This window comes from Pristis pectinata, chromosome 16, assembly GCF_009764475.1.
Source record: "Pristis pectinata isolate sPriPec2 chromosome 16, sPriPec2.1.pri, whole genome shotgun sequence".
Classification (NCBI taxonomy): Eukaryota; Metazoa; Chordata; class Chondrichthyes; order Rhinopristiformes; family Pristidae; genus Pristis; species Pristis pectinata.
Genome location: NC_067420.1, coordinates 20,986,594 through 21,205,410, shown reverse-complemented (window position 1 = coordinate 21,205,410; position 218,817 = coordinate 20,986,594). Strand labels below are relative to the sequence as shown.

The 218,817-nt window shown below is 41.2% G+C and overlaps 4 protein-coding genes across 10 annotated transcripts; 1 reads left to right on the top strand and 3 right to left on the bottom strand.

Annotated features, from left to right (window-relative positions):
• Positions 1-3,389: 3,389 nt before the first annotated feature.
• On the bottom strand, positions 3,390-20,300 carry zgpat (zinc finger, CCCH-type with G patch domain). Its single transcript, XM_052031627.1, has 6 exons — positions 19,503-20,300; positions 13,515-13,648; positions 9,851-10,003; positions 7,836-7,967; positions 6,715-7,135; positions 3,390-4,574 (listed from the first exon to the last, which is right to left on the bottom strand). The coding sequence occupies exons 1-6, from the start codon at positions 20,081-20,083 to the stop codon at positions 4,436-4,438; spliced, it is 1,560 nt and encodes a 519-aa protein (XP_051887587.1). The 5' UTR covers positions 20,084-20,300; the 3' UTR covers positions 3,390-4,435.
• An 11,026-nt stretch (positions 20,301-31,326) lies between these two features.
• Positions 31,327-52,383, top strand: arfrp1 (ADP-ribosylation factor related protein 1). Of its 2 annotated transcripts, none has more exons than XM_052031225.1 (8): positions 31,327-31,456; positions 34,938-35,031; positions 38,133-38,220; positions 38,532-38,614; positions 43,202-43,283; positions 44,945-45,015; positions 46,001-46,101; positions 50,675-52,383. In XM_052031225.1, exons 2-8 carry the CDS (start codon positions 34,939-34,941, stop codon positions 50,760-50,762), a joined length of 606 nt encoding a protein of 201 aa, XP_051887185.1. In that variant the 5' UTR covers positions 31,327-31,456; position 34,938; the 3' UTR covers positions 50,763-52,383. The 2 variants fall into 2 exon arrangements, with proteins under 2 accessions (XP_051887185.1, XP_051887186.1); XM_052031226.1 differs by having other exon boundaries at positions 31,402-31,581.
• Positions 52,384-80,564: 28,181 nt separating this feature from the next.
• LOC127578819 (tumor necrosis factor receptor superfamily member 6B-like) lies at positions 80,565-85,240 on the bottom strand. Of its 2 annotated transcripts, none has more exons than XM_052031294.1 (4): positions 85,208-85,240; positions 83,966-84,353; positions 83,202-83,399; positions 80,565-82,149 (listed from the first exon to the last, which is right to left on the bottom strand). In XM_052031294.1, the coding sequence occupies exons 1-4, from the start codon at positions 85,217-85,219 to the stop codon at positions 81,872-81,874; spliced, it is 876 nt and encodes a 291-aa protein (XP_051887254.1). In that variant the 5' UTR covers positions 85,220-85,240; the 3' UTR covers positions 80,565-81,871. The 2 variants fall into 2 exon arrangements, with proteins under 2 accessions (XP_051887254.1, XP_051887252.1); XM_052031292.1 differs by having other exon boundaries at positions 80,671-82,149; positions 83,202-83,417; positions 85,208-85,230.
• A 19,106-nt stretch (positions 85,241-104,346) lies between these two features.
• rtel1 (regulator of telomere elongation helicase 1) lies at positions 104,347-216,214 on the bottom strand. Of its 5 annotated transcripts, none has more exons than XM_052031146.1 (36): positions 216,130-216,214; positions 208,014-208,123; positions 206,787-206,980; positions 201,704-201,794; positions 198,079-198,160; positions 195,941-196,001; positions 194,757-194,832; positions 191,086-191,170; positions 188,495-188,560; positions 184,163-184,316; positions 181,385-181,423; positions 180,660-180,738; positions 170,553-170,650; positions 169,212-169,267; positions 165,484-165,558; positions 165,051-165,132; positions 161,798-161,930; positions 161,124-161,237; positions 159,895-159,935; positions 158,729-158,814; positions 158,164-158,241; positions 157,945-158,022; positions 155,814-155,960; positions 152,933-153,048; positions 152,062-152,185; positions 151,359-151,509; positions 146,761-146,912; positions 127,654-127,740; positions 126,045-126,255; positions 124,010-124,153; positions 119,917-120,060; positions 119,239-119,493; positions 117,950-118,150; positions 113,868-114,095; positions 111,786-111,886; positions 104,347-104,613 (listed from the first exon to the last, which is right to left on the bottom strand). In XM_052031146.1, the coding sequence occupies exons 5-36, from the start codon at positions 198,103-198,105 to the stop codon at positions 104,584-104,586; spliced, it is 3,519 nt and encodes a 1,172-aa protein (XP_051887106.1). In that variant the 5' UTR covers positions 198,106-198,160; positions 201,704-201,794; positions 206,787-206,980; positions 208,014-208,123; positions 216,130-216,214; the 3' UTR covers positions 104,347-104,583. The 5 variants fall into 5 exon arrangements, with proteins under 5 accessions (XP_051887106.1, XP_051887104.1, XP_051887103.1 ...); XM_052031144.1 differs by lacking the exon at positions 216,130-216,214 and adding an exon at positions 215,776-215,820; XM_052031143.1 differs by lacking the exon at positions 216,130-216,214 and adding an exon at positions 215,649-215,786.
• Positions 216,215-218,817: the final 2,603 nt, after the last annotated feature.

Genomic DNA, 218,817 nt, shown 5'->3' with positions numbered 1-218,817 from the left:
GCCTCAAGGCTGATAGATGACTCCTTTGCAAAACTTGAAGATAGAACAGGTTTAGGGGCCTGCTGTGATCATGAAAACAGTTTGCCACCAAGCAATTAAACCTTTTTTGCCTTCCTACATTTTCTTTGAATCATGGGGCTAATCTGAGAATGCTTATCATATTGACCAAGCACAAGATCACACTGGTCTTCAATCACCTGTGGTTGAGGGAACCCTCAGCAAACTAGAGAATTGTTTCATTGCAAGAATTTGGTTCTAAAAAGTTTCTTTGAAGCTTCAATTAAATGTATTAGTTTAAGAACTTTTGAGGTACTTGCACTGATTGAAGTGTCCGCACTTTTGATTTCCATTACAATTTAAATGGTTGCTTAAATTAGTCAGCTTTCACAGTAACACCCACCTGCTCAGCTATTTAAATGAAAACATCTAGAATTAAAGCTATCATCCATTGGAATACTGAGCTGATAGATTTCATGATGAGCAAAAGCTTTTACATTTCTATTATGGTATTAACATTAACAGCACCATTTCTCAGTTCAAGAGCTACAATGGACAGCCCTGTTCATGCATGACAGTCATCGTCTTCCAGGTGTTAATTAGGAGGCCTCTGATATAATCAGAGAATAAAGCCTCTAAATGTCCTCTGCACATCTCTCTCTAAACACAGAACTTGCTCCATCAGCTCCTATAACACAAGTGCCAATGAAATTAAAACTGCACTGCTGGAAATCTGCAGTGCCATTTCCATTAGTGTGTCCCCTTCCTAAAGTGGAAAGGATACCATTCTGGCTCTGCACAAAATTCTGCGAGGTTGTAGGTGGACTCCTCCAAGGTTCTTGCCATCTCTTGCAGGGTGTTGGATAGGACATACATCATGTACATATATTGATTTGCAACAATGCTAGCTTTTCCACTTTGGTTCCCCTGCTATAGTCCTCATCCAGGGCCTCTCAATGAGTACTAATATGCAAAGTCTCCCTTCATCACACTAGTTTCCCTTCACCTCTGGCCTGACTGTTGCCCATTACTACCAGATATATCTGCTCATGAAATGTTCCCCTCTAACTCAATATATCCTGCCTTTGCGGTGGCATTTTCTGAGTTGTTACTTAGTATATCAGATACAACGGCTCAATGACTTCCCTCATCAAAATTGTTCTTGTTCAGTGCCAATAATTCAGTAATTATTAGTCACAACTCTTTCTGCATGGAAGTATCAATGAACCAGAACACAAGTGATCATAATAGAAAACTACCCTACCATTCTGCTGCAAAAGAATTTCTAAGCATTCCACTTTTGTTATTTGAATATCACTTGGGGGGGGGGGGGGGGTGGTTGTCAACACCAACTCAATCTCAAAGCTGTCATGGCCCACAGTCCACTTTATTCTTCACTGCATTTAGTTCCACAAGATACAACTTTTCTCCTTTCTTTCAGACATCAAAGATTCCACCCAGGATCATTTTTTGGGGTGTAGGATGTAGGGCAGGGCAGATAATACATTGGTTTCAGGGCATTCCTAACTTTTGTGATAGTTGTGCATAAAGGTATATGTATTTGGATACTGCAGCTTTTTCGATCACTGACCGACCTCTTTTACCTGAATGCTTCTAAATGAAAGGTAAATAAGCATTGCAGGAACGCAAAGTACAAACGGTCAAAACCTGAAAAAAGATAGTCAATAGTTAAAAAAAAGCAAACTATCATAATGCAAAAATTCTGATAGACCTCCTGTGTATTTTAGTTATGTATTAGCAATGGAGACTGGGAAAAGCATGCAGAGGGGCTTTAGGAAATATACGGATATTAATTGCATGAGTAAGGATGTGGTGGATGGAACGTAATGTGAAACAATGCAAGATCATCCACTTTGGTAGAAAAAATATAAACATGAGTGTTTTATAAATGGTGATAGCTTGCAAGGTACTGGTGTTGAGAGACCTGGCTATCCATGCACATCACCTCTAGACAATCCTCAGGGATCAAGGATGACTTACTGCCACTCCAGTTTTGTTGTTCTGAGGTAGCTGATGAGACCAATGTAGGAACCCCAGATAAATCAGGTTGACAGGGGTGAAGGGGGAAAAATGTGAGGCAGTGTACTCCTCGTACATGATTTTTGTGGGCTTCCAGTGCATAGACACAAATGTTCTCAATACCATTCCAAATGCTCCATCTCCACTTTGAAAGTTATCAGCCTATGAGTCCCAGGAGTCAGTGGGAATGTTGCATTTTTTCAGTGAGGTTTTGAGCACATCCTTGAATCTTTTCAACTGTCTGCCTGGTATCTTTTCCCATGACAGAGCAATTTACTGAGTCTAGTGTAGGACATGCAAATGATGTGGCCTGCCTGATGCAGAGTAATTAGGGCATTGCTGGGGATCTGGGAGGGAACACTGTTGGTTCACAAACTTAAGAGGATTTTGCAGAGCCAATATTGGTGGCATCTTCCACAGTGTAATAAGATGCCTGCTGTAGGTAGTCCAAGACTCTACTATATACACGAGTTCAAGATCATTGCTGGGCAACAGATTATGAGATGTGATCAAACAGTGGTTCATCACATCCCCTATTCCTTAATCATTACTATATCTGAAAACCTTCTGATTTCTTTCTTGGAATATACCTGGTGCTTGAGACTTCAGAGCCTTCTTAGGTTGACTTAAGAAAATTCTTCTCACCTCTGCCTTGAATAGCTCAGCCCTTATTTCGCAAGAATGACCCGGGTTCGACCAAGGAATAATATATACAAAATTCTTAATAGGCCCTGTTAAGATTGATGTGGGTATGTTTCCCTTGGTTAAACCAGGGTCATTTTCACAAAATAAGAGCTGGGCTTCAGTAATGCATACAGTTCAGCTGGATTGCAGAACTGTCTACAGTACTCAAGCTGTGGTCTAATTAATGATATATGCAGTTCTAGCACAAACTTTCCACTCTCATATTCTATGCTCAGCTAATAAAATTATTCTACCTTCTTGATCATCTTATTGACCTGTCCTGCTATCCTTAATGATCTGTGGGCACATATTCCAAGATCTCTTTGTTCCCCATCACCATTCAATATTCTCTCATTTATTGTGTTCTCTCTTTCTTGTTGCTCCTCCCACTTACCTCAATACTGCACACTTTTTAAGAATAAATTCCAGTTGCCCCTTTTCTGCTCAGCTGACCAGGCCACAGATATCTCCCTGCTGTTGTGTTCAGGGATCAGGATTTCAACATCTGTAGATAACACAAGATTTGAAACACGGGAATCAAATGGTGACAGGAAAAGACTTCAGGTAATAGGGGCACTGGAAAGATTCTCTCTCTACTATTCTCCTTGCTTTGTTTTTTTTCCCCATTTGTTTGGCTACTTCATTGGCATCCATCATTTCTGCATAAATCACATTTTCTCCATTTTGTTTTCATTTATTCCTTGACACAAGATCAGACTCTAAAATGCAAAACCATCTGTTCAGCAGAAAACAATTTGAGTTCCTGTGCATTTCATTCAGCTATATCAATAAATTACCTTGTGTTTATTCTAACCATTGCCACATTAAACTTTTCTTGTCAGCCTCCTCCTTCCATAAACATTACTGCCCTTGCTTGTCTCACACATTTATTGCCCTGAACTTGGCCACACTAATTTGTACTTATTCACTGGTCCGTACATGCTCACTGCTGTTCATCACAAATGCTGCTTCAAAAATCATCAAATTTCTCAATAATCTCATTTCACCTGTGTAATATCTTCCAGTTCACACCCATAGTACTTTTAATGCGGAGTTCTTCTGCTGTATTACCTGCAGATGGTGCTTCAAGTTTTTAATGAGTACGTTATCAAATAACCTAGAAATAAACAAGGTCCATATTATCCAAACAGCTGCAGAGTTTCAGGATCTACTCTAATGCTTAAGTGGTTGGTGTCGAAGCTCCTCATATGGCAAGGTTGAATCCAAGGATCACAATCGTTTCAGTTGATATTTGAAATGACAGTGCAAATGAATTTTCAGTCTGTCAACACATGAAAACTGAAAATCTCTTTCAAACAAAAGTATGTTACCCTGTTATTCCTGGAGTTTGATCACAACAATTCAATGCTTCTTGAGTTTAGCTCCATGTTCTTAAATTATGCAAAATCACAGGTGAAAACAGTTTTACATAACTGCGAGCTTACAATTTACAAGACCAAAACAATATTACTGTTGAGTTTTTAAAAAGTTAGTAGAGCAATTGTGACGTTTGGGTACTCATATCAAGTTTCTTCTAATGAAAAAAGTTTCATTATTAGTTCTCTGCAAAACCTTCAAAAAGACATACCTAATAACACAAACACTAAGAACTATTTTTACACATTAATTTCATTGTACACAGTATATTTTACAGAAGAAAATGCACAAATTGGTACACTGCAAAACTGAACAAAGAGCACTGTAGGATTAAAAGTCAGAATTTGGTCATCATCTTGTGCGTGTCTGCTTTCTTTTGTTCACGCTGAGCCCCAGATTCCTGAGACTTTAGATAGGATAACTGCTTCCTTGCATTAGACAACTTCTCTTCCAGATGAGAAGTTACTGCCTTGTCTCTGTAATAAAGCAGTAAAGAATACTGAAACATACTACTAAATGATGTTGATGTTACATAATTCTTGGTATTCCTCCATCATGAAGTTAAACCTTCACCTTTACAAAGGATTGAAAAATATTTTGCTGTTCGAGACCACATTTGCGATTCTACACCAGATAAACAACTTTATCACAGCTTTCTTCTTACCTTTAAAAATATTCATATCTACAATAATTTGACAAAAGAATCACTTGCAGTATCGACAATAAATTAAATAACACTGCTTAATAATATGGATTTTGAAATTAGCGTAGAAAAATAATTGTAGTTGGCATATTGCAGGGAGTGGAGTGTTGGAAAGGAGTGAAGAAAATAGCTAGGCCATGTAATTAATTCTAAGGTCTTGGGGATAGAGAGCTAACAAGATAGATGAGTTTAGAAAGGGTGACATGGGTACTATGAATCTACAATCATTTGTCAGGGTGTGGGGTTGGGCAAAAATTTATAAAAGTTGAGGAACGTTGGCTACAGGCTTTAATGCAAAGATAACAAAGATTACCTTTGCATTATCAGGGATAGAAATGACAAGAAGACTTGAGAACCAGTGCACTGGAGAACAGAAATCCTACACAAGCTCACATGTATGAAATGTTAGGTGAGCAGAGTGAACAATAAATTGGCAAGGCAGCATTGGAAAAGTTGAATGTGGAAGCATTGAAGATATGTAGAAGAGTTTGCAGATGATACCAACACTGGTGGAGTGTGAAGGTAGTTGTCTTCAAGGTTAGCTAGATCAACTGGGAAAATGGAGCAAGGGAATAGCTGACGGAATTTAACTTAGACAAATGCAAAATGATGCATTTTGGGAAATTAAACCAAGCCCGGATACACACAGTGAATGGCAGGGGCCTAGAGAGTGTTATTGAACAGTGAGACCTTGGGGTACAAGTACATCCTGAAAGTGATGACGCATGTATAACGCGGTGAAGGCGGGGTATGGTGTGCTTGCCTTCATAGGCAAAGGCATTGAATACAGGAGTCAGGATGTCACGTTACAGTTGTACAAATTTTTCATCAGGCTGCACTTGGAGTATTATATGCAGTTCTGGTCACCATTGCTATAGGATGTGATTAAGCTAAAGAGGCTGCAGAAAAGATTCATAGGAATGTTGCCCAGACTGGAGGCCTAGAGTTATAAGGAGTGACTGGACAGGCTAGGACTAATTTTCTCTGGAGCGAAGGAGGCTGAGGGGTGACCTTATAGAGGTTTATGAAATTAGGAGAGCCATGGATATAGATAGTCACAGTCTTTTTCCCAGGGTAAAACTATAAGGCATAGGTTGAAGGTGAGAGGAGAAAGATTTAAAGGGGATCTGCAGGACAGCTTTTTCCACAAAGAGGGTGGTGGGTATATGGAATGAGCTGCCAGAGGATGTGGTGGAGGCAGGTACTATTGCAACTTTTAAAAGACACTTGGACATATATATACATAAACTGGAAGGGTTTAGGGAGATATGAGCCAAACACGGGCAATAGGAGTAGATAGGCACCTTGGTCAGTATGGATGAGTTGGGTTGAAGGGTCTTTTTCCATGCTGAATAACTCTATGAATCAATGAATGAAGGTCACAATGGTATTCTGAGCAAAGCAGAGTAAAACCAGCCCTACTAATAGCAACATCACACAGAAAAAGTGCAATGTACTTCTAACTGCCACCTTAGCCCATTTGGTTTCACCCCGTCAGAGATTTTCCCTTTGTTCCACTCATCCCTCTGTACATTCTCTGCAACTGAAAACTAAGTGGTTTTCTCTTTCCCAGTTGTAACAAAAGGACTTGGACCTGAAACATTAACCATGTTTCTCTTTCCATAGATGCTGCCTAAACTGCTCAGAGTTTCCAGTACTTCCGGTTTTTATTTCAGATTTCCAACATCTGCAATATTTTTAAATTTCCTTTCCAAATTAATGTCCAATTGGTGAAGGTGAAAAATGCTTCCAGTTCCTCCCTACTTACATATTGAGTAGCTAAGAAAGGGAGTGAGTGCCTGGTTAGTCACATTCATAAGTAGTTACACACTATCATAAGCAATAACGATTTAATAATCTGAAGAATCTGCCAATTTAAATTAAGATAAAATTATAAAGAGAGCAATAGATACCTTCCAACATTTCTTGCAAGTGCTTCCATAATTTTTGCAATGTCCTTTTCTGTATGGTCTATCTTTTGCATTATCTGAAAAAGCTGGATATTTAAAGTTTTCTTCATACTTTTGCTGGCCCTGTAACATTCTTTGCTGTTTTTCTCTCTTTTAGGAATTTCAGTTTGAACTGATGAGCTGCTGGTTTGCCCAGTACTTTGAAGTTTATCATTCAAAAAATCAAACACAGTCTGGCGAGGTTTTCTCTCTTTAACACACGAGCCCCCTTGACCTTTCCTCTTGTGTTTCTTTTGATGAAGGTGGTTCAGTTTTCTTTCTCTCTTCTTTTGCAGGATTTCAGTGCATTGATCCAGGGACTTCCCTGGTGGTAAAACCACTGCATGTACAGGCTCCAGTCGACCTTCCGCATTCTTTCCTAAACCTAAAAGAAAAACAGGCTCAAACTAGAAATCAAAAAGCAAATGAGTGCAGATACTGGAAATCTGAAATAAAAAACAGAACATTGTAAATACTCGGTAGATCAGGCTGAAACTGTGGAGAAAGGAACAAGGTTAATCTTTCTGGTCAATGATGAAAGGTCAGTGACCTGAAATGTTAACACTGTTTCTCTCTCTAAAGATGCTGCCTGACCTGCTGTGTATTCCAGCATTTTCAATTTTTATTTCAGCCTCTAACTGGTTGTGCATAATTAATTTCATTTGAAAGGGAATAAAGTATATAAAAAAAGTCAAATCACTTTTACTATCAAAAAAAGCACAATTTCCTCTTTAGTAGTACTGCATCACTTGTTCACGGATAAAAGTATTACAAACATTAAGTAGTTCAATTTGGGAAACAGCATTCTGCTTGTGACACGACTTTACCTTTCCCGAATTTACAGAGCATCATCTATTGCGTGACAATGGATTGATTTAAGTGGTCCAATATCACAACTGAAATTACATTTTATACATAAAATTCAATAAGATAATGTAGTTATAGTCCTTACTAGTAGAAACAATTGCTTGTGCTGGTCAATATTTTGTTTGGATCTCAGCAGGAGGATTGAACATACATTAGTTATTTCTCTACCAGGTGACATTTGGCCAGTAACAACCAGGGTAATTTTTTTTTACTCTTACCTTTGCCAAATTCATAACCCATCTTAATCATTAGTTTGGATCCCATGCCTCGAGTATGGGCTTCCCAACCAGCAAATGAAGAGCTGGAAGCTGCAGTCCAACTTTCTATCCCCCCAGATTTTGAATCCAAAACTGTAAAACAAAATAATGCAAGTAAATGGAAAGGAAATAGTAATAAAAATGCAAAATATTATTTTGATTTTCAATAGTCAAATTTATTGTTTCAAGATCTTGATTAAACAAACATATGCAAAATATCCCACAAAGCTCCACAAGGAAAAAATGAAGTCATCAAGTACAAAGCAGCGGGTAATTGACTGAAAGTATAGTCAAAAATGCTATGTTTATGAAGAGTCTGTAAATGCTGGGACATTCTTGAAAGCCTGTTAATAATGGAAGCATGATATACCAGAACAGTCAAAAGAGAAAATGAGCATCAATATTTTCATCTGTAGAGTCAATTGGGGAGGTTGTGATTTTTAGTATGGAGGGAGAGGGACTCAGGATGGACTTAATGACAACAATTTTAACGCACCAAAGAAAATTGACTTCGTGAAAATTAATTTACCAAAAATCAACATTTGGATTTATCAAATCACAAATTAGAGAACATCTTTGTTAAAAACTTGACTGTAGAGGCAACTTTTGTGCTCACTGCTGGGATGGTGATCTGACAAAACAACTTCTCTGCAAATGGAAGCTGCTTACGTATGTTACATGGAGCCTAGAGTAGAGAAACCAGCCATTCAGCCTAAATGTTCAATGCTTTACATGTGATTAATTTCAATAAAAACTTTTGGATGTAATGGGAGGCAATCCCCTTTTCCATTTAACTGCCCAATCAGCCAAAATAAAGCTATCCATTTATCTCATTCTAGTCAGCTATCACAGACGTAGCTCATTCAGTGAATATAAATTAATTTCCTAGCTAAATTCCTCAAACATTTTAATACTAATTGCTAATATCATAAGGGCTGGCACAATGTGCTTATATTATTGAACAACTGGCATGCCAACAAGTTTCTTTGATCCATAAAAAATATTTATAGGCAAGGGTTCAATTCACAAACAGTTTCTGACATTTTTTTGAACACAAATAAATTAAGAGCCTATTGGAATGTTGTAAATATGTACAGTAAAATTTTATAATCTGGTTCCCTCAGGAAATTATTGGAAATTACTCCCATTAATACCTCCACACATTTAAATCACTTTTCTATAGATGTTAAACTGTAGTGAAATAAATTTTCCAATAAACGAGGAGAGTTTCAAAGGGGTACGGGAACCAGGCGCTGGTAGGTTTCAAAGGGGTGCGGGAGCCAGGCGCTGGTAGGTTTCAAAGGGGCGCGGGAGCCAGGCGCTGGTAGGTTTCAAAGGGGCGCGGGAGCCAGGCGCTGGTAGGTTTCAAAGGGGCACGGGAGCCAGGCGCTGGTAGGTTTCAAAGGGGTGCGGGAGCCAGGCGCCAATAAGTTTCAAGGAGCATGGGAAACACATCCCTGGTAGGTTTAAAGGGAGAACAGGAACGGGGACACAGTGAGTTTAAAGGGAGCACAGGAATAAGAATATACAGTAGCAGAACTAAATTTATGTCCATAGTTTTGCACACCATGTGCTCCTAATCTTAGAATAACAGGAGGGGAGAAAACAAATCGAGCTCATATCTGTTCATAAAATAGTGTCCAAAAAGAATAAATGGAGCTCAGGCTCGAGCAATCAAAATTAGGCTGTTCTGAAGCATGAATGTCTATGCCCAGCTCTGGACCGGGATAGAATTTAAACAAGTATTTCAAAAGATTATTGTATACTAGGATTGGCCCATAGACTTATGATCTGATAACATTCTAGGCAAACAATTTACAATTTCATACCAGACATTACATTATAGCTATTATTTAAATAAAATTATTTTTTAGTGATAAAGAAACCTTTTCTCAAAATTTTTTTTCACATTGTACTGTACAATGGACCTAATTTACTGAATAACCAGCTTATAAACCTTTTGATGTAGGCCTTACCTTTAGCATAACCAAGCTGACCCTCATCCTCAGAGCTAGATGATGAAGACGACTCGTCAGTCTGATGAACTGGCATAATCCCATCCCCTTCCACTACCATTTCTTTCTGAAGCAAGGAATCAAATTTTACTGTAAAGTAACCATTATCTATATCTGAAAAAACACAAATCATTTCCATGTATTAGCCAAAATTCAGAAATATAAACTTTTCTAAATAGTAGTAGTACTTTGCCCATGGAGTTATGATGAATTTGCTCCATGTTTATTCTTTGCAACCTGGTTCTCCTTTTCTTTTTAAACCCATTCTTTCCTATTTTTAAACACAAACTCTGTCATGCTATATTTTTAAAATTTATTTTCCACAAAGCCGAAATGCCCAAAAGTCAGATCACAGAATGGAGCATGGGAGAACAAGGGAAGCAGTTACCAATATACAGCATTTCAACAAAATCCAAAGCGCAAAACAGGCCTTGAGAAAGAAACACAAGAATGATTGAGATAGCTGAGACTTTAATCAGAATCGTGCTTTCATATTTTAAATATGTACTTTAAATGTTAGCACGTTCATACTTATCTTCATCCAATATCTGAAAATGTAAAAATTTAGAAGCAAGTCAATGAGAGAAACCCACTCTAGAGTGACACTTTTGACTAAAGTCTACATACGAAGTTCACACAATATAGTTCAAACAGAACACGCCAGCAGGTCTTTCAAACATTGTACTAGAATTTCAGCTCATTTAAAGGAAATATCAGATCATACAGCACTTTAAGATTTTATGATTTAAAAGACATAGTTTACAACAACAATTTAATCCTTTTTTAAAACAAAAGATAAAACAGATGAGGTAGCATAGCCATCCTGTTGCGCACTCACCATCAAAATCATAGAACTACAGGGCAGAAAGGGTAATTTTATTTGCTAAACAATGTAAAAGTCGAAGTCATAACTACAGAGCTGAAGGACTTGCATCTTAAGCAGTTTTTCTAAACCTGAAAAGATACAGCTTCTGAACAAATGCAGTAGCCTGGGAGATTTCACCTTATTACCTCCAATTGAGTCATTTGGAACTAGAGTTATAGAAGTGCAGAAACAAGTCATTATGCCCATGAAGATGAGCTCCTCTTCTTTTGTCACACAAACCTACACACTAATCTCACTCACCATCTCTGAGGGGTTAACCAAGGTACTGCAGACTTGAGCACAAACTTAAAGTGATGCAATGTGTGAGTGCAATTCTGAGATTGTGTCAGAGGGGCATCTTTGAGATGAGATCCTATATATCCCACAGGTAAAAATAGAAAGACCCATGGTTCTATTTCCAACAGAAGGGTAATTTGTCTCTGTGAATGGACAATTCAATGGCCAGTATTTATTCCTTAACTGACAACGACATAATGTATTATTTGGTCATACAGGTAGTTCTGCTACAATGGCATTTCCATCATGGAAATTAGTTACAATGCAATTGATGGATTAGGGACCACTATTTGCATTATACGGGCTGCATTGGTTATAGCGTGATCATGATCAGGAAAACCTGCTTAAATCTGTGCTTAGAAGGAAACAATAGCCTGTTCTGCTATAATACAACTTTCTATTACCCGAGGTTTCTTAGAATGTAACTATCATGTTATAGCAGAACAACCTGTGCACAAATTGTTCTTTGTAAGATCTTGTGCAAATTAGCTGCTCATTTTCCATATGACAACAATGACTACACTTCAAAAATATTTTGTAAGGTTGTAAAGTGCTCGCGATGCCTTGAGGTAACCATTTATCTAATCATAAGCTTGGAAATCTCTACGTTCATCCCTTACAATCTCTATTCTTTCTTCAGCCCTGATGATATCGTGCTGCATTTTTCCCACAATTTTTATATCCTTTTGCAGATCTCATAGTCAGAAAATGCATTTCTGAAGATTCTGCTTGCCAGGATTGCTCTTGCATTCTATCCTTCCAGACATAACACTATTCCTCCCTTTCACCTCCCCAACTCTATTTTCAAGGCTTTTATTCCCTTGCATTACCAACTATTTTAATGATTTGAGTATCTGCACATCAAGGTCACATTGCCCCTTCACATAAAAAACATATTTTTACTTTCAAAGTGCACTGCTTTCAATGTTCATAGAGTTATACAGCATGGAAATAGCCCTTCAGCCCAACTCATCTACGTCGACCAAGATGCTAATTACATTTGCCTGTGTTTGGCTCATGTCCTTCTAAACCTTCCCTACCCACGTACCTGTCCAAATGTCTTTTACTTACTTAGTAATTTTACTACTATCTCCTCTGGCAGCTCGTTCCATGCACCACCCTCTGTCTGAATAATTTGCCACTCAGATCCCCTTTAATTCTTTCCCCTCTCACCTTGAACCTGTGCCCTCTAGTTTTAGACTCCCTTTCCCAGGGAAAAAGACCGTGACCATCTCCCCTATCTATGCCCCTCATAATTTTATAAACCTCAATAAGGTCATCCCTCAGCCTCCTTTGCTCCTGTGAATCTTTTCTGCACCCACCTTGCATTAAAAGTTTGTTAATCTGCTCAATCTGCAAGCTTTCAGTCTGCATCACTATATGAAACAATATCCAATCCAACTCAGATCCCACGTTCAGACTATTGAAATGTCCAATCAAAGAAAACCTCAACCTGTTTTATATGCATGCAGTCAAAAACAAATCTGAATGGAACACCTTTCTAGTCTATGAAATCCAACCCCTATTCTTTGCTCTGTGCCATTTAATCATTTTATTTAAATCATCACAGTCCTCAATTCCTTTCGCCTTTTATATTGTACATCAATTTACAATCAATTATTTAAAATGTCATTTTAAAAAAACTAACAGAATACACGTTTTCTAGGAAACAATACAGAATATAAGAGTTATGATGGAATAATCAATAATAAGACAGTATGTTAAGTTTTATATTCCAACATAGCACAGATTCACTAGAATGTTGCAGAAATTCAAATGAAGGAATACTTGAGAAAATGGTACCTGATTTAATTACAATAGAAAATTAAGGAATAATTTGATTGTATGTTTAAATTATAAGGGGATGAAAAAAAATCAAACAGATTCTAGATAAATAAGTTTTAGGCCTAGAATAAGGGGATATGGATTCAAGTTTAAATGATGGGGGCTTCGAGTGAAGATGAAAATTTTCTCTTTTAAAGTACTAGATATACTTGCAGAAGAGATATACTTACAAGTAAGATACAGTACAATGTAAAGTTCCCTTTCTTTTAAACTTGGAAGAGCTTACTTTATAAAACTGTGCTATTTACAATAAAAGGCAATAAAGTTTTAATGAAGGATAACAATGCTAATTCAAAACAGACAGGATTTAAAAATAACTGAATACATTTATGTCTTTTTTTAAAAACAGGTATTATGTTAAATAATACGACTAGTGAAAATTCATGCATTTCTCACACAAAGTTTTAGTAACAATCCAGGCACCCTGTAACTAAGTCTTTTAGCAGATAATCATTTTCTGGTGTAAAAGTTGAATTTATTAGACAGATATAAGCTTTATCCAATACATTAATATTCATGTTCTAATCTACACAACGTACTAAAAGAATCTACACAGACATAACCATAGTCAACATTTTTCCTGTTTCTTAGAATTAGATGTATAAATAATGTACTCACCTTGGATTTTAGCTGGATACCAAATCTCATCTTCAAATTTAGCTAAACAGGATGACCCCACCTCAAGTGAACTGAGGTCCAGTTCTTCAAATCCCCGCAGTTCAGACATAGCCACGACCTCTCCATGCGAGTATCTAGTCAGACAATTATTTTCAGCACTGTAAATTTATTTACAAAATACATACTCTTCCACATCTAAATCTCCTTTTTTTTGCATTTGCAGACACTAGCTGTGCTAATAGCTTTACCCCAGTAAATAATGGAAAGTTAGTCAATAATATTGGGCACCAAAACAGGCATCCACATGCATGCACTTTTCATCAGGACCCACTGAACAGCAAGGGGAAACCCTAGATGATACAGCACCACATACTGCTATCCTCCAAGACTAAATGGCTAGCACAGACTGTGAATCAAGCTGGATATCTTCCTTGGTCTGCATAACTCAGTTTCACCTACAACACATCTATACCATCTATAGGAAGCAAAATTGACTGGAATATTGACTGTAACTGAGCTACGGAAATATTTCAGAAACCAGGATGTTCTTTATCTACTCAAAACACCACAGAAATTCCAGTCAGCATGTGAGAAAGAAAGAAAATGCATTCTGCAGTATCCAAGTCCTCCTCGGCTTGAACATTGTGGACATCTAGTGGGTAAAAGAAGCTACTATAGCAATGCAGAACTGAGTAAACCTGCAATAGGTCTCTCTCCAACATGCTCGCATGCATAGAAAGTGGTGTGAGAGAACTGGGTGGATCAGGAGGAGAGAGAAAGGAACACAGAGAGTATGTGTTACCTGAAATTGGAGAATTCAATGTTTACACTGTTGGGTTGTAGAATACGTAGGCGGAATATGAGGTACTATTCTCCTAGTTTGTGTTTGGCCTCACACTGGCAGTGGAGGAGACCAAGGACAGAAAGATTGGTATGGGAAGGGGAGTTGAAATGGCATGCACACATACAGTCTCTCAAATGGGTCAACGATATTCTCCAACACCTTTCCCTCTTCCCCTGCCACCCAAAAATCTTATTTATAAAGTTCCACATCATTTAACATAAGAGAAAAGGCAGAAGAAATAATAGGAGAGATAATCAAAAGCAATATTCAAAAGATGGGCTTTTAAAAAGATTTAAAGACAGGATAATAGGGATGATATAATGAAGGAGAGTGGATATGACTAAAGAAAGAGGAACGAAGAAACATTGCATTTATATTGTGCCTTTAATGTAATTGTAATGGAATCATACAAATACTGTCACCAAGCCAAGTACGATAGAAATTTACAACACTGGGGGCAATTTGGCCTATTGTATCCACACTAGCCAAAAAGAGAATTTGATCTAATAATTCTTTACAATTTACTGCCATAGATTGCATGCTATTGTTTAACGTCCATCTTAGGGAAAATATTGGAAGTTATTTTTTTAAATGTCATACAAGTACATTTAGAAAAATTCAAGGTAATCAGGCATAGTTTTGTAAAGGGTTATGTTTGACCAATTTATTGGAGGTTTTTGAAGTAGTAACAAAGTGCTGCAGATAAAGAGGAACTGTTGGATGTATTAAGATTTCCAGAAGGCATTTGAGAAGGTTATTGCAGAAAAACTCATGGTGTGGATGATAACACATTGAAGTGGAGAAAAATTACTCTTTTGCAATGACTGATGTGCCACAGAAATTGGTGCTGGGGCCTCAACTCTTTGCAAATCACATAAATGACTTGGATGAAGGCACCAAAATTATAGTTGCTAAAGTTGTTGATGGTACAAAGATAGAGAGGAATGTAAATTCTGAAGAGCATTTGAAGATATAAAGGAATAAAGATAGGTTAGGCACATGGGCAAAAATCTGGCAAATGTATAAATGTCCATTTTGGCAGGAAAAAAATAATCTTCTAAATAGTGAGATATTGCAGAGCTCAGATTCAGAGGGATCTGGGTGTCCTAGTGCATGATTTGTAAAAGTTTGCAATGGAGTTGCAGAAAGTAATTCAGAAAGCCAATAGAATGTAATTGTAGGGAGATATACTTCACTTAAGGGATTGGTGAGGCTCCATCTGGTGTACTATGTACAGTACTTCTCTCCTTACTTCAGAAAGGATGTTAATGCACTGGAAGCAGTTCAGAGAAGTTTACTATAGTAATATCTAGAATGGGTGAGTTAATTTATGAGGAAAGGTTGGAGAAAGTAGGCATGTATCTGCTGGAGTTTAGAAGAATTAAAGATAATTTGACTGAAACAAATAAAGATCCTGACAGGGGAACATCAAGAGAATCTTCCTCTTGTGAGAATCTAGAACCAGGGCTCACTATTTAAGAAGGGATGGACCATTCAAACAATGAGGTTATTTTTTCTCTCAGAGAGCCATTAAGCTTTGAACTCTTCCTCAAAGGACAGTGAAAACAGAGTCTTTGAATAAGCCTGTGCTAGATAGATACTTAATAAGCAAGTTACCACAGGAATGCAGGCTTGAGTTTAAAATTAGATTAGCAATGATCTTATTAAATGGTAGAGCAGGTTTGAGAGGTCAAGTGGCCTTCTCCTGCTCTTATTTCATGTTCAAATATAATGGCATTTCATTACATTGAATCACTGTTTTTCACTGCACAATTGATGTCTGGTGAGTATTCTTAAAATTTCCTGTTTTAGTTTAATGCCAAATAGCCTTGCCATAAGGAGAAGGGCATATCAAGGTTCACCTCGGAGAGACAGAATATGCTGTTGCTGCGTGTCTATAAAAATTGTCACTTAGCAGAAATATTAAGGGATCAAGATATGAACTGTGTGGTACTCCAGAGGTGGAAGAAGTAATTTACTAAAGCTTGACCCGAAATGTCTTTCTTTCTCTCTCTCTCTCTCTCCCCCCCCCCCCCCCCCCCCAAACACACAGATGCTGCTTGACCCACTGAGTTCCTCCAGCAGTTTGTTAGTTTGTTTTTTTTGACTAAAGCTCTGTTGAGGCTTAAGGAACTACACATGATCATTCAACAAAGATAGATCTCATAGAAGTAATAATGGCAGAGGACATCAAATGCCAGGGAGGAGGAGCAAAAACATATCACAGCTTAAATTTCAAAGCATATCCATGGCATTTTTGGTGCTGTGAAATAATGGGAAGCCTTGCCAAGTGATACAGAGATTTATGGAAGAAGTGAACAAGGAGCTTAGTGGCAATAACATTTAAAAATTGCTTCGAAGAAAGGGAAATGGGGAGATTATGAATAGACAATGAAATCACAGAATGTGCACAGTGTAGGAGGCCATTCTGTCCAGCAAGTCTGTACCAAAAGCAATCTAGTTGGTTATACTCTCCCCACACTCTCTCCAGAGCCCTTACAGATACTTATCCAGCTCCCCCTTGTTCAGTAAAATTGAATCTGCCTCCACTACTAACCTCAGCTACACACTACATAAAATAGTTTTTTTTCATGTCAGTCTTGGGTCTTTTGCCAGTCACCATCATTCTATGCCTCTTGCTCCTTAACCCTTCTGCCCAATGAGAACAGTTGCTGTCCATCCACTCTGTATATACCCTTCATGATTTTACATACCTCAACTAGGTCCAATTGCAACTACTTCTTCCAAGGAGTACATTGCAGCTTTTCACAATCCATCCAGTCTATCCCATTTCTCTGGGATTAATCTCTTCTCTAATGTCTTTACACCCTTCACCTTTCCTAAAGTGTAGAACCCAGATCCGAATACAATAGTCAAATTGTGGCTGAACTAGTGTTTTAAAGTTTCATCTTGGTTTCCTTGTCGTTATCCTTTTCACCTGATTACGTAACATCCTTTGAGGAGGAAAACTATGTTCTTGTATTGGTACCATTTAAAGGTCAGTTAACATTGAGTCAAGGTAGTTGAATGGAGGAAGGAAGAATGGGCATTCAGAAAAAGCTAGTCAATGAATGGTGCTCAGCAACATGGGGGAAGAGACAGAGTATTAAAAGATTAGGACAAAGAAAGGAGAATAGCAAAGGGACAATTGTACAGGGATGTGCCATGGGAAGAGACACAGGTACTGGTGGAAACAGAAGAGTGAACCAAAGTACCCCAGCAGGAATATTCACTTCAGAATCCTGAAAAGGAGGGATAGGGAAGATGTATTTGGCTATGGTATCATGCTGAAGGTGTCAAAAATTTTGTAGGATGGTCCATTGAATGTGGAAATTGAAGGATGGATGGTGAGGTAGTTATTATCTTTCTTCTTTGAGGGAATGAAAAGGGGCAAGAGCAGAAATACATGAAGTGGAACAAATATGGTCCAATATGGTGAAAAGGGCAGTTAAGACAACACATCTCACACCGACCATTACCAATGTTGTCATTAGTTTATCTAGCAGCTCATAAGTCAAGATGGCCATTTACGTTCCCTGCCTCAAAATGTATGGTTCACATCTATACATTTTAACACCATTCATGATGTAGGAGTGCAATCACATCAAACCACAGACTGGATGACTGGAGTTATAACATGACATTGGATAAACTGGGACTGTTTTCCCTGGAGTGGAGGTTGAGGGGTGACCTTAGAGGTTGATTAAATGATGAGGGGTATAGATAGATAGAGTGTTTTTCACAGGATAGGGAAGTGGAAAATTAGAGGGCATAGGCTTAAGGAGAGAGGGGAAAGATTTAAAGGAGATTTAAGGGGCAAGTTTTTTTTCCAGAGGGCGGTGGGTATACGGAACAAACTGCCAGAGGAAGTGGTAGAGGCAGGTATAATTATAATGTTTAAAAACATTTGCACATATACACAGATTGGAAGAGTTTAGCGGGACATGGGCCAAATGCAGGAAAATGGGACTTGCTTAGAGAGGCATCTTGGTCAGCATGGATGAGTTGGGCTGAAGGGCCTGTTTCCATGCTGTTCCATGCTCTATGACTCAAATCCAAATCTGCCACATCTAAGTTTTACAATCATAACTCCTTTATAAAGAAAATTTTACAAAAACTTTGAAACCCAAAGTTTAGGGTTATTAAAGATCACTTTGTATTTATGGCTGCTGGTTTTGGACTTGCACAAGTGAAATCATTTTGTCAACATTTATCCTAACAGGTCCTTTCAGGGTTTAAAGTGAGGGGGGAAAGATTTAAATGGGACCCGAGGAGGAGGTTTTTCCATACAGACGGTACTGGGTATAGGGAACGAGCTGCCAGAGGAAGGGTAGAAGAGGGAACAATTACATCACTTAAAAGGTAGATGTATAAGGCAAGGTTTAGAGGGATATGGGTCAAATGCAGGCAAATGGGACTAGATCAGCAAAACACCTTGATTGGCATGAACAAGTTGGGAAGACATGTTGGTGGGACAAGAGGAACCCTTTCTCTGTTATGTGGGGGGTGGGAGGAGAAATGGGGTGAGGGCAGACAAGGGAAATAGAAGAGATGCAGGTGAGGGCTACATTGAAAGCAGTCGGGATGGGGAACCCTGTTTTCTGAAAAAAAGACATCTCTGATATCCTGGAATGGAAAGCCTCATTGTGAGAACAAATGTGGCGGACATAGAGAAACTGAGAGACGGGAATAGCATCCTTGCAAGTGACAGGGTGGGAAGAGGTGTAGTCGAGATTGTACTTGCCCAAGACAAGTCGGTCTATGTAAATTTTCAGGGACACTCAGCAGGTCAAGTGTTATCCCAGGCAGTTATCCCTGCAACCATGCGAAGTGTTACACCGGCCCTTACACCTCCCTCACCACCATTCAGGGCCCCAGTCCTTCCAGGTGAGGCAGTCCTTCACATGTGAATCCTTCAGTGTCATCCGTCAAGATAGAAATAGAATGAACTTTTCAGTCGATAATCTGATAAAAAAACTGTTTCTCTCTCCACAACCTAACCTGCTGAGTATCTCCAGTATTTTATTTTATTTTTTACTTTAGATTTCCAGCACCTGCAGTCTTTTCGACATTTGGTCTACCCATCAAGTCCTTTCATAACCCGAAGGACGTTTATCAGGACAGCCTCAGGCTTCCTCAGCTACCTGCAGGAGTTCTGGAAGCGGCAGGTCCCGGAGAGATAGAAGGGGCACGGCTTCATGGCGCGCTGGGTCGGGTGGATCCACAGGACACGGACGGTGGGCTCCGGTGGCTCGTCGCTCTCGATGCCCACGATCATGGCGTTGTGATATTGCAGCGGCCCCCACGGCGTGCGGTAGGGAGCCCGCACCTTGGTGCCGCCGATCTCTTCCTCGGCCTCCTCCGGCTCCTCGTCACCAGCCTCGGGCTCCTGGTTCCTCTCCGCCGCCTCGCCATCAGTCTGCCCGGCCAGAGCCGCCCGAAAAGCGGCGTATTCCGCGTCCAGCTGAGCTCCTTCTCCGGGCTCGGGCATTGGGGAGGCCGCTCGGTGCAGCTGCTCCAGCAGCTGGCTCTTGCGGACCGAGAGGAGGCTGGACTCGGTGAGCGCGATCAGCTGCTGCAGGTCCGCTTGGAGCTGAAGCAGGTCGGACTGGGCCTCGGCGTCGGCCTCGGGCTGGTTCTCAGCCCCCAGCGCCGCCTCCACCTGCTGCAGCTGCGCCTTGTACAGTTCGATCGCCGCCTCCAGGCTCGCCTCGTTCATGGCCATCGCGCCGCGCAGAGCAGCCGGTCCAACGCAGCACACGGCCGAGCGGCCTACGGCCTCTGGGAGCCGCTGCCCGGCGCCATCCCAGCCCTAACAACCGCCCTAGCCGGGAAGGAGAAGCCCTGTTGAATCCGCGCCTGCTCCCGGTACAGCGGCACCCGACGGCCTGGATGAGGCATGTCGGCCAATCCCTGCTGTGTCAGTTGTTGAGTAGGAGGTCTGGCAGCTTGCAGTAGAGCCCCTAAATTTTCTGGGGGGGGGGGAGGGAGGGAGGGAGGGAGGGGGGGGGGGGGAGGGAGGGAGGGAGGGGGGGGGGGAGGGAGGGAGGGGGGGGGGGGGAGGGAGGGAGGGGGGGGGGGGGAGGGAGGGAGGGGGGAGGGAGGGGAGGGAGGGAGGGGGGGGGGGGAGGGAGGGAGGGAGGGAGGGGGGGAGGGGGGGGGGGAGGGAGGGAGGGGGGGGGAGGGAGGGAGGGAGGGAGGGGAGGGAGGGAGGGAGGGAGGGGGGGGAGGGAGGGAGGGAGGGGGGGAGGGAGGGAGGGAGGGAGGGGGGGAGGGAGGGAGGGAGGGGGGGGGGAGGGAGGGGGGGAGGGAGGGAGGGAGGGAGGGGGGGGGAGGGAGGGAGGGGGGGGGAGGGAGGGAGGGAGGGGGGGGGAGGGAGGGAGGGGGGGGGGGAGGGAGGGTGGGGGAGGGAGGGGGGGAGGGAGGGAGGGGGGGGGGGAGGGAGGGAGGGGAGGGAGGGGGGAGGGAGGGAGGGGGAGGGAGGGGGGGGAGGGAGGGAGGGGGAGGAGGGGGGGGGAGGGGGAGGGGGGGAGGGGGAGGGGGGAGGAGGGGGGGGGAGGGGGAGGGAGGGAGGGGGGGAGGGAGGGAGGGAGGGGGGGAGGGGGAGGGAGGGAGGGGGGAGGGAGGGGGAGGGGGAGGGAGGGGGGGAGGAGGGGGGGAGGGGGAGGGAGGGAGGGAAGGAGGGGGGGGGAGGGGGAGGGAGGGAGGGGGGGGGAGGGGGAGGGAGGGAGGGGGGGGAGGGGGAGGGAGGGAGGGGGGGGAGGGGGAGGGAGGGAGGGGGGGGAGGGGGAGGGAGGGAGGGGGGGGAGGGAGGGAGGGGGGGGAGGGAGGGGGGGAGGGAGGGAGGGGGAGGGGGGGAGGAGGGGGAGGGAGGGGGGAGGGGGGGAGGGGGAGGAGGGGGGGAGGGGGAGGAGGGGGGGGGAGGGGGAGGGGGGGGGGAGGGGGAGGGGGAGGGAGGGGGGGGAGGGGGAGGGAGGGGGGAGGGAGGGGGGGGAGGGAGGGGGAGGGAGGGAGGGAGGGGGGGGAGGGAGGTGGAGGGAGGGAGGGGGAGGGGGGGAGGGGGGGAGGAGGGGGAGGGAGGGGGGAGGGGGAGGGGGGGGAGGGGGAGGGGGGAGGGAGGGGGGAGGGGGAGGGGGGGAGGGGGGGGGAGGGAGAGGGGGGGAGGGGGAGGGGGGGAGGAGGGGGAGGGAGGGGGGAGGGGGGGGAGGGGGGGAGGGAGGGGGGAGGGGGGGGAGGGGGGGAGGAGGGGGAGGGAGGGGGGAGGGGGGGGAGGGGGGGAGGGGGGGGAGGGGGGGAGGAGGGGGAGGGGGGGAGGGGAGGGGGAGGGAGGGGGGGAGGGAGGAGGGGGAGGGGGGGAGGAGGGGGAGGGGGGAGGGGGAGGAGGGGGGGGAGGGGGGAGGGGGAGGAGGGGGAGGGAGGGGGGGGAGGAGGGGGAGGGAGGGGGAGGGGGGGAGGAGGGGGAGGGAGGGAGGGGGGAGGGAGGGGGAGGGGGGGAGGGAGGGGGGGGGAGGAGGGGGAGGGAGGGAGGGGGGAGGGAGGGGGAGGGGGGGGAGGGAGGGGGGAGGGAGGAGGGGGAGGGAGAGAGGAGGGGGAGGGAGGAGGGGGAGGGAGGGGGAGGGGAGGCAAGAGGGGGAGGAGGGGAGAGAGGAGGGGGAGGGAGGGGGGAGGGGAGGGAGGAGGGGAGGGGAGGTGGGGGGGAGGGGAGGGGGGGAGGGGGGAGGTAGGGGTGGGGAGGGGGGAGGGGAGGGGGGAGGTGGGGAGGGGGGAGGGGGGAGGGGAGGGGGAGGGTGGAGGGAGGTGGGGAGGGGAGGGGGAGAGGGTGGAGGGAGGTGGGGAGGGGAGGGGGGAGAGGGTGGGGGAGAGGGTGGAGGGAGGTGGGGAGGGGAGGGGGGAGAGGGTGGAGGGAGGTGGGGAGGGAGGTGGGGAGGGGAGGGGGGAGAGGGTGGAGGGAGGTGGGGAGGGGAGGGGGGAGAGGGTGGAGGGAGGTGGGGAGGGGAGGGGGGAGAGGGTGGAGGGAGGTGGGGAGGGGAGGGGGGAGAGGGTGGAGGGAGGTGGGGAGGGGAGGGGGAGAGGGTGGAGGGAGGTGGAGGGAGGTGGGGAGGGGAGGGGGAGAGGGTGGAGGGAGGTGGAGGGAGGTGGGGAGGGGAGGGGGAGAGGGTGGAGGGAGGTAGGGGGGAGAGGGTGGAGGGAGGTGGGGAGGGGAGGGGGGAGAGGGTGGAGGGAGGTGGGGAGGGGAGGGGGGAGAGGGTGGAGGGAGGTGGGGAGGGGAGGGGGAGAGGGTGGAGGGAGGAGGGGAGGGGGGAGAGGGTGGAGGGAGGTGGGGAGGGGAGGGGGAGAGGGTGGAGGGAGGTGGGGAGGGGAGGGGGAGAGGGTGGAGGGAGGTGGGGAGGGGAGGGGGAGAGGGTGGAGGGAGGTGGGGAGGGGAGGGGAGGGAGGTGTGGAGGGAGGTGGGAAGGGGAGGGGAGGGAGGTGGGAAGGGGAGGGGGGGGAGGGGGGGAGAGGGTGGAGGGAGGTGGGGAGGGGAGGGGGGAGAGGGTGGAGGGAGGTGGGTTAGGGGAGGGGGAGAGGGTGGAGGGAGGTGGGGAGGGGAGGGGGAGAGGGTGGAGGGAGGGGAGGGAGGGGGGAGAGGGTGGAGAGGGGGGAGGGAGGTGGGGAGGGGAGGGGGAGAGGGTGGAGGGAGGTGGAGGGAGGTGGGGAGGGGAGGGGGCAGAGGGGGGAGAGGGTGGAGGGAGGTAGGGGGGAGAGGGTGGAGGGAGGTGGGGAGGGGAGGGGGGAGAGGGTGGAGGGAGGTGGGGAGGGGAGGAGGGAGAGGGTGGAGGGAGGTGGGGAGGGGAGGGGGAGAGGGTGGAGGGAGGTGGGGAGGGGAGGGGGAGAGGGTGGAGGGAGGTGGGGAGGGGAGGGGGAGAGGGTGGAGGGAGGTGGGGAGGGGAGGGGGAGAGGGTGGAGGGAGGTGGGGAGGGGAGGGGAGGGAGGTGTGGAGGGAGGTGGGAAGGGGAGGGGAGGGAGGTGGGGAGGGGGGGAGAGGGTGGAGGGAGGTGGGGAGAGGGTGGAGGGAGGAGGGGAGGGGGGAGAGGGTGGAGGGAGGTGGGGAGGGGAGGGGGAGAGGGTGGAGGGAGGTGGGGAGGGGAGGGGGAGAGGGTGGAGGGAGGGGAGGGAGGGGGGAGAGGGTGGAGAGGGGGGAGGGAGGTGGGGAGGGGGAGGGAGGGAGGGGTGGAGGGAGGTGGGGGGAGGGAGTGAGGGGTGGAGGGAGTTGGGGAGGGGGGAGGGAGGGGAGGGGGGAGTAGGGGATGGATGAGTGGGAGGGGAGTGGTGAGGGGGGGAGGAGGGGAGGGGGAGAGGGGGGAGGAGGGGTAGAGGGAGGGAGGGGGGAGGATGGTGAGGGGGAGGGAGCGGTGAGGGGAAGGGGGAGGGGGATGGGGAGGAGGTAGGTGGGAGGGGAGGGGCGGGGAAGGAGGGGGTGGATGGGGGAGGGAGGAGGGAATGAGGGGAAGGGGAGGGGTGGAAGCAAGAAGTGGGAAGGGAGGGGGAGAGAGGTGGAAGGAGGGAGGGGAGGGAAGCAGGAAAGGAAAGATGGGAGGGGAGGAGGGACAGTTAAATAAAAAGCTTGTGTATAAAATCAATCGTATAGCAGCGTGGTCATCAAGCTTACTTGACAAGGGAAATAATCAGATATGTATCAGAAGGTAAGAAATTGAAACAGGGATAGGATATTCCGCTCAAGTTCACTCCAATGTTCAACAAGGCCATGAAAAACACGATGATGGTGGAGGGAGGTGGGGAGGGGAGGGGAGGGGAGGGGGGAGAGGGTGGAGGGAGGTGGGGAGGGGAGGGGGGAGAGGGTGGAGGGGGGAGGGGAGGGAGGTGGGACGGGGAGGGGGGAGAGGGTGGAGGGAGGTGGGGAGGGGAGGGGGGAGAGGGTGGAGGGGGGAGGGGAGGGGAGGGAGGTGGGAAGGGGAGGGGGAGAGGGGGGAGGGAGGTGGGGAGGGGAGGGGGAGAGGGTGGAGGGAGGTGGGAAGGGGAGGGGAGGGAGGTGGGGAGGGAGGTGGGAAGGGGAGGGGAGGGAGGGGGGAAGGGGAGGGGAGGGAGGTGGTGAGGGGAGGGGAGGGGGGAGAGGGTGGAGGGAGGTGGGGAGAGGGTGGAGGGAGGTGGGGAGGGGAGGGGGGAGAGGGTGGAGGGAGGTGGGGAGGGGAGGGGGAGAGGGTGGAGGGAGGTGGGGAGGGGAGGGGGAGAGGGTGGAGGGAGGGGAGGGAGGTGGGGAGGGAGGGGAGGGAGGTGGGGAGGGGGGAGGGAGGTGGGGAGGGGAGGGAGGGGTGGAGGGAGGTGGGGGGGAGGGAGGGAGGGGTGGAGGGAGGTGGGGGGAGGGAGGGAGGGGTGGAGGGAGTTGGGGAGGGGGGAGGGAGGGGAGGGGGGAGTAGGGGATGGAGGAGTGGGAGGGGAGTGGGGAGGGGGGGAGGAGGGGAGGGGGAGAGGGGGGAGGAGGGTGAGGGGGAGGGAGCGGTGAGGGGAAGGGGGAGGGGGATGGGGAGGAGGTAGGTGGGAGGGGAGGGGCGGGGAAGGAGGGGGTGGATGAGGGAGGGAGGAGGGAATGAGGGGAAGGGGAGGGGGGAAGCAAGAAGTGGGAAGGGAGGGGGAGAGAGGTGGAAGGAGGGAGGGGAGGGAAGCAGGGAAGGAAAGATGGGAGGGGAGGAGGGACAGTTAAATAAAAAGCTTGTGTATAAAATCAATCGTATAGCAACGTGGTCATCAAGCTTACTTGACAAGGGAAATAATCAGATATGTATCAGAAGGTAAGAAATTGAAACAGGGATAGGATATTCCGCTCAAGTTCACTCCAATGTTCAACAAGGCCATGAAAAACACGATGATGCTTGAGGAACCCCAACAGGCCTGGCAGCAGCCGTAGAGAAAAGCAGGCGGTCAACGTTTCGGGTCAAGACTGAAGAAGGGTCCTACTCAATCTCTCAACTGATCGATCCATCATCCCAGTGAATCTTGACTATACTCATTTTCAACAAATGTACCTTTGAGTTAAGGAAATCAAAATTGTGCACGATATTAGGTGTGATTTCACCATGGCCCTATATCATTATTTGTGTACTTAAATAAAACCCAAGATACCATTTGCCCTTCTATTTGCCTGCTGCACATACATGTTAGCTTTGGAATCTGGAGCAAAAGGCAAACAGCTACAGAATTCATTAGGTCAGGTAGCATCTGTGCAGGGCTACATGCTACTGTGCCAGGTACCTTGGTACCTGAAACATTAACCATTCCTTTCCTTTCTCAGATGCTGCCTGACCAGCTGAGTTCCTCCAGCAGTTTTTTTTTGCTATGTTAACTTTCACTGACTTGAGAATGTTGGCACCTAGTCCTAATCTCTCATCATTTAAAATATACTCAGCATTTTTTTCTACCGAATTAGAGGAACTCACATTTTTCCACATTGTATTCCATTTGCCACGTGTAGCCTTTCACTTAGCTTGTCTAAATTGCGTTGAACCCTACATCCTCTTCATTACTCATATTCACATTCTCAGTTAGTTTCATGACATGAGCAAATTTAGAAATACATTAGATTTCCTCAGCCAAATTATCAACATAGATTGTGAATAGTCAAAGTGTAAGTATCAATCCTTGAGGTATCCATTTGTCACAGTTTGACAACCTGAGAAGGTCCCACCTAGCCCAACCCTTTGTTTTCTATCAGTTTACCAATTATTAATCCATGCTAGCATATTATCCCCAATTCCTTGTGCTCTAACCTTGTTCACCAACCTACTGTGTGGGACCATATCGAAAACCTTCTGAAAATCCAAACAGACCATATCCACTAGAACTCCTCTCCTACCCTGCTAGATACATCCTCCAAAAACTCCAATTGATAAGACAAACTTGATTTCCTTTCCATAAGGCTGTGGTGCGTTGGCTCAGTTATATTATTTTCCCTGTTGTTGATGTCAGATTTACAGGTTGATTGTTCCTGTTTCCTTTCTTCCTAGTGGGACCCTATTTACTATCTCACAATCTGAAGGAACCATTCCAGAGTCTTTGGAATTTTAGAAGATGAAATTTAGCGCATCTATTATCTTTATAGCCACCTTTTTCAAAACTCTAAAGTATCCTTCAGATTTATGATTTTACAAGCGCATTAACTTCTCTAGTAATATTTCTTTACTAATACTTCTTTTATGTCCTTATTTCCACAGTACCCTTGGTTCTCCTATTATTTTTGGGAAGATGTTGTCTTCTTCTCTGAAGACAGTGACAAAGTATTTGTTAAATTGCTCTGCCATTGTCTTATTCCCATTATAAATTTTCCCATGTAAGGCAATCACTTTTGCCCTCAGTTGTCTTTTCATTTTTATATATCAGTAGAAGCTGTGTTTTTATGTTTCTCGTTAGTTTACTCTCATATACTATTTTCACTTTCTTTATCAATTTCTTGTTCGTCCTTTGCTGAAGTCTAAAGCCTCTTCCCTACATTCAATACGATTTAAAATTTATCCTTTAATCCATCAATCAGCCACATTTTCTCCTGGTTCTTTGTGCCTTAAAAGGATTTTACAAATCATGCATTACTTCTTCAAATGCAAATCTATTTCTCCAATCTACCACAGCCAACGTGCCTCTCATGCCTTCACAATTTCCTTATTTTAGATTGAAACCCTGGTTTCAGATTGAACTATATCACCAATATAAAATCAAATCATGTTATGATCACTCTTTCTCGGGGCCTCCTTTACAGCAAGATTATTAATTAATCAACCCTTTTCTTTTTGCACAATACTAAATAGCTTGCTCCTTCATTCAATTTCTTAATGTTTTGATCTAGAAATCGATTTCAATCACATTCCAGGAATTCGTCTTAGCCTACATTATTAGTTCTGTTTGCTTTTCACTCCCAGCTGCGTATCCCGGAGTACTTTTAAAAAATCCACTCAGGCTACATGCTGCCGTGCTGGGAATCTGGTACAAACCCTCTCTGCTGCTGCGTGCTGCTTTGCAGGGAAACCGTCATTCAGCTCAGCCCCCACAACGAGTCAGCCACAGTTCAGTGTGAAGAGTCTGCATGTGAGAGCTGGTGTTGTTCGTGCCTGGTGCGGCATTGCAGCTGTTACGTGCTAAGATACAGGGGCTGAGCATTCCATCCTGGTTGGTAAAATGAATGTGGGCCTCCTGTGGGATGTGATGAAAGCTATTGTTTCCTCTCGTTATTTGACTGCACGGTTCTCCCCGGCTCAAAGATTTCTCTATGGTAACAAGCTCAGAGGTGGTGGCTGGCCAACAGGCACATCCAACAGTGATGAGAGTGATGTTAGGATCCAGACAAGCTGTCCGTCCCTCGGAATAGTCAGACCCACTTGCTGGCAAGCATCAGTGCTGAGCTGCCACACTGCACACTCTGACCTGCCTAACACCAGACCTCGCTGTACAGTGGTTGCTGCAGGAGCCCCAGTAGAGGGCAGAGATTGGCACCAGGTTTCCTACACAACATTCAGGAGGGCAGAGGTTTACACCAGGTACCTAACGTAGCAGTGTTATCAGTAACAAATTTCTCTCTATAAATAAGGTTATAATAATCCCTTTTAAAACCAATTCCATTAGCACTCTCATTCCAGGGAATGCATCCTGAGTACTAGGTGAGCGAGCAGTGTAATTTTCTCTTTTGTAGTGAGCCCTACATCACAACCACTACTGGGAGGCCTACAAACAATTCCCACCAACATTTCTGTCCCTGCTGCTACTCAGCTTTAATCAAATTCATTCTAACCATTATCTGTCAAGCTGAATCCTTTCTAACTGATGTGCAGGTGTCATTCCTTACATTTCCCTACCTCTTTTCCCTTTTTGCCTCGTCCTTCCCAATTGTTGAAACCCTGAAATACTTAGTTCCCTCATGTGGTCACCATGCATCCATATTTCTAAAGTGGCAATGAGATCATACCCACTTATGATTGTTTGTGCTGTTAATTCATCCACTTTGTTGCAGATGCAATGTACATTTAAATATAATGCCTTTAAATTCTTTCACATTTTTCCGTAACATGACCATATTTGCTGCTTGCCTTTGTTTCTGTTGCCTATTCTATGCCTACTAGATTTCTAACTTGCACTTTCAGCTCACCCTGACTCTCCTCGAAGGACCACAATTCTTTCACACTCTCCCTTCAGGATGTTCTGCAGCTGTTCAGTGACATCTTGATTTTAGCACCAGGGGATTGGTATTGGTTTATTATTGTCACTTGTACCGAGGTACAGTGAAAAGCTTGTCTTACAAACTGATTGTGCAGGTCAATTCATTATACAGTGCAGTTACATTGAGTTAGTACAAAGTGCATTGACGTAGTACAGGTAAAAACAGTAACAGTACAGAGTAAAGTGTCACAGCCATGTGACACAACATGCCATGGACACACAATTCTGATGCAGGGTTTCAACCCGAAATGTCAACAATTCCTTTCCCCCCACAGATGCTGCTCGACCCCCTTAATTCCTCCAGCAAATAGTTTGTTGAAACAACATACCATCCTGGTGTCATGTCTAAAGACACAGACATGTCTGTCTGTTCCTCTAGATATTTAACACCAATGCTTTTTCACTCGCCTGTGCAGCTGAGCCACTTGTGGTACCATGCTCCCAGCTCTGGACACACTCCCCTAAGGAACTATTGTCCTCACCACCCTCCAAAAGGGAAAATATGTTGATGAACAAAATGGATTGAGGGGACTCCTGCACAACCTCCCTGCTCCTCCTACTTTACCTGGTGTCCATCTACACCATCTATGTCTGCCCTCTCTTAAACTGCAGAGTGACTATCTCCCTAAACATACTATCCACGAAGTCCTCAGCCTTGTGGATGAACCACATGCACTGCTGCAGCTCTGGAACCCAGAATCAAAGCTGCTGCAGTTGAAAATATTTCCCTTACATGTGGTTGTCTAGGACCCCAGAAGTGTCCACGGCTTTTCACATGGGAACAGGATGTAGATTATATTCCACTCAGCTGAGTTACCCTGCTATACCTCACCTTCAAAGACACAGTATAAGGTAGAAGTTTGTCAGAAAATACTCATCAGCCATTTACCAGTGTCACTTTTGAACTTGGCATCACGCTTTTTCAACTGAAGCCATCATTTTGGAGTTGGCAATATCAGTCTATGGCTTTGAGTCTTGTCTCTCCTGGGTTTATTCTTACTAATTCTGCTCTTCTTTCTTTTGTCCCATTGTTCTGATTTCTTATGTAGATTTTCCTGTCTGTCCACCTTGTGTTGAGATTTCATTATCTTTCCTAGTTCTGTCGCACAGGGCTTTTTTATATATTTGTTCACAGCATGTAGGCATCATGACAATGTTGGAATTTAATCTCAATCTCTAATCATCTCTGAATTGAGAAACCAATTAAGACTCAACACATTGGTGGCTTGATTATGGAGTTACGTAGAGGTAATGATAGCTGATTTCCTCTTCTGGAGAATATTAATGAACCAGGGAGGCTTTTCCAGTTTAAAAGAAAATCCAGATTTATTTAATCATTGGAATTTTAGTTTCCCTGCTGTAGTGAAGTGATTCAAACTAAAGCCTTTGGAGAAATGCAGCAAACTTGTTCTGCTAGACTACCAAATCTTCAAGAGCCGATCCCTTATCCAAGAATCAACTTGCATTTATCTAGCATATTTCATGTGTTGACACCCTGAAACAATGTGGTCAATTATTTTCTCAAATTATAATCCCTTGCTTTGAAGACAAAAACTTGCACAAAAAGCATTAGTCAGCAGTCAGTAATCTGAAAAGAGAAAATGAATTAAAAAATCTGCAGATACTGGAAATCTGAAACAGAAAATGCTGGAAACACTCTGGTCAGACAGTATTGGTGGAATGAGAAAGAGTTGATGTTTCAGGTTGAATAATATTTTTCAGTGTCTCAGCTGTCTGACTGCTGAGTGTTTTCTGTTTTTATATCTGAAAAGAGAACACTTAGCATATCAACCTGCACCAATGTAGAGAAGTAGCAAAATGACATTTAGGATATTGTTCCTTTTTCACACCAATTAATCTTTTGATATTGTTCAATGATTGTAGAGTGATTTGGAACATCCCAGGCCTGTAAAAGATGTAACATAAATAGACCTAGTCTCTTCCTTTGGTGGAGGGATAAATGCTCTGTTACCACATCAGAAGAACTTTGCTGCTTTTGACATAATATTGTTGGATGTTCCTCCTGAATTGTTAGACAGACATGGTTTAACATTTTGATTCAAAGACAGCACTTTTGACTGCATAGACAAACATTCGCTCGAGTGTTAGTCTAGTTTATATGATGCTTATGAGAATACTGCTATTAACTGTTGCAACGCACAAAAAACTGGAACTCAGCAGGTCAGGCAGCATCTATGGAGGGAAATGGACAGTCGACGTTTCAGGTCCGTACTGGTATTAACGATCTCTGCTATTAACTATTGTTGATAACATACAAACATTTTACTGCAAACTAGCGCCATTTATGACCTGGAGGATTACAGATTCATTACAATTAGAGACTGGGATTCCAGTTTAAGATCAGAAAAAAAGGTTAGCGAAAGATTGCACAAAAACAAAATCCCACGGATGCTGGGAATTTAAAATGAATACAAATATGTTGTAAATACTCAGGTCAGGTGACAAGGAAGGAGGGAGACAGAGATCACGGAATAATGTTGCATATGAACAGTAAACACAGCATTTGTCCTGTTCGGAGTAGCTCACTGTGTTGTTAGACAATTCCGGCTAAAAAGCAAACAGACCTAATGCTATTTTCTGCACGGTTTTACCATCCCGTTTTTCATTTTTGTGGAATTATCTGAAAATGTGAGGCCGTTCGCTCCGCACATTTGCCTCGTCACCACAAGGGTGGTGGTGCGGGGGAGCATGGGCATTGTAGTTCCAAGTGGCGAATCCTTCCCGGAGGGCACGGCATAAAAACTACGGAGTCCACAAGTCAGTGGGGGGGTAGTTGTGTTTCCGGTGGTTTCTGGATGTACCTGGACTCAATACAGTATGGAGTCGCTTTCATAAAGTGAGGGGGATTGACGTGCTTTAAATGGATAGAAGGGTGTAACAGGTAGGAGCTGCTCTCTGCCAGTGTTGCTTTTGAGGAAGTGCTGGCGCTTCCTTCAGAATCAAGGAGGAGAGGGCGTTTGTTAACTGGAGCTGGAGCCGCTTCCATTCAGCTGGGAGTACCAGAAGGTTGGCAGCTGGACATGTTTTAATGCGCTTAGGGTCGAAGAATGAAACTCTTAAATTGTATTCTTTTGTGTGCATTGAATGGCAGACATACGGATGTCTACAGCATTCTTTAGAATTAGAATGAATTTTGCTTATCTTCCGGGCTGCTTTTTATTGGCCTAACATGTCTAATCGAGACTCAATGGTGTTCCTGGATCAAATGTCCACACAGCCTGGGATGTAATGGTCCACGGGTGATGTTAGATAAATGAAGCACCTAACCTTGAACAGAATTTGAGTTAAGTATATTTTGTCAGACAGGATGGCATTCTGTCACTATGTACTGCTGGGAGAAACTTGCCAAAAATAGAACACAGCAGCATTTTTAGCTTGGAAACTCGCAGCTGAGAATCTTCTGTTGAAACTAATTTACAGTACTTCAACACCAGAATCTGTTTCTGTACCTTTTTCATTACTGCTAATGATGTAACTGTCATTTGCCTAATTAACTATCTTCTATTCTTACCAGATTTTAATGATTTATTTTTACATTTTTCTGAGTGATTTGGTACTCTTCAATCCTCTCAACTTTTTTAGCCTTGTTCACTGCATGCTGAGTAATCAAGCAATTCACAATACCTGTATTAACCCATTCCATCCACTTAAATTTATTATTCTGGCAATGAGAGAGTACAATGCAAAGATCCAAGTTACTAGAAAATCTAGATCAGTGTGGGTAGAATGGGGGTGCAGAGTGGAGTGAGACTTCAGGCCTGGTAGAACTGGGATGTGGCAGGGGTTATTGTGATGGAATGGATGACCTTTGTTACGGACTCAGTGAATGTCCCTTTTAGATAGAGTGTGTGTGTGTGGGGCATGCTTACGTCAATAGAAGATAAAGGATGTAATGATGTTGTTGAAGAGGTCAGAAAAAGAGAGAGAGAAGGGAGAGAGACACCAGCCTGCTAGTTTTCTTTATCAATGGATGAGAAACAATAACTGTGTCTGCCACAGAAATCCATGTATGGAAGTTGGAAGTAATCCGGTGGAGTTCACTTTGTTGCTGACCTGTAGAAGGAAACAGGTATTTGTGTGTGGACGACCACGATTCGGATGCTTTTCGGGGTGAGGAAGTCACTACCGAGTAAACACTGGAGTGTCGTTTGGGTTCCATCGTGGAACATTTGGATTTCGTATTTACTCTCTCTATGTTTCTCTACGTCTACATCTTATCTTAAGAGAACGGTGGTTGTTGAAGAAGCCCTTGCTCATGTTTCACCTTATGGCTTGCGGAACTGAACTTTAAGAACCATTCCTGAAATGGGAGTTTTGGACTTTGCCACACACACACACACGAAGAGTTTAGTTTTGGGGTTAACGTTCAAGATTTAACATTTTTGAATTCTAACATACTAACATTTTTACTTTTATTTTACGTATTATCATAAGTATTGATTAATAAAATAGTTTTTAACACTGAATTATGCTCAGTGTGTTTCTTTTGTTGCTGGTTCGTGACACCTTAATGTTGGAAGTGGCATAGAAATTGGGGGTATAAAATGGTTACATTGGGAACAGGCTCCAAATAACTTGAGTAAGCAACAGTTTCATGGGCAAAACGTTGATGATGGGCAATTGTGAACTACAACTGATACCAGGATGGGTGTTTTGAAGGAGGGTGGGCAGCTTATGTCGCTGAGTGGAGGAAGAAACCTGACTAAAGCTAATCCAACAGAAACTGGAAAGGAGGTGGAGGGGAGAGTACACAAAACTTCTGAGCTAGGTTAGCTGTAGGTGATGGAGTTTGAGTGCCCCAGATGACTGCAGTGGGAGATTTATTTTAATATTGAGTTGTAAGGTATAGGAGTGGAGCAATAAGAGAATCTTATTTAACATAAACAGCATAAAGAAACAAGCAACATTAGTTTTAAAAGTGTTTCTTAAGTGGATTAATGATGAAAAGAATTATGTTTTGATCTTGGTAATAGGTTAGAAATAAAGTGTCCAGCATAAAAGCAATATATCTCTTAAGTGACAATATAACAAGTGTTTTGCATCCCAGGTTGAAACCCAACTACATTATAGTCAGTGATGCAATAGTCCATCCACAGCTTTGTTTCCCAGTTTTATATTTATTTTGTTATGGTTTACTTAAAAAGTGTATGGAATCTCATGAAAGAAAACTTTAAAACTGTATTAAAATTCAAATTGGATACCTGAGAAACAGAACCTTTGTACTTGCATTTGGGTGTATATGGGCAGAACCCCATAATGTAATAATAGGCTGTCAAATATTCATTGCTCTCCATGTGGAACAGTTTTTAGACTAACACTAGTACATAATTTGAGCAGTGGTTGTGATATTTCTGCACATAAAAAAATTGTTAAAACATATAAAACAGTACATTACAGGAACAGGCCCTTGGGTCCACAATGTCTGTGGTAAACATGATGCCAAATTAAACTAAAACTCTGCTGCCTGCACATGATCCCTAACCCTCCATCCCCTATGTATTCACAAGTGTCCAAAAGCCTCTTAATACCACTATGGTATTTGTTTCCACCATTACCCCAGCAGCCTGTTTCAGTCACCGTGTGTGTGTGTGTATGCACACATTTTCAGTATAACTCCTTTAAACTTTCCCCCTCTTGCCTCAAATGCATGTCCTCTGGTATTTGACATTTCTACCCTGGGGAAAAGGATTCTGTCTAATTGTTGTATTTTTAAACCTGTAGGTGTATTTTTAACAAAGAGTGCTCTTATCACAAGTACTTCCATAATAACTAGAAGGATAAGCAAACCAGCATCCTTTTCCTGGCCCAATATCCCCAGCACTGAGATCCTAATAACTCTCAGTTGGCTATGTTGGGTTGGCACATTGTTTATATGCCTGACACTAGATTCCTAAAACAGGTGCTTTGTTCCATTATGGGAGGAGATTCCCAGAAAAGTGGAGGGAAAAAATAAGGATGTGCTTAAAATGCAATATCCCCATTGACCACTGGCCCATGACTGCTCAAAGTGGAAAAGAAGTATATGAGTTCATATGGGGAAAACCAGAGAACCTCTGCATAAGCAGCCGAAGAAACACACCACTTCACAAACCACCCAACTGGCCTGACTTGTCAGTCATTTTCCATCCCATTAGTGGCATAGTCTGCAGTTCCCACGTAGGGCTCATTACACACTTCCATAAGTGTGTAATCAGAATCCATAAAACCAGAGTGGAAGTACATCATCCACAACCCCAAAGAAGTGCATAAGAAGAATACTTCGGTAGCCAGAGTCTGAGGTCTTGTGGCCATTCTGTAAGAGGTGGCGCCTCAACATATTTACTTACAATGAAAATATTTGTAAGACCTGTTTTGTTTTGCAGGATGTATACATTACTGTCAGGCCTGTGGAAGTACATGTTTCAGAAGGATGAATACTGTATACTAATCCTGGGATTGGACAATGCAGGCAAAACAGTAAGATGATATTTATGGCTTGTCTACTCTGTGACTAGTTAATACAGCAGTAATGAATATATTTTTAAATTTTTCTCATATTTGCATGCAGATATTTTCATCTTTTTGCACCCTCTACCTTCCCTCAACTGTTCCCCCACCCCCGAAACAGCTCGTGTGAATAGAATCATTACATTGGTTCAAAAATGGCACATTACTGTCTAGCTAATTTGTGCATTGAGCACTTCCCTTTATATAATGGAATTTTTGATTTCTTTTGTAATGCTAAAATTTAAACAGTATCTAAAGCTGGAAAATTCAAGTTTGTACCATCACGTGCATGGAGAGTACTTTTTATCTTTTGTTTGGAGTATTGTGAAAATTGATGGTACAGTAAAACTCCAATAATCCACTATCCAACTATTCAGTAATCCACAATCTGACCACTTGAATTTCCCAAAGGCATCTGGCTCACCAGGTGATGTTTGCCGTACTCCCTTCCAACTTGCTGGGGCCTCGATTCCTGCTCTTCCTTTAACTTTACTGGTCTCACTGGGAAATTTATTATATGGATCTTATTCATATTTGAGATTTACTCGACATTTGGAAAACCATGTACTTGCTAGGCATAGTTGGCATGTCGTTGTGTGGAGGAGGTCCTGTCTCTCAAATTTGATTGTTTTTTGAGGAAGCAATGAAGATGATTGATGAGAATAGGTCAGTGGATGTTGTCTACATGGACTTTAGTCAAGCATTTGACAATCTCCCACATGGTAGGCTGTTCTAGAAGATTAAGCCATGTGGGATTCACAGTGAATTGGTAAATTGGATCCAAAATTGGCTTGGTCAGGGAAGACCAAGAGTAGTGGTAGAGGAGTGTTTCTCTGACTGGAGGTCTGTGACCAGTGGTGTTCTGCAAGGACCTGTGCTGGGACCTCTGCTATTCTAATATATATTAATGATTTGGATGAAAATGTAGGTTCAAGGTTCAAGTTACTTTATTGTCATTCATCCATGCTATAAAAACACATGGCGGAACGAAATGTCGTTTTCCCCCAGACTCTCACAACAGAGGACATACATAGAACAGAAGACATACAATAAACACAACTAAAAACAAAAAATCAAAAGAAGAATAGTGCAAGTACAAATAGTGCGAAAAACGGTATATACAAAATACAAATTTAGTGCAGAGTTAGTGCAAAACCGAGTTGGACAAGAGAAATATAAGCTCAGTGTGTTGTACTCATTGTATAAACATGTTCAGCAGCAATGGTCTGATTAATAAATGTTGCCGGTGACATGAAATTTGATGGAGTTGTGGACAGTGAGGAAGGTAGTTCCTTGGAAATTTATGCGGAGAAATGGCAGATGGAATTGAATCCATATAAGTGTGAGGTGACGTGTTTTGAGAGGTCAAATGCAAGATGAAGGTATACAGTAAATGGCAGAACCCCTAGGGGCATTGATGTATAAAGGGATCTTGGGGTGCAAGTCCATAGCTTCCTGAAAGTGGCAACACAATTGGATAGGGTGGTAAAGAGAGCATATGGCATACTTGCCTTCATTGGTTGGGGCATCGAGCATAAAAGTCGGGAAGTCATATTGCAACTGTATAAAGCTTTGGTTTGACCACATTTAGAATATTGTGTGCAGTTATGGTCACCACACTACAGGATGCAGAACAGGTTCGCCAAGATGTTGCCTGGGTTGCCTTATAAGGAGAGGTTGGACAAATTTAGACGTTTTCTCTGGAGTGTTGTAGGCTGAGGGGCAACCTGATAGAAATATATAAAATTATGAGAGGCATAGATCGGGTAGATAGACAGTCTTTTTCCCCTAGGTAGAAATGTGAAATATTAGAGGTCTTGGCTTTAAGGTGAGAGGGGGGAAGTTTAAAGGACGTTTGTGATGCAAGTTTTGTTTTAACACAGAGTGGGGTAGGTGCCTGAAACACACTGCCAGGGGAGATGGCAGAAGCAGATGCAACAGCAACATTTAAGAGGCATTTAGACAGACACAAACAGGCAGGGGATAGAGGGTTAAGGACCATGTGCAGGCAGATGGGATTAGTATAGACTGACATCATGGTCATTGCCATTTGGTGGACTGAAGGTTCCTGTACTCTGCTATGCTCAATGTTCTATATTAATGCTCCAGCAATTTTTATCTCACTTGAAAAGTGAATTAATAATCTTTTGGAGTTTGAGTAACATCCAAAACTCCAGAAAATGTGCTGATCTGGCACCACTGAAATCCTAAATGCTGGATTATTGGAGTTTTACTCTATAACTGAAATTGAATGGTTGCATTTTGTATTTGTAGATAGTGCTGAACAAAACTGATCCTTTAGAATAGCATTGGAGGATGTCTGGATAAATGTAGCCTGGATAACCTCTTGCAGGAAGGAGAAATTATTGAAAATATATCCAGAAGTGGGAAGTAATGAAATGTTATTGGGATAATGTAGAAGTGTGTGGTTTGTTTCCTCTGGTTATGTAAAAATAATACATAGAGTTCAGCACAGTAACTAAAATCCAAAATCTAACAAATTAATACATCATGTTCTCTAAAAGAGTGAAAAGATCTGACTTCTTAGCTGTAACCGATTAGAAACTTAACAGATGTCCTTTTCTCTTATATTGTTTAGTGTTGGATTATTACCATTGATTAAACTAATGTAGTGTAACTATAGCAGTTAGAATTCATTACTTTAAAAAAAGGGATTAGAGATGATTCAGTAGAGTTAACTGCATAAAGGGAAAATGCTTATGTTGTCTGTGACTTCAACAATATAACAAAAATGGTAGTACAGACCTTGTGGATTTAACATATGTTTGAAAAGGGTACAATTTGAGAATGGCATTCTTATGTTTTCTTGATTTGGTTAACTCTTTAAATGCATGATATCTGCACTGACATTATAACCAAAAGAATAAAATCTTGTCAGGTGTGTAAATAACATATTCTGTCAATTCCCTGCTGCATGTGGAGTTGCCATTTATCAGCTGTTTCTCTGGCTTGGATATAAGAAAGAAAATGTGGAACTTTTTTTTGTGCTGTGGAGTTTGAGTTTTACTGTTATGTAAATACTTTTTTTTACTTTTGAACAATGTGTACAGACCTTCCTGGAGCAGACAAAAACTAAATTTAGCAGAAACTACAAAGGAATGAATTTATCAAAGATAACTACGACAGTTGGCTTAAACAGTAAGTTTTTGAGCTATGTCTCTGTGTGATGTTTTTCCAAAAATATCAGTATTGTTCATATTGATGGATGTGGCTATGTTTAGAGTTTGAGACATATGGCATAGAATTTTGGCTGAAACACAGAGGTGATGAAGTTCAAAATCTATGCATCAAAGAAAATTACCTGGAAATTCAGCGGTGATTGCACTAACGTGTGATATATTAGCAAAAGCAAGTTCTAATTTTTAGTTCCATTGAAGTCATCTATATGATATTTATTTACATACTTACAAGTTCATACTCCTTAAACAGTATAATTTTATTTCTTAAAGTTGGCACCATTGATGTTGGTTCAGCGCGTCTTATGTTCTGGGATCTAGGAGGACAAGAAGAACTCCAGTCATTATGGGATAAGGTATTAATTTTACTTTTTCTTTTAAAATGAAAATAAAGGTTTTGTTCAAATAAGTTTAATTTTCTGATTAGAAAGCAATCAGTGTTCAAATTGCTATACCATGATTTATTAATATATGGAAAATAGCTATCCAGTATTCCACTTAAGTGATCATTCTTTGTAGACAACCAGATGTTTAATGTTGATAGATTCCAGTTGTGGAAGTTGTCACATCAAACTTCATCATGTTCTCATCCATCATCCATATGCAGACAAATTCCAGCAGTGGTTACTTGAATCCTTAGTAGCTGGAATCCTGACTGAATTCTTTGCATTTTCTAACTTGGAGCCAATTATAGTGATTTTAAAGCAATCCTTGCTGAGATTTGTTAATGTAGGACCTAATGTTCTGCAACATTAAATGTACAAATTTGGGGGTAACTTTCCCCACAAAGCCATTAATAGGAGAAGCATTGAGAAGAATACTATTAATGATATCAGTCCATGCCGGTTCCCAGTTCCCCCTCTTATTTCCCTGTAACCCAACAACTTATTCTCTCTTCCATATCCATTAACTCCCTGTTGATTCTTTTGCCACTTACCTACATTTGGGATAATATACAGTAGCCAATTAACTTATGGGTCCAGCTATGTGATGTGGGAGAAAACAAGAGAAATTGTGAGGTCAGAGAGAATGTGCAAATCCCACACTGACAACACCCAAGGTCAGGATCCAACCCAGGTCACTGGTGCTGCATGGCAGAAGGACTAACTGCTGCATCACCGTGCTGCCCTATAACACTGTCGCTAACTGATCCTTTACTGTTACATTTACTGTGCCACCTACCAATACAGTATCTTGAGGACAGAGTTTGCTTGTCATTTTTAATGCAATTGAACAAATTAGGCAAATTAGATAAGCTGTTCTTCATATTTCATATTCCTGAGTAATGATTCGTGCGTTGCTGCCTTTGTCCTGACATGCCTTCACTACATTGTGAACACACTGCCTCCTATCGAGCACCATTTGATCCCCTTGCTTCTGAAATAAAAATGTTTATATAGGTAGCAGGTGGAGAATTGATGATCTGCTGGCTGTCAGGGACAAGCCCCGTGTTTCCTTCCCTCTTTTCCTTCCTGAATACTCCCTCACCTGAACACCTACCTTCTGTTTCAGCTTAGTTTTTCTTCCTTCTGATTCTGTCCTCAGCATCTGCTGAGCCATTTAAACCCTCCCCAACAGCACGAGCAAACTCTCCCACAAGGATATTGGTCCTGTTCCTGTTGAGGTGCAACCCATATTCCCCATTAACAATTCTATTTTTTCAGCAATCTAACAACCTCCTTCCTACACCACCTTTCCAGCATTACCTTCCTACTTCTGTACTCACTACCATGTGGCACTGGCAGCAAACCAAATATTACTAGCTTTGAGGTCCTGCTTTTTAGCCTCTTTCTTAACTCCCTAAACTTTGGCTGAATTACCTCATCACTCTTTTTCACCGTCATCATTAGTATCAAAATGAACCACGATGTCTGGCTGTTCACTCTTCCCCTTCAAGGTGCTCTGTGGCTATTCAAGGACGTCCTTGACCCTACCTCTAAGGAGGCAACATACCACCCTAGAGTCACATCTGGGACTAAAAACAACTGCCCATCTGTCCCCCTAATTATTAAATCCCTTATCATTGCTTTCATGTTTCTTCCTCCCTCCCATGTCATAGAACTTAGTAAATAGCTGGAAGTGATGAGGGACAAAAGAATATGGAAACTGGCTTCTGAGCATTGTTTCTCTCACATTTAACTGTGGAGTTTGATTGAAGGAAATGTAGAAAAAAAAACTCTGACACCTTTATGGATTAGAATATCAAGAAGAATCTACTGGTGTCATACTATTTTATCATCACAAAAGGAACAGACCAAAAATATGACCAAACACCAGCAAATCAGAATACTGCTTGATGTTTGGAACAATTTTTTCAACTCTATGAAACAAGAATAATTTTGGCCAGGGATTATCCCAGTCCTCCCCTGACCTAATACCAAGGTAGTTGTTAACAAGTCTGTGAGTCATTCAGATTTTCTTCCACTCTATTTTGTTTTGTAGCAATGGCTCTACAATCAATGAGCTTGTTAGGTTATTTCAAAGTGCCTACTAGAGTCATGAGCCAGCAAATGAGGCAAATTACCATTAAGAGTAAGAGTGAGTCACTTGGTTTTCTTAGTAACTTTTTGAATTTAGAAATTTTATAATTGATGTTTATGCCATCTGGATTAGTCCAGTACCATAAATGACCTCATCCAGTAAACAGCATCTGCAGTAAGCGGTCTACATCTGACTCAAGTCACAGTTTGCTACCGTTCTTGTATATCAGCCGAGACAGTTTTTGATGATATTGGTTACCGTAACAACACTGGAGTATTTGTATAGTTTTGGTTACTCTGTTACAGGAAAGACATCATTAAGCTGGAAAGACTGCAAAGAAGATTTATTAGAATGTTGTCAAGATTTGAGGGTCTGAGTTGTAGGGAGAGGTTGGGCAGGCTAAGATTTTATTCCTTGGAGACCAAGGGGTGACCTTACAGAGGTGTATAAAATCATGAGGGGCATGCATAGGGTGAATGCAGTCTTTTTCCCAGGGAAAGCAAATTATAAACTAGATGGCGTGGTTTTAAGCTGAGAGGAGAAAGGGACCCAAGGGGCAACTTCTTTACATAGAGGGTGGTGCTCATATGGAATGAGCTGCCAGAGGAAGTGTTTGAGACAGATGCAATGCAATATTTAAAAGACATTTGGACAGGTACATGGACAGGAAAAGTGTAGAGGGACATGGAACAAACACAGGAAATAGGGACACAAGAGACTGCAGATGCTGGAGCAACACAGGAGATGCTGGAGGAACTCAGCGGGTCAGGCAGCACCTGTCGAGGAAAATGGACAGTCGATGTTTCGGATCTCAAAGGGCATAAGATCAATGTGCCACCAACTGCATCCAGCTTGCGGGATGTTTTGTCCAATGAGCCTTGAGCTATGTGGGCTCGTCACAATGTTATCTGAGTGTACTTGATGTGACATATTGGTCCCCATAGTCAGCTCCTTTTTAGTGAGACCCTACGTGAAGCTGTGTCTTCTTGTCTTAAACAGCAAGCCATGCCACCGGATAGGCTTTCATAGCCAGCTAAGCAAGACTCCCAGGTTTACCAGATTGCCAAAACAGTTTATGTGTATTATTGAGAGATATTCTAAAGCTATGAAAAGTTAATTGTATCATTTGAAAACATTACATTTTAATCATTTTAAAAGAAATTTTAAAATAAAAGCAATGAAAATGTGTTTCAATTTTTAACTCGATTAACTAAATAAATGTGAATTATCTGAAATTTGCCTGTCTCTCTTTGAACTCATTCCTCTCCACTGAAATGAATGGAGTTGCTGAAACTGTGCAGGTCCTGTGCCAAGTCTAATCCAGCACAGTTTTAGCAGGCAATGGGACCGCAGGGAGTTGACATTCCATCTTGAAGCAATTTGGCAATACCTGCAGTTTGGATGTCTTTTAAAAGTATTGGGACTTTGGTGTTTGTGTCAGTGGTTCGGTTTGTCAATCTGCAGCACAGATTTATTGATATAATGCAGTGACAGTTTGTATGCAGTTGCATGGTTTGAACAAAAGAAGTCACTGTGACCTTGTAAGCATTACCACAGAAGATTAAAATGTTGCATTATGTGGACATTTCCATACATTTGATAGTGCTCCGGGCGTTTTCAATGTTAAAGATGTTGTACATGGTTAATAAATAACTGAGTTTAATGTGGGATTGTGCAAAGAAATAAAGATAAATCCTGTATAGTTCTATAGAATTAAACTGACTTCTAATGATCACAAGGAAGCCTTTTTTTTTAAAAAAAGAAAAAAAAACACTTATGCTTGGGTCGTTCTGGGGTCAAAATATAAAACTCAGAGGCAGTTGGGAGGGAAGGAGCATTCTTAAAACTCGCAACTTTCTATCACTAGTATTTGTCTCTATTTTAACTAATACAGGAATCCTTGTAACTGTTTTAGGAAATTACATTTCTGGCCCAGCTATACTTTTCCACTCAGCACAATCTACTACAATACTGAAGGCCCTTATCCACTGTTGACCCACTCTCTGCAAGGTCATTATTGCAGTTTTATCAGTGCCGCATGCAAACTTTTTGCCTTCATTTCTCTCCCTGTTCTCTTGTACATACCTACCCTCCCAACTTTACCTGATGATATAATCTACCTACTGCTGCTACAAGTATATCTATCAATGTACCTCTGATTTGGAGCTTGGAAAAGATGGCATGAAAGATATCCTTCTACTTAATTAAATTTTATTTTACAAAATCTAGGTTTTTAAAAGTAACTTTAATAAGCAAATATTTTTTCTTTGTTTTTCCTCCACATCCCCTCTCACTGACATATTCTAGAATATTGTAAGGCAGTGGTTTTGGCAATGCATTTACTATATAATGCATATTGAGCAATGATAAGGAAGATTTAATACAGTACGAAACCAGCTATATCTGTATTCTGTTAGCATACTCTGCAATATTGTGATCAACTCTCTCTCTCTCTCTCTCAGTATTATGCAGAATCCCATGGTGTAATATATGTAATTGATTCAACTGATGAAGAGCGATTGTCTGAATCAAAAATAGCTTTTGGTATGTACAACATGATGAAAGATATTGCTGAATTGCAAGCAAACATCTTTTAAAACCCCTTCTATATGTCTATTTGTGTATAATGTGAATGTATGAAAGCATATCGGAGAAGTGGAGCATCACTGTGGTCTCAAATTCCCACAAGTACTGGCCCAACAGTTACCCCGTGCAAATGTCGGCAAGTTCTACATTCCTACAAATGTATGTGAAATTAATAATACTCTAATTCTTAGCCATTTTCTGACTGTGCTCTAATGTTGGAGTCAAGTTGTTGTATGAAATTTATGGCCATTTTCTAACGTTTACATTAGGGAATCTGCCAGGAAAAAAACCCATGCCAGAGTTGATCAAGTTCATTAAGAGCATTTTCATTTATTTGAATGGACAGGAGCAGCTGCGAAGCAACAAAGTCAGTCCAAAGGTGGTTTACGTTGACCTGGGTTTAGCTTAATTTTATAGTATTTTGATAATTTTTAAAAACTTTAAAGTTTGGAAAAATTATGATTGTCAAATATCCGGAACTGGTTAGTCTTTGACAGCTGGCTGTGCCAGTGGTTTGCCCTCGTCATCTGTCAGTTTTTTAGTTGTTTCTTTGACGGGACTTGTTTTGTTCCCTCATTCACAATGATATTTGCATTAGGGGCTTCTCTGTTGAGGGTCATGCGCTTTCCAGGGAGTTAACACTTAGATCTGCAAATTGTAAATTTGGACTCATTATGCAGATCAGTGAGCCCAGTGGTGGGAAATCCTGTCCACTATGCAAGTGCTATTTAAAGTTTCTTGTTCAGAATCTTGACCTCAATCTGCCTTGCTCTGCTTTTAGACCTGGATAATTTTAGGTATTGCAGGCAAGGAAAATAATTTTTGTTTGTATCAACATTACCATGAAGGCTACCTAAACAGAATGGAATAGATGTTGGTGCCTATCTTCTACTCATCCTTTATCTAGGTACCTTTTTAGAACATTTTGTGGGATTCTTATCAAATGAATCAATTATTCTAATGGAGAGATTGACACACTGTTTCTTCACAATACGCATTGGAGATAAATATAACTCATCAAATAGTCATATGCCAGTAAACTTCCATTATACTTAAAACAGCCCATTTTCAAAGAGCAGAGGAAACTGAACTTGTGACAAATTACAACATGTACTCCAGAGGGGAAAAAAACGGAAGTCTCTTAAATGTCATGAATAGACATTTGTTGCACACAATGCATAAAATTGATCTGTTACTTTCTGCAGTGAGGTTCCTCAACTTGATTTGATAGGGGGTCTTATTCAATCATGTTCAATCTGGCTGGGAATAGTTTTCAGTGGTATGCATCCGTGTAAATGGGCAGTTTTAAAATCATGCAGACTAGTTTCCTGTCAAGATGTGTTTTTCACCTAACATTGTAGAATTAATTCAAGCCCAGATCCCGATAGTGATAGGATTACATGTTAATCCATTACATCAACTGGTTCTTGGAAAGGGGGAGAAGGAGGTTTAATGGTGACTTAACTGATTACATCCATGTCATGACTTCTCCTTTTGCTTAGAAATGTTTTTATTAGCACTAATTGGGATCCTGGAAATGTGCTCAAGTTTCTGTTAAATTCCACTTCTCTAAATACCATTACTGTGTTTGAGCATTTTAACATTTTCATTTTTCATAGAGAAAATGATCACAAGTGAAGTACTTGAAGGAGTTCCACTGTTGGTCTTGGCTAACAAACAAGACATTGAGGTATTTTTCTTGTCATAATTAGTCCCATTTTCTCTTGTTAGTGATACCATGCAATTTTCTGAAGTGATAATATTTGACTTAAACTTGAAAAGGCCCAGAGTGTTTGGGGAATTGGTCTCTTCCAACATATGGGAACTAAGAATTCCGTTACCCTTTCATGCTTATGCCTTCTTTGTTAAAAGGATAGTTAGTATAACTTAATCCTGTTTGTATTCCCAGTTTCTTCTCCCCAACTTGCTTTTGTTGCCAAGGACATTGACAATTCTGATTGCTCACCCAGATAGCTATGTTTCATGTGTGAGCTAGGTAAGCTGCGACATCATCCAGATTTGTTTCTGGATTTTGGGTAAGAAGTAGGAATACAACTGTAGTTTTATTTCCACAACTTCCCCATCCTCTACCCTCAGGCTGACAGGTGCACAGAAGGCATGACAAGGATCAGTTGATTTAGCACAGTTGAAACCAAACCAATAGACTTGTGGTCTGCGTAGCTTTGTGTTGACCATCAGACAGTAAAGGTACTTGAGGTGAAGGGAAGTGCATTCATATACAAACTAAAATATGTCTTCACTCATCAATTTAAATATGTTGCACAGAATGTTCGCATTTGAATTAAGTGACTTGCTCCCTAACCCTGTTTCCAGCAAACCAACTGAATGTTCAAACAGATATGTATCAAAACTGGGCAGCAGTGTTCTTGTGAGTGAGCTGGTATTTCACACATCATGAGCTGAACCAGTTTAAACATGTTCAAGTTCAGTGTTTGCCATCTTTTTGAATGAACGTAGTTATTCCTTTTGGTAGTGGGGAGAGACCAAAAACTGGAATTCAATATAGTTAAATCTCCTTATTATTGTCAGTTTATAATTGACATTGGTGTGGTATAGATTTGTTTTCTCTCTGCATTGTGATCCTAAATGTTTCTCTATTTTGCAGCGTGAGCTCATTTAGTTTATCATTAATGCTTTGTTCTTTCCTGTGATAGACCTGCCTCTCAGTTGGAGACATAAAAACAGCTTTTAGTGATTGTGCTCCAAAAATAGGGAAGAGAGACTGCTTGGTGCAACCATGTTCAGCACTTACTGGGTAAGTCTTGGTTCATAGCAAATGAGATTGAGGACATCAGTCCTTGTGTTCACCATCTAAAATGTGAAGATTTATTTGAGCTGAATGGTGGTTATTTTGAGTTGGACACTGGAGTGGGGCAGTGTTGATGGAAGGAGAAAGAAGACCATTGAGAGACAAATATAATGAAAAGGGACGAATATGGTTTAAAATGGGTGACCTTTAGTCTCATGAAGCACAGAGGAATTGATACTGGAAATAAATCTGAGGATTATCTCTATAATATGGTAAACAGTCTGTGTGTATTTAAGGGTGATGGGGGATGGTGGGAGTACTGCCTATTTATACTTGATTTCCCAAGTAGACTTTGGAAAGTTTTGTCATATTAAATTTAACTCCCCAAAATATTTCAGTTGAACCAAAAGTTCTCTTGACTAAAGCAAAATGTTGGGGCAATTCAGGACATAATGGGTCAGAATAGGAAATTTATTTGTTTTTTTTTGAAAGATTAGGAAGCAAATAAGAATTGTGTTGGGATTTGAGGAATAAAGTGCTGTGGTTGAGTTTTAGATTGAGGCTGCTTCTAACTGATATCAGTAACTTGGATTCAGAAAACCATTGTAGATGCTGCCAAATTAGATTGGGTTTCAAAAGTCATATCTTAAAACTAATTTAGAAAACACATTGAATTAAATCTACAAATGCAGACAATTGCAAATAGGCTGGAGAAATTAATGACAGAGGCATTTTATGAATTGTATTGAATTGTCTAAAGATGAAGGGATTTGTAAACCTAATGCTCAATGGGAAGGAGTCTCCACTTGCTTGCACTGAGTTTCACACTGCAATTTGCATAAAATTGGCTAATCAATCAAGTTTTAAGCACAGACTTTGCTTGGCATGTATTGTAGATTATGCAACCTTTTGAGCTAATTTATGCATATTACTTGAATCTTGTCCACATTTGTACAACCAGTTTTAATTGACTGTACAGTTTCTGGCAATTGGACTTAGGGGCCTAAATTTTCTTTACTGTGCAAGGATGCTAATATTTTATTGTTTGCTGTAATCAGCTTTATTAATATAATGTAAATAGTTCTATGTGGTATTTTAAAGATGTTTAAAACTTAGTTATTTGTGGATAATGAATTGGGCACTTGATTAAAATTGCATTTTTTGTTATCAAATTAATTTTGAATTATCATAATTAAAGTGACTCCAGATTACAGTTTTCAAAATATACCAAGGCATATCTCTAATCCAATGGTTTTTAAAGAATTATTCTGCAATGTTCTGCCATTTATGCTGGGTCATTGTAAATTCCATTTTGTTTTTGGCAATGTGCATGTATGTCTGAATGGAAATTTGAGAAAGGATCATTCACAACACCAAGGCAATTGTTATCCAGATTGCTCTGCACTGCATCAATATAATTAATTGTTTATAAGAGCTTTGCCAAAAGGTGCCAGTGTTAATTAATATAGTTACTAAATGGTACAGGGAAATGTTGATCCAGTACATTACAATTACAATATATTGCAAGCCTAACATGAGAGAGTAGAGTTTCAAACAAACTTAAGACTGGCAGGGAATTTTTAGAGCAATCGATATGCAAAGATTTCTGGATTCAGCGGTGTAGGCAAAACTCAGGAATAATTTAAGAAGTGATTGGATGTTGCATATGGAGTTTTTTTTTTGAGCGATCCTGCATCATTTGAATTTATTTTGTTATGTTATGGAACGTGCAGTATATTTCCATTTGGTACATGGGGGTGTATGTGTGTGTGTGGGGGAGGATCCAGTGGTTGGGATTAAAGAACTCATTTTGTCCATGATTCGTTCGTTTGTGTTTGGTTTATGTATTGAAACCCAGGTGAAAAGTTGGACGTGCTAAAATTGTCATTGGACTTTTTTGATACATCCATGAATATTAAATCTTAATTGAAGCACAAAAACAATGTATTTGATCCCAATTACACACAGTTCTTACAAACTAGAAGGACTGGTACTTCATAGTTCTGGTGCTGTCTGTGTGGAGTTTATGTTCTTCCTGTGATCACATGGGTTTCTTCCACGAGCTCAAGTTTATTCTGACATCCCAAAATGTGTGGTTTGTTAGGTTAATTGGCAAGTGTAAACTGTCCTTCATGTGTAGATGGGAGGTGGGGAGGAATTGATGGGAATGTAGGGGGAACAAATGGTGGAACTAGGTGGGCCGAAGGGCCTGTTTCTGTGCTGTATTTCTCTGAGTTGTTGACTAATTGCTGTGGCATGCTAATTTTGCGGTGTTCTAGGAAAGATTGAAAATAAGTTGTATCAGGGTGACACAGTGACACTAAAACAAATGTCTACTGCATTTATCACATTTTCTCATTCCTCCTCCTTGGGCCCCTAAAAGGATCAGGTACCTGAAATATATTTGAAACAATGTAGGAATGATTAAATTAGATGTAATTAATTTTCTGGAAAGAAGTTCATTCAAAGTAAGTTAATTCTGTGGAAAGAAAAACGGTTAACATTTGAAGATTCTTTGTCAGAACCCTTCAGCCTTCAATTAGATTTTTTTAATTTGAATTGAATAGCACATACAAAATGCCTCCATCTTCTGTAATTGTTTTTCTTAATTGAATATATTGCCCTTTCACTACTTTACAGATTTTGTTAGACTTGGTTCAGGTTTGATGTTATATTTGGAAGTACAAGAGATTGCAGGTGCTGGAATCTTTTGTTAGGAGTATTGTGCAGTTCTGGTTGCCACAGTATAGGAAGGATGTGGAGGCTTCGGAGAGTGTGCAGAAGAGGTTCACCAGGATTTTGCCTGAATTGGTGTGTATTAGCTATAAGGAGAGGTTGGACAAACTTGAATTGTTTTCCCTGAAGTATGGGAAACTGAGGGGTGACCTGATTAGAAGCATACAAGATTATGAGAGGCATAGATAGGGTAAATAGTTAGTCCTTTTCCAAGGGTGGAGATGTCTAATACTAGAGGACCTATGTTTAAGATGAGAGGGGGAAAGTTGAAAGGAGATTTGTGAGGGAAGTTTTCTTTTACACAAAGAATGGTGGTTGCCTGGAACATGCTGCCGGGGAGGTGGTAGAAGCAGATACGATAGCAATGTTTAGACAGACACATGAAGTGGCAGGGAATAGAGGGATAGGGACTATGTCCAGGCAGATGGGATTAGTTTAGACCGACATCATGGTCAACATGGATATGATAAACATAGATGTGGTGGGTTAAGGGCCTGTTCTTGTGGTGCTGTGCTGTTTTATGTTTAATTTGTACACAGCTGGCTGCCTGCAATGGCAATGTCATAATGGATTTGTAATAAGATAAGATATCTTTATTAGTCACGCGTACATCAGAACACACAGCGAAATGCATCTTTGCGTAGAGTGTTCTGGGGAGAGCCTGCAAGTGTCGCCACGCTTCCAGTGCCAACATAGCATGCCCACAACTTCCTAACCCATATATCTTTGGAATGTGGGAGGAAAGGAGAGCACTCGGAGGAAACCCACGCAGACACGGGGAGAACGCACAAACTCCTTACAGATAGCAGCCGGAATTGAACCCAGCTGGTGCTGTAATAGCGTTACAGTAAACGCTGCCCTACCGTAGTGATAGACTAAGGAACTGAGGATAACTCCTCTGCAAAATGGTGCCATTTTTCATCAACAGATAGGGTTTACATTTAACATTTCATGTGTAAAATAACAACTTTGATCGTGCAGCATTCCACTACTAGATTATTGTGCTGAAGTCATTGGAGCAGGAGGTGCAGGTGCTGCCCATTGAGCCACAGCATGGGCGTTTGATTTTGGTGATCCCATTGTTGAAGTGTAGATGCTTCTTTAAATATTCAGTTCAGAGAAACAGTGAGAGTATTCTCAGGTCCCTGCCACACATCTTTAGAGATGGCTTTATACCTGGAGGGACTTCTGCACTGTCTCTCCTTTGGAAGAATTTGGAGTATTCCTTAAGAGAGAGAGAGAGAGAGAAAATGGAAATGAAGAGGAGAAATGCCCTCAAAAAAACAAAATACCAGGACTTCCCAGGATACCAATGACCTGACTTATGGAAATCTGACTTTACGCAAATTTTCCCATAACTTTTTAAAACATTTTTCGGAATAATAATGATCATAATAAAATACTTTGCAGTATTCATTAATGACTGTATACCTCATATATCCCAGTGTATAAAATCACAAAGGGCATACATAGGGTGAATGCACAGTTTTTTTTCCCCAGAGTTGGGGTGTCAAGAATTAGAGGGCATAGGTTTAAGATGAGAGGGGAAAGATTTAAGAGGAACTTGAGGGGCAACTTTTTTTTTACACAAAGGGTGGTACCTATGTGGAATCAGCTGTCAGAAGAAGTGGTTGAGGCAGGTACAATAACAACCTTTAAAAGACAGTTGGGCAGGTAAATGGATTGGAAAGGTTTTTAAGGTTATTGGCCAAATGCTGACAAATGGGACTAGCTTGGATGGGGTGTCTTGGTCAGCATGGACCAGTTGGGCCAAAGGGCCTGTTTCCATGCTGTATGACTCTGTGACTCATTAGTAAACCATTTTTTTTTCTCTTCCTGCTAGGCAAGGCGTAAATGACGGCATTGAATGGATGGTTAAATGTGTGATTAGGAATATTCACAGGCCACCAAGGCAAAAGGATATCACATAAAGCACTCCTCCAAAATGTCAGACGAGGCATGAAGTCTCCTGTTGGTTTAGAATGCCAAATAGAAATTGAGCCAGTTCTATGGATCTCCAACTTTTACAAGCAACACCACACATGAAAATAGACTGTGTCATCCCCATTGATCTTTTCTTTAAAGTTTATTTCTCACTTCACCCACACCTCTCTTTCATTTTGTGGAGATCTGTATCTTCTTTACATTGTATTGTTTTGTACCCATTAGAAGATCATTGGAACAACCCTCTAGTTTTTTTTCCTTAAGTGCAAAAGAAAGCTTCCTGAAGACTGAGTTTAATGAGTGATGGAAAAGTGCAGATAGAAAAGATTCAGGTTTCATGTCATATTTGGAAATGCAAGAGATTGCAGGTGCTGGAATCTGAAGCAAAAACCAAATTGCTGGAGGAACTCAGCAGGTCAGGCAGCATCTGTGGAGGGAAATGGACAGTTGATATTTTGGGTTTCGACCCTTCATCTGGAAGGTGAAGGGTCTTGACCCAAAAATGTCAGCTGTCCATTTCCCTTCATAGATGCTGCCTGACCTGCTGAGTTCCTCCAGCAGTTTTTTTTAAATGTTATTTATTTACTTAGCTAATCATAGTTGGAGTGCTGTTAGGAGCACAGAAACTAATTCCAGCACCCTTGGTCAAGATTCAGACACCCAACTGCTATTCAGTAATCCCTTCTCGAAGCACACGGATCAATGTGGGATGTGGATATAACTGGACTTCTACAATCAACCCATAAGTCTTACTAAGGGTTATTCATGAATAAAGGTTGTCTGGCTAGCTACAAAATACATTTATCACCTGTCCAACAATAGTTCATTAGGTAAGTGGGGGGAAGAGTAGAAGAGGGCAAATAATGGTTTACACAAGACTAGTCCTTGATATTTTGGGTTATTACATGAGGTAAAGTAATCTGATATGTAATTTTATACAATTTTGTTTTGGGTATTTAGTTCAACTTGGAAACAAAGAGGTATATTGCTTAACCTATGATGAAACTTTTTGAGGAAAGACATTAGATTGTCTACTGAATAACTTTAATAGGACTGCTGTTAACCGATGCAGGGTACATGACATGAGATTGCAACAGGATAGTCATGATATTTAAAATGAGAGTTGAGGAAAAGCCTGGAAACTTTATTTCTCTGAGCACCACATCTTGCCAGTTTGGGAACCACTGAACTAGGTGAAAACCAGAAATGCAATGTGCACTTTTATCTATATATTTTTTTGCTGTCATCATCATTTGAAACATTGGAGCTAACACTTATTCTCTTTTGTGTCTATTAAGTATTGTTGCAAATCTGCTGTTTGTAGCTAGTCCTCGCAAAGGGCACTTTTTTATTTTGGCTCGGGACAAAGATTGAGGCTAAATATCTGAACAACATTAATACTTTCCTGAGTTTTAATATTAACTATACAAATTTTTATTTTTGGAGTTGTTATCCAAAAATATCGGACAGTAATTGACTGCCAAAATGAGGTTCCAATTATTCTCCTCTATCTTTTGTAATGGCTTATTCAAATTTAAAAAGTATCGTGATCTATAATGTAATGCATTCCATTTTGTATTTAACAAATAAAAGTGTTCCCTGGTTTAAGTTTGAAGTGTCTGCCTCAATATAGTGAAAGCAATATTCTCTGTAATCTCTACTACCCATGCACTTAACTGACAGAATTATGCGAGTTGTGTGGTTTTTTTATGCATAACTAAAATGTGACCAAACATTTATTTTACTTCCCCTCCTGAAATGTGGAATCTAGTTGATCAGACCCTGTAGCTCTGATATTTAACTTTCATTTAGAAGATTGAAGAGAGGGATATGATTTAGAGAAGCATGTACTGAGCTATCAATATTTCTCTATCCTCGCCCACTCCTGGTGTTGATGTCAAAGTTGAGTTTATTGTCATATGCACAAGTACATGTATGCATGGGTGCAAAGAAAAACTGGCATGCAGGAGCATCACAGGCACATAGTATATAAGCAGCATTCACAAGAAAAACAAACATAAATTATACACAATTTTTATAAGAAAGAACATAATAAGAACAAAAAAAATCCAGTCCCTTTTAGTGCAAAGTGATCAAAATGCTGCTAAGCTGTGGTGCCAGTCAGTTCAAGAACCAAATGGTTGAAGAGAAGTAGCTGTTCTTGAACCTGGTGGTGTGAGACTTCAGGCTTCTGTACCACAAGATCATAAGACAAAGGAGCAGAAGTAGGCCATTTGGCCCATCAAGTCTGCTCCATGAGCTAAACTAATACTATTCCTATCTAGTCCCAATTTCCGGTCTTATCCCCATATCCCTTGATATCTTGACTAATTAGATACCTATCTATCTCCCATGATTGCCTCCAATGATTGGGCCTCCACAGCTGTATGTGGCAATGAATTCCATAATTTCACTAGCCTCTGGCTTAAGAAATTTCTCCTTATCTCTGTTTTAAACTGGTATCCTCTAATTCTAAGATTGTGCCCTCTGGTCCCGGACTCACCCACCAAGGGAAATGGCTTAGCCACATCTACTCTGTCCAGTCCTTCCAACATTCTAAATGTTTATATGAGGTCCCCTCTCATTCTTCTGTACTCCAGTGAGTACAGTCCAAGAGCCAACAAACGCTCATCATATGTAAGCCCTTTCGTTCTGGGAATCATCTTCATAAATCTCCTCTGAACCCTCTCCAACATCAGTACATCCTTCTTAAGGTATGGGGCCCAAAACTGCACACAGTATTTCCAAATAAGACCTCACCAGTGCCCCATAGAGCCTCATCAACACTTCCCTACTTTTATACACTATACCTCTCTAAATGAATGCCAACATAGCATTCGCTCTCCTTACTGCCGATCCGACCTGGTGGTTAACCTTTAGGGTATCCTGCACGAGTACCCCCCAAGTCCCTTTGTACTTCTGTACTTTGAATTTTCTCCCCTTCTAGATAATAATCTGCCCGTTTATTTCTTTTTCCAAAGTGTACAATTGCACATTTCTCAACATTGAATCTCATCTGCCATTTCTTTGCCCATTCTCCTAAACTATCTAAGTCTCTCTGCAACCTTCCTGTTTCTTCAATACTCCCTACTCCTCCATCTATCTTGGTGTCGTCTGCAAACTTAGCCACAAAACCATTTACTCCATCATCCAAATCTAACGTACAAAATAAAAAGAAGCGGCCCCAACACTGACCCCTGCAGAACACCACTAGTAACCACTAGCCAACCAGAACAGGATCCTTTTATTTCCACCCTTTGCTTTCTGCCTACCAGCCAATGCTCCACCCATTCTATTATCCTTCCTGTAATTCCATGAGCTCTCATCTTATTAATCAGCTTCTTGTGCGGGACCTTGTCGAAGGCCTTTTGAAAGTCTAAATACACAACATCCACAGCCTCTCCCTTATCCACGCTACCTGAGATTTCCTCAAAAAACTCCAATAGGTTGGTCAGGCAGGATCTTCCCTTCATGAAACCATGCTGGCTTGGACCTATCTTGCCTTGCACCTCCAGGTATTCCATAACCCCATCCTTGAGGATAGATTCCAAAATCTTTCCCACCACCGATGTCAGACTAATAGGTCTATAATTTCCTTTATGCTGCCTCCCACCTTTCTTATACAGCGGAACTACATTTGCGACCCTCCAATCCTCCGGAACCATGCCGGAGTCTATCGATTTTCATGGAAAATTATCACCAATGCCTCCGCAATCTCTAAAGCCACCTCCTTCGGAACACGGGGAGGCACCTCATCTGGTCCGGGAGACTTATCTGTCTTTAGTCCATTTAGCTTCCCTAGCACCTTCTCTTTAGTAATCTTAACTGAACTCAGTTCCATCCCTTGAGACCCCTGACTATCCGGTATATTGCTGATGTCCTCCACAGTGAAGACCAATGCAAAATACTCATTTAGTTCCTCTGCCATCTCTTTATCATCCATTATAATCTCTCCCGCACTGTTTTCAATTGGTCCTATATGAACCCGTGTCTCTCTTTTACTCTTCATATATTTAAAAAAAACTCTTAGTATCCTTTTGAATGTTATCTGCCAACTTCCTTTCATAATTCATCTTTTCTTTCCTAATGACCTTCTTAGTTTCTTTCTGCAGGTTTTTAAAAGTTTCCCAGTCTTCTGTTTTCCCACTAATTTTTGCTTCCTTGTTTGCCCTCCCTTTTGCTCTTAACCTTAACCTCTCATGTTATCCACATTTGTGCCTTTTTGCCATTCAAAACCTTTTTTCTTGGAATATATCTATCCTGCATTTTCCTTATTTCTTGTAGAAATTCTATCCATTTCTGCTCTGCCGTCCCTCCAACTAACTTACTCTTCCAATCAATTTGGGCCAGCTCCTCTCTCATGCCACTGTAATTTCCTTTGTTCCACTGAAATATCGATACATCTGCTACCAGCTTCTCTTTTCAGATTTGAAACTGAACTCGATCATATTGTGATCGCTAGTTCCTAATGGTTCCTTTACCTTTAGTTCCCTAATCACCTCCAGTTCGTTACACAGCACCCAATCTAAAACAGCCGATCCCCTGGTGGGTTCATCAACAAGTTGCTCCAAAAAGTCGTCCCATAGACATTCCACAAACTTGCTCTCCTGAGATCCACTGCCTTGCTGGCTTTCCCAATCCATCTTCATGTTAAAATCTCCCATAATTATCTTAATGTTGTCTCTCTGACATGCCTTTTCTATTTCTAACTGGAACTTATAGTCCACATCCCGGCTGTTGTTAGGGGGCCTGTATATAACTGCTATTATTGTCCTTTCACCCTTGCTATTTCTTAGCTCCACCCATAAGGATTCCACTTCTTCTGACCCAATGTACTTCCTTTCTATTGATTTTATATCATTATTAACTATCAGGGCCACACCACCCCCTCTGCCTACCTGCCTATCCTTCCTTTATACTGTGTACCCTTGGACATTCAGTTCCCAATCACATCTGTCATAAAGCCATGACTCGGTGATTGCCACAATGTCATATTTTTTAATCTGTAGTTGTTCCTAATGCTACATGAATTTAAATATAGTACATTTAGTCCAGTATCTGCTACTGATTTTGTTGTACTTCTATTGTTCAGCAAATTATCCTGACTTTTCACCTGCCTGTCCTTCTTACCATCTTCACTGCACATTATCTTGGACTTGTTCGTATATACCTCTTCCTCTATCCTAACATCCTGTATCCTAACATCCTGTATCCTACCTCCTGCCCCAAGGTAACTGCGAGAAGATGGCGTGACTCGAATGGTGGAGATATTTCATGTGAAAATCTATTGCTGTTTAATGGTGGAGCAAAAGTAAATTGATTTTTTATTGTCACATGTACTGAGGTACTGTGGAAAAACTTTGTTTTGCATGCCATCCATACAGATCATTTCATCACATCAGTGCACTGAGGTAGCATGAGAGAAAACAATAACAGAATGCAGAATAAAGTTTTACAGTCACAGAGAAAGTGCAGTGCAGGCAGACAATAAGGTGCAAGGCCATAACAAGGTAGATTGTGAGGTCAAGAATCCACCTTATTGTACTAGGGGATCGTTCAATAGTCTTAAAACAGCAGGATAGAAGCTGTCCTTGAAGTGGTACATGCTTTCAGGCTTTTGTATCTTCTGCCCCATGGGAGGGGGGAGAAGAGAGAATGTCCAGGGTGGGTGGGGTCTTTGATTATGCTGGCTGCTCTCCCAAGGTAGTGAGAAGTGTAGACATGGAGACCATGGAGGGGAGGCTGGTTTCCTTGATGTGCTGAGCTGTGCCCACAATTCTGTGCAGTTTCTTGCGGCCCCGGGCAGAGCAGTTGCCATATCAAACCGTGATACATCCAGATAGGTGGGAGAAACATGAGAATCATCTGCATGCTCTAATTGTTAATAATTTGAACAAACCAATTAGAATCTACACTTTTAAGAATCACCTTCATTTAGGACATTTACTTACCTTTCAATTCCTATCATCCAGTGGGTGGACGTCTATAAGAACCTTTGAAATAGAAGCAGGAATAAGCCAAATAGACTTTCAAGCCAACTTAGCCATTCACTGTGATTATGGCTGATTCTGTTAACTTCCTATCTTAACACCATATTCTCCTAGTGCGCAAAATATATTTATCTCAACCTTGAATATACTCAATGACTGAGCATGCACAGCCCTCTAAGGTCAAGAATTCCAAAGATTTTCAACTTGCTGCATGAAGAAATTTCACCTAGTTCTAGATTCTTTTAAAAAGAAATAGTGCCTTGGAATGTACAATGAGCCTTCCATGTCTCTGAATCATCTTAAAAACTCCATTGGATAGAGACTAATCTTACTCGATGTCTCCTCTGTATGACAGCCCTGTCACCCCAGCAATCAACCTCGCAAATCTAAGCTGCACTGACTCTTAAGGCTAATATAGAAAAAAACAAAAGATAGGAGATACCTTACAAGTCAGACAGGATCTGTGGAGAGGAATTAATGCTTCAGATTGATGACCTTTAGCACTGGAAATAAGAAAGTGTGGCGACTCACCGTCTAGTCGGGCGAACCGGCTCGGCAGTCGGGTCGCGCGGCGTCGGAGCGACGAGGCCCAAGACGGCGGCGGGCCTCGTCTTTCCGAGCGACGGGGAGAACCCGCGCGCGGGAAAGTCCTGATGACGTAGGACTTACGTCATTGCCGGTCGTTTTGGGCGGGAACCTTCTCCCTTAAAGGGCCCGCGCAAGGCGGGAAAATAAACCAGTTCTGTTTGGCAATCCTCCGAGTAGAGTCTTGTTTTATTCCGCGGTAGCAACCGCTACATTGGTGACCCTGACGGTCCAAACGGCTTTTGGACCCGCGAAATGGACGACGGCGCAGCAGCCAACGCAGTGGCCCTCAAGCTGCCCACCTTTTGGTGACTTCGGCCCAGCGTCTGGTTTGACCAGGCCGAAGCACAATTCCACCTTCGGCACATCACCTCCGACTCCACGAAGTACTACCATGTGGTTAGCTCTCTGGACCAGGAGACAGCCGCCCAGGTTGGAGACTTCATCCAGTCGCCTCCGGAGGAAGATAAGTACCCGGCTTTCAAAGATCTTTTGATCCGGACCTTCGGCCTCTCCCGTCGTGAGCGCGCCGCCCGCCTGCTTCATCTGGATGGCCTGGGGGACAGATCCCCGTCCGCCCTAATGAATGAGATGCTGGCATTGGCCGAGGGACACAAGCCATGCCTGATGTTCGAACAGGCCTTCCTCGAACAGCTCGCTGATGACATCCACTTGTTGTTAGCTGACGCTGACTTCAGCAACCCCCGTGAGGTGGCTGCCCGGGCAGATGTCCTGTGGAGGGCCAAGCGCGAGAGCGGTTCGTCCGTCAGTCAAATCACCAGGCCGCGAGCCCAACGCCCGCCTCGCCCGGCCCCAGCAACCGAGCAGCCACGCCCCAGGAACGCAGACGACGACACGGGTGACCAGCTGTGCTTCTACCATCAGAGGTGGGGTGCGGAGGCCCGTCGATGCCGCCCACCCTGCAAGTTTCAGGGAAACGCCAGGGCCAGCCACCGCTGATGGCTACGGCGGCTGGCCGCCGACAGAGCCTCCTCTTCGTTCAGGACAAGAAATCTGGACGGCGTTTCCTCGTTGATACTGGAGCGGAGGTCAGTATTTTGCCCCCGACAGGCCGCGACACTCGTGACAGGCCACCAGGTCCTCTACTCAATGCCGCCAACAGTACAACGATACGGTCTTTCGGCACCCGTACGCTTCAATTACACTTTGGCGGCAGCCGTTTTACCTGGACCTTTACCCTTGCCACCGTCGCCCGACCACTCCTAGGAGCCGATTTCCTTCGGGCCCACAACCTGTTAGTCGACCTGCGAAGGAAGCGGTTAGTCCACTCTAGCACTCTCCGGACCTATCCCCTGGGAGAAATCAGCCCACCAGCCCCGCGCCTGGACTCCATTTCCCTTTCTGGCGACGATTTCGCCAAGCTCCTAGACGAATTCCCATCGACTTTGGCACCTTCGTTTACAAATTCTAGGCCCACACACGGGGTACGACACCACATCATTACCACAGGGCCACCCCTTCATGCCCGTGCATGACGATTACCTCCAGACAAGCTCCGCCTGGCAAAGGAAGAGTTCCATCACATGGAGGAGCTGGGGATTGTTCGCAGGTCAGACAGCCCCTGGGCCTCCCCCCTGCACATGGTCCCCAAAGCCACCGGAGGGTGGAGGCCCTGCGGCGACTACCGCAGGCTGAATGACGCCACCACCCCGGACCGCTATCCCATCCCTCACATCCAGGACTTCGCAGCAAACTTACACGGGGCCCGCATCTTTTCCAAAGTGGACCTCGTTAGGGGATACCACCAAATCCCGGTCCATCCGGATGACGTCCCCAAAACTGCCATTATCACCCCATTCGGCCTGTTCGAATTCCTTCGGATGCCATTCGGCCTTAAGAACGCCGCGCAGACCTTCCAGCGGCTGATGGACGCGGTAGGCCGAGACCTGGACTTCGTGTTCATTTACTTGGACGACATACTGATCGCCAGCCGTAACCGCCAGGAACACCTTTCCCACCTCCCCCAGCTGTATTCCCGCCTCCGCGATTTCGGCCTCACGATCAACCCGTCCAAGTGCCAATTCGGACTTGACTCTATCGAGTTCCTCGGCCACAAAATCACCAGTGACGGGGCAACACCCCTACCCGCCAAGGTGGATGCTATCCGCCATTTTGCCCGCCCCGACACAGTCAAAGGCCTACAGGAATTCCTTGGGATGGTCAACTTTTACCATCGTTTCATCCCTGCAGCAGCCCGTATCATGCGCCCTCTGTTCTTGCTGCTGGCTGGTAAGGGCAAGGACATCACCTGGACTGACGAGGCTGCGGCTGCTTTCGTTAAGGCCAAAGACGCCCTGGCAGATGTCACGATGCTGGTACACCCCAGGACTGACGTCCCGATTGCCCTCACGGTAGACACGTCCAACACCGCGGTAGGTGGGGTACTGGAACAGCTACTCGAAGGCCGCTGGCAACCCTTGGCATTTTTCAGCAAGCACCTTAGACCACCCGAACTGAAGTACAGCGCTTTTGATTGGGAACTTCTAGCGCTGTATCTGGCAGTCCGGCATTTCCGATACTTTCTAGAAGGCAGGCCTTTCACCGCTTTCACCGATCATAAGCCTCTGTCCTTTGCCTTCTCCAAAGTCTCCGATCCCTGGTCAGCTCGTCAGCAGAGACATTTATCCTACATTTCTGAGTTCACAACTGACATTCAGCATGTCTCCGGAAAGGATAATGTCATTGCTGATGCACTTTCCAGACCAACCATCCACAACCTATCCTTGGGTGTCGACTACACGGCCCTAGCTGACGCACAGCAAGCCGACGACGAACTGCCCAGCTACAGAACCGCAGTCTCGGGTCTGCAGCTCCGAGATTTCTTGGTTGGTCCAGGTCAGCGGACCCTACTTTGCGACGTTGCGATTGGTCAGCCCCGCCCTATTGTCCCTGCAGCCTGGCGGAGATGCGTTTTTGACTCGGTACATGGGTTGGCGCACCCGTCCATCAGATCTACTGTCCGACTGGTTGCCAGCAAGTTTGTCTGGCATGGCCTGCGCAAACAGGTCAGTGAGTGGGCCAGGACTTGTCCGCACTGCCAGACGTCAAAAATCCAGCGACACACCAAGGTCCCACCACAGCAGTTCGAGCCTACCCATAGGAGGTTCGACCATATACACGTCGACCTCGTGGGCCCTCTGCCAGTTTCAAGAGGAGCCCGGTACCTCCTTACCATCGTGGACCGGTTCACGAGGTGGCCTGAGGCAACCCCCCTGACTGACATCACAACTGATTCCTGCGCCCGGGCGCTGCTCACAACTTGGGTCTCACGTTTTGGCGTTCCAGCCCACATCACTTCAGACAGAGGCACCCAATTCACTTCCAGTCTCTGGGCTGCATTAGCGAACCTGCTCAGGACGCAGCTGCACACCACCACGGCCTACCATCCTCAATCAAACGGGTTGGTGGAACGTTTTCACCGCCATCTGAAATTGGCCTTGATCGCCCGCCTGAAGGGTCCTAACTGGGTTGACGAGCTGCCTTGGGTCCTGCTCGGCATACGCACTGCCCCCAAAGAAGACCTCCGCACTTCGTCAGCTGAGCTTGTATACGGGTCGCCACTAGTTGTCCCCGGGGATTTCATACCTGCCCTTCGGGACCAAGGGGAACAACCCCCAGCAGTCCTACAAAGACTGCGCGAGAAGCTTGGCGCCTTGGCCCCGATTCCCACCTCACGGCACGGTCAAGCCCCATCCTGCCAGCCCAAGGAACTACGGGACTATAAGTTTGTTTTCGTTCGCAGGGACACACCTCGGGCGCCATTGCAACGACCATATGAGGGACCGTTCCGAGTCATACGGAATAACGGATCCACTTTTATTTTGGACATTGGAGGCAGGGAACAGGTTTTCACGGCGGACCGCCTCAAACCGGCCCATTTGGATCTGCAACAGCCTGTCGAGGTTGCCACGCCGCGACGCAGAGGCCGCCCCCCTAAGCGGCAGCTGGCACAGCCCACGGACCTTGGGGACTGTATCGCCGGTTCTGGGGGGGGTTGTGTGGCGACTCACCGTCTAGTCGGGTGAACCGGCTCGGCAGTCGGGTCGCGCGGCGTCGGAGCGACGAGGCCCAAGATTGCGGCGGGCCTCGTCTTTCCGAGCGACGGGGAGAACCTGCGCGCGGGAAAGTCCTGATGACGTAGGACTTACGTCATTGCCGGTTGTTTTGGGCGGGAACCTTCTCCCTTAAAGGGCCCGCGCAAGGCGGGAAAATAAACCAGTTCTGTTTGGCAATCCTCCGAGTAGAGTCTTGTTTTATTCCGCGGTAGCAACCGCTACAAAAGTGTGTTTCCTATTTTGTCATGTCTCTCTTTTCTAAATGGAAGTATATTTGCTACATTTCAATCTGCCGGGACTATTTCAAAATTAAAGGAGTTTATGGCAGAATTTAGCAAATGCATTCAGTACTTCATACCTTCTCTTAAAACCCTGGAGGGAATGACTATCAGGCCTGTGGGATTTGTCAGGGTTTTCTCTCTTAATTTCCCTATACTTTCTCTTTAGTATTTGTTAAAATCTTTATTTATACAGCATGGTAACAGGCCCTTCTGGCCCATCGAGCCCGCGCCGCCCAATTACATCCTTATTACCCTACTAACCCGTACGTCTTTGGAATGTGTGAGGAAACCCACACAGTCACGGGGAGAATGTACGAACTCCTTACAGACAGAGGCAGGAATTGAGTCTCAATCACTGGCGCTGTAATAGCATTGCGCTAACCGCTATGCTACCGTGCCACCCTTTCTCTTTAGTAAGATAAGGTAAGAAAGCTTTATTAGTCACATGTACATTGGAACGCACAGTGAAATGCATCTTTTGCGTAGGGTGTTCTGGGGGCAGCCTGCAAGTGCTTCCCCACGCTTCCGGCGCTAACATAGCATGCCCACAACTTCCTAACCCGTACGTCTTTGGAAACTCACTGATATTTGATTCTTAGTTCCCCTCTGTGGTTACTATATTTATTATGTCCTCAACAGTGAAATATGTCAACTATTTACTTATTCCCTTTCTTTATTCATGTGCCCGTCTAAATGCCTGTTAAACACCATTATCATGTCTTCTTCCACCACCACCAGCCTGACAGTGCATTTCAAGCACATACCACTCTGTGGAAAAAACACAACTTAGCTCACACACCTTCTTTAAGCTTTCCCCACCCACGTTCCCCCCCCCCCCATCTTAAAGCTATGTCCTCTAGTATTTAACATTTCTAACCTGTGGGAAAATACTCTATCTTCTCCTTATATCTAATACTCTCTAATCCAAGCAACCTTAATGTTCTTCAATAGATCCAACGCCACCTTCTTTTTGAACTCAACCTAGATTATTAGCATAACCCCACACAGATCTCACTATCCTCCATGTCCTTCTTGATGAATACTGATGTGAAGTACTCATTGAGTACTCTGCCCACATCATCTGGCTCCAGGCATAAATTCCCTCCTTTTTCCTTGAGTGGTCCTACTCTCTCCCTAGTTACCCTCTTGTTTCTAATTTTATTTAGCCACTGTTAGCCACTGATGGATTACTGTTAGCCACTGATGGATTACTGCTGGCCACTGATGGATTACTGTTAGCCACTGATGGATTACTGTCAGCCACTGATGGATTACTGTCGGCCACTGATGGATTACTGTTACCCACTGATGGATTACTGTCAGCCACTGATGGATTACTGTTAGCCACTGATAGATTACTGCTGGCCACTGATGGATTACTGTCAGCCACTGATGGATTACTGTCGGCCACTGATAGATTACTGTTAGCCACTGACGGATTACTGCTGGCCACTGATGGATTATTGTTAGCCACTGATGGATTACTGCTGGCCACTGATAGATTACTGTTCGCCACTGATGGATTACTGTCAGCCACTGATGGATTACTGTCGGCCACTGATAGATTACTGTTAGCCACTGATGGATTACTGTTGTACACTGATGGATTACTGTCAGCCACTGATGGATTACTGTTGGCCACTGATGGATTACTGTCGGCCACTGATGGATTACTGTTAGCCACTGATGGATTACTGTCAGCCACTGATGGATTACTTTTCTCAGAATTTTTATTTCTCAATGAAACGTCCATTTGAGAATTGTGAAATATTTCTTCAATTTCACTGTTATTGTTTAACCAATTATGTCAGAATGATGGGTGGACTGACAAAAGTAGAATTATTTACTTAATTTTATGGGGACCAGGACAATTACCACCTTGAACTATTGTAGGTCTTCTGGTGAAGGTACGCTCATGTTACTCCCTAGGCAATGCCACTGTGGTTTACTGGTGTACTATCACATCATTTATTAATACCCAAGTGTTTATTGTATTCTATAGCCTTAGTTCCCACTAAATCTCAAAACTTGCCCTCACATAAAGCTTCCTTGTCTTTATTACTTTGAAGCTCTTTTATGTAACAAGTTATCTGATTCATCAAAACACTGGTCCAGTCAAGCTCAATTCTGGATGACAGGTAATTAAATTCTCCATTTATTTGCCAACAGAAACAATTGTCGCGTAAACAACCAATTGTGGTACAATTTTGGAAGATTTTCCTCCATAATTTGGGCATTCATGAATAGGAAGTATGAAGTAATGAATTTCAGATTTCCAGCCGCTACTGTGTCTAGCATTTCATGGTTCCTTAACATTAACTCCACATCCCATAAGGTCTCGTGGCATCAAGTGAAATATGGGCAAGGAACCCTCCTGATTACCACCTACCATCCTTCCTTAGTTAATGAATCCATGCTATTCATGTTGAACAGCACTTGGAAGAAGCATTGAAGGTAGCAAAGGTACAGAATGTACTCTGAGGGGGCCTTCAGTGTCTACCACCAACTGTGGCCTAATGGCACCACTGCTGTCCAAGCTAGCCAAGTCCTGAAGTACACAAATTCCAGACTGTCAGTGACCGCTGCACCATCCTTATGGAGGCAAAGTCCCATCTTTACATTGAGGACCCTTCCATAAAGTTCTGTGCCACTACAAACAGACTAGACTAGATAGAATTGGAACGTATCTAGCAGCTCAGGACTGGGATCCATGAGATACTGTGAGCCTTCAATAGTACAGAAATGTACACAACCACAATCTATAGTATAAAATAAAAACAGAAATTGCTGGAAACACTTGGCAGATCAGGCAATGTGTGGAAAAAAAGAAACAGAATTAATGTTTCAGGTCAAAGACTCTTTGTCAGATCCTTCTGATGAAGGGACTTCAACCTAAAACATTGACCAATGGTTATCTTTTCACATATGCTACTTGACCAACTGATTGTTTCCGGCATCTGCATTCTAAAACTAGCTGCACTTCTAATGAGGCTGTTCCAGTACAGTTACAACACTGGCATCTACCAACGATGTTGGAAAATTGCCCAGGTATGTCCTGTTCACACAAAGCAGGACAAATTCAACCCACTCAATTAATGCCCGGCTGTCTAATCTCATTTATTGACAGCGCTATATAGTGAGGCTTACCAATAACCTGATCACCAATGGCCAGTCTAGGTTTTGCCAGGACCACTCAGCTCCAGATCTCATCACAACCTTGGTCCAACTGTGGATTAAAGAGCAGGATCTCACAGGTGAGGTGAGAGTGACTGCTTGCCTTTAAAGCAACATTGGACCAAAATTGAATGCAGCCAAACAAGTAGCCACCACCAAAAAAAATCAGTTTATACACAACATGTTTTGATGTAGAGCCAGGAGAAGTAGAATGCTCTTCTGGGCTTTATACTCCTGAGAGCCACCGATATGCACCATCTTCTCAACACTTACCTAAGGCGACTGTGAGGAAGGCTGACATCCCAAAGACTTGGAGGTATATGAGATTGCAGATGCTGGGGCATGAAGCAAAAGACGTATTGTCGGAGGAACTCAGCAGATCAGGCAGCACTTGTGGAGGCAAAGGGATGGCTGATGCTCCCCAAACATCAACCATCTCTTTGCCTCCACAGATGCTGCCTGATCTACCGAATTCCTCCAAGCAGTTTGTTTTTGGTCTTGCAGGGAGGGGTGCTGCCTCTGAAGTTTCAGCAACTGCCAGTAGGTTTTCCAGATTGTTTAGACATAATTCTAGAACTAAATCTAGGCCAGGTTTGGGCCTTGTGGTTCAAGTGTGGATTGTTGTCTTTGTATTTGAGAATAGGTACTGATTAGATTCAACCCTATAACATAGCTAGCAGCTAGGACTTAAATGCGGCCCTCTCACATTGAAATAAAATTTTTGAAATAAGTGTATAATTTTACTGGCACTACTGAGGAAGTGACATTCAAATGTTCATGCTGATTTTCACATGAAACATTGAATTGTCGTCTCATCTGTCCTTGCAGCCAGATGTAAGAAGTGGAATTATCTGGAGAAGAACAGAGAAATTTTCTTGGTGTCTTGGTCAATGAGTCTTCCTCGACAAACATCACAAAAACACACCATCTTATGATTATCTCCTTGTGGGATCTTTCATTTCTCTACAAGAATGCATTTCTTAATTTTGGCAGCCAGAGTATTCTTACTTCTTGGAAAGATTCTTGCTTCACAAAAGCACAAGAGAACAAAGGGAACAAAATAGAAAAAATGAGGGCATGGTAATAAGAACAGTAGATTTCTGTGATAATTATTGTAATGAATAATTCTATGTTAACTCTGGCTAATGAGACACATTCTCATGTTATTCCTTTGCCTATTTAACATGGATTTAGCTATTAAACTCTACACTCATCCTTGGAGCATCTGCACAGTAAAGACACCTATGTTAGACTATTGTTATTGACCCAGCTCCGCCTTCTATACTATAATTCCAAGCAAGCTCATCACCAAACTTCGAGACCTAGGATTCAACACCTTTTTCAGCTGGATCCTAGACTTCTTGACCAACAAACCACAATCAGTAAGGATAGGCAGCAACACCTCTGCCATGATTATTCTCAATACAGGTGCCACACAAAGCTGTGTCCTTAGCCCCCTATTTTACTCCCTATACAATCATGACTGTGTGGCCAGATTCTGCTCTAACTCCATCAACAAGTTTGCAGATGATACCACCGGAGTGGGCTGTATCTCAAATAACAATGAGCCGAAGTACAGGAAGGAGATAGAGAGCCGAGTGACATGGTGTCATGACAACAACCTTTACCTCAATGTCAGCAAAACAAAAGAACTGGTCATTGACTTCAGGAAGGTAGGCAGTGCACCTGTTCCTGTCTACATCAATGATGCTGAGGTCGAGAGGATCAAGAGCTTCAAGTTCCTAGGAGTGAACATCACCAATAGCCTGCCCTGGTCCAACCACTTAGACACCACGACCAAGAAAGCTCACCAGCACCTCTTCTTCCTCAGGAGGCTAAAGAAATTTGACATGTCCCCTTTGACACTCACCAATTTTTCTTGCTGCACCATAGAAAACATCCTATCTGGATGCATCATGGTTTGGTATGGCAACTGCTCCACCCAAGACTGCAAGAAACTATAGAGAGTTGTGGACACAGATAGCACATCCAGCCTCCCTCCATGGACTCTAGTCTATACTTCTCGTTGCCTTGGTAAAGCAGCCAGCATAATCAAAGACCCCACCCACCCCGGACATTCTCTCTTCTCCCCTCTCCCATCGGGCAGAAGATACAAAAGCCTAAAAGCACGCACCACCAGGCTCAAGGACAGCTTCTATCCTGTTATTGAACGGTTCCCTGGTACGATAGGATGGATCTTGACCTTGCAATCTACCTTGTTATGACCTTGCACCTTATTGTCTGCCTGCACTGCACTTTCTCTGTAGCTGTGACACTTTATTCTGCATTCTGTTCTTGTTTTACCTCGTACTACCTCAATGCACTGTGTTAAGAATTGATCTGTATGAATGGTATGCAAGATAAGATATCTTTATTAGTCACATGTACATCGAAACACACAGTGAAATGCATCTTTTGCTTAGAATGTTCTGGGGGCAGCCCGCAAGTGTCGCCATGCTTCTGGCGCCAACATAGCATGCCCACAACTTCCTAACCCGTATGGCTTTGGAATGTGGAAGGAAACCAGAACACCCGGAGGAAACCCACGCAGACACGGGGAGAACGTACAAATTCCTTACAGACAGTGGCGGGAATTGAACCTGGGTCACTGGCGCCGTAATAGCGTTTTCACTGTACTCGGTACAAGTGACAATAATGAACCAATTCCAATTCCAAACCATAATCTTAAAGACGAGGAATAAACATTTGGGACCAATTAAACAGGAGATATTCTTTAAGTTAAAGTTGAAGGAGAAACATTTATGTGTATGGATGCTGTATATCTGAATTTGCAAAGGCATTTAATAAGGTACCACATATAAAAGTTATCCAGCAGAGAAAGGTATTTTTCAGATCCATCTTATCATGAATTCTCTTTGGTGATGTTGTTGGAGTTTTTTTTCCCCAAGTGACAGCCATAAAAGTTCAACAATTTCCAAGTTCAAGTGTCACGCACATTAACAGAGAAAGCTCTGTTAATGCAAATAATATATTACAAGTTATTCATATCTAAAAGTGCCGTGGCAACACAGCATAGAACTGTGCTGCAATCAGTGTAAAACAATCTTGAACAGTAAAGACACCTATGTTAGACTATTGTTTATTGACCCAGCTCCACCTTCAATACTATAATTCCAAGCAAGGTCATCACCAAACTCTGAGACCTGGGATTCAACACCTTCTTTTGCAACTGGATCCACCTATGACTTTACAAAACCTGACGTTACAAAATCTTGGATCACCTGTGATTTCCTACTATTGTTTGAATAGCCCTTTTGTTGAGATTTTTTAATTTCTGTTTCCATTTGATACCTTTGTTGTTTAGAGCTTTCTTTGTTAATGTGTATGACATTTGAGCTTGTAAATTGTTGAACATTTCTGGCTGTCACTCAGGAAACAAAAACTCCAACAGCATCACCAAAGTAAGGGCTGCCCATTTAGTACAGAGATGAAAGAAAACTTTTCATGAGGCTTTTCTAACACTCTTGCTCATAGGGTGAGGACAGCAGAGTCAGAGGTAGATAGATACTTGATAAGTTAAAGGTGGGTGGGTGGTGTGTCAATCCTCAAAGGGCAGCACAACCCAGAGTTCACTAATGCGAAGCAAAATGCTACAAATAATGTAAAAATGCACTGCAAATAATATATTACAAGATGTTACATGTAACTACCAAAGATTAAATGATGTAAAATACTACAAAATATTGTGAACTAATACAATCTCTGTCTTCTAACATTCCTACACAGCTTTAACTTAACTGTAGCTGTGTTTTTGTGATATTTTGTTCTTGTAGTTTTGGGTTTCAAAGCTAAAGTTTCTAGATGAATATTCCCCATGGCTGATTAACAGACAGACAGTTAATTGTTTAAACTACGTTCATACTCTTGGCATAAATCCTACATAAAATTTGATGTTTTTGAGTCCATAACAGTCAATATTTTTCGGTGGAGAAGAATAAATAAAACTTGATTGATTGTATCTATTTAAATTAATTGATGGTATGAGAATGTGAATGTATTTGCTAAAACTACTGTAAGTTAATTTTAATTTAAATCAATAGGAAATTTAAGGAAACCCTTTTGATTTAATGGTTTTGTATTTTTCAGTTAAAGGTATCTGGTAATGGATTTATTTAAATTGCAATTTATATCATTACACTCATGAAATAGGTACTTTTTTTGGGGAAGAAATGAAAACAACTTTGAAGAGGTGCAAAATCATAATTTGAACATCTTGAAAATCTTTTTTTTCAATTGAATTAGCTGCTATACTGCTGGCTGACTCTTCCTTCACCCACAATGGTTAGTGAGTACTTTGTCCCTGCATGCCTTAGTGCATTGTACTAATTTAATATAGCACATGTGTAACTCAACACCTCCATGTATATTGCTGTAAACAAACTTGTAGAGCAAGTTATTTTGCAGTGGGAGAATTGAAGTTCCTAGTAATAAAGCATGAAGGACTTGTTCAAAAAAGGACGTTGAAGGAGTATTTTTTTGGTTGACATTAGTGAATATTAATTAATGTCTTGAAAAATCTAAAGTTGGGAAATATACAATTAAATGACGTTCAGAATGCAGCAGGTGTAAACTGATGAACAAGTCAAAAATAACACAAGATGAATTTGATAAGATGCTAATCAGCAAACCCCAGATGGCGAATTTATAGATTAAATCAATATTCAGCATTCTAGTTTTGATTAATCTTACTGTTGAAACTTACAATTGAAACTTCTCTTTTGAAATACAAACTTTTAATTCTTTATAAAGTCATGCAACCAAATCCTTTAGTCAGAAGGGATCCCATGTCTTTTATCTGAAATGTAATTCCTTTCTCCAGCACATTGTGTACATCAGCCATCATCAGAGGCATAAAAGTAAGAAAATATTTTTGTCTTTAGTACATTGATCATTTGCTTCATCTGCAGTTTCACTTGTAGCTTTTCTCCATGGAAAACCTGGCCTCACCCTATCAGAGGTATCCCCTTTGACCAATCTATCCCCTCCCTGACCGTCACTAAAATTTAAAACTAACTTGTTTTCTTTTTTTCCCTGTACTGACAAAGTCTTTGACGTGAGACATTAACTGAACTGCAGAGTGCTTCTTGCATTTTCTATTTTTATTTCAGATTTACAGCAGCTGAAGTTGGTTTCAATATTTATTAGTACTGGTATTGGTTTACGATTGTCACATGAGATACGGTGAAAAGCATGCTATCCAAATAGATCATTCCACTCATTAGTACATTGAGGTAGTAAAAAGGAAAACAGAATGCAGAATATAGTGTTACATTTACAGAGAAAGTGCAGTTCAGGTAGTCAAATAAGGTGCAAGGGCCGTGACAAGGTCAATTGGGAGACCAAGAGTTTATCTTTTAGCGTGCGAGAGGTCCATTCGAGAGCCTGATAACAGTGGGATAGAAGCTATCCTTGGTGCTCTCAAGCCTTTGTATCTTCTGCCTGATGGGAGGGGGGAGAAGAGAGAATAACTGGGGTGGGAAGGGTCCTTGATTATGTTAGCTGCTTTCCTGAGGCAGCAGGAACTGTAGACAGAGTCGATGGAGGGGAAGCTATTTTGCAGGATCAACTGGGCTGTGTTCACAATATTCTGCAATTTCTTGCGGTTATGAGCAGAGTAGTTGCCATACCAAGCGGTGATGCATCTGCACAGGATGCTTTCTATGGTGCATCTGTAATAATTGGTGAGAGTCATCAGGGACATAGAAGATAGGACAGTACAGCACAGGAACAGGTCCTTCAGCCCACAATGTCTGTACTGAACACGATGCCAAATTAAACTAAATCGCTTCTACCTGCACATGACCCACATCCATCCATTCCCTGCATATTCATGTGTCTATCTAAAAGCCTCTTAAATGCCACTGTTGTATCTGCTTCTATCCCCTACTTGTTGTATTAAAACAGAACTCGGGTTCTTTTGGGTCCCTTTTGAACGACAGAGTCAGTAATGAAAGACGTGACAATTTCCCAGAAAGTTCAAGTAACTATATTTAACACAACAAAAAACAAAGGGAACTGCAGCTCTAATTCAATGTCTAAAACACAGCTACAAATTTAATCTAATCTAAACTAAAAGAACATGACCAAAAACCCAAACTCTTTCACTTAACACTTCCTTGGTAAAATTGAGCTCAAATTGCATACTTCGCAATACACGGTAATACTTTGCAACGTTGCGTTGTCCACCACTCAGTCTATTGCTGAAGGGGAGCTCTCGGATAATTCAGCAAGATGTGAAGGGGCTTGAAAGTCGCCAGGCGTTGCCCGCGAACCAACCCGTGGAGTAGCTCCGAAGGGCTCTCCAGGGGCGGGGGGGGGGAGGTGGGGGGAGCGCATCTATATAGTCAAGGAGGGCTTCGTGCCTCACTTGGTCGTGCCATAACAAAGGATTTCACACCTTTTGCTAAAGCTGCCCGTTGTTTTTGAGAGTATCATCAGTCATCGGCACAGAAAATTCCATTGTTAATGCATATTGTTAATGCATACTGAAACAGATCAAAATTCCAATTTCCTGGAGAGTGAATGGCTCCATGGATGTACAACCGAGACAGTTTCGTGACAAATTCAAACAAGGCACTGGGATCTTGTATAATGGGCTAATTAACCCTCCCCATTGTCTCGCTTGGCTGAAGTATACCATGATTGTTTTGCAAAGCTGCCCATTTAACTGCTCCAGATTAATGCTTGGGAGCTGCATTCCACATTAAGGTCTGCTGTTTCACATGGTTCCAGTAACTCCGGGGAAAAACAAATATTCCTAACAAAAAAAGCTGTTTCTTCTGACGCTTTAGTTACACCTAGCTATTTCTTAGCTGTTGCAGCAGGGAAATCATTAATTGTGTTTCATCTTACCACACATGCCGAATGTCCTTAGCCTTCTGAAGAAGTAGAGGCGCTCGTGTGCTTTCTTGGCTGTACTGCACCAGATAGCTTCCATGTAGCTCCACCAGGATGAATTGTTGGTGATATTTACACCTAGGAACTTGAAGCTCTCAACCATCTCCACCTCAGCACCATTGATACAGACAGGGATGTTACTCTACCCCACTTCCTGAAGTTAATGACTAACTCCCTTTGCTTCTGTGACATTGAGGGAAATGTTGTCTTGACACTCCTTCTTGTACTTTGTCTCGTCATTGTTTGAGATCCGGCCCACATTGGTGGTGTTATCTGCAAACCTATAAATGGTGTTGCAGATGTTTGGTGAGTAACTTTTTGAAACACAAATTTTAACCTTTAGATCCAGAAAATCAATGAAAGAGCCATAGGAATCATGAGGTGCATCAGAACTAACCTTTTGACAGGAAAAAAAACATTTTTGTTAAGGAAGAAAATTTTTGCTCTCAGACTGCTTCCCAAAATACCATTTCCCAAATTGTCAATTTTGAGCATGTGGTAATCTTGTTTCTAGAGTTAGAGGTTCTAGTATCATGTTAATATATATTGCAAATGGATAGTAGGAAATTCAGCTTCTTATTTCTTCCAATATTATTATTATTAATAAAAGCACAAATACTTATAAACAATGGAAAAGTAAAAGAAAGGAAATTAAACAGCATATGTTTAAAAAGGGGAAGAAAAGCAAAATTCATGCTTACAATTTCTTTCTTCAGAATCCTCAGCAGATGACTGAAAAACATAATAAAAATAATTTCCACAGTGAAATAAAATTTTAATACTCATACCAAAGGTTAAAGAAAAATAACTTTAAAAGTAAGTGATGTCTCGCACAGCTCTCACATCCACACAGTTCTTAAAGAGACACGTGTGGATAACCTGTCATACCGATGAGACAGGAATTATGATGGATTGTGATGGAAGAGTCTGGCACATTTCGTCAGGTTGTTGCCTCACTAGTCTATGGGACAGCTCCCCGGGTGTTTATGAGGAGGACTTTACAGGCTCGATTGGGCAAGGATCAACTCTGACGTGTCAGAATTTGATGCCTAGGTCAATGCCAGGTGGTTTGTCCAGGTTTATTCTTTCTCTGTTTGAAAATAGTGGTAATGGTACATCTGGGTGGTTTGGTGGCCACTTAATTCCCAACCACATGGGATGAGCCTGGAGTCACATAAAGGCCAGGCTGGATGAGTATAACAGATTTCCTTCCCGAAGGATATTGGAGAAGCTGATGGTATTTTTATGACAATCCAGTAGTTTTGTAGTAGTTCTTTCCAAATTCCAGATTATTGACTGAATGAAATTTCCACAGTGTAAGTTTGAACTCAGATATCTGGATTGTTAGTCCAGTTCTCTGGATTATTAATGTGTGCCAGTTCTGAAATAGAATATGACCTACTCTCAAGGGCAGGCAGCATAAAACACAATCATAGATAGGGCTATAATACCTTTAAACTTTCATGTTGACAGCTAAAAAACTTTGGTTAGGCCACACTTGGAGTATTGTGTGCATTTCTGGTCATCCCATTACAGAAAAGAAGTGGAAGCTTTGGAAAGGGTGCAGAAGAGGTTCATCAGGATGCCACCTGGATTAGAGGGTATGAGCTATAAGGAGAGATTGGACAAACTTGGCTTGTTTTCTCTGGAGCCTTGGAGACTGAGGGGAGACCTGATGGAAGTTTATAAAATTATGAGAGGAACAGATAGGGTAGACAGTCAGAATCTTTGTCCCAGGATAGAAATGTCAAATATTAGAGAACATGCATTTAAGGTGAGAGGGAAAGTTTAAAGGAGATGTGCAAGGTAAGTTTTTTACACAGGGAGTGGTAGGTGCCTGGAAGGAGTTGCCAGGGGTAGTGGTGGAACCAGATACAATGGTTGCATTTAAAAAACTTAGATAGACACATGAATATGCAACGAATGGAGGGATATGGTTCATGTACAGGCAGAAGAGATATAGTTTAATTTGACGTCATGTTTGGTGCAGACATTATGAGTTGAAGGGCCTGTTCCTGTGCTGTATTGTTCTATATTCTATGTTCTATGAATGCTGTAAATTACAGATCACGCAACCACATACATTCAAGCACCTGCACATTAACCAAAGCTCCAGCAGCCTCTAAACTTTCACACTTTCTAATCTCTGATCTAAAGCAAAACTCAGATTACGAAACCTGCTTGCCCAACAATCTTGAGAAACGTGCCCAATCTTGTCATAGTTAAAATGCTCTCTCTCAGAAGCATGTTTCATTTCAGACTCTCCTTACTTCCAATTATGTGTGGGATATGCTTTAAGTTTATTCTTTACAGGAAACATGTCCTATTAATTGGATGGATTTGAACTCCACTGACAGCAGGACTGCATTTCTGATCTTGTAGGGGTCATTGTCAAGATCTTGTCAAGTTTGTACCTCTGAATCACAACCAACCTCCACAAATTAACTCACGTTTTGTCCTGCCTGTGTCTCCTGAATTAACGCCTGGCATGTTGTTTTAGCAAGAGGTTTCATGTGAGCTACGTGAGCTCTCATCCATCGGTGGATATTGTCTCCTGTTCATTGATTCTGATCTAACCCTCCTCCTGTGCTACACTGTAAACATACTGCAATCTGTTAGCTGATGTTTCTGGTTTTCTTCTTTACTCTGAATAATTTGTGTCATAAACTTAAACACATCACCTCTCCCATACACAGAAGCTTCCTAACATGTCCCTTAGTCCCATTCCAAGTTCCTCCTGGTCAGACGTTCCTGATTCATGACCTAGTCAGGCTAGAATTATCCCACCCAAAATAAAAAGTAGACACTATTTCTTCTCAGACTCATCAAAATCCCACATTGTAGAATTTGTTTTCAAATATAACAGTTGACCTGCCCTCTTGCAGCTTCCTAGATCTCCTGCAGGTTTCCTTAACTGTGAGGGAGTATAAGCTTCATCCTAAACTTCTCCCTATCACTCAGGTAGTATTTGTTTGCCTTACTCTGTACTATCATTTTCCCCTTCATCTTCCACAGTTTTCTTTTACATAGAATATAGAACATAGAACAGTACAGCACAGGAAGAGGCTCTCCAGCCTACCATTTTTGCACTGACCACGATGTCAACATTTTACATATTTCTAATTACCCCTCAGCCTCTGACACTCCAGAGCAAACAATCCCAGTTTGTCCAACCTCTCCTCATAGTTAATACACTCCAGTCTAGGCACCATCTTGGTGAACCTCTTCCGCACTCAGTAATTTACTAGTTTGTTCCTGTTGGCCTTCTCAAACAATGGAGCAACACTGGCTATTCTTCATTCTTCTTGGACTTCATTCATGGCTAAAGAGAATACAAACATCACTGTAAAGGCCCAGAAAACTCTTCCCTAGCTTCTTTCAGTATCCTGGGATAGATCCCATCAAGCCTTGGGGACTTATAGACCTCAATGTTTTGAAGATAGTCAGGGAAACAGATAGGAGGTTCTGTGGCAGTGAGCATGAATCCCGGATGGTATGTTGCCTCCCAGGTGCCAGGGTCCAGAAGATCTCTGATCGGGTCCACAGTATTCTTGAGTGGGAGGGAGAACAGCCAGAAGTCATGGTACATGTTGGTACCAACAACATAGGTAGGAAGAAGGATGAGGTCCTGAAAAGTGAGTTTAGGGAGCTAGGCAGAAGGCTGAAGAACAGGACCTCAAGGGTAGCAATCTCAGGACTGCTGCCAGTGTCACGTGATAGTGAAGGTAGGAATAGGTGGAGATGGCAGATGAATGCGTGGCTGAGGAGTTGGAGCAGAAGGGAAGGTTTTAGATTTTTGGATCGTCGGGATCTCTTCTGGGGAAGGTGGGACGTTCGCAGAGAGGACGGGTTACACCTGAACCCGAGGGGGGCCAATATCCTTGCAGGCAGGTTTGCTAGGGTGGTTCGGGAGGGTTTAAACTAGTTTGCGAGGGGGATGGGAACCAGAGGGGTAGGTCAGAGAAAGAAGTGGATGGGGAAAAGTCAGATCTAACATGTAGAGAGGGTTTGAGGAAGGAGAAGCAGAGTACAGGGTATAAAAGTAGAAAGGTGGATGGGCTAAAGTGCATTTGCTTAAATGCAAGAAGTATCAGGAATAAGAGTGATGAACTGAGAGCTTGGATAAGTACATGGGATTATGACATTGTGGCTCTTTCAGAGACTTGGCTGTCACCAGGGCGGGAATGGATATTGAATATTCCTGGATTTCAGTGTTTTAAGAGGGATGGTGGGGGGGAGAAGAGGGGGAGGGGTGGCGATACTGGTCAGGGATACTATTACAGCTGCAGAAAGGGTGGATAATGTAGAAGGATCCTCTCTAGAGTCAGTATGGGTGGAAGTTAAGAACAAGAAAGGAGCAGTCACTCTACTGGGAGTATTCTATAGGGCCCCCGGTAGCAGCAAGAATACTGAGGAGCAGATTTGGAGGCAGATTTTGGAAAGGTACAAGAATAACAGGGTGGTTATCATGGGAGACTTCAACTTCCCAAATATTGATTGGCACCTGCTTAGTGCCAAAGGTTTAGATGGGGCAGAGTTTGTTAAGTGTGTCCAGGATGGATTCCTGTCACAGTATGTTGATAGGCCAACTAGAGGGAATGACATATTAGATCTGGTATTAGGTAATGAACCGGGTCAGGTGACAGATCTCTTGGTGAGTGAGCATTTGCGGGACAGTGACCACCACTCCCTAACCTTTAGCATTGTCATGGACAAGGATAGGAGCAGAGAGGACGGGAAGATATTTAACTGGGGAAGGGCAAATTATGAGGCTATAAGACTAGAACTTGCTAGTGTAAATTGGGGTGACATTTTTGAAGGGAAATGTACTATGCAGATGTGGTCGTTGTTCAGGGATCTCTTGCAGGATGTTAGGGATAAATTTATCCCGGTGAGGCAGAGAAGGAATGGCAGGGTGAAGGAACCATGGGTGATGAGAGAGGTGGAACAACTAGTTAGGAGGAAGAAGGCAGCATACATAAGGTGTAGGCAGCAAGGATCAGATAGGTCTCATGAGGCATATAGGGTAGCGAGGAGGGAACTTAAGAAGGGGCTGAGGAGAGCAAGAAGGGAACATGAAAAGGTTTTGGCGAGTAGGGTTAAGGAGAATCCCAAGGCTTTTTTCAAGTACATGAAGAGCAGAAGGCTGACGGGAGTAAAGGTAGGATTGATTAGAGACAAAGGTGGGAAGATGTGCCTGGAAGCTGTGGAAGTGGGTGAGGTCCTCAATGAATACTTCTCTTCAGTATTCACCAAGGAGAGGGGCCTTGATGATGCTGAGGACAGTGTTGGTAAGGTTAATGTTCTGGAGCATGTAGATATCAAGAGGGAGGATGTATTGGAGTTGTTAGAAAATATTAGGACAGATAAGTCCCCGGGGCCTGACGGAATATTCCCCAGGCTGCTCCGCGAGGCGAGGGAGGAGATTGCTGAACCGTTGGCTGGGATCTTTGAGTCCTCGTTGTCAACAGGAATGGTACCTGAGGATTGGAGGGTGGCGAATGTTGTCCCTTTATTCATAAAAGGTAGTAGGGATAGTCCAGGGAATTACAGACCAGTGAGCCTTACGTCTGTGGTGGGCAAGCTGTTGGAAAGGATTCTAAGGGATAGGATCTATGAACATTTAGAGAATCATGGACTGATTAGGGACAGTGAGCATGGCTTTGTGAAGGGAAGATCATGTCTCACAAGCCTGATAGGATTCTTTGAGGAGGTGACCAGGAAGATTGATGAGGGTAGTGCAGTAGATGTGGTCTACATGGATTTTAGTAAGGTGTTTGACAAGGTTCCACATGGTAGGCTTTTTCAGAAGGTCAGAGGCCATGGGATCCAGGGAGGTTTGGCCGTGTGGATTCAGAATTGGCTTGCCTGTAGAAAGCAGAGGGTTGTGATGGAGGGAGTGCATTCAGATTGGAGGGCTGTGACTAGCGGTGTCCCACAAGGATTGGTTCTGGGACCTCTACTCTTCGTGATATTTATTAATGACTTGGATGAGGGGGTAGAAGAGTGGGTTAGCAAGTTTGCAGACGACACAAAGGTCGGTGGTGTTGTGGATAGTGTGGAGGACTGTCGAAGCTTGCAGAGGGATATTGATAGGATGCAGAGCTGGGCTGAGAAGTGGCAGATAGAGTTCAATCGGAGAAGTGTGAGGTGTTACACTTTGGAAGGACAAAGTAAAAGGTTAATGGCAGGATTCTGGGTAGTGTGGAGGAGCAGAGGGATCTGGGGGGTTCATATCCACAGATCACTGAAAGTTGCCTCACAGGTGGATAGGGTAGTTAAGAAAGCTTATGGGATGTTGGCTTTCATAAGTCGTGGGATCGAGTTTAAGAGCTGCGAGGTAATGATGCAGCTCTACAAAACTCTGGTTAGACCACACTTGGAGTACTGTGTCCAGTTCTGGTCAGCTTATTATAGGAAGGATGTGGAAGCGTTGGAAAGGGTGCAGAGGAGATTTACCAGGATGCTGCCTGGATTGGAGAGTATGGATTATAATGAGAGACTACGGGAGCTAGGGCTTTACTCTTTGGAGAGAAGGAGGATAAGGGGAGACATGATAGAGGTATACAAAATATTAAGAGGAATAGATAGAGTAGACAGACAGCGCCTCTTTCCCTGGGCACCAATTCTCAATACAGGAGGGCATGGCTTTAAAGTAATGTGTGGGAAGTTCAAGGGAGATATCAGAGGGAGGTTTTTCACCCAGAAAGTGGTTGGTGCATGGAATGCACTGCCTGGGGCGGTGATGGAGGTGGATACATTGGTCAAGTTCAAGAGACTGTTAGATAAGCTTATGGAGGAATTTAAAATAGGGGGATATGTGGGAGGAAGGGGTTAATCATCTTAGGTGTGGTTTAAAGGTCGGCACAACATGGTGGGCCGAAGGGCCTGTATTGTGCTGTATTGTTCTATGGTTCTAAGATGCTGAACACCTCCTCCTTCTTAATAACAACACATCCTAGAATTTCACATTACCCTAATCTCACCATCATCCATGTCCTCCTTGGTGAATACCAATGTGAAGTACACATTTAAGGCCTCATCCTCTTCTTCTGGCTCTATGCAAAAAATTCCCTCCTTTATCTTTGAGTGGACCTACCCTTGCCCTAGCTATCCTCTTGCACCTAATGTACATATAAAATGCCTTGAGATTCTCCTTAACCCCTCTTGACAACAACATTACATGGCTGCTTTTAGCCCTCCTAACATTTTGCTTGTGTTCTTTCCTGCTTCCTTTATTGTCCTCAAGGACCTTGTCTAATTTTAGCTTCCTAATACTTACATATGCTTCCTTTTTCTTTTGACTAAACTTACAATATCTCTCGATGTCCAAGTTTCTCAAACCTTGCCATCCTTATCTTTCATCCTCACGGGAACATGCTGGCCCTAAACCTTAGTCATCTGGCCTTTAAAAGACTTCCGCATGTCAGATGTGGATTTGCCCTCAAACAGCCACCCCCAATCTACTTCTCCAGTTCCTGCCTAATACTGTTGTAATTCGCCTTTCCCCAATTTAGAACTTTCACCCGAGGACCAGTCTTATCCTGATCCATAACTATCCTAAGACTAACTGAATTATGATCTCTGCTCCCAAAATGCTCCCTCACTGAAACTTTGATCACATGGCGAGGCTCATTCCCCAAAATAACAGCTAATAGAGCCCCATCCCTATTGGACGATCTATATATAGTTTCAAGACACCCTCCTGAATGCACAAGCAAATTTAGCCCTATCTAAGCCCCTGCCATTAAGGGAGTCCCAGTCAATACTGGGGAAGTTAAAATCACCCACTACAACAACCCTGTTATTTTTACATCTTTCCATGATCTGCCTTCAAATCTTCTCTCCTAGCTCCCATTGGTTTTTGGGAGGACTATAGTGTAACCGCATCATAATGATTGCAACTTACTTATTCCTGACTTCTACTCCTATGGCTTTGCTGGATGTTCCCTCCAAGATGTCTCTCTTAGGGAAGCTGCAACATTCTCCCTAATCAGTAACAACTCCCCCACTTTTTTTACATTTCTGTCATGTCTAAAACATCTATTCCCTGGAACGTTGAGCTGCCAGTACTGCCCATCTCTCAGCCAAGTTTCTATTCTTCTCCAACATTTCTGAATCATTCCCTCCCTCTGCCACCCCTCCCATTGCACAGATAATACTGCTCTATCCCAATAACTTCTGTTGCACCCTCGTCTATTGAATAGCCGGCACATGCTTCAGATTCCATGCGTTGTTCTTGAAGCTCCTGGACAACTGCTTCTAAACAACTACACTTCTGAAATGCCTCATTATTTTCTTCTTGTTCACTGTTTAATCCTTCCCACTATTTGCCACACTGAAGTTGTATCTCAACTGCTTATCATTCTTAGTGCTGCAATTCCTTTCCTTTCTTTTTCTCTCTGTATCCGTTGACAATGTTTTCATCAATTGCACTATCACTGCACCCTTGCAACTTTTCATCATTTTCAGGCAGCTTTTCCCTTTAATATTTCAATTGTCTCCTGCTATAATTTTTCCTTCATCTGATGTTCCTGCATTGACAGTGATGTTCCCTACCTATATACTAACAACCTCATAGGTTTTATCTATTTTTTATTCTTCCTAACTGTAAACCTTCCTCCCATTCCTCAGCCTTTTTTGCAAGAACTTCTCACAGTTGCAATGAATATGTACATTGCTGGCTTTCGCACCTAATCTTCAAGTTTAATCCGAACCCATGTTGCTTGATTAAAAGTAGTCAAGACTCACAGAGCAGCACAACTCAGAATTGCAAAAGTTTATTAAAACTAAATAAACACAGCACATAATGTGACACAATACACTACAAATAATACTATAGAAAACTTGGTATCAGGAAGATATATTTATTGTAACAAGTGAGACTCTTTAGTATTATACTAAAGATGTTTGAGAGTATGGTTACAGCAATCTGCAAGGTAATTGTGCACAAGATTGATCACCTATTCATCACCAGGAACAAGCTTTGAGTGACAGCTGGAATGAGTAACATTCCAAGATGAAGATATGTTCAAGTTCATATAATTTCATAAATCGATGAATTTAATTGACCTGTATTATCACTTTTCACAGAATAAAGGTTGTGATGAGCAAGATCTCTGAGCCTGTCAGCATCTTGAAAAGATCTTACTCTTGTCATCACTCGTAAATTGACTTGAAAATTCTGCAGACGATCATACTACAAAAGATCTGTACAGAAAGCAAATAAATAGTGCCCTTGGGTCTTTATGAAGATCTCTTTTCACAGATTCATAGTCAGTTTCTTTAAAAAGCTCTGATTCTTCTTGGCATCAATTTTTAGTTGATGTTAGTAACTGACTACACCTTAATCAAACTTCTTTCAAACAAACAAATAAAAGCAAAAGATTTAAGATAACAGTGGATAGAATAATAAATATCTACTTTTTATTTGGGAATTCTTGAAATGCACTGTTTATTATAACATGTCTATAAATATAAATGGATAACTTAGTGAAAAGCTTCACAGTTTTTCATTGGTCGTTTCAATGATGAGACTATGTTTCAGTCACAAGTTATTTACATTTCATCTTTTATACAACTAATATAAATTAAATTCCATTCTTCATTGTATCCTAAAGCAATATAGAATATACAGACACTTTTAAGCACCAAGTGTTTGAACAGATTTCTAATAATTTATTTACAGTTTTTCTGTAAGTCATTGGCTGTTAACCCTGTTGAATGAAATGCAATTGAGACCCTAATGGAATACAAAGCCATTACTCTTCCTGAATGACCTCAAATTTTATATTTATGGAATATCAAGTTTCTTCATCCACATTAATATTTCCATGCCCTTAAATACTTATTGTCTTAAAGTTCCTTTTAATGATATTATATTATTTCACCTTGATCTTTTGTGTTAATCTTTATTTCACTTTCAGTCAAATTAAGTATGATAAAACATACTGGCTAGCTCTTTGCTGTCAGTGAGAATTCTTCAGTGGCATTGACCAGGATATTAACCTGGATAATATTGTAGCTGTTTCTGGAGGCCCGGAAACTGATGGCCAAATAAAATAATAATACTTCACCAGAAACGATCTTGTACATTTTGTAAAACATTTCTCATCTTTGCTTTTTCGAGTATTGAGACTATTATTTCAGATACGTTCTCTTCCTTGACGGTTTCTTTCCATTTCACTAGTAGGGGATATAATGTTGCATGCATCACATTCTTGTTCTCTGTTAATATATGCTTACGTATTCTTCGAGCATTTTGAATCGAAAGTAAATTAAGAAACTTGGTAAGCTTCTTTGCTGGGATCTTCTGATGTGCCACAAACTGAATAAGTGCATCATCACACACTGTGGAAAGAAAGAAAAGTCAAAATTTAGCAATTTATTCAATAACCTCTAGTGGCATTGAGCCGTCGATATTTCCAGTCAAAGTAAACCTTTGTGCTTTCCTTTTTCCAAGAGTCACAAGAAGAAATGAAAACACCAATAGAAGTCCCAATTGAATCTTTATAAACTCAAGACTTGTGGGAGAGCTAATATTATGCAATAATGTGTCATACAGATTGGATAAAACAATTCTCATGTTAAGCGATACAGATAATGTTGGGGATATAGTTCTAGTTATTAGTTTCATTATAGTTCTATGCACCTTAGGGATGGTGAAGGGGGTGGGTGAAGATGAAAAGTGTATTTCTCTCCTTTGTTTCTTCTTGTGGTCCTCTTGAGCTAAGCTATGTGTTAACCTATGTTTTATGATCTGCATTATTTTAATATAATGGTGCTATGAAGGAGAGATGAGGAATTGTCCAGAATCCAGGTCAGTAATTACACCTTGACCAATATCACTGAAGTAATTATCTGGTCATTGTTTTAGGGTGTTGTGTGCAAATTTGTTGCTGCATTTTCTACATTCCAGAAGTCCATGATGTAACAGTGCAACACATCAGAAATATTTAATTGATTGCAAAGAGCTTTGGGTCATCTTGAAGTCAGAAAATATGTAATACAAGAACATGCATTGTTTTCTAAGTGCCATAAAATTTAATATTTAAAATTAACCAGCAGCATTAAGGTAATTTTGATCCGAAAATGCCAGTTACTGGATGGCTGAACTGTTCATGCCAGCAGTTGCTTTATTTGATGAGCAGGACAAGTGTAAGCTCCCATTCCTGACTCTTTTGTCTCAAAGGTTTGTAGATATTGCTTGGAGTTTTCCTGCATTTTAACTATTACAAAAATCTTCTGAACTACAGCAAAGAACACAGAGCACTCCAATGAGATTAGTAATTTGACAGAACTGACCTACCAGTGATAAATTCTGATTACACATAAAAAAAATTCATAACATATTGGATATTTAAGAATGGTACTGTAATACAAGAGAAAATTACTTTACATACCTGGTTTACTGACAGAAGTTCCAATATATTTCTTGCAGGGAGTACACAGGGTGTTGTGATATCGGTTACCTGGGACATTGACCACTAAACCGTCTACACTACAGTTTGTGTGTGCAATACAATGTTCTGAACTAGAGGATGTTGGAGAGAAAAAGCCAGCAGAACATGGTGCACAGCTTGTATCTTGGAAGGCCGTTCCTAGAAAACACAAAGTGCCTAGGTTCAGTTAAAATTCAGGGGAAAAAAATCACTTTTGGAAATGCATATATTATGGCATGCAATATACATTGTATTGTGGAGTTTAAGCATGTTCCCATTTCAGAATGGCAAGAGGTAACATATTTGTAGTCTGTGATGAATTTGGGAACCCCATTAGTTTTCACGTAGAGTAGAATAAAACAAAAAATTGTGGCACACCTGTTTGAATATAATCTCTTATATGCCAACCCATTAAATTCCCCTTTAAAAAATATACTACAGGTTGAAATGACAGCCAAATTCAGCTTTAGTTCTGAGAATACATAAACATGTACCTTCAACTGACTTATCAGTGGAATTAATTATTCTATTCTGTCCTCCAGGATAAGTTCACTAGCTGCAGTAATAACAAATATCTTTACAGTTTCCTCTTAGCAAGTTATACATATTATAGTTTAGACACAATATGCAGAAAAATAAAAGGATCATAATTCCTGAAAACAATCCACAAAATCAAGACAACAGATGAATAGTGCAAGATCTAATAATGGAAATATTAAATTTACCTGCTTTAATCACACCAGCACCAGCAGGGCACTCAGTGTGTTTCAGGCAGAATTCAAACTCTAAGTAATAGCCAGCCTTGCATTCACACACTCTGTTATGTGTGGAGTTGCACTGTTGCTTTTCGTACTGATGCTCCACACAGAAGACGTTACAGTAGCGACATTTCTGAAGGTAGTTCCAGTACTGAGTATAATGCAAGTCTGGGCAGGGCCCACAGATTGTTGGATGTGAACTGGTACAGTGCTTTTCCGCAAACGTCCCTGGTGGGCACTTCTCACATGTCACCATCTGACCAGTTATTGCATCTCTTCTTTGGTAAGTAGGTTTGGCTTTTACCGGCTCAGCTGAACTTGAAACACTTGCTACCAGTGCAACACAGACAATGTACTGTGGAGGAAATTATAACCAAGACATTAATAAGACTATCCATCATTGCCATTCACACTACATCCGAAATAATTTTAGACAAGATAGTCTTTTTGGTTGTCTTTACTTAGAAATAATAAAACTTAAAAATGTACCAACAGCAGACAGCTGTTCCCACCTACAACAGACGGATAAAATAGGCTTTTGTTCGTAAGGCAATACATAGGCACGATAAGCCGCATGAATTCCTTCTGCGCAGTCTGATTCTATGAAGTAAAATTTAAAACTCGGACTCTATTAACTTAAATACATCAAGTTATTTACATTTCGAAATTTGGTATTCCGATTTAAGATCCCTGACAATGAGATAACTCAAAGAACTCCCCCGCCAGAAGTGCAGAACCCACAATGTTCAACATATAAACCCAAAAAAGATGGGGTTACATGAATTTGACAAGCTGGGAATCTGAGCCCCGCTCACGGGGTGGCACCTCCGACACGCCACAAGCGCCCCAAACAGGGAGTACTCCGGACTTCGATCCAGTAGTCTCAAGGGCGGAATGTGGTACACGGACAAGCATCTGAACTGTCGCTTCAGTAATCTAAAGGCGGCAGCGTGGATTCCCGAATCAGCAAAGTGCTCAGTTAATCACGCTGCTACTTAACATGTTACAGTACATGACACAGTTGACTACATTAAAGACAATATATGAAGGAACGATCTTTATATATAAAAAGACAAAATTATTAAATGTGGTCAAGGTTTCTCAATTAAAAATAGCGTAACACTTTAAGCGTTATCGAACCACGATTTTAACACCTGTGAACATAGAGTCAATAATAGCGGAACTTCTCACGCCTGTTCATCCGCTTACCTTGAAGATCATGCTTGGTTGCTCAGGATTTGTTCGTCTACTGAGGATCCCAATCATCGGATCATTTTATTGGGTTGGCGTGACGTAACAGATGATTCATTACGGAATGTTGACATTAGTTAATGCACGTTCATATAAAGGAAGAAGGAAATGATTGATGGAATTTCCCGGTTTTCCTGATATATGGTTTGCCTAGAAATATTACCTTTTGGGAAATATCAAAGTTTCATCGGTATCAAAACTATTCGTGGTTTGGTGATTACAAGAAGGACGAGTGAGCACGGTTCTGGGAATACTGTTTGGGGCTAAAACACATGTTTGGCAATAATATTACGTTATGGCACTGGAGCGGTTGTTTAACGAACAGTGGACTGCTTGGCATTGACTTAGTTTATTCTCGAGTGTGTCCGTTGAAAAAATAATGTTACTTCCAAGTTACATATTTGGATTGTACATCCAGTCCTGGGTTTCACGTAATTTTCGTAGTACTGCAAGTACCGAGCGCTCCCTGGTAACAGCAGGATATTTGCAATTACCATCTTTCATCTCAGTTTGAGAAAGTTGGGGCCGTAATCGTTTCTGAGCACGGCGACATGTGGAGGTGAGCGAGAGAGGGGCAGCGGTTCATGCCGCACGGGGCACTGTCTCTGGCGGGCTTGCACGTCCTCCACCTGACCAAGAATCAAAGCAGAACTGACGGTCACCCGTGAGCAGGAATACGTTTCAGGAAAAGGGGAAGGGGTGGAGGGTGGGATTTATCCCCTGGGAACCATCATGGGCCGTATGGCCACTTTATGTCATTGTAAAATATCTGTGAGAGGGGGAGAAATTAATTGTAAAAAGATCTGGACCCGGCAGTGAAAGCTGATAATCAGATTTTAAAAAAACTTGGTGAAGCTGTAAATTACGTTAGCAAAACCATTACTAGTGGTAGGGAACCACAAGTGGCAGTGGCTATGATCAATGTCAGACCTAGAATGTTGTAAGTTGCAGAAATGAAAGCTGCAATGAATTTCCCTCAGCTTCTCTGGATCTATGAAACAGAGTCAGAACTTGAGTGGAAATCGGATGGAGAAATAAAATGACAGGTGTCCTGAAGTTTGGGTTCACTCTGCTGGACTGAACGGAGGGGTTCTGCAAACTCGTTCTCTGCGGGTGAAGAAGGGGGAAGAGTTCAGAATTCGATGAGCAGACGCACAGAGACTTCCGGTAAGGAAAATGGTCAAGGTAACATTGACAGTTGAAATCTATGACCTATGCATGATTTTCAATAAATGCATAAAAATGCATAAAAAAGATTCACCATTCAGTAGTCAAGCATGTGTAGGTCTCTGTAAGAAGCAATTTTATTTTCCGAGCCAATAATTGCCCAGACTGTGTTGAAACAACAGTTGTCTACATGGGTCCAAAAGTTCAGAGTTTATTACATCTCTTTCAACTTATCATATTTCCTTACAAGGAAACCATTTGGCCCATTAAGTCTGCGTTGACTCTCAGACCAAACCCAATAAATCTCATTTCCCCATCAACACACACAAAGTGCTGGAGGAACTCAGCAGGTCAGGTAGCGTCTATTGGAGAGAAATAAACTGTCAGCATTTCGGGTCAAGACCCTTCATCAGGACTGGAAAGGAAGAGGGCAGAAGCCAGAATAAAAAGGTCCGGGGAGGATCACATGCAAGGCAGAGGACAGGTGAGTTCAGGTGACAGGTGAGTCCAGGTGAGAGGGGTGGGTGGGTGAGGGAGGGGTGGGAGATGTAAGGTGATAGGTAGAAGAGGCAAAGGCCTGAAGAAGGAAGCCGGTAGGAGAGAGCAGTGGATCATGGAATAAAGGGAAAGAGGTGGGGGATAGATGGGCAGGTCATGAGGATGGGGGAAGGGGAAGGGGAAAGAAAAGGTGGAGGGGGGCCACAGGAACAAGGGAAGACAAAGGGGGGATAAAAAGGGGGGAGAAGAGGGGAGGGGTTACCGGAAGTTCGAGAAATCGATGTTGATGCCATCAGGTTGGAGACTATCAAGGCGGAATATGAGGTCTTGTTCCAACCCATGTCTAGCCTCAACATGGCAGTAGGGGAGGCCATGTCGGTATGGGAGTGGGATGTGGAACTGAAGTGGATGGCCACCAGGAGATCCTTTCTTTTGCGGCGGATGGAGCGAAGGTGCTCGACGAAGCGGCCCATGGATGCTGCCTGACCTGCTGAGTTCCTCCACCATTTTGTGTGTGTTGCTCCAGATTCCAGCATCTGCAGAATCTCTTGAATCTCATTTCCCCACTTACCTCCCCGTAACCTAGTCTCTTCCACATGCTCATTAATATCCCCACCCCCTACCCTTATTGTCTACTGCAGGACAGAGTGGATGCAGAGGATATCAATCCTCATCTCTGAACTCTCAATGAGGCCATCTCAGGTTCTCATTGGCTTCATTGAAAATACTGTGGCGAAGATTTATGGTCAGTAAAAATCACAAGGTTCTGGTCATGCAAATGCTTGTGAAACTTTATCATACTGAAGGTGTTCACTAAACCCCCCTTAAGTAGAGAAGTAGTCAGTAACTCCGCTCTGCTTAGGTTTGGCATCAAAGTCTCTTCCCAATAATTTGCTCATCACCCTTATTGTGATAAAAGTACACATACCACCATAAGCTCACATCATGGGGCCACAGCAATGTCTTTACTGAATCACAATGAACAAGAACTCGTGAACGCAACAGTAAATGCCCTGATTGTTGCTGCAGCTTCTTGTTTTCCTGGCCACTTCCTCTTTGTCTTGTGATTCAGCAACATATCTAGATGTCCCACAGATGGCAGTAAACACCACAGTGGTTCAGCATTCAGAAGCATGTCTCTAGCTCTATCAAGTTAGTCAGATTATGCGCACGCAAAATTGCTTTAACCTTGTCCTCAAATGGTGGAGTCTATCAGTATCTATCAAGACAGTTTACTACTGAGGCAGCAAAGGCACACTTTCCTCACCCAGACTTCTTGTAATCATTGAGGTATACCTCTAGCTTCTCTTCGTGCTCCTGCTTTTTCCAATCACCAAGGTGTCACTGAGGTGGTTTATGATACATGACAGGTCTTGGATTAAACTAACCATCGTCCTCTGGAAAAATGCTCAGAGCTGATCCTACACCAAATGGAAGTCTGTTGTTTTGAAACAGTTCAAACTAAATAGTCTTTTGAACCTCTGCTGGCAATCAGGGTTAATGGTTGTAAAAATCTGTCCACTTCCCAGCCGAACAAGCAAATCAGTCAGAGTTAAGGGGTACCTGTCTATCTTTGTTTTTCTCCTGATTGTTACCTTACACTCTCCACAGATCCCAATGATGCTGTTTCCACTAAAAGAATGATTAGAGCAGTCCAGTCAGCAAACTGAACTAGTTCAATAATCCTTCCTCCAGCAGACTCCAGCTCTTCCCCAACTGTTTCCCCCATACAGTAATGTGCAGGGTGTCTCTTGAAAAATGAAGCTCTAGGATTCACCTTCCAATGAATCCTTGGTTTCATATCTTGAATACCATCAATTCATCAGGAAACAGCTCAGGGGATTACTTAAGTGTGGCCGATACAGTTTCTTCACACTACCCAATCTAGCTTTATCTTCGATAGCCATTTCCAGATTTCCCACCTCGTAAATTAGACCTTTGCCCAGGAACAACTATCAAAAGAGGAAACTTACCTTTCAATGTCCCTGTCGTGGTATTCAGAGTTGGGACATCTGCCCTGGTGATGGTGGCATTTTGATTTTACCCAAGGTCTAGTAGAGGGTGAGTATCCAAGGCAGCATGTCAGCGATCTCGTCTGCAAAGCTGTCTCCGTGAGCCACAGTCGGATTTTCCCTTCCAGAAGGAGGTGTATCTTCTCCCTGCTGCCTCTGTCAACAAGCCATGCTTTGCTGAGAGCTACAATAATGAGATGGAGGCTCATGAGCTCTGAAGCTACTTTACTCTTCACACGTACCCTTTAACTCTGCCCAGTTTTATCACTCAGCTACACATAAACAATGATATCAACTATCCAATTAGCCTCCCAACCTGCACACCATTGGAATGCAGGGAAATTCAGAGCAGCTGGAGGAAACCCACATTGTCTTGGAGACAATGTGCAAATTCCACACACTAGGTCAGGATTGAACCCGGGTCACTGGAGATGTGATAATATTGAGGTTATGCCTCATGAGCTCCTGCATAATAATCACACATCTGCTGCCTGTGTGCAGATTTTGACTGGGGGACTTCGGGTATCCCAACCATGCCTCTGTTGCCAATCCTCCACCACCACAGGGTTTTTTGATCTGTTGGAAGTCTGCATGTATTTTAATAAAGTCCCACCTTTCCCAGGAATCAGTATTGTGAACATTTGTTGCACTCATCTATGCCAAATTTATCCTTCCTTGGATAAAGCGACCAAAGCTGTACACAATATGCCCCTGCAGAGAATGCCCACGGCAAAATGCAACGCCCTAATGCACTCATTCTTTTTCTAACGTATTGTTGATTCTAATAAATGAAAAGCATTGAGATTCAGACAATTCTTGTGCTATTTTGACTAACACTCTTGAAATTTTATTAAATAACTATCTGATACTTAGTCATCATTTATAAAGCCTGCCAGAAAATATTTTGCCATCTGAGTCATTGGTTTGCTTTATCATTTGAAGAATTGGCTTGATACTCAGAAATAAAATACTTTGTTTTCCATTTTGCAAAGTGAAAGCCTGTGATGACTAATATTCAGCTAGCTGGACTGGCTTAATAATCCTTGAAGTGAGACTAGTTACACATAAGTTATAAACGTGTTGAAAGATTTGGGACAGCATAGGAACGTAATGCTCTCAGCTCCAGTGATCTGGGTTCACTTCTGATGTCTGGTGCCGTGTGTAGTTGCACATTGTCCCTATGACCATGTACAATTCCTCTGATTTCCTCTGTATCCTGAAGATACGGAGGTTGGTAGGATAATTGGATATTTGATATTATGGTTAGTGCGTAGGTGAGTGATAGGATCTGGGTGGAGTTAAAGGGATTTGTGAATAAAATGGGCAGAGTGCAAATGGGTGCCTGGTTAGCACAGACTCTATGGGCTGAGGAGTCTGTTTCTATGCTATATGACTCTGTGTGAAGTCAAATGTTGGAAGCCCAAAAGTCAGAAATGGGAGGGAAGATTCACCACGTGGAAATGGCAGACTACTTCAACTTACTTGCATTATTTTCACAGAAGTTGTGAAGAGGACACAAGTAACTTCAACTGATCTGCCCCGGAAATTGTTTTGCGACAGGAACACATCAGGCAGATCATTTAAATGATGAAATCAATTAGACTGAAACAAAAAAATTGCAGACACTCCTCTTGCCTTAGTTCTTTTAATCCTACCAGCATGTCCATCTATTTTCTGCCTTTTGTCATTACCTTAATGACTCTGAGCAAAGAGTCATAGACACATAGTTTCATAGATTTATACAGCATGGAAACAGGCCCTTCAGCCCAACTGGTCCATGCCGACCAAGATGCCCCATCCATTCTAGTCCCATTTGCCAGTGTTTGGCCCATAACCTTCCAAACCTTTCCAATCCATGTACCTGTCCAACTGTCTTTTAAAAGTTGTTATTATAGTGACCTCAACCAATCCCTTTGGCAGCTCATTCCACATATATTACCACACTTTGTGTGAAAAAAGTTGCCCCTCAAATTCCTCTTAAATCTTTCTCCTCCCAATTTAAACCTATACCCTCCAGTTATTGATTCCCCAACTCTGGAGGAAAAAAACTGAGTACATTCACCCTATCTATGCCCCTCATGATTTTATACACCTCTACAAGATCACCTCTCAATCTCCTGCACTCTAAGGCATAAAGTCCTAGCCTGTCCAACCTCTCCCTATAACTCAGTCCCTCAAGTCCTGGCAATGTCCTTGTAAATGTTTTCTGCACTCTTTCCAATTTAATAACATCTTTCCTAAAGCAAGGCAAATAAAACTGAATACAATACTCCAAGTGCGGCCTCATCTACGTCCTGGACAACTGCATTATTACCTCCCAACTTTTATACTCAGTGTCGTAACTTATGAAGGCCAGTGTGCCAAAAGCCTTCTTCACCACCCTGTCTACACGTGACTCCACTTTCAGTGAACCATGTACTTGTACTCCAAGGTCCCTCTGTTCTACAACACTCCCCAGGGCCCTGTGATTTACTGTGAAAAACTTACCTGGATTTGACTTGACAAAATGTAACACCTTGCATTTATCCAAATTAAACTCCATTTGCCACTCTTTGGCCCGAGACCCTCCCTGTGTATAGTTTTACAGCACATCTATTAGGACAAATGGTGAGGGTTGAATTCTTTAACCAAAAAAAAGGGAGAGTGATACTCGAGCCTCAATTTTGGCCACAAAGTTTGAAAGACAACACCTGCCCAGGGAAGGTTCTTTTCTCCTCCCAGGGGTATTAGCAAGGATACCAGGAGAACTTATGGGCACAACATAAAGGATCACGTCGGAAAAGTCCACACCACCCCCGAACACAAAGTGACCCTTAAGAAAGGTGTCCCACTCCCGTGCATTAGACAATACCGCACAACGCCAGAGGCGGAAAAAGGTATCGCTCCTGTGATTGACTCCCTATTGCCACAGGGTGTGCTTAGTCTGACACAGAATCTGTGTAATACTCCCATTTTACCTATTCCCAAGGTGGGCTGAAGAAATGAGTGGTGGTTTGTGCAAGATCTGCGAGCTATCAATAAAGTCATTGTTCCAATAGCTTCATTGGTCCCTGATACCAATGTAATGCTTACTTTCATCCTGGCAGAGGTGAGCACGTTTACAGTAGTGGATCTATGTTCGGCTTTCTTTTCCATACCTTTGCATAAAGATAATCAGTATCTCTTTGCTTTTACATACAAAGACCAGCAATACACCTGGACCTGCCTGCCTCAAGGTTATACGGAAAGCCCTGCAGTTTATGCAGCTGCTGTAAAAAATGACCTAGACAAGTGCCAGCTCCATGAAGGATCCACTCCGATACAATACGCCGATGATATTCTAATCGCTTCAACAACTGGGCCCCAGTGTTTGACAAACTCTTTAACACTGTTTGAACATCTGGTGAAGTAAGGTCATCGTGTGCCATTGGAAAAGATGCAGCTTTCTAATTGCTTCAACAACTGGGCCCCAGTGTTTGACAAACTCTTTAACACTGTTTGAACATCTGGTGAAGTAAGGTCATCGTGTGCCATTGGAAAAGATACAGCTTTGTCAGGAAATAGTCCAATATCTGGGATTCCAGCTCAGTAAAGGCAGACGAAAACTGGGGGAAGACCGAATAAAGGCAGTCAACCAGGTCCCAATCCCCAGGACAAAAAAGGACGTTCTCTCCTTTCTGGGAATGATAGGATATTGCGGGCAGTGGATCCCTGAGTACCGGGAAAAAGATGCAGCGCTGCGGTCGGCAACATTGCAGACTGAACCGCCTATCGTTGAATGGACACCTGAAAGGGCGATGGCCTTTCATGATTTAAAACAGGCTCTGATCACAGCACCTACAATGGGGTTGCCTAACTATAACAAGCCTTTTCAATTATATGTAAATGAGTCGAGCGGTTTTGCAATGGGCATCTTGTGTCAGGAGCATGGAGGGGGTAAGAGACCTGTAGCCTATTATTCAGCAGCATTGCCAGCCATCATAAAAGGAATGCCAGCTTGTCTGCGTGCGGTAGCTGCCACCACTGTAATTGTGGAAAAATCTCTCCCTATTGTGCTGGATCACCCATGTACAGTATGTGTGCCACATGCCGTAATATTATTGCTGAACTCAGCCACAACTCAGAACTTTACCACAGCCAGACGAACAAGATGTGAAGTGATACTTCTCTCCTGATCTAATTATACCTACAAGCGTTCGCCGGCCATTAACCCAGCTACGTTTGTCCCGCTACCCTCCTCACAGCATGATATGGACGATCACGACTGCCTGCTGGCAGTGGAGGCCGCTACCACCCCCCAGCCTGATCTGAGGAGGGCTCCCATCGACAGCCCCTATCTAATCCTTTTCACTGATCACCTCTCATCGACCACGCGATAATTTACTGTTAGCTGGATATGCCGTAGTTACACCCTGTAAAATAATGGGAGCCTATGCACTGCCAATTGGGACTTCCACTCAGGTGGCAGAACTCTATGCTGTTACCCGTGCCTGCATTTTGGCAGCAGGCAAGACCGCCAACATCTATATTGACTCTCGCTATGCCTTTGAGGTGGTCCATGACTTTGTTCAGTTTTGGAAAAACAGAGGTTTTATTACCTCCTCTGGGAAAACCACTAAGCGTACCTCTCTGATTCTTAATTTATTAGATGCCATTCGACTTCCACAGGCTTTGGCTATCATCAACTGTGAGGCTCATACCTCAGCTGATGATGAAGTATCAAAAGGCAACAGATTTGCCGACATAGTTGCTAGGAGCGTTGCTGCTGAACAATATCCCACGTTGCAGGCAGCTCGCACCGAATCGGCGGGGGCAGGGTCTCCCTGAATGTATCAGTAATGAGCAGTTGCAAGCAGCCCAAAATCAGGCTATCCAGCAGGAAAAATGCTACTGGCAGAAAAATGGTTTCCACCCTGACCCAACTGTTTGGCGTCACCCTGATGGACGAGTAGTCTGCCCCCGCAGCTTGTTTTTGCCCCTGGCTCGCCTGGCCCATGGTCAGGCTCACATGGGCAAAGGAGGGATGCAACATGCCATTGCACAACAGTGGGATGCTCCAGGGATAACGGTAACAATAGGAAAAGTCGCTAGAACTTGTTTGTCAACAAAACAATAAAGGAAAAACAGCCGCTAAATTTGACCACTTGCCCCAACCTGAGATGCTATTTGAAAATCTGCAAATAGACTTTATGCATATGCCCCCAGAAAAAGGATTTAAGTATATACTTGTCATAGTAGATATGTACTCCAGATGGGTAGAAGCATACCCCACAAGGATGGACGATGCTAGAACTGTGGTAAATGCACTAATGAAGGAAATTATCCCTAGATTTGAAATTCCCTTGGGAATGGATAGTGATAGGGGAACCCATTTTGTAAACAAATTGGTAACAGGACTAACAGAGATCTTAGGGTTCCAGTGGAAATTACACATCCCCTACCAACCCCAATCGTCAGGAATGGTAGAGCGAGTAAATAGCGAGGTAAAAGTAGCCTTGGAAAAGGTTTGCCAACAAAATGGGTTGGGGTGGCCTGAGGCGCTACCTCTTGTAATGTATGCCTTGCGCAACTGAAAGTATAGAAATACTGGGTTGACCCCTCATGAGGTTTTAATGGGAAGGCCCATGACAACAGGTACAAAACCCCCTAAGACCCCAGAAAAAGTAGCCTTAATCTGGAATGACGAAAAAACGTTGAGATATGCTCAAGCCCTGTGCAGGGAAGTAGGTAAGCTACACGAGGCAGTACTACAGGCCCAGGCCCCGCTGACGGAAGGTAATATGCATCCATTTAAGCCGGGAGACAAAATATATGTGAAAAATATGAATAAAGATTCTTTTTCTCCTAGGTGGAAAGGCCCCTACCTAGTGCTGCTAATGACTCAAACAGCCGTCAAAGTGAAAGAGAAGCCTGGCTGGATACATGCTATGCGGTGCAAACCACACTATGAGTCAGACGAATGACTAAAATGGGGTCAACCCAGAAAGTTATTACCATATTGGTCCTTTCACTAGCTACAGTTGTTCCACAGTGCTTGGCTAGGAATACATTTTTGCGAATGGTTTATGAATATGCTAACAGAAGTAGAGTGTCTAGCTGTTGGGTATGTATGGCTATACCAATGCATGGAGGGGGAGAAGGGGGTATCCCGCTGATCTCTATACCTCTGAATGAGACAGAGACGGAGGCATTCAGTTCAATAATGACCCACTTCCGCAACTGGTTCTTTGGCCAAACCTTGAATTTGACAAGTGGTATAGTTAAAATGGGACCATACAGCCTGAGCAGCTTGAGGCCAGATAACAGCACGACCCATCACCGTTCCTCTGTGGACGGAGGACTCTCCATAAAAGGGTGTTTCAAGGGATGGTGGTTTCCGGAGTATAATTTAAGTAAGAGTAATCCTCCTGTACTACATGTGATCCCATGATCAGTGAACACGTGCTGGTGTAAAGAGCAGAGGGAAGGAAAAGCAGTAGGGAGAGCAAAGTGCAGGAATCAGAGTACAGAATGGGTATATGGAGAAAGTACAATGAAAGGAGTCCCCTGGACTTTAAATGGGACCTATTGGATATGTGGTAATAGGGCATATCCCTGGTTGCCATGGAATTGGAAAGGTTGCTGCTACTTGGGGTACGTAGCGCCTCTCATGTATCATGTGATTCAGTTGGGTGAAAAACCAAAATGTTCAAGAGATAGCAGAGCAATTACAGAACTAGAGCGATTTGGGATGATAGCTTTTCCTTGGTATGGAACTGGAAAAGCGGCCAGGGAATTGATTAATATGGTATCTGCACTAGAAAAACTAGCTAATGATACTGCTGAGGGGTTTGAAGAAACACAGCAGGCCTTATCTGCTGTAACAGCTGAATTGGTTGCTACTAGGACTGTGGCCCTGCAGAATAGGATGGCTTTAGATTTTATCTTGGCTGAGAGAGGAGGCACTTGCGCCATTGTGGGCCAGGAATGCTGCACCTATGTGCCTGATGAGTCAGAAAACATTACACACCTGACAGATTATACCAAGGATTCAGCAGAGAAAAGTAAGAAAATTGGAAAGCAGTTTCACAACTATAATCTCGCTGGTAGTAGCTGGTGGCCCTTTGGAAGTTGGTGGCAGACCCTGACGCATTATGGAATAATCCTGATTATTGTAGTTATCTGCATAAGTGGCTGTGAGATTTCTACGTGTTCTGTTGCCCTTGGCAGGAAGGGATAGGCCTGTGTGCATGTACCCACGGTTAGAAGCTCGTGAGAGAGATGATGATAGTTATGATGAAGAGGAATGGTTGAAGATGCGACCTTACCCTGTAGGGTATGAACCTCCTTTTCAGCAAGAGGAGGAAGAGTGTTGATCCAGTGGATCAACAAGGCAGGATTGTAGAAGAATAAATGGTGTCTTTTGACTATACTGAGGCTGATGGAATACTTGACATTGTATAAGAGAACTGTTTGCAGTCAACAGTAAATCTTGGCTTGGAGCCAGCAGGTCTGCAGAAAGACTGCTGAAACCAGACTTTGAAATAAAACAGGGTGCAAGGTCAGCCTTGAGAGGTCAGCCTTGAAAGGTCAGCCTTGAGTGGACTGATAAGAGGAACTGATTGGTGCTGTTCTTTATCTTATTTTGATCTATGTGATACATTGATTAAGTTCTTAAGTGTGTAACAACCATAACTGGAATAGTCACGTGATATAGCTGTTGTTTTAACATATAAAATAAGCTTGTAACCTTCTGTATGTTAGTGTGGGTGACAGTGAAGATCGCTGCCCACTCTCCATGGTACCATGTAAAATAAAGCCTTGGAACGAAACTCAGAGTTATCGTCTCTTATTGTAAATTAAATTAGAGTTTCTACGACAGTAGGACATGATCTCCTATGCACAAAGCCCTATTCAACCTGTCTTTCCAGATGTACATATATCTTATCCCTCAGAATCCTCTCCAGTAACTTACCTATCGCAGATGTTAGAATTACTGGCCTATAGTTCCCAGGTTTTTCTTTACCGCCCTTCTTAAATAAAGGCACAACATTTGCTACCCTCCAGTCCACTGGCATCTCACCTGTGGCTAACAATGAAGCAAATATCTCAGCCAGGGCTCCTGCAGTTTCTTCTCTAGCCTCCAACAGTGTTCTTGGATATACCCGGTCAGGCCCCAGAGATTTGTCCACCTTCATACCTTTTAAGACATCCAGCACCTCCTCTACTGTAATGCTGAATTTCCCCAAGACCTCCTCACTTACTTTTCCTAGTTCTGAAGTCTTCATGTCATTCTCCACAGTAAAAACAGAGGAGAAATATTCATTCAGGACCTTGCCCATCTCTTGCAGCTCCACACAAAGCCGATTTGGGGGTCGACAGTACAATCCCAACAATGTGATCATCCCCTTCTTATTTCTCAGCTCCACCCATAAAGCCTCACTGATGATCCTTCAGTGATTTCATCTCTGACTACTGCTGTGACATTCTCCTTAATCAAAAATGCAACTCCCCCTCCTCTCTTTCCTGCACCTCTATCTGACCTAAAGCACCTGTACCATGGAACATTAAGCTGCCAGTCCCGTCCCTCCTTTAGTCAGGTTTCTGTAATGGCTATGATGTGCCAGTCCCACGTAGCTCTCCAACCCCTAAGTTCATCCATCTTACCTGTCAGACCTCTTACATTGAAACAAATGCAATTTAATCCAATAGGCTTTCCTTGCTCCTGGCCATTCTCCTACCTGTCATGCTTATTCACCTTGCTGTCACTGACTCCTGCATCACTTTCCAGCCTCTCATTTGCCTCCTTGATGCTTGGGATTTCCCCCCCACTGCCAATCTAGTTTAAATCCACCTTAGTAGCACTAGCAAATCTGCCTGCCAGGATATTTGTCCTCCTCCAGTTCAGGTGTAACCTGTCAAGATATTTCATTTGACTTTTTTTATTGGATTTATTAAAGATTATCTTAAATTTTTATGCTCTCATTTTGGACTCCCCTTTGAAGGGATAAATTCTGCAGGCTGAAGTCAATGGTTCCAATAGAAGCTGCGGGCACTGAAACAGTTAAGTATCCGTGATAGCCTTGCATGTGCTGTTGAATGCTGAAATCTGAGAATTCTTGGCTGAACCCAACGTTGCTGAGATTTCCCAGCATTTCAGATCCTAAACCTGGGACTTGAGAGCCGATTGATTTCAATGGGGATTCTGCGCCTCTGGATTACAATGCAGAAAAGGAATTTAGGTTAATTAAGAATTACTTTGTTTTCGGTTGTTTCTAAGTGTTTTTAGTTCACATTTGAATTTTTTAAATGCCAATTTTAATTTTTTAAAAACGTCTCTAATTGTAAGATATTTATACTTCAAAACTTTATCAGTTTTAAAGCAGATATTTACATTAACTGAAATGAGATCACATGGGGATTACATCTGCAGTATTTCTGCACCTCAGAACTTCACCTTGGAGCTGGAGACTCAGATGCAGACACTTTGATGCATAAAGGGTGGGGAAGTTAGGTGGACACATTGTTCCAGGAGGCAGTCACATCCCCTTGGATTAATTACTACAGACAGGTCAGCAAAGAGAGACAGGAAGCTATGGTTACAAGTGAGGCTGGAATGGGAATCTAGAACATGGCACTGGAGGAGGCTCAGCCCTTGCAGATCCAACAATATGTAATTCTTGCAGCTTGTGAGGACAGGAGCAGAAACTGCAGGGAGGATGAGCAAACTACACAACATTGTGCTGCAGTGAGGCTATTCAAGGTGAGGGACTGAAAAGGAATGTAGTAACGATAACAGGTACAGCTGTCTGAGAATGAGTCATAATGGCTGTGCTGTTGACTGGTCATAGAGTTATACAGCATGGAAACAGGCCCTTCAGCCCAACTCGTCCATGTTGATCATAGTGCCCACTGAGCTATTCCCATTTGCCTGTGTTTGGCCCTTATCCCTCTGAACCTCTCTTATTTATGTACATCCAAATTTCTTTTGAATATTGCTATTTGTACCTGCCTCAAATACTGCCTCTGGCAACTCACTCCATTTACACACCACCCTCTGCTTGAAGGTGTCCCTCGGGTCCCTTTTAAATCTGTCACCTCTCACTTATGCCCTCTAACTTTTAGTTCCTCTTCCATGGGAAAAAGTCTGTGTGTTCACCCTATCAATGCCCCTCATGATTTTATACACCTCTATAAGGTCACCCCTCAATCTCATACGCTCCAAGGAATGAGGTCCTAGCCTACCAAACCTCTCATAACTTAGGCCCCTGACTCCTGCCAGCATCTGTGTTGAACTATCATGGTATGGATGTTTCCTCAAAGCTGAATAGGAACTTGCAATAGGGAGGAAAAGACCCAGTTTTTGTGATCCATGTGGAAACCAATGACATGGATAGGATTAAAGAGGTTCTGCTAGGATTCTAGTTATAACACAGAACTACAGAGGTAATACGCTCTGAATTACTCCCTGAGCCAGGTGCAGGTTGACAAAAGGTCAGTGATTTAGTAGAGTTGAATGCAGGGTTGAGGTGTTATTGTGGGAGAACTGGCACCTGTACTGCGGAAAAAGGGATTAGTTCTGTTGGAATGGGTTTCACTTGAATTGGACTGAGACTAGAGTCTTAGTTAATTGAATAACTATGCTTTAAAGTAAACAGTGGTAAACATTGGGAAGAGTTCTAGAGATTAGGAGTTTAGAAAGTTAAAAGAACAAGGAAACACTTCAAGACCACAAAATGAGTAATGAAAATGAGAGTCCATCAGAAAGGGAGAGAGCATACAAAATATACCTTCAATTATTCAGGGTAGGGAATAAAGGTAAAAAGGCAAACTTGTAGACTTTATTTTCTCCAATATATCTTTTTTATTCCGATATATCTCCTTACTGTGACAAATGCAATAATGGAGAGGCTTCTTTAATTCACATGTTCTGGATGTGTCAGTCTTAAAAAATATTGGACAGAGGTGTTTCAAACTTTTTCTGTAGTTTTTAAAATAAATTTTAAACTTAATCCTTTGACTGCATTATTTGGGATCATTGGAGAAAAAGATATAACTTTGAAGGCTTCTGATCTACACATTCTGGCTTTTATTTCTCTTATAGCCAGGAGGGCTGTGTTGCTTAAGGGCAGAAGTTACTCCGCCTACTCATGCTCAATGGTTACGGTACGTTATGTCATACCTGAATCTAGAGAAGATCCGTTGCTCAATTCTTGAATCTAACTTAGACTTTCAAACCATGTGGGGACCTTTTTTGAATTATTTTCAAAACTTTTGATTTGGTGACTAAAATACAGACATTGGCTGACATTGTTATGGTTCAAGGGTTTTTCCTTGTTTTTATTAAACAGCTTCGGTTTTTGGTAGTCGGAGATTTTTTTATATAGTAAAATATTCCAATTTTTTTCTTTATTAACTATCACGTGATTATTAGAGTATTGTGATCCTAAGTATGATTTAACACAATGTATTCAGTAGTATTTTTACCCTCTTTTTTGATGCATGTACTCCGTATTTCTTTTTCGTGGATTTAATAAAAATATTGTATAAGGACTTTATTTTGAATTACATGAAGCATTCGTAACAAGAAATTGAATTAATGGCACCAATAGAAATAAATGGGTAGGATCTAATGGCACATTGCAGAAATATGGTTGTAAATTTATCAAAGTTTATAATATTCTAGGATACTTTAAAAAGAGATGGCAGAGTGGAAAAGGAGGAGTTTAACACAGGTACTAAAGGAAGAGATAAAGGCAGTAGAGGTAAAAATCTTCCCTTAGAAAATCAAGTAAACAGTTTGGGTGGTGCTAAAAAACAAGGGGTTAAAAACGTTGGGGTTTTCCTCTACGCTTCCAAACAGTTGTTGTAATGTGGGGCATAGAATAAATTAGGGAACTATACCCTTATGAACAAAAGAAGTTCATGAAGGACTTTAATCAATGTATAGACTGACAAACTAAGTTAGCAGTAATAGTGCAGAGGATGAATTCATGCAGTAGATCAGAAATGGTTTTCTCGATCAATATGCTGTGGCACCAAGCTATTTAGGTGCAATGAGAAAGAAGTAATTAATAATCTGGTAGTTAAAGGGCTTTTAGGGATTAAAATATGATTGAATTTTTAAAAAAATTGAAAATGATTTAGTTCGATTGGAAACCAAGGTCTTAAATCTAAAGAAACCACAAAGATAAGAGGTGCAAGTTGGCTATGGTAAATTGTGCAACCACTTTAAAAGGTTCAACAGTGAACAAGCAATAGTTAACATTTGAAGAATGAGAACAGTTTATAGCAAATATACATCCATTAAGAAAACAAATACCAAACAGGAAATGTGGTCCAGTTGTTGCAGTCAAGAATTGTTAAAGGTCAAAGAAAAGGATTATAATGTAGCCAGAAAGAGCATGAAGCCTTTGGATTGGGAAAAATAAATTCAGTAAGGGCTGAATTTTCCCAGTTGATATGTAAAGTTCCCATGATTAGAAATTGATGAATTCAAGAGTAATCTAGTGAAAAACAGAAACACACTGTAAAAGCCACTACAGATACATAAAAAGAAAAATGGGACACCTTATAGTGTTAAACAGCACAGAAACAGGCCCTTTGACCCATGTCCACGCTGACCAAGTACAGATCTGGACCAATCCCACTTTCCAGCACTTGCCCTTTTGCGTCCTGTGCCTTGATGATGTGCTTATCCAGATACTTAAAATTTATAAAAGTCTCTGCCTCAACCACTACTCAGGTCTTTCAGATTCCAACTACCCTCTGGGTGGGAAAAAAATTCTTCCTCAGATCCTCTCTAAACTTCCTACCCCTGAAATCTATGCCTTCTGGCTTTATATGAAAGAGGTAGCTTGTAAGAAACCTCTCCCCATAATGTCTAACATGAGGGGTCCTAGCAGGTTCCCTTCTCAACTTCCTGTTCCAAGGAAAACCCAACTTATCCAACGTCTTTTCTCATAACTGAAATCTTCCTGGTGAATCTCCTCTACACTCTCCAAATACAATTACATCCTTCCTATAATGTGGTAACCAGAACTGCACACAATTCTCCAGCTGTGGCCTGACCAATGTTTTATAAAGTTGTACTATGACCTGCCTGCTCTTTTATTATGCTACAATAATGTATATGATGAACAGTAAAAGTCTAAACACTGAGTCCTGTGGTACACCTCTGGTCACAGGCTTCCATTTACAAAAATCTTCCTTCCACGATAACCCACTGCCTCCTAATGAAAAGCCAATTTTGGATCAAACTTTCCAACTTGCCCTGGTTCTGATGAGCTCTCACCTTTTGGACCAGTTTCCCATTTGGGAACTTGTCAGAGCCTTACTGAAGTCCATGTCGACGACATTGACCATCAATACATTTTGTTCCCTCTTCAAAAAATTCAGTAAAATCTCCCTCTAATAAAGTTATGCTATCTTTGATGAGTCCCTGCTTTGCCAAAAGTAGATTAATCATAGTCTCAAACTAAGGTATTCGTCATTCAGGACTGAGATGAGAAAGAGTTACTCCAGCTTGACAGTGTGCTGTCAAAGGCAGCTTCGTCTTGGGAGTATTTTCAAAACAATATGTGGTTAGTCCAAAAATGTGGGGCTAAGATATACAATCAATATGATCTTATCAAACGCCAGAGTTCTTGCCCTTTTTTGGAGATCTGACAAGAATCAAAGCTCGACTGAAGCTTTATCTTTTGTTGAAAATGTGTCAGGACATTTTAAAGAGTGGAAAGGCCAGTTTCTTACAAGAATCTCAGTGAACATTCTGCCCCTTTTCTATGGCTTCTGCAGTCTTTCTAAGTTGAGAACCAAGGACCAACTCTAACCGCTGCCCAGCCTTGGATTTTTACAAATGTGTCTTTTCTCCGCTTTGTACTTTGAAATTCTGTTTGTAAAACCCAGGAATCCAATTTTCTTTTCCCAAAGAAATTGCATTATCGACTAACTGGCCTAATTTAAAAAAGAATTCCATTTAACCTTTTTCCTATCCTTCCTTAGAAAGGAACACAAACTATTTCTATTCTTCTAAATTCACTTAGATGATTCTTTTTGTATTGTCTTCTATTACCAAATGAAGAACATTTATTAAGACCAAAGCATTTGTGGTCTTAACACAGAGCCGAGGAAGCATGAATGCTTAAATCTGTCCAGTGCCAAACAACTGCTGTTTAGTATTTTCTCTCTAATCACCTTTCTACTGATATTGCCTCAATTTTTTAAAATCATGCTTTGATTTTTAATTTTATATTATTTCCAAATGTAATATCCACCACTTTCATCATCCTAACCTCTGGTGCTCTGTGTGCAGTTTGCATGTTCTCCAATGCAGCTTCATGGGTGTCTTTCATGTGCTCCAGTTTCTTCCCACATATACAATAACATCATCAGTTAACCATTCAACTGCAGGGATCACACAGCCAAGACCCATCAGATTCTCACAGAACAGAATTACTTAGCCAAACAAATACTGAAAATATATTTTAATACCTCAGAGTTAAAGTTCTAAAGTTGTAAAGTTCCAAGCTGTAATGTGCTGCTTGGAAATCTGATATTCTAGTTTTGAAAACAAATTCAATGAATGATACTTTAATTATAGATTTAAGCTTCAGCTTTTCCTCTTCCTTGATAGTATTCGTAGTTCTTCCCTAAAGACTACAAACTTAACTAGGATTTGGATCAGTGCTACAATACCATACTTCTGGCCTGCTCTATCAGGTACTGGTAGACAGGTTCTTAATCACATCAATTAAAAGGCAATGATTCCAGTTTAAACAAATCATAGTTCAAACAGTCCCTGTTATTAAATTCTTTTGCATTCAAGTAGAAAAGGCATGCATTTAATGTCTGCAACTAATGATCCATATTCTTACAGGCAATTTTAAGGAATTGAAACTAATGAGAACTGTGCGTCAGTCATGCCTCACACAAGTCACAACATTTGAAGTTTCTGTGCAACTCCAGCAATGTGTACAAAAAGTCGAGGCTGACAATCCAGTGCAGTACTAAGGGACTGCTGCATTGTCAGAGGCATTGCCTTCTGAATAACTACTTAAAGTGATGCCATCTCTGTCATTTTATCTGAATGGATGCAAAAAGTCCCATGGGAATATTTCAAAGAACAGTAGATTAACCCTGATGTTTTAGTCAATATTTGTTTCTCATTCAACATTTCTGAAATAATACCTGATCATTATTACATTGATGTTCGTGGGGGCTTGCTGTGTGCAAAATGGCAATGCATTTTTCTCCAATCCAATTGTGAATATACTACATCGGTTGGTAAATATGTTGGAACATTCTGAATTAATATCTTGTATTTATAAAACACTTAGCATTCACATAAATGTTCTGTGAAATCATAAATCAGAATGAAAAATTCAAAATAACATTTGTCACACCAGAAAACTCATATCATGATCATTTAGTGCACTTGGTGAAAAAATGCTTTTTGTCAAAGTATTTATTATTCACATACTCTGTGACAGTTACAAAAATAAGAATGATTGATACAACAAATTACAGTTCAACATTTTGACATTCTCTAAAATAAACATACATATTCAAGTAAAATACTTCATTTTCTTGATGTTTTTTGTGCTAGCCAGGCTTTACAGTCATTCATGAATGTCCATCAAAACTCTGTGAGTCATCTGTCTCATAGAAAACTTGCCCTTAAGTATCTTCTGGTGGTGGTTACTTGCACTGTGGACATGTTTTACTTTCCTGCAAGGATGATAGGACAATGAAAAGTTTGTAAACCGTGATGCATTTCAAAATAAATATATAATTAGGACAGCTGAGAGAACAATGATGGTCTTTAAACCACTTAATTTAATTTGCCTCACAGTGTGGAATAATTCCAATAATCAGAGTAACGAAAGATGTCAGTCAGGAATAGCATCAAAGTGATTTCCATCTTTTAGAAGTAATACTTAAAACGGCCTCTTCAATACTTCCTGATCACTTTCCAACTTAATTTATCTTTGATTTTCTAAGGGCAAAATTCTGCAGATGCTGGAAATAAATCAGAAAATACTGGAAGTCATCAGCAGGTCTGGTTGACCCGAAATGTAATTGTTCTCCAGATGCTATCTGATTTGCTGAGTATTTTCAGCTTTTTTTGTAATTATTTTTTATATCTTTGTTTCCATATAAAAATAAATAGTCTCTTGGTATCTAACTATCTATTTGAGGTGCAAGCAAGTTCAAGAAACAAAGATTTTCCCAGTTAAGTTTGAATACTTGAGATTAATACGGCCGCCACCAGCTGAACCATAACAAGAGGTGAGTCTCTGTGCCTGTGAGTTTCACCCTGCAGAGTCGGGAGTTGGAGCGGGACCTTTGAAAAGAGGCAAGTCTTTGTGCCTGTGCTTGTGAGTTTCACCTTGCAAGAGTCTAAACAAGGCACATTTGCAAATTGTTACCAGTTGATTGGATTATTAACAGCAGAAAATAAGGGAAGGCAGGTACCAGTGGAGTGGCCATTGTGTAAGTGGGCTAGTGTTACAGTGAGGCTTTGGTGTGAAGAGGTGAAGGTAAGTTCCTTCCTTTTTTGCTTTTGGTGTTTCCTCTTAGTGTCAGGTGAGAGTAGTGTGAATGGCTCCAGGGTCAGTGGTGTGCTCAGCTTGTGAGATGTGGGAGTTTGGGAGACCTCCAGTCTTCCTGATAACTACACCTGCATGAGGTGCATCCAGCTGCAGCTCCTTACAGACTGTGCTAGGGAACTGGAGCTGCAGCTGGATGCACCTCATTATCCTGTAGGAGCCATAAATAAGAACTACAGGGAGGCAGTCACTCCTAAGCTGCAGGAGGTAGGTAGTTTGGTGACTGTCAGAAGGATGGAAAATAGGTGGGTAGTGCAGATTACCCCTGTGGCTGTTCCCCTCAATAACAGGTATACTGCTTTGGATACTTTTTGGGGAGGGGATGACCAACCAGGGGAAAGCTGCAGTGACCAGGTCTCTGGCACTGAGCCTGGTTGTGTGGTGCAAAAGGGAAGGTGGGAGATGAGGAGGACAGTAGTGATAGGGGATTCCATAGTAAGGGTGGTAGACTGGGGATTCTGTGGATGTGAAAGACTCCAAGATGGTATGCTGCCTCCTGGGTGCCAGGGTCAGGGATGTCTTGGATTGGGTCCACAGCATCCTGAAGGAGGAGGGTGAACAGCCAGAGGTTGTGGTACATATTGGTACCAATGATAGGTAGGAAAATAGATGAGATCCTGAAGAGGGAATATAGGGAGCTAGGTAGGAAGCTGAAAAGCAGGACCTCAAGGGTAGTAATCTCTGGATTGCTGCCTGTGTCAGTGAGGGTAAGAATAGGATGATTTGGCAGATCAATGTGTGGCTGAGGAATTGGGGCAGGGTTTCAGATTTGTTGATCATTGGGATCTCTTCTGGGGAAGGTATGACCTTTACAAAAGGGACGGATTACACCTGAACTGGAGGGGGGACCCACTATTCTTGCAGACAAGTTTGCTGGAACTGTTGGGAAGGGTTTAAACTAGTTTGGAAGGGGAATGGGAACCAGAGTGATAGGCCAGAGGTTGGTAAATTTAGTGTACAAGTAGATGCAGCGTGTAGAAAGACTGAGGAAGGATAGGCATTTGAAAGGGCAAAAGTGCAGTCAGTTGGATGGGCTGAAGTGTGTCTACTTTAATGTGAGAAGTATCAGGAACAAGGGTGATGAACTTTGAGCATAAGTACGTGGAACTATGACATGGTGGCCATTACAGAGATGCTGAGGAGCAGATTGGGGGAGAGATTTTGGAGAGGTGCAAAATTAGGGTTGTTGTCATGGGTCATTTCAACTACCTTAATATTGATTGGCACCTCCTTAGTGTAAAGGGGATAAGATGGGACAGTATGTGGAGGGGCCATTCTGGACCTGGTACTAGGCAATGAGCCTGAACAGGTTTCAGATCTCTCGATGGGAGAGCATTTTGGAGATAGTGAGCATAACTCCTTGACCCTTATCATAGCCTTAGAGGGATAGGAGCAGATGATATTTAACTGGGAGAGAGGGAATTATGATGCTGTTAGGCAGGAACTTGGAGTGTAAATTGGAACAGATGTTCTTGGGGAAGTGCACAGTGGAAATGTGGAGGTTGTTTAAGGAATACTGGCATTGGGCTCTGGATAGGTTTGTTCCATTGAGGCAGGGTAAGGATGGTAGAGTGAAGACAGTGGTTGACAAGAGATGTAGAATATTTTTTTCAAGAGGAAGAAAGAAGCTTGAGGTTTAGAAAGCATAGATCAGATGGGGCTCTGGAGAGTTACAAGGTATCCAGGAGGGAGCTTAAGAATGGACTTGGGAGTCAGAAGATGTAGGGGAGGTCCTTAACAAACACTTCAGTATTCACTGGAGGGAGACCTTGATGTTGGTGAGGATAACGTATGACAGGCTGATATGCTAGGGCATGTTGATGTGAGAAAAGTGGATGTGTTGGAACTTTTGGGGAAAAAAATTAGAATAGATGAGTCACTGGGGCCAGATGGGATATATCCAAGGTTATTACGGGAAGAGATTGCTGCACCTTTGGTGATGATCCATACTTTGGCACTGGCCACAGGAGTAGTGCCAGATGATTGGAGAGTGGAAAAGGCTCCTTTGTTCAAGAAAGGGAGTATGGATAACCCTGGGAATTGCAGACCAGTGAGTCTTTCTTCAGTGGTGGGCAAATTACTGGAGATTATTCTGAGACAGGATTTATGGGCATTTGGAGAAGCATAGGCCAATTAGGGACAGTCAGCATAGCTTTGAGGGGTGGGTTGTGCCTCAAGCCTGATTATGCTTTGTCACATCCTCAGAAATCATTGAAGGTAGGGCAGTGGATGTGGTGTACATGGATTAGTGGTGTAAGGTGTTTGATAAGGTTCCTCATGGAAAGCTGATTCAGAAAGTCAGGAGGCATGGGATCCAGAAACTTGGCTGTGTAGATTCAGAAGTGGCCTGCTCATAGAAGACACAGTGGAGGTAGCTGGAGTGTATTCTGCCTGGAGGTTGGTGACCAGTGTTCTGCAGGGATCTGTTCTGGGACCCCTGCTCTTTGATTTTTTTTTATATATAAATGACTTGGATGAGAATGTGGAAGGGTGGGTTAGTAAGCTTGCTGATGATAAAGGTTGGTGATGTTCTGGATAGTGTAGAAGGCTGCTGTAGATTACAACAGGATATTGATAGAATGCAGAGCTGGGCTGAAGGTTTTCAACCCAGAAAAAGTGTTAAGTGATATACTTCAGGAGATCAAATTTGAAGGCAGAATATAAGGTTAATGGCAGGACTCTTAGCAGTGTGGAGGAAGAGGGATCTTGGGGTCCATGTCCACTGATTTCCCCCAAGGTTGCTGTGCAGGTCGCTAGGGTTGTTAAGAAGGCATATGGTGTGTTGGACTTAATACCCCAACTAATGAAGTTCAAGATCTGTGGTAATGTTGCAGCTCTAAAACTCTGGTTAGACCACACTTGGAGTATTGTGTTCAGTTCTAGTTTGGAAAGGATGTGGCAGCTTTAGAGAGGATGCAAAGGAAATTTACCAGGCTGCTGCCTGGATTGGAGAGCATATCCTATGAGGATAGGTTGAGTGAGCTAGGGCTCTCCTCTTTGGCAAGGAGGAGGATGAGAGTTCTCTTGAGAGGTGTACAAGAGGCATAGATCGAGTGGACAGACTTTTCCCAGGGTGACAACGGGTAACATGGGGGGGGGGGGGGGGGCATAATTTTAAGGTGATTGGAGGAAGATAAGGGGGATGTCAGGGCTAAGTTTTTGTTTTAAGAGTGGTGGGTGTGTGGAACACACTGCTGGCAGAGGTTGTGGGGGTGGATACATTAGGGAGATTTAAGAGACTCTTGGATAGACACATGGATGATAGAGAAATGGAGAACTGTGGGAGAAAAGGATCAGCTAGATCTCAGAAGGAGGATAAAATGTCAGCACAACATTGTGGGCCAAAGGCCCTATACTATGCTGGAATGTTCTGTGTTCTAAATCCTCATGAAGGGTCTTTACCTGAAATGCTGACTGTTTATTTCCCTCCATAGGTGCTACCTAACCTGTTTCTCCAGCATTTTGTGTTGCAACTGAACCATAACATGTTTTTGTATTTCAAAACATGGAACAGGCTTGTGAATAAAGCTCCTTAGAAAAATTCAACTAAATGGTTAAGTAAACCTTGCTATGTTGTTTGATGTGCAATCTGACTCGGATCATAACACTAGTTGCTTCCCAAGAAAGTTTCATACAACTGACACCCCACTCCTAACAAAAAATTATGGGTGATGGCCATAAAACCTTAATCCTTAAGACGGTGTAAGAGAAGTCTAGTGTACTCAAATTTGCAGTTATTAGATATTTCATAATTGTGCTAATCAACTGGTATAATCTTTCAGTAATGTCAAACATAGACAAAATACTAGTCAGGCATTGTGCAATTCCAGAGAAAACATGTTTAACATTAGTCAACCAATTCCACTTAAATCAAATTAAAACATTTTGCGCCAGGAACAACAGAATACCTGGAAGTTAACTGGAAAGTGTAACTAGGGGCAATCTGAACACACATCTCCTTTATTTTTTTTAATTAAAAATTTAACTGTTTGAATTTCATCCAAACCTGGATTGGAGAGTTAGCTCTAAAGAGAAGTTGGACAAACTTTCATTGTTTTATCTGGAGGGTCTGAGGCTGAAGGGCAACCTGAAGTGTCTAAAGTTATGAAAGGCATAGATAGGGCAGAGTTTTTTCCTGGGGTGGAAATCTCAAATAAGAGGGCATAGGTTTAAGGTGAGTGGGGCAAGTTTAAAGGAGATTTGTGAGGAAAGCTTTTTTAAACAGTGGCAGGTGCCTGGAACACACTGCCAGAGGTGGCAATGGAAGCAGATGCAACAGCAATGCTGAGAGGCATTTAGAATGACACATGAACAGTCAGTCAGGAAATGGAGGGATACAGGCCATGTTCATGCAGATGGGATTAGTTAGATTGGCCAGTTCCTATGCAGTACTGTTCTGTATTCTGCTTTGTGTGGTGTTCAACAAATTGTTGGCTTCTGATCTGTGAATTACAAAAGTAACGTGCTATGTGACCTTATAATTGACTGCTTATCCCAAAGTGCTTAAGATAGAATAGATACTGGATACTGAAAGGCCTGGATAGAGTGGACGTAGAGAGGATGTTTCCATTATCAGGAGCATCTAGTATCTGAGGGCACAGCCTCAATAAAGACATTCCTTTAAAACTGAGATGAGGAGGAATTTCTTCAGCCAGACAGTGGCAAATCTGTGGAATTCATTGCCACAGAGGGCTGTGGAGGCCATGTCATTGGTGTATTTAAGGCAGAGATTGATAGGTTCTTGATTGGTAAAGGGGTTAAGGGGAGAAGGTGGGAGAACAGGATTGGGGGGGGGGGGGGGAAGAAATCAGCCATGATTGATGGTAAAGCAGACTCAATGGGCTGAATGGCCCAATTCTGCTCCTGTATCTTATGGTCTAATGGGGAGGTCAAACAGCTAAGATACAAATGGGAAGCAGAGTCAATGTAATGATAGCATGCATTCTTGACTACTTAAACTCTCTCCCAACATGCATGGGACTATATAAATTTACAGCACGGGTGTCCATTTTGTCTACTGGATCTAAATTGGCTACTAGTGAGAAGTCCAGTTCCACTGCCTGGTTCTCTCCAGAGTCCTGTATCTAATAATTTGAAATATTTATCCAACTTTCCCTGAAAATGTGCAATATCCTCTGCCTCAACCATTTATTGTATCAAAGCATTCAATTTCCAACAACTTTGAGTTTAAAGAATTCTCTACATCTTTCCTTTATTTTGTCAACAACTCACAAGCACAGGAAAAACTTTTAACCTACTTAGCATAATTTTAAGGTGATTGGAGGAAGGTAGGGGGGATGTCGGGTAAGTTTTTAGAGGTGGGTGCGTGGAATGCACTGCCAGCAGAAGTTGTGGGGTCAGATACATTAGGGACATTTAAGAGACTCTTGGGCCTCCATTTTTCAATCATTCATGTGGCTATGTGGTAGGGAAGGGTTAGATAGGTAATAGAGCTGGATAAAATGTCAGCACAACATCATGGGCCAAAGGGCCTGTGCTGTAATGTTCTATGACTACAACCACATCCTTGAAAATAGAGTTGGTTGAATTTTCTTGTCTATCTCATCTTATTGTTGACAGTAATAGTATTCCAAGTCTCCTCATGATCAGATTTTCTTCCTATGTATCATTATTGGCAATTCCACAATACACACTCAAGATGCCCTTCATCCTTGTATAATAGAATCCTTAAACCTACAGTACCTAGGCCACATCCTGATAATTGCCATGTGCTTGTATCCCATATACCCAAAATTCTAATTCATTTTAAAGTGGATGTTCATAATTTCAACATAATGCTGATTTATTTAATTTTATAGATTTGTTCCTTTTTACATTCTTTGTTTTTCTATATTCATCAGACACATTTATGGGAAAACCAGCAATGGGTAACTACTTCCAATGGAGCATATCAGAGGAAGAGAACTCAGTTTTTATGCACTTTCTAATTCCCAAGTAGCTGAGAAACAAGCATATATTAGGCATAGGTCCAACTCAATGAGCCACCAAAAGCAGAAATTAGCAAAGGAAAAATGGGGGGGGAAAAAAAACTTCAAGCCAATTTGAGAATAAATGTGCACATTTACACAAATTATACTTTTGTAATAAACTAATCTAACCCAAATTAAATAAGTAATGCTGAATAACCACCTATCTGCTTCTGAATGCACATGCACTAAGTAACTGTTTGCAGTCAATTTTTTTCAGATTGGATTTGGTCACTGATTTAATCATTTAGCCTTCCAAAACAAGATTTTTTTCCCCCATTATAAATTTAAAAATCAGTCTAACCTTCAATAACTGCTTCCAGCAGGACATGCAGCAGGTGAATTCACAGTATTGACAACTAAATGGCACAGTTGCATCAATTCTACAAAGTATGCAGTGGAAACCTAGCAGAATATGTTGCAAAGTTTATAATTTTTAAAAAAAACATGATTCATAAATTTGACAGTCTAATGTCATACCTTTCAGTACTTTCAAAGCTGAAAATGTGAATATTTGTTCTCTTACAGAGTTTTAAGCAGACTCTGTTGCTGGATTTACCTACTTGGAAAACCGTTTCCACCAAAATTTTCATACAATGGTACCTGCTACAGTACAAGCAACTCTAGAGTTGTATTCAGTTTTCTAAATTAACTACTGATGCAATAACAGTAAGTGAACAGGAGACTACATTTCCTTTGTGGTTAAGTCTTGAGTTCAAATTACAGAATACATTCCACAGTATTATGTTAGCCTTACACTGAGCCTCAATAGTGTAGGCATCGACATTCCAGCTCCATAAAGCAGATTATATCCAATGAAATAACGTCAAATGTTTAAAATATCTTGGTAGAAAATATAAAACAGAAGAGCACAATTAGTTTTTAAAAATTAATCTTAATCTGATTTTTAAAGGACTTCAAAAAAAAAAACAGGAAAGTGTGCAATTTTGCTTTATTCCATATATTCTGATAGTTTTGGACACTTCAAATCAGTACAGTCTAGGAAAGATGAATCTCAAGTTTTTGGACAGAAAATGCAGCAGACATCACTTTAAACAGCAAAAGCTGATCCATATTTAAATCACCAAATATGCATGTTTTAATGGGTTACTTCAAAGTAATACAAAACCAATCTCATTTTCCAACACTTATGTGCATCTTTCAAATTATTGTACTTCAATCCGTTTAAGGCAATTGCACATTAATAGTTTGTAATCCCCATGTCCTAAATTGCATTAAGTCTTACTCAGTCATCACCCTGTGTTTACTGACTTACATTAACTCCTCATTAAACAGACTTTCTATTAAAATCCTCATGCTTGATTTAATTATTCTTATCTTCCTGTTCAATTAAATTAAGATCACATCTGTAAGCTCAGGTAATAGTTCTCACAACACCTTTAAAGTGCTGACTTTTCCTTGTTAAGGGCAGAAGTGACCAGGAAGTGGTTTTGGGATGTCCTGAGGAAGTAAATGGCACCATGAATGCAAAGAAAGGCTTCAAGCTCTCAAACATCTTTTCTAAACTTCCCTGTCTCGTCTGTCTTCAATATGTATCAGGAAGTTTTTTTTCCACTCAGACTGATCTATGAATAACTTCCAGATTAGTTAGTGGAGGCAAACTCAAAGTGTTTAAGCATGCAGAGAAGCCTTCATTAATGGCAAGTATCCACAAAAGAAAGCCAAAATATTTTCTCAAATTTACTAAAGATCATAATTACTAAGCAGGGCAAGGATAATACACAATGGAATATACATCAAAAAGTCTGTTAGACTTAAGTTTTCAGTAATCCACTCAATCCTGCTGTTTGTTCTCTGGGTATTCACTTGCTTTTTCTTAAAATGAACCCTGGCATTGATTTTTATTGAAATGAATGAATAATTTGTAAACATTTTAGTTTACCTAAAAAGAGCTGCTTTATGGATGGAGTGCCTTGGACAAACTCAGGACAACTTGAAGTGCTTTTCAACCAATTAAACATCTGTAGAATACCATCTATGTTGTAATCTAGGATACACAGTAGCTAACACAATGAAACAAATGGTCAGATTGCCAGTTTTAGATTTCGATTGGGAGATAAATTTTGGCTTGGACACTGGGAAAATTGTGTTGGTTTTCAGATTGTGCCACAGTATTTTTAAGTCAATGTCACATCCAAAAGGCAGGAGTAAGTATACAATGTCTGACACTTTGTCCAGGGGGAAGCAGAGAGAAGGGCAAATGCCTGGAAGTGGTAGATTTGAAATTAAAATAGAACATGGAAAACATTTTTCATGGATTAAGAGGATGGGGTGTTGAGGGGGTTTGAAGAATTTCATGTTTGTATATTCTCTCAGAAATACTGTCAGCTAGAGCTGTTTTAGCAGTTTAATGCATTTAACTTACCAAATTTCAAATTCACATCAGAGGAGAAAGGCAACAGTGATTCACTTGATGTTGGAGGTCGTATACTTTTCGTTGTCATTTCCTGAGCTTTTGAGGGACAGCTTTTTACTGAACTGTCATAAACACAATGCCAAGTGTTTGATGTCCCCGAGACATTTGATGGTTTTAATTTTTCACTCTTTGGAAAGAATGTAGAAATCTTGTATTGTGTTGAAACAGATCTTTCACCTATTAAAAATACAATTGCAAAATTATATTAATTATCAAAAACGGGTATCATTGTACATGAAAATTTGTGACAATGATCTAATAATATTAAAAATATGCCTGTTGCATCTGTTTATCTACTACTTGGTAGCTCAACTTCTAGCTCCATTCCACAATGCTGCTGTGAATTTGTTATTTTGTCTCGGGTGAAATGAAACTTCAAAGGTTATCACAGTTAAAAATTCAATATAGTTTGAGGATTTAATTTCCTACTGTTCCCTTTAAAAGCACATTTCCTCTTTCCACAGCTGAGAAGTCATTCAGTTCCAAGCCATCCAAATTAGTCTGGTTTGTCTACAGATTCTTCTTGCCAAGTCTCCCTAGTTTAATAATTGAGTAGAACCTCCAAGTATCTTTCTATTCAACTAATATTAAAATGTGATCAGATTATGCTTTTTTTAGGGTGGAAAAATATTCATGATAAGAAAAGTGATGTTGCTATTTATTTTAATAAATCTACAATTGATGGGACTCTTTACGATATTGTTTTCATAGTCGGAGTAATACAGCATGGAAACAGGCCCTTCTGCCCAAATGGTTCATGCTGACCAAGATTCCCATCTAAGCTAGATTTGCCTATGTTTGGCCCATATCTCTCAACCTTTCCTATCCACATGCATGCCTTTTAAATGTTGTTAAATTTAACCACTTCCTCTGGCAGCTCATTCCATATATGGACCACCCTCTGGGTGAAAAGGTGGTCCCTCAGGTTCCTATTAAATCTCTCCCCCTCACCCTAAACCCATGTCCTCTAGTTCTTGCTGCTTCAGTCCTGGGAAAAAGGTTGCGCATTCACTCTATCTATGCCCCTCATGATTTTATACACTTCTAAAAGATCACCCCTCATTCTCCTACACTGCGATGAATAAAGTCCTAACCTGCTCAACCTCTCTACAACTCAGTCCAAGGCCCTGCCACATCCTCATAGATCACCTCTGCACTCTATCCAGCTTAATGTCATCTTTCCTATAGCAGGGTGACCAAAACAGAACACACTATTCCAAATGTGACTTCATCAACGTCTTGTATAACTGGAACATAATATCCCAACTTCTATACTCAGTGCCCTGACTGATGAAGGCCAGTGTGCCCAAAGCCACCTTCACCACCCTATCTACAGGTGACACCACTTTCAGGGAATCATGTACTTGTACTCCTAGGTCCCTCTGTTCTATAACACTCTCCAGGGCCCTACTATTCACTGTGAAAATTCTACCCTGATTTGTCTTCCCAAAATGAACTCCATTTGCCATTCCTCAGCCCACTTACCCAGCTGATCAAGATCCCTCTGTAAATCCTGATAACCATCTTCACTGTCTATGACACCACCTATTTTAGTGTCATCTGCAAACTTACTAACCATGCCTTGTACATTCTCATTCAAATCATTGATGTAGATGATAAATAGAAATGGGTCTGGCACCAACGCCTGGAGAACACCATTACTCATGGGCCTCCAGTCCAAAAATCAATTCCACCATCACCCTGTTTCCTGCCATTAAGCCAGTCATGTATCCAATGAGCTAGCTCTCCCTGGATCCCATGTGATCTAACTTTCCATAGCAGCCTACCATGTGGAACCTTATCAAAGGCCTTACTTCAGTCCATACAGACCACATCTATTGCCCTGCCCTAATCAACCTTCTTGGTACTTCAGATAAAACACCTCAGATTCTTGATGCATGATCTCCCACGCACAAAGCCATGCTCAATATCCTTAATCAACCTGTCTTTTTCCAATGCACGTACACCTTACCCCTCAGAATCCCCTCCAGCAACTTATCTACCACAGATGTTAGCCTTACTGGTCTATAGGTCCCAGGTTTTTCTTTGCAGCTCTTCTTACATGAAGCACCAGATTAACCACCCTCCAGTTTTCTGGCACTTCGCCTGTCGCTAATGATGATTCACATATCTCAGCCAGGGCTCCCACAATTTCTTCTCCAGTTTCCCCACAGTGTTCTTGGATATACCTGATCAGGCCCTGGTACTTTATCTACCTTCATAGGTTTTAAGACATCCAGGATCTCCTTTGCTGTAATGTGGACTATCTCCAAGCCAAGCCCATTAACTATCTCCAGTTTCAAAGTCTGCATGTCTTTCTCTGCAGTAAAAACTGAGGAGAAATATTCATTGAGGCCCTTGCCCATCTCCTGCAGCTCCACACTAAGATGTTCACTTGGTCTCTGAGGGGCCCTATTCTCTCTTTTTCCCTTAATATAAATCTTCTTGGTTTCTCCTTAATCTTTTCTGCCAAAGCTATCTCATGTCCCCTTTTTGCCCTTCTGATTTCAGATGATTGTACTCCTGCATTCTCCTATATTCCTCCAGGGATTTCACTTGATTCCAGCTGCTTGTACCTGACCCATGCCTCTTCCTCCTTGCTTTCAGGTGACGATTGTCATCCACGGCTCCCTACTCCTGCCAGCCTTGCCCTTTACTCCAACAGGAACATGCTGACCTTGAACTCTTATTTCACTTCTAAAAGCCTCCCAATTGCCAAATGTCCCTTTGCCTTCAAACAACCCACTCTCATCAACTTTTGCAAGTTCCTCTCTAATACTGTGGAAAATTTGCCTTGCCCCAATTTGGAACTTGTGGACCAGTTCTGTCCATTTCCATAACTAATTTAAAACTGATAGAACGATGGTCACTAGCCTTGAATTGCTCCTGCACTCTCACCTCAGTCACTTGCCCCACCCTATTACCCAAGAGAAAGTCTGTTTTGCCCTCTCCCTAAAAGGGCCTTCTATATATTGCCTGAGGAAACTTTCCTGAACACTTAACAAATTCCAATCATCTAAGCAGTTAGTACTATAGAAGTCTCAGATCATATTAGGAAAGTTTAAAATCCCCTACCATGACAACCCTATTTTTCTTGAAACTTTCTGCAATCTCTCTGCATATTTGTTCCTCTAATTCCTGTTGACTATTAGGGGCCTATAGTACAATCCCAACAAGGCAATCCTCTCCTTATTTCTCAACTCTGCCCATAAAGCCTGATTGGATGATCCCACAGTAATTTCATCTTGGGCTACTCCATGATGTTCTTTAATCAGAAATGCAATTCCCCCTCTTTTATCCCACTCATAGCACCTGTACCCTGGAACATTTAGTTGCCAGTCCTGTCCCTCCCTTAGCCATGTTTCTGTAATGGCTATAACATCCCAAGACCCTTGTAGCTATGCATGCTGAGTTCATTCCCCTTGCCTTTCAGCCCTCTTGCATTGAAATAAATGCAATTTAATCCAACAGTTTTTCCTCACTCCCTGCCATGTTGCCTTTCTTGTCCACTCAACTTACTGTCATTGAATTCTCTATCAACTTCCAGCCTCCCATCTGGCTCACTGGTGCTTTGGATCCCACGCTCCTGCAATCTAGTTTAAACCCTCCCCAGTAGCACTGGCAATGGCTTTGCCATGGAAATATTGTACTAAACAAAACAAATTTATTATGCAAAGTTTACCTGCAACTTATAGCTTATAAGACTAAAATAAAGCTCAATATGTATCTAAAATAAATATGTTTACCCACATTAGAGGTACTGCATATTATCACAGCAAAGTCCCTAACTGTTGTAATTACTGGAATATTTGTATATGGTTCAGTATCACTGATTTGAAAATGTAAGAATCAGCTAGGGGGGGGGGCCATAGAAATGCCAATTCTCTAATTCAATACTTAAATCATTAACAACAAACCTGAACTCAGAGGCACAAAAGTTATGATCAATACATAGAGAAAACACAATATTATTGCCAATGTTTACTTGTGAAAGACAATAAATAGCTCTTACATATATAGGATTTTCTTACCATTCTCACTATTACTGGCAATCTCATTTTCTGTCACAAGTGTACATTTAGGGGGCTTCTGTTGATCCTTGTTTGGAATCTCCCCTTGTTTATCAGGCTGGTGCTCCTTCTCTATGAACTGCTTACAGTCTGTTCCTGTTAGTTCTTTGCACATCTGGTTAAACTGTGTCTTGTGATGTGTTCTAACAAATATATAAAACCCTGTAAAGGTATAATTAGTAAGCATTGCCATTGTTCAATGAAGTCAGTATTTTATTTTTATTGAAAACTACTTTGAAATTGACATCAAAACATTTCCAACACTAGAAGATGATTCTCCTATAGCAGAGCTACAAATATTGGATCAACTGAATTTTCTCTAAATTGCTCATGTTTACTTGTGTGGATTTTGGTTGCAATTGTAAAATTTCCCAACAGCCTGTCCTTAATCTCCATCATGATCACATTTAATTGCAGGGTAGGCTTTCTTGTATTCTTTTCATCTAAATGCAACTTCTGGGCCACATGATCAACCAATATGTATAGATTTTGCTTCTAAACAATGTCCATCCTCTTTGCCGCCACTTTCAATGCCTCTTCCTGTGAGTGATGGATCTTTAGAGGCAAAATACAAAAGGGGAAAGAATCGAAGGCTAGAAATGGGGAACTAAAGAAATCTATGAATGCAAGATGTTTATTAGAAGCAGATGCAGCCTCAATTGCCAACTTTGTGGCCTGGACAGTTTATATGAATTTAACAATTCCTTTAATTATGGTTAGCTTTAATCCTATCTCTAAAGAGCATACATCATGAATGGTTCAAATATTTTGAGACAAATTACATTGATTTTGATGACTAACAATAATTGAAGAATGATTTCAAATGTTACTTGAGCATGACTGAAGAATTTTGTACTGTGAGCTTCTAGGGAAGAATCTATATTGACAGAGCGTACGCAGTATCAAACTGATATGGAGTCTGGATTAAGGGGGAAATGTGATCAACATTGAAGCAACAATCTGAAATAAAAACAGAAAATGCTTAGCAGGTCAGGCTGCATCTATGGAGAAAGAAACACAACAATCAACTTCTTTAAATCACAATTCAAGCAATAATGCAACATTAACTGTTGCCAGCGTTTTGTAAAATTGTTTTGCAATCATTGGAGGATGTAGTCATTTTCAGCAGAGCACTGCAAATGTCTTGTTAGTAGACAACCATATGACACAGATATGGCATTGGAGAACTACTTGCTAAACAAATCAACTTTACTATATAATTCAGCATGAACTAAATGCTAGATACTTACTTCTTAGCAAATGAAAATCCTCACATTTTTCTGTAAATAGTGCTGCTATTTCAGACACCATGTTTTCATAGTTATCAGTCCTTTTATATGTCTGAAGTATTGTTGAGAATCTGCTGTAGTTACAAGGTCCTAAAGCTTTCTTAACATCATTAATATAAGCAGCAAGTAATTGTTGTTTCTTCTGGTCTGCTGTTGACACTGATGTTTTTGAAGATGCACCCATACAATTGGTTAGTTCATAATTACAGATTTCACCTATATTTCAGGGAGACAAAAGCCTACATTAATACATTAGTAATTTGTTAGGTAAAATAATTTGCCGAAAATCTCTTTTTATTTGCAATAATGAGGACCTTCATTATGTCCTCACTATTGGAAATAAAAAAAAAGTGAATTTTTATATTTAAATATTCAGTCCTTCTACAGGATTTTTAAATTTTATTATGTAAAACACAGATCTGTAATAGTGGAGCTTATAAAAAAGATGGATTTGTGATCTATGTATATTTACATTTTCTAAATATTGTACACTTGGTTTTTCTAATTAGGAGTATTGACAATGATTTTAGAAGAACATCTAAACAAAAAAAATTATGGAGAGAACACAATAGGAAAACTTCTTAAAGAATTTTCAATATTACATAATACAAACTAAATATTCACAATAAATTCACATACCTTTGCTAAGAGGTCCACTGTTTAAATGCTGTCCCCCTTTGTTAAGGTGTGTGCAAGCATTTAACTGTTGAGATGAGCTTGCTATTGATGGAAACATATTCATGTCAGATACTGCAGTCTCAAATTTCCACTTATTTTCACTACCTGGATTTTTCATAAAATGACGAATTACAATTATCCTGTTTTAAGCAGAAGGGTAGTAATTTGCAGCTTTCGATTTACCCTACACAGTAACCAATTTTAAAAAAAAATTTCAATGTGTATAGTATAATTCCAGTAAAAATTCATGGACAGTAACCAAGATTTGGAATTCTGCATGTTTCTAGCATTTTCCTTTTCCCAGTGAAAGAGCTATGAACTGTCTCTTCAATCCTCTGTGAATTAAGATCAGGATTTAACCTGGATCCTAATTCAGACTGAAACCAAAACTTTAGAAGTGAGGATTTACGCTAAGCAGCTATTGTTTACAGCACCCTCCCACAATGATCTTTACTTCTGAAGACAGGGTATACACTGGGAAACAGTTTATGGCTTTGAGTAACCCTGCCATTGTTTATGCAAGTGCCCATTTTGACAATTCCAGACAGTGAGTTTTTCTTGGGGTGAGAGAATCAAGGTCAAGATTCATGGCTTGAACTTAATGGTTGAAGAATTAGCTCAGCTTCAGCATCTTTAACCCAACTCATTGGCAGCCCAAGCAAAGTAGGAACCAAATCTGAAACCATCTAGATGTATGATAAGAAATATTCAACATGTGTATGCCAGCTTATAAATGGGAATAATCAGAAAAGAAACCCTAAAGTGAAAGTAAGTATTGTCCTGTGAAAAAGTTATGCGAGTTGAGGAACTACATCATTTGCATTTCCTGGCAAATGAACCTTATGGATTTTCCCTTTTTCTGCATTTGGGAATAAATGCAAGTCACAGCCGTCAGTTAGAAAATCTCTTTAGTTTCTATTAAAACTTAAGGTTAGAAAGACACAGCTTTTGCAGTAGCCTGTGCTGCAACCTTCAGCAATAAAAATAAGGTTATATTGTGAGCAACACAAAAAGCTGGAGGAACTCAGCAGATCTGGCAGCATTTCAAAAACTGCAACACTTTGATTTATTAATGGAATTTATAAATATGCCATTTCAGGTGCACATGAAATCAGTAAACTGATTGGGAATGGAGCATGCAGTTGACAAAACCTCCAAGAATAAAATACTTAAACAGGATTCAGATCTCTCAATCAGTATGGGCAATTTTACCCTGCCTCTCATGTCCTAGGACACCATGAATACATAGTAAAATGGTGCCAGTTTTTATAGAATCATAGAAACCCCGAGCACATAAATGATATATTCAATCACTAAGTCCATGCTGGCCATGAATAAAACTCCTTAATCTAACTCAGCAGCTCTTGGTGAGGTTACAGCATATTAAATGTACTTCCAGCTAACTTTTATAGTTAATGAGATTTCTACCTCCTTTGTGGCCAGTGGTCCTGCCATTCTTTGGGTGACAAAATATTTCTTTAAATCCCCTCAAATTTGTTTACCATCATTAGTGACTCTCTGCTAAGAGAATAAGGCTCTTCCTAATCTCATTATTGTGACTTCTCTTAATTTTATACATACTCATTAAATCTGCATTTCAGTTCTAAAGGAAACAATCTCAACCTGGTAATCATAGCTAACCTTGTCCAGTCTCAACCGGCCTTATAATTTAACAAGAAACATACCCATACTCCAGCTGTGGTCTAACTAGTATTTAGTTCTCCCATTCCCTTCCTGTTCTTGTATTCAATGTCCTTGGGAATAGCCCTCAGAGCACTCGTTAGTGTATTTCAGAATTAGTGACATTTCCCATTAGGCTATCTTAACAGGGGAGGTACAAACTCAAAAAAAGCCACAGCAGCTCTTTACAAAGCTTCTTGCAAAACATGCATTCCATTAGTAAATGGACAACAGTCTCGCTCACTCCCAACACAGCCACCTCGAGGGCAGCATGTGATGGCACTGAAACTCCAGCTGTACAGGAAGGGTCTGACAAGTAGGGTCCTTCTCACCACCAGCCAAGGCCTGGCACCCGTTTGAAAGTTCGGACAATGAGATATTCTGCTAAGTGACTTTATCAGTCTGCCCTGGAAGCCATCCAACAGGATCCATCATCTCCTTCACCCCACCCCCACAAGCTTTGAGGATGTTCTATGCAGATACGTGACTTGTGGTTCTTCTAGGATGAAGTGTTCCACGAGGGACAGGTGCAATAGCACAGTTCTGCTGAAAGGAATGTTCTGCAGCAACATAGCCAGTGTCATTCTTCACAATACTGGTGACAGATAGAATCTCAGTACCTAGTACATTTGGTGACTGTGTAACCAGGCTCTATGGCCAACTTGATGCAGCCATACACAAAGGTAGCCATTAGGATGAAGGTCAGGTTAGATACATTTCCCCACTTTCTTTGGAGATATGTATAATGTATTTTTGACCTTGAGATGAAATGGAACATGGTTTGAGCAACTGCTCTAGAATAGGTGCTGGGTATGGATCACACCTACAGCACCCTGTACCTGATAACCAGGTTCTCTCTCCAAGTGAGAGGGAGAGGGAGAAAGATTGTTTAGAATCCTAGCTTTTGCTTCACCTTAACTATAGGCCCTGCCCAGCTTATGGTGAACATCCCAGCACCTCCAGATAGTTAGAACTGACGGGGCAGGGTGTTACTGACTCGGTGAAAGTCCCTTTAAGATAGAGTGTGTGTGTGTGTGGCGTGCTTACGTCAATAGAAGATAAAGGACGTAATGACGTTGTTGAAGAGGTCAGAAGAAGGGAGAGAGAGAGAGAGAAAAGGGAGAGAGACACTAGCCTGCTAGTTTCTCTATCGATGGATGAGAAACAATAACTGTGTCTGCCACAGAAATCCATGTATGGAAATTGGAAGTAATCCGGTGGAGTTCACTTTGTTGCTGACCTGTAGAAGGAAACAGGTATTTGTGTGGACGACCATGATTCGGATGCTTTTCGGGGTGAGGAAGTCACTACCGAGTAAACACTGAGGTGTTGTTTGGGTTCCATCGTGGAACATTTGGACTTCATAATTACTCTCTCTATGTTTCTCTACGTCTACGTCTTATCTTCAGACAACGGTGGTTGTTGAAGCAGCCTTTGCTCAGGTTTCACCTTATGGCTTGCGGAACAGAACTTCAAGAACCATTCCTGAACTTGGAGTTTGGGACTTTGCCCCACACACACACACACACGAAGAGTTTAGGTTTTGGGGTTAATGTTCAAGGTTTAACATTTTTGAATTCTAACATACTAACATATTTACTTTTATTTTACGTATTATAAGTAGAGATTAATAAAATAGTTTTTAACACCGAATCATGACTCGGTGTGTTTCTTTTGTTGCTGGTTCGTGACAAGGGACATAGGATAATTTGGAAAAGTTACCAAAGAATGTGGCCTCGATTTTGCTGCAATTAATCCTGAACCTAGTACAAATTGCTTGCAGATGCTAATCATTCTGCAGACCAATCCTGAGTCACATTTGAAGATGTACAAGGAGGTTTGGATCCAAGTGGCTCCGTTGCCTGGGATCAGCACACTTCTACCCACATCCTTTCAGATGGCCTCAACAAAGGGCTTTATGCAACACACGAGACAGGAGAAAGGGGAACCTTGTCTAATTCCTGCATTTTCTTTGATTTACTGAAGAGTAAACACTCATTAGTCTATTTCAGAATTAGTGACATTTCCCATTAGAATATCTTAACTGGAGGTACAAAATTTCTGGTTACAGTTTTTTTTAGGAAGTGTTTTTAAAACCAAATCAAGTATGTTGGAAAGTACCTTTTAGATACTTCCTATTTATTATCTGTAAGCGTTTGTATTTTCTCAACGGTAAATGACAGTGAGCATTTAACATCATCCACATTATAACTTACGGAAAATTTAAAAAATGCTTTTTTCCACAGGCACTGATTGCTGCACAAAACAACTCATGCAAAATGGATTTCTCCTTAAGAGAAACTGAGAACTTCTCCTTGAGAGAAACTAACATATTCGAGTTAATGAAGGAACTCTGCTCTTCTAAACTACATACCCGCATTAGCTTCCTGTTCTATCTTCTGCCTCTCTTCTCGTGGAATTGCATGCTCAGGTTTAAATCCACAGCCTTCACCAGTCAAATTATAGCAGGCTTCATCAAACATCTTTTTGTGATGTGGACGAACAAACTGATAAAAATCTGTTTATAAGGAGTATTTGAAATGCATCAGAACCAGAAAGTACCTTAGCATCATTATCATATAGTATTTGACAACATTCCATCTTGATATAGTTATGTAGAACCAGAATTATGAAGCAATATTAGAGTTCTCCATTGCCATGGCTGGATGCACCTATCCTACTGGAGAAATAACTCACTAAAAGTGGAGTACAGTCAGTTGAATGTACTCCTGGAAGTTTTCTACATTAACTTTGGAGTAGAATGGTATCAGTAAAGTATGGAGTGGAGAACCTCCTGCTAATAACCTTCTGGAAACTGCACCCCAACCTGACAAATTGGTACTCCTCCATGTTAATCAATAGTTGGATACAGCGCAGAGGAAATCATGGGCAAAGAATGGGCTCTGAAGTTGTGTTGTAACTCAGGCTCATTTCATTGGAGCAAAAAAAAGGTTCATAAAGATTAGTGAAATTATGAAAATCCTTTGTACTGGCTGGCTAACCAATAATTGGAGGTTATAAATCACTCATTAAAATAATGAAGGACACTTAATTTTTGTTTTGTACCAGGAAGTGAAATGCTTGAGCAGATAAATGCTAGAAGCAAAATCTACAACAGAAGACAAATAGGAATATGGTTAAAAATAAACATTTCCCAAAAGCTACTTAGAAAAGAATGAAAGTAAGATTGTGGACACCTCAAGCAGAAACAATATCATTACCTCCCTTCTATGCAAATTGAGGTAAAGCATGCAGTTAACCCATTCACTCCCAAGCCTCAATTTTAAAAGTGTTCATTGACTGTCTTTTAAATAACCTTTTATTTATAAAATCTTATTTCTCTTCCTTACCTGCCAATCATTTTTTAATTTCAGCTTTTCAAATGAATGTTTCCTCTTTACATTTTCCATAATGTTTAATTTTCTTTTGTCTTAACTTAAATCTGCTACATGCCTTCAAGAACAATTTTAATTTGATTTTTTTTTCCACTCATACACAACCCCCAGATGTTTGAGTTTTTCTTTCATTTCCCACTGCTCATCAATTGTTTTATGTACCAGTTTCTAATTCTATTTAATATCTGTTCCTTTAATCTTACTGAAATGTGTTATTTTTCAGTTAAGCCTTTAAACTTTTCTCCCCATTTCAATTTTAAAATTGAATCTAATTATACAATGGTTGCTATTTTCCAATTTTCTGAGCATTTTTCACAAATGGTTTAAAGTTCTAAATCTGGCTATGTATTAGAATTCCCTTTACCTTGATGCACAGGCATTCAAACAATTGATCAGACTTCAGGAGCCTCAGCAAACATTTTCTATTGCACAAAACTATTTAAAATAAAATCTTCTCATCAGCAAGTCCAAGGATATTCAAGAAAATAAATTAGTTTGATGATTGAATCCCACCAATATTCAGATTGGTCAAAGTTTTGTATTAGAAGTATGGCACTACTAAGAGGCTAATTTAATACTGAGAAGCATTTCTATCACTGACACAAAATAATCTACTACTTTATGAAATGTAAAACCTGTCATCACTGTTCAAGGGAGCTTGCAGATAGGCATGAGAGCAAATACTACCAAAAGCAAAAACATTTGCAGCACCAGCCAGGCAGATCAGCTTAAAGTTCAATACATAGTATATGTCAGCAGTATTTACAATTATTTTTATATGGGGGACCTTGTCACTAGAGCAGAGAAGCAATGATATATTCTTGAATACTTGTAGTACAAGAGTGGCGTGGATATCAGGAGTATGGTATATGGAGGGCATAGAATTCACCGGGTACAGTTGTTCTCCCTATTTTTAGATTGTGCAACTCAGTCACCACTTCATTGAAAACCTTATTTGGTAGTATTTACTTCTATATACTTAGTGAAATTACACAATATTTTACAATTAATTACCTCGCAGAAGATTATTTTTTCTTGAGTCTTCTGTAAAAAGAGCAGTCATTTCACTTAACATGGCGTCAAAATCATCAGTCATTTTGTACTTTTGCATTGCTTCTGTGAAGTGCTCGTAGTTAGCCTTGCTGAGGGCCTCTTTTACAGCTACAATGAAAAACTTAGCTTTTTCTGCTTTTGTCTTCTCTGATGGCGGCAACACATCAAAGCCCTAAATAAAACAAAATCAACCTCCCAAAATAAACTAATCTATTGCTGAAAAGATTATAAAGTTAACATTTGAGTAAACATTGAAAAAAAATTACTTGACAGTAACATCAATTAAAGCTGAATTTTCAGTATGATTAATTACAACAGTTTTTAAACACTCAGGTAGATAGGAATGCTTTTAATACAGTTCTATTTGCAACTACATAAACCTTCCAAAAACAAGTACCATCACATTTGGAAATTAACAAATTAGCATAGATATTCAACTAAAATGACGTATAAAACATCTCTACATAAACTGCAGGAAACCTCTACAGCTTTTAAGGCTATCAAAGGGAATTATCCACTTTTGACTGTCACTAAATAGTCTATATATAAGGTAAATTGTGAAGAATCTCAACAAATACTCAGAATTCATTTCAAAGAAGATTTCATGGAACGGCCAGCAAATGGAAAGTGTGCTGTTTCTCTTGAGGAATCTGGAGCACTAAATGGTCAAAAAGCTTGAGAAATAGAATCATGGATTTTACTTTCCAAGAAGAGGCTATTCACCCACTTCCAGTGGCTCTTTGAAAGTGCAGAATTGCTTCCAGCCACCACCTCATTTTTGGTCATAACCCGGGATGTTATGACCAAACATCCCTGTGCAATTCACTTTCTGAATTAGCTTCCTCCACCTTCTCAGGTTGGATATTCCAGATCCAAACAGTGTAAAAGAACAATTCTCCTCTCCCTTCAGGAGCTTTTGGTATTGAATCCATGACATCTGGTTATTATTGATGTAATTAACCAGAGGGGATAGCTTTCTCTTTCAGCTCTATTGAAACAGTTCATTACTTTGAAGTTCTCTATCTGGCCACCTTTCAACCTTCTCTGTCCTAAGGAGGACAGTACTAACTTTTTCTACTTCTCGTAATGATTTGTTCCTCATGTTTACTTTGTAACCTTTCTGTGATCCTTACAACTCTTTTGCAGTGTGGTTTCCTGAGTTAGTCTACAATACTGAGGGCTAACCAGTAATTTTAAGTTCTAGTGTGGTCTTTTATGTTCCTCTTCTTTATTTATAAAACTCAAGCAGCCTATATGCATTTCAGATCACCTTATTAACTTGCCTTGGCATTTGTAAAGATTGGCAACTAGAACTCTGTTCACCTACACTCATTTACAGCATTATGCCTTTGGATAATACTCTTCCAAAAGTGCATCACCTCACATTTCCCCAGACTGAACTCCATCTGGTATGTTTCTGGCCTTATACCACCTTGTCGCTGTCATCCTCACTAGCTAATACTCTGACAAGTTTTCTGTCACCTGCAAACTTTAAAATGCTGCTCAGTACCCCAAATCTAGGTTAATTAAGAAATTTGAAAATAATGCATGGAATTACAAACATACGTACATAACTATTCACAAGGGTGATTTTTTTCCTGCCTCCTTTCTGTTCTCCACTCTGATGCTTAAGTGATGTAGTTGTCATCTTAACTGCCTAAAGAAATATGAAAAAAATTAACAATGTCACATTCACCTATAAAGCAAAAGGTGATGAATCTTTAGAAGTAATTCACTCATGATGCAACAAGTGCCACTTTAATGCAATTTCCATCTCTTTTAATTATGTTACCATTTATTGTAGCTAAGAGAAATGGCTTTACATCTGACCCAATGCCCAACACGTGCCACTCACATTGCTGCAATTGTAGTGTGCGCCACCCAGTAATTTATGGTGACCTTGATGAGCTCCCACATTCAACAGGCTGTTCTCTCAGCGAGTTTTTGTGCCGCACTGGTCTTAAAGTGCTCCTGGGTTGTTGGGGGTTGTGGGAAGAGAAGTTACATGACTGCCCTTGCATGCACATGTCAACACTTAGGCCACCTCCCCCTCCCCCAACCTGCTTTCCAGCTTTTAATGGTCTTCAAAACACAACTTCAGATTCATTGTCAAATGTCACCAACTCACCCAGGATGACAAAAATTCAAAAGTAGAAGAGCTAAATTAAAAGCAACTGGAAGAAAACTGCAGTGAATGAATTCAACGTGTCAAATTGGCACAATGAGAATGACCACAAGAACATAATTATAAATGCAGATCCATCTGGTATCAAAAACAATTAAATAAATACATTAAATTCCATATTGTTTTCTACCAAAAGTTAATCCACTAGGATTATGATTAATTAAAATTAAGTGCAACTCTGCTGTTGGGAAAGCCCTGAACTCGATCACCTTTCTGTGCTGATCTTAATTTGGATGACAGCAAGGATGCTACAATTCACTTCAATGCTTATGAGCTACTAAATGTAAAAAGAGCTTAAGAACATTCAAAAAAGAGTAGTAGGCCATTTTATCCCTCGTGCCTGTTCTGTCAGTCAGATGACTGATCCTTTAACATCTGGTACTTTTCTGTACTACCCCCATATCTATCAATTCCTTTAAGGTCTAAAAGTCTACTGATCTTTATCTTCAATATACTCAGCAACTAAGCCATCACACCCTTCTTAGGTAGTCTGCTAAGGCGCCCATTTCCAACGATCTCCTTCTGTAAATGCATGTGTAGATATTGCTAAGGCTTCCACAGTCACATTACCTCACTTACACGTGAAGAATGGCCACTCAAGTAAAGTAGCAAAGAATGCTGGTGGCTTTATTTCACTTAATGTTTGTGTTATTGAAAGGCAAGGAGAAAAATGATAATTTAAAAAAAATGGTTTTATATGCAACGGAACCTGCTCATAACCAGGGAACAGCCTATACTGCGAACCAAATATGGTACATCCTCTGTTGTAGGGGTAGGAATAGAGGGTTAATAACTAGTAAAATAGGATAAATGCTGATGTGGTATCAGGGAACCTACGATAAGGCTCAACAATAGAGAGATGGGATACAGCTGTAACTGCACCAAGGTACAAAGGCTTGATGATTATGTTATAGCATGCTACTATTGTTGTGGCCAAAACTTAGGTTTGCTGTTAACTAAAGTTAGACTTATGGATAATTAAGTGTTTCATTCTGTAACGAGTCCACGTAATGATGTAATCGGAGAAACGTAACAATCAAAACTTAATTAAGTTTTCTGTGTAATCAGGTATGCGGAGAGGTATACAAGGGTGTCCCAAAATAGTGTTCAGGTAGATCAGTTTTGTCTGGTCTCCTGGTGCATACAAGTTTCAATAAATCGTTAGTTGTTTGGACATCAGCTCCACGTTGCCTTTCTCGTTCACTCCTACAATTTGGCATAGTTGGCAGGATACCTCCCTGGATCGCAAGTGACTATGAGGCTCCTGGTTGGGTGAGTACATTTAAAATACCACCCCGTTGGGTTAGGGGATCACCTCCTAGTAGATGCCACCATAAGCTGTGGTAAAAAGAGACTTTGGAGCGTGAGGAGTTCGGTGTCAGAGGAACGAGGGATTGGGGTGCCTGGGTAACTGGTGGACAAGGTTCGGGTGGGAAATTGATTGACTACCCAACTCTATTTTGAGACATAGGCTCGGGTAGCTGGAATTGCAGTCACAATAAGGTATGGCCATGGCGGAGAAAGAAGCTGGAGGAGACTGGCAAAGTAGTGTGGGAACCAGAAAGATCCCTCGTACAGATGGTAGCGCACCGCAACCATAAGATGATACAAAAAATGGTTAATAAGAGTTACGATCCAGATGGAACAATCCTCAAGCAAATTACTTGGTGGAAGGGACAAGCGTAAATACAAAATGGCCATATAGTATCAACAGCTTTAATGCGCAACCATCACAGAGTAGCGACCACTAAACAAGTTCAGAACCCCCCGACACTGGGGCGAATAATAAGTAGCGCAAGTTAAGTGCACCCACAGAAAACAATGTAGATTGGAACGATCTGGCTACTGCAGTTTAGGAGTATGGAACTCACAAGAAAAAAAGAATGATCACCTCCACCGTATAATGAAGCAGCAGTGGATGCCTCACAGCTAGTATCCCTCCAGATCGTCTGGAAGACCAAAGGGAATAAGACTACAGAATCCAGGGTGGAAGAACCTTTTACAGCAATGGAGAAACAGATGTTGCTAAATGAATTGGCCTCTGTTAAACATAACAATGATAATGTGATTTTTTGGCAAAAGGTTGAAGAATTAAAGGAGGGTCATCATTTGACTTTTGATCATTTACACCTCCTTTTGAAGGCTAAATTCTCACGCAGGTCTGGTACAAGCTGCCCGACAATGTCCAAAATAAGATTTGGCTCAAAGGGAGAAACAAATCCCCAGAGGACAAACTGGGGGACTTTACCGAGGCAGTTAAGGATGTGATAGGTAAGGGTCGGGCAAACTGGACCAAGGACATTTTAATTAAGCAAGGTCCAAAGGAGAAAGTTGAGAAAAAGTATCAAGTGTACGAGCAACATGGTTGCCTAAAGGGACCCTAGCGGGACGATGACGTCTTCTTACAACTTCTGAAAGATGGAATGGGTCCATATCTGACCCAACTAATAAAGATGGGATTACTTGTGGGTCTTGTGTTTAACTAAATTCTTAACTGGGCAATGGAAGCAGAGGCAGAGAGGGGAAGAAACAGGAGAATGTGCATCCCTAGTGGCAGCTTTGAGGCAGGACAGGCAAGGTGATGTGGAATGTTCCAGGTGTGGAAGGAAGGGGCACATGACCTGGGATTGTAAGAACAGGGGAAGAGGACAAATTAGGCACAGCAGGACATAGTCAGGACAATTGTTGGTTCAAAGGCGGAGGGAAGGCGGGACAAGGATTGTGGACCCAGCAAGTTGAGGATCACCACTCTACTTCACTGATAGCAGAACGGGACCCATCTTCCAGATCTCCGCCGAGGATTTGAAATGATTCCTGATGAAATGACAAGTATCAGCCTTCGGCGGGAAGGGTGGGGACCCCAGCATGTTTGTCAATGTGCTGTTAGGGGGCCAGTCGTCCATTATGTTGGATGACACTGGGGCCTTAATATCCATGACGAATCTTGACTTGCTCATTACAAGTAAAACTACAACTCGTTATGGGGGTGTGGGGATGGATCCATGCTTGCTCAATTAAGTGAACCTGTCCGATACAGATTGAGGACATGAGCACTGCTGTACGTATACGAGTTTGTGACAATCACAAAGGCATCGGCATGGATCTGTTGGAATGCCTGGGAGCTATAATTAAGGCAAGTACAACTAAAATGATTTGGGGAATGTGGGCTTGCCCTTGGTGGTGGAAGGGGAGTAGGGATGATTTATGTATGCCACGAGTTGCGGCCTTAAAGGCTGAGTGGGCAGTGGTCGGAGTATGGGGTATTATCGTCAAAACATACCCCCAGGTGTGGGCCACTCACATACAGGACTGTGACCTTGATGATATGACGTCCGTTTGGAGAGAGCACCCATCACACCCACCCTGTAGACAGTATCCCATCAAACTGGGAGCAGAAACTGCAGTGGTAAAGGTAGTCACAGAACTAAGAAACAAGGAATAATCCGGTCTACCATTTCCCATTCGAATTCCCCTATCTGGCCGGTACATAAGCCAGATGGGTCCTACCGGCCGACAATTGATTACACCTCCTTGAACAAATATGCCACTCAAGAATATCCTATAGTAGCAGATCCATCTATCATTTTGAAAGGCCTGAGGCTGGAACAGGACATTTTTGTTGTCCAAATGGTTTTTGGTCAATCCCAGTACATGCTGATAGTCAGGATAAGCTAGCTTTTACTGTTCAGGGACAGCAGGACACTTGGACAAGGCTGCCCCAGGGTTTCCATAACAGCCCTGCCATTTTCCATCAATGTAAGGCTAAGATAGTTGCCCAAATCCCCTTGGCAGATACCAGCAGCAGCATTTTGCAATATGTGATGATATTTTAATTGCATCTTGGGAAAGAAAGACCACATCGGGTGGTTTCGAGGACTCTACAAATTATTGAGAATACGGGTCTAAAAGTAAACCCCCCCAAAGTACAGGTCGGTCAGCCTGAGGTGGAGTATTTGGGACACAAGATTAGGTAGGGCGAGAAAGTAATGCCCAAGGAACGTAAAGCAGTAATTCTTAAACTCCCCTGCCCATACACAGTGAAGGGAGTCTGTCAGACTTTGGGGCTCCTAAATTACTGTCACAATTTTGTTGAACCTCTGCAAGCTCTTGTAAGGGGGGGAGGCAGGGCAAAAAGCAGATGGAATGGACGCCAGAGGTAGATCAGGCTTTCTCGTGTCTAAAGCAAACTTTAGTTGCTGGACATGAAGAGACTATTGCATCTTTTTTGTGATAATCAGGGAGAATTTTATACTGCTGTTGTACGTCAGGAACATGGTGACAAGTTGCAGCCTGTAGCATATTATTCTGTAGAACAAGGCCCCGAAGTTGCAGGAATGTGTCAGTGTGTGCAAGCAATAGATTGTGCAACCTGGGCTGTCGGAGCATCGGAGCCTATTACTCTGATGGGTCAGATAATCTTGCATACGTCTCAGAGCATAGTCACTCTCCTGGAGAGAGGGAAACTGCAGGCAGTATCTGACAGCAGGCGAGTGAAATGGGAGGCAGTATCATTACCTGCTGACAAGCATGTATAGATGATAAAGGATAGTTTGGTTAACCCAGCCAGTTTGATGGTACAGGATGGATAAAAGGGGGAACTGAATGGCAGGAGGAAAACTCCCAGGCTACAGGTTAGGGTTAGGGTTAGTCGCAGAACTAAAAGCGTTAACAGCATCCCTATGGTTAGGAAAGGGACAGAATGTGAACATTCACACAGACAGCAGGTATGCTTTTGGAGTAGTACATGATTAGATAGCAGCCTGGGCAAGGAGAGGGTATGTGAGCTCGTCAGAAGGACATGAACAACATGGAGATGAAGGAGTTAGTGGAAGCTGCAAAACAGTAGTGATAAAGATTAAGGCGCACAAAGGGGTAGACACCCCTGAGCAAAGGGGAAATGCATTTGCTGGTCAGGCAGCTAAGCCAATTGTGGAAGAGTCTGGCCCAGTGCCAGTAGAGATAGTGATGGTCAGGGAGGCAAAGGAGGAAGATTTAAAGGCGATACAAGAAGAGGCATCGTCAGAGGAAAAGCAGATTTGGTAACAGGCAGGAGTAGTGCAGAAGGAAGATGGGATGTGGTAAGATGATCAATGTACGCATGGTAGCCCCAGAGTGCATCAGGCATACATAGTTGAAAACCTACTGTGGTTTAGCCCACATTGGGTGGGATTAAGATGAGGTCCCAGCTAGACAGGTGCTGGTGGTGGCCAGGAATGAGGAGAGACATTGCCAAATTCTGCCAGCAATGTATAATATGCTCTGTGTGATTGGGGCAAGCACCTAATATCCAACTAGGGCATCAGCCACGGCCTAAAGGCCCGTGGGAGCAACTTCAGATGGACTTCACAGGGCCATTATGCCAATCCAGGGGTAAACGGTATTGTTTGGTGATCATTGATTGCTTCACGAGGTGGGTGGAAGTAATCCCATGTTGAGACTGCTCTGCTGAGAAACTAGCCCGTGTGCTGGCTGAGAGGCAATAACCTAGGTGGGGAGTACCGGCCAGCATTGACTCATATCAAGAGACATACTTTACTGGGAAGGTAATCAAGAGGGTGTTGTTAGGGGCCAAGGAGAAGTTTCACATTGCATACCGAGTTCTGGCATGGTTGAGAAAATGAATCATACTCTAAAAGGGAGCCTAACCAAGGCCTTACTGCAGGCTGGGGAAAGCTGGACTTGGTTCTTACCGGCAGTATTGATGAAATTATGAGCGAGCCCTAGTCGTGAGACAGGATTTACACCTTTTGAATCAATGACAGGACAGGACAGGCCATGCAACTACCGGAGGATGTGATTACTGGAGGACCAGAAAGCTGTAATGGTAAGGGCCAGATTATTCGGTTTGTACGGGAGTTGACCATTTGTTTGCATGATCTAAAAGGGGAAGTCATTGATAGGCAGAGAGTGAGAGACTGGGGGCACGAGAATGCCCAGGTGAAGGCGAACATGCCAGAAGCAGGAGGTAAGGTAATGATTAAGGCTGCACCAGCAAAACCAGGATTATAACCTAGATTGATGGGACCATTTATGGCAATCTTGATTGGAGAGATGTGTGCCCTGGTGGAAACTAAGGAAGGACTGAAATGGAAGCACTAGTCCCACCTGAAGAGAGATACCTTGGGTGGGAATGATTTGACCATGCAAATGTATTTCTACAGGAATAGTAGACAATAGAGCCCAATGAGCTTTGCCCAGAAGAATTTGGATAATTGAATGCGTCACCCTTTTGAGCTCTCTTTTAACCACAAGTAAAATACATACTGTAAATCAAGGAAATAACAAAGAATGACCATTGGCAGAGTGTACCAGTGGTATGCGATTTTACTTGGGGGACATGATAGCATGCAGTGGACACTTGAAATTTGCATGGCGCTAGGGGGGACATAAGATCTCTATTAGTCACATGTACATCGAAACACACAGTGAAATACATCTTTTGCGTAGTGATTTGGGGGGCAGCCCACAGTGTCGCCATGCTTCTGGTGCCAACATAGCATGCCCATAACTTCCTAACCTGTACGTCTTTGGAATGTGAGGGGAAACCGGAGCACCCAGAGGAAACCCACACAGACATCACAAAATCACAAGACAAGGGAGCAGAAGTAGACCATTCGGCCCATCAAGTCTGCTCCAAGGGAAAGGGAAAATGAGAAATTTGGGGGGGGGGGGCAGGTGCGAAATAAACCACACTATTCTAACCCCAATTTCTGGCCTTATGCCCATATCCCTTGATACCCCGACTATTTAGATATCTATCTATTTCTTCCTTAAATGCTTCCAATGATCTGGCCTCCAATGCTGTACCTGGCAAGGAATTCCACAAATTCACCACAATTTCGACATGGGGAGAACGTACAAACTCCTTACAGACAGTGGCCGGATTTGAACCTGGGTCGCTGGCGCTGTAAAGCATTATGCTAACCACTATGCTACCGTGCCTGTACTATACATCTGGTGGGGAATGGGCATACATGAGAGGGGGAATCCCATGTTAATATCTGCCATGCCTAGACATGGGACCAATGAACCATTTGTGCCTAAGTATGGCAATGAAATGTGTACAGTAACGTGACTGGGTTGCTCTGTTCAGGAATCAATGACTGAGGGTCCCCTGTTACCACAAGAGCACCACAGTGTAGCAAAGGCCAGAAGGATGCAGGGGGTGTGGAGAATAGGATTAGTTTTGGAAGATTCTTGTGAAAAGGTCACAAGTAGTTAACCTGACTGCTTTGCAACTCCTCAGTTGGTGTGCAGACGGCACTCATCGCCTTTTCCAACATTTACTCTAGAGGCAAGTTACTCATAGTGGGTTTAGGACAGAAAGGCGGAGAATGAAGAAGGGTTTGATAGAATTATTAGGAGCAGGATATGCAGCAACTACATCCACAGTTAATACTTTAGATATAACAGAGATAGATTCACAAGTCAATTCCCTTCGGCAGAAGTAGAAGGGGATCATAGGACAAAATTATGGTGATCTGGGACAAGCCAGTAGAATAAAGAAGCATGGGGCAGAAGTAGTTTTTAGAAACTATTCAGTTATTGCAGCCATTAGAGGGTATAACTAACGAGGTTATTGATAGAGTGAATAGTGACACTCAACACCATGATACAGTGGCATGCAAAAGTTTGGGCACCCCTGGTCAAAATTTCTGTTAGTGTGAATAGCTAAGTAAAAGATGACCTGATTTCTAAAAGGCATAAAGTTAAAGATGACACATTTCTTTAATATTTTAAGCAAGATTACTTTTTTATTTCCATCTTTTACAGTTTCAAAATAACAAAAAAAGGAAAAGGGCCCGAAGCAAAAGTTTGGGCACCCTGCATGGTCAGTACTTAGTAACACCCCCTTTGGCAAGTATCACAGCTTGTAAAAGCTTTTTGTAGCCAGCTAAGAGTCTTTCAATTCTTGTTTGGGGGATTTTCACCCATTCTTCCTTGCAAAAGGCTTCTAGTTCTGTGAGATTCTTGGGCCGTCTTGCATGCACTGCTCTTTTGAGGTCTATCCACAGATTTTCGATGATGTTTACGTCGGGGGACTGAGAGGGCCCTGGCAAAACCTTCAGCTTGTGCCTCCTGAGGTAGTCCATTATGGACTTTGAGGTGTGTTTAGGATCGTTATCCTGTTGTAGAAGCCATCCTCTTTTCACCTTCAGTTTTTTTTTTACAGACGGTGTGATGTTTGCTTCCAGAATTTGCTGGTATTTAACTGAATTCATTCTTCCCTCTACCAGTGAAATGTTCCCCGTGCCACTGGCTGCAACACAAGCCCAAAGCATGATTGATCCACTCCCATGCTTAACAGTTGGAGAGGTGTTCTTTTCATGAAATTCTGCACCTTTTTTTCTCCAAACATACCTTTGCTTATTGCAGCCAAAAAGTTCTATTTTAACTTCATCAGTCCACAGGACTTGTTTCCAAAATTGCATCAGGCTTGTTTAGATGTTCCTTTGCAAACTTCTGACGCTGAATTCTGTGGCTACAGAAAGTGTTCACAAGCTGTGATATTTGCCAAAGGGGGTGTTACTAAGTACTGACCATGCAGGGTGCCCAAACTTTTGCTTTGGGCCCTTTTCCTTTGTTATTTCAAAACTGTAAAACATTGAAATAAAAAAGTAATCTTGCTTAAAATATTAAAGAAATGTGTCATCTTTAACTTTATGCCTTTTGGAAATCAGGTCACCTTTTACTCGCAGTATTCACTGTAACAGAAATTTTGACCAGGGGTGCCCAAACTTTTGCATGCCACTGTAAAGATGCAGTTTGTACAACATATGCTGCCTGGCTCTTGTCTGTAGTCAGGGCAAACATTCGACAGTTAGAAAGCCGTGGAGTCCCAGATTGGATGCCAGACAACCAGTTGAAAGAATGGGTGGGTGAAGGAGCCCGTGTGCCACATTTGGGATCTCACTCTGACTAATCATGTCCCAGGAGACTGCGAAAATGAGAGCAGTTCACTGTATATCACAATGGTACTCCCCGACATGGTGACAATCAGAAGTACCCTCTTATGAGAGTGCTCAATGTTGCAAAATACCATGAGGGAACATGGATATCACTAAGCAACCCGCTGACATGTAATTGAGTTACACGAGTCCAAAAGGGGGCTGATTGGGAAAAGACCATCCAGGAGGACAAGGAAGTCATCAAGCAATGGGATGCACAAAAATGAGGCCAAAGTGGTTCTGGAGAACCCCTCGTTTTGGGACAGTATTTGGAATTGGTTTGAATGTACAAATTCATCCCTGGACTCTTCTTAACTCCCACCCTGTTATTGTACAGCTGGTTGTTTTAACGGCTTTTATTATCTTAGAGTGCGTTCTGCAATGCCAGGTAAAGCATTGGTGTCAGTGGGAGGGCAGCTTTGAAGGCCAAACTGAGGTACTGTTAGAGATGGAAACTTGTAGGCCCTATTGGCCACTTTAGGCCAAGAGCCTACAGGGGGCATTGTTGTAGGGTTAGGAATAGAGAGAGTTAATAACTAGTAAAATAAGACGTAGCTTGTGCTGATTTGGTAACAGGGAACCACTGATAAGGTTCATCCATAGAGAGGTGGGATGCAGCTGTAACTGCAGCAAGATACAGAGGCTTGAAGATCACATCATAACACACCACAATTGTTGTGGCTGAAACTTAGGTTTGCTGTTAACTGAGTTAGATTTACGAATATTTGCTTTATTCTGTAATGAATAACCTAGTTTTAATGCAATTAAGTCTGTGTAAAGATGTAATCGGAGAAATGTAACAATCAAAACTTAGTTAATTAAGTTTTCTATGTAATCATGTACGTACAAGGCTGTCCCGAAATAGTGATTGGGTAGGTCAGCTTTGTCTGGTCTCCTGGTGCATACGAGTTTCAATAAATCACTCATTGTTTGGACACCAACTCTATGTTGCCTTTCTCGTTCGCTATTACATCCCCCTTGACTGAGTCATAGTGCACAGAAATTTTGATTCTTCATGGAACAAAATACAATGGTTATTGTACATAGAACACCCTTTTCCAGGAACTGGCATGAGGTCGGGGCTGGGGCCCAGGCACCTGTTAAAACATGGTATGCTGCCTACCCCATGGCTAAGTGACACCTTTATCCTAATTGATTCTGATTCATGTTTCCTTTCTCATGGCCCAGATGAGTATTGCCTTTCATGTCCACTTAGTAATTCCTCAACCTTGCATCCTTCCAACCCAACACCCTCCACCACCTCAGGCTCCAGTGTCAGAGATCCCCTTCCTCAGGGTTTCACTCAGCTAGAGGTCTCCCGTCATTTAGCAGTCACGATGTACTGATAAATCTCAGTCGAGTCTGGATGACCAGAAGAGGAGGCCCCCACTGACAGAAGGGCTGGATGATTAAGCAACCCACGCCATAGTCAGGGAACCAATTAGCCAGCCAACTGTGGGGAGCTTTGTTGTACGGTGTTTGCAGAGGGACTCAAGTACAGACAGTCAGGGCAGATACTACTTGTATGTAGGTAGACAATTCAGCCCAAGGCATTTCCAGCTTTGCTTCAGAGTTTTACTTTCAACTGTAGGGTTGATAAGTAACTCAATTTGAGATTGACACCCAGCATTGTACAAAAGCCGATACCTTGAATTAAATAGTCTACAGGACCACAACTTTACATGGTACTTTTGCAGTTACCTTCCTTATCGATGCTGATACATGGCAGGTCTGGTTAACAAATCCATAAGAAAAAATAGCTAGGAGCTGAAAGTAAAGACCTGACTATATGAAGTACTAAGGTAAGATTTTGCTGAGAGGAAGTCTCTTGCAGCCCTCCACTGGTTACATCCTGGCATTTGAATATGACTTGCTTATTCCAACTATCCAGTGGGAGATGCAATAATCCGCCTAGGAGATGAACATCAGGTTGGGAAAAGATAGAACCCTCTGGCAAGGCGTGATCTGCAGGAAGGAGTTGAGAAGCCTCACTCCAACAGCACCCTCCACCTGATGAAATGCTTGGAGCACAGACTTGGCATAACTGACACTTTGTTTCATCAGAGATAAGCACAACTTCATGGTAAATGCCCCCTGGTCTAGACACTGGCACTAGTTACAATATACATGTATCATCATCACAAGTGAAAGACCACATGATTGGCCACATTATTTGTGCTGTGACAAGTTCTGATGACTGCTGGGCTGATCATCACCTAATGCACTGTTATTTGATTCATCTGGCTCCAAAACACAAGTAGCAATAGAAATGTTCACAAGAAAATCAATTCACAAAGGTAACTCTTCTCTGACAATGGCTCACAGACAACTTTGTTGGTCCTCTGCCACAGCAGCTGGACTTCCTTGAAGACTGCTGCTATCAGCAGCTGTGATAGAACACTCAGGACCTAATTTGATGAGAACCACCAGGACAGGCAGATCTAATTAACTGCAAACACGTTTTTGTTGAATTAGAAATAGCACTAAGCCTCAAGAGAAAAGAAACAGCTCAATAGACATTTGATGCCTGAGGTCCAGCAGAAGGCTAGTGACCTAAAGAACAGACGTTGGATAGAGACACAGCAGCTTCTTGACAATCATGACACGAGTGGGTTCTTCAGCACAATCAAGGCCATCAATAACCAAACACCGAAGGCTTCATCCACTAAAGAACAGATCAAAGGACAGTCAGTATTCCTTCCAACCAGCCCTTTGAAGATGCACTCTACTGTGACTCCATCCTTGATGCCCTGACTAATGAAGGCCAGTATCGTATGTCTTCTTAACCATGTTATCTACCTGCACTGCCACATTCACATCTTTGGATTTGTGCACCAACATCCCTCTGTTGCTTAATGCTCCCTCGGACCTTACCATTCATGGTGTATGTCCTAGCTCATCAAAAATGCATCACCTTACATTTATCTGAATTAAATTCCATCTGCCATTTCTCAACACATTTCATCAGCACATTGAAACCAAATCTGTGACCTAAAACTACCCTCCAACAATCTTCGTGTCATTTGCAAACTTCCTGATTATGCTTCCAATATCCACATCCAAATCATTCATGTATATTACAAACAGCAAGGGTCCCAGCACTGATCACTGAAGAACACCACAAGATACAGGCATTCAATCACAAATACAACCCTCTACCATAACCCTCTTTTCCTATCACCAGGACAATTTTAGATCCAATTTACCTATTTGCCCTGGATCCCATGGGTTCTAACTTTTTGGACCAGTCTCCCATGTGGGACCTTGTCTAAGACCTTACTGAAGTCCATGTAAACCACATCTACTGCACTGCCCTCATCAATACACTGTTACCTCTTCAGAAAAATTCAAATCATATTGGTTAGACAGGATAGGTCCTTGACAAACCCATGCTGGTGATCTTTGATTTGTCCCTGCCTTTTCAAGTGATCATTAATTATGCCCCTCAGAATTTTTTCCATTAGTTTTCCTACTACTGATAACAGGCTCACATGTCTGCAGTTGTCAGGCTTTTCACTGCTGGCCTTCTTGAAAAGGGTTCAACATTTGCAGTCATCCAGTCACCTGTAATCTCTTTCCTTGCTTCCTGAGCAGATTGAACCTCCCCCGTAAGTCCTCTTCAATCAGCTTCTCTCAGTGGCCTAAGAATTCTTCCCCAAATTCTGATGTGGAGTCTTCCCACCTAGAAGCACAGTGGATGTGATCTTCACAGAGTGACAATTCCGAGAGAAATGAGTGGAGCAGCTCCAACCACTTTGAATGGCCTTTCCTTATTCCTTTGACTGTCGACTGTGGAGCATCCTTGTCAACTTGGGCTGTGCTTAGAAATCTGTTTTTCATCTTACGCTTCCTTCATGGCAGCATGCAGGCCATGATTCTAACCAATGCTCCACAGCACAGCCAACACTGGTGCAGACCAGTGTCAAGCAAGGCTTTGTCATTACCCTCAGTCTTTCTCACTGCAGTGGCATATCTCACCTCTAACAAGCTTCCCACTGGAGTGGATCTAAGGAGAACTGTTCAAACTGCATACCAAGGTTATCCCAACCCCAGTAGTCAAGCTGCATTAGGGCAGGCTATGTTTGCATTTGTACACCGTCAGAGCACTACATTACTGTCGACTTACACAATGAAGCATTTGAGAGGATAGGCTTTATAGTCAACATCCACAAGACTGGGTTGTCTACCAACGTCCTCACTAGTCAACACTGTCCTCTAACAATACAGATCATGTCACAACACTGGAAAACATGGACCACTTTATGTACCTTAGATGCCACCTCCTGGCAAAGGCAGACATTAATGATGAAATTCACCATTGCCTTACATTTGCCAGCTAAGCCTCTGGCCAACTGAGGCAAAGGATGTTTGAAGATCAAGACCTCAAACCTGGCACAAAATTCATGGTCTACCAGTCCAAGGCGATCCCTGCCTTCCTTTAAGCTTTTGAGATACGAGGGCGGCACAGTAATGGAGCGGTTAGTGTAACGCTATTACAGCACCAGCGACCTGGGTTCAATTCCGGCCGCTGTCTGTAAGGAGTTTGTATGTTCTCCCTGTGTCTGCATGGGTTTCCTCCAGGTGCTCCGGTTTCCTCTCACATTCCAAAGACGTATAGGTTAGGAGCTATGGGATTGCCATGTTGGCGCCCGAAGTGTGGCGACACTTGCCAGCTGCCCCCAGCACATTCTCAGTAACGCAGAAAGACACATTCTGGAGGACTGGAGGGTCGCAAATGTAGTTCCGTTGTATAAGAAAGGTGGGAAGCAGCATAAAGGAAATTACAGACCTATTAGTCTGACGTCAGTGGTGGGAAAGTTACTGGAATCTATCCTCAAAGACGGGGTTACGGAATACCTAGAGGCGCAGGGCAGGATAGGTCCTAGCCAACATGGTTTTGTGAAGGGAAGATCCTGCCTGACCAACCTATTGGAGTTTTTTTGAAGAAATCACAGGTAAGGTGGATAAGGGAGAGGCGGTAGATGTTGTGTATTTAGACTTTCAAAAGGCCTTTGATAAGGTGCCTCACAAGAGACTGATTAATAAGATGAGAGGTCATGGAATTACGGGTAGGATAACAGAATGGGTGGAGCATTGGCTGGTTGACAGGAAGCAAAGAGTGGAAATAAAAGGATCTCGTTCTGGTTGGTTACCGGTTACTAGCGGTGTGCCGCAGGGGTCGGTGTTGGGACCGCTCCTTTTTACCTTGTACATTAACGATTTGGATGATGGAATAAATGGTTTCGTGGCTAAGTTTGCGGATGACACCAAGATAGGGGGAGGAGTAGGGAGTATTGAAGAGATAGGAAGGTTGCAGAGGGACCTAGACAGTTTAGGAGAATAGGCAAGGAAATGGCAGATGAGATTCAATGTAGGGAAATGTGCAGTTGTACACTTTGGAAGCAGAAATAAGCGGGCAGATTATTATCTAGGAGGAGAGAAAATCCAAAGCACGAAAGTACAAAGGGATTTGGGGGTACTCGTGCAGGATACCTTAAAGTTTAACCACCAGGTCAGATCGGTGGTAAAGAAAGCGAATGCTATGTTGGCATTCATTTCGAGAGGTATAGTGTATAAAAGTAAGGAAGTGTTGATGAGGCTCTACGGGGCACTAGTGAGGCCTCATTTGGAATATTGTGCGCCGTTTTGGGCCCCACATCTTAGGAAGGATGTGTTGACGTTGGAGAGGGTTCAGGGGAGATTTACGAGGATGATTCCAGGAATGAAAGGGCTTACGTATGAGGAGCGTTTGTCGGCTCTTGGACTGTACTCACTGGAGTACAGAAGAATGAGAGGGGACCTCATAGCGACATTTAAAATATTGATAGGAAAGGACAGAGTAAATGTGGCTAGGCTGTTTCCCTTGGTGGGTGAGTCCAGGACCAGAGGGCACAATCTTAGAATTAGAGGGTACAGTTTCAAAACAGAGATGAGGAAAAATTTCTTTAGCCAGAGGGTGGTGAATTTGTGGAACTCCTTGCCACGTACAGCAGTGGAGGCCAGATCAGTGGGGGCGTTCAAGGAGGAGATAGATAGATATCTAAATAGTCAGGATATCAAGGGATATGGGGATAAGGCCGGTAATTGGGATTAGAATAGTTTTTTTTTCTTCTTCTTCCCCCATTCCCCATTTCTCATTTCTATTTCCCTTTCCTTGGAGCAGACTCGATGGGCCAAATAGCCTGCTTCTGCTCCCTTGTCTTGTGATCTTGTGACTAATAAATATCTTATCTTTCTCCAGGCACTTCAAAGCAATGGAAAGACATCACCAACATTATGACATCAATGTCCCCACCCAAGAACCTCAATGTTGTACATCAACCTTTTATGTGTCATGTTGCCAAATGTCATTTGAAAATCCAAATCCACTTGTTTTACTTCCCTAGTCACACCCCGACGAAACTCGTAGTAGATTTGTTACAAACTACTCCCCTTTCAGAAAACAATGTTAACTCTTCAACATTAACTGTTTCTCTTCCCATAGATACAGTGTGGCCTGGCATTTTCTGTTTTAATTTTATGATGTTGACTCTGCTTAATCATAGCGATTTTCTAGGTTTCTGCAAAATCCTTCAAATCCACTTCAAGATAAGTGAACTAATGTTAGTGTCCTCTTCTAGGCCAACATCCACAGCCATGAAGTCTGAGTTACACTCAGTCAGCTCTGCTGGGGCTGGCCACATTGTTCACATGCCCAACACCAGACACCAAAACAGACAGTCTATTTTGAGTTCTGTCAGGAATTGCTGGACAGAAAAGAAAAAGATTCAAGGATACTTTCTTGCAAATAAAAGCAGCATCCTTACTGAGTCATGGCCAGTAACTACTCAAAGTGGAGTAGCATTTGGGCTGGAATTGAGAAATCTAGAGTTCATGTGCTAGATGCACACAGAAGTCCTGCATAAGTGGCAGAAGGAATACACTACCTCATAAGTGGATCAATCACCCACCTTCTGCCCCACCAATGGAAGAATTCATAGTTATTACATTAGTTTCATCAGCCACCTCAGAACTCAAAGAACTGACTCAAGTTAGCCTCTATTTTGAAGGACTGCAAAGAAGAAATGGTTTATACCTATCAAATTAATATTAATACAACAGCCCCACCGTAAGAGCATTAATCTTATGCTTTAACCTTCAATGTGTCAAATATTTCATGTTATCCAAATACCAATTAAAATCCAATGACCTATGAATAAGAAGAACAACATTATGACAGGAAAATAATCCATCACAAATCATAACAGGAGTATTCTTGAAGATGTAATTAGGGAGTAAACCAATGACATATTCACATTTGGTTTACTCCCACTAATTACACCATCAAAAAATTCCTATTTGATTGTGATACACTATTTGCCTTTCACAATGTTGTTCAACTTATGACAGTGATTTTCAAGATGTCCTGTTTCCACTCCCTTGCTGATGTATTCCAACATTTTCCACACTTTTGATGTCAGGTCATCTGGTGAATATATTGCATCCATCTGTAGGCACTTAGAATCTTATAATGTGGGCATTTGGGTCCAGCAGCCATTTCATTAGTAAATTAAATTAAAAATATAGTAACATTAATTTCTATATTTTTCATTTACTAATATTAGTAACTTTACACTCAAAATCTCCTTTGACCTTTTGTTTCCTACAATATCTGAAGATGAAACATTAGCAGGATTATGATAAAGGGGCTAGGGAGTGAGACTAATTGGAATACTTTTCAAAGTATTCAGTGTTGACTTATTGGGTTGTCATAGGGTGGGGAGAGACGGATTGCTGGGTGAAGGGTGACTGTACAAATACAATGATGGGAAGAGATTTGACAGAGAAAGGAAAAGAAAGTTGTCTTGGTAACCATAACAGTTGAAAACCAAATGAAGTGTTCTCGCCCAGATATCCATTAGAGCAGCTTCAGAGAAAAGCATGTTGTACTCATGGCCCTGATTAAATAACAGATTAAACAGGTACCAAAGAAAAGCAAGGCAACATGCCTCAATTACTACTGACCAGTGGCTCTGACATCCACCATCATGAAGTGCTTTGAGAGGCTGGTCATGGCACGCATCAACTCCAGCCTCCCAGACAACCTGGACCCACTGTAATTCACCTATCACCGAAACAGGTCTATAGCGGATACCATCTCCCTGGCCCTACACTCAGCTCTGAAGCATCTGGACAGTAAAGATACCTATGTTAGACTATTGTTTATTGACTACAGCTCTGCCTTCAATACAATAATCCCAAGCAAGCTTGTCACCAAACTCCGAGACCTAGGAGTCAACACCTCCCTCTGTAACTGGATCCTTGACTTTCTAACAAACAGACCACAATCAGTGAGGATAGGCAGCAATACCTCCTGCATGACTATTCTCAACACTGGTGCCCCACAAGGCTGCCTCCTCAGCCCTCTACTCTACTCCCTATACACTCATGACTGTGTGGCCAGATTCTGCTCTAACTCCATCTACAAGTTTGCAGATAATACCACCATTGTAGCCCGTATCTCAAACAGCGATGAGTCGGAGGAAAGGAAGGAGAGAGAGAGCTTAGTGAAATGGCGTCATGACAACAACCTTTCCCTCAATGTCAGCAAAACAAAAGGGCTGGTCATTGACTTCAGGAAAGGGGGTGGTGTACATGCACCTGTCTACATCAATGGTGCTGAGGTCAAGAGGGTTGAGAGCTTCAAGTTCCTGGGAGTGAACATCATCAACAGCCTGTCCCTGTCAAATCACGTAGATGCCACAGCCAAGAAAGCTCACTAGTGCCTCTACTTCCTCAGGAGGCTAAAGAAATTTGGTTTGTCCCCTTTGACTCTCACCAACACTTACCGAAGTACCTGGATGTATCACCGCTTGGTACGGCAACTGCTCTGCCCAGGACTGCAAGAAACTGCAGAGAGTTGTGGACACAGCCCAACGCATTATGGACACCAGCCTTCCCTCCTTGGACTCTTTACCTCTTGCTGTCTTGGTGAAGCAGCCAGCATAATCAAAGACCCCACCCACCCGGGTCATTCTCTCTTCTCTCCTCTTCCATCGGGTAGAAGATACAGGAGCCTGAGGGCACTACCACCAGACTTAAGGACAGCTTCTACCCCACTGTGATAAGACTATTGAACGGTTCCCTTATACAGTGAGATGGACTATGACCTCATGATCTACCTTGTGACCTTGCACCTTATTGCACTGCACTTTCTCTGTAGCTGTGACACTTTACTCTGTACTGTTCTTACCTGTACTCTATCAATGCACTCTGTACTAATTCAATGTAACTGCACTGTGTAATGAATTGACCTGTACAATCGATATGCAAGACAAGTTTTTCACTGTACCTTGGTACAAGTGACAATAATAAACCAATACCAAATACAAGCAGTTAAAATTAACATTTCAAGGAGAGTTTGAAATTTTTGGAAATGCTCGGGAAAAGGTAACTGTTCCAATTGCAGAAATGTTTTACAAAAACAGTCTGGATAATGGAGAACATTCGTGGTGCTAAAGTGTAGATGGTATTGCAAAATATTTCACTCGAGTACACATCCTACCTTCTTCTCACCCAGGGATATCCCTTCATCAGCCCTCATTTCACTGTGTTCTAAAGCATCAAGGAGACTCGTGGGTTTCTTTCTTGTGCTTGCAGAGTCTCTTTCATATTCAATGCAGAGCTTAGCCATACCATCTTCCCCAGAAGGCTCATCTGAGTAAAACATACAAAGTTACAATAATTTGTTTAGAAATATAATTAAGTAGCCTTTTTCAGGGATAGAGAAAGAGTTATTCACCTCATAATTAAAAAAAAGACAAATCAATAGTTTATCTTGTCCAAGTGTAAATGGATATGCTTCTAAACAATGAAAATGGCATTAGATGAAAAAACTGCACTCTTGGCACAGAAAAAAACACAACACTTCATTAAACCACAGTCTTTCAAATGCTGTACTGAAAAAAAAATGCAGCTTTTTCAAAATATTCATTTTTTTGGATCTGGGTACCACTGGCAAGGTCAGCATTTATTGCCCATCCCTAAATGTCCTTGAGGTGGTGGTGGTCAGCTTCCTTCTAATGAAGCTCTTCCCAGACTGCCATCGGGTAGGGAGTTCCAGGCTTTAGACTCAATGACAATAAAGGAATGGGAATGTAATTTCAAGCTGGCATGGTGTGTGAATTGTAGATAACTTGAGTGGTGGTGTCCCCATGCTTCTGCTGCCCTTGCTTTCCTTGGTAGTAGAAGTTGTGGGTTTGGGAGGTGCCTCCAGAGAAACCTAGATGATTGGCTGGAGAGGCTTTTGTAGGTGATTTTCAATGCAGCCACTGTACACCAGTGGTTTAAGGAATGAATGTTTATTGTGGTTGACGGGGTATCAAGCAAGCTACTTTGTTCTGGATGATATTGAGCTTCCAGCAAGTTGACAGCATTCCATCACACTGCCGACTTGTCCCGTTTAGAAAATGGAAAAGTTTTGGGGTGTCAGGAAGCACACCACGTACCACTGGATATCTGGCCGCTAACCTGTTAATGCAGCTGCATGAATTATATTGCTGGTCCAATTGAGTTTCTGATTGATGATGACTGCTCAAAGTTAATGGTGGGGAATCAGTGATGTTAATATCATTGAATATCGTGTAGTTAATTAGACTCTCTTTTGCTGGAGACAGACATTGCCTGGCACTTCTGTTGCATGAATGTTGCTTGCCACATCACCTCATGCTTGAATGTTATCTGGAATCAGGGTCTGCAGACATGGACTGCTTCATTTGCTGACAAATTGGGAATTGAATTAAATTGCACCATCATCGGTGAACACCCTCACTCCAGACCTTGTAATGGAAGGGAAGTTGGTGATGAAGCAGCTGAAGATGGTTGTGCTGAGGACAATGCTCTGAGGAGCACCTACAGTGATGTCCTCGGGCTGGAATTGTAGATCTGCAACAACTACAGGCGTATTCTTTTGTATGAGGTATGAATCTAACCATTGGAGTGTTTTCCCCTAATGTCCAATGACTTTAGATTTACCAGAGGTCTTGATGTCACACTTGGTCAAATGTTCTGTTGGTGTCAAGCGCAGCCACTCTCATCTCACACCTGAAATTCAGCTCTTTGGTCCATACTTGGATCAAGGCTGTGAAGAGATGTGAAGCCGAGTGGTCCTAGCAAAACCATAACTGGGCATCAGTGAGCATGCTATTGGTGAACAAGTATCACTTGATAACACTGTTGACAGCATCTTTCATCACTGAGAGTAGACCAACTGGCTAGTAATTAGCTAGATTAAATATCAAAAAATACTACAAAGGCTACAGCAGCAGAGAACGTCACCACTGAAGATCTGTACTTATGAATCAATTGTAGCCAAGTTCTTCCAGTATAAATAACTAAATGGAATAATCAGTGAATACCTCACCTGACTAAATCTAAAGCTTCTCACCTTCCTCAACAGCTGATGGCATTCTTGCTGTGATCCAGCCTGATCCTTGAGAGTGTGATCATTCCCCACATGATATGCCCACCATTCCTTCATCTATCCATAGCCCACAAGATTGCCTTCCAATTTAATCCACCAACCTATGAGAGTTCCCACACGTGCTCTGCTTTGATGGAGGTATAGAGGAAAGGCCTTTGATGGTGATTTAGTCTGCAAGGCCTATTGTGGTTTGGCAAGGGAAACCATATCGACAACAAACAGAACTCTGGTAAACATGGACTTGCAAAGGATAGTTAACTGCCACTGTTTGCTAAAAAATAATTGAGACCTTATAGGAACTGTTCCTACTGGAAGGCAATCTGAAGGAATAGTTGCAACCAAGAAGATAATTACCTGTTTTCATAACTTGAGTAAGAATCGAGCACTTGTTAGAAGTGGTAGCCAAAGTTAAGTAAGCAATAAAGCAAAATTTGCAGCAACTGCCAAATAATGTTTGTGGTCAACTTTTGTGGCAAAAACTTTGCACAAAATCACTTCAGCAATATTCTGAACAGCTCTACATGGCATGTGTCAAATACTCAACAGGAACCCCACCTCCCCCCATCCCTAAGTCACTCAGCAGTATCTGCACCTTTTACAAAAAGCTGACTATAAAATAACAACCCAAACATCATACTAAACAAGCAAGTAGAAACATAGGTAGTATACCACACTCCCAAGATCATATCTTTAACCAACCAGCCCCCACCCAAGAAGGAAATCTGCAATAGAGCAAACTCAAATTAAATTGGGGAAGAAATCCCCCCCCCCCCCCCCGGAGAGCACAATATCCTGTAATTACATCACACAAACAAAAAAGCAATGAAAATAGCACAGCCCCATACTTCCTCACTTCCAATGTACTCAAATTATAACTAATATTACAAAACTGACCCATGACATCCAACATACCTCACCATCCCCAATGACACTTGAGTAAAATCAGAAAATCCAGTCATAAGTTTAAACTCCCAGTTGACGCGAGTCTTGAATACATAAATCTCTCCCATGAAGCACATAAAAATTAGAATTGGACCTTGCCATCAATCTCTCATCTCTAAACTGATTATATCACTTCCCATGCCTATCAAAGGAAGAAACACCCAAGAAGCCGAAATACTACAAATCACAATACCAAAGTGAATTCTAACTCCAAAGATACCTCACCCTCTTCCTAAATATGGCTTCTTCTCCCAACAAGATGCAAAGTGTTTAGGGTGCACAGAACCAATAATTCGACTTGACTGACTGGAAGCCAACCATTCAGTAGAACAGTTTTAGCACTGTTTTAGTGATCAAAGCCCACATGCATCTCCTAATCAACACCCTAACATAGACCATTAGAGCCCACACTCCTCATTGGAAGTCAGGTAATTTTTCACACATTTACAAGAAATGATCCTTTTCTCCTGAGTATACCCATGCATCATAAGCTCATAATAAGATATAGGAGCAGAATTAGGCCATTTGGCCCATCAAGTCTGCTTCGTCATTCAATCATGGCTGACTTTTTTTAAAACCTCATTCTCCTGCCTTCTCCCCGTAAAACTTAACCCCCTTACAGTAGTGTAGCAGCTAGCGTAACGCTATTACAGCGCCAGCAACCCGGGTTCAATTCTGCTGCTGTCTGTAAGGAGTTTGTATGTTCTCCCCGTGACCGCGTGGGTTTCCTCCAGGTGCTCTGGTTTCCTCCCACAATCCAAAGATGTACAAGGTTAGGAGCTGTGGGCATGCTATGTTGGTGCCAGAAAAGTGGTGACGCTTGTGGACTGCGCCCAGCACATTCTCAGTAATGCAAAAAGACGCATTCACTGTATGTTTTGATGTACATGTAACTAATAAATAAATATTTAATCTTATCAATTTCTGGCTTAAATACACCCAATGACGGTCTCCACAGCCCTCTGGGGCAACAAATTCCTCCGATTCATCACTCCCTAGCTGAAGAAATTCCTCCTCATTTCAGTTTTGAAGGGTCGTCCTTTTATTCTGAGGCTGTGCCCTCAGATCCTAGGCTCTCCTACCAATGGAAACATCCTTTCCACGTCCACTCTATCCAGGCCTTTCAGTATCTGGTAGGCTTCTCCCCTTCTCCTTCTGAACTCCATTGAGTACAGGCCCAGAGACATCAAATTCCTCCTCCTTTCATTCCTGGGATCATTTTTGTGAACCTCCTCTGGACCCACTCCAGGGCCAGCACATCTTTCCTTAGATACGGGGCCCAAAATTTCTCATATTCCAAATGAAGTCTGACCAACACCTTATAAAGCCTCAGCAGTACATCCATACTTTTATGTTCTAGTCCTCTTGAAATGAATGCTAACTTTGCATTTTCCTTCTTTACTACCGACTCAAGAAGTGGCACCTACACTTCTTTCTCTCTTTCCCTACCTCCTCTTAGTCAAATTTAATTATCCCTCCTCCTCTACACCAACTTGAACTGAACACTGCACATAATCTTGATTCCCTGTTTGTAATGCTGAAAAACATTGAATTCTTGTAACAATAAGCACTGCTGAATTTATCATGACTTTTCCTTTTACAAAGATTGAAATTTTATTTTTGTAAGTAGTTATTAGCAGCCTTGACTATTCAAAATTACTAGAAATGGATTCCTGACATACTTATAAATAGTCATGCCACTGATATTAATTTCATTTACAGTAATTATTATACTATACCAGCATGCTTTCTTTTGAGGCTTGGGACATGAGAATCTAAAATTTTTGCTTTCTTCAGAATTTGCCCTGATGCACCAGAGAAAGATGAGGCAGAATTTACTTCCGAGCACTGGGCACTGCAAGTCACCATCTTTGGTTTTGGTGGAGGCATCTATTTGTGCAACAGAAATATTGTCATTACAGTAATATGACAGTAAGTTAATGTTCATGCAAATAATTCTTTCATTTTACAATTTCTAAGTTCATTTAATTTGTCCAGAAGAATCATATTCTTAAAGGCAAAAGATGGCATTGGAGATGCCTTTCAATATAATATGCTAAACCCATTTATACAAAAAACAGCAGTCAATGAATTTACTTCCCTCAAAATACGCTGGAATATATCAAGGCTTTGATCAGCTTTGAATTAGTCTTCTAGAAGGGATGACACACAATTAAAAATACATTGCATTGATTCTTATCATAAAGGGGTTAAAACAACTTACAAATACTAACTTTTTTTTAAAGAAGCTGTCAGGCACAGTGGAAAAAACATCACGGTAGTAAACAAAAAAGATTAACTACTCTCTTAACTATTCCATTAGGTTATGAAGATTTCAGGAATACTATACGGCCCCCTAAAAATACTCTTTTCATTGCTGTCCCACTTTTCTTCTAATAAGTGGGTACAGCACTTTGTTCAATTCAAATATAGGGTACTTACAACTTTTTGAGCAACACGAAAAAACTGAGATACATCTCGAATTATATGTCCGAAGTTATCATACACTTTGACATACGGCTGCAACCATGATGGCAACTGTGACTTCACTTCAGTGCCTGTAAATCTAAGAGACAAACTCAAATGAAGTAGACGAGAACTCCTAAAATAACTCCAGGAAGTTAACATCTGACTGAACTTAAGCGTGGTAGTATTTTTGAATCACTATCCAACTAACAAGTTCAAACTTCAATGACAAAAATAAGAAACTGTAATAGTTTAAAAATGTGCACTTATTGAATCAGTTCTCTTTCATCAGTTTAATCAAATTCACTGGTCCAGTTTGCTCAACATCTTGCTTAACTTAACTCATTTTCTTCAGCAAAGGCTACTTGCAGTGCTATAAAAATGGCTTTGTCTGGGAACTTACATACTGTGGGTGGGTAAATAGTTTAAGAAATAACCTCATTTCGGTGGAACCGGTAAGAACTGGCAAAGAGGCAAAAGCAGATAAGACTGTAATGAAGTCACAAAGAGTAAGGTGCAGATAACTTTCATGAAATATTTTACTTCAGTGGGTGAAAGGAGTCTGGAGAGTTTCCTTGAAATGCAAAGTCATGTTTTATGAATAAACCTTACATGCCCCCAAGTGAGAGAATGCAGAATATTATGTAATTTGCTATGTAGTAAGTTTTCACTGCCAGTTTCTTCTTCTTGTTTAAATGATTTATCATAAGGTATATTAGATTTTAAAAGGTTAAAATAAATGTTGGTAGAAAAATTAGATTTGGGATGATGTTATAAGTCGATTCTGGCACTGATTCTTGATACTTGTTGTATTGGCAAAAAGACTTTACCTGATTTATTTACGCACCTGTGATCACACAGAAAAATGGCTCCATAGTCATTTCGGTGACGAATTACCCTTCCAATAGCTTGATTGACAGCACGAGAAGCTTGCTGCCTGTACCATTCTTGTCCAGATAAATACTTAAAAACAAACATGCCAGAAGAACTGTTAATCTATGGAATAACATTGTCAATGCAATTAGACTTAATTTGCTTTGAATACTAATGACAAATTGATCCATCAAACAGAAGCAATGACACTTGTTTATTAACCTGAAAAATACATTAACTAGAAAACACAATTAACTTCCTGCAAAGTGAAAGCAGAGATGCTCCCATGGAGATAGAAAATTTAGACCTCATCCATGTGCAGTTACAGATTTTTGACAAGTTTTCTTCAGTTTTCATGCCTGGTTTCCTGTGAAAATGTTGGGATGGTACAGTGGTTTCCCACCAGCAGTTAGATATATTCACTCTAATAACTGAGATAAAAGAACACTTGACAGGGTGGAGGAGTGAGAGGAGAAACAAGAACGAGAAAGAAAGTGGTACGGGAACTGCTGGAACTTATTAACTCACTTAACAAGAGCTACATCACAAATAGAACATGATCCATCTGCCGCAAAACACTGTTCATTTTACAGCAATACTGGGCCTAAGGTCATACAATACTGATTATTTTTAATGTCTTATTTTTAAACATTTATATTCTTCAGAAATGCACAACTTTATAGTCCTATTTACTCCAATTTATTATCAAACAGTACCAATGCTGAATAGTGCATAAATCTGCTAAAAGAAAATACATATTTATGAAGGCAAATCTGTCATCAATTGAGCAATTTGATTACTTTATCGAAACAATGAGCCATTGCTGACTATTGTGTTCAGAATTGTCTGCTGTTGTTCAGCTTTTGGAACTGAAGTCCTATACTTCTGTGCATCTATTGTCAAATGTAGAGAGCAAAAACACCCTGTTGCTCGACTCCCCAAGTTCAGCAGCAGAAACCAACAGTGCGCCACATCTTTGCTGAAGTTCCTCAATATTTACACTGGGGAGAGTTGCCTCCTGGATCCTGCACCAGGTTTGAGCTGGCATAGAACATCACATCCCAATGACCTTGATGGAGAATGTTGGGCAAATATTTAGAAAGCAAGGATAAAGACACGTTGCATTTTAAAAAATGCTTAATTATGATACTGTTGAATCTGGAGATGATATTGTCCAGGGGTTCTTCGGAAGTCAAGAATGAGGTGCAAATCTTGTGACTACAACCGTTTTATCAGATGTTCAAAACAAAGGAGTGACAGTAATTAGCAGCAGAGAACAGCAAGCAAGTAAGAGAAGGAGTAACAAAAGACCAGAGACCTCGCGGTCTTCCTTTATACTGAAAACTAGTTCAAGCTAGATAGATATGGGAGTCTTCTCTGATCAGAACAACAAGGACAGTCTTGATTTAAACTGCCATGACATCTCAGGCTCACAGACAAAGAAACTATAGAAGTACAGAACCCACTGTGCTACAAATTACTTAAAATCTACTGAAAATTTACAGATAAACAGGTGATTATACAAACATATAAGCAATCATTAAGAAAGTTAAACTACTTCATTAGGAGTATGAGGAGATTTGGTATGTCACCAAATATTCAACATATTCAAGAGGGAGTGCCTCAAGAAGGCAGCATCATCATTAAGGACCCTCACCACCCAGGACATGCTCTCTTCACGTTACTACGACCAGGGAAGTGGTACAGGAGCCTGAAGACCCACACTCAACGTTTCAGGAACAGCTTCTTCCCTTCTGCCATCAGATCTCTGAACGGTCCATGAACCCATGAACACTACCTCATTATTCCTCTTTTGCACTATTTCTGTAACTTTTTACATCTTGCACTGTACTGCTGCCGCAAAACAACAAATTTCATGACATATTTCAGTGATAATAAACCCGATTCTAATAACAATTTAAATAGCAATTTAGACCTTAATCCAACAATACTATTCATTACTTCAGCTTTCAATTTGCTTTTTAATTATTTACATTTGATGTTCACTTCTATTCCAGTTGTCTTTAGATGTCTCTGAATGTCATGCTCATTTAAAAACTTAACATTCAACTACCAGCTTTTACAGGTGGCAAACTGACTGACAATGGCTATAGGGCATTGTGGGGACCGAGCTTCCTCACTGTGCTGGCCATCTCGTGCTTTGGACTCTGGGATGCAGAAAGCCAATGAGATTGTCCAGACGCGGAGAGCCAAGGTATGCGTGGGCATGAAGGTCACTGGGCAGTAATTCCATTGTTAGTGAAGGCTGAAGGGGGAAGTGAGGACTGGGCCAGTGAGACCTAGACAACCTATTAATCTAAGCCTCATTGTAATGTGGGGCAAGTGCAAAATGACAGTATAGTTAAAATTCCATAATAAATGGACAACCAAAGATCCCCACTATCTGGACCATGCCATCTACTTGTGGCTACTAACAGGCAGGAGGTACAGAGGCCTGAAATCTCACACCACCAGGTTCAAGTACAGCTACTTCCCTTCAACCATTAGGTTTTTGAACCGACCCCCACAACTCTAATCACTACTCAGTATAGTAACACTGACACTCTGCACAACATTGACTTTGTTCTAATTGTGTTTTTTCTTGTACAATTTATGTTATTAATTTACGTTTTTCTTGTGTATGTTGTGTATCTTATTCTATGTGCCTATGATGCTGCTGCAAGTAGGTTTTTCAATGCACCTGTACATACAAGTACTTGTGCATATGGCAATAATTTTGAGTTTGACAATTAGAATTCAAATACAAATTCCATAAGTACCAAGTGTGCCTATGAATCAGATGCTCTTGAAGGCCTGGCCCATTAACCTGTGTTATTGCTTTGTCTGTTCAGTACCTGAACACTTCCGATACATTTCCTTCTCATTTCATCCAGGAATTGCATCTTCAGTATTACTCTAGGGTCCATTCGTGGAGGAAACGGTAAACCAGTGACAATCACACCTCGTCCATTCATGTCCGCAAAATCCAAGCCTTCACTGGCCTAAAGAATGCGAAAGTAATAATAGATACATTAACAGAGGAGTTTAAATGGTAAGCATATTATTTTTTTTATAAGTAGACAAGTATTTTAATTAATTGTATTCAAATTGTCCAAATTCTTTTCATGGAAACATGTTGAATCAGAGGACATTATCCCACCATTTGGACAGGAGCTCAAAGTACTTTGAGAGGAGAGAATGCTAATTTACTTTTCACTTCTATACACCTGCTAAGTTTTGCACAAATACACCTTATTGTTGCTAGATACATTTTTACTAAAAGCACAGAAATCTTTTCTCAGCCATGGGTTAGATAACTTTCAATTGCTGATGCAATTTACTAGGCTTCTTTTAATTATCTTCATAACTATGGTCTGCACATTATTTCAGACATTCCTTTTATTGTCTCCACTGCTCTCCTTGCAACTTAAAACCCTTGATTTTTTTCCCCACATTTCCAGTTCTGAGGAAATATTGTCTCTTTTTCTCTCCTCATGGATGTTGCTAGACCAATTGAGAACTTGCAGTATTTTCTGACTTTGTAAGATGTCTTGGGGCTGAAATAATTCCAAATGTCACTATAAACCACACAGATAACCTTCTATGGCAGACAGAGTAATTTAACTATTGAATTAGATGTGCATATTTAACTCCAGAACATCAATGCCAAGTTTTCAATCAATCATTTAAATCCTATGAATGATGGGTATTGTGGTGGTTCAGTGGTTAAATTACCAAACTATTAACAAAGAGGCCTGGATGAAGAAGTTTAAATTCAGTTAGCAATTGGGAAGCTAGAACACTAACAATTTGTCTTAGTAACAGTGACCAGAAAAACTACCGCATTATTCTAAAAATTGATCTGGTTCACTGATGTCCTTCAGTGGGAAAATTTTCACCTGGTCTGGCCTCTATGTGACTTCTGGCACATTCCTTGTAGTTGACTTTTAAGCGCCTTCCGGAATAGTCTGCCAAGCCACTCAGTTGTAGGTGGCTCAACACTGCCTTCTCCAGGGGCAATTAGACATCACCAATAAATGCTAGACTATCAAGGGAAACCCAGCTCCCAAAACATATACAAAAATTTTTGCATGCCTTTTCCAAAACCTGACAGTCTCCTAATTATCTCTACCACTTTTGACACCCTTCCTAGAACACACTTCTTTAATTACTTGAACTAATTTTTTGGGTTGGTTTTCCCTTTTCCCCTCGACACCCGTAATGTCTGAAAAGACTATAGTAATACAAGCTGCTCATTAACTGCACTTGTCTATGCTCACGCTATCTTTAGCTGGTGAAGTCACATTTACAAGTATATTCGGCAATTACCAAATTGCAAGAGGATTTGAATACAAGAGTGAATCCGTCTTACTTGCAATTATATAGGTCAATATTCCTGATTGATTCCTGGAATGGTTAGTCTGTCAGTGGAGGAGATATTGAGTAGGCTAGGCCTCTATTCTCTAGTGCTTAGAAGAGTGAGAGATGACCTCAATGAAATGTACAAAATTATAAGTGGACTCGATAGCATTGAAGGGATAAGATTTACCAACTCCAATCTAAAACTCGGGGTCATAGTCTTAAAATAAGGGATATAAGGTATAAGAAATTTTGTTTCTACAACAGGGTGATGAATCTTAGGAATTCTCTACCCCAAGGTGTAATGGAGTCTCAGTCATTGATCACAGAGATCGATAAATTTCTGGATATGGGGAAAGGGCACCAAAAAGATGTTTGAAGTAGAAGATCAGCCATGTCCTTGTTGAATAGTGGAGCAGCCATGAGGTGCTGAATGATCTTCTCCTGCTCCTAATGTTCTAAAGATTAATATCAAGATCAGTGACAAAACAAATATCTTTTATTACTAACATGAAACTTTATAATCACATTTTATATTTAATAAGTGCGATTCAATCTAAAATTACTTGACAAATCAGGAAGTAACTTGGTGGATTGTACAGAAGCCAATGAATCTGGTTCACTCACCTTTCCTCTGCACACCGCGCAGAAACAAGCTCCATTTGACTTTGGATTATTTACTTTATCATAGTATGCATCCATGACCTGAAATAGATTTGCCATTACAAGGAACACAGATGGTGAATGTGAAGGCTACTACTCAGATAATTTAGTTTTTCATAAACTTAATGGAAACATAGAAAGTAAATTCATAAACCAGTGAAAAGGAAGTAAAATTGATCAAACCTCTGAAAATAATCCTTTGCCTTTTACTTCCACAAAGATAGGTTTGATCTCCTCTATTCTATTGGAAATTCCCTCCTCCTGTTAGACAGAATAGTTTAAAATGAAAACCAACTCTTTATCACCTGACTTCAGATAATGGAGTGATAAAAATTTTCCTGATATATGAGGAAGTTTAAAGTAAGTGTCACGCATTCTCCAAGTAGGATGGAGAGGAATCTTGCTGAACATATTCTCAAACAAATTATATAAAAACACAAATAGATTATAACTGTTGAAATTATTATTCGAGCTGAATGTGTTAGCTTCTACTCCTGCTTCATTTCTACCATAGTGTCCCAACTACCAGGATATTTTTCTTAATATTATTGTTCAAATGGAACAAACAGAAAAGCTGCAAAATAACAATCTAATGAATCCATAAATGGACAAGAACTTACACAGGAAAAAAAAACAATGACCTTTTCATTCACCAGTCCCCTCAAATAAGTTAAAAGGAACAGCAATTAAATTTGATAAACCAAATAAAACAAAGCATGGTTAAAGAAAATGAAGATTGATCACTAACCTTCCAAAACTCTAGGCTTTTTTCCATGACAGGATATGACGGGAAGAACACCAACAAACCATTTGGCACCACTCTGCACAGATTTACTAGAAGTTTAAATGTTGAGCAAAATTACTTGCGTGAAATACGTGTTTTGAGAAGTTATTTAATGCTTTCTAGTTATTTTGGTGAGGTTAATAAAGAACCACTTCAACATGTTTTCTTTATTAGTTCTGGAAAACCAACCAACACAGAAAATCAATCCTATAGAACAGTTGAACCCGTATAGGGCCAAATAATATTCATGTTCTGTAATGAAATGAATTTTACAACTCAAAGGAAATCAAAGTTTGTCACAGTAGGCAGAAGGGAAATAGAGAGAAACAAAGATAGCACACAAACCTGAGGGCAAGAAAGAAAGAAAGAATAAGATGGAGAGTTAGGTGGCAAGTTGTATGCTTGTACATTATAAAAATAAAAGCTGTGTGCCTCATGCTTAACCTGCTATTTCAAGTTTAATTCAAAAAGTGAAGGGAGGCAAGGTCTGCTTCAGAGAAAAGGTAGGGTCTTTTCAGCACTATGCTTCTTCCCAGCCACCAAGCCTACAGGTCCATTATCAGGACCACCTCCCACCACAACAAACCAAATCCAACTCTTCACACACCTCCATGCTGTTCTATTCCAATCTAAAGACTTCTGGGTTCCCCAGACAAACTGCCCATAGTGCAGTATTGCTCAATCTTGCCTCCACTGATCTCCTCACACACTAAGAAAGGGCTAGGGAATGAGAGAAAGAAAAAGAAAAATTTGAAACACTGTAAAGGGCTTTAAACAAGTGCTTTTAATTTCTGTTATTGAGTACTAACACATTATCACCAATTTAAACAAAAACATCCAAGTGAGAACTGGACATCTGGATATGTAATTGATTAAAACAGTCTGAAAAATAAAAGTATCAGTTGAATGCATACAAGAGCTAACTCTCTAGTTAGAAGTGCTACCTGGGTTTAAAGTATTAGTAATGGTGACCATGAGACTACTAAACTCTTGTAAAACATCAATCTGGTTCACTAATGTTCATCAGTCTAGCCTACATGTAATCAAGAATTGCTAATGCACTTAAATCTTCCTCTGAAATGACCTAGGAGTAACTAGGAATGGTTAATAAAACAAAAAACCCTACTTACCCATTGTTTTTCCAAGGGAAGACATGTACTCGGGTGAAAACCTAAACAGGGAGATGAGTACCCATTACTAAGAGCCATAAAGTTTCTCACATGCAACCACACATTATATACTGATGTATTTCAGATCTGAGATTTTACCATCACAAATTAATAAGAAAAAGTAACAAAGTATTGGCAAAAGGAATGTGTGCAAATGATCTGAAAAAATAATTAAATAACCACAAAATCTCAACTGATGTTGATAACAATACAGAACTGCTAAGATAACAAAGGATACCAAAACAACTACTGAAAACTACTGTGGCTTTAAACACTCAATTGACACCTTTTATTAAACTATTCGTTAATGAATATATCCAAAATTATAAACATATCAGGGGATTGCAAGAAGTGCAACATACCTGTAGCTTTTAAGTTGTGGAGTGCCAACGGTAAACCAAATGCAGACTAGTTTCTAACCAAAGGCAAGTCTCAAAAGAGTAAGGACAGAGTTCCTCTATTCCTTACCTTTAGTCTCACCAGCCTCGGTATTTAAAAGGATTACCTTTGCACTCTTCACCAACAAGATTCTACCACCAGATACATACTTCTCTCCCCTCTTGGCCCAAAGACTCCCTGCTCCAAATGTTCTGTCCCCACCAAGCATTCCCCATCTTGTGGCATTTTCTTATGCGACTGCAAAAGATTCAACACAAATACTTTCACCTTATCTCTTCCCACTACAACTTAACCCTATGGCAACCCTCTATCACAGATATTCCCTTTGTTCTATCCACCCTCCCACCACCTCTGCAACTTTTTTCCCCCCCTCTTTCCCTGTTCTGGACAAAGGGTCTTCAACCTGAAATATTAACTCTTTCTTTCCACAGATGCTACCCGACCTGATGGGTATTTTATGCATTTTCTACTTTTATTTCAGATTTCCAGCAATTTTTTTTGATTTTCAAGTTTCAACATTTGTTGTGGTATGGGCACGTATTCAGTACACAAGAACATTCGAAATGTTCATCTACTGGTGCTGTTGCCACTACAAATAAGCACCAGCCACCTCTATGAATCAGAATAAGGATTGTGAAGTCTGTAATTTCTGACCACGCATACTAGAAAAAGATACTGCGTCACAAAGACTTTAAGCATGCATAAGACAGAAAAAAGATCTAGTTTGAAAGTCAGTGTAGCTGACTGTCATGTTTTAAGTAAATTATAACAATATTTTGTTTAAATCCTACCTTTTGTTATATGCAGAGCTCAACTGGACTCCATCAGGGCCTTTTGGAACAATTCCAATCCATATTTGATGTTTGTCAATTACATGAGGATTTTCTAGACTTACAGGGAAAGGACTTAGAGAGATAATGGCAGCATTAATACAAATGTAATACTGTTACATACTTGTATTTTTGTTCAAAGAATAAAAACAACCCTGGCAAGGCTGCAATACCTAGCACACAAATTTAAATATTAACAACATTATTCCAAGATTATAGTTACATTAGAATGAAGAGGCATTCATTAAAAACTTTTCCTAATTTAGATACTGATTTTTTGGAATAATTCACAAGGTATGTATTTTTTAAAGAATGATATCACCTCTAATTTCCTGTTAGGGCTAACATCTGTATAATACAATTGAGTAATATTCTTTCAAAATAATATTACTAAGCACAAGCTAAAACTTTTAAAATAATACATGGATTAAATAATCAGATACTATAACTCTTATTGTTTCATTTTGAACCAATATAAAAAACATAATATTTAGACCCAGTAAACTTTAAAAATTAAAGTTATACATATTATTTTTTAATACATCTAAAGTGCAGACAATTTTCAGCTGGTAATGTGAAAAAGGCAGCAAATGGTTTAGCAATACATTCCTACATGCTTCAACAACCACACTCACATTTGCATTTCTGATGTGAAAGAAGACAGTGGAGAAAGAGTACCACTCGTGAGGATGATGGACCGAACCCCCTGGCGAACTAGCTCAGCCATACTGTACCCAGGGCAGAAGCACCAATAACTTAAAATTTTTCCTGTCAAAATGAAGATACCAACAAATTAATTTATGAATGAATGCAATAAACTTAAATACATCTCGAAAAAATACTCAGATATATTTGTAGCTTAATAACAAACATTTAAGTTCTACCAATAAATCATTTGTCTCAATGTTTTACATCTCCTCTCTACAATTTAAATACTGAGGAATGTATTCACACAAAGAAGTCATATACTATCCTGACACAAGTATACTGTTGCTTATTGTGTTACAGGTCCTAAATACTGGTACTATCACCACAAGGAATCCAGGAGTTCAAGAAGGTAGTTCACCATCCATCAACTTCTCAAGGGTAGTTAGGGATGGCGATAAATGCTCATCTTGCTATAGATACCCTCACATCCATCATTTGAATAAAAATGAATCGATGATAATGATGATTCATATGCAAAATTGTGAATGACATGTCCACTGTAATTTGGATGCAGAATTTATTCCACTAAGTACATACTGTAACATGCATCTATTCATGCAATATACAAGGTACCTTTAATTGGACATAAATATTAGGTCTAAATATTATTTTTTTATAATATAAGCATTTTAATGTGCATAAAATGGGAATAATGAAATGTTTTTCAAAATTCTATTTTTATCATGTAACAAAGTCCTTCCCTTAGCCTATGAACTACACATCTTTAAAAACCCAATTCAGAATGCAGCTTTATGAGACTGCATGATAATAAAGGGTCACCACCATTCTTTATGATACATGTTTAGAATTAATAAAACATGAGAAAGTTGCTATTTAACAGTACAGCTATCAACAGATCTCATCTTCCTTCCACACACACCTCCATTACCTTCTGCCTCCAATTTCCCTTAAAAAAAAATCAGTCGTTTCTGTCTGACCCACTCCCTGTTGTTAAGTATTTCATGCTCCATGGCAAGAAATGCCTCCTTATTTTCCTCCACGAAAGTTTGTGAACTTTAACTTGATGTTACTAAGTTTTTGTAGCTCCAACCAGCATGTAGCCTTCTCCTGTTGCTACATCAAAACACTTCAAAGAGTTATATAAATCTGCATTATTTGGAACTTAATTTTTTTTAATTTTTAATTTTATTTACAGCGTGGTAACTGGCCCTTCCGGCCCACTGAGTCCGCGCCACCCATTTTAAACCCAAACTAACCTACCCGTACATCTTTGAAATGTGGGAGGAAACCGGAGCACCCAGAGGAAACCCACGCAGACACGGGAGAACGTACAAACTCCTTACAGACAGCAACGGGAATCGAACCCCGATCACTGGCGCTGTAATAATGTCGCGCTAACCGTTATGCTACCGTGCCGCCCCACTTAACTTTTAACTCTCAGCCAGCTAATTTGGAGCTTCTGAAAATGGCTCATTACACAAACAGCAGCATGAATATATTATTTCTTAGATAAATGATATTTTGATTTATTTGTTCACACTAGCAAATACGTGCAATCATAAACAATATAGTTACTGAATTACTTACTCTGGCTACACTACTGCAGTTGCTGCCCTCTGACCAAGGCTGTATGGCAGTATTAAATCAGCAATGACTTAAATATATACTAATAGTAGGTTGCATAAACAATTCCAAGCCCCACATACAATTTCACTACACTGATGAATTTTAAAAGCAGGGCTTCAAACACCACTAAGTACTATGTACAAAATGATGTTCACAGGGTCAGATGAAACACTTGATGGTTTATCATTGTAATTACATAAAGGCCATTTTCTGGCAACCTTAATAAATCACTTCCAAGATGATGTCTAGTTTGAAAACTGAATAGTCTGGTTTTACTTGTTTCACACAGGGCCAGAATTTTAAAAAAATTACCTAAAGCTCAATATCAACAAAGCAAGTTCAGGGCTAATTCTGATAGTGTCTGGCTAACTTTGCTTGGCTTCATGGTACACCCCAACTCCATCTCCCTCTTCACCACATCCTCCTCCCACGTTATTCTCAACAGCTCTGCAATTATGCAACCCCTTACTTATTCATTTGTTTCTCTCCAAGAGGTGATTTGTATGGAGGATATACCCACATGAAAACTAACCTTTTTCCCCCCCCCAGAGTTATAGCAAATTAAATATTTGCATTAGAGCTATGAAACAAAGAGCAGTAGAGAGGTACCAATTAGATGGTTGTTTCAGATTGCCTGTACATACGCACACAAAGCTGAATAAGCTTCTTCTGTGCTGTATTATTATGAGCTTTTAGTGTTTGTGGAATTGATCAGAGTGCTGTCAGAATCCAATACATTCTGCTACCTGTTGTCTGTTTGTTTAATAGAAAAGAAAGATAATGATTTGTTTAGTGGTATCAAATTTATGTTGCAATTACATTTCTTTTTTTTTTAAATATGCTTTGAAATCTTCAATGCTGTGGGTATTGGATACAAGTGTTTCCAGATTTACTTTATGTTAGCACAGGCTTAAACTCCTTTTTTTTTCCCCAGAGAAGTTTGAGGGAATGACTGAGTGGAGTCTTTAAAAATTCTGTAAGATTTATTGGGGACAGTGATATGGGTGGGTCCATGGCAGGCAGGTGGAAGAAAGATGGGAGAAAAATCAAAATTAACAACCATAAATATGAGACAGTCACAAATAAATGATGCCCCATAAATCACCCTAAAAATTCATTCCTCCACCACTTCTACACAGTGACTGCTGTGTGTACCATTTACAAAATGTACTGCAGTTATTCAGCTGGGCTACTTGGCCTGTACCACCAAGAAGGACAAGGGCAAGGGCTGAACCACCTGCAGGTTCCCATCCAAGATGCACATCATTCTGGTTTAGAATTATAACTGGAAGCCTACATGCAGCATCAATACAAACATGAAGCAACTTGGTGAAATATTCCATTTCTGTTCTGCAAATTTTAAAAAGGTTTTACCAATTGGTAACAGATTACATGAATGAAAATTAAATTTAGTTAGCATCTTGTTGGATCTCTTAGACTACTTGCTTTGAAGTGCAGACATTTGTTGCGAATTGGGAAATAGGGCAATTATTTTACACACATTTAGACCTCATAAGCAGCACATGTTACTTTTTTCAAAAAAAAGTGGCACTGTCCTGCATTGGTGGTTAAACTATTCCTATTAATTTGTACCTTCTTTTCTTGTAACTGATGAAGTCCATAAATCAGTTCTCTGCTTCTTCTTGTTTCCACTGTTATCTGGGTGTATGTGAACCTAGTGAAATTAAAAACTGCAGTTATTCATACAGCAGTAAAATGGAATTAGCAGCTGTTAAAACAATGAGAAAACATATTTATGAGCAAACAACAAAGATAGTACAGTGCCACCATCATTTTAAGTTGGTGAATTTACATGTGGTATATATAGTTCTAAATACACAGGAAACATACTCTAGTAACCATACTGTAACTTAGACTGCACATTTCCCATATCCCTCGTAAGGATTAGAATAAGAGAATCGATAATGTTACAAAACAAACAAACATTTCACAGAAGTCATGATGACTTACCTGATCAAAAAATATGTTAGAACACAGTTTCTAAAATAAAATAAAATTCAATAACCTTGTAATGTTTGGCTGCATTCAGTCCCCTTGTGTCTTGAGCAGTATCCTCAGTGGGATCTATGCAAAAAACAATCTGAAAAGAGAGACCTATTTATCAGTAAGACTGATTTATTACAATAATGTTGTAGTATTACCAACTCTAATAATGGGTGGCACAGCACTTAAAGCAGCTGCTTCACAGTTCTGGTGCTGACTTACAGTGCTGCCTCTGTAGAGTTTGCATATTCTCCCTGTGACTGCATGGATTTTTCCCTGGGTGCTCAGGTTTCCTCCCACATCACAAGGACATGCTGGTTGGTAAGTTAACTGGGTAGTGTAAATTACCTCCAATTGTAGGCAAATGGTAGGTAAATCAGGTAGAGTTGTTGGGCACGTGAAAGAATAGATTACAGGTAAATGTGAGATATTGGAATTGCTCCGAGAGATGGATTGAAGAGCCATGATATTATTGAATTACAGTTGGGGCAAGTGGTCTACTCCTGCTTCTTATGTTTGTGTGAAACGGCACTTCTTACATCTTACCAGAGCCTACTGCCACCCAGGGAATTCTTTAAATCTGGCCAATAAATTGTTTTCAATTCCATTTCAACTTTAGCCAACTGTGTCTCCTGACTAATTTTATCTGATGAATTCCAGAAGTGCTTAAAAATAAGATTCGTAGACATTTCTATTTGCTTAGTCACCCCATAAAAAAAAATCAAGCAAGTCCATCAGGCACGAACTACCCTTCACAAACTCATGCTGCCACTTTCTGATCAATTAAATTTTTTTTTAAGGTGTTCAGTCATGTTATCAGTAATTCATTACTCTGGTAATTTCCCTGTTGAATGTTGTATAATTCCTGTGTTTCTCCCTTTTCAAATAGCAGAACGACAGGCACAATGTTCCAATGTTACAGAACGGTTTCTGATTCTTGAACTTCAGAAAATTACAAATCCCAGCACCTGCAATATTTTCACCTCCTTCCATTTAAATCCTGGGTTGGAAACTGATTGGTCCGAAGGTTTGGTCACTTAGTGCCATTATTTTCTCCATCACTTATTTTGGTTACCCTTTCTGATTCAGTGTTAGTTTTCTTGCGGCTATCCTCCTCCTCTACCGCAAGTAGCGATGCAAAATAATTATCAGCATCTGCAATTTCTCATCTTCCTTTACAGTACCATCATTATCCAGTTTATGGTGCCCACATTGCTCAGCTATCCCCCTTTTCCTGGTATGCTTTAAAAAATTATGCTGTTTTTGATATCCCCTATAAATTTATTTTCATATTTCCACCATGTAGTTCCTTGTAACTGCTGTCTCCTTTAATGGGTGATTTTCTCTCCTTAGCCTGAGAGAGAAACTGCAAATGGTACACACATCAGGAGACAAATTAAGAGAACCTGCTGTTATCCCCAAGAGTTTAAAACCTTTGTCATTAAACAAATGGGATGCAAGCTTGATAACCTCATACATTTCATGTCCAATACAATTAGCATTGTATCTTGAATACATTTCATTTATTTTATCGTCACATCATTTTATGCTAATACTAATAATATCGGGAGCATGTGATATTAACATAAAATGACCATCGATACAACTTCAGCAATTAAATGGTGAAATGACAAGCTGACAATTCTGTTTCTAATATAGTTTTGTGGTTTCAAACTTTGTTACTATTTTCATTTTATTCAGATGAAGCATTAGTTTTCAAATACTATTTAAATAACCACAATGAACTGCTGTCATGAGCCTCTTTCACAATCTACAAAATTAATTTCCTCATTCCGGTAGAGACCGGTACTTGTGTTGAGTGTTGGTTCTACATTTTAGCATTAATCATAATGTGGTTTGGACTATTTATAAGCAATTTTTTCAAGCTCATTATCAGGAGGAGATTACAAAGGCAAACATCACATAACTCAGCAGAGTATCACTTCTCCTGCTGAACCTGAAGTCTCCTTTCGCAGGAATGTCAGCAGTTCTCTCCAACCTTACCTCACCTACATTTAATGTCTGATGAACTCTCTTGACTGCTCTTTCAGATTCCAGCAAAAATAGTAAATGCCAGAAACACTTAGCAGGTCAGGCAGCTGCCATGCAGACAGAAACAGAGTCAGAGCTTCAGGTCAATGGCCCTTCACTAGAATTGGAAAAGTAAGAAAATCTGCTGGATTTAAATTGTACAAAATGGGAGGAGTGGAGATAAATGGGGGATATCTGTGATGGGGACAAACCAATGTTGCCAGGGTGACTGTTACTTTAAACGCTGACAGAGAAAGAAGGGATGTGTTACAAAGTAGTCACCAAATCTACATTTGGTTTCTCCAGTGTAGAGGAGACTACATCATGAGCACTAAATGCAATTGAAAAAGTGCAAGTGAATTACTATTTCACCTGGAAGGACTACTTGGGTTCCTGGATGGTGAAAAGAAAGTAAAAGGGGAAATGTTGCATCTCCAGTGGTTGTGTGGGAAAGTGCTGCAAGGAGAGTAGTTGGCGGAGATGGAAGAGAAAACCTGGGATTTACAAAAGGAATGGTCTCTTCGGAATGTTGAAAGGGGAAGGGAAGATGTGTCTGTTGTATCCGTTCTGATTATGAATCTTTCCACATCATTGCCTTTCAGATATCTTGATCCTTCCTTAATCTGGCTTTCCCTCCTTCAGTTGAAAGGGCTCTGAACTGCATCTCTTCCACTTGCCGCACTACTGCTCTCACCCACTCGTCTCAGCCAGAAGAATAGGGATCCCTTCATCCTCACAAGCCACCAACCAGACTCTACAATTGATGGATCATTCTCTGTAATCTCTGCCACCTTCTACATGCTACAACTAGAAGTATCTTCTGCTCCCCTTTCAGCATTCTGCCCTCTTCTCCGTTTACTTTTCCACCTCCATCCAACTTTTCCTTCTCACAGCATTAACTTGTGCAATGGCAGGAGGTGCCTCACCTGCCTTTTTGCCTCTTCTATTCCCATCATCCTGGGACTAAAGTAATCCTTCTAGTGAAGCTACAAGTCACTTGCAGTTCTTTCAATTTAGTTTACTGCACATTGTGCCCATGATAGTCACTGGAGAAATTAAATGTAGATTGGGCAACTGCTTTGCAGAACACCTCCATTCAGTCCGCAAGGGTGATTCTGAATTTTCATTCACCTATCACTTTAATTCTCCATCCAACTTCCACCCTGACCATATTTGACCATGTACGCTTTTCCAATGATGCCTATCACAAGTTCAAGGAACACCAGCCCATTTGGGCACAGTGCAGCCTTTGGTATTAGATGTTTAACTCAATTTCAAGTAACTATCTCTTTTGTTTCCTTCCTCCACACACGTTTCTGCATATTTCTGTTTCAACTAGTTCCTTTATTTCTTCTCTGTTCAGTAGTTACCTTGACAATGATCGGCACCTTATTCACAAATATTCTGTATATTCTCTCCACCCCTCCCACTTCTGAAACTTAAAAATGCTTATTTTCTCATTTTCTACATCTGATGATCTGAAACACCGACTGTTTCGCTCTCCAAGAACGTTGCTTGTCCTGCAGAGTGCTTCTGGCATTTTTGCCTTTGTTTCCGATTTCCAGTATCTGCAGTTTTGTCTTGTTCCAGTTACTGTCAGATTGAAGCACTGCTTGTAAACTCAGCAACTTATTTGACGCAGAACTTTGAGATCTAAAAATACTGTTTTTTTTAATATGTAAAAAAATATGGTATCACAATATGACAAGAACATCTTACCTGCAGAATATCAGCTAACTTTTGCAATCCACTTGTATTGGTGAATATTCCACCACCTAAGGTAAGTGAATGAAGAACTTATGTTAACTTCATGCTCCAATGTTGTCATTGTTTTAATCAATAAATTCCTTGGTAACTTTCTGGAGAGAACAGCGGGTGAAGAGAAAGGTAACTGGCTTCAACATCAGAAACACACTTCAGATGGTGGTAGCAGACTTTGATATACTCCACTTTAGCATTGTTCTTCTAAGTAAAATCAAATAATGCCCTGGCTGAGGAATAAACATGAACTAAAATAATATAAGGGTGCATGCATATGTATGGAAGGTATTAATGTGAACACCTGAAGCAATCTAGGTCATTACAAGCAGATTAATTATTTATACAGGATGCCATTGTATAAATTACTTTGAGCTATTAAGATTAATATATTTAGTGCTATCTGTAGCAACTGACAGTTCATCTCTTCCCCTTTTGAGTCTCATATAGGGGAAACAGATTTTGTATTTCTAATATTGAGCAGTTCACCCCTGAACCATAATGAGCTATGATATTTAACACCAGTTTAAACATACACTGCACTATACAAACATGTTCACTTATTAATACTTCAAAGCTGTATTTGTATTATATATTATAAATGGTTAATGTTTAGTGAAGAAATTTATAAGGAAACAATCAGAAATGCAGCAAGAAAGAAAATCTTTGGCAGCTAGAAACATGTATCAAATTGCAAAGGTTAGTGGGCCAAAGAATTTTCCTAATTCCCTCTTCCTCACTTCCACTCATTCCCCAACAGCTAAACATGCATACTTCCGTTATATGTACGGCTCAAGGCATCATGCACAACTAAATCAGCCGTATTCAACTAATATGCTCAAAAATCTTTCCATCACATGTATTGCTATTGCAAAATGTGCTGAGGAAAACTGGTTGGTTGTGGATCTGCTGTAAGTGGTGGCAGAGAGGTGGTTATCACTAGCTGCTTGGGATGGATGGGAAGAAGGCAGTTGGTGCTTGAGTGTTAGTGATCAGGCTTGGAGAGGGGAAACCAGGATGCCACTGGGTGTGGGGCCCATGGCCAATGTGGAGGAGGGGGTGTGACAGTTTTGAGGTTCCATTTAGGGAAGTGCAAGAGACGAGAGTTCTCACTGTCCTACTTATCTTCCTGAAGTTACAAGGAAGTAGATCTCACATGTTTCATCAATAGCAAAGGACAACCCAGATTGCACTTTGAGAACAATTTTCCAATAATGTAAATGTTGCACTGTGCAATGAAATTTCTCAGCTAGTATATGTATGAAGGACACAAGAAAATTAAAATGAAGCACAAATACTTACGTTCTGACAGAGCAGTCATAATCTGTTCCAATGCTTCTAAAATTGCAGACTTGTTTTGGAAAGTAATTTGGGCTTTTGCAAATAATTCAAAGATGAAACTGTAAATGAATACATCATATTAAGCTGAGAAAATAAGCAATTACTGCACAAAAAGTTAAGAATAATTTCCAAGTAAAAGAACCCAATATTTAATATACTTAAATAGACTCATTTTGTGTTACATTCTTGCCTTCTTTGATTGCAAAATCAAGTAGCAGATCAGGACTGTACAGCCCTCAAAAGGGGTGCAGGTGCAGAGTAACCTCTGTGCTTGTCCACACAGTGAAAAAGCAAGTAACTTAATTATATTACAAAATACTGGTATCGATAAAACTGGAGGACTGCATCTAATTCTAATCATAACACATTAGGAAAGATATGAAGGTATTAAAGCAGCTTCAAGCCGGTGCAGAAAAGATTTTCCAGGTTGGTTTTACAGATGAGGACTTGTTGCGGGTAATGATTGGTTAGGCTGGGATTGTTCTTCTCAAAGTAAAAGACTGGACCATAAGGGTCAAATGGTCTTCTCAGGTGCCTTGCCTAGCCAATGATTTTACCATGGTATGTAATCAACAGTCAATATTGAAGGATGCAGGCTTCAATTTTTTTCTTCTCCACTTAGGTGATTTTGCCCTTCACATTATAACATTCATTGACCTAACAGTGTAAATTAGGCATCAAGGGACATGATGCAAACTTAAAGAGTTGCGTAGCACCTGGGATAAGATAAGATATATCTTTATTAGTCACATGTACATCGAAACACACAGTGAAATGCATTTTTTGCATAGTGTTCTGAGGGCAGCCTGCAAGTGTCGCCACTCTTCCGGCACCAACATAGCATGCCCACAATCAGACAAAGCAGCTGTTAGTACTACAACAAGACAAAAGGACTGTGTTATACAACTACAATTTACATTTTGCACTTTTTACTAGAAAGATGCCCTCATCCAGAAAATCAAACTTAAACTTGGGAATTTGATTCATAATTTAGAATTCAAGCACCACAGGTACATAAAGTACTACTAGTATCAAATTCTCATTTCAACACTTTTCTGACTGAAAGTAATGAGTACATCTTCAATGAAAAATACTCAACTGTAATGGTTCAGAAGGGAATTGGCTTCATCTTGTAGGTGGAGTTTTTTTTTAGCCCTAGAACAAGTTGCACTGCTGGGATTGTACACAACCACAGCATGTAGCACATTGTGATACAGGACTTTGTGTAGAAAACATACACAAGGGAGCCCAACAACCAATGTAAACTCAATTGGTACATGCTAAGAGTTTTGTACTTTTTTCCTCAAGGGTCAAGTAACTTGTGTTTTTAAATGTATAACTTCATATTTAATTGCATATGGAGAAACATTACACATCCACACTAACTGATAAACAACAAGACTGTAACAAATTTTACTTGTCTAGTATAGGAATAGTTCTTAGATGCTGGCTCTTTCTCCAGAGAGTAATGGACCAATGGAAGAAAGTAATGCGGTGTACATTGATTCAGTGAAAGCTGAATCTGGTTCAGGTTGGGGTGGGGAAGGAAAAAGGTGGGTACCAAACAACATCAGCATCTAGAAAGATTAGAAACAAGTCTTCCAGATTTTTTTTTAGCCTGGAATATTGTTTTTTTGCCTTTCCCAAGAGATTATTTGGCTTTCAGGTGGGATAGAATGTTCATATGTTGTGAGCCACAAGGCATTATGCAGGATAACCATTGTTGTATGTGTTTAAAATAACATTACAAATTCCAGCTCATAAAAATGGAGAGAAGTGAGCAACTCATTATGTGCTTCGTGGCTTATATTAATTAAGACGTACACAGCCTTTACAGCAACTTGAGAAATTAATCCAGTTACATCATTCTGTATGCTGCTAAGTATCAGTGGTTACCTTTAGCATTTTTGTTTACAATAGCTTTCAGGACATGGAAGGAAACTAGAGCACTTGGAGGGAAGTAGGCTCACAGGAGAATATGCAAACTCCACACAGGCAACACTGGGGGTCAGGATTGAACCTAGATCTCTGGCAGCAGCTCTACTAGCGAGGCCACTGTGCTGCCCTTATTTCTTTTCCCCCCACATACAGCACAGAAACAGGCCCTTTGGCCCACTGAGTGTGCACTGACCATCAAGCACCCATTTATCCCATTTCATTCTTCCAACATTCCCATCAACTCCCCCAGATTTTAACAGTCATCTACACACTAGGGGGCAACTTACAGTGGTCAATTTACAGTGGACAATTAACCTACCAACCTGCACGTGTTTGGGATGTGGGAGGAAATCACAGCACGTGGAGGAAACCCAAGAGGTCATGGGGAGAACATGTGAACTCCATACACTGAGAGCTGGAGGTCAGGATTGAACCTGGGTCACTGGGGCTGCAAGGCAGCACCTTTAATGGTGCCAGTGAAATTACATAACCCCCAGTGCTTCTGCAGTTGGCAGATACTATTTTCTAATATTAAAAGAGCATTGGTTCTTTGTGCATATCATCTACCTATTCCGATTAAATCTCATCAGTCCCAATTTCACTGAGCACTGGAGCTTTCAAGGATGAATGGTTGTGGCCAAAGGCAGGTATATAGAAGTTCATTATGACCTGGGAGACAGAAAGGCACAACCCTGGGGAGAACAGCGCTGGAGACCTCAGGACCGGATTTATAAATTAGAACATATCTTCTTTCCTCAGGGAGCAGGAAGGTCCTCTGGACATACACTATGGAGGCAGTGGGAGTAGATGGCTGTGGAGCTGATGACAACATCAAGCCCCAAGGATCTCAGTGCAGGTTTAATTACCTTATGTGGTCAAGGTCACTGCAAGTATCTTCAAATGTCATGTCCTGCTGGAATGCAGCATTGCAAACAGCAAACCCTGTGCAATGGTAATGTACAATGTAATGGCATCACATGGGCAGGCCAAACCAAGCCCTGCTCACTAAAAAGCTGACAGTTAATGAAGTGGTCTCCCAGACTTTGGCAGCTGTTGAAGAAAATGGATATTTCTGAGTGTTTCTTTTCAAATCAACTAAACAAAAATAAAATTCAAATCACCTAGAACAATTAAAAGCATTAAAATAAGCATGTTTATCATTCTCTTTGGAGACACAAGAGACTGCAGATGCTGGAATCTGGAGCAAAAAATAACAAGCTGCTGGAGGAACTCAGCGGGTCAGGTAGCATCTGCAGAGGGAAATTGACAGTCGACCCTTAAGACCCTTCATCTGTGTGTGAATTACAATGAATTACTACAATGGCTGAGGCACCAGTCCTGGTAAGTGGCGGTGACTCCATGGAGCACAAAATAATATCATTCATGATTCTATCACTGTGACACTGCCAGTTCATTTGCTGTTGCCATCAATCAGATGGAGTGGATGAATGCAATTCTATTTGAGAAACCTTATAGGATCATTCTCAAAGGTCATCAAAAGTCCCTTCTACTGAAAGTCAGCAGCAAATGCAGCTACTGAAAGACAATGAAAGGAACACGGAAGACAGGCACTAATGAAAAGCATTATGGTGATTGTTGCTGTTTCAATGTATACTTTAGTTTAAAAATAGTTTAAAATTTTTAAAAATAGTTTCATAATCTACCATAGCCAACCCAAGCCACAAACTTGTTTCCATTGTTTAGATTTAAGACCCTGTTTCAGATTGAACTAAATAATTTTCAATCTTTAGTTAAGATTCAATCATTTTAGGATTTCTCTTCCTGAAAGAATTACCAGATTATTAACTAAACCATTTTCACTGCACAGTACTAAAAATAGCCAGTTCCTTAACATATTGATCTAGAAAACCATCTCGAATGGTGTATGCATTTGGGCAAGGAGCCTTCAATTTTATCCTTTTACCATTTTCCCCTCCCTTGACTCTAAAAGGAAACACAGCACATGTTCTGTTCCTTCCTGATAGACCTCCTGGTCTCTGGTTTTCATTATCAATTCACTATCCAGGAAGCAGAGGGGATAGGAGGGGGGGGGGGGGGGGGGGGTTGGCTCTGCTAGTTCTTTATGAATTGAATTTCAATACACCATTCACATGATCATTCACCAGTCTGACACTGAGTCAATGTATAACCCCTGCAAAGTAGTGTGCTTGTGGTGACACCCTACAGCATAGAGAAGGCTGAAATCTTTAAGGCTTTCAGCTCATTGCACTCAACTCTCTTTCAAGCAGCAACCTAACTTAAACATCAATACATTGTAAACTATGAGGTGTTTCATGGAAGGATTCCAATGCACATAAGACCATGAACATGGCGACCTTTCCCACCCACTGTCAATAGGGCTCATCCTGTACTGAGGGTATATTTTCAATTGCAGCAGAGGCACATTTAATCACAATAGTTTTAACGGATTGTATATGTCTCACATGCTGAGTTACTGGGAGGAGAATTACACCCATAATACCTGGGCAGTTGCAACTTCCTGCAGAGATCCTTTCCTCACCTCCTCATTCTTCGTCAAGAAGCCTGTCCTGCTCTGTGTGCTATCTGATCATTCTCCTAGACTTGCTGTACTGAGTAAACTGTCTACTAATACCCCCAGGTCTGGTAGCAACTGATTTAAAACCATAATTCAACATCTGGCAAACCACTGCCTACGGACTTCAGCCACTTCAAAGAACCCTAGGAAGCACCAAACAAACATCGCAGAATTGTAGTGATAGGCAGTGGAGGATAATCAGAAGTTAACCTGAAAACGATTCATTTACATTAAATCGGGAGTTGTTCCTGCTGCTATTCATGTGTTCTGTTGTGCAATGTGGACACAGGGTGTTGGTTGGAGTGTTTAGCAGCAATTCGACAGGTTTTAATGAGTATTATTCATCGTATTGTAGCGACTCACCGTCCGAGCAAGTGAACCGGCTCGGCAGTCGGGTTGCGCGTCGTCGGAGCAGCGAGGCCCAAGATGGCGTTGGGCCTTCGTCTTCCCCGAGCGACGGGGAGAACCCGCGCGCGGGAAAAGTTTGATGACGTAGCACATACATCATTTCCGTTTTTGGTGGGCGGGAACCGTTCCTCTTAAAAGGCCCACACAAGGCAGGAAAATAAATCAGTTTTTGTCCTGCAGTCCACCGACTAGTGTCTTGCTTTCACATTGCGGTAGCAGCCGCTACATTGGTGACCCCGATGGTCCAGACGGATTTTGGACCCACACAATAGACGACAACGCAGCAGCCTACGCAGTGGCACTCAAGCTGCCTATCTTTTGGACGCTTCGGCCCAACATCTGGTTTCACCAGGCTGAAGCACAATTCCAACTTCGGCACATCACCTCCGACTCCACAAAGTACTACCACGTGGTCAGCTCTCTGGACCAGGAGACAGCCGCCCAGGTCGGAGACTTCATCCAGTCTCCTTCAGAGGAGGATAAGTACCCGGCTTTCAAAGACCTTCTTATTCTGACCTTCGGCCTCTCCTGTCGCGAGCGGACTGCCAGCCTGTTTCATCTCGACGGCTTGGGGGACAGATCCCCATTGGCCCTAATGAACAAGATACTGGCCTTGGCTGAGGGACACAAGCCTTGCCTGAGGGACACAAGCCTTGCCTAATGTTCGAACAGGCCTTTCTTGAACAACTACCCGATGACATTCGCTTGCTGTTGGCTGACGCCGATTTCAGCAACCCACGTGAGGTAGCTGCCCAGGCAGATGTCCTGTGGAAGGCCAAACGCGAGAGCGGATTGTCCGTCGGCCAAATCGCCAGGCCGCGAGCCCAACGCCTACCTAAACCAGTCCCAGCAACCGAGCGACCACACCCCAGAAACACAGACGACGACACTGGCGACCAGCTGTGCTTCTACCATCAGAGGTGGAGCGTGGATGCCCAATGCTGCCCACCCTGCAAGTTTCAGGGAAACGCCAGGGCCAGCTGCCGCTGATGGCTACGATGGCTGGCTGCCAACACAGCCTCCTATTTGTTTGGGACAAGCAGTCCGGGCGTCATTTCCTCGTCAATACTGGAGCAGAGGTCAGTAATTTGCCCCCGCCCAGCTCGTAACAGGCAACAAGGTCCTGTACTCAATGCCGCAAACGGCACAATGATACGGACTTTCGGTACCTGTACAGTTCAATTACAATTCAGCGACAGCCGTTTTACCTGGAACTTTACCCTTGCCGCCATCGCCCAGCCACTCCTGGGAGCAGATTTCCTTCGGGCCCACAGCCTGTTAGTCAACCTGCAAGGGAAGCGGATAGTGCACTCCAGAACTTTCCAAACCTACCCCCTGGGAGAAGCCAGACTACCAGCCCCGTGCCTGGCAACAAGTTCACCAAGCCCCTAGCTGAGTTCCCATCGGTTTTGGCACCTCAGTTTACAAATTCGATGACCAAACATGGGGTGCAGCACCACATCATTACTACAGGGCCACCCCTTCATGCCCAAGCACGATGACTACCTCCAGATAAGCTCCGCCTGGCAAAGAAAGAGTTCCGCCGCATGGAAGAGCTGGGGATCGTTCGCAGGTCAGACAGCCCCTGGGCCTCCCCCCTGCACATGGTCCCCAAAGCCACCGGCAGGTGAAGGCCCTGCGGCGACTACAGCAGGCTGAATGACACCACCACCCCGGACTGCTACCCCATCCCTCACATCCAGGACTTTGCCACAAACCTACACGGGGCCCACATCTTCTCCAAGGTGGACCTCGTCCAGGGATACCACCAAATCCTGGTCCACCCTGACGACGTCCCCAAAACTGCGCTTATCACTCCATTCGGCCTCTTCAAGTGCCATTCGGCCTTAAGAACGCCGCGCAGACTTTCCAGTGGCTGATGGACATGGTAGGCCGGGACCTGGACTTCGTGTTCATTTACTTAGATGACATACTAATCGCCAGCCGTGACCGCCAAGAACACCTTTCCCACCTCCGCCAACTGTACTCCTGTCTTCGTGATTTCGGCCTCACTATCAACCCGGCCAAGTGCCAATTCGGACTTGACTCTATCGATTTCCTCGGCCACAGAATCACCAGCGAAGGAGCAACACCCTTACCTGCCCGTCCCAACACTGTCAAAGGCCTGCAGGAATTCCTGGGGATGGTCAACTTTTACCATCGGTTCATCCCTGCAGCAGCCCGTATCATGCGCCCTTTGTTCTCGCTGATGTCTGGCAAGGGCAAGGACAAGGACATTGCCTGGAACGACGAGGCTGCGGCTGCCTTCGTTAAGGCCAAGGATGCCCTGGCAGATGCCGCGATGCTGGTACACCCTAGGGCAGATGTCCCAACCGCCCTCACGGTGGAAGCATCCAACACCACAGTTGGTGGAGTACTGGAACAACCAATCAAAGGCCGTTGGCAACTCTTGGCATTTTTCGGCAGGCACCTTAGACCACCTGAACTGAAATACAGCACTTTTGATCAGGAACTTCTAGCGCTGTACCTGGCGGTCCGGCATTTCCGGTACTTTTTAGAAGGCAGGCCTTTCACTGACCATAAACCTTTGTCCTTCGCCTTCTCCAAGGTCTCCCAATCCCTGGTCAGCTCGTCAGCAGCGACATTTGTCCTACATTTCCAAATTCACAATGGATATCCAACATGTCTCTGGAAGGGACAATGTCGTTGCTGACGTGTTTTCCAGACGACCATCCACAGCCTGTCCCTGGGTGTTGACTACACGGCCCCGGCTGATGCACAGCAAGCCGACGACGAGCTGCCCAGCTACAGAACCGCAGTCTCGGGCCTGCAGCTCCAAGATTTCTTAGTCAGTCCAGGTCAGCAGACCCTCCTTTGTGACATCGCAACAGGTCAACCCCGCCCTATAGTTCCTGCAGCCTGGCGGAAATGCATTTTCGACTCGGTACATAGGTTGGCGCACCCGTCCATCAGATCAACTGTACGCCAGCAAGTTCATCTGGCATGGCCTGTGCAAACAGGTCAGTGAGTGGGCCAGGACTTGTCTGCACTGCCAGACATCAAAAATCCAACGACACACCAAGGTCCCGCCACAGCAGTTCGACCCTACCCATAGATGGTTTGACCACATCCATGTCGACCTCGTTGGTCCTCTGCCAGTTTCAAGAGGAGCCCGGTACCTCCTTACCATCGTGGACCGGTTCACGAGGTGGCCAGAGGCAACCCCTCTACCCGACATCACGACTGATTCCTGTGCCCGGGTGCTGCTCACAACTTGGATCTCATGTTTTGGTGTTCCAGCCCACATCACTTCAGACAGGGGCACCTAGTTTACCTCCAGCCTCTGGTCTGCATTAGCGAACATGCTAGGGACACAGCTGTACACCACCATGGCCTACCACCCTCAATCAAACGGGTTGGTGGAACATTTCTGCCGCCATCTGAAATCAGCCCTGATGGCCCGCCTGAAAGGTCCTAACTGGGTTGACGAACTGCCTTGGGTCATGCTCGGCATACGCACTGCCTCCAAGGAAGATCACCACGCTTCGTCAGCTGAACTTGTGTATGGTGCACCCCTGGTTGTCCCAGGAGATTTCATACCTGCCCTTCAGGGCCAAGAGGAACAACCCACGGCAGTCCTGGAAAGACTGCGCAAGAGGCGCAGCAGCTTGGCACCGATTCCCACTTCGCGGCATGGTCAAGCCCCATTCTGTGAGCCCAAGGAACTATGAGACTAAGTTTGTTTTCGTTCGTAGGGGCACACCCCGGGCACCGTTGCAACGACGGTAAGAGGGGCCGTTCTGGGTCATCAGGAATAATGGGTCCACCTTTATTTTGGACATTGGGGGCAAGGAAGAGGTCTTCATGACGGACCGCCTCAAACCGGCCCATTTAGATCTACAACAACCGGTTGAGGTCCCAACATTGTGACGCAGGGGCCGACCTCCTAAGCAACGGCTAGCACAGCCCGCGAACCTTGGGGACCGTATCACCTGTTTTGGGGTGGGGGGGTGTGGGGGTGCATTGTGTAGCGACTCACCATCCGAGCAAGCAAACCGGCTCGGTGGTCGGGTCATGTGTCGTCGGAGCAGCGAGGCCCAAGATGGCATTGGGCCTTCGTCTTCCCTGAGCGACGGGGAGAACCCACGTGCAGGAAAAGTTTGACGACGTAGTGCATATGTCATTTCCGTTTTCGGTGGGTGGGAACCATTCCTCTTAAAAGGCCCGCGCAAGGCGGGAAAATAAATCAGTTTTTGTCCTGCAGCCCACCGACTAGTGTCTTGCTTTCACATCACAGTAGCAGCCGCTACAGCATCATCATGAGTTTTGTGTTTATTGTCCTTATCAAAATGGCTTGATTCAAGCTACAATTGTTCATATATGTATTAGGTGCCATATTCAAAGTAATTTGACATCCAAACCAGAGACATACTGAAGCCAGATTGTGATTAGGTGAGTACCCAAATAATTGTTGCTAATGACAAGAATAAAGTGTAAACCTTCTGTGGATCAGAATGAATCACAGCTGGAAGTCAAGTTGAACCATGAACACAGACTGGCCAAATGGAGGAAAAGCTTGGAGCATGATAATTCTTTGGTTTCATCTGTACTGATGCAGTTTTGAATTGTCACTTCCCTTTTACAAGACTTGCATATAATTTTGCACACTCTGGCAGCCATAGTTGGTATTTTCAGGACAGAACAATGAAAATGAATAGTACATGAGTGAAAATAATGAACACCATTTTCTGTTCCATTTATTTTAATCAGGAACTATAAAACTGATAAGTAGCATTGATAAGATTTATTTTCCTGCTTTTTATTCAATTCATTTAAACCTTAAAGTAATCTTCAGTTGCCCATTTCTTCCTACAGTTCCATAGGTGTCCATTTGCTTTAGCATTAAACAGAGTGACTGGAACAAAGCTAGGCAAATAGTGTGTACATCTTGCATGCAACCAGAAGTACGAGTCTCTGTGATATGCACGAGATCAATTTATGCTCTTGGCTCATTCTTGGCGAGGATAAAAACATGAAGTCCAACTTATGCTTCGTAAGAACTCATGAATTGCATTTCTTATTTTTTGGTTGTAACATCATTAGATGATTAATGCATTACCAAATTTATAGTACAAAAGGGCAAAAGATATCCTGGTGCCACACAACAATTATTGAGAAGGGAAAAGTAATATTTCAATTCATACCTTCCTGGTTTGGTTACTCCACTTCCATCTGGTGATAATTCAACAGAATCTATCGTGTTTTCTAGGTCAAGGAGGATTTCTTTCAATGACAGGAGGTATAAAAAAAAACAAAAAAACTGTTAATAATTCACAGATAAAAAAAAAAGTTGATTTTGGCAGTGAAATCTCTGCAGTTATTCTGATATCTGAAAGTGTGTTTCAAATTTCAATTCATTTATCAAACATTAATTTTCATACAAAGCAAGTGGAATAAATAATCCATACTTAAAAAAAAAGTAATTTACTCTGCTAAATAAAATCAGAAATTTACAAAACCTTATAGTTACCTATCCCAACACAAGCTCTCAGTCCAGCGTTCTAGTCTCCTATACATTATCCCTTAATTCCTACCCATCACCAACATCAGAGCATTCAATTATCTCAGTCCTACGTTTCGAGGCACTGCCCAAATATACCTGCATTGTTACATCTTAAAAAGATAGCCCTGAAATTTCAGCTTTTGTCGAACTTTTGATTTACTCCCCCAAATCTTGCAGTTGTTCACCACCCTCTACAAAGTGAACCATTTTAGAATCATTCCAATAATAGACATTTCATGTATATAAATGGTTATTGTATAACCGCTAAATAATATTTTTTATTCATCTTGACCAATAGACAATTCAATTTACTCCTCCAAATTATATTTAATTTGATAAAAGTAACCTTTGAAATTTTAAACTTACTTTTTATTTTGGCCAGATCACTCAAATCCATTTTCAGTCCTAAAAAAGACAAATTACATAATTTGAACAGCAATAGAAAACTAATACAACTGCACATTCTGGAATCTGAAACTAAAACAGAAATGCTGAAAGAATGTTTACTTGATGTTCCAAGTCATTCATTTCCTATTTGATGGTTATAGAATGGTACTGTGATAAACCCCTGAAAATGGCCTCCAAACCAAAACTTCAATTCAGAAACATGGAGGAATGTGAAAGTAGGAAGAAACAGAAAATTATGAAACACAAAAATTGAGACTTGCTCAATGATTCCTGTTCACAAATTATAAAATTCCCCACTTCTCATCAATAATCCAAACTTATTTAAGGGCATTTACCAAAATTCATACAAGCACTTCACAAGACAAAGGAGCAGAAGTAGGCCATTCGGCCCATCGAGTCTGCTCCACCACTTCACCATGAGCTAAACTATTCTCCCCTCTAGCACCAATTCCTGGCCTTTTCCCCCATATCCCTTGATACCCTGACTAATTAGATACCTATCAATCTCCTCCTTAAACGCCCCCAATGATCGGGCCTCCACAGCTGTATGTGGCAACAAATTCCATAAATCCACAACCCTCTGGCTAAAGAAATTTCTCTGCATCTCTGTTCTAAATGGGTACTCTTTTCCTGGACTCACCCACCATGGGAAACAACTTCTCCACATCTACTCTGACCAGTCCTTTCAACATTCAAAATATTTCCAATGAGGTCCCCTCTCATTCTTTTGTACTCCAGTGAGTACAGTCCAAGAGCCGACAAACGGTCATCATATGTAAGCCCTTTCATTCCAGGAATCATCTTCGTCAATCTTCTCTGAACCCTCTCCAACATCAGTCCATCCTTTCTAAGGGGCCCAAAACTGCACAGAGTACTCCAAATAAGGTCTCACCAGTGCCCCATAGAGCCTCACCAACACATCCTTACTTTTATATGCTACTCCTCTTGAAATGAATGCCAACACAGCATTCGCTTTCTTTACCGCCGACCCAACCTGGACGTTAACCTTTAGGGTATCCTGCACGGGGACCCCAAGTCCATTTGCACTTCCAAATTTTGAATTCTCTCTCCATCTAGATAATAATCTGCCTATTTATTTCTTCTTCCAAAGTGCACAACTGCACATTTCTCAACATTGTATCTCATCTGCCCTTTCTTTGCCCACTCTCCCAAACTGTCCAAGTCTCTCTGCAACCCTTCTGTTTCTTCAACACTTCCTGCTCCTCCACCTATCTTGATGTCATCTGCAAACTTAGCCACAAAACCATTTATTCCATAATCTAAATCATCGATAGAGTGTAAAATGAAGCGGCCCCAACACCAACCCCTGCGGAACACCTCTAGTAACCAGCAGCCAACCAGAACAGATTTCCTTTATTCCCACCCTTTTCTTTCTGCCTATCAGCTAATACTCCACCCATTCTAATATCTTTCCTGTAATTCCATGGGCACTCATCTTATTAAGCAGCCTCTTGTGCAGCACCTTAAAGACCTTTTGAAAATCCAAATACACAACATCCACTGCTTCTCCCTTGTCCGTCCTACTTGAGATTACCTCAAAAAATTCCAATAGGTTAAAGAAACCATGCTGACTTGGACCTCTCTTGTCATGCACCTCTAGGTATTCCATAACCTCGTCCTTGAGGATCAACTCCAATAACTTTCCAACCACGTATGTCAGACTAATAGGCCTGTAATTTCCCTTCTGCTGCCTCCCTCCTTTCTTAAACAGCGGAACTACATTTGCAACCTTTCAGTCCTCCGGAACCATGCCAGAGTCTATTGATTCCTGGAAAATCATCTCCAATGACTCCACAATCTCTTAAGCCTCCTCCTTCAGAACCTGAGGGTGCACTTCATCCGGTCCAGGAGACCTCTGTCCTTAGTCCATTCAGCTTCCTGAGCACCTTCTCTCTAGTAATCTTGACTGTACTCAATTCTATTCCCTGAGACCCCTATCAGGTATACTGCTGATGTCTTCCACAGTGAAGATTGATGCAAAACACTCATTTAGTTCCTCTGCCATCTCTTTGTTACCCATTATAATTTCTCCAGCATTGTTTTCAATCGGTCCTATATCTACCCGTCTCTCTTTTACTCTCCATATATTTAAAAAAACTTAGTATCCTTTTGTATGTTATTTGCCAACTTCCTTTCATAATTCATCTTTTCCTTCCTAATGACTTTCTTAGTTTCTTTAAGTTTTTAAAAGCTCCCCAGTCTTCTGTTTTCCCACTAATTTTTTGCTTCCTTGTATGCCCTCCCTTTTGCTTTTATTTTAGCCTTAACCTCTCTTGTCAGCCACATTTGTGCCATTTTTCCATTCATAATTTTCTTTTTTCTTGGAATATACCCATCCTGCACTTTCCTCATTTCTTGTAGAAATTTCATCTTCTGCTCTGCTGTCCCTCCACCTAGCTTACTTTTCCAACCAATTTGGGCCAGTTCCTCTCTCATGCCACTGTAATTTCCTTTGTTCCACTGAAATATTGACACCTGATATCAGCTCCTTTTCAAATTTGAAACTGAACTCAATCATATTATGATCACTACTTCTGTAGGATTCCTTTACCTTTAGTTTCCTAATCACCTCAGGTTCATTACACAGCACCCAATCCAAAACAGCCGATCCCCTGGTGGGCTCATCAACAAGCTACTCGAAAAAGCCATCTCGTAGGCATTTCACAAACTCTCTCTCCTGAGATCCAGTGCCACTTGAAAGGTTAGTACACAAACCTGAGTTGACTGATTCAAGATTGAAGTCTGTGTTGTCTTCAATGTGTTGAACTTTCTTTGCTTCCTCTGCCAAGATCAGATTAACAGCTTCAATTCCAGAAGCAAGGTCATAAGGAGTAAGGTCAAATGAAGCACACTCTTCACACACTTTTTCCTATGATTAAGGGAAAGAAAAACTTTACTTCTACTTGTGTGCGTCACACTATTATCAATTCAAATTTCAAAGTTTTATTACACATTCCACATCTGTATTTTGACTTTGATCATTAACACTTAATTCTAATAAAACAGCATGACAAATTATGCTATAAATCCACTTACCTCAGCTATATAGAATAAACATTGAATCTGACATCTCTATCACAGTGGAGCAGCTAGCAGAGCTGCTAACTCACAGCTCTAGTGGCCTGGGTTCAATCCAGACTGCCAGTATTGTTGTGTGTGGAGTTTGCACATTCTCCCCGTGACCTTGTGGGTTTCCTCCAGGTGCTCCTGTTTCCTCCCTCATCTCAAAGACATGTAGGTTGGTAGGTTAACTGGCCACAATAAATTGGCCTAGTGTGTATAAGTGGTAGAGTCTGAAGGACTGGGGGGCAGTAGGGAGTGTAAAATGTGATTAGTATAGTTAGTGTAAATGGGTGCTTGATGGTTGGCAAGAACTTGGTGGGCTGAGGGGTCCACTTCCATGCTGTATGAAGTGAAAGTAGGAATTCAGACACTTATCTTTGTCCCTAAGCACAAAGTTTAGAGCTGAGAAGAGCAACCGATTTCAGAATGTTATGAATTAATCAACTGTATTCATTGAGTCACTGACCATAATTTAGGATCCAACAATCAATTGAGGTTTAGGGTTATTCTGACATCTCAATCTTAAACTAGCAGTATGAGTACTTTTATGTAAACTATCCCAACTTCAGGCCATATTCAATTTGTGGCTTCTCACCCCACCCCTTACCACAACACAGAATCCCTATTAAAGGTTATAACTTACATCTGTGAAATTACAGTGCAATTTTTGTTCATTTTCCTAGACCACCCTGTAACCTTTGTCAAGGACAACCATGCCTTAGTGTCCCCAGCCATTGCATCACTTCATGCTCTGCAGAGTTACCTCTGATATCACTCAAGGGATGCCTTGACAGCTAAAGCCCATACCTTTGCAATTAATATCTTGCAGAGGATCAACTTCTACATTTATGCACCTATATCCAAAACTTCCTTGTGCAATAATCCTTGAATTCTCCTGTTGTCAAAATGTGATTTCATGCAGTCCCTGTCACCTTGATCCACAACTGGCTGACATTCCAAAGGCAAATAGGTCCAAAGCTCGGGAACTCTTCAAACTTGTTTTTCTTTCTTAAAATTCACTTTTTTTGTTTAGCTGTCCAAACAGTTCTGCTTCTAAATGATTACTCCACTGTGAAGCAGTTTTCTAAATTTGGTGATATTTTAAATAAGATGGTTGGAACAACTTTTAAAAATATTTATAAATATGTACTTTATTTTTATAAAATACCTTCATGATATCAGCACAAGAAATTTCTCAACATTCAAATGATGTTCTGAATGAACACAAATGGCCAACTTTTAAAATGTTAATTTCATTTTGATCCCACTCACTGAATTCTAAACTACAATCTCATACCCAACATAAACCAGTATCACATTCCTGGAATTAGGTCTTTCAACAAAAACAATTGTTTAAGTACTCTAGAACTCCATAAAATTTTTTAACTTATTTGCACTGGGTAAGGTGGCATATCAGGTAACCCATCACTGAAGAGTTCACAGAATATTAAACATAATATTGGAAATATAATCTTATCTTGATACACGAAACCGAAACTACATTGTTGGACTACCCTGCAATCAATGCTAAGTTTTTAAAATCCTCAAATGCCCTCAGCTTTCCCTGATTTAGTAGGTAACTAACATTGAATGAGATGCTGAACAAAACAAAGAAAATCACAGGTATAATTTTTGTGTCACTAGTTGATACTAGCTAAGGAAGGTCAACCACTCCCAGCAAGAAAAAGGAGTAGAAATAAATCATTAAAGCTTTCCTATTGTTTTATTGTACAGAAACCAATGCTCAAAATAATGCAGGCAAGAACAAAATCCGAAGCAAATGTATGCATCCACGGTTAAGTAATTTTGCAAGGTGATGAGGCTCACCTCATCAAAGACTCAAAAGGGACATTCAGGTGAGGTAGCAGACAATGGGGCTTTAAAGAAGACAATGGGGCTTTATAGAAAAGAAGTGCAAGGGATCTTCTTCATCCAGAATGAAGAATCAAAGCTCTACCATTGGTACTTAGGCCTTCAGCTGCCTGGGTCGCAAACTTGGGGATTCCTTCTAAAATCTGTTTACCTCTCTCCCTCTCTTCTGCCTACCCCTTGGATCAAGCTTTTTAATCACCTAAATATCTCGTTAGACTATTGTTTATTGACTACAGCTCCACCTTCAATACTATAAATCCAAGCAAACTCATCACCAAATTCTAAGACCTGGGACTCAAAACATCTCCCCCTGAAAATGGATCCTTGGCTTCCTGACCAACAAACTGCAATCAGTAAGGACAGGCAGCAACACCTCCCCCATGATTATTCTCAACACCGACTCTACTCCCTATATACTCATGACTGCATCGCCAAATTCTGCTCTAATGCCATCTACAAGTCTGCAGTGGACTGTATCTCAAATAACGATGAGGCAGAGTACAGGAAGGAGATAGAGAGCTTAGTGACATGGTGTCATGACAACAACCTTTCCCTCAATGTCAGCAAAGCAAAAGAGCTGGTTATTGACTGGGGCAGTGCACATGCTCCTACCTATATCAACAGTATTGAGGTCGAGAGCTTCAAGTTCCCAGGAGTGAACATCATCAATAGCCTGTCCTGGTCCAACCACGTTGACACCACAGCCAAGAAAGCTCACAAGCGCCTCTACTTCCTCAGGAAGCTAAAGAAGTTTGGCATGACCCCCTTAATACTCAGCAATTTTTTATCAATGCACCATAGAAAGCATCCTATCTAGATGCATCATGGCTTGGTATGGCAACTACTCTGCCCGGGATTGCAAGAAACTGCAGAGAGTTGTGGACACAGCACATCAGAGAAACCAGCCTCCCCTCCATGGGCTCTGTCTGTACTTCTCGCTGCCTCGGTAAAGTAGCCAGTATAATCAAAGACCCCATTCCACCTGGGACATTCTCTCTTCTTTCCTCTCCCATCAGGCAGAAGATGTACATGTCTGAAAGCACATATCACCAGGCTCAAGGACAGCTTGTATCCCTCTGTTACAAGACCATTGAACTGTTCCCTAGTACAATAAGATGGACTGTTGACCTCACAATCTACCGTATGACCTTGCACCTTACTGTCAACCTGCACTGCACTTTCTCTGTAGTTGTGATATTTTATTCTGCATTCTGTATTGTTTTACCTCATACTACCCCAATGCACTGTATAATGAATTGATCTGTACGAAAGGTATGCAAGACAAGTTTTTCCACTGTACCTCAGTACAAGTGACAATAATAAACCAATTCCAAATCCTATGGCTTGTTGCCCAATTTTGTTTGATAATGATCATATGAAGTGTCTTGAGGTGTATTACTAAATTTTAAGATGTCATATAAATATAAATGTTGAAATAAAATGAGAAAAATGTATTAATCAGTTTTTTCACATCAGAACATCAAGTTCTTTATTAATGCAAAACATTAAATTTATTGCTTGTTTTGAATCTGATTTGAGAAAATGCCAGCAATACACAATTCTACTGTGTGTTTTTACTGTTTTGATAAGACTGATCATTTTCAAATGACGATATTTAATGTGAAACTTAAATTCATTTAAAATCATAAATATGTAGAAATGCTTTCCTTTAAGAATCACTACCAAATGCCCCTTACATTCCCGATGCCATACTTCGAAGCAAACATTTCATTCTGAGCTATGTTGTGAGAGGAGATTACCAGGTGGACAGAGAAAAGGATTCAATAAACTTCTTAAAGCTTCCTTGAAGAACTGCAACATCCCCAATTATGCCTGAAAAACTCTGGCCCAAAGTGGAGGAGGAGCATCTGGGATGGTACTGAGAACATTGTATGCTTCCAATATATGGCTCAAAGTCCTGCATAAGCAGTGGAAGGAGTTCACCAACTCATGACTACCCACCCATCTGCCCAGTCAGCCTCCATCTGTTGAAGGGTCTGCAGTTTCCACATGGCTCACCTCAGGGCCCACCAAACTGGAGAGGAAGCAAGCCATCCTCAATCCTGAGGTGAAGGCAGTGGCAGTGAAGGCGGCAAAAAAAAAAATGCTTACCACATTGTGTGCTTCATCAAAAATAACTATCGTGCCACAAAGGTCTATATCATGAGCTTTACGACTCTAGGGAGCAAAAGCACAAAGTTAACCAAACAAGATATGTCAGTAAATGACTTAATATCACAGAAGAATTTTCTTTCTTTTTCTGTTAGATAAGTTCAAGTTGAAATTCATTTGCCTGCATGACAAGAGCACTTTTATTCCAAACCAAAATTTGACCTTGAAGTGGAGTAACTTGATGTGAAATTGACATGCATGTGCTTTCTTCCTTTGTTAAAATTAAACAAAAAGAAATACAATAAAATTAATTTTGTCATTTAAGTACTTGCGTTGATTTATCAGTTTCTATTTGAGCATTATAAAAGTCCAAGTCGAAAGTTTAATGATCCTGCAGAAAAAAAATTTTTTTTTGGACTATTCGTAAATTTTAACATTATTAAGACTCAAAAGAACACTCCAGATGAGAAACAAATTCAAATTTAACAGTAGTAATGACTGCAAAACAGTCAGCAATCAGCACAAAAATTAGTTACTTTACGATTTTTGCATTGTTCCATGCAGAAATCCCAAAGCTGCTGTCAGCGATTCAGTGTTCCCACATAGGCCGTGTGGTTTTGAAACCTCCTTTACGGTAAACAAGAAAAAAATTCCCTAAGAAATTCTGGTATTTACAAAATCATCTTGTTATAAAATTATTGCATGAAATGTAAGTGATTCTTTAGATGGCATCCCAGGCCATAATGCCTAGTTAACTAATCTGTTCTAAAAATAAACTAATTTTATGTATATTGGTTGCAACTGTCATCAAAATTTCAAAATATAATGGATCTTAAAATAATTATTGCTAATTTTTTTTTACAAGTTTTTTTTCCACATCTACTTTAATTTTACGTGTTAAAATCTATTTTATTCTCTATAATTTATTTAAGATAATTAGCTACAAATTACGCTTTTTTACCCCTACCAGCATTCAGAAAAGTTGCAAAACATTGTGTGATTTCACAAGACTCCTGCTGGATACCAGGGATTTGTTCAAATTGACACTTTATAGGAACTGGCATGAGAAAATGAGAAGTCTACACCACAACTATCTTTGGTATCATCATTAACTCATTTTGCCACTGACCACAAAATCCAACCCTCATGGTGACACTTTCAGACTGACTACTGAAACACAGGACTAGGTACCCAGTCTCTCAAAGGCAACTTCCTGGACAAGCCAGCTTTGACCTCAGTGATGTGACCCTGCAGCTGCAGGGTCTTCCACACAAAAATCTTTTTTTACCCAAGGAAGCTAGAAAGAGCCCCACTTAAAACAGTTGGGGAAATAAAAAAATTATTTAGCAACATAGTCATGCCCTCTGACTTATCTTTTCAAAATATGAATGTCTCCGAATGTTCTCGACATTCTCAAAAATTGAAAACCATTCCAAAATTATAAAAAAATGAAGATGGTTTAAAAGTTTTAAATTATAAAACCATAGCGCCTAAAACATTCCATTAAACATAAACAATTAAAACAATTAGTTTAATTTGGCATCCTTTTCAGCACAGATATCATGGGCTGGAGGGCCTGTTCCTGTGCTGTACTGTTCTCTGTTCTAAATCTAAAATACTGAATTACATATCCCACACTGCCGAAATCAGTAAAAGGGAACTGCATACATCAAGTTCAACAAGATGCAGGTAGCTCAAGCAGATTCCCCATTGAATTTGTTGGGAACTGCTACAACTTTCATGCTCTACTTCTGGACTCCATGAGTCACCCACCGGAGTTCAACTTCAGATCAGCCATGATCCTATTAAATGGTGTCATAGGTTTGAGGGGGTTGAGTAGCCTACTCCTTCCCCTAATTTGTACATTGATGTATTCAGCAAGATACCAGTAAAGAGTTGTCAGCAAATTTGGGATTTCTGGATTCATGCAGATATAATTGGAAATCTTGAACTTGCTGACACTACTGCTGGCATTCCCCTGTGTAAATGTGCAGAATTGCCAGAATTTCCCCACAAAATCCAGGGCATTAAATTCTGCTGCAGAGATGGGATCACATAATTGCCCATAGCCACATATTTTAAATAGTTAAACTAAACTGGCATAAAGAATATAGCTCTCTAGATCACCAGTAACATAACGTAACTTTGTGCCAACGTGAGTTGAGTTTTGTAGAAGAAAAGCAGATAATTCCAATAGTTAAAGCAGGAAATTTGAAGTACTTTAATTAGTTATTAGGTAGAACTTAGTGGGGTGCCAATTTATTAGCATGATGTTCTTCAATTTCTTTAAGGAAAATGAGCAGGATCACAGAATATGTTTACCACAAAGAGATGCATTGCAAAACATGATATTTCATGGTCTTACACACTTTGTAATGCTTCCTAACATCATGATTTTAGTAATAATTCTAATCCACTATTTGTATTTCATAGGAATATTCAGGAATACTGTATTTATTCATACCAAGAGCTTCTAATGTATCAAAACATCACAACATGGTACGTCAAGACTGCTGACATACCATGTCAGAATGATGGATATCATGTCAGTACCATGACTACTAAATAAAGGAAGTGTTCTTGAACAATACCTTTGGATCAAGTAAATAGTTGTATGGCATGAAGATTATTTCAGCAATCTGCTTCAATGCTCGAGCCAAATAGTAAGGACAAACCCTGTTTTAAAAACACAGTATCAAGTAAGATATAAGTACAGTTCAGTGTGGAAATTCTAATTAATGTAAGAGTGTCTTTGATGACACTTAGCTATTTCGAAACATGTTTAATGCCAAATTAAAATTCTAACATTGTATTCATCATTTTTGTGCCCAGATAGACAAAGTGGTTAGAAAACATTAGCCGATTTTTCTCGTCCCTCAAGTCTGCATTCAGTTTATCTGAAGTGTTATTACTAAAAGCTTTCAGAGTTATTTCCATAATCCTGATAGCTTTCTATTCTGGCAATAACAAAATCCAGGTCCTTAGAGGTCTGTGTGTTTTGGCAACTGAAAATGTTATGGGATGCTTCCTCATTCCAGTGTAAATTACTTACAATTTTGATACATCTGTTATTAAATGGATGATCCATCTTCAGTTAACCACATTTGTACAAGCTTTGGTTGGTATCAGTTATTTTTAACAAAGTTGAAATATACCAATACCTGAAAGTTTCAATGGCCATTTATGAGATTTATGTATGTACTTGTCATTTTATATACTTGTAAATGACTGAGGTTATAGTTGATGATTCTCCCACACCACACATGATCAATGGTAACATTTATAAACCCATTATAAACTCAAGGCAAAGCATCATATAAACATGACTCCATTTTATTGAGATATATTATCTGAATAAAATGGAGTCATGTTTATATGATGCTTTGCCTTCATCATGCAATGAGATGATTTAATGTTTGTTCAAAAGCATACTAAACACTGTACATGCAGCTGATTCTGATAAATGGTCTTCAACCTAATTTTCTACGAATTCTGAGTAACCTGCCAGGTGTTTCAAGCATTTTCGATTTTTATTTTATTATACATGCAGCTGTTTCTTATGAAAACACTCTACTCATTCCCCTTTACTGATATGTAAAATTCTTTGGGATCTTTTTCTTATGCTAACTGTGCAGGATGATGTTATTCCTTTAAGCAATTTAATTTGCCGATATAAAATATGAAAGTAAAAATAAAAGACAACGCATTTCACCAAGGTAGGTTAAATAAAAAAATCAAAAATTAAACAGGAATCCACAAACAGATGTTGATTGTTAATATGTATTCAATGGCCAACAACAAAGCCATCTGTTGCATAGCAAAATAAAATTCATTTTGTCGGGTCACAGAATGGTGATGGGGAGAAACTATTTTGTTTTAAATGCCCCTTTCTCTTCTCTCCATCTGGGTGGGACATCCTTATTCATTCCCTATTAATCCAGTCAAATCCTTTTTCCACCCCTGTTCTGTAACCTCGGGAGGCATCCTTTCACCCAAAGAGAATTTCATCGAATCACTGAAATTCACAGCACAGAAGGAGTCCTATAAAATCTGGTCAGCCAAGAAACAGCTCTCTAGCCTTACTCCACAAATCGTTGCCGTCCCGCATAGCTCTAATTATGATGTCCTGTAATATCATTAAAAACATTTGCAAGCTGGCAGCAGCCTCTTCTCTTCCACCACCACCTTCCTTAACAATCCTGATTCCACTATATCATGGTGCTGATTAGACATTCAAAACTGTGTCACGAACCAGCAACAAAAGAAACACACCGAGTCATGATTCGGTGTTAAAAACTATTTTATTAATCACTACTTATGATAATACGTAAAATAAAAGTAAAAATGTTAGTATGTTAGAATTCAAAAATGTTAAACCTTGAACATTAACCCCAAAAACTAAACTCTTCGTGTGTGTGTGGCAAAGTCCCAAACTCCAAGTTCAGGAATGGTTCTTAAAGTTCAGTTCCGCAAGCCATAAGGTGAAACATGAGCAAAGGCTGCTTCAACAACCACCGTTGTCTGAAGACGTAGACGTAGAGAAACATAGAGAGAGTAATTACGAAGTCCAAATGTTCCACGATGGAACCCAGACAACACCTCAGTGTTTACTCGGTAGTGACTTCCTCACCCCGAAAGGCATCTGAATCGTGGTCATCCACACAAATACCTGTTTCCTTCTACAGGTCAACAACAAAGTGAACTCCACTGGATTACTTCCAATTTCCATACACGGATTTCTGTGGCAGACAGTTATTGTTTCTCATCCATCGATAGAGAACACTAGCAGGCTGGTGTCTCTCTCCCTTCTCTCTCTCTCTCTCCCCCTTTCTTCTGACCTCTTCAACAACATCATTACGTCTTTTATCTTCTGTTGACATAAGCACGCCACACACACACACACACTCTATCTTAAAGGGACTTTCACCGAGTCCATAACAACTGAATGTGTAGAAACTTTCCCCAATTAAAATATGCAAGGCCCAATACATCACTCATGATCTCTGCCACAAACTTGATCCCTACCAATTCTACCCACACTCCCAACATCGTTTGAAATCACTTCATAATCTCTACATAACATTATCCAGCTTCAGTTCATCTGCTACTGCAAATGCTTGTCCTGGCCTTCAATATCTCTAAACTCCTCCAATGTGCTCCTGGGATGCTTCCTACCCAGCACCCTTTGCTGCTACATCATATTTAACCCCAACTTCAATTTATTCATCACTCCTGCACTGGCTGTTTTATATTGGTCCCAAGAACAGCAATGGCCGAATTTCAGTAGTTTCGGCCTAATCTTTTGTATGTCACCATAATCTCACCCCTTTCTCTCTTTAACTTTCTCCAGAATCCCTGCATTTGTCAAATTCTGGCCACAACTCTCCCCAGATTCTACCACTCCCTGACACACAAGGGGCACTCTATAGTGGCAAATAAACTGACCAACCTGCATGTCTTTGGGATGTGGGTAGAAACTGCAGCACCTGCAGTGTACAGTTTTCATTGCCCTATTACAGGAAAGATGTCATTAAACTGGAAAGAGTGCCGAGAAGACTCACGAAGATGCTGCCAGGACTTGAGGGCCTGAGTTATAGGGAGAGGTTGGCTAGGCTAGGACTTTATTCTTTGGGGCGTAGGAAACTGAGGGGTGACCTTATAGAGGTGTATGAAATTATGCGGGGTATAGATAAAGTGAACGCGCAGTCTTTTTCCCCAGGGAAGGGGAATTAAAAACTAGGGAGCCTTGGTTTAAGGCGATAAGTGAAAGATTTAAAAGGGATCTGAGGGGCAACTACTTCACACAGAGGGTATATGGAGAAAGTGATTGAGGCAAGTACAATAACAACATTCGAAAGACATTTGGATAAGTACATAGACAGGAGGGGTTTAAGAGGGATATTGGCCAAACGTGGGCAAATGGGACTACCTTAGTGGGCACCATAGTCATAATGGACGAGTTGGGCCGAAGGGCGTGTTTCCATGCTGAATTACTCTATGACCTGGAGGAAACCTACATAGTCACAGGGGAATATGCAGACTCCACACAGACAGTAAGAGGCCAAGATTGAATCCAGGTTGCTGGAGCCATGAGGCAATTGCTCCACCAGCTATGCCACTGTGCCACACCTTTACTTTATATTACAACATTTCTGAAGAGTTAAAAGGATCCTGACACACACATGATGCTACCCAGTATTCAAATACCCTTTTAAAAAGGAATATACTTTTAATATTTTTTGTTGCAATTTACAAGTCATACCTGTGCTTGTTGCCACTTTTAACAAGATCTTCTACATCGAGAATGGATTCTGAAAATTCTCTCTCAGTACTCTTTTCTGAAACGTATGAGAAATCCTTAAGGTGATACAAATTACACAAACTATATTATTGTGATTCAACAAATATCAATGATCATCAAATAGAATTAGTCTTTTTAAAGCTTAAGATAAATCAGATTTTGATGAAATAATTTCCCCATTTTGAAATAACCAGAAGTAGAGATACAAAATATGATAGATCTACAAATAATAGCAAGTCCAATTCATCTATCCTATTGAATACAATCACACAAATTAGGTAGAACTGGGAAGAAGTACTCTTTCAGTCTCTTGGATACTCTTTCCAACAGCATCTAAGAGACTGTGTTTAGATGATTTACCTAAATTTATAGATTGTTTAAATCTGATGTTTTAATTGAATTAATATTTTGTCTGTGGCAATTTAAGTACTCTCTTTATGTTTGACTTGTTCGTGGAACGTACTTTAATTTTGTTACCTAAATTTAAACAATTAAGAGCCGAAATGCGAAAATACAATATCACAATCTACAAATTCAATACATTTTTCTTTGCTACACTTCAAATGAATAATCATTATTTTTCCCCTCAAGAAGCTGGAATGCAGAGGGAAAATGGCAGGAAAAGGAGAGCAGGTCCATTGAACAATGAACCAAGACGTCAGCAAGAGACTCCCTCAGAAAGGAGATATGAATGGTGTATGTAGCAGCAGAATTGTGGAGGCACTGGGAGTGACAAATATGATGCTGGTGAAAATGAGGACTCAAAACAGTTGTTGGGGAACAATAAAAAAAGGGTTTGGAGCAGAATCTTAAGAAAGGAGGGAATCCTTGGCAGAGGAAACAGCAGAACATTTCAGAGTATTTACAAGTCTTTCCCATTCTTTTTCTTGAATATTTTTCTCTCTTGCCTTTTCCACTACTTTATATATTTTAACGCAATCAATTTCTTTCTTTAATCATGAAGTGATTCTATGGAATTTGAGAAAAATGATACCAGTAATGGAGGAAATGAGGGTCAGCTCAAAGTTGAACAGCAGCTGGACTGCTTCTTCAAATTGGACTGGTAGTTGAGGAATAAATTGGATACAAGTGTTCATTAATGACAGGAGTGTATACTAATCTCACGATTAGAATTCAGCTCTTACCCTCAACATTGTTGTAGAAGTGGCAAGTGCGCGTGGATGTTTTTGCTCGACACATGTGGACCTGAAAATTAACAAGTGCCAAGTTAATATACTCGGTGCATGAAAATACCGTACAATTTGTTTTCTATAAAAATATTTAACAATTCCATTAAACTTCTACAGTTTTAGCCTCTCTAACTCAGGAAGTGCTTACACCAAAGTTACCAGATGAACTGGGTAAAAATCAACGGAAATAACACATAGTGGGAATACAAACTGCTGAACTTCTTGATCAATACAAGTCAAATAGCTGTGAATCACCAAGGGAACCCGTTTGTGCATTTTAAGGAGAACAAGTAAAGAGAATCAATTAGCTACATCCAACTACTGGACCCCACACTGGGAAACTTGAAATTTGAAACCCATTTCTGGCTAATGTTTCTGGTTTCCACTCCATTAGAATTTGAGGACTAACTGAATTCTGACAAATTCTGCAATAAATGTTAGGCTGAGTGAAAGAAACATAGTGAATCGGATTCTCCTTTAAAGCTTCATGTAATTCAACAATGCTTTGTACAGGAGATTTTTCTGAAATTGGTTTTGCAAAAAAAAAACTGCTGATTAAAGGATGAGAAAGTCTACTTCTGTGAGATTGGGTGGCACAAAAAATTTGCAAGCTGCTTTTCCATTTATTAAACATTTTTTTCCATCTATTATTTGAATTCACTTATTCTAAATAAGTTGAGAATGTTTCATTTGCTAACAAGGAATCTGCTCAAAATGAATATGGATATCACCAGCTTTCACGAGAGGAATGATAGGACAGAATGAAACATTCAAGACACTGAATGGTCTTAAAGTGTGGATGAGAAGAGGATGTTTCCTCTTGTGGGAGAATGTACATTTAGTGATCACTGTTTAAAAATTAGGAGTTTCTCATTTATGACAGTGATCAGGTGATTTTCTTTTTTCCTGAAGTTCTTGGAACTCTTCCTCAAAGGGAAGTGGAAGCAAATTCTGTTAATACTTTCTAAGCCAGAGCTAAATAGATTCTAGATAAGCAATTGGGTGAAAGGTTACTAGGGATAGGCAGGAATGTGAAGTTAAGGTGACAATCAGATCATCATGATCTTATTAAATGACAGAGCAAAGTGGCTTATTCTTGCTCTTAATTTGTTTGTTCACAATACAACATTCTTGAACTGAAAATCTTACTGAGAGACTAAGTGACCAGAGTCAGAAACGAATGCTCTTCTTAAATAGAAGTTACTGCAAACCATTACAGCAGTGTAGAGAGGGTTTTACTCTACAGATGACTTGAGAGTACTTGTTTCTGGCAATGTGTACCAAGAATGAAAAACTTTTTTCTCAATAAGAACACATACATTAGTAAAAACATATCTATTTAAATTCTAGTTTATATTGCTTCAATATTAAATAGAAGTAGCTATTACATTACAATGAAAGAAAAATGCTATTATAAGTAGCTAGGAAATTCAGTGAGTTTACAAAGATGTTTACAGTGGTTATTAGTTCAAACTCTATATGTTTATATTACAAGGATCATATTTGCCTGATCCTCCGATCAAAAGGTTTTTGACTTTTTAAAAAAATTTACAAAACTCAAACCACAATATTTTGTTCATGATATTGCATGATACATATTGAAAAGCAACATCCCTATACTTTACACATGCAAATTTTTTGAAGCCTATGAGATTGTTTTTTCCCCAATTAGTCTGTTAGTATTGTTATCACCATGTACTACATCAAAAAATACACAATACTTTGTATTATCACCCAGCAATTTTGTAATATGGTGGTTTTTGACAATAACCTTAAACTAATTCTGATTCACACAATATGCATCCAGAAAGGAAAACTTCCCCTTCTTAATACATTACATGGTCAGATAAGGCTAAAAAAATCTATTAGGTTAACACTGTCTAATATTAACAAATTAATTTATTCCAAATTTTCTGTGTCTTTTCTTATCTTGTCTTGTCTTATTTTCTTGTTATAATGCAATATCACAAATCATTTGGGCTCTCCTCGCAATTTGCAAAACAAAAACAGAAAAAGTAAAAATGCAAGGCAAATGCACATATTAGTTAATGAAGATGACACAAGGAAAATAACTGAATTGTGTTTTTTTCAACCTTTGCATGATTGCTTTCCTGTTTCATTACTTCAGGATGGATACAGAGCTGTTCTCTTGATCCAAGTACGCACACCTTTGGTCTAAATGGTAAAAACAAGTGAGAGGTGATAAGGCACAGATAATTCCAACTACCGAGTCAGTACTTTTCAGCACTTTTTCTGCAAATGTTCATAAACCCATAATTCAAAATAAAAGCACACTGAATATAATCTCAGTTCCGCAAAGTTAACTAACACAGTTTGAACTGTTTACACAATGCTGTCTCACTCAACAATGTTACAGAGGCAATAACAGAAATGTGACTTAGAAGTGGAAAGGATTGGGTGCTTGATATTTACAGAGATAGAATGTTAAGGAAGACGGACAGCAAAGGAAGAAAATGAGGTAGGTGGGGTGATAATACCTATAGGGATGACATTGCAGCTTTGGAAAGAGGATGTCCTCAAGGAAATAAGGAAGAAATAAAAAGGTATGATTGTGGTGCTGGAGGAATCGTGTAGACCTCCAAATGAGAGAGGAAAATATCAGAACCAGATTTATTATCACTGACATATGACGTGAAATTTTCCAGCAGCAGTACAGTGCAAAGGCAAAAATCTGTAAGTTACAAAAATAAATAGTGCAAAATAAAGGAATAATGAGTTAGTGTTCATGGATCATTCAGCAATCTGATGGCAAGGGGAAGAAGCTGTTCCTGAATCGTTGAGTTTGAATAGAGAGAAGCAAACCTGTAGGGAAATCAATGAAATGTGCAAGCACTACAGTGTGATGACATTCCCCAAATATCAATTGAGATAATATTAAAGATAAAGGAAATAATTCCTAAAATGTATTCAGGCTCTGGTGCTGGAAATGAGGTGAGCCAAGTGGATCAAGTGTCAGTGGGAGAACTACTGAATAAGAGTAAACATAAGGTTTAGATTACTAACAGAGAAGGGCAAGGGAAAGTCAATGGCATAACTCCTAAACAGGAAGAGGGCTAGTTTCAATGGGATTAGAGGGGACCCAAGGGTAAAATCCATCCAAACAACAACACAATAAATTCTGATCTTTGAGTAGATATCTACAGTACAGCCTAGGTACATTCCCACAAAAGGTGGGAATATAAAGCTGCTGCTCCTTAGATGGAGGGGGGATAGAGTATTACGAAACAAACTAAGAATGGCAAAGAAAGATGAGAGTAGAATGGCAACCAACATAAAATTGTCTAATGCGTGGTAGAGAGTGAGGTGGGACCTTATAGGACTACAGAGGTGATATGTACCTAGAACTGCACGGCAAAACTAGAAAACTTAGTAAGTACTTTGTAAAGGATTATGATAAAATAATCAGGAAAAAAAATTAGACAGTTGGCAAGATCTTGAGTAATTAAGGAGTGGCAGTTTGATCTGTAAACTCAGAATGTGTTTGACTAATTTAATTGGATGTTATGATGTAACAGAGAAGGTTGTTGAAGGGAGTGCCATGGATGTTGTTCATATTGATTCGAAGAAAGTGACAAAAAACCACATAGAAGGCTGGATAACTAAACTGAGGCACTGACAACAGGAAGATCAATGTAGATTAGATAAAAGCTTGGCTTAAGGACAGTAAACAATGAGGCAAATGTTGATCTTTGACAGGGAAATGGTATATAGCTCACCAAGAGTTAATGCTGGGATCATTATATATGTACGAATGTTACTGGAATACAGACTAAACTTCCAAATTTGCCAGTGTTGCAAAACTTTAGGGTACAGCTAAGAATGATGATAAAACTAATTGATTGCAACAGGGCATGAAAAGACTAGCAGAAGTAGCAGACAGGTGGCAGATAGAATTTAGCAGAACAGTGCAAAGTGATGCATTTTGGCAGTAGGAATGTGCAGAGGTAATCAAGACTTAATGACACAATTATAAAGTATGTGCAGGAACAGAGGGACCCGGTAGCTGCCGTGAATAATCTTTAAGGGCAGCAAGACATATTGAGAGAATAGCTAGTAAAGCACACATGATCATGAGCTTTATAAATATAGGTCGTCCTCACATCACGGCAGGATTCCGTTTGGGTGAACTGTTCGTAACCCGAAACAGTTTGAAAGGCGGAATTGCAGCCACAAACCGAGTTCCCAGGTGGCAGAAGATGCCTGCAATCCTGCAGCAGCCTGAAAATCTGTCCCACAGTTCTCCAAAATGCTCGTTCATATGTATGGCTGTACATAGGTCAGGTATTCGTAAGCAGGGGAGGACCTGCGGAGGCCTTGCATGCAAAAACAGAAAATTTTTGCTGAGCTATTATCAAACTCTGGCTCGACCACAACTAGAATATTGGATCCTGTTCTGATCACCACACAAGGTGGATGTGAAGGTCCTCGAGTGGGTGCAGAGCAGTTTTAACAGAATTATTTCAGAAATGAGGGATATTAACAGACAAGATACGACAGAGAGCTAGAGTTGCTCTCCTTGGAACTAAGGAGGCTGAGGAAGATTTGATAGAGACGTAGAAGATAATGAGATTTAGATAAGGTAGACAAAGAAAATTTGTTCCCATTAGCTGACAGTACAGTGATTAGGGGGCACAAACAGGACAAGAGATACAGGGGAGATGCGAGGAAGAACTCTTATGCAGCAGTAGGTAATGATTTGGAACTCTCTGCCTATGAGAATGGTAGAAATGGGAATGATTAATAGTTTCAAAAGGAAATTGGATAGTCTTCAGGGAAATGAAGATGTAGGGTTATACTTTACAGCATGGAAATGGACTACTGATTCTCCTCAGAGTTGGCTATGCTGAATGGCTCCATGATAACAAATTGTTGAAGACTTGCTGTATCAATCACCATGCAAAAGGGAACTTGCTACATAAGAATGTTTAAGTTCCCTTTATATTAATATTATTGGCTTTTAAAAATACATTATAAAACTGTCTCATAAAGAACAGTTCACAGTGGTCTCCAGTAACTGAAAATCAGCACTAATCCTTTGGATATACATTAACTTCATTATCAACCCAAAATTTGGAACATTGTATCTGTAAAATATTCAGTTCCAGTAATACTACTGCTTTTTCACTGAAGCAACTATTATTTAATGAAGAGTATTCTGGTATGGCAAAGTTTAAAGTTTATAATTACAATCTCTATAGTATTAGTAAAGATGCTGTGCTAAAGATAACACCAGAATTCACTGTCAATTAAATAACTATATAAAGAATCTTTACGCTCCATTTTCATAACTCAAGTTTTATATTAGTAAAAATTAGCCAGCAATATTTCAAAACCTTAGATACAAGGGGCAACATGATAGTGTAGCGGTTAACGTAACACTATTGTAGCGCCAATGACCTGGATTCAATTCCAGCCACTGTCTATAGGGAGTTTGTACGTTCTTCTTGTGTGTTTCCTCTGGGTGCTCCGGTTTCCTCCCACATTCCAAAGATATACGGATTAGGAAATTGTGGGCATGCTAAGTTGGCGCCAGAAACGTGGCGACACTTGCGGGCTGCTCCCAGAACACTCTACGCAAAAGATGTATTTCACTGTGTGTGTTTTGACGTACATGTGACTAATAAAGATATCTTATTGGACAGTGCCAAAGACAAAATGGCAAAAGTTGATTGCGCTGGCATGAAAGAGGTACTTCACCTGTATGATGTACTTCTTAGCTCATTAATAACCTGAGTGAGCTGTGAATGAGTCCTTGAGGCATAAATGATCTTTGGAATATCACCGTAACCTGAGTGGAGATATTGATAACAATATTAATACATCAAGAAATGAAAATGATACATACATGTACTCCATATAAAATTGCAAAATAATGTTTACATAGCAAAGCAAGGACTATTAAAACTTCTTTCTTATTCAATCTTTTTATTAGTTTCCAAATTAATACAGATTGATATATAGCATCAATATTTATATATGTAATACAAAGAGATCAGGATAACAATCATAGCAATAGATAATCATAAAGAACAATAATATATAAAAAAATCTGTATATCCAACGATCTCTTAGTAAATGAATGTAATATAAAGAAAGGAAAGAAAAAAGATTTATTAGATAAATTAAGAAACCCAAATCAATAAGAAAATTGTAAACAATATAAACTAAACAAAAAAATAAAAAATTTCAAAAAAAAAACAAAAAAAGAGAAAAACTGGGCTAAAATTTCTCAGTAGAAACAGAGCAATATTATGTCGTCAACTCCGTTCCTCCAAGTTGGAAAGTTATTGAGAGGGGATCTACATCATGTGAAAATATTGAATAAATGGACTCCAAATATCTACAAATTTAAGCGAAGGATCGACAGTACCACTCCTAATTTTTTTCCAAGTTTAAACATGATATAGTTTGAGAAAACCATTGAAAAGTAGTAGGAGGTACTGGATCCTTCCATTTAAGCAAAATGGATCATTTGGCCATTAATGTAACAAAAGCAATCACACGGTTAGCGGAAGCAGATAAATGGCCAGACTCTATCCTTGGTAATCCAAAAATTGCAGTGATACAGTGAGGTTGTAAATCAATCTTCAATATATTTGAAGTAATGTTAAAAATGTCTTTCCAATATTTTTCCAGAAGAGGACAGGACCAAAACATGTGTGTCAAAGAAGCCACATTCGATTTACATCTATCACATATAGGATTTATATGGTTATAAAAACGAGCTAACTTATCTTTGGACATATGGCTCCTGTGGACTACCTTAAACTGTATCAACGAGCATCTGGCACACATTGAAGATGTATTAACTAAATGAAGAATTTTCTTCCATAGGTAAAGATGTCTGGAGTTCGCTTTCCCATTCATTCTTAATTTTGTCTAATGATTCTAGACATATTTTCATAATTCATAAATTATTGCTATCAAGCCCTTCTGATAAGGATTAAGACCCAAAATTTTTTCCATAGTTTCAATTTTGTAAGGTGTCGGAAAAGAGGGTATAGTAGTTTTTAAAAAAATTCTAATCTGCAAATATCGAAAAAAGTGTGATCTAGGCAAATTATATTTATTAGACAATTGTTCAAAAGATGAAAAACAGTGAGCAATGAATAGATGACGAAAACATACTATTCCCTTTCCTTTCCATATGGTAAAAGCTGAGTCAGCTCTGGATGGATGAAAGAAAAATTAGATTGAATGGGACTTGACAAATTTATTCAATCCAAAAATTTACAAATTGAAACCATATTCCTATTGTATGTTTAACAATTGGGTTAGTCGTATATTTACTTAATTTGGTAAGTGCAAAAGGGAGTGAAGCACCTTAAAATAGAAACTAATGAAAATTCAAGAACTGATTGGTGCTCAAGGCATACCCATTTGGGGCATTGAATTATATCAAAATCTTGTATCCAAAAAATTATACATCTGATATTAATTGCCCAATAATATAATCTAAAGTTAGGCAAGGCAAAACCAACATTTTTTTAAGTTTTTGTAAATTTTATTACTTAACCTTGGGTTTTTATTCTGCCAAATATATGAAAGAATTTTAGAATCAATAGTGTCAAAAAAAGATTTTGGGACAAAAGTTGGAATCGTTTGATATAAAAATTTTGGTAAAATATTCATCTTAATCGCATTAATTCATCCTACCAATGATAAAGACAGTGGAGACCACTTAGTAAATAATTGTTTAATATGGTCAATTAAAGGCAATAGATTAGCTTTAAATAAGTCCTTATGTTTCTTGGTCATTTTAACACCTAAATACATAAAATAGTCAGTTACCAATCTAAAAGGTAATATTAAAACTTCCAAATATGACAAAACAACACTGATAAAACATGAGAGACTCAGGTCTGTCATGCATTTTTTTTTCTCAATTTCAATTCATGAAAGTAAAATTGTGTTTCTAACACAAGTATGAGAATTATGGGACTATTCACATAAATTTTGAAATGGAAAATGCGAGATTGAGAAGTTCTGTTGGGTCAGTACAGGCTTACTTACTGGGTTTGTGCAGCATCAGAACCACTAACAGCAAATGAATGGAATAATTAACACTGTGCAAAGAGGGGAAAATTAAAACAGAGGATACCATAGTGTCTAGATAAATTTCCCTGAATCTTGAGGAAGTAGTTGTTTATTCTTCCCTTATGTTTATATGCCCCAGAGTCTGGCCTTCACACTGAATTGCTGACAAACAAAAAGCAAAAGAACTGGGCACCAAGCACCACCATGTACTCCAATTCTGACTTTATACATTTACCTGATTTTAACTGCTCCACCATTAACAGCCATACCTTCAGCTTCCCAGGACATAAGCCCTGGCATTCTTTCCCACTTTGATTCTTTTGGTCAGCTTCCTAAAATCCCCTTAAACAGCTGTATCATATTTAATCACATGGAATCACTTGGGACTTGCTATGATGTTAAAGGCATCTTGTGCATGCAAGTTGTTGCTTAGCATAATTTTATTCCCCCAACCCTCCCAATTATTTTCCTGAGGCCACAGAAATATCAAGAATTGTGTCTAATGAATCACCAAGGATATATTCTGAGAACGATTAAAAGACATTTTCAAATTAGGCAGATACTTTGAGAGCAACAAAGTGTGAAATAAGAAACTGGAGTTCTTTCAAAGACAGGTAAAATGAAACAGAAAGTTGCATACAAAATACACAAATCTCTCAAGTACGTACATGCATTACCTAAATTATCTAGCATTTCTAATATCAAAATTTGCATCACATCTAGAAACAAATGAACAATATAGCTTAAAATATTTATAAGAAATCTTAAGTGTCTAAATATGCCATTTTCTCAGGGGACCTACTTACTTGAATCAAAGTTTATGGTTTCATCCAAATATCTTTGTAATTTTTAGGTAATCAACTTTGTTAATTTGTCATAAAGTAGACATTGAAACATAATGACAAAATAGTTTTAAAATTTGATTCTGACAATATATATTAATATGTCTTACAATTCTAACGCATAAAACATTGTAGCACAGGACTTTTAAAAACAAAGTATAGCTGTGTAGGATGCTGATTTGATTTCTTCCTACTGAACAACTAATTGCAGCTACTTTAGTATGGGGTTAAGCCTCAATTACATTGGTATATTTTATACAAAAAAGAAATTTAAAGGAATCAGTAATCTGCAAAGTTACTCAGCTAAAGGAGCCCAGTAACATCAGCAAATTCAGCAGTGAATTTCATACCTCCAACAAAAAAAAATCTGATGCGGGGCATTTACAATAAAAATAGAAAATGCTGGAAATACTCATTTTCTCTTTTTATTACACAGCTGCCGTCTTTTGCTTTTCATTTTCATTTTGGATTTTGCTCCTCAACACCACCGACCCCCCCCACCCAAATACTTCCGCAAATATGGATTTGTTTATGGCTAAGATAGTGTCAAAATTCACACTTGCTTTTTCTCCCCCACTGAATATGGTAATACCCATTAAGGACATGTGACTTTCTTCTACCTTATCCAAATGGTGTTTATGTGTGCATACACTGGAAGCCAAGCTCTATTGGGCCTTTAAGTTATTTGAGAATTGAACGCATCTGCCATCTTCCATATACCTCCAGCTGACAGTCCTTCAAAGTTAGTTTTATCATTTTCTTTTCAAACTCAATGATTCATGAAATAGAATAGAATCACAGAAAGTTAGGTCAAAGAAAGAAGCCATTTGTAATCACCCCACTTGCAAAGTTTATTACCAAGGCAAAAGCAAAATACTGAAAATCTAAACACAGCAAACACTAGAAGTGCTCAGCTGATCAATGATACAAGTACTTGTAGCATTCTTTTGTTTTATCATGTTATCAGCGGGTCAAAATGTACTTAATTCAAGCCAATGGTTGGTGACATCTTCCTTGAGTTCAGTTCAACTTTGAATTCTGCATCTGTACATTGAACCACAGAAGGTAGATTAAGCTGAAGACCAGCTGCCAGTGCATCTGACCCTCTGCTCCACTTACTGCCGAGTCCAACGGCAGACACAAAAGTGTCTGAGCCCTGAGCTGAGGGCCTAGATCCATTTCAGCCTATTGGCTTTGCATATGCAACAAGGCTGCCAACCTTGATTACAAGGGTAGGCGGTTTACTTTTTGCTTCATCTTTGTCTTTAATTATTTTCCAGTAGTTCAAGCTATTGTTATTTATTTAAACTATTTTCAAATGCCAATAAGAATGGGGCAGGGATTCAGGACCCACTGCCTGAGGACTTATCACTGATTGCAGTCCGATTGGCTTCATGGGGCAGCCATGATATCCAGGTCTTCAGGTCAATTGATTCCACAAAGCTGCAAAAGGCAAGAACAGCTGCAAGAAAGCATGGAGGTGATGGGAAAAATGTGGTGGTTAGCCCCACAAGTAAAGATTTAAAATAAACTTGCATCTCCATTTCCGAGTTATAAAATGCCTGCTGAGATGTCCTTTCAGGATTGACTCGACAGCAATAAGGGAATTTTAATTACATTTGATAGGGCAAGTCGGGAAAATTCTGAAAACAAAACTTATGTGGCGGTGATAACAACACTGATACTGGTGTTACTGTTCTAGGAAAATGAAGGAAAAAAAAAATAAGCCAGGATTCCAATTTCAGCTCTGCCCACACTTTGTATTGAAAAGTGCACATTGGTAGATGTTAGGTTTAATACCAGTGATAAATTCCACTCTGGTTTCTGAATGAGGAGGTACCTGTGGTGTGCAATTAAAAAAACCGATGAGAGAAAGTAAGCAAGTCAAAAATTTATCTTACCCAAATCAGCATCTATGGTTCCACTGCCCCACGAAGATAGGGCCTACCATCAAAAAGTCATCACCATTTAACTTCTGAGCTATTTTGTTTGCTGAAATACTGTCTCTGAAGTGCTGCCTCCAGGCCAGGGAAGCACACAAAAGGCAAAGTGTTTTTCCTGTACCTGTAGGGCTTTCCAGAACCCCATTTACTTTCTGCAAAAAAAAAACAGCATGTACATAATCTTCTATAGTACAACATTTCACCAACAGAAACACCTCCAATCCACCTTCACAAATAGATACACAATATTCTGAGAAACAAATTTACAGCATGAGAAGCCTCCATATACAGCAGGTCACCTTTATGACTGGAAGATTTCTTCCTTTAGTTTGCAACAAAATAGGAAACCCTCAGACCAAAAATAATCTGTAATTTCACTGTACTGGACAGAAATGTTGTACCCTAGTTCTTAATTCAGGCTGCCCTGAAATAAGTACAAGATTACCTATGACCAGCCACAGTGATGATGGAAAATCTCAGAGCCACAGGCACTGATTTTAATAGGAACTGCCTGGCACACGATACAATGTACTTTGTGTGTATATTTAGTTAAAAAATATTTCCACAATTTACTGTAAAACTTTCCATTTTTGTCCTGCATTTTGAACAGTTCGTCTATCAATGCTTACTGTCATTAAGCAGCAACTGGACAGCAGTGTACTGTTAGGTAAAGGCAGCTATTCTGAATGATTGCGCAGACTATAAGATATGGAATTAATCAAAGGTAGTTTTTATACTGCGCACTTTCACCCTTCACATTGAAGCCAATGTGACAACTGGAGCATGAGATGACAATAATTAGACTAACTTCAATCCTGTGATTTAGCAAATCATTTAAAACACTAATAATTATAGACTCCCATATTCACCCAGGACCAGACTTTCCACATCAACATGATCCACATTTAATCCTTAGACTCATGCGAGTTAGCATATCTTAAAAACAAAGAAAGTGAGATATCAGATAGATATGAAGTTTGTCAGGCAACAGGTTGGAAGAAAATCATTATATAATGATTTGATGTACTGCAATAACTATTAATACTCCATAATTTGACAGATTCTTGGTTTCACTGAATGAACGAACCATAATGCATCCTGCTTGAAGATATGTTTTAAATACTATGAGGAAAACAGTGACAACATTACTGAATAATATGTAATACACAATGCATAGCTTATTACCTTTTGTAGGCATTCTATCACCTTGGACATATAATCCTCTTGGCATTTATAGGGAATATAAGGAAAATCTATATTAATCCCATGAAGCTGGATTTGGGGCATCTTGGTGACTAAAAGGGAATAAACAAAAAACAAAATCAAAAGAAAATGCACAGCATTAATGAGGTAACCTCTTTCAGCTTTCTAAATTTACCACATGATAATCGTATTGAAGTCTTTTTTAAAAAAGCATTCCAAAACATGCAAAACAAGATGCAAAAAAAAAGTCACATTAGGATAGATAAGTACCCGGGGCCGGACGGTACATACCCCAGGTTACTACGGGAAGCGAGGGAAGAGATTGCTGGGGCATTGACGATGATATTTGCGTCCTCCCTTACATCAGTGGTGGTCAAACTATTGGAGAGGATTCTTAGGGATAGGATTTATGAGTGTTTGGAGAAGCATAGTCTTATTAGGGATAGTCAACATGGGTTTATGAGGGGCAGGTCATGCCTCACAAGCCTAATTGAGTTTTGAGGAGATGACAAAACAAATTGATGAAGGTAGAGCAGTGGATGTGGTATATATGGACTTTAGTAAGGCATTTGACAAGGTTCCCCGTGGTAGGCTCATCCAGAACGTCATGAGGCATGGGATCCATGGAAACTTGGCTGCATAGATTCAGAATTGACTTGCCCACAGAAGGCAGAGGGTGGTAGTAAATGCCTGGAGGTCAGTGACTAGTGGTGTTCTGCAGGGATCTGTCCTGGGACCCCTGCTCTTTATGATTTTTATAAATGACTTGGATGAGGAAGTGAAGGGGTGGGTTAGTAAGTCTGCAGATGACACGAAGTTTGGAAGTGTTGTGGATAGTGTAGAAGGCTGTCGTAGGTTACAACGGGATACAGGCAGGATGCAGAGTTGGGCAGAGGTGGCAGATGGAATTCCACCTGGAAAAGAGAAGGCAGAGTACAAGGTTATTGGAAGAATTCTTAGCAGTGTGGAGGAACAAAGGGATCTTGGGGTCCACGTCCATAGATCCCTCAAAGTTGCCACACAAGTTGACAGGGTAGTCAAGATGGCGTATGGTGTGCTGGCATTCTTTAGTTGGGGGATTGAGTTCAAGAGCCATGAGGTAATGTTGCAGATCTATAAAACTCTGGTTAAACAGTACTCTGTGTTCAGTTCTGGTCACCTCATTATAGCAAGGAATTGTAAGCCTTAGAGAGATTTACCAGGGTGCTGCTTGGATTAGAGAACATGTCTTACGAGGAAAGGTTGAGCAAGCTAGGGCTTTTCCCTTTGGATGCAGGATGAGAGGTGACTTGATAGAGGCGTATAAGATTATGAGAGGCATAGATAGAGTGGACAGCCAGCACCTTTTTCCCAGGGCAGCAATGGCCAATACCAGAGGACATCCATTTAAGGTGAGTGGAGGGAAGTTTCTTTTTATACAGAGAGTGGTGGGTGGCTGGAACGCACTGCCGGGGATGGTGGTGGAGGCCAATACAATAGGAACATTTAAAAGACTCCTAGATCGGCACATGAATGTAAGAAAAATAGATGATTATGGGCTGTGTAGGAGGGAAGGGTTAGATTGATCATGGAGTAGGTTATACAGGGTCAGCACAATATCGTGGGCTGAAGGGCCTATCCTGTGCTGTTCTATGTTCAACCACATTACTATAAACCATAACAACAATGCACTGCTAAGTAGACTCCAATTATCATCTCTATGTCTTATTGCCAAAACGTTTTGTACCACATTAAGTTCTAATCTCATGATAACCATGGGACACCAACAGAAAGAGTGGTTAAATGTTGTTTTAGATCATACATTCATGTTCACAAACAAATTACAGGAATAAGAACGTCTGGATATGGAATAACAAAATGGTTACAGCAGGAAAGGAGGTCTTTTGCCCTGTCAAGTCCATACTGGCTATATGTAAGAGCAATCTATCCTTTTCTCCTTAAACCTGCAAATTCTTCCTTTCCAGATTATCGAGTTCCTTTTTAAGCATTACAGCTAAATCTGCTTCTGCCTACCCCAATGACTCACTGCCTTTAAATGTTTTTTCCTCATTTCACTTTTCATTCTTTTATCAAACACCTTCATTCTATATCCTCTTCTGCCATTGGGAACTGATTCTATCTAATCTGCACATGGCCTTCATGACTCTGTCATATGTCTACATAACTAAAGGCCCCCATCCACAGAATCCTTTGAGTAAATCTCTTTCGGCAACCCCTCTCGAGCCTTTATCTTTTTTCTATATTGTGGCACTCTGAACTGGACCCAATGTACCAATCCAATGTTTTACAAAGGTTCATCATAACTCCCTTACTATTGTATATAATGCCAATGAATAAAGACAAGGATCCTGTCTATTTTGTTAACCACTTTATCAATCTTCCCTGCCACTTTTAGTGAACAATGCATATGAATCTTGAGATATCCCTTGTGTACCACTTTAGAATCATGCTCACTAGTCCTACCAAAAAGTAACACTTTGCAGTTCTCAGCACAATTTTCATCTCTCATCTACCCATCAAATCCACTAGCAAGTTGATTATGCCCTCCTAACAGTTCACTATGCCAAGTTTTGTGTCACCTGCACTAGGGAATTGTGTCTTGAGCACCCAAGTCATCATACACTCCTGCTGCTAGCTGTGATAATTGTCAATATATTGTACAGCATCAAGCTATTATGTTTAGAAACCCCATCTGACATATCTGCGTAAACCTATCATTCAAGTCAAGTCTGATGCCAGACAACTCAGTTTACCATGAATTATGATTCAACCCCCACAGTCACATAGATTGCATTCTTAAGAAGTGTTCAAACAGCTGCCTGAGACCTGGTAAACTGGATAATGAAACTTTGACAACTCAGTTTTGTTTATACTACACTGGAGAGGATATTTGCCTTCTGTTCCATGTTCAAATTGTGCAACATAACAAAATTTTAGAAAGAGTTCTGTGTGCTACTTTATCATGACTTTTTTGATCAGTGATGAATTTCTACCCTTATAGAATCAACAACAGAGAGGTTGACCTTGGATCAACTCAGCTTGGCTTGTGGTCACATTGCCCATAGCCCTCTTATTCTCATCATCTTCTTTCTGCAACTGCCCCAACATTTGTATATTCTTTGCATTGAATTTAATTTCCATTTCTTTGCCTGTTCTATAAGCATGTTTGAATTGCCATACTTTAGTCTCCCAAAGAAAAAGCCATACTCTAGCCATCCCTATACAATACCATCTGCTTACTTTCAAGTGCCATCGTCAGAATCAGATTTATTGTCACTGACTCAGATGACGTGACATTTGTTGTTTTGCAGCAGCAGTACAGTGCAAAAACAGTTACTATAAATTACAAAATAAATATTGCAAGAACAAAAGAACAACAAGGTAGTGCTCATGGACCGTTCAGAAATGTGATGGCAGAGGGGAAGAAGCTGCTTCGGAATCGTTGAGTGTGGGTCTTCAGGCTCCTGTACCTCCTCCCCAATGGTAAAATGAGGAGAGGGCATGTCCCAGATGGTGAGGGTCCTCATTGATGAATGCTGCTTTCCTGAGGCACCGCCTCTTGAAGATGGTGGGTAGGGTTGTCCCTGTGATGGAGCTGGCTGAGTCTACAACCTTCTGCAGCCTCTTGCGATCCTGTGCATTGGAGCCTCCATAACAGGCTATGATGCAAGCAATCAAAGTGCCCAAATCATTATGGTAAAATCTGTTATCCCAGCAGAGATTCAGAATCAGATTTGTTATCACTGACATACGTCATGAAATTTATTGTTTTGCTGCAGCAGTACAGTGTTACAAACCAGCAACAAAAGAAACACACTGAGTCATGATTCAGTGTTAAAAACTATTTTATTAATCACTACTTACAATAATAAGAAAAATAAAAGTAAAAATATTAGTATGTTAGAAGTAAAAATGTTAAACCTTGAACATTAACCCCAAAACTAAACTCTTCGTGTGTGTGTGTGTGGCGAAGTCCCTAACTCTGTCCAGGAATGGTTCTTAAAGTTCAGTTCAGCAAGCCATAAAGTAAAACATGAGTAAAGGCTTCTTCCACAACCATCGTTGTCTGAAGATAAGACGCAGATGTAGAGAGAACAGAGAGTAATTACCAAATCCAAATGTTCCACGATGGAACCCAAACAACACCTCAGTGTTTACTCGGTAGTGACTTCCTCACCCTGAAAAGCATCCGAATCGTGGCCGTCCACACAAATACCTGTTTCCTTCTACAGGTCAGCAACAAAGTGAACTCCACCAGATTACTTCCAATTTCCATATGTGGATTGCAGTGACAGACACAGTTATTGTTTCTCATCCATCAATAGAGAAACTTGCAGGCTGGTGTCTCTCTCCCTTTTCTCTCTCTTCAAATGACTTCTTCAACAACGTCATTACGTCCTTTATCTTCAGTTGACGTAAGCATGCCACACACACACACAACTACTCTATCTTAAAGGGACATTCACCAAGTCTGTAACAAGTGTAAGACATAAAAACTACTATGTTACCGATAAATAAATACCATTGTGCAAAAGAGGAAAACAAAGTCGAGTTCATGGACTGTTCAGAAATCTGATGGCAGAGGGGAAGAAACTGCTCCTGAAATGTTGAGTGTGGGTCTTCAGGCTCCTGTACCTCCTCCATACCAGGCAGTGATGCAACCAGTCAAAATGCTCCCCACTGTACATCTATAGAAATTTGCAAGAGTCTTTGGTGACATGCCAAATCTCCTCAGACTCCTAATGAAGTAGAGACGCTGGTATGACTTCTTCATGGTTGTATCAATTGTTGGGCCAAGGATAGATCCTGAGATGTTGGCGCCCAGGAACTTGAAGCTGCTCACCCTTTCCACTGCTGACCTCTCAATGAGGACCGGTGTATGTTCTCCTGACTTCCCTGTCCTGAAGTCTACAATCGGTTCCTTGGTCTTGCTGACATTGAGTATGAGGTTGTTGTTGCGATACCACTCAACCAGCCAATCTATCTCACTCCTGTATGCCTACTCGTCACCATCTGAGATTCTGCTAACAACTGTGGTGTTGTCAGCAATTCCAGCACCATTTTTTCAAAATATGAGAATAACAGCTCATGAGGAGGTGAGAAAACTGAGACTGGAGACTAGAACTCCAAACTAGAAAATGAGAGAAAAAGGATTTAGACAAGAGATTCAGAAATGGAGCTGGGCACTCGGGCAGTTGGAGTGCAGGATCACAAAGGGATAATGGTTTCATTGGGAAGAGAAGACCGGAGAATGCTGTAGCACTCAACATTTCCTAAGGAGCCTGGAGCAGAATGAGAGGAAGGGGTGACAGAGGACCTGAGAGACACAAGTATCACACACCAGGCTTGCTGGTTTTTGTGTAATTTTTCTGTTAGGTTCAATAAATTTTCAAATGTCAAAATACATTTTGGATCAATATGAAGGTTACATTTCTGTTTCTCTCTGAGGCTTGCAGTTCAAAGTCCAAACCAGAATTCAATGAGACTGTTTTGACTGGTGACACTGACTTTATCCTATGTAATGCATGGGGATCCTCACTACAATTACATAATGAACTTCAGCATGCTTAAATGTTACTACTGGTTACAGGCAGTATCTAAGACTTTATTTTAAACCCATTATTACCAGGTACACACACACACTATGGAAGTTATTGTAATATCTTTGGTTTTCATGAAAAACCTTTGTGTTACTAGTATTCTAGTTTGTTTTCATCACAATTTCAATAAATTACTGCTGGTTGCTAGTAAAATCAAAGATCCCTTCTCACAATTCCATTCACCACCTTCAGATTTACTTCCAGTGATATACAGAGAATTGCCTGGCCCTTGGACTGTCAGTCACAACAGTTGCATGCAAATTATCAAGAACCGAGATCCAAATATTTAAAGTTAATATCATTTGTAGGTATCACGTGGCAAAATCACCAGGAATGCCTCCAAATATTTAACCAGAATTGCCAAGTCTAGTATTAAAATAAACAGAAAAGTAACTGATCAAATGCCATTTTCAGGATTATTAAAATTCCCTTCAGTTCTTACTTATCAACCAGGCATTCAATCTTGAAATGACAAGCATTTACACTGATGTAAAAAAAAGCGTCAGAGGACTGTTCTATAGTCTTGACCCAGAATGCCAACAATCCCTTTACCCCCACAGATGCTGCTCAACCCAGTGAGTTCTCCCAACAGTTTGTACTTTGTTCCAGATTCCAACATCTGCAGTCCCTTGTGTCTCCATTTACACTTATGTTGCAAAATAATTGCATGAGATTTCTCTCTCAATATACCCAACTCCAGCCCTTCACTCTCTGAATCCAGAGTATAGGTGGCACCCAACAGGTCTATTCTAGACCTTTGCCCTCTTGTACCTGAAACAAATGGAGACTATTGCTTCCTTGAGGGACGTGCACACCTGTGCAATACACCCCATCCAATGGTAATTAAAACACTGGATCATCTTGGAAGGGCATTCAGAGCTTGAATGGTTTCCACGACAGACACAGCAAGGTTTCCTTCCTTTTTCACCAATGTGACTTAGTGTTCCTGTCTCCAGCACTCCTGTAACCCCGTTTCTCACTAAAAACCCTTGTGGCATCTATGATTTGGCTACAAAGGTGAGGACCACATAACCATTATTATCTCACTGTATAACCGCCTAGTCTCTAACCTCAGCATCGTGTCCTGAGAAAAACTGTTTCAAATTCTTCAATGCCTTTTCCATACTCACAGGCATTTTACACACTCCCTCAAAATGTCATATCAAGGAGTTGCTTGAACTCCCTTGTACTTGCACAAAAAACTATTTCACAGTGCCCAATAAAAAGTATGAATGCTGCAACTTTGAGCCAGTATCTTTAACCTGACAATATATTCACGACAGCCAACTTGACAGGCCAAATGCCCTTCTTCCATGCTGTGATATTGCCCCGTCATCTCCTGGCCCCTGACTGCACGAACTGAATTCCTGAATGTCCTGGATTACATTACCCCTTCAAAGTTTTAACATACTTGCAACTGAACTTGTTCATGGCATCGTTAAACTCGCTAGCATTTTGAACATTTCTTGCCCTACTATAACTAGTAAAATTGCCTCTTTACACATATGGCTGCATTACTCTGTTCTGAATTCCACCCCTCCAACCAGCCTTTGACACTATCATTCGCTCACCGAAGCATCTCCAGCCATTCCATGTGCAGACCAAATGCCTGTGGACTCTCACTTTTCCAGCCCACCTCTATATCCATAACATTTTGCGTCATTACTGGTCCACCTCTCATGCTCACATGCTATCTTACTTCCACAGGAGCAATATCCCAAACCCATCAATAATGTTACTTCCATAGGTGCTTCCATGTGTCCATTCAGAAAAGAAAAAGGATAGAACTTCTAACCCAGCATCATTGGAGACTGTAATAACAATGTATCAGAAGCTATGACACGTTGATTTTAAAGGAATACACACTCAATATACTGCAAATATAAATTAATTCAGCAATGCAAATAACAGGATATAAATGGAATAGTGATTGGAACCTAAAGAGATTCCAAGCACATTGAGAATTTGCTGCTGAATTAAAAGTGCTATTAGTTTAAAATTCACAGTTTACATTTACCCTGCTGGAGGATCTGCACTACACATGCAGCAAAAAGCTCCTCAGACTATTCAAAGGGCCTCCCAGGGAAAGGCGGAGGGGCTGCCGCTGGCAACCCGAGTCACATCAGGAACCGGCGAATACCGACCTGCACTTGAATCCGCGGCTTCGCGGCCCAGAACCGCGCTCCGGAACCACGGCGCGCCCCCGCCGCCCCCAGCGCCCCCTACTGGACCGACCAGTCTGCTCCCGCGGTCCTCCCGCGCCCCCGCCGCCCCCAGCGCCCCCTACTGGACCGACTGGTCTGCCCCCGCCGCCCCCAGCGCCCCCTACTGGACCGACCGGTCTGCTCCCGCGGTCCTCCCGCGCCCCCGCCGCCCCCAGCGCCCCCTACTGGACCGACCGGTCTGCTCCCGCGGTCCTCCCGTCGCCGCCGCCGCCCGCAGCTCCCCCTACCGCATCGCAGTGACTGGTTCGCACTGGCACCAACTCATTCACTTACCCGCTCTGAGCTGTGGGCGAAGCTGTTGGCACTTGTCCGTTTACCACCATTGGCAATGTTTACATTTAGCTGCGGTAGCTCCTCGAAATAGAACGGACGTTAACTGGTATTAAATGTGCATGAGTTACTTTGCTCCACTCCATACGGAGATGGAGCAGAAATGGAGATGGAAAAAAATCACTTTCCTTTAAATAACTTACTGCACTGCAACGAACAAGACAGGCAAAATAAACTACAGTTGTGAAACCAGACGTGCTTAGATGGACGTGCTTAGATGTTCAAGAAAAATTGGATACCATTAGCACACTGGAGAGATGTCATTGAACTCTATGAAATAGTCAAGGGTTGCAAACATGTCTCCATTAAGTGGTCAGTACGCCACAATAAATCACAATATAAGACCATTGAGGATGAATGACAGCACCTATCAGTTGTCCGTCTGTGCTGAGATGTCACCTTGTTACAAATAGCTCACATCTGTTCCTCCTTCCATGATCAGCCTGAACCTTCAGAGGCACAGGGCATCAAAGAGGCACTGGTAGGATGATACATTTTGGATGCTTTGTTCGTGCCTATATGTTAGACCTTTATTTGCATCTTCTTCAAAGTCACCTCTTCTCTCTCAGCTTTCAGCCAGCCTTCAGCAGGCAGTAGTAGTTCAGGCCATTTCTGCATCCTATTGTCCAATCAGTATGAACTAGTTCAATATTGTTTAGTTGCACTCAAAATAAGTCTGTCCTTTGCTAAGCTGCCATTCTCATATCTCATTGCATGTTTTGGGATTTTTGACACATTTTCTGCAGAATGAATTTTGGCAAAAAAAAACCTTTAATAGATGGGTTTATAAAGCAAAGTGTATTCTGAAGCATCCAACTGTTAAGACACCAAAATCTGCAAAAACAACAAAAAAAAGCAACTAACAGCAGAATAGCAAAGCATCCATTGTTAAAAGTTATACCCAGTGAAGGAACGAGGACAACTAGCATTTACTAAACTGAGATCAAATACACACGAATGAATGTTTTTGGCAAAGGGAAGAGTGCTGCATTTTGTCAGGTGTCGTGGTATTGTTGGGAGACAGAGTGGACTTAAACATATAACATAGAACAGCATAGCACAGTATGGGCCCTTTGAACCACAATGTTATGCCAACCTATATAAACCTTATCCACATTCAATCTATCCCCCTCTCCACCTCCCATAACCCTCTATTTTTCTTTCATCCATGTGCCTATCTAATAGTCTCTTAAATGACCCTATTGTATCAGCACCTACCACCACCTCTGGCAGTGCATTCCAGGCATCCACCACTGTGTAAAAAAACCTACTTCTGACATCTCCCCTGAACTTTCCTCCACTCACTTTAAACAGGTGACCTCTAGTATTGGGAAAAGGTGCTGGCTGTCCACTCTGTCTATGCCTCTCATAATCTTATACACCTCTATCAAGTCGCCTCTCATCCTCCATTGCTCCAAAGAGAAAAGACCCAGCTTGCTCAATCTCTCCTCATAAGACACGTTCTCTAATCCAGGCAGCATCATTGTAAATATCCTGTGCACCCTCTCCAAAGCTTCCACATCCTTCCCATAAATATGGCGACCAGAGTCTTAGAGCTGCAACATTACCTCTCAGCTCTTGAACTCAATCCCCCGGCTAATGAAGGCCAGCACACCATACGCCTTCTTAACCATCCTATCAACTTGCATGGCAACTTTGAGGGATCTATGTACTTGGACCCCAAGATCTCTCTGTTCCTTCACACGGCTAAGAATCCTGCCATTAACCATGTACTCTGCCTTCAAGTTTGATCTTCCAAAGTGTATCACTTCACACTTCTCCAGATTGAACTCCATCTGCCATTTCTCCGCCTAACTCTGTATTCTGTCTATATCCCATTGTAACCAAGGAAAACCTTCTGCACTATCTACTATACCACCAACCTTCATGCCATCTGTAAACCTACCAACCCACCCTTCCACTTCTTCATCCAAGTCATTTACAAAAATTACAAAGAGCAGGGGTCCCAGAACAGATCCCTTGGGAACACCACTAGTCACCAACCTCCCAACTGAATACTCCCCTTCAACAACCACCCTCTGCCTTCTGTGGGCAAACCAATTCTGAATCCACACAGCCAATTTTCTATGAATCCCATACCTCATGACTTTCTGGATGAGCCTACCATGGGGAACCTTGTCAAACACCTTGCTAAAATCCATATACACCACATTCACTGCTCTACTTTCATCAATTTGTCTTGTCACTTCCTTGGGAAACTCTATTAGGCTTGTGAGGCATGACCTGCCCTTCACAAAGCCATGCTGACTATCCCTAATAAGACTATGCTTCTCCAAATGCACATAAATCCTGTCCCTAAGAATCCTCTCCAATAGTTTGACCACCACTGATGTAAGACTCACTGGTCTGTAATTCCCAGGATTATCCCTTTTACCTTTCTTGAACAACAGAAAAACGATTGCCATCCTCCAATCCTCCGGTACCACTCCTGTGGTCAGGGAGGACTCAAAGATCATTGTTAATGCTCCAGCAATCTCTTCCCTCGCTTCCCAAAGTAACCTGGCGTATATCCTGTCCGACCCCGGGGTCTTAGTTATCCTAATGCTTTTTAGTAGCTCCAACACTGCTTTTTTAATCTCAACATGTTCCAACACATTTGCCTGTCTACAT

Excerpts from the sequence above, each read along its gene's own strand:
- zgpat (XM_052031627.1), bottom strand. The coding sequence starts at position 20,083 with ATGGCCATGAACGAGGCGAGCCTGGAGGCGGCGATCGAACTGTACAAG. Across the intron at positions 13,649-19,502 it reads CGCTTCCAGAACTCCTGCAG|ATACTCGCATGGAGAGGTCG; the intron begins GTAGCTGAGGAA and ends TTGTCTGACTAG. Across the intron at positions 10,004-13,514 it reads GTATCCAGCTAAAATCCAAG|ATATAGATAATGGTTACTTT; the intron begins GTGAGTACATTA and ends GTGTTTTTTCAG.
- arfrp1 (XM_052031225.1), top strand. The coding sequence starts at position 34,939 with ATGTATACATTACTGTCAGGCCTGTGGAAGTACATGTTTCAGAAGGAT. Across the intron at positions 43,284-44,944 it reads TGAATCAAAAATAGCTTTTG|AGAAAATGATCACAAGTGAA; the intron begins GTATGTACAACA and ends CATTTTTCATAG. Across the intron at positions 46,102-50,674 it reads CCATGTTCAGCACTTACTGG|GCAAGGCGTAAATGACGGCA; the intron begins GTAAGTCTTGGT and ends TCTTCCTGCTAG.
- LOC127578819 (XM_052031292.1), bottom strand. Across the intron at positions 83,418-83,965 it reads TGCTGGTGTGATTAAAGCAG|GCACTTTGTGTTTTCTAGGA; the intron begins GTAAATTTAATA and ends AACTGAACCTAG. Across the intron at positions 82,150-83,201 it reads AACTTCTGTCAGTAAACCAG|TGTGTGATGATGCACTTATT; the intron begins GTATGTAAAGTA and ends TTCTTTCCACAG.
- rtel1 (XM_052031146.1), bottom strand. The coding sequence starts at position 198,105 with ATGAAACAGGAAAGCAATCATGCAAAG. Across the intron at positions 158,023-158,163 it reads GCAAAGGATTATTTTCAGAG|GTCATGGATGCATACTATGA; the intron begins GTTTGATCAATT and ends AATCTATTTCAG. Across the intron at positions 152,186-152,932 it reads ATTTTTCTGTGTGATCACAG|ATTTACAGGCACTGAAGTGA; the intron begins GTGCGTAAATAA and ends TTTGTCTCTTAG.